At 37.0% G+C, this 211,980-nt stretch overlaps 4 protein-coding genes, 1 non-coding gene and 4 pseudogenes across 14 annotated transcripts; 6 read left to right on the top strand and 3 right to left on the bottom strand.

Moving 5' to 3' along the window:
• Nucleotides 1-5,055: 5,055 nt before the first annotated feature.
• Nucleotides 5,056-15,927, bottom strand: Ggps1 (geranylgeranyl diphosphate synthase 1). 5 transcript variants are annotated; one of them, XM_076831453.1, is made up of 4 exons: nt 15,709-15,927; nt 10,430-10,522; nt 6,371-6,441; nt 5,056-6,128 (listed from the first exon to the last, which is right to left on the bottom strand). In XM_076831453.1, exons 2-4 carry the CDS (start codon nt 10,497-10,499, stop codon nt 5,367-5,369), a joined length of 903 nt encoding a protein of 300 aa, XP_076687568.1. In that variant the 5' UTR covers nt 10,500-10,522; nt 15,709-15,927; the 3' UTR covers nt 5,056-5,366. The 5 variants fall into 5 exon arrangements, with proteins under 5 accessions (XP_076687568.1, XP_076687569.1, XP_076687570.1 ...); XM_076831454.1 differs by having other exon boundaries at nt 15,760-15,927; XM_076831455.1 differs by lacking the exon at nt 15,709-15,927 and adding an exon at nt 15,534-15,628.
• A 385-nt stretch (nt 15,928-16,312) lies between these two features.
• Nucleotides 16,313-165,985, top strand: Arid4b (AT-rich interaction domain 4B). 4 transcript variants are annotated; one of them, XM_076873067.1, is made up of 24 exons: nt 16,313-16,698; nt 17,242-17,296; nt 85,641-85,751; nt 88,400-88,465; nt 91,038-91,128; nt 94,531-94,610; nt 100,834-100,925; nt 108,798-108,936; nt 112,745-112,824; nt 114,595-114,671; nt 116,124-116,278; nt 119,674-119,746; nt 121,513-121,607; nt 122,616-122,713; nt 123,607-123,850; nt 124,134-124,309; nt 129,470-129,625; nt 145,203-145,287; nt 148,243-148,441; nt 152,190-153,404; nt 155,062-155,175; nt 157,320-157,535; nt 159,268-159,414; nt 164,201-165,985. In XM_076873067.1, the coding sequence occupies exons 2-24, from the start codon at nt 17,291-17,293 to the stop codon at nt 164,326-164,328; spliced, it is 3,843 nt and encodes a 1,280-aa protein (XP_076729182.1). In that variant the 5' UTR covers nt 16,313-16,698; nt 17,242-17,290; the 3' UTR covers nt 164,329-165,985. The 4 variants fall into 4 exon arrangements, with proteins under 4 accessions (XP_076729182.1, XP_076729181.1, XP_076729183.1 ...); XM_076873066.1 differs by having other exon boundaries at nt 129,470-129,733; XM_076873068.1 differs by lacking the exon at nt 129,470-129,625.
• On the bottom strand, nt 25,503-29,699 carry LOC143379481 (large ribosomal subunit protein eL27 pseudogene; annotated as a pseudogene).
• On the bottom strand, nt 34,560-35,147 carry LOC143379294 (splicing factor 3B subunit 6 pseudogene; annotated as a pseudogene).
• LOC143379278 (actin-related protein 3B-like) lies at nt 40,784-45,342 on the top strand (annotated as a pseudogene).
• LOC143379097 (small ribosomal subunit protein uS2 pseudogene) lies at nt 61,531-62,272 on the top strand (annotated as a pseudogene).
• Nucleotides 165,986-171,331: 5,346 nt separating the features above from the next.
• On the top strand, nt 171,332-192,669 carry Rbm34 (RNA binding motif protein 34). Of its 3 annotated transcripts, XM_076832385.1 has the most exons (12): nt 171,332-171,409; nt 171,513-171,684; nt 171,761-171,897; nt 174,858-175,092; nt 176,602-176,661; nt 180,320-180,363; nt 186,935-187,018; nt 187,326-187,389; nt 189,012-189,051; nt 189,225-189,343; nt 190,790-190,907; nt 191,374-192,669. In XM_076832385.1, the coding sequence occupies exons 1-12, from the start codon at nt 171,357-171,359 to the stop codon at nt 191,427-191,429; spliced, it is 1,182 nt and encodes a 393-aa protein (XP_076688500.1). In that variant the 5' UTR covers nt 171,332-171,356; the 3' UTR covers nt 191,430-192,669. The 3 variants fall into 3 exon arrangements, with proteins under 3 accessions (XP_076688500.1, XP_076688497.1, XP_076688499.1); XM_076832382.1 differs by having other exon boundaries at nt 190,790-192,669; XM_076832384.1 differs by lacking the exon at nt 176,602-176,661 and having other exon boundaries at nt 190,790-192,669.
• A 1,900-nt stretch (nt 192,670-194,569) lies between these two features.
• On the top strand, nt 194,570-205,506 carry Tomm20 (translocase of outer mitochondrial membrane 20). The gene is made up of 4 exons (XM_076832386.1): nt 194,570-194,856; nt 198,534-198,580; nt 200,486-200,567; nt 204,185-205,506. The coding sequence occupies exons 1-4, from the start codon at nt 194,736-194,738 to the stop codon at nt 204,358-204,360; spliced, it is 426 nt and encodes a 141-aa protein (XP_076688501.1). The 5' UTR covers nt 194,570-194,735; the 3' UTR covers nt 204,361-205,506.
• On the top strand, nt 195,023-195,155 carry LOC143379727 (small nucleolar RNA SNORA14). Its single transcript, XR_013088513.1, has one exon. It is a non-coding gene; the product is annotated as a small nucleolar RNA SNORA14 (small nucleolar RNA).
• Nucleotides 205,507-211,980: the final 6,474 nt, after the last annotated feature.

The following is a 211,980-nucleotide window of genomic DNA, read 5'->3' as shown; positions in this document are numbered from 1 at the left end:
ATTAAACAAATAAAACCATTTGTTTCTTATAAAGAATCGACATCTGCTGGATTTAGTCGCATATACCTATAATCCCAGTAATTTAAGAAGTTGAGGCAGGAGGATCATGAGTTCAAAGCCAGCCTCAGCAACTTGGGGAAGCCCTAAGCGACTCAGCAAGACCTTATCTCAAAAAATAAAAAAGAGGGGGGCTGGAGCTGTGGCTCAGCAGTAGAGAGTTCACCTAGCACATACAAGGAGCTGGGTTCTATCCTCAGCACAAAAATCAATCAATCAATCAATCAAGGTATTGTGTCCAACTTCAACTAAAAAAATATTTAAAAGTAAATAAATAAAATAAAAAAGGGCTGGGGGTGTGGCTCAGTGGTTAAGTACCCTTGGACTCAAAACCTGGTATCAGAAATAAAATGAGACATTGACATCTATATGTTAAGAGTATTTATTAGGCTAAATCTCTTGAAAACTTGTTAACTCTTAAATGTTCAACTATTCCCATTTTACAATTTCTATTAAGAAACTCATCAAGTTTTGGTTAAGATTTACAAACCACTTTTAACAGTTTAACAGTTTAACATACTACTTCACCATTGAAGTCCAAGTATCTTCTATTACTCACCATAGTAATTCTAATATCTTTGCATATATTTTTCTTTGTGTACACTAATATAATATGTAATTCAAAGATATTAAATTGGTAATTCTCCAAAGCAGAGTACTTTTAAAAAGAATGTGCCAGCTACTGGCTCAGTGGCATGAACCTATAATCCCAGCACTCAAGAACTGAGGGGGAGAGATCCCTGAGTCTAGGGAAGCAAGGCAGCCTGAGCAACACAGCAAAACCCCATCTCAAAATTTAAAAAAAGAAAAGAAAGAAATGTGCATGGTTGGTAAGACAAATGTTTCCAAGCTATCTCAGTGACAGAATGCCCATTAATCAGTGGTATGAAACACTGTACGTAATTCACTTGAACTAAAGGGTTAATTCTGAAATTTATTAGATTATTACTTATTGCACTTTTTGTGGGGGGAGGGTACTGGGGATTAAACCCAGGGGCACTTAACCGCTGGGTCACACCCACAGCCCTTTTTTGTATTTTATTTAGAGACAGGGTCTCAATGAGTTGCTAAGTGCCTCACTAAATTGCTGAGGCTTGCTTTGAACTTGAGATTCTCCTGCCTCAGCCTCTCAAGTCTCTGGGATTACGGGCATGTGCCACCGTGCCTGGCTTATTGCAGTATTTTTTTTTTTAACCAACCCATGTATAGTAAAACTATGCCATAACATTGTAGGTTATGTCCAATATATTCAATTACAAATTACTAAAATTACCAGAGTGAGTTTGCAGTTAGTTAAGTGGGAGTGTAGGGGTTGAGGGAGCCAAGTGCCAACTGCATTACAACTGAATTCACATTATTGTAGGGCCCCTTATTGTCTTTTTCTGTAAACACTGAATATCAGCTATTGTGGCATACTTGGGAGAAGGATGGACTGAAATGGGAAGACATTACAGGAAGAAAACTTTCTGTTATTATAATAACCAAGTGCTTTCCAAACTTTTAACAGCATCTAAGAGTGCATGAAGCATTGGAGACAGTGTTTACAGAAGAGCCCACTGCTTTGACTTGATTCAAGGTCCTGGTGCTGCTTTGCAAATACTTGAAGAAAACATAAATATCTCGTGCTTGAAAGACATTTCATGAATATTTCCCCCCTTTCCTCCTTCTAATACATTGATTGAAAAGAGCCAATAAATAAATCTTGAGTATATAAGATGGAATGGAACAAGGCTTTCAAAATATAAAGTGAATCCAGGCATGGTGGCTCAGACTGTAATCCCAGTGGCTCAAGAGGCCGAGACAGGAGAATCACGAGTTCAAAGCTAGCCTCAGCAATGGTGAGATGCTAAGTAGTGAGACCCTGTCTCTAATAAAATACAAAATAGGGTTGGGGATGTGGCTTAGTGGTTGAATACCCCTGAGTTCAATGCCCAATACCCCCCCAAAAAGATAGATATAGAAAGTGAAGAAATCAGGAGTTCCTTTGGCTTAGGGCAAGTCAAACTTTTGGGGGGACCAAAGGCAGACCATTTGAAGACAGACTTGAAATAGAAGGGAGGAAAATTAAGAGAGTTTACACTTCACGAAAGAAGAGTGGGAAAAAATTAGGGGACATTGATAGTTGAAATCTTCTCTGGGAAAGATTACATGCAAAATAAAGGGTTATTGGACTGCAATATAGTAAGTTATAATGGCCACAACAGCAGTTCTGAAAACATTCCCTAGAAGCACTCAGCAACAGAGCAATAACAAACTAGATAGTTACTTAGGCCAAGGAAAGGAAGCAAGTGATCTAAAAGTCTCCCTTAAGTGAATGATAATAGGGTGTAGGTTAGGGACAGAAGAGGTAAGGTAGGAAGAGGTCTATAGAGCAGAACAGAGAAGAGCAGCTGAATTTAAGGTCCTGCTGAAGCTGAACATGTCTAATTCCAGCTACTCCAGAGGTTGAGGCAGAATGCAGAGTTGGAGGCTGGCCTTGGCCATTTAGTGAGACCTCATTTCAACAAAAATAAATCTTGCTCAGGTAACTGACCTTTTGAATTTGGAAAATAAATGGAATCAATTTGTCTTGGAGCTGTATTGACTAGAAAATTTGTTTTACCTTTACTTTTTTTTGGTATTGGGGATTGAAGCCAGCCATGCTTAACTATTAAGCCATATCCCCCACCCTTTTATTATTTATTTACTTAGATACCAGAAATTCAACCCATGGACACTTTACCGCTGAGCTATATATCCCCAGTGCTGTTTATTTTTTGAGACAGGGTCTCAGTAAGTTGCTTAGAGATTTCTAAGTTGCTAAGGCTTGTCTTGAATTTGTGATCTTCTTGCCTCAGCCTCCAGAGTCTCTGGGATTGCAGATGTGCCATCATGCCCAGTCCTTTTTATTTATTTAGAGACAGGTCTTGCTAAGTTGCTCAGGCTGGCTTCAAATATAAGTAGCTGGGATTACAGGCGTGTGCCACCACACCTGGCAAATACTCTTACTAAATGGTAAAACACAATTCTTATTTGATCATGACAAGATTTTCCCTTATTCAGGAAAAAAAAATTGCTGTATCATAAACATAAGCAGATGAATTAATTCATATTGATTTACACTACTTATTATCTCTTCTATATTAACAGCTCTGACTACAGTTCAAGTGAAAAGAATGGAGTTTTAATAAAATGAATTTTTGTCAAAACGTCCCCAATTCAACGCCAAGCATTTCTGTCAATGGCAAAAGCAAGATAAAAATGGCAAAAGAATCATAAAATTAGCACCAGGTCAAAATTATTTTGATTAGGCAAGGGCAAAAAAATTACGTAAACATTCTTTCTACGTAAATTCTTCTTTTCGGCAGTATTGTGGATTGAAACCAGGGTCTTTTTGTTTTCGAGACAGGATCTCACTGAAGGGCCCAAGCTAGCCTCAATTTACAATCTTCCTGCCTTGTCCCCACTTTTGTCACAGACTGTTTAGTGTCATTATGGAATTAGACACGTTCAGCTTCAGCAGGACCTTAAATTACTGAATTTGTGATCTTCTTGCCTCAGCCTTCAGAGTCTCTGGGATTACAGATATGTGCCATCATGCCCAGTCCTTTTTATTTAGTAATCCCAGATAGCTGGGATTACTGGTATTCACCAGTATACTTTAACATTTTTTTGTGGTGCTAGGCAAGTGCTCGACAACTGAGCTACACCTCCAGTCTTTAAATGTTAATACTTTAATTTCTTCCTATAGTCAGCATATTTTAAAAAATAATCATGTTTTTCTTGAACTTGTGATCCTCCTGCCTCAGCCTCCCAAGTCACTGGGATTACAGGGGCAAGCCACTGCACCCAGCTTGGAAAACATTAACTTTCAATTTTGGGATATCAACCCCTCTGTTATTATTTTGGGGGTGCTAAGGATGGAATCCAGGGACTCATGCATGCTAGGCAAGCACTCTACCCCTGAGCCATATCCTCAGCCCCAGGATGTCAAAACTTCTAATAGAGCAATCAAGGTATTTTACCCCATACCTCTTGGGCCACAGCATGTGCCAGTGGCGTGGGTCTGGAAATTACACTGCAGGAACAGCTGGGTCAGGGTTAGGGATCTCAAAAAGCTGATCAGTGTGGTAAAGCCTTTATTGCTATTCAGCCACACTCTGAAGGCAACACTTGTTTCCTGTAATCAGAGATTAAAGATGTCTATTCTCTTTCCATTCAAGCACCTACTGCCTTTTCAAGGGTGGTGGTGATATGGTTGGGAAAGAAAAGGGCAATTCCCCGTTTTTGTCCTGAAGGTACTCAAACAGCTCTTTAAAGATCTCTACTACCAATGACCGTGAAGTATGACAGGTTAAGAAGCCCCCTCCTAAAACTTATTCTGTATATTTTTTTTCTTTCCTAACTGGACAGATGGGGACTGGGGTTATAACTCAGCACTACTATTCAGAGCTTGTTTAGCAATGCATGAGGCCCTGAGGTTGATCCCTAGCACTGCAAATAAATGAACAAAGCCAGAAATTCAAATGGAAAGACAATTCTGTACCCTGATACTAAACAGTCTGTGAATAAAAATGTTACAAAGAGAAAAAGAGAATTTGGATTAGCATGTGAATTTCATTAAATGGGACTCTGGTTAAAAATCAGAACTTACAGGAGTAGGGATATAGCTCAGTGGTGGAGCACTTGCCTAGCATGTTTGAGACCCTGGGTTTGAACCAACCAACAAAAAAGTAAGGTTGCAGGGTGAAGGTGGAGGAAAAAAAAGAGGGTAGGAGAGAGAACATGGTATTTCCTGTTTTTCACCTGCTCAGTCTTTTCATAGAATACTTTAGCAAGGGGAATTCCAGATGATATTGAAATATACTTAGTAGCAGCATTTGGGCAAAAAAGAGGAGTTTGTGGTCTTTGGGTCAGCTAGCTAAAGAAATCAGTCTCAAGTAGTCATCGGTTTGGAAGTGGGGTAGATGAACTGGGAACCGCCAATGTAGCATGACTAGGAAGTACCTAGATAAAAACTCCTGGAAGCTAGTCCTTTTTATTGACAGAATCAATAGAACATTTGGTAGCATGGCAGACTGGTCACAATGTCCTGCCACCACAACTTCTGACATTCAAATTAGATCTATATAAATGTGAATCCTTTTTATTCTTTCAACTCTGTATTACATACACGGAGGGGTTTCTACATTGGAACAGTTTCACTCACACCATCCCTATTTACGCAGTTTTTGAAGACTAAAGCTTGGTCCAAATTTGTGAAAAGGCGACAGGCTAAAAGAAAAATTAACTTGAAGAAGCTATCCGGCCCAATCAAGAATGGCTTAATATTATTCATTTTCTTCTTTGAACATCTTACTTAAGTGCTTTATTAGAGCCACTAGCGCAGGGTTCCCACCACATGCCTCAATTTGTTTATAGGCTTTAGATTCAAGCTCTTTAAGAGTATTCCGAGTGTATTCAAAAGAACCTACATCCTCGAGATAATGTACACAATATTTTTTAATATCTATGTTTTCTGTTCTTTGGCGCAAGATGTTCTGCACCTGGGTGCTTTCAGGCCTTGACCAAATAGCATGAATAGTAGGGAATGAGAATTTTCCCTCTGTTAGATCTTCACAAAAACTTTTGTTTTCACTATATTCTTTGGAGTGCAGATTAGCATAATCATCTCTAATTTGAAAAAAGAGGCCAAGTGTATTAAGTAATGGCTTTAAATCTTCTTTGTAGTCAGAGAATAGTTGCATGAGACCTACTGCTAATCCAAACAGTCCACCAGTCTTTTGCAGCACCATGGCTTTATATTCTTCTTCAGTGGGACAAGTGTAATTATCCCTCCAGTAAATGTCCAGGCCTTGTCCCTGATGGAGTTCTAAGAGCTGGCGGGTAAAAAGTTTCACTGCATCTGGATGATCCAGAGTTAGGACTTTTTCTAAGCCAAGGAAATATACATAATTGGCTGAATTGATGACAGACGGAATTCCATAGATGCTATGTGCTACTGGAAAGCCACGTCGGAGTTTTGAATTGTCTTCAATATCATCAATGAGTAAACTGGCATTGTGCAACATTTCTGTCACTTCAATGATAATCTAAGAAAAAAGAAAGAAAAAAATTACTTCACATTATTTGAAGTATTCAAAACAGTTTATATTTAGTGGTAGTAATAGATTAAGGAAGTCTCGGGTATCTTAAATTTCATAATGAGAAATTATTTAGCAACCTGAACATAAGACAATAGTGGATGAGCATAAAACTAAGTCAAGAAAAGTAATTTCATGAGAAATCTATTAATTTGGGGAGATCGAGAATGAGATTAGAATTGCCTAAATACCTGTAATTTGTCGTCTGGAACCTTTAGCCAATGATTAAATGCCTGTGAAAGTTTGGTTCTCACTTGTTTACCTGCAATTAAAAAATATGACAATAAAACAATTATTTACTTACACAACCTTCCTTCAAAACACATCAGATTTGGCAAATGCACCCCCATCAACCCATTACCTACTGCAGAGATTATATTTCACTGCTAAATACCCAACCCTATCCCTCTGAAATCAACATGCTAAAGTGCATAATCTTTCAGAATTAGAGCAGATAAGAAAGATTCTAGATAGATTCTATGGCACTTCAGGAGGCTTTAATTTTTTTTTTTTGGTTCCTGAGACTGAACTCAGGGGCACTCAACCACTGAGCCATATCCCCACACCTATTTTGTATTTAGAGATAGGGTCTCACTGAGTTGTTTAGCACCTGGCTTTTGCTGAGGCTGGCTTTAAACTCATGATCCTCTGGCCTCAGCCTCCCGAGCCTGGGATTACAGGCATGTGCCACGGTGCCCGGCAGTATGCTTTAATTTTTTTAAAATATTTTTTTAGTTGTCAACCGACTGGACTTTATTTACTTACATGCAGTATTAAGTGCCTCACACATGCTAGGCAAGAGCTCTACCACCTAGCCACAACCCCAGCCCAATAGGCTTTAATTTTTAACTTGCCATCAACAACTTCTGAATGAAACAGGTATTTGTAGGAAATCCTCCTGCCTCAGCCTCCCAAGGTGCTGGAACTACAGGTGTGCGCCACTGAACCCAGCACAGAAAATCTTTTGAGATTATATTATTATAGATCAAGAACATATCTGTCCAAGGCATGGTCATGGTTCTTTTTTTATTTTTTTTTTTGTACTGGGAACTGAACCCAGAGGTGCGCTTAACTACTGAGTAACATCTTAAATAAGTGAATGAACTAACCGCAGAGCGAGTATCACTCAAAAGCAATATCCTGGATTTTTCTTTTGGGTACTGGGGATTCAATGTAGGGGTATTCAACCACTGAGCCATATTCCCAGACCTTTTTTTTTTTTTTTAAAATATATATTTTATTTAGAGACAAGGTATCACAGAGTTGCTTAGGGCCTCGCTAAATTGCTAAGGCTGGCTTTGAACTCATGATTCTTCTGCCTCAGACTCCTGAGCCAAGGGTACCACCGTGCCCAGTTTCCTGGCTTTTTCTTTCTCTCTCTTCTTTGGCACTGGCCTCAAACTTGCAAAACTCTACCTCAGCCTCTTACGTCACTGAATTACAGATATGTACCCTTACACGGGGATGGGTTTTCTTAAACATTTCTGACTTCACTCCATTTTTCTTTTTAAAAAATTAACTTTAGCAGTAAGTTTCTATTAGGGTGTGCCAGAACAGAAATACTACTGATCATGATAGTTTCCTAAGTGTACCTAAGGAGCTAGCATTCTTTTGGCTTTTTTTTTTTTTTTTTTGGTACAGGTTCTCATTACGTTGCCTAGGGTGGCCTAAAACTCTTAGGCTCAAGCTATCCTCTTGCCTCAGACTCCTGAGTACTCGGGACCATAGGCATGAGCCTGACTCTTTTTTTTCTTCTTCCTTTTTTCTTTTGTGGTGAGGGGACTGAAGCCAGGGCCTTGTGCATGTGAGGCAAGCACTTTACTAACTGACCTATATCCCCAGCCCTTTGTTTCACTGAGTTGCATCACCAGCCTTTATTATTTTGAGATAGAGTCTAAGTTGTCTAGGCTGGCTTTGAAAAATGGCAAGTGATTCTTCTGGCACAGCCTCCTGAGTTGTTGGTATTTCAAGTGTGCATCAACATGCTGGGCTCTCTTTTGGCTTTTCATAACTATATTTATCCTACTCAGATTCAGGAAGAACAGAAAAGCATGTTACCATTGTGATGTGGTCATAAAAAGGTGATCTACCACTGAGGTACACTCTTAGACCTTTTTCAATTTAAGATAAGGTCTTGCTCTGTTGCTGAAATTGGCCTTAACTTCAGGTGTGTGCCACTATGCCCATCACTTCTTATATTATTTTTATGAGAAAGAGCATGCCAACTTCCAAGTAACTTATTTATATAAGTAAAAAAAAGTTTTTTATTTTTTTTTATTTTTAAAGAGACAGGGTCTCACTATATTGCCTTGGCTGGCACCAAACTCCTGAGCTTTAGCAATTCTCCTGTCATAGCTTCTCAAGTAGTTGGAACTACAGGCATATGTCATTGTGTCTTGCTGTAAATGAAACAAACAAAAAACAAATTGTCTTATAGTGTTGAGTGTTGTATCTAGAGCCTTATGCATCCTAGGCAAGTACTTTACCACTGAATTACATCATTTAACTTCCCCAAATACTTTTTAAATTTTTATTTATTCATTACTGGAAATTGTACGTAGAGGTGTTTAACAATGAGCTAAACCCCCAGCCCTTTTATTTTAAAACAGTCTTGCGAAGTTGCTTAGAGTGACCTCAAATTTGTGATCCTTCTGCTTCAGTTTCTGAAGTTAATGATACAGTTGAGTGCCAACAGGCCAGCTTTATTTTATTAATTTTTTTTTTTTTTGTATTGGGGATTAAACCTAGGGGCACTTAACCACAAGGCCACATCCCCAACCCTTTTTCCTTTTTGAGATAAGGTCTTATCAAGGATCTCTTCGCTAAGACCCTGTCTCAAAATAAAAAATAAAAAGGACTGGGGATGGGCTGCAGTTGTAGTTCAGTGGTAGAGCAGTTGCCTAATGTGTGAGGCATTGGGTTTGCTCCTCAGTACCATATTAAAAAAAGGGGGGGGCGGGGGCTGGGGATGTGGCTTGGTGGTTAAGTGTCCTTGAGTTCGTTGGTACCAACGAACAAAGAAAACAACAAAACAAAACAACTTCATATATAAACATAATAAGGCAGCCATTAAGTTAGAAAGCTGTGTTCAGGTGATACTCCCTTATATAAAATAATATGGTTATTTTCCAGATAAAGTGACTTAGTTGTATTAGTTCTCAAAGGAACTAATAGTGCAAGAAATGCCAGTAGTTGTATAGTGTGAGACATGAACATGGAGGGGGACACTTTAACATGGAGTATAAATTAAATTTTCTGTTGTTATACAAATCAGAGATTTCCCCTAATATCTAATAGTGAAAAAGCCAGGTTTGGAGGTACAGTCCTGTTATCTCAGCTGGAAAAGTAAGGCAGGAGGATCTCATGTCCTAGGCCAAGGCCAGCCTTGCCAACTTAGCAAAACCCTGTCCCAAAATAAAAATAAGAAGCGCTGGGGATATAACTCTGGGGTAGAGTGCCCCTGAGTTCAGTCCCCAGTACTGCAAAAAATAAAGGGGAAGGGGTTAGGGGCGGAATTTGAATTTGCGATCATCTGTAAAGAATAAACATCCAAAGAGGCCTCAAAATGTTTATTTTTAAAATTTTATTTATTTAATATATTTTTTAGTTGGACATAATACCTTTATTTTTTTGTGGTGTTGAGGATTGAACTCAAGTGTCTCACACATGTGAGATAAACACTCTACCACTGAGCCACAACCCCAGACCCAGTACATTTATTTTTTGAAGTATATCAATGTATTTTTTAAAAAAATGTTTTTTAGTTGTAGATGGACATAAAACTCTTATTTTTTATTTTTATGTGGTTCTGGGGATCAAAACCAGTGCCTCACGCATGCTAGGCAAGTGTCGTACCACTGAGCCACAACCCTAGTCCATCATTGGATATTTTTAAAATTACTTTTTAGGAGTGAATAATTATAAAGTTGTATTTGTAAACTTTCTCTAATGTATCTCTTTCTTTCTTTGCAGTACTGGGGACTGAACCCAGGGGTGCTTTACCAGTGAGCTATGCCCTGAGATATCTTTAATTTTTATTTTGAGGTAGGGTTTTCTTTAAGTTGTCCTGCCTGGCCTTGTAGTTGTGATCCTCCTGTCTCAGTCTCCTGAGCTGCTGGGATTATAGTTAATATATCACTTTCAGCAGGAAATCTCAAAGGCTGATAAAGCTAACCTTTTCTGTTTGCTAACATTTGAATGACCACTACTGTCTGATAACTATCCTATACAGACTGTAACTGAACTGTTACCCGGTAACTGAAGTAAGTACTTGTAGGGTTCTAGAAGAATTCTTTGGACAGTTTCTTGAGTCTTCTCCATTGTTTTTAAATTTCAAAGCTGATCTGTAGAAAAGAAGAAACAGAAACATGACCTTATGAACCAAATTATCAAGCATTAAACTGTCAAGAAATTTGTATCTCAAGGTATTTTGGGAATAGCATACCTTTAGTTTGGTTTAACCCAATTTTTTTCAGTTGTTGATGATGGACCTTTATTTATATGTGGTGCTAAGAATCAAACTCAGTGCCCCACACATGCTAGGCCAAGCACTCCACCACCACTGAACCACAACTGCAGCCCCTGGTTTAAAAATTTTTATATGTATAAAATATTGAAAACATTAAACCAGGAATGGTGGCACACGACTGTAATCCCAGCAGCTTGAGAGGCTGAGGCAGGAGGATCATGAGTTCAAAGCCAGCTTTAGCAAAAGTGAGGCACTAAGTAGCTCAGTGAGACCTTGTCTCTAAATAAAATACAAGACAGGGCTGGGGATGTGGTTCAGTGGTCAAGTACTCCTGAGTTCAATCCATAGTAGCCCCCCGCCACCAAAAAAATTGAATGTTCTGAATATGCCTATATAGATGGAAAGTAGATTAGTGGTTGCCGGCACAGGAAGAGCAAGAACTAACTGCTAGTGAGTAATGTTTTTTTTGGAAGCATCAAACCATAAAATTAGATTGTGGGGCTGGGCATGGTGGTGCACACCTGTAATCCTAGTGGCTTAGGAGGCTGAGGCAGGAGTATTGCAAGTTCAAACCCAGCCTTAGCAACTTGGTGAGGCTCTAAGCAATTTGGCAAGACTCTGTCTCTGAATAAAAAGTAAAAAGGGCTGGGGATGTGGCTCAGTGGTTAAGTGCTCCTGGGCTGAATCCCCAGTACAAAAATAAAATAAGATAAAAATTAAGATTGTGGAAAGACTGGGGTTGTAGCTCAGTGGTAGAGTGCTTGCCTAGCATGTGTGAGGTCCTGGGTTCAATCCCAGCACCACATAAAACTAAATAAACAAAATAAAAAAATATTCTGTACATCTACAACTTAAAAAGAAAATATGGAGATGGTTGCACATTGTTAATATACTAACAACCATGGAACTGTCCACTCTTCTTGATTGTGTGAGATGGCATCACACTTTGCTGCCCAGGCTGTTCTTAAAACTGTGGGCTCAAACAATCCTTACACATTAGTTTCCCACGTAGGTAGTTACTACCACATCCTGCTTAAATTGTACACTTTAAATGGTTGGTATATGGTATATAGATCACATCTCATGTTTTTTTAAAAATACAATTCTTCATTGAAATGATTACACGGGTCAAAGAGTTCAGCTGATTTAAGTGGTTTTCTTAGAAACATAATGTATTATTATGCCTTGCCTAGTTTCATCAACCATAAAAGACTTAAATAATTGAAATCAAACAAATGTCAAAACAAATCACAGAATTAGATATTTTCTTTATTAAGTGATTATATAAATTAGTAAGCATGTTCCTTCTATGAACATTAAAATAGCTTTTTAAAAATTTTGTTACTGGGAATTAAACACAGGGGCACCCTACCACCAAGCTACATTCACAGCCTTTTTTTGGGGGGGAGGGGGTACTAGGGATTCCCCAGTCCTATTTTGTATTTATTTAGAGACAGGGTCTCACTGAGTTGTTTAGCACCTCACTTTTGCTGAGGCTGGCTTTGAACTCATGATCCTCCTGTCTAAGCCTCCTGGGATTACAGGTCTGTGCCACCACACCCAGCATCTCTCAGCCCTTTTTGAGATAGGGTCTCAACAAATTGCTGGAGCTGGTCCTCCTGCCTCACCCTCCAGAGTAGCTGGGATCACAGCCATGCTCCACTGTGCTTGGCTGGCTGGGTTTTGTACCTCCAGTCCCAAGATGGTTGTTTATATATTTATAATTTAAATGGAAGTACTCATATTTGCTCTAAAATATGAGACTCTGTTTTAAAATATGCGTTAACTTGAATGTAATCATATGTATTAAAAACATTTCCCTGTAATGTTTTATTATTTGAAATTTTTATGTACTTGCTGAGGCTGGTTTTAAACCTGTAGTCTCCTTCCTCAGCCTCCCAAGTCACTGGAATTATATGTATGTGCCACTGCATCAGGCTTACTTCAATATTTCTTAAAGAGTATCATGGTCTTTATAGGGTCCTCCTTTACTGCTGAATCTCTATCTCTCTGGCGATCTATTTCTATTTTTACCTGTCACATTTTAGGAGTTTATCATTTTTGTCCTCTTTCTTTTGCCTTTTGGGACTATGATTTGGTCTGCAGGATCACAAGACATCTTCTAATCAATATTTTTGGCTTAATTGACAATATACAAACGTAAGAATAAACCTAATATGGTATGGCAGTTCAAGATTAGTGCTGCTGAAAGCATTACACATCATAGAATTTTGGAACTGGAAGGCAACTCAGAGTTCTCTTAGTATGCTTGAATAAAGCACAAGAATATATTCACTTGGGTGAGTGTCACTTTTTTTTGGTGCTGGAGATTGAACCAGGGCCTTGTGCAGGGTAGGCATGCAAAAACTCTACCAACTGAGCTACATCCCCAGCCCCCAAGTGTCACATTTATGAAATCAGGTATACTTTGTGTTATTTTGCCTAGTCAAAGGTCTTTTTCGGATTCACTAAGTTTGGGAAGAGGACTAGGAATCTCCATTTTTAATATGCATCATATACAATTCTTAGGGAGCTGCTTGAGAAAATGATAGAGGGTCTGAAGATAGCTTCATCATACTGCATGACAACACAACCAAGGGATGGGCTCATATTTTTATTTACTATAATGCTGAGGGTGCATTCCTTGATTTCTAAACCTGCTCTAGTAACTTCATAAAATTAAATATGAAGCCCATTTTTTTGAAGCCAGTCATCTGAGACTATGATCTCATCATCCACCACCTCATGGATAAGGCAATTCTAGTACCTACTACTGCTTACAAGTATCAATTTTTAAAAAAATTTTAGCTGGACATGATACCTTTATTTATTTATTTTTATGTGGTATTGAGGATTGAACACAGGGCCTCACACATGTGAGGTGAGCACTCCACCACTGAACTACAACCCCAGCCCCAACAGGTATTAAATTTAAAAATGTAAAATAACTTAACTCATTAAATACAAGACTCTTTGTACATATTTTCAGTAGATGAACACACTGATGCCTTGATCCATACTCCTAAGCAGAGCTGAAGCTCCTGAGTAAATACTGACAAAGTGCCAGAAAAGTAAATGATTTCTAAAAGCTATTAAGAACATAGAAAAGCTGCAACTGCTCAACCTGTAAGAACCAGCTAATGTTCCTGCCTTAGCAGGTACCTAACATGAAGGTAAGGTGTGAACCCCATCATGCCTGTTTTTCCACTATGGAATGAGATACCAACAGGAGGAAAGAATAAAACCTCTACATTATCTAGTCATTGTGAGGCAGACAGAAGGTCTGTGAGAAAGGAGAGTTAAAATGAAAATACACAGATTACCACCAACTCTGCAAGTATTTGGATGCTTCCACCAAGTATAAACTATTTCAAGGGTAGGAGAAACCTTTTGATATAATAAAAGCTATGGATCTTCTTAAAAAAAAAAAAAAAAGCCAGTGTGTAAATCACTAAGCTCCCTCCCACATACATATGCACAGCAACAAAAATAAAATCTGTACCCAACTTTTCAGGAATCACATAGACCCTGAATGCTTTACCTGCACCTCAGATTAAAATCCTCAAAGAATATTTTCATACTTTTAATATCAAGCAAATCTGGTGTTTGCATAATAGGCCAAGACATAATACCCATTACCTTAACTATTTCTCTGGTAGAAGGGGAGGATACTGGGGATTAAACCAGGATGTTCTACCACTAACTTATGCTCTCAGCTCTTATACACACTGGCTAAGTTGCCCAGGCTGTTCTGGAAATTGTGATCCTCTTGTCTAAGCCCCCAGATTTGGGATTACAGGTGTGCATCGCTGTATCTGGCTCCATCTTAATTTTTTATTAAAGGCAGATTACAAATGGAAATCCAATCTCAATTCTTGTAGGTATCGAAAAATCAGTTTGTCTTGTCTTTTTTAAAATATTTTTTTAGTTGTAGGTGGACATGATATCTTTATTTTTATGTGGTGCTGTTGATCAAACCCAGTGCCTCACAGGTGACAGGCAAGCGCTCTACCACTGAGCCACAACTGCAGCCTTCTTATCATGAGTCCAAGGGGACCAGTAAAGGGGCAATATTAGGAAATGTTATTGGGTGCACGTATGAACAGGTAACAACTAACCGCACCACTATGTACAATTATAAAGTACCAATACAAATACGGGGGGGGGGGAGGTCTAAGGACTTATTTGCCCCGCCCACCTTTTTTACTTAACAGTCTCAGTTTATCAGAGCCGCAAATCCGGCTTTCATTTTTATGGTGAAAAACTACAGAATGCTCCAGCCAGAGTTTCAAAACTATTTTCTCACTTTTAAAAGTTAGAACCTGCCGGAAACGTGCTCAGAGTGGATCAGTGAGTTCGATCCTTGCATCGGCGAACCACGGCCACCACAGGGCCTACGCGGCGGGCCTCATTCCTCCCAGCGGAGAGCCCCTGAGGCAGCCCCCGTGCGCCCCACCGCAGGGCCGGTCCGGCCCGGCTCGCCGCTCCCTCAGGGCCCCGGGGTCCTTTGCTCGGCTCCTCCTAACCCCCGCCGACCCCTCCGCCAGTCCCCGCGCCCCGCACCGCGACTGAGTCTGTCCCTCGCCCGTCTCTTCGGAGCACGCCCGCTTGTGCGCTCCGGCCGCCCTCCCGCCGGCCGCCCGGCATCACGCGCGGCTGCCTCACGGCAGGCGCCCACCACACGCGCGAGGCCTGGAGGGCTGCAGAGCACCCACTCGCGCCAGCGAACTGGAACTTCCGCGCAAAGCATTTCTTTAAAGGGGAAGGTCTGGATTCAGAATTACTAAACCCGGACAGACGAAAAGCGCGGCGGCTGGGTGCAGGGGAGCCCTCCCATTACTAGGGACGCGTCCCATCGGCAGAGAACTTCGAGTCCCGGGGGTCACCTGAGACATCCCCTTCCGCCCGCTTGGGCCGCTCCTCCTCCCTCTGCCAGGCTCGGGCAGTCACCCGAGCGCCGGGTCAGCATCCGGGTCCTCTCACTCCTTTCTTCTCCCCACGGCTGCGGCCCCGCCCCCGCTGTGTCCCATCCGGGTCCCCCCAGCCACCGCCACCGCTCACGGTTTCACGATGATCTCACGACTTTACGCCGTCGGTCGGGAGCAGCAGTACCTCATGTCAGCTTCCCACTCCGGAGTTCAGACCAAGGCTCCTCCCGGCGCCTTCATAAATCTCTCCTCCTACTTCACCACAAAACTCTCCGCCCTCCTCAGTCGCCAGCGACGCCGCATTACTCGTAGCAAGAAAATGCGCCATCCCGGTCACACTGCGCAGGCGTTGTTGTCACCTCCCCGTTTCCAGGTGGCCCCTCCCTCTTTCCCTCCCGCTTCCGTCTCACGCAGGCGCGGGGTGTTGCGGATCTTGCAGTTCTCGCAGGGTAAGGGTTTGCGCATTGGTCCCGGGAACTGGACTACATTTCCCAAGATGCTTCGGGGCGTAACTTTCTGTTTCCATAGAACTGGTGGGAAAATGGCGTCGTTGTTTGTATGCTGAGGACCAATAGAAACAGGGCAAAGGCGGGCTCTGGCGGACCCCGACCAATCCGAGGTCGTCTAAGAGGCCATCCGGGAAAGAAGTAAGGGAGGGGAAAAGAATCAAGAGGAGGGGAGAAGGAGGGAAGGGGGGGCCGGGGTGGGGGGAAAGCGATGTTTGCCCGTCAGTCGAGTCCGGAGTGAGGAGCTCGGGCGCCGGAGCGGAGGAGTCTCTGGAGCCCCAGCTTGCCGCCGTCACGGCCGCCGCCTGGACCTTTGCCCGGAGGGAGCCGCAGAGGGTCCGTCGCCGCCGTCCTCTGGAGGGCGGCGCGCCCGGGGGCCCGGACCTCCAGTCCGGGAGGGATTTTTCGTCGGCCCCCTCCCCCCAGCGAGGGAGCCCGAGCGGCCGCCAAACAAAGGTACCAGTCGCCGCCGCGGGAGGAGGAGGAGCCGGAGCTTCAGCCTCGGCCGCCGCTGGACCCGCCGCCCTTCTTCTCCATCTCTTCTCTGGGCCTGCCGCGTCGGGGGGAGGAGGAGCGCGACTCTGGACGCGCCAGCTTGGACCTCGCCTCCGTGGAAGGTAGGGACATTTTTCGGGTGCTCACCGTCCCTGGCGTTGTCCCCGGGCCCGCCGCGGAGCGGGGCGGATGGCTGCGGTGCTGTCGCCGCGCCGGTGTTCGCGGCCCCGGCCTCCCGGGACCCCCGCCCGGCCACAGCTCGGCGCCGGTGGCCTGCCGCGGGGGCCCGGGCGGGCGGGGGCGGCGGGCCGCGGCTTCTCGGCCCCTGCGGCCGGGCCCCGCTCGGGTGGGACGCTGCCCCGGCGCCGTCCTGCTCGGCCCCGGCCCCCCGGGCCCTGGCGCGACGCGGGTGCCTGCCCGTGGGGGCGGACTTCGGCGCCCGCGCCGGACCTTGGCGCGTTGCGAGTTTCTTCTGACAGAAATGGCGTCATCGTCGGAGACAGGGCTCCATCGGGTCGCGACAATGGGGACGCGGAGCTGCGGGCCGTAGGGTGGCCGCAGGCGGCGAGGCGGAGTGCGGCGCGTGCTGGCCCTCGCCGAGCGCCCTGATGGCGGCGGCCGCGCAGGCTGCCCGACTCTGAGCGGTGCCTTTTGTCTCCCCGCAGGTGCAGGTGACGCTGGTGTGGTCGCGGGGGTCGCCGACCCGGAGTCGCCATGAAGGTAAGCGTGTCGCCCGGCGCTGCGGCAGGGCCGAGGTCTGCGGGCGTCGCGCGGGAGGCGTGTGCGGGGCCCGCGCGGGGATGGCCGCGGAGTTGCGGTGCGGGGCCCCGCTTCCGCGCTGCTGGCCCCGTCAGGCAGCGCCGGGGAGCTGCGGGACGCGGGCCAAGCAACCTGACCTGGGCGAGCTGTGGGCGCTCTCGGGTGCGCCGCCGAGGGAGCACCTCGCCCGCTGTGGGAACGCTGCTGTGGGTTGCTAGCCGCGGACCTTTTTGATGACCACAAAGCTCATCTTATTGGAAAGATTTTAGAAGGATTTTGGTGATCTTTGCACACTGCGGAGACAACAGTTGTTCCTTTTTTGAAGGGACTTTGGGTTATATCTTTTCTTTTCCTTTATCCATGTGTGCCTCTGCAGGTTGTTATTGCTCTGTGGTGTCTTACGGAAAAGTGATGGCTAGTTCCTTTTCAGTAAACCTGTTAACTCAGTTCATATTGTGTCTAGTAGGGCTTAGTTGATGGAGGAAATTAAAGCCATAGAAGTACCGGGCTTTCCACTTTAAAGAACATGGGAACGAATTCTGTCTGGTTTGATCACACTATCAGGGATGACAAGTCTTATGTATTGGAAATGTCTAGATTTCACTGGTGTAATTTAGATACCAGCAAGTATTTTTTCACTGATTACAAATTCAGAAGTGCTTAAAAGGTAGAGTGTTCACAAGTATAGATATGCAACAGATAGTATGTTAGAATGTAAACTTCATCTACTTTTATTTCTTTGAACACTTTTTATTTTATTTGTTTTTATTTTTGCTATACTGGGAATTGAACCCAGGGTGCTTTATCACTGAGCTACGTCCTCAGCCCTTTTTATTTTTTCCAGATGGGGGTCTGGTTAGTTGCACAGGCTGGCCTGGAACTTTCAATCCTCCTGCCTCGCCCTCCCCAGTAGCTAGGATTATAGGCATGCACCACCATCCCTGGCTGCTTTGAAATTTTTTTTTCCCCCGCACTTCTCTTCAGAGTAAAGATTACTTTTACAGAAATGCATCCGAATTAAACTTTGTAATGCTTGTGTTTATGGGAGACAGTGAAAGCTGTGGATATTAATATTTATCTACTGAACAAAGTAATTTAGTCTAATTAAGCCTCTTTTTGAATTTGGGGTGCTGTGGACTGCCTAGAACAGTTTATATCTGCAGAGTTTCTGTCTCACTTTCATGTAAATGAAAACAAACACTGATGTTTCAGAATGAATCTCTTTTGTTAGTCACAAATGCTAGTTAAAATTTCTATGATCTGTGTAAAGCAGTAAAAAGTGAATTTATTAGGAAAACCATGTATCTATGTTGGATGAGAATTTAAGAAAACTTTGGGTTGATTAATAGATAACAAGTTTAGAAGCTGAATAGTATTTGGAATAAATGTATTGTGTTGCAGTTACCATTAATGCAGGTGCATTATAGGTTCTCTGTAAATGTTTGGCTATTAGATATATAGTAAGCAGAGGTGTTTAGTTTTAAAGTTTCTTTTTTTTCCTTTCGTTTCCTTTTTTAAACTTGTCAGTTTAAAAAAAAATGAAAGTATATGGGAAACTTTAGCCTTAAAAGTTTCAGGGTATTAGGCAAATGCAAATTTTTTGATATAATTTTAGAACTAATAATTTTAGTGCTTAGCATTTCCATTCTTAAAGTTAAAAATAAATTAGTAACTTTTTAACAGGAAAAAGGTTATGAAAACAAATTTCCAACTTTACCAAGAACTGTATAGCAAGTCTTCTCTTAGGGAATTTACTAGTAATCATTAGTATTAACAACTTATAAATTATGTGGTAAAAGATAAACTGCTCATGATTTTTATTTTGCTTTATAGCAAAAACAGCAATTGGAAATGCATTTAGTGTTGATTATATTGGGCTTAAATTTTTTGTGTGTGTTAATGTGCTCAGTTTTTGTATTATGGTGACAGTTGTGCGGTAGAGGATTTATACCATTTATTGGCTCTTAATCAAATTTCTGCTTTGAAGTAGGGTTTTTAAGTCTATATTTCATAGTACTCTTTTCTTGTTGCCTTTTAGTCCCCAAATAAAGAAAATGTATATGTCATTCTAAGTATTATGTTTTAGTACAAGTTTTCCAGTAGAAAAGAATTTATTTAAATAAATCACTATACTGCTTAGCATACTCCATATTTTGATATTTTTGCAGTGTGTTTTTTGAGAAATATAACTTGTGACATTAAAGCACTTTATGCCTTATATAGATCATAATGCTGGTGCTCTGTTGGATTTGCTTTTTCTACTTGTGGTAAACCTTTCAATATCAGCGATAGCACATTAGAAGGAAGTGGTAAATTATTAAAGTTTGTAAATAATTCTAAGGATTGTGTCAAGATTCGTTTTTTAATTTTTTCCTAATGAAATCTTTTTTTTTTTTTTGTTTTCATATTATGTATTTTGTTAGCATCTGCTTATAATGCAGTGTATTTTTGAATGAAATGGGCCAGGCATCTTAGGGGATTTAGGGGATCTGTGATTTAGTTAGTTGTACTTAAAATCTGGGTAGATTGGCTTTTTGTATATTCTATTATTTCTTTAATAACTCTGGCTTAGACCCTGTAAAAATGTGAATTGATTACAAATGTCTCTTTTTTTAATGCCCTATATATGTGCACATGTTCCTTTTACGTATTTCTTTCCCCTTTTCTCTCTTTATTACATCCTTTTCTCCTTCCCTCCCTCCCTTCATCCTTTCCTTCCTCTGCCTTTGCCCCTCTTTTATAAATTGTTCATTTAACAACCTCTTCTATGTGTCATGCAATGTGAAATGAACGTGAATAAGATATCTGACTTGCTTTCAAGGAGTTCACAATTTAGTAGAAGACAAGAACAGTAAAGCAAAACTCACAGTATTGCATTACGAGAGTATTTATTCCAACATATGGTAATTGTGGTAAGAGTTGTGGGAGGACAGACAATGTCTAAATCAGAAAGTTTTCCTGATGACTTTGTGTAGGTTGAGTGTTAAAGCTTTTGCCGGACAGATAATGGGAGAAAAGTGTTTCAGGTAGAGGGATAGACAAGATATCGGACAATAAAGAACAAAACAGAAGTGGTGTATTTGTAGTTTGCCATGTCTGTAGTAACAAAGTATGATGTGTTTGAGGGTGGGAATAGAAGGGCAATGATCAATAATAGGAGATGGAGCAGGGTGAAGGAGTTGAATATTTTGTGTGTGTGTGTGGGGGGGGAGTGGTGCTGGGGATTAAACATGAATGTTTTGCTGTTGAGCTGCAACCCCAGTCATTTTTATTTTTTGAAATAGGGTCTCACTAAGTTGCTGAGATTGGCCTTGAACTTGTGATATTCTTGCCTTAGACTCCCAAGATGCTAGGCTTACATGTGTGTGCCATTGCACCTGATTTTCTTTCTTTCTTTCTTTTTTTTTTTTTTTTTTTGCCTTTTCTCTATTTTTTTCTTTTTTATTTTTTGGTAGTGCTAGAGAGTTTTAGGGTCTTAACGCATGCTAGTTAAATGGGCTACCACTGAGCTATACCCCCAACCTCAAATTTTTCCTTTTCTTTTTTTTTTTTTTTTTGATACTTGTATTGAACCCAGGGATGCTTTACCACTGAGTTACATCTCCAGCCCTTTATATTTTTTGAGACAGGGTCTCTCTGAGTTACCTAGGCCCTTGCAAAGTCCCTGGGGCTGGCCTTGAACTTGTGGTCCTCCTCACTTGGCCTCCTGAGTTGCTGGGATTACAGGTGAGTGTCACTGTGCCTGGCTCAAAATTTTCTTAAAAGCTACATGGAACTACTGAAATTTTTAAGAAGGGGCAAAGATTTGCATTGTGGAAAATTTAATTCGGAGGTATATTAGTGAGTACATCAAAAGGAAGATCTGAATGGAAAGTATGGAGATTGTGCATGAGAAGTCCAAGTGAGTTGTGAATTAAGAGATTGAATTAATGCAGCAGGAGTGGAGGAAAGGGGAAAGATGAGAAATTTTTAAATAGAATTTAAGATCTATTAACTCACCCTGAGGTAGGAAGAAAACGAAGGTTTCTGTCTAGGAGAATTAGATGTTATTTTCATTTGAAGCATGTTGTCATTTCAGTAAAGGTGAATAGGGTTTTTAATACTTAAGGAGGTAAGCCATTCATGTGTAGGTGGACTTTCTAGTTAAGGTAAAAGACTCAGAGAGCAGGTAGTTGAAGTCAGAGACTTGGATGAACTAATGTGAATGTTAGTTTGTACCTAAATATAATAGTTGAGGGATTTAAGAGTCTTGATATGGCAATGATATTTTATGTTATAAATTTGTAGTCTTTTGGTCAAGAGGTAATTTTGTAAAATCATACTTCTTTCTGAATTAGTAATTCCTTGCTTTTTTTAATTTAATAAACTACAATAGATGAGTGCATACTTCACCGAGGAGTGAGTTTTTGCCAATCAGCCATCAAACAGATAGTGTACCTTGTTTGTGCTCCACATGGCTCTGGGTATTGAGGATGCAGCAGTGAGCAAAGTAAGAGTTCTTACCCTCATGGATTTTTCCTTCTATTAGTGTAAACAGACACTAAGGGGAAAAATGTAGTGATTAGTGCTGTGAAGAAAAACAAAGCTGAAGTAGAATAACCATTACCACCAAATCTGAAGTAGACCTAGTGCGCTACTTCAGATTTGGTGGTAATGAAGGATCTTTTTTTTTGAGTGTGTGTGGTTCTGGGGATTGAATGCAAGGCCTTAGTGCATGCATGGCAAGCACTCTTACAAATGAACTATATCCCCAGCCTGAGGATCTGTTTTAACAGATGACATTTAAGTATAGTATGAAAAAAATGATAAAGTGAGCCATTCAGTTTTCTGGAGGAGGGGCATTCTGGACAGAAAAAACAAGTGCAGAGACCCTGAAGTGTTATGTGTTTGGCATGTTTGAGCTTGGCATATTTAAGAAACAGGAAGATGGCCATTATGGCTGAAGTAGTAGGAAATGAGACTAGAGAGGATCACCAGGGCCAGTAAAATGTAATTGTTTGTGGGCCATGGCATGAGCTTCAGATAAAATCTAAATATGTTAATGCTGTGGTTTGGGATGATTTGAGTGTGTCCCCCAAGGGTTCATGTGTTATAAGCTTGGTCTGCAGTGTGATGAAAGAAGTGGTAGGATTTTTAGAAAGGAGGCATTTGGGCATGCTGCCCTTGAGGGATTAAGGTAAGGTACTTCTGTTTGGACAGTGAGTTAGGTCTCTCCAGAGAGTTGTTATATAGAGAGAATAACTGGGCCCTCTCCCAGTTCCTCTGTCTGTTGCACATACTCCATCCAGTAGTTACAGTATCTGTCAAGGTTGAACATGTGGGATTGCCTGATCTGAGACTTTTAGCCTCTGAAATTGTGAGCTAACTAAATCTTTTTTTCTTCTCTCTCTCTCTCTCTCTCTCTCTTTTTGGTCCTGGGGATTGAACCCAGGCTTTGTACATACGAGGCAAGCACTCTACCAACTGAGCTATATATCACCAGCCCCTAAATCTTTTTTTTTTCTTTTTAAGTTACCCAACCTTAGGTATTTTGTTGTAGGAAAGGAAAGTGAACTAACTATATCAGGAAAACTTATTAGTCTTTGGTGACCTAAATTTTTTTTTTTTAACTAAAATTTCTTTTTTGGCAAAATTGTCACTTGAACCTAGGGACTCTTTACTGTTGAGCTACATCCTCAGCTCTTTTTAATCATTTATTTATTAATTTTATTTCAAATTTGTTTTTAGTTATAGATAAACACACAGTATTTATTTTAATGTGGTGAATCCAGTGCCTCACACATGGGAGATAGACACTTTACCACTGAACTACATTCCTATTTATTTACTTATTTATTTAGTGGGCAGGGGATCAAACCTAGGGCCTTGTGCATGCAAAGCAAACATTCGACCAGCTGAGTTACATCTCTAGCCCTCTTTTTTATTTTTTATTTTTTTATTTTGGGACGAGGTTTCACTGAGTTGCCCAGGCTGACTTTGAGCTTGTGATCCTTCTCCCTTAGCCTCCTGGTTGCTGGGATTATAGGTGTGTGCACCACATCAGCCTTTGAAGGGTCTGAAGACTGAAGCCATCTGATAGAACAGTAACTGCTGTGTGGAGAATAGGTTGTAGGGAAGTAAAAGTGGAAGAAGGGAGATCAGTCAAGAGGCTGTTAGGTTAGTTCTGAGAGAGATGGTGATGAACTGAGTCAGAAAAGAGGTAGTGTTGAGGATGTTTGAAGGTGGGGATGATTGGATTTGGATGGATTTGACATGATGTGAAGGTTCTACTTGCTGTTATTTACAGATGAGTAGCCCCCAAAATACAACCTTTGTTCCCCTTTTAAAATAATTTTCCTGTGATTGGTAGGTGGATAGGGTTCTTGATACAGTAAAATCAAGAAGATAGTACCAACTTTTAGTCTTTCCTTATTATAGGTGATCAGTCAATATTGAGCCAGGCAGTCCTCTCAGTTGTTTCTGGTTTTGGTTTTGAATTTTAAAAATTGAGGTGTTGGGCCTGGGGTTGTGGCCCAGCGGTAGAATACCCGAGTAGCATGTGTGAAGCCCTGAGTTTGATCCTCGACACCACATAAAAATAAATTAATTAAATAGTAAAGGTATTGTGTCCAAATACTAGTAAAAAGTAAATATTTTAAAAAATTGAGGCATAACTCTCAGACTACAAAATTCTTTTTAAAACTATGTAGTTCATCACGTTATTTTTACACAGTTGTGTGTCTATCACTATTACCTAACTCTAGAGCATTTTCATCCTCCCCATTAACTCCCTGCTCTTCCTCTTTCTGTTCCTCACTGGCAACTACTGATCTACTGACTGAAAGGATTTGCCTGTTCTGGACATTTTCTGTCGGTGCAATCGTACAATATGAGGCCTTTTGTGTCTGAGTTGTGACTTTGCACAGTGTTCTCAGGGTTTGTCCATTTTTTTTTGAATGTGTCAGTTCTTTTATTGCTGAATAATGTTCCATTTTGTGGGTAATACTACATTTTGCTAATCTGTTTATTATTTAATGGACTAGTAGGTTATTTCCACTTTTTATCTATTATGAATAATACTGTGAGCATTCATATATAAATTTTTCCACAAATGTGTTATTTTTTTATTTTATTAACTCTTTAAGAGTGGACCTCCCAATTTTCAGGTATTCATTTTAGCTTTGTGATAATTTGTTGAGTATTTTAACTTCAGGTGTTTTGCTTGGAAGTGGCTATGTAGGCTTTGGACATTTTAAAAATTCATACAATGTGTATTGAATGAATTCACGTAATTTATGGTTTTATTATGTGATATTCTCTGTTCTTACCATTTAGGACATATCAGAGAATAAAATGGGTAGAAATTGCTGGCTTTGTGGATCTTATATTTTAAGGTGTGCCTGGTGGCAAACAAATAAGAATAAATGTAATGAATTAAGTGTTAAGTAGTATGGAGATAAAGAAAAAGTTTAGCTGATTTAGGGAAGGTAGAAAATACAAGGCAGGGACAGTTGCAGTATTATGTACAGTGGTGAGGGTTGGCTTTACTGAGAACACTATGGAGCAGATAGTGAGCAAGTTAGCCAAGTGGCTGGGTGGCAGGCTAGGGTTCAGAGTGGCAGCATGTTCAGTGAACAGAACAGAGTCCAGAGTGCCTGGAGTGAAGGAAAGAGAAAACAGTGAATGGGGTTAGATAGCTAAAGGGGATGGTGGTGAAGGAATTATTGCGGGTTTATGCAGGAGTGATGCAGTCTCTCATCACAGAGTGAAAAATTCTGACTATATTTCTACATATCTTTTGAAGGTAGATCCAACAGGAGTCCCTGTCAGATTGAGCATGGAATGAGGAGAAAGAGTCAGAGGACACCAAGATATTTTGTGGGAATAACTGGAAATGAATTTAGGATGAAGTAAGGGCTACTTAATTTTTGGAAATAAGCGTTGATATTTTATACTTACGGAAAATGCTGACTGGCATGTATTATTATTATTTTGTGGTATGGGGGATTGAACCCAGGAGCACTCTACCACTGAGGTACATATATAGCCCTTTTTACTTTGAGATAGAGAGTGGTCTTAGACTTGTGATTTTCTTGCCTCAGCTACTGGAGTGGCTGGAATTGTAGGTGTGTGATGCCTGTTATTTTATTATCTTTATTTTTATTATTTTAATGACTGAAGAAACATCTCAAGCTGAAATTTTCAGAAAGAACCATTTGTTCTTGCCTGTCTTTGTACCTTTTTCTGAACTTGACCTTGACTTCCCTTTAGGCCCTGCACTTAAGACCAGAGTCTCTGAAGACATCCTTATTGACAACAGTTTTGTTTAAGACTATATCTATAGAGTATCTTGTGTACATGAGATGATTGCAGTTTTCAACTATCACAAAAGATCTTTGACTGTTCGGTGATTTTCTTACCCAAGGCAGTTTCACTGTAGGGATAGTAGTCAGTTCCAGCCACCAGAGTGTGGTTGTGTAGTGCTGAGGTACTGTTATCCTCAGTGTTCTTCATGGTGAGAGCTTTGTGTCCAGCCAGGACCAGTCCCACTTTCCCTGTTTTTTTTTTTTTTTTTTTTTTTGACTTGTCAATTTTGACAGCAGTCAACCTAGTCTAGAAAGTAAAAGAATTGTTTAAACAGAGCATTTAACACTTTCTTTCTTTGGGAACAAAAGTAGAGAATCCCATAGGCTGTTTCATTCATTCATTAGAAGTATGACCAGCCTTTGGCTTTTGTTCCTAAGACGATTGAAGTATTTTTATTTAATTAATTTGCATCAAAATAATATAATATAGCAGAGCCCTATGGCACATGTCTATAATCCCAGCTACTTAGTATGCTGAGGCAAAAGGATTACAAGTTCAAGGCCAGCCTTTGCAATTTAGTTTGTCTCAAAAAAAAGTGTATTTGTGACTTCTTAAGCTACCAATCAGTATAGTTAACTTTTAATTTTACTAATCAGTTTAACTTTAAAGAGAAGTTTGGTTATAAAAAATTGTATTTCTACTCTCATGTGCAGGAAATTCTGACATTCAAGTTTTCCATGTAAAAGAGCATGCTTTTAGAAATTGGATAGTTTTCATACTAAAATTGGACACAAGGCTGGGATTGTGGCTCAGTGCTAGAGTGCCTGCTTAGCACATGTGAGGCACTGGGTTCAATCCCAGGCACCACATTAAAAAAAATAAAGTTATTATGTCCAACTGCAACTAAAAATGTTGAAAAAATAAATAGAGACATCATAAGGTGATTTTATGAAAGGTGTATAAGCAGGTTATTAGAAAATAAAAAGCAGATCAAAGATCAGCCTACATAGACAGAGAAACTGTATCTTACATTTACCCTGCTGTGCTGATCATCACATATTGCCTTACTTTGAACATAGTTCTCAGTACTCCTTTAATTAATACTCCTTTAATTAATACTTGTTCATACTTAGAAAGTGCAGGTATGGCTTCTGGGATCCTCTAAGTTTCTCCCTCCCTCCAGAGTTATGTGCAGAATTTCATAAGGTCATACATATGCTTTCCCAAAGAGAAGCTTTCTGATAGCTTTTATCAGGTTGTTGATGGAACCCACTATACAAATGATAAGAAACAAAACTCTGTAGCAGTCTCTTAGCTTATCTGTTTCTTATCGAGTTAGTAGGAATAGTTTGTTCATTCTTCTACTCTCAGTTAATCACTAATTTTCTAATTTTCTATTGCTTAAAAACTACTGCAGTATCAGATGGGCATAGTTGGTATGTGCCTGTAATTCCAGTGACTTGGGAGACTTGAGGCAGGAGGATGCAAGTTTGAGGCCAGCCTCCGCAACTTAGTAGAGCCTGTATTTAAAAAAAAAAAAAAAAGTGGACAGTTGTGGAGGTAGCTTAGTGTTAAAAGTGCCCCTAGATTCAGTCCCCAGGACCAAGAAACATAAATAAATCATTCTATAATAGAAAAAAGTTATATTGTTCCTGAATCATTTTTATGTGAAACACATATTACTTGAGGTGTTTATTGCTCTAATTCCTAAAAAGAATCTGATTTTTTAAAATTATAATTAACCTTTGATTTCATGGAAGCGTAAAATCATTAAAAGGTTACTCTGGAAATCTGGAAGCATCGTTTTTAGCATAGTGGCTCTTATTTATTTATTTATTTAATAGCACATCTCAATTTCTTTTTTTTTAAAGTTTTTTTTTCTTTAGTTATAGGTGGACACAATGTCTTTATTTTGCTTTATGTGGTGCTGAGGATTGAACCCAAGTGCCTCATGCATGCTAGGCGAGCGCTCTACCTCTGAGCCACAACCCTAGCCTGTGGCTTTTATTTATGAAATTATCATGAAAATTAGAATATATCTACTTTTAGATGTACTCAGCAATTAAAGATAAGTATAAAATTGGGCATTACCTTGAGTTGTGACAGTGTCTTTCCAGTTTGATGTTAGTATTATTAGTAAGGTAGTAGAGGGTCTACTTCTCTGGGCCATTAAAAATTTTTTTTAAAAAAATTTAACTTTTTTAAAAAAATTTATTCATTTATTTATTAATGTGATGCTAAGGGTCAAACCCAGGGCCTCACCTGTGTAAGGCAGATGCTCTAATACTGAGCTACAACCCCAGTCCCTGGGCCATTAATATTGATTTGTAAGAAAGGAAATCTTACGGAGCATAGTCTATATATCATTTTTAAGTAACAAATTTTAGCTGACATCATTAAAAGAAAAATAGTTCTTGCTACACCTGGTGATTCTCACCTGTAATCCCAGTGGCTCTGGAGGCCGAGATAGGAGGATCATGAGTTCAAAGCCAGCCTCAGTAACATAGTAAGGCCCTAAGCAACTCAGCAAGACCCTGTCTCTAAAAAAAAAAAGAAAAAAACAAAAAAACAAAAAATGGCTAGGGATGTAGTTCAATGGTTAAGAAAAGCGCCTGTTGGTTCAATCCCCAATTTAAAAAAAAAAACACAAACAAACCAAAAAACAAAACCACGAGAGAGAGAAATAATTCTGTATATAGCTTTAAACTATTAAAACATATCAGATTGCAGCCTTCTAATTTGACATTTTTTTCTCTTTTTGTGATTCTAGAAGTCAAACCCAGGGCCTTGTACATACCAAGGAAAGCACTCTACTAAGGTGTTTCCTAGCCCCCCACTTTTAAAAAATATATTAATATGTTTTTAGCTGTAGATGGATACAGTACCTTTACTTATTTTTAAATGGTGCTGAGGGATTGAATCCAGTGCCTCATATGTCCTGGATAAGCTTTCTACCACGAGCTACAACCCATCCCCCAGCCCCAGATTTGATAGTTTGATTGGAGGGCATAATTTTTTTTTTTTTTAAGAGAGAGAGAGAGAAAATTTTTAATATTTATTTTTTTAGTTTTCGGCGGACATAACATCTTTGTTTTGTATGTGCTGAAGATCGAACCCTGGCCGCACGCATACCAGGCGAGCGCACTACCTCTTGAGCCACATCCCCAGCCCCCCCTTTTTTTTTTGGTACCAAGGATTGAACGCAGGGGCACTTAACCACTGAGCCACATCACCAGCCCTTTTTTATATTTTATTTAGAGACAGGCTCTCACTGAATTGCGTGGTGCTTTGCTAAATTGCTGAAGTTTGCTTTGAACTTGTAATCCTCCTGCCTCAGCCTCCCGAGCTGCTGGGATTAAAGGCATGTGCCACCTTGCCTAGCTGAAGAGTTTTTAATTTTGACCTCCTGCTTACCTAGTTTGTGCATTTTTCTTCGACTTTCTAAGAAGGCTGGTGTTCTCTAAAATGAGGAATGGTTGTAGTACTTAAAGGGGCTGTTGAGATTGACTAAATGTAATGACAGGATTTACTCTATAATGAGTTTTAATAAATTGTAGCCATTATTGTTAGTTCTATAGAAAGAATGTGCAAATATTTGTGAATTTAAATAAGCATTCTGGGTGACATAATGACTCTAGTTTGCAGGTGTGTGTTTTGTGTGTAGGAATGTGTTTTACTGAGGATTAAACCTAGGGTCTTCTGCATGTAGGCTAGTGCTTTACCAGTGAGCTACTATCCCAGCCCCTGCCCCACTTTAATTCCAAGACAGGGTCTCCTTAAATTGTCCAGATAGGACTCAAATTTTTGATCATCTTGCCTCAGACTTGCTGCCCCAATAGCTAGATTACAGGTATGCACCATCAACTGAGAGAGGATTCTAATCCTTATTTATTTTAAAAGTTTGAGGAAATAGTTGTAATTTTGTGATTAAGGATAAAACCTGTTATTTTTTGTTTGAAATCCTGAAAAAATGTTTAGAAGGTGAAAAACATCCAATTTTTGTTTTTTCGATCCTTATCAGTGTGGAAACTTTTCTTAGTAAATGTAGTACTTACCTTTCCTTCTGGTTTGCTGCCATTTTATCCAGAATGGTATTCTTTTACTATTTAAGGAAAAAGTAAATTGTACTTCTCAACCTACAGGGTTGTTTACTGGATTAGGTGAGAGAGGTTTCTTATTTTTTAAATTTCCTGGGTAAACATCCATCACTACTCTTGCTTATGTAGGGCAGAAATGCTTTGTGACTTTTCATCAGATTACTGTTCTGATGTGGCAATTAGTCACCAAAAACCATCCGGGTGGGACAGGCAAAAGCTGGGGCCCTGTCAAGCTAGTATATTGGAGAGGAGTAAAAGGAAAGCTGAACAGTCCTGAAGTGGAGGAGCCACTACTACTATCATAGTTTAAAGGAGAGGCAGCTTTCCTTATACATATTTGGAAGGTTTTAAAAATTCAGCTTTTTATATTTTCAATTTTATGTTGATAAGGATAGCTCATCACAAGTCTTTTGTCCCCCCACCCCACCCCATGGCCCTGGGGATAAAAACTAGAGTCTTGTGCATGTTAGGCAAGTGTTCTACCTCCATTTTTCTTTCTTTCTTTTTAAAATCTAATTTCTGGGCTAGGGTTGTGGCTTAACAGTAGAGTGCTCACCTAGCATGTGTGAGGCCCTGGGTTCGACCCTAAGCACCACATAAAAATAAACAAACAAAATAAAGGTATTGTGCCCAACTACAACTAAAAAAAAAAATCTGAATTTCTTTCTTTTTTTTTTTTTAAATACTTTAAGTTACAGATGGCACAATACCTTTATTTTATTTATTTTATATTTATATGGTGCTGAGGAACCAACCCAGTGCCTCACACATCTAGGCAAGTGCTCTACCACTGAGCTACAGCCCCAGCCCCTAATCTGAATTTCTTGCTGAAAGTAGTGATGCTTTTTTAATTTTCCTTTTGATATCATCTCTCGCTGTTTCGCAGGTTGAACTTGAACTCCTGGACTTGTGTGATCCTCCTGATTCAGCTTCCTGAATAGGATTTTTTTTCCCCCCTAAGAAAGGCTAATCAAAGAACTTTTGACACTTAGTAAGTCACCTGTTTGCCCTGCCCCGACTTGGAGAAATATTTTTCTAAATTAATTCTACTCTTTACAAATTTAAGCTTTTATTGTAAGAATAAAAGTTTGCTGTAAATATTTAAAAATTACAATATAGTTTACAGTGAACAGTAAAAGTGTTACTTTCTTCCAGTCTCACTTCCTCTGGGGAACTTGATTCAAGCTTGTGATATATTTTTCTATTCCTTTTTCTTTCTTAGTATTTTTATTTGGTTTTGTAAAAATGAATTTATACTATAATTACTATGTCTTTTAAACCTTTGTAGCAGTATAAACAGATGTATGTCATTGTTTCTGGGTTTAGCAAGATTTTATTTTTGCATTCGAGGTATTGTTTTTCTCTAACACCAAATGATTTATATAGATCACCACTATGGTTCTTTAAGTTTGGGTAGGTAAGTCTCTGGAGGTCTTACTAAGAGGAGTGTTTAACATTTGGTAGGTATACTGTAAGTATTCTTAACTCTTCTGAATGTCTCATACTACTAGTTGGCATTCTACCAATACCTATAACACCTCCAAAGCCTCTTGTAGCCATATATGTGATTTTTGCAGCTGCTGTTAATGCCTGTAATTGCATGTGATTGCTTCTAGAAAGGTAACCTGTGAGGTCTAGTGAAAGAGCCACCCTCTGCTGGATGGCTGCTTCTCAAGGAACTCAGACTCTCTTGGGATCCATACTAGTTAATTCATTGAAAGGTTAATGTTGGAACAGACCACTGTAGACAAGTGACCTCAGCAGACGCTCAGGGTCAGGATTAACAGTTTATAAATGATTCTTTTGTTTTTTTTTTAAGAGATCATTTCTGTTTTATTTTTTGTTCTGGGATTTGAACATATGTAAACATGCCAGTCATGTGCTCTGCCACTGGGCTACATTCTTATTCTGTATAAGGGATTCTTTAACACTAAGCTGTTTAATGTTCTTAAATGGTGCATTGTGTTTTGAAAGTTTTATAATAGTTATTTCTTATAACATCCCTTTGAGGCAGGTCAGCAACATCCATCCCCCACCCCCTTTTGAGAGGTTTCCATATTTACACATTTATTTGGGTTTAGAGAGACAACACAGATAAAATTCCCCTTTGTATGGTTGAAGAATCAGATGCAAAACTGTTCAGTGATTTGCCCATAGGCACACATTAAACTGATCATAGAACCTGCACTCCAGTTAGTACACTGATCCATGCTGCCTAGTTGTTGCTGTTTAGTGTTCTTTTGATAGCTTTATTGAACAGTGAGTATAGTTTAGAATCTTTTTGTCTACTTTCTTTATAGGAAGAAAATACTTATAAAGATAGAATTTATTGATACCATGGTATTAAGCATCTTAAATACATTTACTCTGTTCTCTTAAAAATTAGAAGAAATCATATGAAAACATATTAAACTATGGTGGGAAAACATTCACTAGTTTGAAAATTAGTATTGTAAGTCAGGAAAACAGGGTAAGGCTTTGAAGACTTCATACTTTGAAATAGGAAAAAAAATGAATCCTCATATTTTCAAAAATGAATCTTCAGGTTGCATTGCCACAGGTTGAGTTGAAATACTCTGTGTCCTATGTAGCTAGAAAGAGATCTTTCAAAGGTCATTTTGGCCCTCTGGAATTAGACCCCAACTTTTTTGCCAAGTGACAATACAAAAAGTTTATTTAGCCTTAAAAGACATTACATTTAGGATGACTTCTCTTAACAAATTCATTTTGGGGCTGGGGTTGTGGCTCAGCGGTAGAGCACTTGCCAGCATGTATGAGGCCCTGGGTTTGATCCTCAGCACTACAAATAAATAAACAAACAAATAAATAAATAAATAAAGCATACCTGTTTTTGTTTTTAAGTTCATTTTGTTCATTTGAAACATTTCTGTTTACTTGTTTGGACTTGGTTGTTTTATTCCATTACCACTTCCTCATTGTAATTATTTTTTCTGTATGTGTGGCCCTCCCAGTTGAAAATGATTCTAACTGTAATTTTTCTGTGTTAAAAGGGGGAATGGAGGGGTTCAAGTAACATGACTATTGTAAAAAGATTTTATTTAAAGAGTCAAACAGAGTTTGAAAATTGCATATTCACATTCAGAGGGTTGAGACAGATGTCTTGACGTGAGTGCATTATAAGTCTCTGATGATAAATAATGGGTAATCCTATTTTTTTGTAATTAGCATAATCCAATTTTTTAGTAAGCATTATGATTTCTGAATTCTTTTTTTCATCTGTCTATGGTGGTATGGATTGCATCCAAGGATCTCATGAGCATGTTAGACAGTTGCTGTACAACTGAGCTTTTCCCCAGCCTGAAATTCATCTTTTATTACTAGATAAACATCCTATTTTTCTCAAAATCAAGCTATCAGTTTTGACTTGTTCTCTAGTATTAAAATATTTATCATATAACTTCTGTCTTGCTCATGTTCTTTTACGCCATCATTCTTATCATTGTTTTTATTATCATGTTATTTAAGCTACTACTTATTTCGTGCTTAATGTGTTATAGTAATTTTTTACATTTCAAAATGTAATTCTCAAAAAAAAAAAAAAATCTTGGTAGCCAGGCATAGAAGTGTATATGTGTAATCCCAGCTATTTGGGAGACCAAGGAAGGAGGACTGCAAGTTCAAGTCCAATTTAGGCAATTTAGTGAGACCTTGTCTCTAAAAGATTAAAAGGACTGACATGTAATTTAGTGGTAGAGTGTCCCTGGGTTTTATCCCCAGAACCTAAAATCAATCAGTCCATTTATCCTGAGAGAGTATATGTGTGTATTCTGTATTATAGATAAAAACTCTCAGTGCTGAGAGAGATGTTGTAATTTATCTAAGGTTACGTAACTGGTTAAGTGGCAGAGCTCTTACTAATGCTAATGCTATTTTAATTCTTATTAACATATTTACTGAGATACCTGTTTTTCTTATTTCACAGATGATTTAGAATTATCAAATTCTGTGTGAGTTGTATATGTTTGTGTGTATGGGGGGATGGATTTTTTTTTTTTTTCTTTTTTAGTGTATGTACTTTTTAAATTTATTTTAGGTTTTAGTTATACACAAAACAATTAGTTCATGTTTTTCCATTTGGCTCCTACCTAAACCATAAAAAGAAAATTATAGCTCTGTCTTCCCAGGCTGCCAAGCTATAATGAATGTGGTAATAACCATACTATTTCCATGTCATAGGAACTCATAAAAAGAAACATGAAAAATTTATTTACAGCAAAGATATACTGTGAGATAAGGCCCAAAATATATACAAATTCTTAATAATTAAAATGAAAAGCTACTTAAATACAATCTCAGACATGTAACATCACCATGTCCTAGGCTTCTTGCTCTCAAATTTCTAACAATGTGCAGTCACCTAAAAAGCCACTGCTATGAGAGACCTCTATGCTAGGGACAAGGGTACCCATACTGTCAAAGGTGTTTGGTTATCTGTAAAGCAAGTATTACTCAAATGTGTAGTCCTGATTAATAACTGGTTGCTGTTATACTGGCTTTTTATGAAAGCATATTACTTATCCAATCAGCATGATGATGAACTTTGGTTTCTTCATCAGAAACATGCTGATGCCTATATGGACTGTTGTAATGAAGAGTTCATTATCAATAGACTTTCAATAAATGACAAGATTACAACAAATTCTTTTAATGACTAATCACTAGACTGGAAACTGTAAGCACTAATAATATAAAAAGGTCCCTGCTCTTAAGAAACTCAAAAGAGTCCATAGGCCCATGCACAATCTTTCCTATAGGTCAACTTTTTAGTTTTTTCCTGATATCAAACAGAAGGGAAAAGTTCAAAAGGAAACAATGACATGTTTTTCAAAACACTTCAAGTTTATAAATGTATTCTAGTATATATCAAAGTTTCAAGCAAATAATTTTGAATCTCAAATGAGAAATCACAATAATCAGAATTTAAAGGAAAAAAAAAAGGTTTTAGTCCAAAGTGAAAATGCAGATAACACTTATTTTGGTGGATCTGTATTGATGCCATATTTTTCCTTGAGAAGCTTCAACTGTTCCTCCTTCTTTTTGGTGTCCATTTTCTGAAATGCCCTGTTAGCATTATAGTATAAAACCACGAGGTATCTGTTACAAACATTGAATCCTGATAGGTGGTCACATGCATTCTTGGCATCAAAGATATCTTCATAGACCACATAGGCTGTTCCGCTGGTCTCACGTGTATTCCCCACTCTGATTTGACGAATAGGTCCATATTTCCCAAATATATCATACATTTCTTCAGCTGTGATTTTGTATGGTAAATTTCTTATATATAAAATCCGATTTACTTCAGGTGGAAGTCGAATGTTCGCCCTCTTGGCCGCTTGCATCGCCATCTTGGCGGGCTGAAGAGGTTACCGCAGCAAACACAGAATTCCTCCGGACCCCTCCGGAATGCGTTTCGGATTTTTTTTTTTTTTAAAGAGAGCAGCTTCTGGGGCTGAGGATGTGGCTCAAGCAGTAGCGTGCTCGCCTGGCATGCGTGCGGCCCGGGTTCAATCCTCAGCACCACATACAAACAAAGATGTTGTGTCCGCCGAAAACTAAAACAATAAATAAAAAATTCTCTCCCTCCCTCTCTCTCTTTCTTTAAAAAAAAAAAAAGAGAGCAGCTTCTCTGGGTTGGGGATGTGGCTCAAGTGGTAGCATGCTTGCCTGGCATGCGTGCGGCCTGGGTTCGATCCTCAGCACCACATACAAAAAAAAAAAAAAAAAAGATGTTGGGTCCGCCGAAAACTAAAAATAAATATTGAAAAAATTTTCTCTCTCTCTTAAAAAAAAATAAAATAAAAAATAAAGAGAGCAGCTTCTCTTTAACATCCTATGGGTCAAGACAAGGGGGCTGGACACCAGAGGTTGGAGAACCAGGAATGCAGACTCTCTCTCTAGGTAGTCTAAATCCCCAAAGGATACCAAAATGGTGGGAGGTGCCCTGGAGTGGGGAGTCTTTAAGAGGAAAGGGCTGGAGACGGGAAACTGGACTGCTGTAGTGCATTGTGTATTCCTTTGCTTATTGAGCCAAATGTGGCAGAAAGAAAAGCCTCTGAGGAGGAGTAAAGGCCTGTGGTTTGAAACAGTTGTAGCTGACTTGCTCATAAAGGTTGTATATGTTCTGAGGCCCATTCTCAAAATCCTTCCTATGAAGGGAACATGTTCAATTAACAGTGGAATAGACATTGAAAAATTTGAGAATTATATTATCACTCCCCAGGTGATGAGGATGGGCCCCTGGCACAGGAGTGAACTCCATGAGAAAAGGGAATCAGGGATTGCTTAAATGTGAGTGAAGGGTAAAGGCGATGAGAAGCAGCCTTTGAGGGTGTGGATTTTGAACCATAGTGAGAGTTTGATTCAGACTGATGGAAAGAGATATACTTAAGACACATACATGCATTGTTGCCTAGTACGTATTACATTTAACTTTAAAATGTAGATGTTGAATTGTCAAGCTCTTAAAATTTTCCATATTTTTATTTAAGAGAACAAAGAAGTAGAAAGATTTACAAAGAGTTCTATTAAATTTTCATAACAAATTTTTGTTCTGGAAAGTCTAAACTTCTCATTTAAAAAAAAAGACTTCATGGAATTTTTTATTCTTGTTTGGTGCTGGGAAAATTGATGTAATATTTTAAAAGCATGTGAAGTTTTAAATTCAGGATTAATTGCTAAAATTTGTTAAGAGTCAAGAAATTGTTATGTAAGAGTATTTTTTTAAAATATGCTTTTAGTTGTCAATGGATCTTTATTTTTTAATTATATGTGGTGCTGAGAATTGAACCTAGTGCCTTACACATGCTAGGCAAGCACTCTACCACCGAGTCACAATCCCAGCCCCATGCCTGTTGAATTTTGAAGCAAACAATGGGACAGAAGTTTTTATAAGCATATATTACTAAATTTTACTTTTGACTATTTCACAAAATCATTTAGCAAATTTACTTTGCAGACTGGGCTGTATTTTATATTATTGCTGTAACAAAATATTACAAATTTAGTTGGCTGTTAAAATAACACAGACATTTTTTCTTTTAAATAGTTCCAGAGGTCAGAAATCCTACATGGGTCTTATTAGGCGTTTTCCTTCCGAATTCAGGCTCCAAGGGAGAAAAATTTCCTTGCTTTTTCCAGCAGAGGTTAAGAACCTGAACACTTTCTCTCTTCTCTCTTTTCCCTTACTTATTGTTTGGGTACTGCCAAACCCCAGGGATGCTCTACCACTGAGTCACATCCCCATCCCTTTTTCTTTTTATTTTGAGACAGGGTCTTGCTAAGTTGCCTTAGGCTGCCCTTGAACTTTAAGATACTCCTACCTTAGGTTCCCCAATAAAAACATTCCTTTTCTCCTGGTCTCTATCTTCAGTACCAGCAACCTAATATCTCTCTGACTCTGACTATGCTTCTCAGGCTACCTCTTTCGCGAATAAGGATCCTTGTGATTATATTGGACCCAACAAGATAACCCAGAGTAATTGTTCCATTTCAAAATTAGTTGTTAGGCAATGTTAATTCAATCTGCAATGGAAAGTCTTTCCTTGATAGGAAATATAATATTTTCACATATTTTGGGATTTAGGATGCAGGCATTTTTTTCTTTTTTTGTAGGGGGTGGGTATGGTACTGTGGATTGAACTCGGGGCACTGGACCGCTGAGCCACATCCCCAAACAGCCCTATTTTGTATTTTATTTAGAGACAGAGTCTCACTGAGTTGCTTAGTGCCTTGATTTTCCTGAGGTTGGCTTTGAACTTGAGATCCTCCTGGCCTCAGCCTCTAGAGCGGCTGGGATTATAGGTATGTGCCACCACACTTGGCTTCATTTGACCCTTCTAAAGTAAATTTTTGTTTTCAGAATTCATTCTTTCTAGACTTCGCACAGTGCTGAAAAATAGATGAGTAGCTTAACTCTTAATTTGTTCTATGATTTTTTTTTCCTAAGGGGCAGAAGTTATTTATTTTTATTATTCTATATATCTTTCATTTTGCATCAGCATTCATAATTTTTAATAATCAACAGCAAATTAAAATTGTGGCCCTTGGATTTATACACTTTCAAAATAAAGGATTTAAAAAATATTTTAAGGGCTGGGGTTGTGGCTCAGAGGTAGAACATTTGTCTAGCATGTGTGAGGCACTGGGTTTGATTCTCAGCACCACAAAAAAATAAAATAAAGAGATTGTGTCCACCTAAAACTAAAAAAAAATATTTTAAAAATATTATAGCAAGTTAATATTGAAGGAATATATTTAAATTACATGTATGCAAGATTTTTTTATGAAAGAGAAGGATTCACCTAAATTTTAAAGAACTATGCGATAAATTGTCAAATTGGATCTTAACAACAACCCACAAAAATCTATTTGAAATTCATTCATTTGAACATTAATTCATTCATTCAACATATTATTGGGCAATTTACTATAGGCATGGAATTACATCGGAGACTCAAGTGAAAATTAGATGAAAGCAAAAAACAAGTGTAGCAAGTTAATGGAAGTGTATACAGTTCAAGATATCACTGCTTTCAAAAAATAAAAGAGAAGTGTTACATGGAACAGAAGTAAAGTTGTTTAAGTACTCAGAAGCAACTGGTTTGCTATATTCAGCATTTAAAATTCTTACTGGACTGTTGTGTTCAGTCTAGGGCTCCAAACTACACACAGATAGGAAATCATGGAGACTTTTCACAGAAGAACCACAGACAATTAAAGGATTAAAAAGTAATGTTTATGAGAAAAGGCTACAGAAAAGGGATTATTTAGCCTGCAAAAGAGGATAGAATGGTGACTTAATATTGACTTTAAAATAAGCAAGGGTTCTAAAGATACTGGCTTACTATTCTCTCCCTCAGCTGAGAAAAGAAAAATAAGGAAATGGTTTGAAACTACAACATCAAGTCAGACACAAGTAAAAAGTGAGGGTTGAACATCATGGTGGAAGAGTGTGGCAGAGGGAAGCAGCTCACGGTGATCAAAAAGCAGAGAGAGAGAGATGAGATGTTCTATGATTCGAATCTTAGTGTAAAAGATAAAACTCATTTTTAAGCTATAGGCTTTTGTACTTATTATGATTATTGTTAAAAGGATTGCTATAGAAAATAATTAATGGGGCACTAATTGCATTCTTTTTTTAATTTTTATTTTTTAGTTGTAGATGGACACAATATCTTTATTTATTTATTTTTACGTGGTGCTGAGGATCAAACCTAGGGCCTCACATGTGGGAGGCAAGTGCTCTACCAGTGAGCTACAACCCCAGCCCAATTGCATTTTGTTAATTTGCTTAGGATTATATTGTGTGCTTCTGGATGGTGTTTTTGGAGGTAATGTTGTCATCTCTTATTCTTTCTTTGGGCATGTTAACTCAGGTTTTTCAAACTCTTAAAACCTTTATTCTGTGAGGCAAGCACATGTGAAGGAGTGCAAGGTGAAGGAGAGTAGATCTATACATCTCCACAGTAAAAGGAGTAGGTGGCAGAAATGGCTGTCAAAAAACCCTTGTTGAAGGAAAATTTAGAGACAGGCTTATACCATATTATTCCTACTTCCATGTTGACAAACAAAACATTTATATGTTAGCATTCTCTTTTTTTTTTTTTGCCATACGATTTATTTTTCATTTTTTTTAGTCATACATGACAGCAGAATGTATTTTCACGTATAATACATACATGGAATGTACATATGTCAATTATAATGTCTATTCTATTCTACTGCCCTTCCTTTGTCCCCTACTCCTCCCTATATGTTAGCATTCTCTAACTCATGTTGTAGATGTTCTAGATGGAAGCAGTTGTCAGCTAATTCTGTCTTATTAGAAACTTAGGCAAGTAATTGAGATTTTTCTCAATTCTCTGGTTTGAAAAAATCTTTCTAGATTGCCTTATGGTGTATTCCTTTTGCAAATATAACTGATATTTAAATATGATTTAAGTTAGAATGTGTCTGAAGATCGAGTTGTAACCAGAGAATTGATTCTTGTGGCATGACAGGATTCTGTGATTCTGGGATATCTTTCCTGTTTCTGATCCTTCTCTGTCCTATCATTACACATTTGGGCTTATTTCTAGCATGGGCCCTACAGTTTTCTAAAAACAGGAAGTAAGTATTGAATTGACACTTATTTTAATGTGTGCATCAGAATAAAATGAGTTTTATAAAGTTTCTTGTGCCCTGAGTTGTAAATTCATGCTCTCAAATTTTGTTTTTCATACGTGAAGTATTTGGTACTGTGTGCCTAGAATGTAGATTTGTGGATGATTTGAGTTTGATAGTAGTTTTGGTATTATATTCAAATTTTTACTTGTTGAAAATTAAAATACCAAAAAAAAATTAAAATACCTATTCCTTATTTTCATGGAGGTGATAGATTCAAGTGCCGTTTTTAGTTGTCAAACTTCATCAGAAGTGTATTAGAATTAGAAGTAAAAGAGGTGGCTGGGGCTGGGGCTCAGTGGCAGAGCTCTTGTCTAGCATGCATGGGGTGCTGGGTTCAATCCTCAGCACCACGTAAGAATAAACAAATAAAATAAAGGCATTCTGTCCATCCACAACTACCAAAAAAAGTTAAAAAAAAAAGAAGTAAAAGAATGTGTTTCAGGATGTGTTATTATATTTACCTCATTTCTCTTATGATAGATAATACAGTACAGTGGCTCAGCTTCTTAGCTAGTTACATTGCCTTAGGCAGTTTACTTCTTTAAGCCTTACTTTCAGCATGTAAGAAATATGAATAAGGAGAAGCTGCGGGCGGCTGGGCGGCCGGGCGGACAGCGGCCGGGCGGACAGCGGCCGGGCGCTCTCAGTGGCTGGCGGGCCCAAGTGCCGCGTGTCCCGAGCATGGCAGGCTCCCTGCCTCCCTGCGTGGTAGACTGTGGCACTGGGTATTGCCATCAGAGAGTTAGCAAAGGTGACTTTGACCAAGCCCAAAGGAGAGTGTTGAGGGGCGTTGATGACCTTGACTTTTTCATAGGAGATGAAGCCATCCATAAGCCTACCTATGCTACAAAGTGGCCAATTCGGACATGGAATCATTGAAGACTGGAATCTTATGGAAAGGTTCATGGAACAAGTGGTTTTCAAATACCTTAGAGCTGAACCTGAGGAACATTATTTTTAATGACAGAACCTCCACTGAATACACCAGAAAATAGAGAATATCTTGCAGAAATTATGTTTGAATCATTTAATATACCAGGACTCTACATTGCAGTTCAAGCAGTGCTGGCATTAGCAGCCTCTTGGACATCTCGACAGGTTGGCGAGCGGACGCTGACAGGGATTGTCATTGACAGTGGAGACAGAGTCACCCAAATTTCCCAGTGGCAGAAGGGTATGTCATTGGAAGCTGCATCAAACACATCCCGATTGCAGGTAGAGATATTACTTATTTCATTCAACAGCTGCTAAGGGAGCGGGAGGTGGGAATCCCTCCTGAGCAGTCATTGGAGACGGCAAAAGCCATTAAGGAGAAATACTGTTACATTTGCCCTGATATACTCAAGGAGTTTGCTAAGTATGATGTGGATTCCCGGAAGTGGATCAAACAATACACGGGTATCAACGCAATCAACCAGAAGAAGTTTGTTATAGATGTTGGGTATGAGACGTTCCTGGGACCTGAAATATTCTTTCACCCAGAGTTTGCCAACCCAGAATTCATGGAGTCCATCTCGGATGTTGTTGATGAAGTAATACAGAACTGTCCCATTGATGTCCGTCGCCCGCTATAAGAATGTCATTCTTTCAGGAGGCTCGACAATGTTCAGGGATTTTGGACGTCTGATGAGAGCCACAGCCGAGTCAGTATGGCCCCTGGCATTTTGCCAACAGTATTGGTTGACAGGCGAGGCATTACTATCAGCCTCGGCCGCTACTTTGGAGTTCTCCTGGGGATTCCCGGAGAGTTCCCATTGGTTGGGGAAGTGCAGGAAGAGGGATTTCCGGAGGGGATATTTCCGGTTGCTGGTTCTTGGAGGAGCCACGTGGTGGTCAGCAGATTTCCCAGAAGCGTGTGGGAAGTGTGCTGGTAGAGTTCAGAAATAAAGTTTGTTTCTTCTTCAGTGGCTCATGATTTGTGCCCAGCCAGACTGCGGCATTTGGCGACCCGTGCGGGGAATGCCTGAAGCTTGGGGTAAGTGAAATTGCTCTTCCCTGAGGGAAGGCGAGAGAATGGGTGACCATTTCAAAAAACAATGTTTCTTGTTTTGATCTGTTTTGTTTTTGTTGAAAGCTGTCTATCCCTAGAACTTTCTCAGGCAAACTGGGGAAAATGGTTGGCTCAAGGTTTGAAGTTGTCCGCCCCTGAGAAAGAGATAGAAATAGACCACAAATGCACATGTCAAGAAAATAGGAAAATTGATACAACTATTTTTTGTTCCATTTTTGTTTCATTCTGTTTCGCTTTGTTTTGTGTTATCTTATTGGCTTGCGTTATCTTTATAGTAAATTAGAAATAAGTAAAAAACAAACCGAAAGAGTGTTAAGTAAATTGTTAGAGGTTCAGACCATGGAGAAAGACATTTTAGATCAAATAAAAGAGAAGGTCTCTCGAGCTAGTCAGATAGAGGAAGAAAATTTAAAGGAAGAAAGCTTAGAGGAGAAAAGCTATTAGGGAAAAAGCTACAACAGGAGGCTGCTACTAACACCGTTCTATCACCAGAAGGCGAAATTCAGCCAACAGCTCCACGTATGGAGACAGCTGAGTGGCCCCCAACCCCCATAGTTGATAGATGGGATCCTGAGACAGGACCTCAAAGATTAGCATGCCCTGTACTTGAGCAGGCAGGAGGGCAGCAAATTCACCATGCTTTAGATTTCAAAACAGTGAAGCAGTTAAAAGAGGCTGTAACAACCTATGGTCCTCAAGCATCCTTCACTGTAAGCATGGTCGAATCCATTACCAACTTGGACATGACGCCAGCAGATTGGGCTAGCATGTGTAAATCTGTACTAAATGAAGGACAATATTTGCTATGGAAGGTTGCGAATGAGAAATTTTGCATGGAGACAGCTAGGCGAAATGCAGCAGCCGGTTACCCTCAAAGAAATCTAGATATGTTGTTAGGAAAAGGACCTTATGAGTGTCAACGGCAACAAATTGAATATGATCCTGCTATATGTGCGCAAATTGCTGCAGACGCAGTTAGGGCATGGAAGACTTTACAAGGACATGGAGATTTACAAGGTCAATTATCTAAGGTAATACAGGGAGCTAATGAACCTTACCCTGAATTTGTAGATAGTCTTATTCAAACAGCTACCACAGTTTTTGGGAATACAGAGCAAGCAATGCCATTAATTAAACAGCTAGCCTTTGAGCAAGCAAACAGATGGTGCAAGGAGGCAATTAGACCATGGAAACATGGGGATTTAAACACATATATAAAATTATGTAGAGACATTAATGAACAAGGGCAAGTCTTGGCAGCTGCAGTACAACAGGCTTTAGATGCCAGGCCAAAAACATGCTACAATTGTGAACAAACAGGACATTTTAAAAGGAATTGCCCCATAGGAGGAGGGTTTAACAAAGCTAGGTATCAAAGGAGTAGAATACCGGGTATTTGCACACGATGCCGTAGAGGGAGACATTGGGCTAATGAATGCCGTTCTCAAAAAACGGACAAGAACCAGATGTTTACCCACGATATCGTGGAGGAAGGCATCGGGCTCCATTGCCAAAAATCGGACAGGGGGGCCCAATACTCCGGGGCCCACGACCACAAATATACGGGGCACTGGAGGAACCCAGCAACACCATCAGGGTAGTGCCCAGGACACATTATCCATCAGATCTCTCATCAGACGAACCAGAGGGAAGCGCAGAGTTGGACATCTGCACCTCTGCCAGAGCAGTACTAACTCCAGAGATGGGAGTTCAAATCATTCCCACAGGAGTAAAAAGACCTCTTCCCCAAGGAGCAGTAGGCTTATTGTTAGGACGCAGTTCTTCTACTCTAAAAGGACTTATGATTAAGTCCTGGGGTAATTGATCCCGATTATGAAGGTGAAATAAAAATTATAGCTAGTTTTCCAAAGGGTATATCAGTAATTTCACCAGGAGATAAAATAGCACAGTTATTAATAATACCCAGCCTACATGATAAATTTTCCAGTAGTAGTATAGAAAGAGGTTCCAGGGGATTAGGCTCCACAGGTGTAGATTGGGCTATGCTATCTTTAAATTTAGATTCTCGCTCAATGCTAAAACTAAATATTCAAGGACACGAATTTAATGGGCTACTGGATACAGGTGCAGACCTTAGCATCATCTCCTCAAGAATGGCCAAAACATTGGCCGTTACAACAAGCCACTCAAACGCTTCGAGGCCTAGTTGTGGCAACTAATCCCCATACAAGTGCAATGGTATTAGATTGGAAGGATCCTGAAGGATGTGAAGGAACTATACAGCCATATGTATTGGATCATCTTCCTATAAATTTATGGGGACGAGATGTCCTAGATCAATTAGGTTTGACATTAACAAATAACATCAATCCAAATGCGCCCACTATTAGGGCTAGACAAGGTTTCAGGAAAGAAAAAAGATTAGGAGAACAAGAACAAGGTATAGCAGCACCAATTCAAATAGATCAGGAAATAGATAGACATGAATTGGGTTTTCAGAAGGGGTCACTGAGGCAATAAAAATTACTTGGAAATCAGAAAGACCAGTATGGGTTCCTCAGTGGCCCCTGATTAAAGAAAAGATACAAGCAGCCCATGACCTGGTCAAACAACAATTAGCAGAGGGACATATACAACCTTCCGTACCTCCCTATAATACTCCCATTTTTGTCATGAAAAAAAAATCTGGTAAATGGAGATTATTGCAAGATTTAAGAGCTATTAATAATGAGATGGTTATTATGGGACCTGCTCAACCAGGGATTCCTCAATTGTCTGCTTTGCCAAAAACCTGGTACGTTTTAGCTATAGATATTAAAGATTGTTTTTTTTCAATTCCAATTCATCCTGAGGATAGTCCACGTTTTGCATTTACTATCCCTGCACTGAATCATGAAGGTCCTGATCAGAGATATGAATGGAAAGTACTCCCTCAAGGGATGGCTAACAGCCCAACTATGTGTCAAATTTATGTTAACAAAGCAATCCAGTCACGGAGATTCCTGGAGAGTTCCCATTGGTTGGGGAAGTGCAGGAAGAGGGATTTCTGGAGGGGATATTTCCGGTTGATGGTTCCTGGAGGAGCCGCGTGGCAGTTGGCAGATTTCCCAGGAGCGTGTGTGAAGTATGCTGGTAGAGTTCAGAAATAAAGTTTGTTCCTACTTCAGTGGCTCGTGATTTGTGCCCAGCCAGACTGCGGCAGATGTCAACTGCGGAGAGATCTAAAAAGAGTGGTGGATGCCAAGTTAAAATTTATCGAAGAGCTCAGCGGCGGCAGAATAAAGCCCAAGCCCGTGGACATGCAGGTGATAACACATCACATGCAGCGCTATGCTGTGTGGTTTGGAGGCTTGATGCTGGCCTCCAGGCCCGAGTTCTTTCAGGTCTGCCACACCAAGAAGGACTATGAGGAGTATGGCCCCAGCATCTGCCGCCAAAACCCTGTCTTTGGAATCATGTCTTAGTGTCTGCCTTGAAGTCGCATTCCATAGTGTCATGTTGGGAACGAGTTTCCTTGGAGCCCAGAGAAGACTGCAGCTCCTGTACAGGCGACGTTTGGTGTGGGGTCCCGCCGCGAGCTGGCATTGCCCAGTGCATGAGGCACCGTGCCGTCTTCACCAAGCCATTCTTGTTGGCAGCAATCTGCCCTTCTGCCTCCCTCCTTCTCTGCTCCCCCATCTGAGCTTCTAGTTGACAAATACAATTCTGAAGGAATTCAAATGCAACTTTAAAAATTATTAAAGAAAAAAATGGTGTGAAATAGTCCCCCCCCCTTGAAATATTGTGGGCACGTAAACACTGATCCTCCTAGCTTATTTTTGTAAATAAAACGTTATAAACTTGAAATACAAATCGATGTTTATATTTCCTATCATTTTGTATTTTATGGTATTTGGTACAACTGGCTGGTACTAAGCACGAGTAGATATTGATGTCATGGGGTGCTGTAATAAAGTTTTTAATTGTGGGGCATGTTCCGATATGTTTATAGGCAAACAGAATAAAGCGAAGACTTTTTGCCACATGTTTACTAGAAAATGATACACTTTCCTGGGGTGATGTGAAGTCTGAACACTAAACAGTGTTGTGTGAGAGTCATCATGGGTACTGTGTCTGTTAGTTGTTTTGTTTGAGCTTTCTGGAATTGTTTTATAGAAGATGATGGTTTGATGTTGGTGAGTGTTGGATGAAATGCTACCTTGCACCTTGTAATAAAAGCTGTTAGAATCTTTATAAATAAAAAATATGAATAATAATAAGTACTTTGCATGATTATAAATTTAAATAAGATGATAAAAGCAAAATAATTTTTGCCATATTTGGTTTATAGCTGTCCCAAAATGATAACCTGTAAGATGATGTAGGGTGAGGGGAAGATCACTTTAGTAGATCTTCAAGTTAGCAATTGCTGACAGTTTAAAATATATATATATATATATATATATATATATATATATATATATTTGTATGCTCAGTGTGCATTGTATTTTAATAAAATGGAGTGCTTATTGCTGTGCATATACTTATTGGAAGTTAGGCTCATATTCCTTTTGCTTTAGAAGTAGTAGAAAATACTTGTTTGGGGGACAGTGTTTTTTAGATGTTATAAAATTCAGGAATATAAATTTTGGTCAGATAGTAGAGCATTAGTGGTGGTTAAGAATAAAAACTTTCAAATCAAACTTTGAATTTTTATTCTAGTACCAATACTTCCTGCCTTGTGCTTTTTCTTGTCTCTGATGCTTAATTTTAAATTGTTTCTGAAATGAGAATATGAAAAATCCTGTCTTCTACTTTGGAAGAGTTGAATGAGATAATCAATGTAAAGTATTTAGCATAGTGTATAACAGGTAACAGCTGATCAACAGCTCTTAGTTATTGTTAATAATGATAAATAGGAGAAGGGATTAGTAGAGGGCAGGTATTTAGGTGCTAGAGTATATTGTTTGAAGCATTGTTATCAATAGTAATAAATGGGAGCCAATAGCAATTTTAAGTGTTCTAGCCTTGTAGTAATAAGAAACTGGTGATATTCATTATAATAACTTTAAAATTAATCCAATATGTCTAAAGCATTCTTATTTCAACCTGGTAATCAGCATCTTTTATTTTATTTATTTTTCTTGTACTGAGATTGAACTTGGGGGACTTCTACAGTTCAGTTGTATCCCAGATTAAAAAAACAAAACAAAACAAAAAACCCAACTCTTATTGTGAGACAGGGTCTTTCTAAGTTTCTGAGGTTAGCCCTGTATTTGTGATTGTCTTGCTTCAGCTTTCCATTAGGCTAGGTTTCTAGGCATTCCTACTGTTTGTGGTGATTTGGTTTTCATTCAACCTCTTTCATTAAGTTGTGTATTTAGTATTTAGAATTGTACTTTGAAAAGTGTATATTTATAATTAGCTAGCTGGATTCCAGTTTTGTTGGCAGCATCCAATGTGTCAGTCAGGAGCTGGTGGAACATATGCTTTTTTCTCACATTTAGACCAGACCAAGGTGTTGACCTTGGCCATGTTAATGTCAGAGTTTTTTCTTAGCCTGTTTTATGTGATGGTTGATGGCCTTGACATCCGCAATGAAACAAGTGTGGTGTTGTCTTCTGTCTTCTTCATAGCTGAGTCAGTGGTCAGGGGAAAATTGATTGTGGCATAGTAGTCCCTAGTGCCTAGGGGGAACTCTTTCAAGGTCTGCCTCTGTAGCTCTGGTATCTTGGACCACCAGAAGGAAGGTTGATATGTGATCTTTTTTCTTGTGGCTGTAGATACCTTTTAGCCTGGTTGGCTGGGTGGCTAGTTTGCTTGTTTGCTTGCTTCCTTCCTTCCTTGCACCTTCCTTCCCTCCTTCTCTCTTTCCTTCCCTCCTCCATCCTTCTTTTCCTCCCTTCTTCCCTTGGGTTGAACTCTGGGACAATGAAAACCGCAGAACCACATCCAAAGCCCTGTTTTGTATTTTATTTAGAAATAGTGTCTCAATGAGTTGTTTAGCACTTCACTTTTGCTGAAGCTGGCTTTGAACTCATGATCCTCCTGCCTCGGCTTCCCCAGCTGCTAGGATTATAGGTATGTTCACCCACACCTGGGCCCAGCCTGGCTTTCTTGGTCTTCAAAGTCTTTGCTTTGACGTTGGCTTTGGGGGTTTCCTTCTTTGCTTACTGTGCCTTCTTGATGAATAGAGCTATTTAACTTTTTATATTTGTATCTATGTTTAAAATCTTGGTTCCTAACAATATTAACATTATATTTCATAAATGTTTTGAAATAATACCAATCTTATTAGTAATAAGACCTAACAAGTGGAACTTAACATTCTGTGTTATATGTATGTATATTCTTCTGATGTCTATTCCTCTAGGAATGTCAGGTCAATATTTATTTCAAATAAATATTGAAATTATATTTCTCATTGTACTTATACCACCAGCTTAGTAAAATAGGACATATATGAAATTTTGGTTTTTACTTTTAATTTTTTTCCTTTCTTTCTTGCAGTACTAGGAGTTGAATTGAGAACCTTACATGTGCTAGGCTAGCACTCTACCACTGAATTATATCCCCAGTGCCAGTTTAAAATTATTTTTATTGTTTGGTTAATAACAATAGTGGAATTCATTATGCCATATTGGTTTTTAAATAAAGTATTTACATGATTTCAGAATGGTTAGGTTATTTTAAAAAATAATATTATCTTATTCTGTCAGTAACTAAAAAAAAATAAAGTTTTATTTTACCATATTTTAGGATTTTAAATGTTTTACTGGGTTTTGAACATACAGTATGTCATTTACAGTGCAGATGGTCTATCATTATATAAAAGTTGAGATTGTAGTATTTGCAGATAATGAATTTCTTATAATCCCTTTTCATCAGTTAATAAAATGTTTTTTTTAATTTTTTTTTTTTTTTTTTTTAGTTGTAGATGGACACAATACCTTTTTTTTTATTTTTTATATGGGGCGGAGGCTCAAACCCGTTGTCTCACACATGCTAGGCAAGCATGCTACCACTGAGCACAACCCCAGCCCCTTATAAGATATTTTGCAGGTTAATATTACTGAAATTATGACATAGAGTTAAACTTTCAGATTATGTTGCTCAAATTTGCCAGAGTAGGAATTTATCTGTGGAGGAGAAAGGAATCTTTTCCTAAAAGTCTGTTGTATGCTACAATAATCTCCCATATCTGCAGTTTCACTTTCCATGGTTTCAGATAGCTGCAGTCAACCCTCATCTGAAAATTTGTTTGTTTATTTATTTAGGTACCAGGAATTGAACCTAGGGGTGCTTTACCACTCAGCTATATCCCCAACCCTTTTTTATATTTTATTTAGAGTCAAGGTCTTGCTGAGTTCCTTAGGGCCTTGCTAAGTTGCTGAGGCTGGCTTTGAACTTGCAATCCTCCTGCTTTATTCTTAAATAACATTAAAACATATTGTCATAATTGCTGTCTTTTATTATTAGTTATTATTATCTCTTACTATGCCTAATTAAAAAATATATATATGTGTATATATTTAATACTGGTGATTAAACTGAGGGTCATGTGCCACTGTGTCCAGCTTCATCTGAAAATATTAAGTGGAAAGTTTCACTTAATTCAGAAGTTTTAAATAACATTACAGCATATTGTCATAATTGCTGTCTTTTATTATTAGTTATTATTATCTTACTGTGCCTAATTTAAAAAAATATATATTTATATATGTTTTTAATACTGGTGATTAAACTGAGGGGCATTTAACAACTGAACTATATCCCTAGTCCTTTCTATTTTTTTATTTTGTGACAGTCTCACTAAATTGCTGAGGGTCTTGGTAAGTTGCTCAGGTAATCTCAAATACCCCAGTTGCTTGCTTATACGTATGCTCTACCACACCTGGTTCTAAGTTTTATAAATTGTAGGTTGAGGAAATGACAGTATATATATGGTTTGATATTACTTAGAGTTTCATGCATTGAACCAGGGTCTTGAAATGTATCACCCAAGCATAAGAATTGTGCCAACAGAATTGGCACGATTGTTAATGCTTCTTAGGAATCATTTGGACAGACCTTTAACAATGTGTTAAAAATGATTTTTTTTCTAGCAGTATAGAAAATTTTTAATTTCTATTTTGTGGACATGTTTGATTATTTCAATTGTTTATTATTTGCTGTTGTGAGATTGAGTGCAATATTACTAGATATTACTAAAGCCTAATGCCTGCCACAAGATGAGTGATCAATAAAATTGAGTTCTGATCTTTGTGGATCCTAGATGTGCTGTTCTTTAGGTTTTAGAAGAGGGTAGTATAGTTATACAAGTATATTGTGGAATCTTGGAAGAGTTATGTGTTCTTTTCAGTGTACAACCTTCCCTTGGAGTTTTCTTCCTATTTACTTCTACTTCACCTTTTCTCTTCTGTAAGTTATGTCCAGAAGACTCATTTGCAGTTATCTGCACACCACTTTGGGGTCTGCTTTGTATTTGTTCTGTTTCTGTTACCTAAAAATAGATTAGAAATTTATCCTATTTTATAATCTGAAAAGTGAATCTTCAAGTTTTATGTTATGTCCTGGATGAGTCCACTTTGCCCAATCTTAAATTGGGTCATATGATGATAAAAATTATTGGTGCATTTTTCATGTCACTGTAGAAATAATTTATGGAAAACGTGGAATTTCCAAGAGCCTTTTTAAGTTTATAAATCAGTAACATTGAAATTGAACATTTTAAACTGGAACTGTTCCCAGAATATTCAGAATATAATATTTTTATAGGCACATGCAACACTTCAAAAAAGCAGATTGTTGGGGAGCATGATCAGGATGATAGCAAAATTATATCAAATGTAATTTATAATGAAATAAGGAAGTAGACAGCTTATATTAGAGGGTATATTCATATTAAGTTTAACGTTTTGAATGAGTAAAACACATAGCAGAAACCTTATAAAAATACATATACAAGGAATATATGTATTTTTGTATAGGAATATATATATATATTTCATCCTACCCTTTCCTCTCCATTTGTTGAGTTTTTCTTCTTTTATTTTTTAATATTTATTTTTTAGTTGTAAGTAAACATCTTCATTTTTTATTTTAATGTGGGTGCAGAGTATTGAACCCAGTGCCTCATGTGTGCTAGGCAAGCACCATAACACTGAGTTCCAGCTCAAGTTTCCCTTCTTTATGCATATATCTACTATTATTTATCTCATATATCGATTCAAAGTTACTTGCAAATAGAAAAACAAACACAAATCTTATTTCCATTTTTTTTTACCTTTGGCTTTTAATTCATGCATACATTTCTGTACTTCTTAATTTTTTGTCATTCAACACATCTGGGAGAAATTTTTTTTTTATTAAAAAAAAAAAACCACTTGTAATTGAACCCAGGGGTGCTTTACAGTTGAGCTGTACCCCCAGTTCTTTTATTTTTATTTAGAGATAGGGTCTTGCTAAATTGCTGAGGGTCTCCCTAAGTTGTGGGGCTAGCCTAAACTTGTGATTCTCCTATCTCATCCTCCCGAGTTGCTGGAATTATAGGTGTGTGCCATCACATGAGGCTTTGGAGAATTTTCTTCATCACTTTGCAGAGAATGCCATTACTTGTATATTCTTGTAAACAACTTTATTGAGGGATAACTTGCACACTAAAACAGTAAACCATTTTAAGTGTGAAAATTAATGATTTTTAAATGTCTGTGGTTGTATATCATGGCCACAATCCAATTTTAGAATGATCCTCTTTCCCCTGAAAAGTTCCCTTCTGCTCATCCATGGTCAGACTGACTCCGAGGTCTCCTCATTATTTATTTTTTGGGGTGGTAGGGGTGGCAGTGGGTACTGGGGATTGAACTCAAGGGTACTTGACCACTGAACCACATTCTCAGCCCTATTTATTTATTTATTTATTTATTTTTAGAGACGGGGGCTCCCTGAGTTGCTTAGCGCCTTGCTTTTGCTGAGGCTGGCTTTGAACTCTCAATTCTCCTTTCAGCCTCTGAGTTGCTGAGATTACAGGAGTGCATCACTATGCCTCGATGCTCATTTGCTTTTGCAATTCTACACCAGTATATTTTATGGATGTAACATAATTTATTTAACCATTCTCCTGTTTTTGGATATTTAGTTGTTTTTTGACTTTTGACTTTTATAACCAGTTCTGAAATGAGGTAACTTCATACATATATTGTTTCATATGTATGCAAGAGTTTCTCTAGGATTAACTCCGGAAAGTATACTTACTGGTTAAAGGGAATAGGCATTCTTTTATTTTGATGATCATTGACATATTTTCCTCATGTAGATTAAACAGGTAGTTTTAAATATATATTGGCGAAAATATGTTTCTTGGTAGATCCTTGAATATTTGGGAAAAGGAGACTACTGGAAGAATATCCTGAGTGACAATAGCTAAGTTGATGAAGAACATAGGAAGGGAGAAGGTGAAGGGAGACAACATTTATTTTTATGTAATTTTATGTATTTGTGATTTTATAAAAGCTAATTCATGTACTAACTTGTGGGAAAAAGAGACTTAAATTATTTGAAACCAGGAATTCATATGAGAGTAGGACTTGTTTTGTTAGGCTTATTTAATAATTTTAGTGAAAATAGCAGCTGCCAGTAGAATCACTAGGTGGAAAATAAAGATGTCAACAGAAGTAGTTTATGAATTTTCTGATAATTAGACATTAATTTGCGTAATTTGATGGGTATTCATCATTGTTGGGCAAGTACAATAATTAAGTAAACCCTTTCTCCTATACTATCTGAAAGAAGAGTTTCTGATACATTCAAGGTAGTAAACAGCCAGCTTCTTGCTCTATAGCCCCATCTGGAATTCCTTTTGTCTTTCTCTCTACAGCCTCTTTGGCCATTTGGTTAGCTCTCTAGTTCAGTTTTCTTTTCTTATGAAATTGGAGATCAGCAGTTAAGGGGATAAATGGTAATATTCTTCATTCCTTTGTTTAGTCACTAAATATGAAAATGGATGGCTTCCGCTAGTCATTCTGTCTGTATGTCAGTCTTACTGTAGACCATACGTTCTTATTCTAGATTATGTGTGTGTGTATACACACGAGCACACACATACTTATATATACACATACACACATATACATATGTATATATGTATGTTTTTTCATTGGTGGTATTGCAGATAGAACCCATGAGTGTTTTTTGTATGAGCTACATCTCCAGCCCTTTAAAAAATGTTTGAGACAAAGTGTAGCTCAGTTGCTCAGTCTGTCTTCCTGCCTCAGCCTTCTGAATTGCTGGGATTACAGGCATGTAACACCATACCTGGCTAAATTACAGTATTTAATTCTTAACTGGTCTCTCTGATCCTGCCTCATATTCTTGGAGTCTTGTTTTCTGCAAGCTGTGTGATCTAAGACATAGATTGTGTCACTCCTTTTCATGAAACAAAGCTTCTTACTCTATCAAAATGTTTCTCAGTAGGGTCATTAGTAATTGTAGCCTATATTGCCACCTTTCCCTTGTGCTCATTGTTAGGGTCTGTAAACAAGTCAAGATGGTGCCTGGCATTTTGCCAGAGGGAGTGGTTTGTGAAATAACTCCAGCAAGCCATTAAGTGTGGAGATTCCTTATTGGTTGACTGCTGTATCTAGTTTATGTTAATTAAGATAAGCTGTGTGAAATATATATATACCCCTCCTGTCCTACAATAAACGGCTCCCACTCCTGTTGTATCAACGTACACAAGTTGCTCGTCACCCCCTGGTTATTTTGCTGCAGCCGAACTGCGGCTCTGCATTTCTTCCAAATCTTTGTTGTTTCTCATTTCATGTCATTGCACATCTTATTTATTTCCTAAAGTGCCAATCATTGTTCTTGTAATTTCTTACATCCTAAGAAGGATGTAAGCCCATTTCAGGATGTCTCCCCTTGTACAGAACAACTTCTAACTGCTCACCTGTTTAACTGATACCTCCGTTAGACCCTTTAGAAACAAAGACTAGGGTCTGGAGATGTGGCTCAGCGGTAGCATGTACATGCCTAGCATGTATGAGCCCTGGGTTCAATCCTCAGCACCACATAAAAATAAATAAAGGTATTGTGTCCAACTACAACTAAAAAATAAATATTAAAAAAAAACCCAAAACAAAGACTAGGTTTTAGATTGTATACTGTTTCTGTCACATGTGGAAGTTTGTGAATGGTTAATTTTACCATGCCACCAATCTTTGCCCTTTTCTCTATTACTCTTCCTTTTCTGAGTTCTTTCCCTACCCAGTAATAGAGGGAGTAGAAGAAATGGAGGGGAATATATAATCAGGGATATGATAAGTTATTGTATAATGGTGTATTAAGACTTGTAATGCAAAATACATAAATAGAAAAAAAAAAAGAAATGGAGGGGAGAGGTTTAAATAAGGGGGGGGGACTAAGAAAACGGGGTGGAGTTTTCTGCTGGGATTCATAGTATTCTAAGCCTAATTTTTCCTTTCCCTGCCACATATTAGTCATATATACTAGGTTAAAGGAACTAAGGCATGCAGGCCTTCTGCATGAGGTTTTGTTCTTCTGGCCAGGAGTTAGGCTTTATTTTGTACTTGCTGTAGCTGTTTGTGTTAGAGGCTGACATTTCCTCTCGTGGCATTGTTTTTATTTCCTCTTTTGTCTTTGAGTTTTCCTAGAAACTCCTTGAATAAGGTCCAGTTGGTGTAGTTCCTTGATTTTTGATCCCTTGTTATTATACTGGTGTTCTGTTGATGTAGTAGAAAGATGTTGGACAATGGGAAATGTTCTTGGTTTTATGAGCAGGTCTCATTTTTTTTGGTGAGCTATATCCCTTGGCTGTGACCTTCATAAGTAGTTCTCTGCTTGTTTCCTCTCTCAGGTAAGGTAGGAAGGCTAGAGGGGGCTTTCCCCAGGTCATTTAAGCTCTATGTCAAACAGAGGGCAGACCTTGTTAAGAATAGAATGCTCTGGGGATATTTCACAATGATTTCTTTCTCCCTTCCCCTCTTAGAAGCTGGAGGGGATTTTTATGTAATCTCTGTGAAAACTTGGTAAGGCATCTATGAAATATGGATCCCTCTGAAGATGGAATTGCCCTGGACTCTTTATTGTTTGTGATACTGGGATTGAACCCAGGGACATATACACATGTACTCTGAGACACATCCTCAGCCCTTTCAGGGGCTCACAGTACATTGTCTAGGCTGTCCAGCTTGTAGTCCTCCTGCCTCAGCCTTCTAAGTAGCTGCCCTAGAGTTTTTAATTACCAAGCTTGTATATATTCAGCTTCCAAGAATTTATCATATAGTTAGGTTTCCATATCCTTTCCTGGAGAAAGTGGAGGTTTCTTCTTCTGGACTAGTGCCCTGGTAAGTTGTAATTCTCTATTTCTGCCTGCCTTTCTCTCCACTTTAGGGGGCAGTACTTTGTCCTGTGACCTTAGTTCTCTGACAGATCCGGTAGGAGGTGTTGAATATCAGATTGTTCTACTTTGTTTTAGTGGAGGAAGATTATGACTTCCAATCTTCTTTATAGGGTAGACTAGAAACTGGAATTCTTTTGGCGTTTACTTTATACAATTCAGAGAAGATGGGAGGGGGATTGAAAGAGAAACATATATTATAAAGTTGTGGACTGAAACATTGGTAGGATGTATGTGCTCTGAGCTGGGACACAAAGAAGGCTAGGAGAATACAGAGGGGACATTGTGGTGGGCATACAGGTATACACTGTGTATTTCATTTTTCTTCTCTTTTTTTGGGGGGGGATTATGGGGGATTGATCCCAGGGACACTTTACCATTGAGTTATATCTCTTCCCTTTTTATTTTTAATTTTTTTTTATTTTGAGACAGGGTCTTGCTAAATTGCTGAGGCTTGCCTCCAACTTGGCAGTTCTCCTGCCTTAGCCTCTCCCGTCTCTGGGGTCAAAAGTGTGTGCCATTGCACCAGGTGTAGTTTTTCATTCTGTTGTAATAGTATTGTTTTCCAATTTCAATTTTTAATAGGAATTTATCTATATTGATTGAAATTCCTAATCTGGTGATCTTGCTAAACCTACTTAGTAGTTTCATTAGCTCTTTTGTAGATTGTTTTGGATTTTTTTTTTTTTTTGGTTAATGGATTATGTTACTAGTCAATAAAGACAGTTTTTTTTTTTTTTCATTCCAATCCAAATGTCTTTTCTTTCTTGGTTTTATTGGATAGAATCTCCAAATCAGTGCTGATTATAAGTGGTAAGGTGGATATCTCTATCTTATTCTTAACCTTAAGGGAAGCATTCATCTTTCATCATTAAGTATCATGCTAGTCGCATATTTGGCATGAATGCTTTTTATTAGGTTGAGACGTTTCCTTCTGTTCCTGAGAGATTTCAACAGGAATGACTTAGATTGCATCAAGTATATTTTCTCTGTTGAAAAGAATATGATTTTCTGTTTAAAGAAAAGAGCAGGTTGATAGGGTTAGTAACATGGATTAACTTCTGGATTTTAAAACAATCCTCTATATCTAGAGGATGGGGGCATAGCTCAGTGATAGAGGGCATATTTAGCTTCTGTCAGACCCTGGGTTTAATCCCAGCACACATAAAAACAAACCAAAACAAAACCCTCCATTGCTAGGGTAAACATTACTTGATCATGATGTATTTATTATCTTAAAAAAAAACAACGATTGATTGATTGATTGATTGATGTACTCACTGTCTCTTATGTGATAGGTAGCTGCTCTATCATTGAACAACAAGCCCAGTCCCATGTATTACCTTTTAAAAACATTGTTGTATTCTTTTAAAATTTTTTTGTATTTGAGACATATTGGTCTGTACTTTTCTCATAAGCTTATTATATGTCAGAATAATGCTTGCTTTGTACAATGAGTTTTGAAAGCATTTGTGCTGAGTTGATAACTATTTCTTCTTAAGTGTTTCTCATAATTCTCCAGAAGTGGGACATTTACTTAGTGGGAGGTGTTTTAAACTGCAGAGTCAATTTTCAAAACAGATTTAAGGCTATAGGTTATCTATTTCTTGTTGAGGGTGCATTTGTACTTTTTGTCTATCAAGGGAGATGTCCATTTTATCCAAGTTGTCTAACTTATTAGCATAGGTTTGTTCATAATATTCCCTTATTGTGCTTTTAATATTTGTAGAATCTGTAATGTTGTTACCAGCCTCATTCTAATAGTGGTAACTTGCATCTTCACTCTTCATGTTCCTTTTGTCTAGGACTGCCAATTTTATTGGTATTTTATTGATATCAACAAAGCCAGATTTTGTTTTTCTTGATTTTCTCTGTTATTTTACTGTTTTCTGTTTCATTGATTTTCATCTTTTTTAAGTTATTGCTTTTCTTAATTTCCTCTTTTAAAGGTAGAAAGTGAGGTCATTGGTATGAGACAGCTCTTTTTTTCCTTTAAAAAACATTTTTTTTCCAGTTTATTGGTGCATTTTGTTTTAGCAATACATTCTAGTATGTAATGTTTTTGGTTTTCATTTTACACATAATACTTTCTAATTTTCCTTTTGATCTCTTCTTTGATTCATGAGTTATTTTGAAATGTTTTATTTTCTTTTTCAAATATTTTTAGACTTTTCGGAGTTTTTTTGTTATTGACTTCTAAATTAATTCCATTGTTGTCATACTTTGTATAACTTAAATGATTTCAAATTTACTGAGATTTAATTTATGACTCAGGATATGTTGTCTTGGTAAATGTTCTGTGTGCAGTGGAAAAGAATGTGTATTCTGTTCTTATTGGGTGGAGTGTTAGATGTAAATCAGATCAAGTGGGTTGATAATGTTATTTACTTATGCTTGCCTTTGTTGAACAGCTTCAACTCCTTCTCCTTTCTCTCTCTCTCTCTCTCTCTCTCTCTCTCTCTCTCTCTCTCTTTGGTACTGGGGACTAACTCGGGGGCACTTGTTCACTGAGTCACTTAGCACCTCACCATTGCTAAGTCTGGTTTTGAACTTGTGTCCTCCTGCTTCTGCCTCCCAAGCTGCTGGGATTACAGGTGTGTGCCACCTTGCCTGGCTGAACTTCTTGATCTTGGTTTATATTTTTTGTCTAATTTGGAAACAGTTTGACCATTATTTCTTAAAAAAAAAAAAAAAAAATTCTGTTTCTCTATTTTCTCTTTCCTCCTCCCTTCCTCTCCCCTCTCCTTCCATGCCCTTTTCTTCTCTAAACATTGGGCCTCGCACTTGCTAGGCAAAAGCTCTACCACTCCCAGGCCTGCATTTTGCTTTTTTTGTATGCCTGTTAATCTTTGATGATCCTAAATGTAGTGAATTTTGCTATGTTGGGTACTGAATTTTTCTGTAATTCTGTAGATCTTCCTGAGCTTTTTCTTAGTGTATATTTAAGTTCCTTGAGAAAAGTGTGATTTTTCTGGGTCTTGCTTTAGAATCTTATTAGGTGAGGTTGCAGCAGTGTTCTTCAGAACAGAGGTAATTATTAACCTGCTACTGGGACAGGACCTTCTGGAGTATACTAACTAATGCCTAGAAATTGTGTATTTTTCTAGTTAGGCCGGTAGGCTCCAACTCTTAATTCTTAGTTAATATCAAGCATTTTTCACTCTAATTTTTTTCCATTGTCTTGGATAATTCCTCATATGCAAGTGCTAGTAAGTTCTCACCTGAGTACTGAGAGGACCCTCTGCATATCTCTTAAGTTTCTCTGTCCAACAGTTCTCCTCTTTGGTATCTGACTAGGTCCACGTGCTGGTAGTTCTTAGGGCTATACAGTAAGGTACTTCTAGAGCCTGCCTTACATATTTTTGTTGCTGTCTGTCATTCAAGAAAATTTTTTTTTTTTTTTTTTTTTTTTTTTGGTCCTGGGGATAGAACCCAGGGGCTTGGTACATGCTAGGCAAGCACTCTACCACCTGAGCTATATCCCCAGTCCCACTAAACTTGTATTTTGAAATCATCTTTTCTTCTTTATCTGATGTCCAGTGATTGACATTGCTTATTTTGTCTGTTTTGAGGGGGGTATTAAAATGTCAATTGTTACTCCATTTAGGCTGAAAGAAGAGACTAATTTTTTTTTTTTTAAAGATGCTACCTTACACATTAAAAAAAAAAAAAAAATGAAGTCAGGATTCCAGTTACAGAAGTGGAGCATCAGAATTCATCCTTAGTTCCTGCTGAAAAAATAATCACTAATTGTTGACTTTATTCAAGGCATTGATAATATTCAGGTTTGCGAATTAGAAATCAGACTGTCATTAGGAATGTTGTTCCTTAATTTATTTATGTCTCTCTTGCATTCTTTTTTTTTTTTTTTTTTTCTTAAGAAGAAGGCTTGTATTTTTTTTTAAAGAGGGAGGGAGGGGAAAGAGAGAGAGGAATTTTTAGTATTTATTTTTTAGTTTTCCGCGGACACAACATCTTTGTTTGTATGTGGTGCTGAGGATCAAACCCGGGCCACGCGCATGCCAGGCGAGCACGCTACTGCTTGAGCCACATCCCCAGCCCAAAGGCTTGTATTTTCTTGTTATAATATTTGAATAGTCCTATTGCTTGAGGATGTAGTAAAACCTAGGCTCTCTGGAATCTTTTGGAAGAGTAACTAGGTACCAGCTGTGATTTTTGCTTATTTTAGCATTGGGCTTAAATTTTTTGAATGGAAGTCTTATAAAATGTCTTAATTATTTTAAGTTGTTTAAAAGATTATTTTAAACTCATTTGAACCTTTTCTTGATAATGACTGTGTTGATAAGTCTTAGTGCCTCTTTATTTATTTATTTATTTATTAGTTGTAGTTGGACATGAAACTTTAAAAAAAAAAATTTTTTTTTTTAGTGTCGATGGACCTTTATTTTATTCGTTTATTTATATGTGGTACTGAGAATTGAGCCCAGTGCCTCACACATGTGAAGCAAGAGCTCTACTACTGAGCCACAACCCCAGCCCCACAATACCTTTTATTTATTTATTTATTTATTTTTATGTGGTGCTGAGGATCAAATCCAGGGCCTTGCATGTGTTAGGCCAGCCCTCTACTACCGAGTCACAACCTCAGCCCAGTATAAGATGATATATTTATTCTGTTCTCTGTTTAACTAAATAAAATATTTTACTCTGAGGAAGAAATGTGTTTACTTCCTTTTGATAACCACTAGATAACAAGTCCAAGTATGCAGAAAATACTGAAGTTTTTGCAAAGTAAAAACAAAGTTGAGGTTACATGAAGGTGACAATGTATAATGTAGAATTAAATCACTTAATTTTTAATTGCCATAATAGGCCATAGGTATTATGGGCTGCTTTTTTGTTTTTGTTTTTGTTTTGTTTCTTGGTGATGCTGGTTATTGAACCCAAAGCCTTGTACTTACTAAGCAAGTGTTTCTAAAGATACACTTGTTACATACAGCAACAGCTGAAAGCCAGGGAAGTAACTGTAATTAATGTTTTCTGATCAGTTGATCACATGCATCTTAAAATAGGTTTACATTATATCTGGAGAGAGGCACTTTAGGCCTTAAAGAATTATTGGAAATTCATTTAAACTGTACAGTGGATTTAATTTCCTTTGTATAGATAGTGTCAGCAAGAAATCATGGATGTTACCATCTTCAAATATTAAAATTTAATATTAATTTTGTTATTTAATAATAAAATAAACTTTTTATTTAAACAAGTTTGCATTATTTTTAACTCATTGTAGGAAGTATGAAAATTCAAGAAAATTAGCAGAAGAAAATCATTTATTTTTTTTTTTTAAAGAGAGAGAGAGACAGAGAGAATTTTTAATATTTATTTTTTTTAGTTTTTGGCAGACACAACATCATTGTTTGTATGTGGTGCTGAGGATCGAACCCGAGCTGCACGCATGCCAGGCGAGCATGCTACCGCTTGAGCCACATCCCCAGCCCAATCATTTATAATATTAGCATTTTTGTGTGGCATCTCAAGTCTTTACCTATGCATTTTTCTAAACGTATGTTGTAATACTTTTTATTTTTTCCATTGTGGTGATACCCATGGCCTTGGAATATGCTAAAGCATACACACTACCACTGACTTGTGGACCCAGCCCAATAATTTTTTCTTTCCTTTTTTTTAAAATATTTTTATTTTTTAGTTATAATAGGTGGAGAGAATATCTTTTTTTTTTTTTTTTTATGTGGTGCTGAGGATCGGTGCCTCTTACACGATAGGCGAGTGCTCTGCCTCTGAGCCACAACCCCAGCCCTCAGTAATTTTTCTTTTTAAATTTTTTTTTGGGAGTCAGGGCACTGGGGAATTAACTCAGGTGTGCTTTACTACTGAGCTGTATCCCCAACCCTTTTTATTTTGAGACAGGGTCTGGCTAAGATTTTTAGGATTGTTGAGGCTGGCTTTGAATTTGTAATACTTCTGCCTCAGCCTCCGGGATTGCTGGGATTACAGGTGTGGGCCACTATACATGGTTGCTGCTGCTGCTGCTGCTTTTTTTTTTTTTTTTTTTTTTCATTTAGTTTATTTTATTTTTTTTAAGTGGTGCTGAGAATTGAATCCAGTGCCTCATCGTGCGAGGCCAGCACTCTCCCTCTGAACTACAACCCCAGCCTTTGGCTTCTTCTTAACACTTTAAAATTACTTCCTTAATGGATAGGATAAATAGATTATTATTATTATTATTTTTTTTTTTTAAAGAATGATACATTGTTGTCCTTTCTGAGCTACCCAGGGAGGGATCCATACAGCCTTGTTCTTGATTCCTGTGGTAACTTTAAAGGGAAACTGTCACAATGTCCGGAGCCCTTGATGTCCTGCAAATGAAGGAGAAGCATGTCCTCAAATTCCTTGCAGCAGGAACCCACTTAGGTGGCACCAACCTTGATTTCCAGATGGAACAGTATATCTACAAAAGGAAAAGCGATGGCATCTACATCATAAATCTGAAGAGGACCTGGGAGAAGCTTCTGCTGGCAGCTCATGCCATTGTTGCCATTGAAAACCCTGCTGATGTCAGTGTCATATCCTCTAGGAATACTGGCCAGCGGGCTGTGCTGAAGTTTGCTGCTGCCACTGGAGCCACCCCTATTGCTGGCCACTTCACTCCTGGAACCTTCACTAACCAGATACAGGCAACTTTCCGGGAACCACGTCTTCTGGTGGTTACTGATTCCAGGGCTGACCACCAGCCTCTTACAGAAGCGTCCTATGTCAATCTGCCTACTATTGCTTTGTGTAACACAAACTCTCCTCTGCTCTATGTGGACATTGCCATTTCATGCAACAACAAAGGAGCTCATTCTGTGGGTCTGATGTGGTGGATGCTGGCCCGAGAAGTTCTGCGCATGTGTGGCACCATTTCCCGTGAGCACCCATGGGAGGTTATGCCTGATCTGTACTTCTACAGAGATCCTGAAGAGATTGAAAAGGAAGAGCAGGCTGCTGCTGAAAAGGCTGTGACCAAGTGTTAGGGTCTGTAAACAAGTCAAGATGGCGCCTGGCATTTTGCCAGAGGGAGTGGTTTGTGAAGTAATGCCAGCGAGCCATTAAGTGTGAAGATTCCTTATTGGTTGACTGCTGTATCTAGTTTATGTTAAATAAGATAAGCTGTGTGTAATGTATATATACTCCTCCTGTCCTACAATAAACGGCTCCCACTCCTGCTGTATCAATGTACACAAGTTGCTCGTCACCCCCCAGATGGCCCAGGGGAGAATCCGGGGAGTGTTCCGGATTCCAACTGCCACTGGGCACAGGGAGCAAGAGCCTGCGAGACTGTGCCTCCGGTCAGGTTTGGATTTGGGCTCTTGCAGTGGCGTCCTGCTCTCTGGGCAGGGGGCGGGGAAGAGCCAGCTGCCGCCGCTTGGAAAGTTCTTGCTGCACCATGACCAGCTCACGCACTTGGTGGCCGCCGCACTGATTCGCGCACCCTCTGGTAACGAAAAGTATTCAGTAATAGCCTTTTGCTGCAACTTTTTTCCTGATAATCCTTCCTCCTCTGAACTTTCTTCTTTCTGACTAGAGTTCCTGGGCTTCCATCAACACATGCCCTAACTGCTCTTGGTTCCACTGGGGTGCCTTCTTCCCTAGTAATTTACTTAACACCCCTTCCATATTTTCATCACAAAGACAATACAACATTTTAAGACAAAACAAGACACAAACATACTGTATCAATCTTCTCCATTTTCTCAAAATGTCCATTTTTCCTCTCGCCCTATCTGCCTAGGGACGAGCAGATTTGCTCCTGTTCTATCTAGGGATGGGCAGCTTTTCCTCGTCAATTTACCCCTGAGTGTCCCGGGGCTCCCGGTATGGGCCACCATCTGCTGCAGTCCGGCTGCAGCAAACTAACCGGGGGGTGACGAGCAGCTTGTGTACATTGATACAGCAGGAGTGGGAGCCATCTAGTTTATGTTAATTAAGATAAGCCACACAGCTTATCTTAATTAACATAAACTAGATACAGCAGTCAACCAATAAGGAATCTCCACACTTAATGGCTCGCTGGCATTACTTCACAAACCACTCCCTCTGGCAAAATGCCAGGCGCCATCTTGACTTGTTTACAGACCCTAACAACCAAGGAGGAATTTCAGGGTGAATGGACTGCTCCAGCTTCTGAGTTCACTGCTACGCAACCTGAGATTGCAGACTGGTCTGAAGGTGTGCAGGTGCTCTCTGTGCCTATCCAGCAGTTCCCAACTGAAGACTGGAGTGCCCAGCCAGCCACTGAAGACTGGTCTGCAGCTCCCACTGCTCAGGCCACTGAGTGGGTAGGAACAACCACCGAGTGGTCTTGAGTTGTTCTGCAGTCATACATTAATAAGCAAGGTGGAAATAAGGAGAATAAGCACCAATTTACAGAGAATAGACATTAATTTCTAAAAAATATAAAAAATTTTTAAAAAAAGAGAATGATACGTTGTTACTGCCTGACAGCATAAAATGACATTCAGTGGAAATCTGGGTTTAAGCTCTTTTCCTCTTTTTTTGGAGGAGGAGGGGCAAACCAGGGATTGAATCCAAGGGTACTTAACCACTAAGCCACATTTCCAGCCCCATTTTAAAAAATAATTTTTATTTTGGGATAAGGTCTTTGCTGTGTTGCTTAGGGCTTTGCCAAGTTGCTGAGGCTGGCTTTGAACTCAAGATCCTCCTGCCTCTACTGCCTGAGCTGCCAGGATTATAGGTTTGGGCCACTGTGCTTGGCTCTTTTTCTGTCTCCAATAATTGTGTCCTTTAAAATAACTTAAATCTCTGCTTCTTCTTCTTTTTTTTTTTTTGTACCAGTGTGAAATAGTGCTTTCTTTACTTACCTAATTTTTTAATAAAAATGAAATGTGAAAACTTACTGTTATAAAATGAAATACTATCTAACATAGTAAATATTTTCATGTCTGGTTAAATCTGAGTTGTTTGCCTCAAAATATTCTCGTTTTCCTTTTCTCCCACATTAGTAACTTATATGAAAAATCATGGTGCAGTAGTTCTTAAACTTCATTAAATTGATTTGGATCAGGCTTTATTGCATTAGATACATAGTCTTCTGAAAAATTCTGTCTTTAATTACAGTGTCTTCAGATAGTTCTTCAGAGACCCACAGAAAGTTTTATGGATTCCAGGTTAAAATTTTTATAGTAGTTTTCATTAATTATCTATACCACCTACTTGTACTTTCAAACTTTGATATGCCCATATAACTAATTATTGTACTAACTGAATCTATGTACTATTATCCCAGAATCTACCAAAAAAATATGTCCTTGAGCTTACTGTATTATTTCCAGGAGACTTGAAGAACATTACCTTCTGTGAGTTAGAAACAGATAAAAATCAATCCTTTTTGGGTCTGGGGGTGGGGGTGGCCTGGTACTGGAGGTTGAACCCAGTGGTGCTCTACCACAGCCCTTTCTAGTTTTTATTTTGAGACAGGGTCTCACTGAATTGCTTAGACTGGCCTACAACTTGCCTTATAGGGATTGCTGGGATTATAGACTTGTATCACTGTGCAAGGCTAAATCACAAGTTCAAGACCAGTCTCAGCAATTTAGCAAGATCCTATCTCAAAAGATAAAAGGGGCTGGTGTTATAGCTCAATGGTTAAGTGCCCCTGGGTTCAAACCTACCCCCTCCAAAAGAATAAGAAAATGGAGATAAAATAATACTTAAACGTTTAGAGTATTATGAACCATCAGATTCAAAAATTTGCCTCATTTTTATCTTGGTATGTGACTGTCAAAGAGCTCATTTATCTTAGAACTAAGATAATATATTGGGGATCCCTCAGTTTGGATAATTTGCCAGGAGAACTTGCAGGACTCAGTGTGTGGGTTGCATTACTCAAAGTTCTGCTTTATTCAAACAGAAGGGTATAAAGTGTAATCAGCGATAGGAAAAGGTGCATGGGGTGAAACCAGGCACGTTTCCTCAGTAGAGTCACATAGGCAAGACACATTTAATTTCCCCAGCAAGAAATTATGACAGTGCAAGTGAAATGTTGCTAATTAGGTGAATCTTGCTAGAGACCAGCATGCAGTGTTTTACTGATGTCTGGTCACATAGGCAGTCCATGCCTGACACATACTCAAATTTCAGACTCTTGAGAATGAAAACAGGTTTTAAACATAAGCCATATTGTTTGTACATTACAGTTCAGGCACTGGTTTCTTATCAATTCATGGTGGAAATCTGGAAATCTAGATTCATGTTAGATCCCAAATGCCAGCTAACCTTGCAAGCAGGCTCTTCTAAGGAGAGCACTCCCAGGCATGCCTTTAACTCTTCTGTGTATAGAAGTATTGACTTTCCATTTCCTTGGTTTTTACTTATTTGTATTGAAAAATTGTGATTTCTTTTTAGAACCTTCTCAAAGCATCTTTTCTATTATATATTTTAATGAATGTTCTTTTTATTGCCCTATTTTGTGTTGATGTTTTATTTCTTTTTCATTATCATCATCTTGGCATCTTTTAAGTCTTTAATAGTTACTGAATTTCCCTGATGCTTTTCACTCGTCCATTTTATTTCTTCCATATAACTTCATACTACATGGTTAGGAAAACAAATGGTGATTCTGTTAATTGCCAGCTATCCCATTTAAGACTTAGGGAAGGGCTGGGGTTTTGGCTTAGGGGTAGAGCGCTAGCCTAGGACAGGTAAGACCCTGTGTTCGATTCTCAGCATCACATAAAAACAAATAAACAACATATAAATAAAGGTTAAATTCTTAAAAAAAAAAAAAAAAAGACCTAAGGAAATAACCGCCAGGCTTAGTCTTCCTATAGGTGTATGATGCCTCAGAGTTCAGAGTTCTCTTGATGGCTTATTAAAACACAAATGGCTGGTTTCCTCCCCTAGAGTTTCCAATTCAGAGTGAAGTGGAGCCCGCACTTCTACCAAGTTCCCAGGTGTTGCTGACCCTACTGGTCTTGGGAAACCACTTTGAGAACCATTTTTCTTGTTTATAATCATTAACTCAGGTTAGCAAGAGTAGTGCACTCTGTAAAACTCCCCAATGCAGGTTTATCTAATGCGTATGCTAAAAGTGAATGGGCTCTTGTTACCTCTGTCAACTCTTATGTATTTTGCAACTGGTACATTTTTCTTTTCTCTCTCACTTTACTGGGGATTGAACCCAAGGCCTTGAGCATGCTGGGCAAATACTCTTCCACATGGCCTACATCACCAGCCTTTCAAAATTTTTATTTTATTAGATACAGGATCTCACTAAGTTGCCTAGGGTGATCTTGAAATTGAGTTCCTGCTATTACCTCAGTCTCGTTAGTAGCTGGAATTATAAGCATGCACCTTTATGTTCAGCTAACTTTATTTCCTATTTGTTTTTAAGATAAATAAAGAAAAATAATGTTTTGTATGTGCTCAGTGACTCCTCCTCAGATCACAGGAAATTTATCATCTCATTTGGATAATAACAGTCTTGTGGATTTCTTCTTTCTTGGGGAATGTGAATTGGCAACCAAAATGCTAGTATTTTAAAGTGCTTTCTGGACTTTCCTCTTCTCCTGGGGATGCTTATGGGAAGAGATGCCATAGAAGTGTTTTTTATGATCTTAGTAGGGATCAGGAAATCCTAGGGAGACAAAACTTAACCTGTGACTAGCTGGGGCTATTGAGCAGTTTTTCTAATGAAATTCTAAAAAATATTCTGACTCACATGGGGTCTCTAGGTAGACAAGCAACCTAGTAATTCATTTCATTGGTATAGTTTTTTAAAACTCCCATGTCTGGTGATGAAGGAGCTAATAATCTAGTAGATTTTATTGGAACCTATTAATTCTAAATATTAAAATGCTTATTGATTGAGTCTGTTTATTTTTCAAAGTCTGCTGAAAGGAGGTATGAGTTCAAGTGTCCTGGAATGCCTGTTAAAAACTCTGGCATAGGGCTGGGGTTGTGGCTCAGTGGTAGAGCACTTGCCTAACACATGTGAGGCACTGGGTTAGATCCTCAGCACTACGTAAAAATAAATAAATAAAGGTATTGTGTTCATCTACAACTTAAAACAAAACAACCAACCAACAACAAACCCTGGCATGTAGCATGACCCTTCCTATTTGCCATTACTAATGAAACCTTCAGTCCATTTTCTTAAATTAGTGTTCAGTGAAGTGAGGAATACTCATTTCTAAAATTTGATATTGGCTCCAACTTAATGGTAATATTTAATGGCTCAACACCAGTGTGATTTTATATTTTTTTAATTTTGAAATAGACTGAGTTGTAGAGGCTGGCCTTGAACTTTGCAGTCCTCCTGCCTCAGCCTCCTGAATAGTTAGGATTATAGGCATGTGCCACCATAGCTGTATATATTATATATTATTTCATTCTTAAAATTTACTGTGTTATCTGGCTTTATGTTATAGTGGCGTGCACACACAAACACACACCATGTTTATCTAGTATTTAAATACATCAATTAGTAAGTAGTTCTTTGAGAAAAGAGTAGGTAATAATAGGTGAACAGACTTAAGAGTTTATTTATTTATTTTTGTATAAAGCTAAAATTGTATTTTTAGCACAGTCTTTTGAAATTTTTGATCAAATGATTTTGAGGTTTCAAACTGAGTTTTTCATTAATTGTCTTTTTTCTGTAAACATTTAAACAAATGTTAAAATTCCATCCCATTAATTTTGGGGGAGGACCATCCTGCCCAATTAAACCATGACATTTTTAAGACAGGAAAATAAAAAAGCTGTTATATATCTTGGCATCTAGCCAGGAACATAATAGTCAATTTTGATTTGATTGTTTGGATATGTTCACTCATTCACTTAAATGGTATTTATGGAGCAATAACTGTTCTTTTATTATTTCTTGTTAATGATCTATTTTTCTTTAGATTTTATAAGAGACATCGTAACTGCACTTAACAGCTCATGGAATTGTTTATCCTCTTTATAAGATGGAGAAACAGAATAAGAGACTTAACTAATAGTTGCATATTGGGGTCATAATCTGGGGTATTCTCCACAAAAATCCTGTCCTCATGTTTCTATATCCTATTACTCCTGTAAGAGTCTTTATCAGACTGACCTCCTCAAATTCTCTTGGGTCCAGTCTCAAAGTTCCCTTTAAAATTTTTAAATCATTTCATTGGCTAATACATGTAACTGTACATTCAAAAGGTATATACATATTCTTACCTTGTTTATCTTCCATTTTTCTGCCATTTCAGCTCATAGATAAAATGATTCAACATAAACATTTTCTGGGAATATCTACATCTGGATAATAGAGCTACCTTTTCAATTTCTGGATCTGCTTTTTATGTTTTTCAGTCAGAGGTGATAATAATAGTGTTTCTTTAGTTATAAGTTTAATTAGAAAAGAACAGAGATGGTATAAGTGATAAATTTATATATCCCTGCCTTTTGAAGCAATATTAATCTCCCTGGTAAGGGTTTGTGTTATTTTGAATAGAGGAAAGTTGTGGGAGGATTGATTGGTTACACAGTGCTCAGTTTTAAAAAACCTGGTAGTCCAAAGTAGTCTGTATCATGTTTATGTTGTGAATGTGTAGTTTTAGCAGAATATCATCCATCTTAGTGAATTCATGTAGAGTTAGACTTTGTTGGTTTGTGGAATTTAATTTATAGATTTGTGTTAGTTTTATGCATATTTTGTGCTATAAGCATAAAGAATTATCGGGTCCAAGACATGCTTTATCTATATTATAATATTTCTGAATACATCCACCAGTCAGTTGAGAATATGCCATTGTCTAATTGCCATCTTTTTTTCTTTCATGGTGGTGTGGTTTATAATTAATGATGTAAGTTAGGTGGAATATGGTAACCTTATTTATATGAATTTTTGGTTACATAAAAATAACTTGTCATCACTCTAGTGGGTAGGAGTGAAATTATAGTTTTTGAAGGGAGATACTGGGAGTTGAAACCATGGGTACTCTACTACCGAGCTCATCCCCAGTACACCCACAACCCTCTTTTGCCCTTAATTTTAAATTTTTAGACAGGGCCTTGCTAAATTGCTTAGGTCCTCACTAAATTGCTAAGACTGGCCTCAGACTTGAAATCCTCTTGCTTTAGGCATCTGAATTGCTAGAATTATAGATAATGCATTGCTTTTTAAGAACAGTTTTATGTAAACAATGGTGATCATGTTTTCTACCATACTTGCATCATATTTTTTGATTCCAGTACCCATACATAAATGTAATTGCCAGGAAATTGAGATTCCATAAAACATTTTTTCAAAATATTTGGAAAATCACGTGGTCTAGTCAAATGAAATTCCTACTTGTGAATATTCACATCATTCCTATCTCTGGTATTATATTCATAAGACTAATAGCTTAGCTATTAATACCTATTTTTTGATTATTGTTTTTAGTTGTAGATGGACACAAGACTCTTATTTTTATTTTTATGTGGTGCTGAGGATTGAATCCAGTGCCTCACCCGTGCTAGGTGAGTGCTCTACCATTGAGCCATTACCCCAGCCCTGCTAATAACTGTTCTTGAGCTGCTTTTGTCGTTAATTTTTACGTCATCTGATGAATACAAAAACTGCTTTAAGAAGAATGGCAACAATAACAAATTACAGCTGACATTTATTGAATGCTTATTACATGCCATGCACCATTAAGCATTTTACATGGGATTTTATGTGTAACAGGTCACAACTTTATTGTATATTTTATTCAACATGTACATAATTTATATTTAATATGTAATGAATCAATAAATATTTATTTTTACTGTCATCACGTTTACCTTACAAATATGAAGCTAGACTTAGATAAGTTAATGTCCCAAGAGTCATGCATTATGGACCTGGAGTTTGAATCCAGATATTATGATTCTAGAGATTATGCTTTTTTACTTCCCAGTATAAGGTACCTCCAGATAGAAGGTATTTTTGAAATATAAGTAATTTTCAACTTCAATGAAATCACATTTAGTAGGGCTTAATGGTGTCTAGTATCTTTGGTTTAACAAATATTTTCTGAATTTTTTCAATATGTAAGTGCTGTTTTAGGACTAGTGCATACAAAGATGAATGAGACACTATTTCTGCTGTGAGTAGTTCAGTCTAGATAATAGATAGTTATGGTTAAAATACAATGTGAAGGAACTGAGGGTGTAGTTCAGTGGAAGAGCACATGTAAGTTCCTGGATTGGATCTTTACCACCACCTAATAAAACTAGCTGAAAGGTCATCTTTTCAAAATGTTTGTATATTTGGGGCAAATTCAGTATTGTAGTGTTTAAAAGCTCTGAAATTAGAATGAATTGTATAACTTGAGAGTATTTATTATATACTTCGTGGGTCAATTTCTTTTAGTCACTAGTATACTGGATAAAGTTTCATGTGATCAAAGATTAATGTTTCCTATTGATTACTTGTTCTTCAGGAACAAGTAATCAACAGGGCTAACCTTGATTGTTGGGGGGGTTTAAATGAATTTTATTGATCTGTCAAACTCTTAGAAGCGTACTTTGGATGCATCTTCAGCAACTTGTTAAATTTTAAAATGTTTTACTTGTTGCCCTTTTGTGTGTGTGTGTGTGCGCGCGTGCACAACAGGGATTGAAACTGAGTGGCTCTCAACCACTGAGCCACGTCCCCAGCCCTATTTTGTATTTTATTTAGAGACCGTTGAGTTGCTTAGCGCCTCACCATGTGCTGAGGCTAGCTTTGAAGTTTCAATCTTCCTGTCTCAGCCTCCTGAACTGAAGGGATTGCAGGCGTGTGCCACCGTGCCCAGCTACTTATTGCGTTTTAATTTGATGACCTTAGATACTACTCACATTCTTTAGATAGAAATCATAGCAGTGCCAGGTATGGTTTTTCTTTGTATTCTTTCTTTTTAACTATCTGCATCACCAGGCTCCTCTAACTTTCAGATTATTACAGTTTTAATATGTTCTGAGATTTCTGTTACTCAGGTGAAGATTTGTTTGCATTTGAATGAGATTTTGACCTCATTAGTAAGGTAACAAATTATGATTTTTTTTTTCCCTGAGGGCAAAGTAAATTGTCTACCTTTCCATTTCGTGAGATAGCTGCTTTGCTTTTCTGCACTTAGAACAGTGTCTTTTTTTTTGAGGAAGGGTTCTGGAGATGGAACCAGGTAAGGTCCAGAGCAATGTCTTAAATATAGTGGGCACTTAATAATGTCAGATCTGGTGTCCTCTCTTACCTTTTTGCTGAAAATTCTAGTTAGAGTATCTATTTCAATTTCCAGGATTATGCAGAAAATCATGTTAATATCTGTAAATACAGATTGATCCCCTGGTTGATAGATGTGTGTCTAAAGGGTCCTTTGTGATTTTATCTTTGAAAGCAATTTAAATTTTAATAAGAGTATTAAGAAATAGAGGTAGTATCCAGAGATAAGACTGTGCTTTGGGGAGGGTTTTAAAATTCAGTATATAACTTTTCCACAATCAAGTTAAAAAAAATGTGTAACTTGAAAAGAGGTAAAAAGTAAAAACATAAGTAAATAATTCATAGAAAAAGATAGTAAATGCCCAATGAATACATACTACTTTTTATTTATTTACTTAAGTTTTTAGTTTTAGGTGGACACAATATCTTTATTTTTAATTTTTTTTTAATGTGGTGCTGAGGATCGAGCCCAGTGCCTCATGCATGCTAGGCAAGCGCTCTAACACTCAAGCCACAACCCCAGCCCTATATACTACTGCCGCAGACTGGCTGGGCACAATTCAGGAGCCACTTGTCAAAAGAAACTAACTTTATTTTTAGAACTACACACGCCAAACAAAACAGCTCCTCGGGAAAAAACCCTCAGAGCCCAACTGCCACCACCGGCTTCCCACAAGCCACACACCCCAACCCAGCCTCTTCCTCCCACAATCCTCCTGCTGTTGAGGCCGATTGGCTGGGTTGCATGGGCGGAGCCAAAAAAGTCCCCCAATGAGCAGCTCCGTGGTCTGAAAGGGCAGGGAAACAGCCCAATGAGCATCACCGCAGAGGAGCCAATCAGCTAGATGTTGCTGGGGCCGCTGTGAGCCAATCATCAGCTGGTAGTCTGAAAGGGCAGGGAAACAGCTCAATGAGCATCTCCAATGAGCATCACCGCAGAGGAGCCAATCAGCTAGATGTTGCTGGGGCCGCTGTGAGCCAATCATCAGCCAGCAGTCTGGAAGTTTGCTGGCAGCTGGAAGTTTGCTGGGGCCCCTTCGGCTGTGGCTCTCAACATCTCCCCCTCTCTGTTTAAACAACAAGCATGTGGCTTAGGGACCGTGCCTGCCTTAGGTTGTCCAATACTACATATAGTTCTTACCCCTCGTCGGATGAGCTGACCTCAAGGCATCAGCCTCCTGTCTTAGGTTGGTACCATTGCAATTGGATCTTACCTGTCATTGACTACCAGTCCAGTATACAGCAACACCTGTGGAGAGGTCTTTGTACCAGCGGGGGTGGGGTGGGGTGAGGTTCTTTGCCTCACCTCTGTTGGCCCCCAAATTTTAGCTGAACGATCATGACAAGCAGAAGGGAGGAAGATACACCAAGCCAATTGACGGCTCCTTTTGGAAAAATTGTACCACCGATGACACCATCAGCATAAATACCTCAACACTACCACAAGTTGCTGCACTAACACATAGTTCACAGTGCATACAAGTGAGTTCACAATGCATACAAGTGACACATAGTCCAGGCAAGTTCTGCAAGCAGTTCAGTGATGGCTATTGCAGAAGCTGTAGATTGGTTTTATCTTTGTCTTCACTGGCACTGGGATGAAGATAGGAATTCTGGCAATAATGGCTAAAGAAAAAATTATGTAACATTCCAGAAGGCACTAAAAGAAAACAATTTTCTTAATAATTTACATTATCTTTAAGAGAATTATTAAATATAATGAAAAGGAAAGGTGAAAGTAAACAAACGGATCTGTTACCCTCCTTTTTTGTTCACATTTTAAAACAATCCTCAACAGCTGTTTACCCAATTTAAATTAAACCATTTAAATCACATGAATAAAAAAAAATTATTTGGATCCATTTTTTCATGAGCGCTCATCATATATGATATATGGACATACATTCAAACATATAACACAAAACACAAGTGTGCACACATACATACGACACATAACAAAATAGTAAAGGCCATATAACTTTTTACAGGTGAAATCTCCATTGCAATGTTTAAAAACTCTATAGTCAAAAAAAATAGAACTGATCAGCAAAACATTAACCTAGGTCTGTATGAGCTCAAAAACCAAAATAGAACTTCATGATATGGGAAAGGGCAATAATAAAATAGATATTGAAAAAACCATTCTGGTTCAGTCGCAGATGTAAGAATAACCAAACTGGAGTTCTGGATATCAGCTGTTATGGATTTGAGCTAAATCATCTTCTTTTTGGTCTGTAGAAATCGCTTTAGTTAATCTGTCTGGAATCCAAATCAGCTGCTGTTCTCCCTGTGGAAACACATAAACAGACCCCCGACTCCAGGAAATCACGGGGTCAGGACCTTAGTTAATCTCTCTGGAATCCAAATCGGCTGCTGTTCTCCCTGTGGAAACACACAAACAGACCCCCCGACTCCAGACAATTACTGGGTCAGGACCTTTCCATTGTCCTGTTAGAATATCCTTCCAAAGTACCTTGGGCTTATGTACATTTTTTGGACACATATGCCTTTCCGCAGAACTAAGCCCTGATGAATCCAAATTTAAAAAGTTTAGAGTAAAAAGGGTTATTTTAAGTTTATCTTTGGGGAATATATACCCTTTCCCAATTCCTTCTTTTTGCTTTAATAAGTACATTTTAATAGTTTGATGAGCTCTTTCAACTATGCCTTGTCCCTGTGGATTGTATGGGATTCCTGTTATATGAGTAATGCCAAATGATGAGCAAAATTGTTTAAAAGAGGTTGAAGTATAGCCAGGACCATTATCTGTTTTTAACTGTTTTGGAACGCCCACAGTGGCAAAATTTTGTAAGCAATGAGCTATAACATCTTTAGTTTTTTCTCCGGCATGAAGGGAGCCCATCAAAAATCCAGAAGAAGTATCAACTGTAACATGCAAATATTTTAATTTTCCAAATTCTGGCAAGTGTGTGACGTCCATCTGCAAAATATGATTAGGTATCAGTCCTCTAGGATTGACTCCAAGATTAACTTGTGGTAAAAAGGTCACACAATTTTGACATTGTTTTATTATTTGTCTAGCTTGTTCCTTAGTTATTTTAAAATGCTTTTGTAAAGTATTAGCATTGACATGGAACTTTTTATGAAAATTTATAGCTTCTTCTAGTGTAGAGAAAATATGTATGACATGTGTAGTTTTATCTGCTAAATCATTGCCCAAACTAAGGGCTCCAGGCAATCCTGTATTTGCCTTGATATGTCCTAATAAAGAATGAATCTTTTCTGTCCCAGATTAGACTTTGTATAGTGGAAAGCAAAAAGAAAACAGTAGAGGAAGGGGAAATCCTACCAGCATCTTCAAGGGATACTATAGCATTAACTATATACTGACTATAGGAAAATATATTAAATACAGAATTTTCAAACATCACAAAAGCCTGTAATACTGCCTTAAGCTCTACCTTTTGACCTGATTGTTTGGGTACTAAAAATGTAAAAGTTTGATCAGGTGTAACTATTGCTGCTGTACCATTATTTGATCCATCAGTGAATATATTTGGAGCATTCCCGATAGGTGTTTTTCTTGTCATTTTTGGAAAAATTATACGATGCGATGACCAAAAAGACAATAAAGGATTAGATGGTAAGTGGTTATCAAATGAAACATTAGATTTGCACATGATTATTGCCCAAGTATTTAACTCATTAGCTAACTCATCAATTTGATTCATAGTATATGGAGTAATAATTTTATTGGGAGAAATTCCAAACACTCCCTTTGCTGCTTTTATTCCTTTGAGTATTAATTGTCCTACAGCCTCAGGATACCTAGTAAGAATAGTGTTAGGAGAATAAGATAAATGTATCCATAATAATGGACCTTCTTGCCAAAATACTCCTGTAGGAATATTTTTTGTTGGTAGTACAATAAATAATAAAGGCAAACTTATATCAATTCTATCCAAATGCATATTTTCCATATATGTTTCAATGATTTTAAATGCCTTTCTTGCTTCAGGCGTTAACATTCGGGGTGAATTTGAATCTGATGGACCTTTTAGGATATCAAATAAAGGTCCCAACTCTCCTGTTGGTATACCTAGATAAGGCCTTATCCAATTTATGTCTCCTAATAACTTTTGAAAGTCGTTAAGTGATTTGAGTTGATCTACTCGTATTTGAATTTTTGGTGGACGGACCATGGTTGAGGATAATAGAACTCCTAAATAATTAATTGGAAAACTTAATTGTACTTTATCTATTGCTATCTCTAGATTATAATTTTTTAATAAGTTTGTAAGTGTGGCATAACATTCTAGCAATGTGTTTTTAGCTTTGTGTGCTAATAGTACATCATCCATATAGTGAAATATTTGTAGTTCAGGATTTTGATTTCTAAGTGACTGGATTGCTTTGTTAACATAAATTTGACACATAGTTGGGCTGTTAGCCATCCCTTGAGGGAGTACTTTCCATTCATATCTCTGATCAGGACCTTCATGATTCAGTGCAGGGATAGTAAATGCAAAACGTGGACTATCCTCAGGATGAATTGGAATTGAAAAAAAACAATCTTTAATATCTATAACTAAAACCTACTTTTTAAAAAAGATATTATTCTTTAGTTGTAGATGGACACAATGATTATTTATTTTTATGTGGTGCTGAGTGCCTCATACATGCTGGGTGAGTGCTCTATCACTGAGCTACAATCCCATCCTGAATATATGCTACTTTTAAAATAGTATATTTTCTCCAGGTGTGGTAGTGCATATCTTATCTCCAGTAGCTTTGGGAGGTAGAGGCAGGAGAATCAAGTTCAAGGCCAGCCTTATCAATTTACTGAAACCCTCAACAATTTCTTGAGACCCTGTCTTAAAATAAAAAACACAAAAAGAAAAGGAGTGGGAATGTAGCTCAGTTGTAAAGCATCTCTGGTTTCAATCCCCAGTTCATAAAGATAGATATATAATTTCAATTATATATTCTATAATTCTTATAGAACTAAGAATTCACATAGTTCCTTTTACCAGATTAGTCAATTGTTATCTTGCACTTCATTTACTCTGTATCTGATCTTTCTCTTTCTCTGTCCTGTCACCCATAAATACCCCAGAGTGTAACTGTCAAAAAAGAACACTCTCTTTCTTACCCTACACTCAACATTCTAAACCACTAAATCAGCATTGGTACAGTACATATCCTTTCCAGGCCCATTCAGAGTTCATCAACTACTCCAAATAATGTTTTTCTTTTATGGTCCATGCTTCTACTCAGGAACACAGGTTGTATTTAGTTGTCTTGTCTTTCCAGACTATTTTAATCTAGAACTTTCCCCAAATTTTATTTAAATTATAAGAAATAGAAATTTTATATTCTGTAGGATAACTTTCAACCTGGTCCACCCAGTTTTTCTCATAACTAAGGTCAATTTTGGCAGAAAGAATATACTTTTATTCTCAGTGTTTCACATCCTCCACCTCTGAGTGGTATTCTAGTATTAAGCCAATATACTGTTCATCAGACCTTTTACCTATCCATCAGCTAGTATCTCTTGACAGCTTTCTGAGTCAATTCCTTTATGATGGTTACCAAACAGTGATTCTCTGTTCTAGTTATTCCTCTTGTGTTAACATTTTTATTAAAAGCATAAGTGTTGAGAGCCACAGCCGAAGGGGCCCCAGCAAACTTTTTTGGGGGAATTTCTTAAGAGCCCAACTATCACCACCGGCTTTCCACAAGCCTCTCAACTCCCCCACTCCTCCTGCTCTTGTGGCCGATTGGCTGGGTCATGTGGGCGGAGCCAAAAAAAGTCCCCCAATGAGCAGCTCCATGGTCTGAAAGGGCGGGGAAACAGCCCAATGAGCATCACCGCAGAGGAGCCAATCAGCTGGCAGCTAGAAGTTTGCTGGGGCGGCTGTGAGCCAATCATCAGCTGGCAGCTGTAAGTTTGCTGGGGCCCCTTTGGCTGTGGCTCTCAACATCTCCCTCTCTCTGTTTAAACAACAAGCATGTGGCTTAGGGACGTGCCTGCCTTAGGTTGTCCAATACTACATATGGTCCTTTTGCAGATCATGAAGTTCTATTTTGTTTTTTGAGCTCATACAGACCTAGGTTAATGTTTTGCTGATCAGTTCTATTTTTAGACTATGGAGTTTTTAAACATTGCAATGGAGATTTCACCTGTAAAAAGTTATGAGGCCTTTACTATTATGTTATGTGTTGTATGTATTATATTATGTGTGCACACTTGTGTTTTGTGTTGTATGTAGGTATGTCCATATATCATATATGATGAGCGCTCATGAAAAAATGGATCCAAATATTTTTTTTTATTCACATGATTTAATTGGTATAATTTAAATTAGGTAAACAGCTGTTGAGGATTGTTTTAATATGTGAACAAAAAAGGAGGTTAACAGATCTGTTTGTTTACTTTCACCTTTCCTTTTCATTATATTTAATAATTCTGTTCAAGATAATGTAAATTGTTCAGAAAATTGTTTTCTTTTAGTGCCTTCTGGAATGTTACATAATTTTTTCTTTAGCCATTATTGCCAGAATTCCTATCTTCATCCCAGTGCCAGTGAAGACAAAGATAAAACCAATCTACAGCTTCTGCAATAGCTATCACTGAACTGCTTGCAGAACTTGCCTGGACTATGTATCACTTGTATGCATTGTGAACTCACTTGTATGCATTGTGAACTATCTGTTGGTGCAGTGACTTGTGGTAGTGTTGGGCTATTTTTGCTGATGGTGTCATCGGTGGTACAATTTTTCCAAAAGGAGTCGTCAATTGGCTTGGTGTATCTTCCTCCCTTCTGCTTGTGATGGTCGTTCAGCTAAAATTTCGGGGCCAACAGAGGTGAGGCAAAGAACCTCACACACACACACCCCCACCCCACCCCCCCACCCCCGCTGATACAAAGACCTATCCACAGGCGTGGCTGTATGCTGGACCGGTAGTCAATGACGGGTAAGATCCAATTGCAATGGTACCGACCTAAGACAGGAGGCTGACGCCTTGAGGTCAGCTCATCTGATGACGGGTAAGGACCATATGTAGTATTGGACAACCTAAGGCAGGCAGGCTCCCTAAGCCACATGCTTGTTGTTTAAACAGAGAGTGGGAGATGTTGAGAGCCACAGCTGAAGGGGCCCCAGCAAACTTCCAGCTGCCAGCTGATGATTGGCTCACAGCGGCCCCAGCAAACTTCTAGCTTCTAGCTGATGATTGGCTCACAGCCGCCCCAGCAAACTTCTAGCTTCCAGCTGATTGGCTCCTCTGCAGTGATGCTCATTGGGCTGTTTCTCTGCCGTTTCAGACCACGGAGCTGCTCATTGGGGGACTTTTTGGCTCCGCCCACACGACCCAGCCAGTCGGCCTCAAGAGCAGGAGGAGTGGGGGGTTGAGAGGCTTGTAGGAAGCTGGAGGTGGCAGTTGGGCTCTGAGGGAATTCCTGAAGAGCTTATGTGGTGCTGGGTGTGTGTTCTGAAAATAAAGTTCGTTTCTGCTTGATTAGTGGCTCCTGAATTGTGCCCAGGCAGACTGCGGCAGATAAGCTTCTTTTCTGCTTTTTTGTTGTTGTTGTTGTTGTTGTTGTTGTTCTGGGTATTGAATCCATGGGTGTTTTACCACTGGGCTATATTCTCAGTCCTTTTGGGATGCTCCTGACTCAACCTTCCAGATCCTTGGGATTACATACAGGTGTGTTCCACCATGTCTGGCTCTTTATTTAGTGCATCTTAAAAATTCATTCATTCATATGTTCATTCATTTATGTAAATATGGACTCATGGATTCCAGATTTAATACATTATAATTTATCATTTTTTAAAAACCTATATAATCAAATTATAGTAGAACACACAGATGGTAAGTGTACCTGTTTGGCATGCATATACAGCCATGACAAGAAAATAAACAGTTAATATCTATCTATTTATTTATTTTGGTACCAGGGATTAATTCAATCCGAGCCACATCCCCAGTCTCTCTTTTTTCAGTTTCTCCCTGGCTGGGCATTTATTTATTATTTTTATTAGACCTTTATGTATATGTAGTATTTGGGTTCATCCTGAGAAACTCATACATGCATGGAATTCGATTTTAGCTTAGGATCCCTCCCTTTTCCCCTCCTGTTCTCCCTCCCTCCTCCCATTCTCTTTCTTCCCTTATCTGTTGACATTTATATTTGATTGTTCTTTCTATGTATGCATAAAGGTGAGATTCCCTGTTGTATATTTATGTATGCATACAACATGATTTTCTAATAATTCATTCTGCATTGTTTCCCCTTACTCATCACTCCAGTCTGTTTCTTGATCTCCTGCTTCTACATTACTGACCTTACCTTTATTTTATGTTATGCTATACTTCCCTCTTCCTTTCCTTTATTTTACTCTAGCTTCTACATTTGAGAGAAAACATTCAACCTTTGAGTTTCTTGAGTTTGGCTTATTTCACTTAGCATGATATTTTCCATTTCCATCCATTTGCTGGCAAATGCTGTATTTTCATTTTTTTTTTTTTAATGCCGAACCCTTTTTTATTTTGTTACAGGGTTTTGCTAAGTTGCTTAGGGCTTTGCTATGTTGCTGAGGCTGGTTTTGTACTTGGAATCTTCCTGCCTCAGTCTTCTGAGCCACTGGGATTACAGCATGTGCCACCATGCCCAATCTAATATTTATTTTGGTGTTCAGAGTTTCCCCTATTTGATTGATAGGATCTCCTTCAAGATTCCTCCTGTGTGTCCTTTTCGAATGTTCCCATCATTTATTAAGCATTTTCTTACTTTCTGGTACAAAATGTTTCAGATTCTTCTTATGCATTCCCTCCCTGCCCAACCTTGAAATCAGCCATTTTCTACGGATCCATCGTTTCTTTCATCCTTTTTTTTTTTAATATTTATTTTTTAGTTGTAGTTGGTCATAATACCTTTAATTTATTTTTATGTGTTCCTGAGGATCGAACACAGAGCCTCACATTTGCTAGGTGACTCTCTACCGCTGAGCCTCAACCCTAGCCCAATGGTTTCTTTTAATGGAAGATTTAGAAATCAGGATCTGGGCTATTGCCATGCTTCAGTCTTTCCCCCATAACACCTCTCCTCTTGTCTGTCACTTGCACATTCTTAGGCCTTAGTGGACAGACTTGGGAAAATATAAGGTTATACGTATGTACATGCATAGGTACAGACAAACCCATACTTTGTTTTGTGTATATATGTATTTCACAACCATGAATCCAAATCGTGTGTGTGTGTGTGTGTGTGTGTGTGAGAGAGAGAGAGAGAGAGAATATATGTATCATACACCCCCCACACCACTAGGAATTGAACCCAGGTCCTTGTGCATGCCAGGCAAATTGCTACTGAGCCACATTCCTAGACCACCTAAACCATATTCCGAATTTCAGTCCATTATTTTGACTTCTTTATACCATGTCCATTTTCTCCTTTTTAACTTTTTTGGCAATGAGAAACGTGGTCCACATTATCCTCAGTGTATTTACTTATTGATTCCGTCAGTTTACTTATTTGGTAAGTGTAACACATGTTCCAGCCATGTTGCTCAACTCTGTCCCTGTGGAGCTCCTCCTACCATATCCTTACCTGAAGATTGGGACTGTGCCTCCATGTGGCTTTCCCTAAATTCCTCCTTTTTGCTTTTTATACTCAGTATCTGTTCTCTCTACCTCCTTGTGCTTTCCCAACCTGTATCCTCCCTTCCTCCCTTCCTCCCTTCCTTTCCTCCTTCCTTTTTTTAATATTCATTTTTTAGTTGTAGTTGGACACAGTACCTTTATATATTTATTTTTATGTGGCGCTGAGGATCAAACCCAGGACCTCACACTAGCTAGATGAGCGCTCTATAGCTGAGCTACAACCCCAGCCCAACCTGTATCCTTTCATAATCCATGTTCTTAGTAAAATGAAAGTGAGGAGATGATTTTAAAATTAGATTATGTGGTTTTATTTTCTTAATGCATGTCCTAAAAAATGTACATTTAAAGGTTAGTTTAAAACTGATACTCTTTGATATATATGTGGAATTTCATGCATTCATCTGTTGAAATTATATCCATTCTTGTTTTAACACCTCTCTGAGATTGTCATATATAACATTTTATTTTCATAGATTTGTTGTCACTCTGAGTTTAAGTTTATTTATTAATGTATATTTTTAGTATCAAATTTAATTTTTTTGTTTTCTGATTCTCCCATCTGTATTGCATTGTAACCAATATGAATGTTGTACTCTTTTTAAGAAACTAGATCTGTAAAGTTTCATGTAGCGTGTTTTGCTCTTTAAAGAATCAGTCTTGAGTAACTGAGTGTTTTCTGGGCTGTTTCATTGTTAACCAGGTATTTGAAGAATTGATTTTAACTATCATCTAAAACTTATTTTATATATTTGGTATACTGCAGTTCAGAGGCATGTGAAAAATTGCTGTTGATTCATTTGTATACTTACATGCTTCCTTGGCAGAGTGACATCTTCAAAGACTTTTTCCACCAATTTCATATTGAAAATTGCTTATGCCTTTAAGTGATCTTATGGAATGCAGCAGTGATTTTTAGGTGCCAGATAGGACATTTGGTAGATTGACTAGAAAAATAATTGTTAAGCAGTGCTGTGAGGTAGCTGTTTCCTTGACAACTAGAAAACTGTTTTGTTTGCTCAACAAAGAGATGATAGTTTAGTAGTTTAATTTCTTTTTTGTTATGGTCGAGTTACATAAATACATCTTATTTGAGCCTTTGAAATGGTCCATATTATTAACCAAAATCAGAGAAACAGCAAAAAGAGAAGGTATGGTTATGTAGATATGTATGTGTATGTATCAGGGCTGTTGTTGGTCAAAGGAATCTTAGTTAACCTGGGTATATAATTCTTTGTACATCTCTACTTTAGACCAAAGTACATTAGCCTGGAAATAGGTATATATGTCTTGGTTGTCTTTCTGTCATACTCAGGGAATGATATACTTTGTTATGGAGCAGAAACACAAAGCCATAACAACTCTTGCTGCTACTAGAGTTCAGTGTGCTTGCTTCACATTTGAATTGAATGACGGAATCAGTATGTTAAAGGGCCTTGCCCCCATTCAGATCCACCCCCCCCAACACGGCATCTTATGTATGTGGGAATTCATAGTGACTTAAAGCCTTTTGCAAAGGCATTAAACTTTTTTAAACTCAGTTTCTCCTCACATTATTAAGTCATAACAATAGCCTTTAATTGGTGCTATATGTTGAGCTCAGTACTAAACACTGTAGGTATGAAATCTTTTTCCTCATCCCTGTGATATCATAAACTGTTACTGTATCCTGAGGCACAAGAGTCCTAGGCCAAGTCAGTCAACTAAATAAGTGGTAGAATTTAAGCATCTAATTCAGGAGTCTGTACCCTTTGTTGTTGTGTTATTGTGTTTGTTTTTTGATGCTAGGGCTTGAACCCAGGGCCTTGCACATGCTAAGTACAGGTTCTATGACTGAGCTGTATCCCCAACACTAGTGCTTGTACTTTTAATTACTATTTTGTAACTGTCTTTCATTAATATAGTTGCATCAATAAAGTGTAGGGTATAGAAAAATATTAATAACAAAACTCAGTAAAATTTAGTCCCAGTCACTGCAAATAATAATTTTTTTGTTGTCCTGATGAAATAATACAGTGGCTGGAATTTCCTTCAGGATAATCAGGATTGAGGGATAATTAAAAGGGGAGGGTTGATGAGACAGTTCTGTGCGTTAATAATTATGGTTACATGCAGGATTTATTATAGTAGTCTGACTTCTTTCTTTTTATTAGTACTGGGAATTGAACCCAAGGTTCTTTAGCCACTGAGTCACATCCATAGCCCTTTTTATTTTTTATTTTGAGACAGGATGTCATTAGATTGCTTACCACCTCACTAAGTTGCTGAAGCTGGCTTTGAACTTGTGATCCTTCTGCCTCTGCCTCCTGAGCCAAAGAGATTACAGGCATGCGCCACTGTACCTGGTTTTGTCTTCTTTGGTATTATGTTTGTAACATTCCTCAGTGTACATTTTTAAAAACAAAGAATACAGTCAAGTTGTTAAAAAAAGAAAATTAACCTTTCCTTAGAAGTGGACTTTGAATAAAACCTTTTTTCTCTTCCCTTGTTTTTATTTGGTTGTGAAGTGTTCCCAAAAAACTCATGTGTGATAAGAATGTAATTAGTTCAGAGATGAAATTATTAGAGATGTAATCTAATCAATGGATTAATCCAGTTGAATGGAATGAATAGGTGGTAACTGTAGGCAAGTAGATGTGGCTGGAGGAAGTAAATCATTAGGGACCTGCCTTTGGGGTTTGTATTTTGCCCCTGGCACCTCCTTTACTATCCTTCTGCTTCCTGGCTGTTATGAACTGAACTGCTTTTCTCCTTCATGCCCCTTCCACCTTGCTGTTGTATCTCATCTTGGGCCCAAAGCTAAGGATTTGGCTGATCATGGACTGAACCTCTGAAACCGTGAGCCAAACAAAATAAACTTTTCTACCTTTTAAGTTGTTTTTGTCTATTGTGGTCACAGGGACAAAAAGCTGACTAAAACATTCCCTTGTTCTATTCCCTTAATTCCTCTTAACAGTTGTTTTTATTATTAGATAAACTCTTTTCCCCATACACGTTATAATGTGTCCTTGGTTATTTCCACATTTCTACAGGGGGAAAATATATAACATTTTAAAGGAATACATATTACCTGTTATCCTGTGTTTTTTTTCTCATTAGATTTAGTACTGAGAAACTCTGAATTCTCAGGATTATTGACATTATTTGAAAAAAACTGAAGAAAGTGATTTAACTTTGAATTTGCATAATTTATGGTGTGAATAGTCATTTAAATTGAAATGTTGCTTCTTGAAATTTTTTTTTTTGTGTGTGTTTGTGTGTGTACATGTACATAGTGCTGGGGATTGAACCCAATGCCTCCTAGGTGCTAGGCAAGCACAGAGCCTCTTTTCATTCCTTTTTATTTTACTTTAAGACAGAGTCTTGCCTAAGTTGCCCAGGTTGGGCTTGAACATCAGATCCTCCTGCCTTAGCCTCCTGTGCAGCTGGGATTACAGGTGCACCACCAGGATCAGCATTAAAGGAGGGGGGCGGGTGGCAAGGGAAATGTGAAATCATACAGATCTATTTTACTTTATTTTTTGTTCATTGTGTTAGTCAGCTTTTTGTTGCTGTGACAAAATATCTGGGGAAAACAACTTAGAAAGAAAAATTTACTTTGGTTTTGGTTTCAGAGACTTCAGTTCATGGTGGGCCAGGTAGCTCTATTACTTTGGGCCTGGGGTAAGAATCAAACTCATTGCCTCACATATTGCTAGGCAAGTACTCTACCACTGAGCAACAACCCCAACCCCTCTTTTTCTTTTTTGATGGAGCTTCTTGAGATATTTCTTGTAAAACACTTTGGCAAAAACCGTTTACATAATCATCCTTTGGCTATGGAATTGGTTTATACAAGCAGAACTCCTTAGAAATAAATGGGTCCTATGCAGAAATTTCTCTGATTGTAAAAGGTAAAAGTAATTAGATTAGGGCTGTTATAAACACAATCACAAATGAGGAAATATAAGAGTAAATAGTTTGAACCTATATGAATGCATTTGAGATGTTTGACAACAGTTTATTGGAAATGTCTCAGTTTGGATTTTCTTATAGTTTCCATCAGTAGTTTGAATACATTTATTTTCCTTTCCTTTTATACTGTTTTACCTTACGTTGTGTGTACATCTAACAGCTATTCTGAATTTGGGTTGAATCTTCAGATATAGCCTGAAATATTAGAAGATATATATATTTTTTTCAGATTTTGAGGTTCAAGGATCTGCCATCTAGCAAATGGATCCTTCTCTTTAATCATATAACAAATCAGTGTTTTAGTGAGTAAATGAATGACTGGAGGTGGAAATGGAAGGATATACCTTGTAAGTGAGCTAGTTCATATCAGGGACTATATGTGTTCAATAGGAAAAAAAAGCTCTTCTATTTTACATGATAGATGTTTAATATATTTAAGTAGGTTTTATGGTACATATTTTATTATTTTTATTTTATAGATGTATAGTAAAATATAATTCTGTTAGCTTAATAGCTATAATAGGATTGGATTCACTATTTTGATTTTTGGAAAGGAACTTGGCAGTTTGAGTCTAATTATATTTCTTTGCATGTTTAGGCCCTTGATGAGCCTCCCTATTTGACAGTGGGCACTGATGTGAGTGCTAAATACAGAGGAGCCTTTTGTGAAGCAAAGATCAAGACAGCAAAAAGGCTTGTCAAAGTCAAGGTAAAGTAATTGTAGTTTTTGTAAGTTATATGTTCAGTATTGATATTTAAACTCTTGTTGGGTAAGTATATCTAAGAGTTATTTTTCTGCCAAATGAGTTTCTTGGAGTAATGGTTGTAAAAATAGCCCCAAATAAGTATTATTATAAAGCATTGCAAAAAAAAATATAAATTAAAAAAAAAAGCATTGCAGTTAGAATAAAGTTAGATTTCATAGTTGATATTTTACAATGGATTTGTTATTGTATGTAATGTTAGTGTTTTAGTGCTGGGAAGGATGTTACAAGTCGTCTTAATTTTATTATAGGAAAATTGAGGATCACAGAGGGTGGTGATTTATTTCCCCAAGGCCATTATAGCAAAACAGTTTGCCAATTTTAACCATGAGCTTCGGTTGTGACTCATAATTGATAGTATCTTAATGATGAGATAAGATTCATTTGGTTGATGATTCTTTATCTTCTGCCTTTTTTGAAAAATCTAAAGTTATATGAGTTTTATCTCAAATATCAGACAAAAAGAAATGTAATTGCTTTTATTTTAATAAATGATCATGATAGTAGTAGTGTTTGCCTATAGTTCTAGCTACTCCAAGAGAAGGAGGCAGAATCACATTTAGGAGTTTGGAGACCAGTGTGAGGAATATAGCCAGATTTTTTCACCCTAAAAACAAGAGTATAGCTCAGTGGTAGTGTATTCACCTACCCTAAGTGAGGCCATGGGTTCAGTCTGCAGCACCACAAAGAAAGGAGAAAAAGAGAAAGAATAATACACGGGCCACCTATATTTAATAACAAAAATATGTCTCTGTTTTTGAAAAATGCAAGACAAGTAAAAATATTTGAATGTCGATATTATAATATATTGATTAGTAAACCATATTTATGAAACTTAGTGGGAAGGACTGTGTGGGGATACAAGAATGAGACTTGAACTCTGTCCTCCAGAGATTTATCATCTAGATGAGCAGATATGTCAACCATTGGCTGCAGAGGTGTTTTGCTTCCTGTGGAGAATATCTGATTCTCCTCTGTAGCTTTTCCCATGTTGCATGCTTGGGTTCCTCACTCATTATGCTCTTGTCTAAGAACCATTTGAAAAAGCCTTAGAATTAGCTATAGACCTGTAAGATGCCGATCTTGGCCCCCAGGTGCCTCTGCTTTCCAGTCTGCACCTGACAGTTCACTTATAATGTGGTTTTTTGGAAGTACTGATGTTTCTTCTTCTGACTTCACACACTGGTATTCCCTAAACACTTGCACTATACTAGAGTTGAAGAGAAAAACACTTACCAGTTTTCTCACTTTTTTAGCACATGTAACACCTTCCTGTGAATTAGACAAAGGTCCTCCCTTCTGGTGGAGAGCTGGGGACACACAACAACTCTGTTAGAAGAAACATGCTCTGGGGGCAGGAACCTTGTTATTCCAGGACCTGTGCTTTGGCCCAAGAATTATCGTCTGAATTTTACCAGCAACTTGCATCTTAGCTAAGATGACATCTAGCATTCCTGCCATTTCTTGATCTAAATAAAAGGAACAAAACTCTAGTGTTAAGACCTCCCATCTGCCAGTGGCTTATGGTTTAAGTGAAGAATACATACAGATACCTGTGAAGATGATTTAAGTAAAGTGGTGATGCTTGGTGACACAGAAATGCCTGGGATGCCACTAGGCAGCTACTTTCATAGCTGGTTTGATAATCACATAAATTTGATAAGAAAATAATGATGGTTCAATCCTTTTAAGAACTGTTTTGCTTTGTGTAAGAAAAAACAAGTTTTTCTGTACTGAACAGTGGAAACTATCGTGTTTTTCGCCAGCTAATTAAACATTCCAACATAAACCCTTTAATTTAAATATTCAAACTTGAATCCTTTAGTTTAACTTAAGTGTGTTCATGTTTGGTTTTCTGTTTTCTGATTTCTGTAGTACTGACATAAAGTACAGTAAAGTTCTGGAGCTCATTGAACTTTAGTGCCACCATGTACTAGGTATGAGCTCGGACTAGTCCTGAGTTTTGTTATCTACAGACTGGAAATACTCAGACCTACCTAAAAGGGTTGTTTTGGAGATTGATTGATTGATGATTGATTCATTTTGGCAGTATTGGGATTGAACCCAGGATTGCATGCTTGCTAGGCAAATGTTCTACTACTGAGCTACATCCCCTTGAGTGTGATGCTTAGCTCTCGGTAAATGCTTGTGGCTACCGTTTATTATTAAGCTAAGCCTTCACAAAATTATATAACCTCTAATAGCTGAAGGTCTCTATGCTGTCTTTCAGATTTATTTTTTATTTTAATTAATTAGTTAATTTTTGTGGTATAGGGGTCCTTGACCATGGAGTGAGCTATATTTCTAGCCCTTTTTATTTTGAGACAGGGTGTTGCTAAGTCACCCAGGCTGGCCTCAAACTTGCCATTCTCCTACCTCAGCTTCCCAAGTTACCAGATTACAGGCATGGACCACTGTGCCCAGCTGTCAAAAGATTTCAGTTAATCCATTTAGGATTTGGGATCTCATTTAAATTAGGCAATTGTTAGTTTGTACTTCTTATAACAGAAACGAACAATTAATGTAAATATATGATTATGTTGCTTGATTTTTGTTGTTATTGTTGTTGGCTAATTAAATTTATAATTTCTAGGTGACCTTTAGACATGATTCTTCAACAGTAGAAGTTCAGGATGACCATATAAAGGGCCCACTGAAGGTAATTGATTTGTTCATTATCAGTTCTGTGATTGGAAAACAGAAATATGTGATCTTTTTCTTTTAGTTCACTTTGTTTTATAATTAATAAAATATATACTTTTATCTAAAAATTGAGTAGTAGAAAAAAATAGCTTTAACATTAAAAATAGCTAATATGTCAGTAAAAACTAATATTGTGTTCATAAATGAAATATGAATGTCCAGAAGGCATTGAGTGCTTTCATTCTCCAGGATGATGGACTTTTCCATGATGGAGAGATGATGAACTAGAGATCATTGATGAACGTTTTGCATGAGAAACTTAAAACACTAGAACTCAGAGCTCTTAATTCTTTGGAGTACCTGCTGGAAAATGAAGTCTAAGAGTCACTAGGCAGCTGTAAATAATGAGCATGTTCCTACTAAAAGCTGTGGAATTTTATTTCTTTGCTTTCGTTTTTTCCTCATTGACCCGTAAAATAAATGTTACTTTGTGCCAGTAAGCAAGCCTAGAACATGTGAGGAGCCACTTTGTGATCTTTTGCCCGTTGAAATGTCTGAAAATGGTCATTGGCCTGGCTAGGAGAATTTAAGAAATGTTAAGAGTATTGAAGAAATATATTTGTAGATATAAGAAAAATTTTTTTAACTGTTGAAGCTGTAATTTTGAGACAGAAATAGATGTGTTTATAGTTTTTCAATTTTAAGACTTAATTCAACCCCTAGGGCATTAATATTTTGCATATATAGTAGGTACTGTGCAGGATTAAAACTCCTTAAGTTTGGTGGTCGTTGTTTTGTTTTGGTTTTACTCTTGCCTTGTAAAAATTTATTTCCAGTCATTTCTATTTTATAGGTGTCATCTTGAATATTCATATACATGTTTATTTCTTGCAGGGACAAAAGACCAAAAACATGTACTTTTGTAGTGTGACATTAAGCCACCATTTCTTTACCCACCAGTATGGGCTAGTACTGTGCTAAGTCTTTTTGCACATATTATTTATCATAACAGCTTTTTAGGGAAGCGGAAACTGAAGGGAAGGTGAAATAATTAGGCCACAGTCTCAGTCAGTAATGGCTGTACCAGAGTTCTAATAGGGTCTTAGCTGATCATCAAAAAACTTTCCCTTCTGTACATTTAGTACACATACATATCCATGCTGTGTTTGTGTTTGGCTCATAAGCACAGGAGCATGGCTCTTCATTGCTTGACTGTCCTGTTGGCTTGGCATAGACACACAGGTGTTAACTATGAAGTTCTGTTGTACAGGAATAGAAAAGACAGCTATTTTGTAGCTTTAAGCCTTCTTCTCTGCTTTGACCCCGAGCTTCCTTGATAGTGGTATAGTTGATTTATTTTGTTCATTTAGTTTTCCTACATTAAAATTTCCTTTGTTTGTGATTAGGACTTAAAAGACTATTTTGAGTTTGACACGCAAACATACCACTTTTTGGTCTCAAGATTATTAAAATGGTTTTCTTTTTTAGGAGGCAGGGTTAATGGGTATTGAACACAGAGACCTTTTACTACTGAGCTCCCTCCCCACCCCTTTTTATTTTTCAGTTTGAGACAGGGTCACACTATGTTGCTTAGACCCTCATTCATTTGCTAACGCTGAACTTGAACTTGTGATCCTCCTGCCTCAGCCTCCTCAGCTACTGGGATTATAGGCATGTGCTACCACACCTGGCTGAATTGCTTTTCTTACCTGTGGTTTTGGTTTTTGTTGTTTTTTCTCTAGAGTTTGATTGTTCCTTAATGTCCTTTGTAACTTTCTATCACCTAGTAGAGTGTCAGCATTTCGATAAAGAAATAAGTCTACCAAAAATGATGGTCATTTGATATCAACACATTTTCAGTAATGAGCTTATATGGAAATAATTCCTAGGGCATTTAACAAATAAAAAATAACAATGGTGTTTACTGATCATAATCATTTAATCTATAAAGTCCTGTTAATTCCTCAGAGTTCTCTTTTCTTTCTTGGGCATAGTTGGGGGTTAACAGTCTCTTTGAACAAGTTTATTTTTATTATCACTGTATAAAGATCATATAATTATCAGCATTTAATGATCAGATGGAAAATAAATTGCTCTCATTAGTGGAACATACTATCCCTTTAGGAACCTCAGAGCTATTTTTTTCAATTGTCAATTTCATATGCAATGGTTCTTAAAAGAGTAGTTTGATGATCCTTTGTGGTTCCCACAACCCTTTAAGAGGATATAAGAGCAGAACTGTTTTTTTTTTTTAATTTATTTAATTTATTTTTTTACTTGGTGCTGAGGAAGGAACCTAGTGCCTCACATGTATTAGGCAAGTGGTCTACCACTGAGGCACAATATCAGTCCAAACTGTTTTTGTAATAATACTTAGTTGTTCAAGTATGTTTTTCTGCTATGTCAACATTTCATTGATGTTACAAACCTGTTGGTGGGTAAAATTGCTGGTATCTTAACACAAATCAAGTTCAGTAGTCATTTTATTCTTTACCACTGTGCACTCATTTAAAATAAAAAAAAAAGGAAGCCATGGTTTAGTTTATTTATCTTTAGAAAGTTTTTCTAACATTTTAAAAATATTTTAGGTAGGAGCTATTGTGGAAGTGAAGAATCTTGATGGTGTGTATCAAGAAGCAGTTATCAATAAATTAACAGATGCAAGTTGGTACACTGTAGGTAAGAGAATAATTTTTCTTTTGATGATATGTTTTTAATTATATGGTAAAACTTAATCTTAAAATATTGTTATTATCTTTCTAGATAATTTACCTTACTTCACTGCATAATCATGTCACCACATTAATGTATATTCAGTAGTATTCCATGCATCCTAATCTTGCACCAAAGACAGTGTAGTATTAAATGAGTTTTAAGTAATTGCACTACTGAAAAGAAAAAGGTTTACATAATGGAACAACCAGAGACATGAAAAATTGTGCTTTATATGTGTACTATGAATTGAAATGCATTCTGCTGTCATGTATAACAAATTAGAATAAATAAAAAAGTTTCTTAAAAAAAGCTTTACATAATAGTCACACCCAATTTTTTGTAAAAAAAAAAAAAAGCTCATAAAACAATTATGTGGTGATATATGGAAAAACGTTTTTACAAGATGTATACACACACACACACACACATACATAACAATTTGAAATTATTTAATGCATATATTATGCAATGGGTTTCTATTTAGTGTTTACTTTAAAGTATATCGTATAGAGTTTTCTTCATCGTAACCATTTGTAAGTATGGAGTTTAATAGTGTTAGATATTCACATTGTTGTTTAACAGGAGTTTCTTCTAACTATTGTATTTCATAGTAGTTCATGCACTATAGTTTATTTTCCCTTACCATTTTGCCAGTCTTCTTGCTCTTAGAGTAAATGTTGGGTAGAATATATTTTGTATGTGTATTTGTCTTTTGTATGTATAATATTTTTCTAGTGGTGTGCACTGAGAAATAGAAATAGTTTGAAAGGACTGTCCTTTTAAAAACTTAAGTAATGAAAACTACATTCTTAGAAGACTCGCATGAACAGTGTATGATATGCTGCGTATACCTGTTTTCCCAGTCCTTTTCATATTTGTCTTTTAAAATTTTTTGTCAATTTTGACATTTTATTTTAATGCCTCTCCCATGAATACTAATGAAACTGAACATCTTCTCATAATGTGTTTGTAAGGGACATCATTTTATTTGTTTTCTCTATTGTGAATTGCTTGTCCTTCCCATTCTCCCTTTTCCTCTTGGGATGGTTTATCTTTTCTTATTATTTTTAGGATGTGAGTTCTTCAGATATTCTAGATTTTAACATTTTGCTCCTTTCATTGCAAATATTTTTCTTCTGCTGTTTTGATGTCTGCTTTAAATTTTCATACAGTTTTTGTGTGGTCACCTTTTCCCTTGTAGTTTTAGTTCTGAGGTTTGTTTAAGAAAGGCCTTTAGGGACTGGAGTGGTAAAGCGCATGCCTAGCATGCATGAGGCACTGGGTTCAATCCCCAGCACCACATAAAAATAAACGAATAAAATAAATGTATTGTGTCATCTACAAATAAAAAAATTTAAAAAATGGCCTTTATCAGTGTTACAGATCTGTTTGGTAATATGTTTTTCAGCTTCCTCATAGTTTTATTTTTGTTTTACAAATAGCTTTTTATTTTCCTCACAACTTTTTCAAACATTCTAAAATAATGATTGAACATTAGTTTTTAATGGATAGCCAATTATTCCAGCATTACTTATTAAATGATAGTAAGTCTTATTCTTAAACAACCTCAAAGATGAGAATAAACATCTAGTAAAATGTCTTTGGAGATGTCCGAATTCTATAGAGCTTTGACATAATGTGGGTGAGGTTTGTTTATATTTTGGTGGGATTAGGAAAAAACAATTAAGAGAAGGAAATGTTTCATTTTGCTATAAGCAAAATATTTTATGATGTCAGTTGCAGTACTGGAAATGATTCTGTGTAGTCTAGGTGGAAATTAGGTGTGGTTGTCAGTTTCTTGAACATGGCACTTTTATCACTGCATTGGCTCAGTTGCAGCACTAAAAAATGTACTGAGAGTTATTTGTCCAATCTCACATAATGTGAAGTGTCACTTAATGTCTAAGAATCTAATTTTGGTAGGTAGGCAGAAACTGTATAATTTCTAAGATTGCGATCTTGGTAACTCTAAAATAGATGTACTCTTTTCCATAATTTCTGAGGAATGTAGTGTAGCCCAAAATTATATTTATCATGAAAATATACATATATTCCTTTTTAAAAAATTTTTATTAGTCATTGATGGACCTTTATTTATTTATTTGTTTATAATGTGATGCTGAGAATTGAGCCCAGTGCCTCACACATGCTAAGTAAGCATTCTACCACTGAGCCACAACCCCAGCCCATGAAAATATACATATATTCTATGTTTACAAATTTACAGTAGTTTTGCTAGAATATTTTAATATTTTAGTTTTTGTTATTTAAAAAATTTTTCCCCCTAGTTTTGTTGTATTGTGTTTTGTTATGGTGCCGAGGATCAAACCCAGGTCCTCATATATGCCATGTTCTATCAGTGAACTACATCCCTAGTCCCTATGCTCTGTGGAAGTATTAAGTTCCAAATAAAATCAACGATTTTCAACTTGAACTTATACATGGAACTTATACTTAATGAGGAAATATATAAGTATATACTTACATACTTTGTCAAGTGACACTTGACAAAGGTACCAAAAACATACGTTGGAGAAAAGGCAGCCTTTTTAACAAATGCTGCTGGGACAACTTGGTTTTCATATGTAGAAGAATGAAGAGATGTCTTACACATGATGATTTAAGACATGTACATTTTGTAACATGATTATCACAATCAAGTTAGTTAACACTTTATTTACTCATATTTTAGTAGACATTTGAGTACTTTAAATGTGTAGTTTTCAACCAGGGAGGGGATTGAATATGCTCCATCAGGGGAAGCTTTGGTAGAATCTAGAGGCATTTTTTGGTTGTGACAACTAGAAAGGAGGAACTAGTGGCATCTAGTGGGTAGAGTTAAGGGCTGCTGCTAAATATCCTGAAGTACACAGGATAAACAAGTCACACTGGGAAGTATCTGGTATGATATGTCACTGGTGCAGTCTGTGAAACCCTGCTTAAAATAATGAAAATAGTCATTTTTGTAGGAACAGTTTGAATGTATGAGTTTGTAATCTTTCTGTCGCTTAGGTAAATATTTATTGGTAACTACAGTAGGACAACTTGCCTTTCCTTTGCTATCTTGATAAGCATTGGTTAGCATTTAAATGATTTCCTCCTGAAATGCCAGCTTGTTTTTATTTTGTGTTTCCTGTTTCAGAGAAGATAGTTTCATTTCAGGCATACTTCTTTTTTACTAGAAATGGTAAAGATATACTTCATAACTCTGAATTTAAAGTTATTCACTAAAGAATATAAAAATGTGCATTGAATTTCAATGAATGTTAACAGGTCTGTTCCACTCAGAAAATTAAATGATTTTACATTTTGTTGTTAATCTTCAAAAAACTCTTCAGTAGCTTCCATTTTTACTTCTCTACATAGTTTTTGATGATGGTGATGAGAAGACACTGAGACGGTCTTCACTGTGCCTGAAGGGAGAGAGGCATTTTGCTGAAAGTGAAGTAAGTAGTGACCATATGATGAATGAACATCTTAATATCTTGTGTTGAGGGGTAAATTTTGCTTCCTTAATCAATCTTATTAATCAGAAAAATTTATTAATATATGGTATTATTATAATGCCATCTGTGAAACGTGTTTATGGGCTTGTTTTTGAGCACCAATTTCTGTTGTCCTGGTTGTTCAAGTATTTTCGTGTTAATGTGGTAAGCTTGTGTAATTATCTTTAGGTCACTTTTATATACATTTCTTTAACTTGTCAATAATTATAAGAAAGAGATGTCTGATTTATTGCCCACTTGAATCCTGTCAAGAGTAAATGATGTGTAAATACTAGCAACAGTACCTACCTATGGCCAATCAACTTTGTCAGAGCCTCACCTCAAAGAAGTCTTACCAGACTGCCCTTTTGAAAATAGTCTCCCCCATTCCTCTTCATCCTTTTAGGTTGATTTAGTTTTTTACATGACACTTATTCCCTGACTTCAAAATAAGTATATGCACTTAATATTTTGTTCATTGCCTTTCTTCCTTACAAGAGTGGGGACTTTGTGTCATCTTTACTACTTTGTTCCTAGTTTCTTAACACTGCCTGGCACAGAGTGGGAACTGAATAATTGTTAGTTATGTGAATAAATGAAGTGTTTTATAATTCCCAGAGACTTTGCTAAGAGATCAATATATGTTATCACTTTTGCTACATTATATAATAGATACTATTATTATCCCCAACTTATAGGTGAGGAAACTGATGACTAGAACAGGCTAAACCATTACTTTTCTAGCACCAAAGCCATACTCTTCATTTTAAAGTTGTATCATGAATGCAGGGTTTGTCCTACACAGATACATGCATATGACATTTGACAAAGGTGCCAAAAACATACATTGAGAAAAGGCAGCCTTTTAAACAAATGGTGCTGGGACAACTTGGTATCCATATGTAGAAGAATGAAACTAGACCCTTATCTCTCACTCTGCACAAAAATCAACTCAAAATAGAAACTATGCAACTTTTGGAAAGAAAAATGTAGCAACAATACTCCAACTTTTAGACACAGACAAGGACTTTCTCAGTAGGACCTCAGACACTCAGGAAATAATTACAAATGTTAATAAATGGAATAGCATCAACTGAAATAGCTTCTGCACAGCAAAGGAAACAATTAGGATTATAAAGAGAGAACCTACAGAATGGGGATTAATATCTAGAACGTATAATAAAGAGCTCAAAAATTTTACATCAAAAAAATTAACCCAATTAATAAATGGGCAGATGAATTAAACAGACTCCTTAAAAGAGGAAATACAAATGGCCAACAAATACATGATAAAATGTTCAACATCATTAGCAATTAGCAAAATGCAGTTCAAACCTAGACTGAGATTATATCTCATATCAGTAAGAGTAGCCAGTCATCAAGAATACAAATAATAAATGCTGGAGAGGCTGTTGAGAAAATGGAGTACTTTTACACTGTTAGTGGGACTGTAAATTAGTACAATCACTATGGAAATCACTGTGGAGTCTTTTCAAAAAGCTAGACATGGTACCACGGTATGATCCACTGTACCACTTCTCAGAATTTACTCAGAAGAAATAGCCATCTTACTATAGTGACACTTGCTGACCCATGTTTATAGCAGAGCAATTCACAGTAGCCAAACTATGAAACCAGCCTAGATGTTCATCAGTGGATGAATGGATAAAGAAAATGTGGTATACATACATAATGGAATTTTAGTCAGCCATAAAGAAAAATGAAATTATGGCATTTGCAGGAAAATGGATGGAACTAGAGACTATAATGTTAAGTGAAATAAGTCAAACTCAGAAGGTTAAGGGTTGTATGATTTCCCTCAGACGCAGAGGCTAGAAAGGGAAAGAAAGGTGGGGGTGGATCTCATAGAACTCAGAGAGATCAGTAGAGGAAAGGATAGGGGTGGGAGACATTGCTGGGGAGTGATATTGGCCAAATTATGTAGTTATACTGTGTGCATATGTGAATATGTAACAATAAATTCCATAAATATGTACAACTATAATGGACCAATAAAAATATGTGGGGGAAAAAAAGTGAATGCAGGGTTTGCAAAGTTGTATAACTCAGTAGCTTGCTATTAAAAATGTGAGATGTTATTAAAATGGTGTTATATTTCTAGCCCTGTCTATATATATTGATTGATGCACAGCGTGGCCAAACTGTAGTTTATTTTTACTAGTCACCATTTGGAACAGTGTTTCTTTGGGGACATACCTATTAAACTGTTAGACTTCATAGGGTTTCTTGTTTAGTTTTGAAAATATTTTTGCTTCCTCAGTGACTGAATTCCCATTTAAATTTAGAATTTGGAACAGGTCCTCTGTATTATGATTTCATCTCATTTTACTATTTCCTGTACTTCTGCCTTTGTTAGATTTCTTGGTATTTCTAAATTATGTTTTGTATTTTTCTTTTCTTGGTTCCTGCAGAGCCCCGCTCCTCTGTTTGTTGGAATTTTCCCTTATTTCTTAATCCCACTAGAAACGATTCTTCCTCTATGATGTCTTTGATGAGTTTTCTACCCAAATTTGTTCTCTTTATCCTTTGAATCCCTTGGCACTTTCCTTGTTTATCCTAGTTTTATCATCTTTTCTTTATGAGATTGTAGCTGTTTTAGGGGAGTAACCATGTTTTCCTCATCTTGATAGGCCTTCCTTTTCCCAGCAGTGCTTTCTACACATTAGCTTTCAATACATTATGTGTGGGGCCTTGAAATTTTAAAATCAGGATAATTTTAAGTCAGATAAGACAGATGTAGATTGAAGTATTATGAACAAGTACCTGAGTATCCTTTATACCTTCGGGGAGGATCTGTTTTACCTTGTATGTTTATGCAGCTGTATACTATTATGTTTTGTGAGAGGAAAATTAGTACACTGGTATGATTCCTTAAATCCTTCAGCATGCCAGGAGCTGCTGTGCTAAGGATTCAGTGTGAACCATGTAGACATGGAATTTATACTTAGATAACATCTGTTGGAGGGGGAAAACATTCATTAATCAAATAATTTTAAAATCTGAGTGTATTAAGCCCTGTAGAGAGATGGTCAGGAATGTACACAGGGGAATTTAAATTGCCATCTATATATACTCCTTTCCCTTTGATATATATTTTTGGTACCTGGATTGAACTCAGAGGTACTCAACCATTGAGCCACATCCCCCAGCCCTCTTATACAAGAGACAGGGTCTCACTGAGTTGCCAAGTGCCTCTCCATTGCTGAAGCTGGCTTTGAACTCAAGATCCTCCTGTTTCAGCCTCCTGAACTGCTGGGATTACAGGCATGTGCCACTGTGTCTGGCTGCCTTTGATATTTTTGATACTAAAAATGCTTTAGCTTTTTGAACAGCTATTTGGAGTAGTATCAGTATCATTTTTGCCTTGGGAAGGATGTTATAGCAACAGTATTTTCGTTAATTAATGCCATTAATATAGTGTGTACTTCACAACAAAATCATAAATTTGAGATTTTCATGATGAGAACAAAAGTACCTCAGTCATTTCAAATTCCCACTCTAAAATTGTTGGTTCAGTCATAATCAGCTTATTGAGCATGTTAACTGCTGCTTAAAAATCGGGGTATTTCTACAGAGCATTCATACTTTTGTATATTATCTGAAAGCAGATTTTTTTTTATCTGCTTTGCTCTCTGTGCATTTACTACATGCAATTAAAAACTCTATCAAGAAGATTAGATAAAATTCTAGTCCCCTATTTTCTGCATCCCATTTTAGGGAAATAGACATTTCCTTCTAGACATGTGGGATTTTCTGTGTGCTGATAGCTTCCAAGAGTCTCTGGTGTTTACTCTTTAGATATGACACAAAGCAGATGCTATCTTTCTACCAGTCTCTTTTGTCCCTTGAATAAAGATACTACTACTTTTTTGGACGTGGATTGAGGCTATGATAGAGATATTGCTGTTTACTGTTAGTATTTTTCATTATATACCAGAGAAAGATTGTAGTTTCTTAATTGGAAATTACTGTGGTGGAATTGGTGGCACATGCCTGCCTATACTCTCAGCAACTCTGACATCTGAAGTCAGAGGGTTACAAGTTTGAGGACAGCCTAGGCAACATGGACCCTGTCTCAAAATAAAAAATAAACAGGGCTGAGGAGGTAGCTCAGTCATAAGTGCCCATGGGTTCAGTCCCTAGTACTGGAAAAATTTTAAAAAGAAAAATTACTATATGTAATTCCTAAACAACTCTTCAGAAATTTTCTCCCTGTGAAAAGTGAAATGACAAACAGATTCTTAAAATAGAAATCACAACACATAATAAAAATCTCTTCTTTCAAGAAAGCAGCCTTAGTTTTTGTGGAGGGAGAGAAGCATTTAATCCAGCTCTCAGCTTGGCATAAAGTGAGCCCAGAGCATTTTTCCCCCCTATTTATCTAATGGAGTACTCTGAAATTTTCACTCTTCAGAAGTATAATTAGTAGTTAAAAAGTAACTTCTAAGGACTTTCTGTTTGGCAAATATTGTGTTTGGGATGGCTTTGGTCTCTAAACAATACTTTTCAAATACCTGTTTCATTTGTACAGAGTATTACAAATAGCTCCTCTATGCTCTACCAACCTTAACAGCTGTTATTTACTTCCAGTTTCTCCCTGTGTATATCTTGGTGCTATGTTCAGAATGGAACTAGTCCATAATATCTATCAGCCTTTGTACCAACTTAATTTGAAAGATGAGGGGTTTTTTTTGCCCTATAAAAATTAACAAATTTGCCTAACTTGAGGGAATCAGTCTTTTTGTAATTCTTTATGGCTGGTACCTTTTTCTTATATATCATATTCTTTGTTGTTGGATGAATATCTAGATATCTTAAACACATTTACATATATTTTAATGGGTCATACACTTAAGATTATTAATATGCTTTCCCTTTCACAGTTCAGTTTATCATTATTTTCAGTAATGTTACCTCAATTTAAAAAATGGAAGTCAAAAATTTCTTTTTAAATTTAGCATTGTTTGTTTAGATACCTGATATTTAAATCAGAGTCGATGGATACCTTTTATTATACTCTCTTGATTATAACTTTAAGAAGTCTATACTGTGTATTTACTACATGCAATAGTTCTTCACCCTTATGTCCATCCTGACCATTTTCCCAGGAATCCCTTGTTTTCTTGGTGCTCATAAAATTATCTCCAATAGCAAAGGACACTGAAGGAAAACTAGCCTTGGAAGTCTCAAAAAGAGTTTTTTGAGATAAAAATAGTAGAGAAAGTAGGCATATTGTCAAAGTTGATATTGAGAGAGTCAAGTTTAATATCTTTGAATTGATAGCATTTTATGTCAAATCTTTTCAGGAAGTAAAGGCCAGGCAAATTGTAAGAAAATTTTTTTTGAGATATCTAATACTGAGAAAGTTAGGGCAAAAACCAACAAAACAAACAAACAACAAGAGAGACTAATTTTTTTCCTCCCCTCCTTCTGTCTTCAACCATCAGTCTTTTCCTGGAAATCATTACTTTTGGAAGGGGGTGAGGGACTTTGGTTGATGTGAACTATGCACTTGATAATAAGAAAGAAATGTTCATTTATTGGTTGACATTTTCATATGAAGTATCATGATATTAGCTGCTGAAGATTAAAGAGGAAAGGAAAATAAATTTAGAAAAACTAATGTTTTAATTTTCTTTAAAATACTTATATTTTCCAAATAATCATACAGCTTCTCTGAAGTCCATTTCAAAGCAGTTGGTGCTTATCTCCATAGTTAACTTGTGTTTGTGTTACTTGTTAATCATTTTATGAATTATAATCCCATATGTACAAGGGAAAATTTGAGCTACAGTACACACCCACCTAAGAGTTTGATGGGTATTTTACTTCTAGCATCCATATTCCCCGAGTTATTTTTTAACTTTTTCTTGTATTTTAATTATTCTGAGATGCCTGTCAACCTTCTAATAGGTAATGAGTCATCTAGACAGAAGGGCCAATTTTCTTTTTCATTTTTACCCATTAATGGTCTCATTCATCTTGATTCTAATATCTTTGAAACTAGAATTTTCTATCTTTAGGAAAGTTGTGTTTTAGGTTTTAGCCTTCCTTGGGGAATAATTTAGTCTCGCAATCTGAGCATAATCTTAAACTGATTTGGTTTAAAAAGAAAGCATTTGCAAAGTAATAACTTGTGATGGGTTTATGTTCTTACCCACAGACATTAGACCAGCTCCCACTCACCAACCCTGAGCATTTTGGCACTCCAGTCATAGGAAAGAAAACAAATAGAGGAAGAAGATCTAATCATATGTAAGTCCATTTTCATAACTGAGTTGAACCTGAATTCATTTCTCCTAATATTGTTTTAATAGTTCTTATTTTTAAATTGTAATTTGCAGAATGCTAATGAGATCAAATAGTAATTTTAGATCTAATACTGCTTTCAAACTGCTCAGCATGGGTAATTGAGCTCCTCTATGCTCTACCAACCTTAACATCTGTTATTTACTTCCAGTTTCTCCCTGTGTATATCTTGGTGGTATATTCAGAATGGAACTAGTCCATAATCTCTATCAGCCTTTTTTTGTTTTTTTAATCTCTAGTGCCTCCTTCCACGTCACTGTCTTGCTCATTCTTTAATTCTCAACAGAAGTGCTACTTGCTTTATGTAAACCGTTTTGTGTCTCCCTATTTTTTTCTTGAAACCAGACATGCCACATATTGTTGGAATATATTAAAAATAAATATTGAGTTAATTTTTGAAAACCTTCAGTGTAAGTGAATGCTTTCATTCAACATGTTGAGTCAGATATTAATTCTTATTGTGTCTGAGCATTGGAGATAGTTGGGTAGGCGCTTTCTCTAATTATTTAATTTCAGCCTTACAGCAACTCCTTAAGATAGGTTATCCTTATTAAAATTAAGAAAATAAACGTAAGAGAAACGAAATATCTAATCCAAGGAATAGAGGAAGAACCAGGACTTGAACTCACCCTTACTCCATAAGCCGTTTCCTGTTCAACTAAGGGACTCTTTCCTTAGAGTACTTCAGTTACTGCACAAATTATGTGTAATATTAAATAAATATTCATTTGAGGGAGAAAATTAGAAGACACTATTGTATTGAAAAGATACTTAATGTTACTCATTTTCCTACCATGTCTGTGATTAGTTACCACGTGAATAATTTCTCTGACTAGTGACTTAGATTACTGGTTATTTGAGTATTTTTAGGATACTCAGTTGTAATTGTTAACTTATTTATATGTATGACATTTAAAAAATGAGACAGAAAAATAAATTAAAAATATATAATAGCATTATTAGTATGAAAGACCTCTGTCATAAATATTAGCTGTTACTGTGATGTGATAATGCGTTCAGTTTTTCCAGAGGACTATTAGGTTGCCATAATGTATTCACTGAAGCACTTGGTTTGTGATATCTTTGGATGTCTCTTTGAAAATTAATGACTTTAATTATGAATTAAGATCTTATATATCACTGATCATTATAGTCTTCTTCTAGTTCTCTACTCAACTTTTTTTTGTAGACTTGATGTTTCTTTTTTATTTATTTATCTTTATGTGGTGCTGAGGATGGAACCCAGGGCCTTGCACATGCTAGGTGAGCCTTCTACCGCTAAACCACAATCCCAGCCCTTTACTCAACTTTTAATTATGATTTATGATGTCAGAGTAGTGAGTTAGGTTCATGAAATTTAAGATTATTTTTTTATTGATGATTTCTGATTATCTAGCCCAGTGTGGAACCCAGTGTGGGCTTGAATTCTAACTCTCCCACTTTTTTGCTATGTGATATTTAACAGGTTACTGAATCTTTTCATGTCTCAATTCTCACCTATAAAAATTGAGATATTAGTATTACTTATTTTTTAGATTTGTTATGGAAATTGAATTCATATCATGAGTGTGTTAATATAGTAAGTACAAACAGAGCATCTCTTATCCAAAATGCTTGGGACTGGAAATGTTTCAGATTTCAGAGTTTTTCAGAGTTTAGATTATTTGTGTAGACTGTACTGGTTAAACATCCAAAATTCAAAATGCTCTCATTTCAGAGCATTTTAGATTTGGGATGGTCACCCTGAAGTAGGTAAATATCATCATCATGTTTTTTTTTTTTGTTTTTTTTTTTTAAAGAGAGAGTGAGAGAGGGAGGGAGGGAGAGAGAGAGAGAGAGAGAGAGAGAGAGAGAGAGAGAGAATTTTTTCATATTTATTTTTTAGTTATCGGCGGACACAACATCTTTGTTTTGTATGTGGTGCTGAGGATCGAACCCGGGCCGCACGCATGCCAGGCGAGCGCGCTACTGCTTGAGCCACATCCCCAGCCCCACATCATCATGTTATTTACATGAAGAAAAAAATTCATGATGAATTGGTAGTGTATCATCTGAATTCATTATATATGAAAATATGTTTATATGCATGTATATAAAAATTCTTCTTACTAGTATTTACATCTAATAGGCAAGTATTGGTTTTTGCTGCATTATCTGTACTTTTTAAAAATATATATATATTTTTAGATGTAGTTGGACACAATACCTTTATTTTTACATGTGCCTCACATGTGCTAGGTGGGTGCTCTTCCACTGAGCTCCAGCCCTAGCATTATCTGAACTTTTAACAGCATTCACATATATTTTAGGAAAAATAGTTTTTTATACATCTCAATTTTTTTCCATTTTGAAAAAAATGTTTATAGCATACTTTAAATTTTAAATAGATATATTATGGAGTATCATTTAGACTGATGTACAAAAATGATCAAAAATTAGAATCTATAAAATTAAAAAGTCTCTTAGGTTTGTTAGCCGAGTTGTCCCTTTCTTGAATATGAGAATAAAGTATGTAGGTGCTGTGGAACAAGTTGATCTTTGCTTTTTAAAGACTCTAGCAAACATTCTAAGTCAGAGGTTTTTCTATTAAGAATCTCTGTGTTTAATGAGAGATTTGCCTTGGGATTGTATTGTACACACGCCAGGTATGAAGTCAGATAAAAGATTGAGAATTGCTTTTGTAGGGGATCAATCCCATTTTGATCTGTGATCTTATTTTGCTTGCTGTTTCTTCCCCTTTACTAGTGAGGTTGGTCGTTCTCACTGCCGAGGGACCTGAACATGTTGTGCTTGCTTAGTGTTTGGAACCATGATGTGTAAGCATCATGAACAAGTACCACAGTTTGAATTACCCACATCCTTCAATCTAATTCCTCCAACTTCATTCTCCTGTCTCTTCCAACTCATTCTCTACACAAAGTCTTAGACCTGGATCTCAAGACTGCTCATCTGACCTTCATATCTATTTTTAATACTCTACTAAAAAACATCTTCATTGTGGTTCTCTGATTGCTGTTTAAAATATATTTTTGTACAAAGATAAATAAGATTGTCTCTTTACCAGAATTCCATTGTTGTAATAATCTATCACTACCTTTGTTTTCTTTTAGCAGCTACTAATGTACATACCACCAGTTAATGTGCCCCCTGTTATTCCAGAATTATTTTTGACATATTTCATGTAATCGGCTTTCATTTATGTTCTACCTTTAATTCTAATAAGTTCACCTATTTTCTTTTTAACAATGATCATCTTCTGTCATTAATTTTTTAAAGTAATTAATTGATCTTTTTTAATTAGCATGTATATACCCAATGTGGCAGACATAATTTTGTAATGCCTCCCTTTCCCAGTTTTTTCCAATAATTTGGCTAAACAATATGTGCACTTGTAATAGTAGGAAAGCACTCTACTTGCTCTTACCTTTTTCTCCTTCAGAAGTAATGATTCTTGCTAACAAGGAATTATTTATGAGTAAATGTTTTACCCAGTGACAGTGCTAAGATTAACCTGATGAACTAATGATTTAACTTGGTATTTACAGGTCTACAAATCTTAACACATTTTTTATGGATACATAATTCACACACCATAAACTTCTCCCTTTTGAAGTATACGGTTAGTGATTGTTAGTATATTCACAGAATCACACGGTTGACACCACTGTTTAATTCCAGAAGTGTTTTTACTCCTTTATTTTGAAATGAGAATTGGATTCTAGTTTCCTTCATAACTCTTTTTTCTTTCTTATGTTTGGCAGTGTTGGGGATTGAACCCAGGGCCTCACATATGCTAGGCAAATGTTGTACTTGAGCTGCATTCCCAACTGTAGTTTCCTTCTTAATACAAATTGAGAAGAAAATTGGAACACTTTTCTTTTTTTAAATTATTCAAACTCTTTTAAGTGTATAAGTCCATATATTCCATATTTCTCAATATCTAAGACCTGTTAAACATTCTCAGTTTTCATGGTACTATATAGGCTTTTAATTTACAACATCCAAAGTACGAAATGGATATTGACTAGCCTGAAATAATAAAGGATCATTGAATTTGGAATAACATTTCAAAGACTGATCCTCTGAAATTCCTAGCCCAGTTTTTCATTTGCATCTTACCATTTGCCTTTCTTTGGCCCATGTCTTATCTGAAGTTCTTTCTAGATTTACAACTTATTTAATAGTGATGTGCAATCATTTTTGAGTATTTATTATAGTATTATGGTAAATATGAAATACTTTGTTTCCAGTGGCATCAGATTTTATTTCATAGAGGCAGAGCATTATTTTTTTAATATTTTTTTTTTAGTTGTAGATGGACACAATATCTTGGTTTGTTTTTTTTTATGTGGTGCTGATGATCGAACCCAGTGCTTCACACGTGTGAGGCAAGCACTGTACCACTGAGCTATAGCCCCAGCCCAGGGCATTATTTTTTTGTGACTCTATTAATAAGTACTTTGCCACTGAAGAAAAAGCAATGTCGGAGGTGAACAGAGACCAAGTAGACTCTTTAATTGCTCTGTCTCCTCCACCCCACCTTGCCGTACGTCTATAGTGTAGTGCTGGGCACGGAACCCACATGATGGGTAAGTGCTCTACCACTGAACCAAAACCCTAGTCTTTCTCCCTCTCTCTCACTCTCACTCTCACTCTCATATACACCCACACACTCTCACTCTCACTCTCACACACACACACACACACACACACACATATTTTAAATATTTTTAGTTTTAGATGGACACAGTACCTTTATTTTATGTATATGTGGTGCTGAGGATTGAACCCAGTGCCTCACATGTGCCAGACAAGCGCTCTGCCACTAAGCTACAACCCCAGCTCTCTTTATATATTTTTAATGCTCATTTATTTTAGTTCATCAGTTTATTGAGTACTTGCCTTACATAAACAATTTCCTGGCTATGTTCCTCTAAAAGGAAGTATGAAAGGAGCTATGGGCATAATTGTATAATTTACACTGAATGTATATATTTTTTGATTTAAGAATAAAGTCAGGGGGCTGGGGATGTGGCTCAAACGGTAGTGCACTTGCCTGGCATGCGTGCGGCACGGGTTCGATCCTCAGCACCACATACAAACAAAGATGTTGTGTCCGCTGAAAACTAAAAAATGAATATTAAAAAAAAATTCTCTCTCTCTCCCTCACTCTCTCTTAAAAAAAAAAAAAGAATAAAGTCAGAATTACTATAGTAGAAAGAAGGAAGTCTTTTCATTTATTTCATCAAATATTTATTGCTGTGCCAAACACTGTTGAAATACTTCAGATTGTTTCAGTGAAAAAAAAAATTATTTTAAAAATTCTCTGCCTTTAACCTTATATTTTCTTAATGGAGGAGTTGGACAATATGTAAATTATACAATAGTAGAGCAGGGTAAAGGGAGATGGAGGGGGTGAGCAGGTTGAAAACTTGAAGAAGGTAGGCAAGGCAGCCTTACTGAGGGGACATTTTAGACTCATGGGTATTTATCAGTTTTGAGGGGAGGATCAAAAAGACATGAGAATAAAGTAAGAGGGGCTGGAGGAAAAAAATGAGATTAGGATTTTTTCTTTTTTAAAAAAATTTAGTTTTTAGTTTGTAGTTGAACACAGTACCTTTATTTTATTTATTTATTTTTTTCATGGTGCTGAGGATCAAACCCAGGGTCTCCCAAGTGCGAGGCGAGTGCTCCACTGCTGAGCCACAACCCCAGCCGAGGATTTATTTTTAAGATGAGAAAAATAACAGTAAATTGATGTTACTGAATCCAGTAGAGGCAGAAAAAATGAATACCAGAGAGTGGAGGATTCATGGTGGGAGGAAATGTTGAGGGGAGGATAAGGATGAGGTTGATCTAGACCAACAAAGTTTTTTTTTTTTTTTTTTTTAATAACTTTGGGGTGTGAAGTCTTCATACTTGTTAAGTCTGAAGAAGCCAGAATTTTGATAGAGAAATTTGCTTGCCCGATAAAACTCAGTTTTCTATATTTTACAGATTTTCATATGTATAGTTTATATGGTGTTGGGATTTTCTAGCTTGCTAATGATATAAAGGGCATACACAAACTGATATTAGTATGAGAGTTCAGTGACTACTTTTGAATAGCAATATTGATGGTGTTAAGTTTGGTTGTGCTTTATATTTATTAGAGGGTGGAGAGATTAAAGTCATTGCCCTTCAGAATCTCTTCTACTGAAGGAGAAATCAGACTTTGGAAATCTGTAATCATTATAGTCCAAGTTGTGTACCCATATGTATAGTCTCGTGCTCTGGTAATAAATAGGCTTGTTGAGAGTTTAGGTTTCTTTCTACCTGCTTTCTAAGTGGGCATTAATCTCGAGTGCTATTTGAAATATAGGACTTTACTCTATAGCCGACTTTGCTTTGTTATTTACTTGGCTGATTGTTAGAGTCAAATTTTGTTATTCCCATGTCACTCAGATTATTATAATATTTTTTGCTTTGTTTATATTCATATTGAAATGTATACATGTAAAGAGATGTTGTAACCCCTTTGGGAAGATATCAAAGATAATTTCAGAATCTACTGGACTTGTCCCAATCAACCAAATACATGAATCACTTTAAAATTTGGTGGTGTTTTTGGTGCCATGGATGAAGTGAAGGGCTTTAGCATGCTAAACAGGTATTCTGCCAAACTCAATTATGTTTGAAGTTTTAAAGTAGTAAATCTGTTAGCAAGTTCATTGACAAAAAAAAAAAAGGTAAACTATCTCAGATGTTTTCATCATTGTATATATTCAGTGCTAGATACTATTCTGTGTTATAAAAGAGCATATTTTATATTTATTTTACATAAAGAACATATTTTCATGTAGTCAAAATTTCTTAGTGTCCTTTCTTATTCTGGGCATTTTGAGCAGTCAGTTCGAAATTTTTTTGTTAGCACCGATTGTGAACTTTCTTGCAATCAGGTATAAGGTAGAATATCTTTTTGTTTTACATTTTGTTCTGTTTTTCTTTTTGAAATTTGCTTTTTACTTTATTTACCTTGAATATTGATAACATAGCATCTGGTTTTAGGTCCTTTCTTTTTCTTCTGTCAGTTAACAGTTTTCTAATTTACTAGCCCAGTATTGTATGTTACTATATACATCTTTAAAACATAATACAAAAGAACCATATAGAGTTTATGAATAGCTATTTTTTGTTTGATACTAAGGATAGCAGTGGTGATCTCTTACAGATTGCCTCCTCTCCCCATTCTAATCTCTACTTCATAAAGATCTGCAGGTCCTTTTTTAAAATTTAGCTTTATACTGGGAATGTAATATGACTTTCTCCGGAACTCCTAAAATCTGAGATTGGGATCTAATATACATATATTTTTATTTTTTATTTTTTTTGTAGTTGTAGGTGGACAGAATGCCTTTTTTAAAATTTGTTTATTTATACGTGGTGCTAAGGATCTAACCTAGTGCCTCACATGTGCTAGGTAAGCGCTCTTCCACTGAGCTACAGATTCAGCCTGGGATCTTATATATTTTAGTGTAGTATTGAGATATTTAATAGGGGCCTTCAAATTTTGGGGGATTTGGGGTCCAGTTATTCTCATCTGTTGTTCCCCCTTAATCTTTTAAAATAGTAGTAAATAATTTTGAAAGAGTTTTAGTAATTTGATGTGCTTTTCTTTGAAGATAAACTTTGTTACTCTTTAGAAAGTTAGGAAACTTTAAAATTTGTCATTTTGTAGGTGTTAGGAAATCTGATAAAAGGTCTGAAACACTATATTCATCATTGACCTGTTTATTCTTTCTAAAGATAAATGGAAATATCTTATTTTTTTTTCTCTAGACCAGAGGAAGAGTCTTCATCATCCTCCAGTGATGAAGATGAGGATGATAGGAAACAAATTGATGAACTACTAGGCAAAGTTGTATGTGTAGATTACGTTAGTTTGGATAAAAAGAAAGCACTGTGGTTTCCAGCATTGGTGAGTAGTTTCAACATTGAAGAATTTAATTTTGAAGTATGTAATTTATGAGGAAAAGAGTGGATTTTCTTACTGGTGTTTGTCATAGATCCACAATGAAATGTTTCTAACATCAAGTTCACACAAAGATTACTTTCAAAATTGTTTTTAAGTACAATGATTTCTTGATGACATCTAAGAAAACAAAAATTTGATGATCTTAGAAGTTAGGTATATGACAATTACTTATATTGCTCTATTTTAGGTAGAAAATTAATAATGCAAACATGTAAAACTCCAAATCTACCATGAAGTATTGACTGAAAAAGAGAAAACACTTTCTTGGTTGACATCCATTTTCCCCATACCTACTGGACCAGGGCATTTGCTTAGATCTTAATCTTGCCTTTTTGGTACTTCCTGCATAATCATAACTGCAGTTACATATTACCCAGTCGCTGACTTTCTTTATAGTGAATTCTCTTATCTACCTACTCTTTCATGTTTTCTCTCAAATTACAGTTCTATAGGTTGACTATGTAGAATTTTCTATTTTCATTATCTTTCTGAAATTCTGAGAAGATAGTGCTTCATCATCAGGAGTATCCTGATTATTTGTTTTTAGTTCCATGCAGCTCAGGCAGCGATGGCAGATGACAGAAAGTCTTTTGAACTTCATTTTGTTGGTGTTGTTAACCACTAGCCTCTGTAGCAAGTTGGAGGGGTTCTGTATAAGACTTTTTGCTTTGTTTTGTTTTTCAGCAGTACTGACGATGGAACCCAGGACCTCTTGTCTGAGAGGCATGCACTTTGTCATTGAACTACTTCCCCAACCTCAGATAATTTTTCTTTGACTTTTAGAAAGAAAACACATATCCACATACCGGTATCTTTCAAAGACTTGCTTAGGTTGGCTTTCAACTAATCTTTTGGTGGGCAGCATCATAATTTTGTAGTTCTTAAGGCAGACACAGACTTTACTAACAGTCTTGCTATACTTTAATGAAGATTTAACTCTTGTGACAGTAATACATTTTTTTCATCCTTAAGGTATAATTGGATAAGGTATTAAAAGATTTTTTTGGGGGGGGGCTCGTGCTGGGGATTGAACCCCAGGATATTGTGCATGCGAGGCAAACACTCTGTCAGCTGAGCTATATCCCCAGCCTAGTTATTAAAAGTTTTAAATTTCAAGCAGGAGAATGAAATGAATAGTCAGTATCTCTTCAGAATTATCTTGAACTCTTAAAATTTGATGTGTCTAAATTTATGGCCTCTGATGAGTTTGTCTGAAGACCATTGGTTCATTTATGTCCCCCACACACTTCCTATTAATAGACCTTTCACCTGAAGACCTGTTGACTGAATTAAGGGTACATTGCAGATAACATTCTTACCTCTAACAATTACTTTGTTTTCAGATATCAACAGACAAAATGGGTCAAAAATTATTCACTGTTTTATGTTTTATTGTCCTACTAATAGTAATTAAACAAATTCCCTTAGAATGCATTTTTCTTCTGCTAAAGGCATTTAGTGGAGTTTATGTGTGTTCATGGGATTCTTTAAAGCATATTTGTTAAATGTGGCACTTTTTATATGTTAAATATTGTTCAAAATGTTTTATAGGGATTGACCCCATTGAATGAAGTAAAAGTTTTTTGTTCTTGTGTTTAATTAATTTTTTAATTTCTCGGTTGAGAATCCACTAACCATTATTGTCATCTTGTTTTCCTTTACACTGAATACCACTTGCAGAAACTTGGAGATGGGATTAAAAGACATTATTCAGTGTTTATGTGCATTTATATAAATATATGTCCATCATATGTATAAATTTTTATACATTTGCTGTTTTAATGAACTATACTTAACCCTAGCCTCATTATTATTTCTCGAATTAACAATTTTGGAGTAGAAACATCTTTCTTATGTACTATGTACTATTGTCTACAAGTGATGGCTATAATCCTTTTCAGTTTATACATTTTGTAGTCTTTATTCCAGGTGCTTAGTTCAGTGTTTGACACAAAATAAAGCACCAAATCAATGTGAGTTTTTATAAAGAAAAATAACAAGGGTGATTCTTTGGTTTGATAAATATAAATACTTTCTGGTGCCTTTATTCTCCATTCATCCGTCCATCCATCCATCCATCCAGTGTTTATTGGGTGCCTATTATGTACAAGGATTGTGCTAATAAGCCTTCACAGGTACTCTGAGTATCAGTATTATTATTTCCTTTATTTGGAGATAAGGATACTGTGAATATTAACCAGAAGAGTTAAGGTCATACTTTGGACGAATAAGTAAACTGAAAATTTAAATCCCAATGTATGTGACCATTTTCTTTGGTTTTTTTTTTTTTGTATGAGGAATTCAACCCTGGGGCACCTAAACTCTGAGGCACATCTCTAGTCCTTTTTTATATTTTATTTTGAGATAGGGTCTCACTAAGTTGCTTACGGCCTGACTGCATTGCTGAGGCTGGCTTTGAACTTGCAATCTTCCCTGCTTCAGCCTGCTGGAGTTGCTGGTATTACAGATGTGCACTATCTTGCCCAGCCATTTCTTTGTTGTTAATGTGGTAAAATTCTTTGTATGAATTCATTTTGAAAATATGTTTTAAAAACTGTTCTGTGTATCTTTTTCTCAATGATAAGTAGTTGTATATGGGTTTTTATTGAGATTATATTTAGCCATCTTTTAAAAGGAGGAAGTCTTAGCTTATTCTCCTTTTCAGTTTTCTTTACCTCATCAACTTTTAATGTTTGTAATTCAGAATATATCAGTATTCCCTTTAGGGTGATACTATTCTGTTTTTATAGCTTCACCCCTAAGATAAAACAAAGAAGTGTCTTAGGGACCAAGAAAATAACGAACAGGATAAAATATAGATTCTGTAACAAATCGAGTATGAACCCACTTACCTACACACCACTGTCAGCACTGGCCAGAGCTGTTCATTTGTGTAGATTCCATAACCTGTAGCTTATCAAGAAAAAAAATGGGTGACATTGGTTCATAGGCCCTATGTTGTAAAACACAGGACTTTTGACTTCCAGATTTCTATCTTAGAATCTAGAGTTGGGCTGAACTACAGACTTGTGTATTGGCGTGTTCATTATCTTCATTCGGATATCATTTAGCTGCCTCAGAACTTAAGCCCCAAATTTACCCCTTTGTTCCTTGTTTTCCTTTCTTGTGAATGCACTGTTATTTGCATGAGATAGGAAAACCTAGTGTCCTCTTCTATTCACCTTTTACTTCTCTAGTTCTATGGTTTTTCTCATTCATTTAATTTTCCATTGTTGCCACTTTCCATTCAAGCCACTGTCTCTTGCCCAGTGATTTCAAGAGCAAAATATTTAAGTTCTTGTCTGTTTCTTGTCTGCTATAACAGCCAAAGTGAATTTCTAAAAGGCAAATCTATGATGGCAAAACTTTGAATTAGCCTTTCTAAAGATCTTAGATTTTATCCTAGTAATTAATGCGATCAACAAGGCTCTGGAAACTCTGGATAGATTTTTACCTTAGCCCTGGTGCAGCTCTGCCTCTTTTCTCTATTCTGCTGAGAACTTTGCCTACAGCTTCATCCCCCTTTCAGCCATGCTTCTGTTTTCAACACCATCCTGTACCAAAAAACCAGTCTGAAATGTTCAGAGTTGGAAGGATGTAGAAGATCGATTTAAAGTTACGTAGGTGTGCTTAGTATTCTGAAACTAAAATTGGTTTTAAACTCTTTAAGTTTAAACTAATTTTTAAAAGGATTTAATTAAAAGGCACATTTATAACTAATATGCTAATAGTCTCACACTTTTTTTAAAAGGTGGTTTGTCCTGATTGCAGTGATGAGATTGCTGTGAAAAAAGATAATATTCTTGTTCGATCTTTCAAAGATGGAAAATTGTAAGTATCATTCATTTGGTTTGAAAATCCTATATATGCATTCCCCTCTCCAGTTTAAAATGTTAAGGGATGAGTGTTATTTCCAATGACCTTAGCTTTCATTTTTCACCATAGAGAATGTTTCAAAGAGAACCATTTTTCACATTAGAGATTTAAAAATTTAAACTGTGCTAGGGTTCAAACCCAGGGTCTTGCATGTACTATGGAAGACAATGAAAAATTAAACTACCACTGAGCTTTATACCCCAGCCCTTATTTATTTATATATATATATATATATATATATATATATATATATGTATATATTTATATTTATATGAACCAGGGATTGAACCCAGAGGTACTTAACCACTGAGCCACATCCCCAGCCCTCTTTATTTTTTATTTTGAGACAGGGCCTTGTTTAGTTGCTGTGGCTGGCCTTGAACTTGTGATCCTCCTGCCTCAGCCTCCTTGAGGGTTATTGAGGCAAATTTGATATTTTTAATACTAATAGACTTACTGATTTTCTTTATGGTTCAATTTTGTGTGATTTGTTAGTTTTTTCTAATATTTCTAGTTAGGTCTGTTGGATAACATTTGGCTTTTATATTAGTCCGGAGGATTAAAAATGGATTGCATTAGATGTATGTAACATGTGAACACAATTTGTTTCTGAATAATCCAGTTAAGGTTGGAGGCTATGGTAAAAATATATGAGTGATTGAGTTTACAGTTATTGTAGTTGGATAATGTATGGATACATGTGGGTTCATGGTACAATTCTGTCTACTTTTGTTTGTATTTGAAATTTTAAAAATAAACTGGTGTCATGGTGCATGACTATAATTCCAGTTACTTGGGAGGATTTCAAACTCAAGGCTGGCCTCAGCAACTTAGTCTCAATGTAAAAATACCAAGAGTGGGCTGGGATTGTGGCTTAATGGGAGAGTACTTGCCTGGCATGTGTGAGGCACTGGGTTTGATTCTCAGCACCATATACAAATAAATAAAATAAAAAATTTCATCAACAATTAATAAAAAATATTTTTTTAAAAATGCCAAGTGTTGGGCATACAACCTAATGGTAGATTGCTTGCCTAGCATGTGCAGGGTTCTTCAGGTTTCAATCCTTAGCACCACAATGAATGAATGAGTTAAAAAATGACATTCTATACATGTGTTTGGAGTAGTTTTCAGGCATTTGTAATTTGATTAACAGAAAAGAACAAATGCACAAAAGCTGAATGATTTATTAGAAATACATGTTATGAATATCATAGAACTTGTCCTGGTTGTGTTTATCTGACCTTCCTTATGGTCAGGGAATTCCATAAATGGCCTCAGATTGCATATTAGAATTTATTTTAAGCCATAGAACCATTGAAAAAAAATTATCAAAAGAAGATGTAGATTTAAATTGGTACAGATTCTTCTTAAACTCATTTTTATTGTTGACTTCTTTTTTTTTACAGTATTCATATATTTTTGTCATCTAAACATTTTTATTTATTACTGTATCACTCTAAATAGTTTTCAGAATTCTTTTCAGGCAGAGGTCTCTTTGATATCTGGAAACCAGGGATTTTTATAATATTTCTTAAGGCAGAATCCTCTCACAGATCTTCATATATTTTAACATGCTGTCCAGCATATGATTTGGGACTTGCAACCCTGTGTATAGTCACTTTCATTGTATGTGTCAGTATTTTCATATATTTAGTATCTTTCTGTGGTATTTAATTGACTGAACTCCTAATCTGTCTTTTCTTTTATAATTAAATAATACAGTACTTCAGTGCCAAGAAAAGATGTTCATGAAATTACTAGTGACACTGCACCAAAGCCTGATGCTGTATTAAAACAAGGTAAAGATAATCTTGGAATGAATTGGAACTACCATAAAAAAGGGCTCAAGTGTTTTTGAAGATTATGTTTTATTTTGTTTTTAAATCTTTTTGAAGTTATATCCTTAATTATATTTGATTCTATGTGATTTATACTTTTAAAATCTTTTTTTGGGGACGCCTAGTATTAGGGGCAGTATTCTGGAAAAGTGGAGAAAACTGTGTCATCAGCTCTTGACTTTTCTCCTAGTAAATGAAGTATTTGTTTCCATAGTTATAGAAAAAGGAATCAAAGTAGTTTTGATATGTCAACTTTCAGTAACGAATGGAGGCTCCAGTAGTTACATTTGATTGAGGAATATGCTATAATTGCATTTGTTACTTCATTGTTTGGCCTTGTAAATATTGTTATTTTGTCTTCGCCCTTATACATCAATTCAGTAATATGCTGTGTAATCTGCCTTAAAATCATTGAGATTTTATGTTTTGTAATTAATTTCCATGTATTGTAAAAGGAGAAATGATTGTGTCTAGCTAAGTTGAAGCTAATTGTTATACTTAGATTTAACTGGAAATGTAGAGAACATTTATGGTCAAAACTATTTAGTAAACATTGGATAAAATATTGAATGACTGTGTTAAAGTTGTTTTCAGTAGACAAGCTTAATATCCGTTTGAGAGAAGAAAACTGTTTCTCTTGTATTTGTTTGAACCTGATAAACCTTCCAATGATATCAGTTTTGCTTTCTGTGTACAGTGGATACCATTGGCCTTAATTGAGCAGGACTGCATGAACTGTTTCATGGAAAAGCTGCACTCAGGACCTAGAGCTCAGCAAACAGCAAATACTTTGTAGCAACATAGTTGTGTTTATTTTTTTTATCTTTTTTTTTTTTTTTTTAATTTACAGTTGTAGATGGACAGCATGCCTTTATTTGTTTAGTTTTTTTTTTTTAATTTTTAATATTTATTTTTTAGTATTTGGGACACAACATCTTTGTATGTGGTGTTGAGGATCGAACCCGGGCCGCACGCATGCCAGGCGAGCGCGCTACCGCTTGAGCCACATCCCCAGCCCCTTGTTTAGTTTTTTTATGTCATGCTAAGGATCGAACCTAGTGCCTCACACATGCTAGGCAAGTGCTGTAACACTGAGGTCCAGCCCCCTATTTCTTTATCTTGTTAAATATTCTTAGAGAATGTCAGTTAGCTTTATTTCTTTATCTTGTTAAATATTCTTAGAGAATTTCAGTTGGCTTAAATTCTTCAAATCAATGTGATGGATATCATTATCCAAAGTACATGTATGAAGACACGAATGGTATGAATATACTTTGTATACACCAGAGATATGAAAAATTGTTCTCTGTAATATGAATTGTAATATGTACTGTTGTCATATATAACAAATCAAAATTTAAAAAAAAAAGAAAAAAATTTCTCCAGTTCACATATTTTATGATCTTCTTCCAGCTTTTGATCAGGCACTTGAATTTCACAAAAGTAGAACTATTCCTGCTACCTGGAAGACTGAATTGAAAGAGGATAGCTCTAGTAGTGAAGCGGAGGAAGAAGAGGAGGAGGAAGATGATGAAAAAGAAAAAGAGGATAATAGCAGTGAAGAAGAGGTAAATAAAGACAGTTGATGCTTTAAAATTCCAAATAACAACTGGTTAGGTCTTCACATGAAGTCATTAATCACGTAAATATTTTTAGTATTAGAAATACTTCATAGGGCCTGGGGATGTGGCTCAAGCGGTAGCACGCTTGCCTGGCATGCGTGCGGCCCGGGTTCGATCCTCAGCACCACATACAAACAAAGATGTTGTGTCTGCCGAAAACTAAAATAAATAAATAAATATTAAAAAATTCAAAAAAAAAAAAGAAATACTTCATAATAAAATTATATTTGTGAGATTCATCATAATCGAATTGTTTGCTTACCTTAAAGTAGAAGTATGATCTCCTGACATTAAATATATTTAGTATAGATATTCTGGTAATTCAGTAATGTCTTAATCTTGCTGTGGTTTTGGTTTGTTGGATGATTAATGAAATATCACCTAATACTTCAATATGTATTTCACTGCCATATACCCAGGACAGCTGTCACTTCTTGAGTTTTTACTGAAATACCTCAAAAATTATAAAACATTTTTCATTATTAAAAGAAAAATCAATAAAATTAAAGTGAATATTTCTTTGATTCACATAATCTTAAATAATCTTATACGAATGGGCAGCACCTATGCGTTTTTAGCTCTTGGATCCATATCCATGAACTAAAATCTTAAATTTTACTGTAATTGGTGCTTTAGGCCTAGCAGTGACTGACTCTCATTAATGGTTTTCTAAACAACTTTTTAAAAATCATTTGAGTGGTGCAGATAGTGACAGGTAGTATTTTTGACCATGAAGTGTGAACTGTGTTTAATGTGTTTAGAAAATTAAGGTAATTTCTGTTAGTATATAATATTTTTGTGACTTATGAAACATGCCCTTCATTTGTAGAGACTACTAATGAAATAGGACTCTTTAGGAAGTTATATTTTAGAGTATAGTGACCTGATGCAATGGATAGTGTAAAATTTGTCTGCTTCAGTCTATTTCCTGACGTCTTTCTATTTAATAAGCTAAATGAGCAGTCAATTTCTTGCTTAAAACCTCCCACGTGGCCTTTTGCTACTGCAAAAGTAAAGCTTCAGTGTAGAGCCTCTTTTTTGGTACAACCCCAGCCATTTTTTCCTTGTCACTTCTCTTGCTACATTCTTCCCCTTTGAACTTTATGCTCTAGCTATGTCAAAGTGTAGGGACCTTGCTGCATCTCTGCATATTGCAGTACCTCTGCCAGCACCACTTTTCCTTCCTTTTCTTAGTCTCTCAGCACATTTCTGTTCAGTTTCCAAAACCCTGTTTGTGCACATTTTTGTGTTTCATTTTTGTTAATGAAAACCTTCGAACCATTGCTTTCCTCCTTTCCCCCAGGAAAGGTAATCACTCTAAACCAGTACTTTTTCTTGTACATATCTTTGCTACTTATGTGTATGTATACATACATTATATATATTTAGGTTAATAGTCTGTTTTTTATTTTTTGGTACTGGGGTTTGAATGGTTGAACACCCAGGGTTTTAACCACTGAGCTACATCCCTAGCCCCTTTTTTTTTTTTGAAACGGTCTGAGTTATTTAAGGTCTCACTACATTATCGAGACAGAATTTGAATTTGTAATCCTCCCACTTTACCCATTGGAGCTGCTGGGATTACAGGAGTACGCTACTATGCCTAGCTTGCCATTTTTTTTTTTCTCCCCTGCTACTCCGTAAGCTCCTCAAAGATAGGGGGAGAATCCTGTCTTTCTCATTTTTTTGTACTTAGTGTTTGCCATGGTGCATAAAATTAATGGATGACTGATAAATATTAGTTACCAAATCTTTTGTTGCTAGGTTTGTGTTTTATTATAGTTGTGTGTGTGTGTGTGCATGTGTGTGGTTTTTTTTGGTAATGGGGACTGAACCCAGGAATATTACTTTCCCAGTTCATTTTAATTTTTATTTTGAAATAGTCTTGGTAATTTGCTGAGGCAAGCCACAAATTTGCAGTCCTCTTTCTTTAACCTCCCAATTCACTGGGATTACAGATGCATACCACTATGACCAACTTAAAAGCAAATCTCTAGTTTAAGAATTTTCTCAAAAACTTCACTTAAATATTTTTGAATAGGAAAAAGTTTGGCAGTTTAAGTCAAATATTGTACCCCACAGTGTTTTAAGATAATGTTTAAAAAATAGACAACTCTGAAATTGTTTTTAGTTACCTTACCAAAACCCAACATATGTGTACTATGAAAAATAACACATTTGTTATAAGGATATCATTGATTTTTCATTTTTTTATTCTCTGTCCAACTACCAATGAGAAACCTACTAGTTAATCATCATGTGTTTCTTCTTTTAATTTTAATTTTTGAATTTGCCTGCCTTTGGTATATTAGTTTTTAAAATTAAAGGGCAAATTTCACTAGAACAATGACATTAGGTACATGATTTTCCAAACTTAACAATGCTGTATTTAGATTTGTTGAGCATATCAGTTGAATATCCCACCATATATATCAGTTGAATATAACTACCATATGTATTTCAGCTGGAGTAACTGTAAAGTCTGGCTTTACTGTTTGAATACTTTTTTTTTTGCAGTTACTCCTAATCATGTTCTGTAATGGTAGCTCCATAGCTTATTTTTTTTGTATTTGATTCAGCACCTAGTACAGTGCCTACACTTACAGGTGCTCATTAAATGTATGTTGAATGGATGAAAGTCATTGGGTTGGTGAGTTCCTCAATCTTACCTACTACCCTGCTCCTTGCAGGTTGCTTCAGGACCAGCTCCCTACTGCCACAGCCCTTGGCCACAGCAGCAAGAAGCTAGTCCCTCCCTTGTAATTGATAAATCGGGGAACTATTTTATTACTTGAAGATTTCCCTAAGTCTGAATCTTCAGGTATTGTAGATCAAGTTTGTTCCCCACTTTACTGATTATATAAGCTTGAAGTACTATACAGTGGGGCTGCCTATAATGAAGAATACTTGTAGTAATACCTAATGGGACCCATATTTGTATAGTTCCTTGAGGAGTAATAATAGAGTCAGATATGGCCCGATTTAATGTAAGTAAGAGTAGGTCTTCTTGAGTCTGTGACCCTGATTTGAAGAATAGCTCTCTGGTCATTTAAAAAAAAAAAAAAAAAAAAGTTCATGAACAATCTTTAGTGTCTTTTCTTTCATGAGAATTTATGTTTGGAAATCTATTGATACCTTTTAGGACATATTCCTCTGTACAGCATAAAATGTTTAGACATACCTGGTTTTGGACAGCTTAGTATTAAGAAATATATTTTATTTATTAAAACACTTGAAATATTTTAAGGAGTATTAGTTTTTGGTGATGGCAGGATGTCTGCTTGTATTATTAAAATGCTGAATTGGGGAAAATAATATTTTTCTTCTGTGATTAAAATTAGGAAGAAATAGAACCATTTCCAGAAGAAAGGGAGAACTTTCTTCAGCAGTTATACAAATTTATGGAGGACAGAGGTGAGTGTTTTTGCTTTCATTCATCCTTCAGTTTGTAGATTTCAGTGAGGTAATTAATATATTGAAAAAAGGTATTCAGCTTATTAAGCCTCATGTCATGGCTAATTAAGACTGTGTTTTGACTGCTCGTATTAAAACACTTGGCACAGAGCTTGTCATATTGTAAAAAAGAAAGGACCATGAAGAATTTGACTGTATGTTGGCAGATTTTGTCCAGATTTTGTCCAGTTCCCCTCCTATAAGTGTCATACTGAAGAATCATTCATTATCTTATGGAAGAGCAGCAGCATGGGAACCATGGCACCATTTAAGCATCTGCATAAAGGATTTTATTAAAATGTCTCCTCCAAATCAGTTCAATATACCTAGGTGTGTGTGTATGAGAAGAGAGAGAGAGAAATGACACAGGTAACGTGGCCCTCATGTCTCCTATGAACAAGCCACATAGATATAAGAAGAGAATTAAATCCTTCATAGAGAGCCAGAAATACAAAAAGGATCATGACTTGGTCTCAAGGTGAGCCTTGGCTCAGCTGATTGTAGCTACCTAATGTGGAAAAAACTGCAAGGATGAAAGGAAGAGGAGTGGGTGCTAACCTTTGAAAATTTATAGTGATGGCCTCGATCTTCAGTAGTGTCCTTGTTTACTCTTGCTTCTTCACTTGACCAGAGTTTACTTTCTCCTTTGCTGGAAAGATTCTAGAAAGGTAGAAGGGAAAGGCAGAAGAATTTGTAGCTGGAAGGAAAGGAGAAGATGAGTGTGATAATATTTGGAAGTGCCACACTACTCTGGGAATTAATGTTTTCTAAATCCTTGTTTGTAATGCTGATGTGTAACTGGGTCTATATGTCTTCTTTTGTTCTAATAAATGATAATGGCTACCCTAATATGGGTAACTTTTTATTCATCAATAAAAAGTGTTTTTTTTTTATTCCTGTTTTCTTTTATTTGAATGGAGGCTTGGCCCAAGAATATGCTTTTTCTTAGGCTTTTAGGTAAGATATATTACAAACTGAAGAATGCAAATAAAATGTGGTGTTAGAGAAGAGGATAAAATAAGCCATCCATTTTTGGAGAGGTTCATAGATTGCAGTCCATCACTATATTGTTAATCTCCTACCATTTTTTTAAAATTTTGTTTTAGTTGTAGGTGGGCACCATAATCTTTATTTTATTTTATGTGGTACTATGGATGGAACCCAGTGCCTCATGCATACTAGGCAGTAGCTCTACCACTGAGGCACAACCCCAGCCCCCTCTACCATTTTTTAACAGTTTAGAGTTTAATGTAGTATCCTTATCCTGCATTTTCCTGTGTTGGAATGAATTAAGACTGTTTAGCTTTACTGTAGAACCAGTATTTACAATAGAAGTGAATTAGTAAATATAAATAGAGCATTATATAAATTGATATAATTGTGAAGCAGTTCCTTATCAATTATCTCAGCACTTTTCTTAGTTTAGCCAAATCTTGCTTCCCTTATTTTTAAAAGCTTGGTTCTGACGGCATTTCAGTTTGTTTTACTTTGAGTATATGCTTTTTTTTACCAGAAGGGAGATGATGTAATGAAGTTTTTAAGGTTTCAAAATTCTGATATACAAAAACTGTAAAATTGTGACATGGGTTTAAGTATGGTTATCCTGTCTTGCAATAACAAAGGAGATTTTTTTTTGATATGAATATATGTGTATTATTTGAATCTTTGAGACTTTAGATAAAAAAATGAAGCATAACACTAATATATTTTTTTTATTTCTGTAACAGGTACACCTATTAACAAACGACCTGTACTTGGATATCGAAATTTGAATCTCTTTAAATTATTTAGACTTGTACACAAACTTGGAGGATTTGATAATGTAAGTATGGTTTTGTCTTCATGCAATATGCTTTCTCAGGTTTCTGCTCTCATTAAAATTATTTTCTTTTAATAAAAATGCAAGAATATAAGGAAAAGAAAATAGAAAGTACAGTTTAGAAACAAGGAACTTTCATCCTCGGGTGAAATAAAAAATTTTTTGGCTTGTTTTGACACTGGGTATTATATGTTGCTTAGGCTGGAGTTCTCCTATCTTAGCCTCCTGATTACTTTGGATTACAGATTTGTATCACTGTACCTGAATTTTTCTTTTTTCATGTTTTTTAAAAATTTTTTATTCTAGATTTGTTATATATGACAGCAGAATGCATTGCAATTGACATTACACACATTGTACCTGAAATTTTAATTTAAAAAGTCTTCAAAGTGAGCTTTCTGAGTTTGTCAGCATTTTGTGAAAGTCCTGTGCATATCTCAATCATAGCATGACCATATAGTAGAAACAGTTTCTATAATTCTTTGTCATTAGACTTGTATATTTCTTGAGCGTACAGATCCTTTTTAATATTCTTTACATTTTTAATCTTTTTCACTGTGCCTGCTATAGATAGAAAATGTTTGTTGACTTAAGGAAATAATTCTAAGGTTGCCATGATGTGTGGTATTCGTCCAAATAAGAATATTCTGTAAAGTGCTTTACTACTTGTAATAGAACTTCTTTGATTTATTGGCTTTTAAGTTTTATGGGACTTGTAAGTCCTTTAAAATTATTTTTCTCTCTTTGTTACAAATTTTGTTTTGCAACCTGGATACTTCCATGTTTACTATAAACAGGTTTATTTAAAAGTCTTATGGGCCAGTATTTCAACATTTGTAAGTCTATCAGATAATTATTTATTTGTAAATTCAAATTAGAATTAATCATGTTTGATATATTTCATTCTTTTGAGACTAGAATCAATAAAAACATAATTATATGCTGTATCTATCAAAATATTACTATATTCATATTAAAATTTGGAAATTTTCATTTCACTTTGTCTTTTAGATTGAAAGTGGAGCTGTTTGGAAACAAGTATATCAAGATCTTGGAATCCCTGTCTTAAATTCAGCTGCAGGATACAATGTTAAATGTGCTTATAAAAAGTAAGTGTATCTGGTATAATTATTCAATATTTACTGTAGAAAACAGGATTAAATTTACCAATTTAACTGAAACTAATTACTTCATCGGAGAAATCAGAAATTTTTTACTAGAGTAATCCTGAAAGTTTTTGTGGTCAAGGACATTTGTAAAGTACTACATATAGGTTAGAAAGTTAATACTCTATAGTAAGATAAATCTAGGTTTGAATCCTAATGTTTTTTTTTTTTTTTAAATTTTAGTTGTAGATGGACACAATATTTTATTTATTAATTTTTTTATGTTGTGCTGTCAATCAAACCCAGTGCCTTACACATTTGAGGCAAACGCTCAACCACTGAGCTGCAACCCCAGCCCTGAAACCCTAGTTTTGAAAGTTATTATCTCTTTGTGTCCTTTGACCATTTATTTGTTCTCCTAAGCCTTAGTTTCTTCATTACTACTATTTGCCTCTTAAGATTACTGTTTATTAAATGAGATTTACTGATTGGCCCAATTTTGTTGCACTTAAGAAATCTCAACAAGTAGATGATGTTACTAATATGTCTTATAGCTGTTATTGTCACTTTTATTATATTTAAGATTATGAAGGTCTTTTTTTACTGTTTTTTTTTTGGGGGGGGGGCAGGGGGGTAGTGCTGGGGATTGAACCCAAGGCCTTGTGCTTGCAAGGCAAGCACTCTACCAGCTGAGCTATATCCCCAGCCCATCTTTTTTACTCTTAATAGTTGCTTTTAAATGAATTTTTTTCTTGTCTATTTTGATTGAACATATTGAAAAGAACTAAAGAGAATAAATTGGCTTGTTATATGGTTTTATATTTGAGAGCATAAACAAAAGATAGGAATGCATGTTAAAGAAATCTCTACACTAATATTTTATCTTATGTTTCCAGGTACTTGTATGGTTTTGAGGAGTACTGCAGGTCGGCTCATATTGAATTTCAGATGGCATTGCCAGAGAAAGTTCTTAACAAGCCATGTAAAGAGTGTGAGGATGGAAGAGAAATGAAAGTTAAAGAAGAAAATGAAATAGAGATCAAAGAAGTGAAGGTTGAAGAGGAGAGGAATGTAATACCAAAAGAAGAGAAGCCTACTGAGGATGACATTGAAAGAAAGGAAAATATTAAACCCTCTCTGGTAAATCAGAAATTGTTGATTGTCCTTTGCTGCCTTTGGTATATATATTTTTTCATAATATTGTACTTTATTGTATACATTTCCCTTATGTACTACTCTTGAATATTTCTGATTATATTTTTAAGAATGAAAGTAGTTTTTAAAAAATGACAGGAGTTTCTTAAATGTTAAAAAATAACTATCTTGATTAGTATTGGTAGTTCTTGTTTCTGACACTTAAGGTGATGGCTTTGGGTTGAAATTTTTTACTTTTGTTTGTTTAGTTCCTCTGATCTTTTCCTAGGGAAATAAAAAGAATTTATTAGAATCTGTACCTACACAATCTGATCAGGAAAAGGAAGTTAACATTAAAAAATCAGAAGAAAGTGAAAATCTGGAAGATAAAGACACTGATATAAATAGGATAGACGAATCCCTCAGCATAAAGGTAGAAGCTGAAGAAGAAAAAGCAAAATCTGGGTAAGAAATTTGTTTTTGGTTATGATGTATTTTGGCTAGATGAATTCTTCTCCTTTGATTTTTAGGTTTATATGTTGAATCTAAATTGATTGACAAAGTATGGAATAATAGTGATTTGCATTTATTAAGAAAACAGCGTTTGCCTCTTTCAGAGACCAAAATAACGTTCATTTATAGAAAAAGATCATGTTTTTGATCCATTCTTGCTCTCATCATGGAAATTTATAAATATTTTTAGTTAGAGAAAAGTACTGTTTATTGTTTTTTTTTTTTTAAACTGCGTTAAGGTCTGTTGAATGACCAGATAATATGAACTTAAGACGATACCCTTCTTGTGTTCTGTGGATGGTTTTTTGGCTATAGATTTGGAGAGTATGTATTTCTTGAGGAAAAAAAAAATGGAAAAAACACTATAATAATAATAATCTTCAAAGGCCAAAATCATTGTTGTGTTCTATATGATAGAAGCATTTACTTGTTTTGATCATTTTGGGATAATGAATTATTTAATAATTTATGGACAGGGGCCCCCTAGATTTAAGAGGTATCCTTTGGCATTTAATTTTATTTCTGAGGTTGAAAAAACATCAGCATTGCCAGGTGTGCACTCCTTTTAATTCCCGTAATCCCATCAGCTCATGAGCTAAGGCAGGAGGATCGATAGTGGGACCCTCTCAAAATGAAAACAAAGTCTTGGGCTAGCTCAGTGGTGGAGCATCCCTAGGTTTAATCTCTAGTACTACAGACGAAATGTAAAACACAAACATGATTAAGCACATTCATTTAAATAAGCACAATCAATTTTTTTAAAATGATGTTAGTATTTTTCTTAAATTTATCTACAGCATACAAACAAGGAATTAAAAAAACAAAAACAAAACTGGGCCTAAGGGGATAGAATAAGAAGTACTTTTTTATTATGCTTGTTATATTTCTATACTTGAAGTACATCTTACTGCTGTTGAAGACTATTTAACTATTAAGAAACTTAGTGAAATTGAGCCTTTTGCCTAAAATATCTTGATTATTTAGACTTCTGAAATTTTCGTGGCAGTGAACATGGAAGAAAACAAAGTGGGGTTTAGATGAATATAATAAAATGTTTGTTTATTATACTTTGTTATATTTGTGTATAGGTGTATATGTGAAGTTCTTACTTTTCCTAATAATTATTTCAACTAATAAGAAATCTAGTCAGGTTTTAACTTTTTGCCTAAAAATCTTAAATCTGTAGATGTTTTTGGAACATCTATTTGTAAGGCACATTAGTAAATCTGTGTTTTTCTTCGTCATCATTAATTGTTTTCAGTTTGGTATCTTATTTTTTTTTTTTTTTTAAGTTGTATATAGACTCAAAACCTTTATTTGTTTTTATGTGGTGCTAGGATCAAACCCAGTGCCTCACACTGGTGAGGCAAGTACTCTGCCATTGAGCTATACAACTCCAGCCCCTGCTATCTTATTTTATAGATCAGGTTTTTTTTTTTTTTGTTTGTTTTATTAATCCCTTTAATTCTTAATCTGTATGACTTTTTTGGTGCCTGTAATGTAGTTCTGTGCTGCATAACAATTTTAAGGTCAAAGATGGTCCCTTTATATTATAATACAGCCTAGAGTCCATCCTACATAAGGATGCATAAATATACTGTGTGATTCTTGCACAATGATGTAATCACCTCATAACTGACACGTTTGAATTGTTTTTTTTTAAAAGCAACACTTGCCTTATATTCATAACAGAAACAATTTTCCTGAGGTGGCAGCCTAAATATGATAAATATTCTTTAAAACCATTGTGTATTATTATTACTGATACAGTAGTTGCCTCCACTCTTTGGGGACATGTCCCAAGAACTCCTAGTGGATGCCTGAAACCTTAGCTACCACTTAGTGACAACATATTTTACTGTTTTTTCTTATGCCTTACAGCATTGCCAGATTTAGTCTGTCCTTTCATATTTTATGTCCTCGTATCTTCTTTGAATCACTGCTGTTTCACTGAGTGTCCATTTTAAAGTAAAATACAGGTTACTTGAACCCAAGCCCCGGTACTATGATATGATAACCTAGATGACTACTACGTGACTGATTAGGTAGGTAGCCTGTACAGTGCTGCTGGACGTAGAGATGATTGACATTTGGGCAGGATGGGACAAGATTTTATCACAGTCTCAGAATGCTACACATTTTAAGATTTATAAATTATTTCCAGAATTTTCAGTTTACTGACTGCTGTTGACCATGGGTAACTGAAATTGGGGAAAGCAAAACCCAAGAGTGGGGTGGGAAGACTGCTGTAAGTTTTTAGTTTTTTTAAGTGTAGATGGAATTTTTGCCACACAAAGTGTGGGATGTGGGGGGTGTGTGTGTGTGTGTGTGTGTGTGTGTGTGTGTGTGTGTGTATTTCTAATATATGAACTTTTTCTAAGTAATTGACTACTACCAAAAGTTTTCATTGCCCTTTCTCCATAGGCTAGGCATGGTAGATTGAAGAAGTTTATATATATATGGGCCTATGATGTAGCTCAGTGGTATTGCATTTGTTTAACATGCATGAAGCCCTGAGTTCAATCTGTAATGCCACTATAAAAAAGTTAATATATATAAAACGTCTGATTTTAGTGACTGGCCCATAAGTAGGTCCTTAGTAAACTGAAGCTTTAAAAAAAAAAATTGTTTCATTTTAAGTATAACATCAAACTGAGGGAAATTTGACATTTCTTTGTTAATTCAGATAAAAAAATCTCTTGACACATTTGGTTTCCTAAAATGTTCTTTAACTTAAATACATATGCATATATTCATATACATGCAACAGCTTAATTTTTTAAAATCTATATATTAGTCACATTTAATACATTCAGAGGATGTCTTTCTTGACATTCTTTGTTAGTACATTATCTTCTGAATTTGCCACTGAATCCTTTGAAAGAGTAGAAGTGTTGCATAACTATAATCCTTAGTGACTCAGGAGGTTGAGGCAGGAGTATTATGAGTTCAAGGCCAGCCTCAGCAACTTAGCATGCTTCTCAGAAATGTACTGAGACCCTGTCTCAAACTAAAACAATAAAAAGGGCTGGGACTGAAGTTCAGTGGTAAAGTGCCCCTTAGCCCTCCAAAAAAAAGCGAGATTAGAAGAAAGTTTTATTTGGCTGATTGCCAGTAATTCCATTATTTGCTTCTTTATTTTTCAGTGGATTATTTACATAAATTTTATTAGCTTGTGTCTGAAATTGATATTAAATGCAAATTTTTGATTTTTGATGTTTTTATTAATATAAGTATTTGGTTTTCATTCAAGTATAAATAAAACTGCCTTGGCTACCGCTTTTAAAGTATGGTAGTTGTTTGTGTTATTGGCATTCATCAGTTGTATTCGGTGTGATATATACTGTAAAGCTACAGTTTAGTGTTTGTTTTCAGTTTTTAGAATTTGAACTTCTTATTCTATATCTCTGTCCTTTCCTACATGGTGATTCTCAGGTGCATGATAATTCTCTTCCTTTTACTGTGACCATTAGAATATACTTCCTTTTCTTCCTGACATGCAGGGATATAACCTTAAGATTTAAAGTATTTCAAAGATATTTCTTAGCTGTTTTAATTTACTATATAATTTTAAGAACAATTTTTAAAAAATGTTATTTTTTTATTTTATGGTTTATTTTAAAGTTTAATGTCCATAGTACCAGGTAATTTCTTAATTTTTTTAGCCTTATTAAAGTTATTTATTTATTAGAGAATTGTTTATGTATTTTCAACAATAATATTTTTTATCTCAGATCATAGCTGATTTCAAGTTGTAGTAAACACTTATTTGACTATAATTAAGTGTTTAAAATAAGACTAATTCTTGAGAATCTTTGAACTCTTTATATTTCTGACAAAATTGAAACCTTTGGCACTTTGTGAACTCAGACTTCATTTCACACATCTTTTATGTTTCTTCCCAACTGCACAGACAGAAAATGGGTGATAAAATATTTGAGAGTGCTACTTACATCACTATTTATAGGTTACTTTATTGCCTATATAGTTTACATAATTAGAAATGACAGAAAATATGTTGTCACTAAAGGGGTTACATAAAAATGTAAAACTGTAATTAACAGTAGAAAAAGACATATCACTCTGTTGACGTAAAGTGTTATTTATTAGCTGTCTTGTTCTTTTTCATGGTATTTTTTCATTTATCAATTATCAGGTGATGGATGCTTTTTTTTAAGAGAAAACTATTGTAATAAGAACAGAATAGTGCAGAGAAGATCAAAACTGACCAAATATGGTCTTGAATTTCATAATGATATAGCAATTGGAAATATTTATAATTGAAGATGTTCTCCAGTTCAATGTAGATTTGTGGCTAAAGAATGCTCTGGTTGAGAATACATGGTATTGAGAAGATCAAGTTAGTTGTAATAATTCTAGAATAGTTTTGTGTATTTGTAATTGGTCTCTTATATATACTTATGTCTTTGAAACTTAAAAGTTGAGAGAATCTGTAGAAGATGACTCTCAGTAAATATTTGGTTAAGAGTAGAAACTGATGTTCAGAAAGAGAAAAAACAAGCTTGATGTGATATTGATTGTGACATTAGTAGAATATTCCTAATAAAGTTAAAATAACATTTCAGTTAGTGTAACATTTGAAAATGTGGTTGAAGCATGTTTTATTAAGACTAGCCATCTGCTAGTAAATATTTTTGTTTAAAGTATCGTGAGTCTGGAAATATGTGTTGAAAAATATTTTTAGTCAGAAAATGTCAATGAAATATAATGACTTTCTTTGTCAACTGAAATGTAAAACACTTCCATAAATAAAACCTGAGAAAATTGTTACAGTTGATCTTATTAGTTTCTTGATCTTACTAGTTTCTTGCTATTTAGCCAACCTTCTGTTCTTCTGATTGTTGGAAATGTTCTTTGAATGCACTTATTTTTAAATCTTCATTTTTCACTAGATGTATCTTTCTGTAACCATGGTCATCTTACACAGTTGTAGTTGTTTACATTAAATTGAAACTCAGAGTATTTCACACACATGGAATCTGCTGTTCCCGGAACAAGCAAAGCCACGATTTTTATCAGTGTATGTGGTTTGGAACTGAAAAGCTTATGAAGTATCTTTTATTAACTCTGCAATTTTTTAAACCTTTCAAGAGATGAAACGAATAAAGAGGAAGAGGAAGATGATGAAGAAGCAGAAGAGGAGGAGGAGGAGGAGGAAGAAGAAGAGGAAGAGGATGAAGATGATGATGACAACAATGAGGAAGAGGAGTTTGAATGCTATCCACCAGGCATGAAAGTCCAAGTGCGGTATGGACGAGGGAAAAATCAAAAAATGTATGAAGCTAGTATTAAAGATTCTGATGTCGAAGGTGGAGAGGTCCTTTACTTGGTGCATTACTGCGGATGGAATGTGAGGTAACTTGAGTTTTAGCTAGTGATTATTACCTAAAAGCACTACTAAAATACTTTTCTATTTTAAAACTTAAGTAACAAATTTCGGACTTGTTAATATTCTAATTGAGGTCATAGTAGTGTATAAAAAATTCAAACCCGTAGTGTGTAAATACCTCACCTAGTGACTTTCTACTTAATGTTTTCAGCTCAGTAGACATCCTTAGTGTCTAGAAACAGAAATCTATGCAGTTGATTTTTATGTAATAAAAACATAATAGAGAATATATTATTGATGGAATGATACCACATCTCTCAAACAGGTAAAAGGGATTTGAACATCCTGATTTCTACCAGGCCATTTCCAGTTTGTTGTCTCTGTTTTAAACTACATTGCCACAATAGCCCCTTGCTCACATTCTTAAGTCATCATTCTTTCTTCAGTAGGCAGGGATTTACAAGTTGAGGTTTCTTAGGGAACATTAGTTGTTTCAAGAAGTCCTTATCTCCTCATTAACATCTATTACATTATACTCTTGTTCTAAAGTCTTAGAAATTTATTTATGTCTTTGAAACAATATAATCGAAGATGTTGCTGGCTTGATGTGAATAGAATGCACCTTGTCACTGCCGCTGATTTACAGAACTGAAAAGCAGATTTAATTTCAGGTTGTGTTCAGTGGCTCAATGTTGTTGTTTTTTTTTTTTTTAAACACCACTTTTCTTTGATTTCCTCAAAGACATTTTATATTTCAATTTTATCCAAAGTTGGCAAGTCAGTTTTACAATCTTGTTACTTTGTTATCTTTTAATGATACCTTAATTCATTTTGTAATGTCTTACAATATATGTGAAAATCTAGACTATGATAAAAATTAGAACCCCTGAAAATCAACCATTAACATTTTAAGTGGCAGTTTCATGGTTTGCCTATTCTTTAAAGAGGAATATGGTTCTTTTGTTTCATATTTAAATTGGGATAGGGGTGTGGCTTATCAAGCACAAGACACTGAGCTTGAATCTCAGCACAGTACTCATGTGTGCCTGCACACATACACATCAAAGTATTCTGTGGTTTGACCTACCATCTCAGATTTTCTGTTTCTTGGAAGTACTTTTTTTTTTTAAAGAATAGGAAGTTCTGGAAGTGTGGCCTAATTAATTACCTTTCTTATTTTGAGACAAGTTGAATTTTGATCCATTATGAAACTGGGAAGAATACAGGAACTTCTGTCATGCGAGAGTATTCAGGAGGTTTGTTTGGCCTCATTCTTTATTTTTTTCTAATCAACAAGATTTGCCAAAGGATATAGTAATTCTAAAAGCACTTCTTTCCAGAAGATACAAGTATTTTAGTTTTGAAAGTGATAAGGAGAGAGTAGGGTAAGGAAAGATTTTTAAAAGAGCCATTCACGTTTGTTATAACTAAGGAAGAAAATGAGAAGCTAGTTCAACAAGTCATGCTTATATCACTAAGGATGCCATCAATTTCTGACAACTCAAGTGTTCATACGCTAAGAACTTTCAAAAGAAGAAAACTTGCCCTCTTGATGAAGACTCGTGTGTTGGAGCTCTACAACTCCAGCATCGCAGAGAAAACAGCTGCACTTCAGTAGACTAAGCAGTTAACTTTCTTATTATTCACATGACAGTCTTATTTCTTTCTGTAATAATAATAGAGATTGTCTTATTGATAAATCAGCAAAAATTACAATATTTGCTGCATCTTCATATCTGAAATTAATCTCATAAGGACTGCAACAAATCCTCATCAACTCTACAGCTATTTTCCTACTGTTGGGGGTCTTCACCTTTAACTTCACACATGAAATCAGAAATGAAGATTTATGCAGAGGGAGGCTCATGAAAAAGATTTATCTTCAGTGACAATCATTCTCAAGAAAATTTAGGAAATTTCATGGAGAAATTTATGCATGCTTTTGTTTTATCTGCAGCTTTTTTAACAAATAGATTTTTCTTAAAAGAATATCTTGTGTTTTTTTTTTAAGAAACATTTTTTCTCAATTTCTACATTTTTCCCTTTTTTCTGAAATGCTATGTAGATATGCAAATATCCCTATGTCATAGATGAAAAAAAGTATTAATTTTTGTTATGCACAGATTAGTATTTGGGATAATTCGTTTTTTTACTACAGCAATGAAGAAGGGGGAAAAGAAACATTTTACCTGCTTACATGAAATGTATTGGAATTAGCCGGAATTCTTGACCCAAACTACAAATGGTATAATGCTACAGAATTTTTCTGGTGTGGTGACCATATATAAAAACTGTTGTCCAACTCTGTAGAATTTATTAGGTCATCAGGCGGGGCAGAATATTTGGGCATTCTGTCATTATTTTATAAATAATTTTTAAACTCTCCTGAGTGACATTCAATATATTGACAAATGTATTAAGTTATAGTGTGTTCTCTCTTAGTCTTTAAAAATATCTAATTACATTTTTAAAAATTATAGTATGGGGCAGGAAGTGTACTTCAATGAAGAGTACTAGCCTAGTGTGTATAAGGCCATAGGTTTGATCTCCAGCACTGTGCCCCCAAATATACATACAGTTCTGTTTTAGTAATTTTTAATAGTAGACTTTCTGTTAATTTTAACTTCTCTTAGTTATATTGATATTTTACAGAAGTTCTTAATATTGTTACGTAATTGATCCTCTTTACTCTCAAATTTCCAAGGCATGTCAAAATATGGGAATGATTTTTGTTAAGTAAGGCTACCTACTGAATTAACATACCATAAACTTCATGGAATATGGTGGATTTACCCTTGGTCTGTAAAAGTTGAATGTATTGGAACTATATGGATTGCTTGACTTGAGATTTAAAATGCATCAGTACTTCACTATGTTGTTGTGATACTGATTAAATTTTCTCTCTTCATTTCCAATTTGGTTTTCTGCAATTAAGGGAGCTAGGAATGTGATGAGGGAATAATATTTTCTATATTGAGGATAATCAGCTGAATTAAAGGATACCATAAAGTAAAAGAGGAATAGAAAAAAAGATACTTTAAAATTCTAAGTGTAAAGCTCAAGTGGGTAACAACAGTTCTATTCCTTATTAGAAATTATTGAAAACTGAAAATAAGGCAAATTATGTATAAATATATTATTTTAAATAAAAGTTGATTACATTTTAAAAATATCTAATTACTCCAAGTGCACTGAATCCTCTTTGGAGGCAGGGAATCAAGAAGAGAAAAAAAAAATGTGAGTAAAATACTCACAAATAAATGAATTCAATTTCATTTTTTATAATACTCAGTTGCTTTTTATCAAACTTCATTAGAGTCAAACAAAAGTTGAACATCTATGTGCTAAATACTGTGTTGGGACTTAATTAAAAAAATTTTTTTAAAGGAATTTCTAATCCAGACAAGTAAATCAGACACTACAATAGGATTTTAAAATTTTTTAAAATCTGTTTTATTTAATTATACATGACAGTAGAATGCATTTATGCACTTTGATGTTATAATACATAAATGGGATATAATTTCTCATTTTTCTGAGTGTACAGGTTGCAGTATCATATTGTTCATGCAGTCACATATATACACACAGTAATAATAATGTCTGTTTCATTCTACTCTCTTTCCTGTCCCCACATCCCCTCCTCTTCTCTCCCGACACTTCCCTCAACCTAATCTAAGGTAACACTATTCTTCCCTAGTGCCCCCAGCCTCATTGTGAATTAGCATCCACATATTAGACAAAACATTCAGCCTTTGGTTTTGTGGGATTGGCTTGTTTCACTTAGCAAGATATTCTCCAACTCCAACCGTTTACTGGCAAATGCCATAATTTTACTCTTCCTTAAAGCTGAGTAATATTCCATTGAGTATATAGACTACATTTTCTTTATCCATTCATCTATTGAGGGACACTTAGGTTGGTTCCATAGTCTAACTATTGTGAATTGAGCTGCTATAAACATTGATGTTGCTGCATCATTATAGTATACTGAATTTAAGTCCTTTGGGTATAAATCAAGGAATGGGATAGCTGGGTCAAATGGTGGTTCCATTTCCATTTTTCTGAGAAATCTCCATACTGCTTTCTATAGTGGTTGCACCAATTTCCAGTCCCACCAGCAATGTATGAGTGTACCTTTTTCCCAACATCCTCACTAACATTTATTGTTGCCTATATTCTTGATGATTGCCATTCTGACAGGGGTGAAATGAAATCTTAAGAGTAGTTTTGATTTGCATTTCTGTAATTGCTAGAGATGTTGAACACTTTTTCATATTTTTGTCGATCAGTTGAATTTCTTCTTGTGTGAAGCATCTGTTTAGTTCCTTAGACCATTTATTGATTGGGGAAAAAACAAAAAACCAAAAATAATCCAGTAGGATTTTTGAGCCATTGAATCTACCACCCTTAGCCCTCCTTTGTACCCTTAGACCTTTTCTTATGTGGTGTACTTTTGTTAGTCAGTTGTTAGAATAACTTCATGTGACTCCCAGCTCTGCTGTTGCTTTGTAATAATAGTATTCCTTGACAAAATCATAAGATTCCTAAACACTCTTACTCCTTGCCTTCTGCCTCAGCAACCAATCCTGGTTGGAGTTAAGCAAACAAACCATATTGACTGTTCTCATTTTAAATTCCTGACTGTGAACCTTAGGTGATCCCTTAGTTCTCTATGTCCTTTTCCCATTCACTTTTCCTGGTTTTTTAATGGGCTGTAACATACTGTGTTTTTTGTTTTTTTAATCTCTTTATATCTTTAACATCTCTTTCCTGCCTCACTTTCAAATTGTGACTTTGCTTTTTGCCTCATTGAGAAATTGAGAAGAAAATTTCTATAGATTTACATTGCATCTACCTTCCTACCTGCATTTGCGTTCATGTTCTCTGTATTTGCACTTTTGGCGATAGGTTTAAAATCACATTACAGTCTAAATGCCCTTCTTTCTTGCCAAAGCAAAGACATGGGCCTATTTTTTACTTTTTCAAAATCATTCCCACCTTTAGACCTCTAATTATTTCTCCTATCTCAAAGAAAACTTTGCCTTCAGCCTATCTGGTCCCTCTCTGCCATTTCTTTTCTTCATTTCCATCTAGCAAAACTATTTGAATGAGTTATTTTAACTTGTTATCCATTTTTGCTCTTGTATCTGTGTAAATCCATTCTAACTACCCCTACCCACTCCACCTCCAGAACTAAGTTTATCAGGATCACTAGTGAGTGTAGCTGAATTCCACTCTCCATCTTTTCTTCTGTCTTGTCTCATCAGTGGAGTTGGTAGCATTTAGTTTATCATTCTTTCCATAGTGTGCTTCACTTGGAGCAGCTGCAAATGATTTTTTTTATCAACCTTTCTCAAAATTAAAACAGCCATTCTTCAGATATCCTAAGTTTTGTCTCTTTTTGTGTACTTTCTGTTCCCTTATTTTTTCTTCTGTCCATTTAACTTTTTTTTAGCTGTCTTTTACCTTTGATTTCACTTTCTTTTGCTATTTGCTATTCAGTCTTAAACTTGAGTCGCTTTTCTAATACTGAATCAATCTTTCTTTCTTTTTTAAAAATGGAGTTGGGAATTGAACCCAACAGCACTTTACCTCTGAGTCACATACCCCAGTTGTTTTCTGTTTTAAGATAGGTTCTCGCTAAATTTGCAACGACTGGCCTCAAGTTTATGATCCTTCTACCCCATTCTCCTGAATTGCTGGGATTACAGGAATGCCCCATCATGTCCACCCTCCCTGATATTGAATATTCTAAGTGATTTTTCTGAGCTGAAGAAATTTCATCTCTCAGAATATAACTTCTGCCTAAGATTCTGGCTCATCCCCTCTCCTTTTTTTTTTTTTTGTAACAAGCTTTCTGTATCTGGACCAGATTACTTTATGTTACACAGACCATTTCACTTAAAACACAGGGAGAAAATTCCTGTTATGTATTAATTCCATTAATATATCTTAGCCATGTTTAGAAAAGTTAAAAGTATGCCTGGCATATGGCAAGTACCAAACAATTGCTGAACTATATTGGACCTCCTTGTTAAAAAAAAAAAAAAAAGGAAATGAGTTATTTTAACTTGTTATCCATTTTTTCTCTTGTATCTGTGTAAATCCACTCTAACCACCCCCACCCACTCCACCTCCAGAACTAAGTTTATCAGGAGAGCAGAAGTTCAAATAATCAAAAAAGTTCCAATGCTTTTTAAAGTGTACTTGTAGAATATAAGAATAATGGGCTACTGGGACAGATGTGCCCTGTATCTTGTAATGAAACCTCCTCACAGCTCATTTATAAGTCTAACTATGTACTCACTTTTTTTTTTCCCTTGTACCAAGGATTGAACTCAGGCATGTGAGCACTGAGCCACATCCCCTCCCCTATTTTTTGTATTTCATTTAGAGAGAGAGTCTCACTGAGTTATTTAGCATCTCACTGTTGCTGAGGCTGGCTTTGAATTCACCATCCTCCTGTGTCAGCCTCTCGAGTTGCTGGGATTACAGGCATGCACCATAGCACACAACTGTGCACTCACTTTATAAGGGACTGTCAGATATTGCTATAGAGGCCTCACTAGCAATGTATTAGAGTTTCATTTTCTCTACATCTTTGTACAACTTGTTATTCTCCATTAAAAAAATTTTTAGTTATTCTGGGTGTAAATTGATATCTCATTGTGATTTTGATTTTGATTTTCCTAATGATTAGTGATGGTGAACATTTTTTTACATGTAGTCATTCATAAATCTCTGGAGGAAATTCTGTCTTCAGGTCTTTGTTTTTTGTAATTGGTTAGGTACTTTGTTCATGAGCTGAAGGAGTTCTTCATATATTCTTGATATTAATTCGTTATCAGATATTTGATATCCATGTGTATATTTTTTGTTTAGACACCGGGACTTGCTTAGTTGCCTAGGGCCTCACTAAGTTGCTGAGGTTGGCTTTGAACTCACAATCTTCCTGTCTTAGCCACTGGGATTACAGGCATATGCCACCAAGCTAGACTCAACATACATATATTTTCTCACCCTGTGACTTATCTTTTCATTATCTTGGTGGAATGCTTCCCTCTCCCCTTTCCAGTACTGGGGATCTGGGAATTAAATTTAGGGCTTTATGCATGCTAGGCAAGTACACTACCACTGAGCTAGACCCCCCCAGCCTTTGGAATGCTTTGATGTACAAAAGTTTTTAATTTTGACAAAGTCCAATTTATGTATTTTGTTGCCTTTTTTTTTTAATTCAAGAAACTTCTGTGTCCAGTATTATGAAAAATTTGCTTCCTTTTATATTGAATGGGTAATATATAGGCCTGTCTTTGATCCATTTTAATTCATATTTGAATATGTCATAGTCAGTTCTTTTTTGTGACCTATTTGGGTACTATAGAGAGCCTATCTTCTAGATAACAACCAAAATGGAGTTTAGACTGAGATACTTGAATGAATTTAATTGAAAATGCTTTATCCATGATTTTCCTTTTATTCTTTGTCTCCTTTTATCTCTAAAAAAAAATTAACATTAATTTTCATCTTAATTTCTCTATTCTTTATAGACTATGCTGTATGCTTTATTTTCCTCTTCCATTTTACTTCCATGAAATTTGATTCCTGCCATACTGTCATTTGAATGTCATTAGATTTAGGAATATTTATGAGAGGGTGCAAAGTTGTTCTTGTTGTACACTTTGAAATAATTGATAATAATAAAAATGGTAAAAGCAAAGTGCAATAGGAAATTATATTTTTTGTTTCTATGTTATAAAAATTGAAGGCCCATAAAATGAAGGCCATTTAACAGTGGCTTCTTAGTAGATACCTGTGAAGTAGTTTTCGAGGAGAGTGACTTTTTTTGGTGGTGTTGTTGATGGGGGGGTAACCAGGGATTGAACTCAGGGACACTCAACCACAGAGCCATATCCCTAGCCCTATTTTGTATTTTGTGTAGAGACAGGGTCTCCCTGAGTTGCATAGCGCCTCAGCCTCCTGGGATTACAGGCTGCCCCTGGTGAAAATGGCTTTTTGAGTAACCATAATTTGGGGTACATGTGAAAATAAACATTTTCAAAGGTAGATAAATATTCAATTATTTGTTATAATCAACTGAGCTTTAATTTTTCTTTGTGTATAAGTGTGGGCCTATCCTATTAGGTAGTTTTTGCAGATTGGCAGTTAATGTAAAGCATAAACTTGAACATGTTCTCTTTGATTGTCTTATAGATTGGCCAGTATATTAGTATTTTGGTCTAAATATACACAAATACCAGTTCTCCAGGCCTTTCTGATATTAAAGTAAATTTTTGAGATATTTAAAAACCTCATCTGTATCATATAGTTTATGTTGCAGTTGTTAATCCTTTTTAGTGTTCATTATAAGCTTGATAAATTCTTGAGTGGGGTGTTCTTGGTATTGCATATTACATCTCCTTTGAGATCTATACTTTTGTTACATTTTCCTAAATGACAAATCTTAAATATGACTGTGTTATAATATTCATATTTTTGTCAATCTCTGTTTTGAATTATGACGAATGCCATTCCTGTTTCTTAGTGAGTTTAGCAGTGTTATGTTTTTTACAATTTAGGTACATGACTAAAAGCATTAAATGGTGATCAATGGTTCTTTTTTAAAATTTTGCTTTAGATATTTCATCAGATTAAAATATAAACTGAGATTATGTAAAATTCACATTTAAATATTGCTAAATTGCTTATATAAAATTTATAGTTATTAAACTAATGATACTTTTCATTTTCACTTTTCTTTTTTTCCCTCCCTTCTTCTCTTACTTTTTCTTAATCATTTAAGGAGGGGAAACTTATTTCCTTGTTAAGATAGTTAAGTTTCTACTTTGGATCTGAAGGTTTTAAAAATTAGTTGATATGATATGTATTTTCTTTATGTCTCTGGAGAGGCAAGATAGAAAATACATATTGTCCAACAGTTATTAAATGAGTATCCAAACAAGGGAGAAAATATAAATGTTTCAGGTACCTTGGTGCAAGGTCATTTATCCTTTTAATAATATGTATATATATTTCAGAGTTTCAAAGTATTAATGTCAGTTTGGTTTTGCTGCAACATTATCTTTGATATAACTTTATTAAGAATGTAATTTATTTGTTAAAAATCTCCAAACTATGCCTTTAGAATATTTATTAAGTGCTCATGTTATTTCTTTTAAAGTTGGCCATTAGAAGAACTGAAATCTTAAGTGATATGTGCGTGGTAACTGTTTTGGTCAGTATATCTTGTTGATTAACCGTACTGTTTTCATTATTACTAAATTATTTCTTAGGTGATTTGCCAGTACATCTGAACAAAAATCAAAGTTTCTCTTTAGAACTTTTATTTTTCTCTGGTGAGAGCAAGTATGCTATGGTCTCTGAATGGTTTCTGTTAGTTTTATACTGTTATTTTAACCCATCTTAAAAATATTGATGTTCGATTCTCAGCACCACATATAAATAGATAAAGGCCCATCAGCAACTAATAAAATATTTAGAAAAATACCCATGTGGCTGCTTCTTTCAAAAGGTTTGTATTGTTACTTTTGTCATTTCTGCTTAGCATTGTTATCTCTATTCAATTGTAAGCCTCTTGGTGCAAGGAACTTTTTGTTGCATTCATTGCTGAATACCCAATGCCCACCGCAGAGTCTATCAGGTAATAGGTACCTGTGAGGTATTTGTTGAATGAATTAAGTCCACTGAGGCTTGGAATCTCATATATTTTGTCATTGGTTCAGCTACTGCATTTTATGTTCAGGGAGCTTCTGAGAGCTTTAAAAAGTTAAATATTTGAGTTGATTATGCATTGTTCCTCCATGTCTATTCCATTAGTTAAATGTTAGATAATCTTAATAGAAATACTCACTTTTATTCATGTATATACCTTGAAAATATTTTCCTTAGTTGTGTAGATGAATATTAGATAAAGTACTTGTCTATGTTTCATGTATATCATTAATTGTAATGAATGGTTTGGTAAGTGAGTTGAATAATATGGACTAGTAATCATATTCTTTTATTTTTGTTTTTGATAATGTTGGAGATTAAATTCAGGGCCTTCCAAATGTTGGACAAGCACTGTACCACTGAGCCATACTTCCATACCCTGCTAATCATGGTTTTAATTTCTAACCCAGTTATTTGTTTCAATATTTGTTTATTTACTTATTTATTTTTGTGGTACTAGGGATTGGACCCAGGGGCGTTCTACCACTGAGCTACCCACCCACCCACCCCCTTTTATTTCAAGATTGGGTCTTGGTAAGTTGCACAGGCTGGCCTCCACTTAGAATCCTCCTGCTTCAGCCTCTTAAGTGCCACCCTGTCTGGCTCAATATCTGTTTTTATGTGGAAGCACAAGATTCATTTTCTTCTGTCCTGGCAGAAATTTTTTTCTTAGTGTCAAGAAGGGGACGATTAATCCTCTGATCATAATTTCTAAAGGTAAAGTCCACTTCAAGGCAGGATAATTTAAATCAACATTCCAATCTGCCTTGTTCTTCATATCCATTCTCATAAAATTCTATTGCATGATTCTGAAGGTGCAAGACATTTTAATGTTTTTTATTTTATTTTATTTTTTTGTGGGCCAACTGCTCAGATTAAGTTTTTTTCCCCTCAGTTCTCCAGCTACATTATCATTAAACATGTAGCTGATGGCAAAAGACCTTCTGTGCTTAGAGAGAATTCTAGTTGTTTAGGTATAAAGTGACTTTTGTGAAGATCTGCTGCTGTTATAATACTATGTCCTTCCTGCTCAGTACAGATGACCATCAGAATGTGCTAATGTCCTGATGGCCTGTGTGATGTTTAAACCAGAGTCAGTCATACTGGAGTGCCCTGTACAGGAATAACCAGTGTATCTGAGAGGATAGGGTTTTCATATGTTTGGGAATCCTTAAGAATAGGACTAGAAACATTTTAAAACCAAAAAGTTTGTTAACTTAGCTGTGAAGACTCTGGTATTCTTCAACAATGCACTTTTGAGTCAGGCGCAATGATGCACACTTGTAAGTCCAGCTACTCAGGAGGCTGAAGCAGGAGGGTCATAAGTTTTGAGTCCAGCCTAGACAACTTAGTGAGACTCTATCTCAATAAAACAATAAAAAGGACTGGGGGTGTGTAGCTGTGTGGTATAGTGACCCTGGGTTCCATCCCTAGTAGGTGAGGCATTCTGTTCCTTGAGGGCTGAAAAGGTATCTTATGCAATAAGGTATCCTAAGGAGAATTTAAGAAATATTTTATGGTCTTCTGTTTCTTAGTTGCAATTTTCTGCTCTTTGCTATTTCCTTTTCAGTAACTTTACTTTTTATGGTGTTCAAGGTATTTGAACTTGAGCTACATTTGCTCACTTTTTATCATCATTGACTACTTTATCTGTTATGCCTAAAATAAATGTGTCATAGTCATTTTAGTTTATATTAAATATACTGAATAAAAAGTCTAGTTGTATAGTTTAAACAGGATCAGTTACACCTTTTTGTTGTAGTTCTGAACTGAATTACTTTTTATTCATGTTGTTTCTTTTGGTATTTGATGAGAATTAGAAATTTTGACCCATTATTGCTTCCCTTATTTAAAGCAGTTGGCATTAGTAATATACATGTTGAGCACTTTTTGTGTCTGTTGATTTTTGTTTAGTGAGGTGGGACTAATGTGGCCCAGGCTGGCCTCAGAACGCCTCCACCATCACTCCTACCTTCACCTTTCAGGTGGTATCTGTAAAGAATGTTGGGTTTGGGGACCCAGCTTTTTGACCCCCCCCCCCTACACACACACATGAATTTGTTTCTCCTGTTCTTTGAAGATAGTCTTTAAATAAGAGCAGTTGTGTAATAATCTAAAGGGTAATTATATAAAAGGGAAAACATTTCTTGTTTTCAAATAGAATAATCAGTTATAATTATTATTTTATCTTCTGATTATTTTTTGCATGGAAGATTGGCCAGGCAACTAAAATGCTATTTAAAACCTCATCATATTTTGAAATATTTGTCTGCCTGTATGTCTGTATCCATAGTCTCAACCTCTGTTTAGTAATGGCATTTGTATTTAAAAAGATTTCCGGTTGCTGGGGTGTGGCTCAGCTGTAAAGCACTTGCTTCCCATGTGTGAGGCACTGAGTAGGATTCTCAGCACCACATAAATCAACAAAAATTAAAAAAAAAATCCATTTACAACTAAAAAAAATTTTTTTCAACCAAAATTCTCATGTATTATTTTCACATGTCCCTCCTATTCATGGGTATTTGTTTTTTTTTTTTTTTAAGTTATAGATGGATGTAATATCTGTATTTCGTTTATTCATTTTTATGTGGTGCTGAGGATCGAACCCAGTGCCTCACATGTGTGAGGCAAGTGCTCTCCGACTGAGCCACAACCCCCAGCCCCACGGGTACAGTTTTAATGAGGCTTTTTCAGTCAGTGGTCTTCCCTGTGCTTACTTTGATGAGGCCAGGAATGCCCCACACCAATCGGTGGGTGTCAGGGATTGAACTCTGGCACTGGACCACTGAGCCACATCCCCAGCTGAGTTACTTAACACCTCGATTTGCTGAGTCTGGCATTGAACTCGTGATCCTCCTGCCTCAGCTTCCCAAGGCACCCGAACTATAGGGGTGCACCACAGCTCCCAGCTTCCTTTTGTTCTCTAATTCTCCAATTCTCCACATAGTATCTTTTGGAAAGCCTAGAATACTTGAAAGAGGTCAGTAATATTGTTCATTTCTTAGTCTATCAAATAAGTACAGTTATTAGGATTTTAAGCATACACACTATACTTCTAAAAGATGTTAATTATAGTGAAAATTACAGTATTCTCACTACATTTTATAAAATGAGCAGAATTCTGGCTAAGAAAAGAGAAATCCAAAAGAATAGTGTCAGAACAAGGGAATACCTCAACAAATTAACGTTAAGTACCAAAAAAGTGGATGGGGGAAAAAAAGGAGTCATAATACTAGCTAATATTTTATAGACTTGCAAGTTAATATGTAATTGCTCTAACAAGACATATAACCAGAGTGACCATGGTGGTTCACACATGTAATCCCAGCAATGTTGGAGGCTCAGGTAATAGGATCACGAGTTTGAGTGCCAGGCTAGCCCAGGCAACTTAACGTGACCTTGACTCAAATTTTTATAATAAAAATAAATTAAAGTGGTTATGGACGTAGCTCTGTGTTAAGGCACTCCTGAATTCAGTCCTTATTACTGCAAAGCAAAAAGTTAAAAAAAAAAATCAGAAAGAGAAAGATAACCACTGACTTTCCAAATAATTTCAAAACCACACATAGTATTTGAATGGTAATTTTGAAACAAGATTGTTACCCAGAATAATTAAGACCATAGCGATTAATTGCTATTATTGAGAATAGTAATAAGAACTATTTATGTAGATTATTCTATCTAAGTCTAGATTGGTGTCTTACTTGTAATAGTGCTTGATCCAGTGGTCTTTCCACATCAAAACTCACTACTTGAATTCTTCTGACAGCCAGTCAGTCCTTTGATACCATCTTTATTTTATAATTGCAGGAAAGAAGATGAGGATTACCAGATAGTGTCTGTATACTGTGGCATTTGGGTACTGAATGCCAGCCTTTACTATATAACAAATAGTCTTTGGTTAAGAAAAGTTTTTAAAAAAGACTAATTCATGTTTGTTTATCTCACATTAATGTTATGTGTAGCCACCATGTAGCCTTTAGTGTATCTCAAATAGGAAATTTGTTTTCTTTTATTCAAATTTGATAGCACTGACTTCTTCCATAATATATTCTCATATAGGAACTTTTTAGGAATCACATTGAACTCTGCAGAGGGTTGGAAATTGGAGGTATTTTATGTTAATATTCCATCATCTTCACAATTTTTAAAGGAACTAAATTTTTTCTTTTTTCTTTTTGCAGTGCTGGGCCTTAAACCCAGGGCCTCATACATGGTAGGCAGGCACTCCTCTATTGAGTTACTGCCCAGCTCTAAGTGGATTTTTAAAGTATAATGTAATTTTTTGTATTGCTAGGAAAGGTAAAATGCATCATAAATGTATAGTAGATGCTGCTCTGCCAGAATAGTTCCCAAAGTAATAATAATACTTGCTTTTTAAAGCTATTCAGAGTACCTAACATATATTTGATCCTCAAAAATCTTTATGAGGTATGTAGTCTTATTTTTTAGTGTATTGTTAAAAGCTGTCTTATGTTATACAGTGGTAAACGTGGCCTGGTATTGAGAATAGGGACATACGATGAGTAAGCAGGTATTATATTAAGACTTTTCCAGTGCTCCTTCCATTCCTTTCCCTGTTCTCATTGTTGCTTTCAGCAGCTTCCATTGGGTGAGACCATGGCATGATCCCTTGCATGGAGTTGAGTCCTCAACTTCACTGTAACCAGTAGTTTATACTAGCAGGATGTCATTTTGCATGGGAGTTGCTACAGATAATTTTAGGCTATAGTAGCAGGAGAATGTAATTTCCTTATCAAGTCATGACTCAAGTAATTTACTTGTTCATTTGGGACCTTTGTTAACTTGATTAATTTAAAACATCCTTTTCAAACTTTCATGTTCTAGAATTTAAGATTTGAGTTTTTCTGCAATAATGTATATAACTTTAGAACACAAAAAGTGAATGACAATTTATTTTATTTTATTTTTAAATTTTTTTTTAGTTGTAGATGGACACAATAAATGTGTTGCTGAGGATCGAACCCAGTGCCTTGTACTTGCAAGGCAAGCGCTCTGCCACTGAGCCACAATCCCAGCCCGACATTTTATTTTTAATGTTTTTGCTTTCTAAGATTTTGCAGAAATGAAAGAGACACCTTTTTTTCATAAACAAATAGTTTTATTGTAATCAGTACTAAGTTGCACCCTGTAAAATCATGAAGACTTTCAGCATTAAATTGAGAGGCACCATAGCTCTCTTGATTTACAGCTGTCTAGTCACATAGGAAGTAAGCATCTCAGAATACTGAAAATTTGACAAAAATGTTTTTCTAGTATTTTATGAGCAGGCTTTTATTTATTTTTTAATCCCTAGGTGGTTTTGCATCATCTGTAAGTTACAGTAGGAGGCTTTTAAAAATCAGATAATGCCATTTAAAATCACCATTCTGATGGGTCTGGAAAAAATAATTGCCTACTTGCTGCTTAATAGCAAAACAAAACAGAAAGTGTAGAAAATACTGTGATTTTTCCTAATACTTATTATAAAGATTTGGTTTCTTTTTTGTGTAGCAGAGTAAGGACTGCACCTCAGAGTCAAGACTTCTCGCCTCATCCAGTAGCTAACATTGTGAACTTGACCAAGTAAATCTCTTTGGGCCTTGGTAGTTTATTTATCAGACCCAGGAAATTGAACCAAGTGCTCTCCAAGATCTCCAGTTCTAAAATGTTACAATTCTTTGTATAAGTTTCTCTTTAGCATGGTATAGGTTCTTCTGTGGTTTTGCTTTGTATATTTACATCAGTTTCTTTTAATTTTAGATATGATGAATGGATTAAAGCAGATAAAATAGTAAGACCTGCTGATAAAAATGTGCCAAAGATAAAACATCGAAAGAAAATAAAGGTAAATGTGTTGATTTTGCTACACATGACTAGCTCTTAAAGAACTTTTCCTCCAAAATGATGAGTTAAGTGTGTGCACTAGTATTGCTCTTAGTTTTACACTCTCTTGAAATATCAGTGAGTTTTTTGTTTTTTGTTTTGGTGCTGAGGATTGAACCCAGAGACACTCAACCCCTGAGCTGCATCCCCAGCCCTTTTTTATATTTTATTTAGAGACAGAGTCTTGCTGAGTTGCTTAGGGTCTCACTAAGTGTAGGTTAGGTTTTTTGTTTGTTTGGGTTTTTTGGGGTTTTTTGGTACCAGGGATTGAAATCAGGGGTACCTGACCATTGAGTCACATCCCCAGCCCTGTGTTGTATCTTATTTAGGGTCTCAGTTGCTTAGTGCCTCGCAATTGCTAAGGCTGGCTTTGAACTCGAGATTCTCCTGTCTCAGCCTCCCAAGCCACTGGGATTATAGGCATGCACCCAGCTAAAATAGCATATTTATGAATGCTGTATTTTGTCAGCTTGTTGGAATGCATTTTTAGAAATAACGCTAAATCATTTTTGAGGCTTCATCAGTCCCAATGTTCTATAAAACCACCCAAACCAGTTTCCACTTAACTTGCTTCAACACTTTTCTATACTCCTGGTCCCCAGTTACCAGCCGTAAAGTAGTGTGGCTGGGAGACATGGGTTAAACCTTGGGTAAACCGTTCTGTGGAAGAAAAGATTTTTGAAGGCAGAGGAGAACCAAGCCTATCTGACAAGCCTTCTTTTTATCTTGTCTTTCTCTGACTGTAGGTAGTGGCTTAGAGTATATTCACAATATCATCACATGTTGCATCAGTACTTCGGGTACCTACTACTGAGCTCACATGGAAAATTATTATTACAGTTACATATGATAGAATTCTATTCTTTTAGACTAAATCTTTTTGAATGTTTGATGAGAAAGCAGACCTTTAGCTAGATTTTTAGAATTTTTAATGTTTTTTTAATTCTTTGGGAAGCTTAATAGTTCTTCTGAAATTCAGTCTTCATATTCAAAATGAAGAGCTATTTATCTTCTTGCCAAATGTTATCCTACTGTCCCCAGATAGTGAAAAGCTTTTCCCCAAATTGGTTCTTCATTACTTACTGTGAATTAAGTCTGTGTTTTTAAATTTTTGGTATAGCTGTAACTCAGGGCTTCTTAACCCCTTTATATTCACACTCTTGGACTTTACCATAAAGTATATAAATAACACTCTATTTAGCATTGTTTTTAGTTACTGGAAGAATTTTTTGTTGTTGTTTTTTTGTGGCACTCAAAAAAGCCAATGTCTTTATACAAAAAACAGAGCAACTATTTGAGCAGTATTTCTAAGGTGAAGGATTGGTTAGGGGTGCAATAAACAATGTTAGAATATTACATAATGCTTACATAGAAAATTTTTTTCTATAAATATTTGCCTCTATTCACTTCTTGATGACTCCTCAGGCATATTAAAATTCCTGATCATAGGGAAGAGCCTTGTGAATTTTGAAAAGGTTTTCTAGGTAATATTTTCCGATATTATACAGCTTGCTCTATCTCTTCTTACTCTGAGAGCTATTATTTTAGAGACTCCTGACAACCATTAAAAGCCATATTTGAACTCTAGTCTGAGTGGATTATCTTGGGCTACAGATATGCATGATAGATTATGACCTCTGCCATAAAATAACAGAGGAGAAAAGGCTGGCAATAGGAGAAAAATTAGAACAACAGTAATAGGCTATGAAAATCTAGCTTAGACTAGTTGTGCTCAGAAGTTTATATTCTGTGAATTAAGCCCAGAGGCTCTAAGGCAGTGGATCTTATCCTGAACCATGATCAGAAAGAACTCCTTGGAGTACCTGTTAAAACTCAGATTGCTTAGCCCCCATCCTCTGCATTTCTGATTCAGTAGATCTGAGATTAGATTTAGGAATTGGTGTTTCTAACAAGTTCCCAGAGAATGCTGTTGTTGGGCCAGGAGCCACAATGAAGAGTCACTACCCCTAAAGGCATCTATTAAATGTAGGAAATTAACTTCTTCCCTGCTCATATGGAATAATAAGCTATATACCATTCTTAGGAGAATTTTAAAAATAATCACTCAAATATGTTAGTGTAACTAGATAACAGGACTTCTGAATTGTTTATTGCTAACCCACACTTCTGAGTTTGCTATATTATATTTTTTCTATGAGGCATTTTTTAAAAATATTTTTTTAATTGTACATGGACTTATTACCTTTTATTTTATTTATTTGTATGTGGTGCTGACGATTGAACCCAGTGCCCACCTGTGTTATTCAAGTGTTCCACCTCTGAGTCTCAACTGTAGCCCTTTACAAGGCATTTTATAGCAAAATTTCAAAAATATGTAAGCCTCAGCTCATCTGTTTATAAGTAGAGAGTTTGAGAAAATTACAAATTTTCCCCGAAATATCAATTTTTTTAATGAAGAAAATTTCCCTTAACTTGATCTTATAACAGATCATTTGTTTAGAGTTTTTCAAAACTGTCATTTGAATGAAAATATGGAATATTGTCATTACCATCCCACACTTTATAATGAGAGTATGAAATTTTAAAACAAACAGGTTAAAATTGTGTTTCTTTTTTTTGTGCCTGAATATTTAATTTGAACATACTGTGATTTTTAGTTTTAAAGATTTGATAATATCAATTATTAGTATATTTATTTGTTGGTTTAAAATTCCTGTCTGATTACTGATTTGATTCCCAGTATTACGTGGTAAATACAAAACCTTTTTCCTCATTCTATAGTATTTTTTTTAATGAGTTTTTAAAAACCTTGGCTTTTTGAAAGGGGGCTTTATATATTCTGTTGAAGAGTTAAATAATAATATATCCTATAACTATTAATTAAAATATATTAACACTGTTATTTATAAATTCCTTATGATATTGTATGATCAACATTTTTTTTCCCTTTATGCAGAATAAATTAGATAAAGAAAAAGACAGAGATGAAAAATATTCTCCGAAAAACTGTAAACTTCGACGTTTGGCAAAACCACCATTTCAGACAAATCCATCTCCTGAAATGGTATCCAAACTGGATCTCACTGATGCCAAAAACTCTGATACAGCTCATATTAAATCCATAGAAATTACTTCCATCCTTAATGGACTTCAAGGTAAAAAAGCAGATATTTTATTGCATGCAAGTATTTGGTCTGTAAGTTAAAATATATAAAAATAATTCATCGTCATTAGTAGATTGCTTTTTAGTGAGAATTTTGTTATCTCTATGTTTGAAAAAAAATTGGTCATTGATTGAGGCACCATTAATTTTTAGTTAAAATATAATATTCACCCTTCGTTTATTTCAGGAACTTTTTTTTGTTGTTGTTGCCATGTAAATTATAGTGTATCTTAAACAATATCAGACTGTAAAACTGTACTGACAGTATTAAAGAATACCAAACTCTGTTTATCTTGATTACATCTGTTAAAGTTTCTTTTATGGTGGTATTATAGCTTAGTATAAAAGGCAGAATGAAGTTAAAAGTATCAAGTAACAAAAGCAGTAGACTTTTGTTAAGTTCACTTTGCAGGAAAGGAGGGACATCTGATCTTTGAACTAAGCCCTTAGAGAACTTACATTCCTAAAAACATTTTCACATTGCTCATGTTTTGAGACTGTTGATTTTTTTTTTTAGAATTTTGAATATAATAGAAATTGGTTTTTGTCCCTTATTTTAGGTGAATATTTACATGAAACTATTTTTCTTTTTTTCTTTGAGAATTTTTAATATTTATTTATTTTTTAGTTTTCGGTGGACACAACATCTTTGTTTGTATGTGGTTCTGAGGATCGAACCAGGGCCGCACGCATTCCAGGCGAGCGCGCTACCGCTTGAGCCACATCCCCAGCCCATGAAACTATTTTTCTGTTAGCCAAATGCTGTATAATATTGAAAGTTTGAGTTTTACAAGTTTTCTAATATATGTGATAGAATAATCTATGGAAAATATATGTAGAATTTGAAGGACTGTAATATTATGGATACTAGTGTATCTCCACTGTCATGAGCAAATTTTATTTATTTAAAATCCCCAGAAGTACTTAACACTCTTGACTTGTGTGTGATCACCTACCCACCTACTTTCCTTCCTTCCTTCTCTCTCCCTGTCTCCCCTCTCCCCTCTCACTCTTCTCACTTTCTTGTGTCAAGGGGATACCAAGGATTGAACCCAAGGGCACTTAACCATTGAGACATCTCCAGCCATTTTTAATTTTGTTACAGGGTCTCACTAAGTTGTTGAGGCTGACTTTGAACTTGGAATCCTCCTGTCTTAGCCTCCCAAGCCACTGGGATAAGAGGCATGTGCCACCAGAGAGAATATTATTTAGATTTTTAAAAATAGAACAGAAGACATGAGCCTGTCTTTGTACAAAAGCTCGGTGGAGGCTCCCTCAGAATGCTGTTTGAGTAGAATTCTCTAGGTCGTATCTGATTAGGAATTGGCTTCTCTTGAGAGTTACAGAAGCTTCTCCAGGGAATTCAGTTGGATGAGGTCATAACAAGTTCTGGGTAACAGGTACTCACCACATTTAGAATGTCTGAAACAGTTTGGAGTAGATGACTAGTAAATATGCTCTGTAGGAACAGAAGGATGCTCTGTGTTTTCTGAGAATAGGCTTCCTTTGATTGACTTCTAGCTTTCATAAGTAAATGATGTCAGTTGATCTAGGTAGTACCACAATAAGACATGGAGGGAAAGTTGGAATTTCATCAGCATATACTCAAAACGATATAAAGAATAAAAAGAAAGACTATACAAAGACTGTACAATGGCTGTAGGCCCCTTAATAGACTATATATTGGCCCTCAGTATGACTGTCTTTAGAAATAACACTACACTAGTTTGAACTGGTTTCCAGCTATCTTCCCAGGAAAGATACATTCATTCTAGGGTGGGATGGACAGATAGTAAGATCCAGTCAAGGGATCTCCCTTCAGTGTAGTACTGGAAATTCCTTTCTTGATATTAGGCCTCCCTATTCGAACTCTCGTTTTGGTATAGCACATTTTCTAGTAACTCCTTAAAGATGATTATAAGAGAAGGAAAGTAAATTTTTAGAAACTGAAAATTTACAAACTTTTGCAAATGGCTTTATTCTATTTATGATTGAGTAGTTTAGTCTGTTTTTGCTAATATAACAGAATGGTGTACTCTGGACAATTTATAAAGAAAAGAAAATTATTTTTCACAGTTGGGGTGGCTGAAGAGTCTATTGTCAGGTCACTGGTATCTGGTGAGGGCCTTCTTGCTGTGCTGTATAATAGCTTGGTGAGGGCATCATCACATGATGAGAGAGCTATATGTAACAAAGCCACTCCTGTTGCGCAGCTAACTTAACCCTGTGACAGTGACATTAATCTCTTCATGAGGGTGTACCCTCATGGCCTAATCACCTCTTAATGGCCCCAACTCCCAACATTGTCATGGCAGCAATTAAACATGAGTTTATAGGACATTGAACTGCATCAGCTAGCATTGTTCAGTTGTTTCTGTGAAGTCCATTGCTCTTCCAATTCCTGATTCTTTGTGACTTGTTTTATTATTGTTTTTGTACTGGAATTGAGTCCAGGGGCACTCTACCACTGAGCTACACTCCCAACCCTTGTTATTTTTTGTTTTGAGATAAGATCTGGCCTTGCCCCAGTGCAGTCCTCCTGCCTCAACCTCCCAAGTTGCTGAGTGGTTTTTGTTTTGCTTCCCTCCCTCCCCTACCCCAAAGAATTTGTTTTTAATGTCCTCAAATTCCATAATGAGATACACCTTGTGTAAATGTGTTTTCTGCACCTGTGGTGTGTACTCTGTCATTCTAGAAGCTTGTAATTGTGTTTCACACAGTTTTCTTGAATGATTTCGTTGGTTATTTCATCCATTTTTTGGTCCAGTTAGTTCAGTATTGTACCGTGTACAGTATACTCCAGTATATTTTTAAGTTTGGAGGGGGCTTTTAATTAATTTTTTTAAAGTTTTCTGTTAATTTTTATTAAATTTCTGTGCTTTCTGGGGCTGGGGGTGTGGCTCAAGCGGTAGCGCGTTCGCCTGGCATGCGTACGGCCCGGGTTCGATTCTCAGCACCACATACAAAGATGTTGTGCCTGCCAATAACTAAAAAATAAATATTAAAAAAAAATAATTCTCTCTCTCTCTCTCTCTCTCTCACACTCTCTCTTTAAAAAAATGTTATAAAAAAATTTCTGTGCTTTCTGATTCTTTTATTGACTATATACATTTAACAGTTATGCTATTTGACTTCTTTAATGCTTAATGTTTTAAATTTTTTAAATTAAACTTGCTTCTTATTTATTTATTTATTGGTATCAGAGATTGAACCCAGGGGTGCTTTACCACATGAGCTACATTCCCAGCTTTTTTATAAAAAAAATTGAGATAGGGTCTTGCTAATTTGCTGAGGCTGGCTTTGAACTTGCAATTCTCTTGCTTCGGCTTTCTGAGTTGCTGGCATTATAAGCGTGCCCCAGCCTGCCTGGCTTAAATTGGTTTTATTTTTTAAGAGTTCTGTTTCCTGCATGTTTTTGTACCATGTTCTGCTCATGTACAGTTAGCTTTATTGAGTTCTAATTTGCATAAAATCAAATTTACAACTTCTGTATTTATAATTTGATGAGTTTGGCAAGAGAGATCCAGTGGTGTGACTAACACTATGATCATGATATAATAGACCATTTCCATTTGGGATGAGTGTTTTCACTTTTTGGAAAGAGTTTCTTCACCTATGAAGTGGGGATAAAAGTGGCAGTGACTGTAAACCTAGGAGTTGTTATATTAAATGCCTGGCACTTAGAAGACATTGCTTATGTTCACATTCTCATCGTGTTTTTTCTCCCTCTTGTTTTCTAGCTTCTGAAAGTTCTGCTGAAGACAGTGAACAGGAAGATGAAGGAGGTGCCCAGGACCTAGATAATAATGGCAAAGAGGAATCAAAGATGGATCATTTGACACATACCAGAAATGAACTTATTTCAAAAGAAGAACAGAACAGTTTGTCTTTGCTGGAAGAAAGCAAAGTCCATGCAGATTTGGTAATGTCCAAACCAGTATCTAAGTCTCCAGAAAGATTAAGAAAAGACATAGAAGGAATATCAGAAGATACTGATTATGAAGAAGAAGATGAAGTCACAAAAAAGAGAAAAGATGTCAAGAAGGACATAACTGATAAATCTTCAAAGTCACAAATAAAACGTGGGAAAAGGAGGTATTGCAACACAGAGGATTGTTTAAAAACGGGATCACCTGGTAAAAAGGAAGAGAGGGCCAAGAGCAAAGAATCACTTTGCATAGAAAACAGTAGCAACAGCTCTTCAGATGAAGATGATGAAGAAAAATCGAAAGCAAAGATGACACCAACGAAGAAATACAACGGTTTGGAGGAAAAAAGAAAATCTCTGCGGACAACTGGTTTTTATTCAGGATTTTCAGAAGTAGCAGAAAAAAGAATAAAACTTTTAAATAACTCTGATGAAAGACTTCAGAACAGCAGGGCTAAAGATCGGAAAGATGTCTGGTCAAGTATTCAGGGACAGTGGCCTAAAAAAACACTGAAGGAGCTTTTTTCAGACTCTGATACTGAAGCTGCAGCGTCCCCACCCCATCCTGCCCCAGAAGAAGGGGTGGCAGAGGAGTCACTGCAGACTGTGGCTGAAGAGGAGAGTTGTTCACCTGGTGTAGAGCTAGAAAAACCACCACCAGTCAGTGTCGATAGCAAGCCCATTGAAGAAAAAGCAGTAGAAGTCAGTGACAGAAAAGCAGAATTTCCAAGTAGTGGCAGTAACTCAGTGCTCAATACTCCTCCTACTACACCAGAATCGCCTTCATCAGTCACTGTTACAGAAGCCAGTCAGCAGCAGTCTTCTGTTACAGTGTCGGAGCCCCTGGCTCCAAACCAAGAAGAGGTTCGAAGTATCAAGAGTGAAACTGACAGCACAATTGAGGTGGAGAGTGTTGGGGGAGAGCTGCAAGACCTCCATTCTGAAGGGAACAGCTCACCTGCAGGCTTTGATGCCAGTGTGAGTTCCAGCAGTAGCAATCAGCCAGAACCAGAACATACCGGAAAAGGTGAGGAAGAAAAAGCATGTGTTGACTTTAGGATCTTCCCACCACAGTTTTAATGCTTTCACAGTACCTCTCCTTATATTGTGACATTTAAGTGCCATACTTGTGTGAACACTATAAAATAAAAAATTTGGAATGTAATTTGAAAATAATGATGGTTGAATACATTTAAAAGCTTGAGGTTTTAATGTCCTTTGCCTGAACCATCCATGACATATCAAGGGACCAGAACACATGTGAGAAATTAGACCTAGGCCCAAAGCCAAGCCTGTTTGAAAATTTATTACACTGGTTTACTGAATGGCATGAGCACCTTAAATAAATTTCTGTGACATTGTTTTTGCATTTGTAATGTGCAGTTTCTCACATATATTTTGATTTATTGATAGACCCTCCACCCTTCACTAAATACTGTATGTAGGGGTTTGGAACAACCAACTGTCCAGGCACTTGCTTTCAGCAGACAACCATGTCAAACTGATTTTCAAGCCTAATTAACTTGGGAAAGTTTGTAAAGGAATTTGATGCTTCCTTAGATGCACAGCCCCCAGAGTGAAGGACCAATGTTTTTCTTAAAAACCTAAAGTAATACTTTGTTTATTTTTTCAGAAGTACTTGAAAGTGGAAATCAAATTAGTACTTTGTGTATATATATAAGTGTCTTCTGATGTTGCCATAGCTATGTTCTGTCACCATTTTTCCTATAAACTAGTTTGTTCAGGTGTATTAAAGTACGTTTTAGACTGAGCCTTGGCTTTGAAACACGCATTTTCTCTTGTGAAGTTAGAGCACCAGAGGGTATATGTTCCATATAACATGTCAGATTTTAGTGTACTTGCTTTAGGTTTTTAGTCTAGATCAGATTGTCTAATTTAAAAATTTCTCATAAATCTTTTCTTAAAACATGTCTTTTTAAAATTTTTTGAAGTAAATAAGTAAAAAATATAGTTGCAATATATAGCTTGCATCCTTACCATATTCCTCATACCTTAAGAAAGATTAAAATTAGCCCAGAATAATTAGAATATCATGTCTGCTGACAGACTAAATCATCTCTGCCCATTTGAATGTGTGTGTCTGTGCACACGCAAGAGCGTGCGCGCGCGCACACACAGTTGGGAATCGTGTTTATTAACCAGTGCCCTAAGCACCAAGTTTTTTAAATAAGTTGGTAAAAACAAGTGTGAATTTCTTCCAGAATTTCTCATTAATATCAAGAGTATTTATTTTCAAATTATATTAATTTGTTAACATTTTAAGCTCTTTAAACTAATTATTTTAAAACTATATTAATTCATTAACATTTTAAGCCATTTAAACTAAATCTTAATATTTTGGTTTTATTAAATCGTAAGTTCAGGTTTTCAGTATGAATCCATTTTTAAATTACTAGACTCATAAATTCATCATTTTTGAATTACTAGACTACTCAGAACTATTTTCAGTTTATATGTAAGTTTTTTTGCTTTCCAAAACCACTTTAACTTATGCATAATAATTCATCTTTATTAATGACAGTATATAAAAAATTGGTAGTGATTTCTGTGATAATTTGTAAATCTCATAGAGAATATGTAGTTTGGAATTATTTTCTAAAATGTAAAATTATTAAATACCTAGGGAATGTTTGATTTATTGTGTTACTTATTTCCTGTCATAGCCTGTACGGGTCAGAAAAGAGTGAAAGACGCTCAGGGAGGAGGCAGTTCATCAAAAAAGCAGAAAAGAAGCCATAAAGCAACAGTGGTAAACAACAAAAAGAAGGGAAAAGGCAGTAAGTGTGAAACCTCTAATTTTTTAAATACAAAAATAATAGCTGATGTATTTTTTTTCTCCCATTAAGGAAAGGATATTCAGGATATGGAATAGTTCAACATTTTGATTTTGTTTCCATCCTCAAAAAAGTTAATTATAGAAGTTTTCTGATTCTAGCTATATTCTACGATTAAACATGTTGGTATTATTCAGCCTTGGTATTGATTGCTGGTGAATGATCACATAATTCTTTTTAACATGTAGCCAGCATAGTGAAATACCAATATGTTTGTTAGCTTTATGTTTCACAGTTCTTTCTACTTGATTGTATGCATCTCATATTATGAAATAACTTCAATCATATATAATTTTATTACAGTGAAATAAATTAGTAATTCTTCAAGGAAATATCAGCATTCAAGTAAACAATCAAGATAGCTTCAGAGGTATAATTCCCACAATTCCAGGCTATGACTCATATCTTGGGCACTCCAAACCATGTGACTTGAGAGCAGCTCCATAATACTTTGGCTGAGTATGTTCCAGCTTAAGACATTAGTAATGACTCTCTCCATCAACTTGCACAGAACATAATACTGTATTTCTTCTGAGGGCTGCACATTTGATCTCTCTTTTTTTGTAGACAACATAAGAAGCAGAAAATATGTAAAGAATTTTTTTTCAGGTGCCCCACATTGACCTCCTGCTGCTCCTCCAGGAGACTCCTGCCACCTCCACTGCCTGACCTTTGCTAGCAGCCGGCTTGGCTGCACTTCATTGCAGAAAAGGGTTATTCGGCCAGCTCCCCGAGGTTCTGCTGAGCCCATATGACTTCCAGGCGGTGAATATGGCATCCCTTGGGGCCCCGGGCGGCTGTGCTCAGCAAGGCCACGAAAGGCAGGCTGAGGCAGGCCACTGCATAGAGTGGGGCCAAGCCTTGGGCAGCTTAGCTAGGAGTTTCCAGGGGTTCCAGAGCAGCAAAGGGGGCTGGGCCTGGAGGGGAGTTGTACAAGATATGTGTAAAAGAGTGGTAGAGTTTCTTTATTCCCAAACACCACAAAGGGAGGAGTTGCTTTATACCTTTGTTATTTGGAATACTTTTGAGACTTTTAGAGCCTGTTTTTTGGGTTGTTTTGGGTTTTCCTTTTATTTTTCTGGTTGCTGTTAATGAAGAATCAATAAGCACATGACAGGTCACAAATTATTTGGTGTATCTTATTTTTCTTATCCAGTGATGTTTTTGTCTTCAAGACTTTGCTATTTGAATGATATTTTCTAAGAGTGCCCATCTTTAATGAGTAAACATGTATCTTTACAAAGATATAGCCATTAATTGTATTTTCTCATTTTATTTACTGGGCTTCTGCATGGTAAATCCAAATGAGTTGTCCATTCTCTGAGGATAATTTAGTAAATTAACTCTGATGGAATCTCAAAATAATACTTTTTATCCAGAAAAAGGTAATTTATAGCAGTACTAATTCTATCACCTATTCACCTGGTAAGCTGTCATGGTTATATATTTTCATTTCATTACTGAAACTTAACTAACAAAGGCAGATGTGACATAATTATCACACAGACTTCTGCATTCTTCATGAACTATGGAGTATGTTTACCAGGGGAGACCGATGGGTTTATTGTAGCCAACAAGCTGTAACATAGCAGGTACTTAAGAAGAAATTCATCATATATGTCTAAATTTAGAGTTTTTCCCCAAGGAATTGTTTATTGAATATTATGATTATGCTTCATTATTTGTGGCCCAAGTGTTAATGTGCACACAACTTGAATTTATTGAAATGAGTTTCTACAGTGAGTTAGTTTAAAAGATGGTACATTCTACTTTATGTATTAACATGATAGAATAAAAAAATCATTCCAATTATTACTATTCCAATTATTACTATTTAATAGTCTACTTAGTATAATGAAAGGTTATTATGAGTTTTTAAAACCTAGTATTGGCAGTTCAGGTAAGAAGAGTTTTGTTTTTCTTAATTAAGATAAATTCTGCATTTGCATGTGATTTTCTAGGTTTTATAGGCAGGTTGTTTACTGTAGTGGTAAATTAAAATGGTTAACTTTGGTAGCTACTAAAATCTGGGCCAAAATTCATTGTTACATTTTTCTTTTTTGTTAATTCTTTTCTTTTTCTTTCAGCAAACAGTAGTGATAGTGAAGAACTTTCAGCTGGTGAAAGTGTAACTAAGACTCAGCCAGTCAAATCAGCCTCCACTGGAATGAAGTCTCACAGTACCAAATCTCCTGCAAGAATGCAGTCTCCTGGAAAATGTGGAAAGAATGGAGATAAGGACCCTGATATCAAGGAGCCTAGTAATCGATTACCTAAAGTTTACAAGTGGAGTTTTCAGATGTGTAAGTGATGTGCATTAAAAATTGAACGGCAGAAACTTAATTTTAGTAATTTTTTCTCCACATTTTTTATTAGTGCAGTATAGTGGTACATATTGATTGGATCTGTTATATATTTGTACATGCACACAATATAACAATATAATTTGACCAACATCTCTTCCCAGCACTTCTTCCCTCCTCCCTCTCCCCCTATCCCCTTGTCCCTTTCCTCTCTCTCGATCTCTTTGATTTCCATGAGATCCACCCTCACCTTTATTTTCCCTTTTCCTTTCAAGCTTCTCCATATGAGCATACATTCATCCCTTTACCTCTGTGTTTGACTTATTTCACTTAACATAATGGTCTCTAGTTTCATCCATCTTCCTGCAAATGATATATTTCATTCTTTTTGTGGGTGAATAAAACTCTTATGTCTATGTGTATATATATGTATATATCTCCTAGTAACTGTTGATGCAAATACTAAAAAGGAATCTACCAAACCTGGGAGGAATTCTAATCAATTGCAGCATATAGACCTCACTTGGATCACGATTTGAATACACAAATTGGTAAAAGAAAAATTTTAAGAGAGTCGAGGACAGTGTCAACACTTGAGTTGATATATCTGATACAATATTGGGAATATGCTTTAAAACAATATGGTGTTGGGATAGGGATACAGATGAGACAAGATTTGCCATAAATTGAAAAATTACTAAAGCTGGGTAAGGATACTTCTCTCTATACTTAATATATGTGAGAAATTGCCAGAATAATTATATAATTTTCCTTGTACAGGGGATTGAATTTCAGGGGTGCTCTATCACTGAGCTACACCCCAGTGCTTTGTATTTTTATTCATTTACTTTTTGAGGTAGGGTCTCTCACTATGTATCTTAGGCAAGCAAGCCTTGAACTTGCAACTGTTCTGTCTCTGCCACCCCAAATCGCTGTGATTGCAGGCTTGCACCAGTGCACCTGGCTGAAATTTCATTTTTTAAAAAAAACAGGCTACAGCAGAGTTTCTCACAGAGTATTCATACGACATTGAAAATGTCCTAAGAGTTTTAGATCTTTTAAATTTTTCTTCCAATTTAAAAATTTATACATATTTTAATAAAATCTCTTTAAAATTATAAAGATAAAAGAGAATCTGGGGGGAGGGTATGAGGGATTGAACTCAGGGGCATTCAACCACTGAGCCATATCCCCAGCCCTATTTTTTTTTTCTTTGTATTTTTTTTTTTAGAGACAGGATCTCACTGAGTTTGCTTAGCAAGCCTTACCATTCTTGAGGCTGGTGCTGAACTTGTGATCCTCCTGCCTCAGCCTCCTGACCCACTGGGATTACAGGCTTGCACCGGCTGCGCCCAGCAAAAGAGAACAATTTATCCATACTTCTGTCACTCAGAAATATATACAGTGTTAACATTTGGGTGTCTTTCCCATCTTATTTCTAGGTATGATATTTTTTAATCATACACTGTAGTGCTACTATTTGTATGACTAGGGATTTTAGCACACTAGGTTATGAGGTCTTTGATTCTGTACATATTCATTCATTCAACAAATTTGTGTTTTTGCATAAGGTATTATTCTAAAATAGAGAAAGAATCTCAGGAAACAAATATTTAAAAGTATGTTCATTTTATCTACTTCGGCCTTATTTTACAACCACACTCTATGCTCTTTTTTGGATCAAATTTTTTTCCTCAAAATACATATTAATAGAAGTTTTATACATTGACAGCGGATCTAGAAAATATGACAAGTGCTGAACGCATCACAATTCTTCAAGAAAAACTGCAAGAAATCAGAAAACATTATCTGTCCTTAAAATCTGAAGTAGCTTCCATTGATCGGAGGAGAAAGCGTTTAAAGAAGAAAGAGAGAGAAAGTAAGTATTTCATTAGATAATTTATATTATAAAATTAAGTCACTCCAAATCATTTTTTAAAATATTTTCTGTTTATTTATTTTATTTATTATAAGGTGTACATATTACCTTTATTTTATTTTTATGTGGTGCTGAGGATCGAATCCAGTGCCTCATGCATGCTAGGCGTGCGCTCTACCTCTGAGCCACAATCCCAGCCCCTCCAAATCATTTAATATGCACAAAGTAACTATAAAAATCTGAATGTAATAAGGTTTAACATTTCACTTGTACTTTTGATATAAACATTATCACACAATGAATATTTCACTGCAAGAAAAGTCGCAGCTAAAAAGTAAGTAGTTGTTTGCAAAGTGAAAGTGAATATTTTTAGCCTACTTAAACCAGCTTACTACTCTGTAGTTAGTGTGGGTTTATGTCATCTGTGGAATGGAGAACTTTTTATCCAAAATCATACTTTTAACTTTCACAGAGCTCACAATCTACCCCTAAAAGGTGAATAAAATTAAATTTTAGTTAATGAAAAGCACTATGAAAAAAATTGAGGAATGTTTAGGTAGTAACTGAATAGGTTACTCTATTTAAAAATGTATTTTTAATAGATAATATTCTTTCTTCTTTAACAGGTACAGTATCTTCTAGCTGTTTTGAATGATATAACACACTTTTGCTGACTGATGACCCTTCTATGTATTATAATACACCAAAAATGTATTCCTGTCTGGCTGATATGCTATAACCATTAACTAATCTCTCTCTATGTTCCCTTCTTCTTTACTCTCCCCAGCCTGTGGTAACTACTGTTTTATTTTTTGAAACCAGCCTGTTTAGATTCCATGTGTAAATGAAATCATGTGAAATAGAAGTACAGATCTTTTCTACAGACTGATTTTTGTATTCTTTGGGTATATACTCACTAGTGGGATTGCTGGACTATTTGGTATTTATATATTTAGTGTTTGAGGAAATTCCATTCTGTTTTCTATCAGGAGTGTACTAATTGATCTTCCTACCAATAGTATATTAGATAGATTCCTCTGCTGGTGGAATACTTTAGTTATAGATGGTTGGAATATTTTTACTGAGATGTATGTGACTAGAGGAAGTGAAATAAATTAAAACCTGGGCAAGAGTTTTCTTGGGCTCCAATTTAAAAACAACAACAACAACATAGACTGGGCAACTTAACATTAGAAAGTATTTCCTCATAATTCTGTAGGCTGAAGGTTCAAGATCATGGTTCCAGTATGATCCTTGTCCTCTCCCCAGTCCCCCATGCTTGCTGGATGCTGGCTGCCTTCTTGCCATGTCTTCACATGGCTTCTGTGTCTGTAGGTATCCTTTCCCCTTTTTATATAGACACCAGAGTTATCATTCTAGGGCCCCACACTTACTATGTTAATCACCTCCATATCTTTAAATAACAGTCACATTGGCAATTAGGGATACAAAATAGTGTTTTGGAAATACACAGTTGAGTTAATAATGAAAGTCCTGGACTGAGAAAAAAACAGGTCCCTAATACAGCATTTCTCAAATGTGGCACTATTGACATTTAAAAAAATATTTTTTTTAGTTGTAGATGGACATAGCTTTATTTTATTTATTTATTTTTATGTGGTGCTGAGGATTGAACCCAGTGCTTCACACATTTGAGGCAAGCACTCTACCACAAAGCCACAACCCCAGCCCACTATTGACATTTTGAGCCTTATATAACTTTTTGCTATGTGTGTCATAGTGTGTTGAGAGCAGCATCCCTGGCCTCTATCTATTAGTTGCCAGTAGCACTTCACAGTGGTCAAAACCAAGAATGTCTCCAGATGTTACCAAATGGCCTCAGGATGGTGGGAGATAGGTAAAATTACCCCAGGTTAAGAACTAGCACTCTGAGGTGAGAATGGTAAAAATATCAGCCAGGAAAGCAGAGGGCAAATAGTGTGGGGTCATGCAGGTCACAATGAGGAAATAAGATTTTATTCTAAGTGAAATGAACAGTTCCTGTAAAGTTCAGGAAGCAAAATTGAATGGTATCTTTGAAGGTGTATTATCTGCTGGGTGGAGAGTAAAGTGTGCGGGGCAACAGTGAAAGCAGTGTTGGTAAGGGGACCCCATTGCAGTAGTTGACATAGGAATTGATGGTGATTTGACCCAGGATGACTGCAGTGCAGATGGAGGTAGATTAATTTTGAGTAAACAGCAATGCTGATATATTGAATTTGGTGGATAAAGGAGAGGAATTGAAGATAATTTTGTAGGTTTTTGACTAAAACAGCTGTGGACACATGTTGTCATTTGTAGATCTAGAAAAGACAAGACATGGATTGCAGAGCAGAACAAGGTTTACATACTGTTTTAGCCATGGTGAATTCTAATTCTATTAGATATTAAGGTGGAAATGTCAAATAGATCCTCCTGCCTCTCAGCTTCCCCAGTTTCGAGGATTAGGGGCATGTGCCACCACACCCAGCTAAAGCACTTTCATTTGTATTTTCCTTTTTCTGTAAATGAGGTTATTCTTTTTTTTCCCTTGACTTTTCTTATCTGGTTTCATGGTACTCTAAACTCTTTCCACCTTAATTTTAGTTTGTCTTGATTTGTGGGGTGGGTGAACATCTGAGTTATAAAAGTATTTGAAAATAAATTAAATGTTAATATATAGAAAGTATATATAGGAACATTCAGGCCAAGGAAGGGGATTTTAATGTTTTATGTGTTTGATGTCTTGTAATCATTTTTAAATGATTAAAAATAAGGTATAGTTATCATCCCAATTGATTAAATGATTTCACTAGAACACCTCACTTTCGGTAACCAAAGCCTTTCTAAAAGGAATTTTCTATGTCATAAGACATCAATCCAGAAATAGTTCCTTCACAATAGTGTTCTGTAAGTCTGGTCAATCACAAATACTCTGTAATTAGTGACTCTGATAATTAGATGTGTTCTCTGAGTACTTAGCATTAAAAATCAATTTCTAAGTACAAGTGAAAAAAAAAATAAGTAGAAAAGTGGTTGTCATGGTTAACCAAAAAAATGCAAATCAAGTAAGGTATCACTCTTTGCTGGGGGGAGGGGGAGATACCCCAAAACCCTATATATATCTAAAATCAATACTAGGGGAAGAAATAGTGAGATTCACATATTTATGCATTGATGAAAGCTTTTACATAGTTAGCTTGTAAATGTTTTGTCAGATACATCTGAATAACTTGATAATTCCAGTTCTAAGTATAGATCTCTAAGTCAAATATGTAGCCACAAAATTTATTATACTAATATTTAAAACAGCAGATGAAAATTGTTAAAACATTTCATCAAATTGATGAAAATAGATTTAAAATTTTATGATGCCCAGAATATTCATTACATTTTTTGGTAACAGAAAAGACTAGAATTTAAATGTTGTGATACATAGATACAGTTGATTACTACTTTGAAAAGGAAAAAGAGCTGTATATACCAATGTGGAATAATCTCCTAAAATGTAGTTTTTCAAAAAGTCAGATACTATACAGTTTCCACTTGTCTTCAAAAGTTATGTCTCCAGATTTTAAATTTGTGTATCATTTCTCAAAATTCTAGAGGTCAAATTTCTCTAGAACAAAGGTTATAGATGTTTTCTGTAGAGACCACAGTAAATATTTTAGGTTATGAAGGCTACAAAATCCCTCTAAATCTACTCAGCTCTGCAGTTGGAGGTTTGAAATCTCCCACAGATGATGTGTACACAAATTGGAATACGATGTTCCAAAGCAATTTTCTTTTAAAAATTAGGCCTTGGGCTGGGCACCTGGTGCACATCTGTAATCGCAGCTGCTTAGGAGACTGAGGCAGGAAGATTGCAAATTCAAAGCCAGCCTTAGCAACTCAGTAAGGACCTAAGCAATTTAGGGAGACAGAGCTCAAAATAAAAAGTAAAGTAAAAAAAAAATTGAAATGACAGGGGATGAGGCTGATGAGCCGCTTTTTGGGTTCAGTTTCCAGGACCAAAACATACTATACACCCACAGTCTTGGAACAGTAACTTTCCAGCCTTTCTTCAGTTTTTAAAGAATATAAAGTAGCTGGTAAAAGTGGGGTGTAGAATTTCAGGGATTAGGAGGGTCTTGGTTGAGAGGAAGATTTGGTTTTCCAACTTCTTCCCCTGTGCTAAATATATATTTTTTTCTTTTAACCTGGGCATATTATTCTTTTTTAAAAAAATCTTCCTTTTCAAACACTAATTTATAACAATGAGTGAACTTCTCTGAGGAAAATAACTTTGTTTTTATTTGCCTTGTAAAACAAGTGAAGAATGCAATTGTTGAACTATGGACCTCCCCCCAGCAACTTACCCTCCCATTCTTAGCACTGTATAAATTTATGAGAAAACTCTAAATGCAGAAAGAATGGAGGCTTAAAGAGGGAAGAAAAGATTTTGGAAGTATAATACAGACTTTTCCCATTGGATTCAAAGCTCTTTGAGGCATTTATTGCAGGAAGTGTTTCCTGTATTTTGTTTCCATGTCTTACAGACCAGGCAGGCACCTAGTCCCTCCCTGGCCCTCCCTCCATCCCCTTGAGTCATGCAGATCTGTCCTCTTTCATTACCTCTGTATTTGGGCACTGTCTGGATTCTGGAGACACACTGACTTCTTCCTTATTATAGTGGTGGTCGTGAGAACTGATTTATCTTTTAAGCTAACAGTTTTGAAGAGTACAACAGAATTTAGTTCAGAGGATTAGTGTTTTTTTCCTGTTGTTAGACATAATTTACTAAGTTGTTGGTCTCCCTTTTCCTTAGGTGCTGCTACGTCCTCTTCCTCCTCTTCCCCTTCATCCAGTTCCATAACAGCTGCTGTAATGTTAACGTTGGCTGAACCATCAATGTCCAGCGCATCACAAAATGGAATGTCAGTTGAGTGCAGGTGACAGCAGGACTTGCTAAAGCACTTTGCACTTAATGGCTGTTGAGGGCCACGTCTTTTTTTATACTGCACAGTGGCACAAAAAAAAAAAAAAAAAAAAAAAGAAAGAAAAAGAAAAAAAATCAGACAAGCACTATTTTGTATTTAAAAATTGTTTCTTGACAAGCTGACTTGGCACTTAAGTGCACTTTTTTATGAAGAAAAAGTACAATGAACTGCTTTTCCTCAAGCAATAATTGTTTCCAACTTGTCTGGGAATTGCGTGTCTGGTAACTTGAAGGCCTTCCACTGTGGCAAATGAAGGCTTTTCACTGCCTGTAGACAATACAGTAAGCATAGTTAAGGGGTGGGCCAGAACATGTAAGATAACTTACTGTATATGTATTCCCTCGTATTTTGTTAAAGCTGGAACATTTGATATTTTTCCATTTATTTATGAAAAATATGAACCTATTTTCATTTGTACAAGCTAATTGTTTTTTAAAGCAAGTCACCTTTGGGTGGCTTTAATTGTATAAGTCAAGCACATGTAATAAATTCAAAACCTGCAGTTAACAGGATATTAGACATCAGTCCTGGTAACCAAATATTGAAGATTCTCCTTAAAAAAGACTGAACATGTTTACAGGTTTGAATTTGGCTAAAAGGTCTTGCAGTGGCTTTTCATGCCCCTTCAAATTGGAATGGAACTACTGTACTTTGCCATTTTTCTATAAATCAGTATTTTTTTTTAATTTTGATATAATACATTGTGTGAAAAAAGAAAATGGCTAATAAACTGTATTAAATCTTAAACAATGTATAAAGATTGTACTTAGCCAGTTCAAAGTGTATATTTATTCATAATGAATTATAACAGTTATATTTTTGTGTTTTCTTGTAAATGTTTCTTTTCCCTTAAATACAGATAATTCATTTGTATTGCTTATTTTATTATGAGCTACAACAAAGGACTTCAGGAACAAACTGTGTTAGTATGGTTCAAGGTTTGTATGAACTGTCTTGAGAAAGATGGTTGTTATTTTAAGTATAAATAGCTAATTGGGGTGATAGGCCTTTAAAATTAAATGCCTTGTATAAAATCCAAAATGAACGCAAAATTGTTTTCACTTGTATTGACTTTATGTTGTATGATTCCAATCTCTGTTCTGTTTGGCACTTGTATTTAATTCTTCACCTTTGTAAGACATTTGTATATTGAGGATATGTTCATTGAAGCTATTTAATACCTGGCACTGTTAATACACAGTACTTTGCTGTACAGACTGTTTTACTGTTTTAATTGTAGTTCTGTGTACTTTTTTTGAATGGGGCTGGCATGTTTTGTTTGTTTTCTGGCAATACGACGTGAGAATTTCAAAGCGTTTTGTTGTAGATGCTAACGTGTCAGAATCCTTAATCCTTTACATTCAACTTTTCTAAGAAAAGCATTTTCAGTCTTGTAGTGTGTGCTTATAGTAACTAATTTTGTTGAAAATGGTTTCAAGTTACTCAGATTTGTACAGGACTGTAAAGATTTGTTGACAGCAAAATGTTGAAGAAAAAGCTTATAGAATAAAAGCTATAAAGTATATATTAGGATCTGCAAACAATGAAGAATTATGTAATATATTGTATAAATGTAAGCAAAGGCTCTGAAATAAAATGCCATAGTTTGTGAATCCTTGATCTTGTTTCTAAAAGATAAGTAATTGTAGTTCATTACTATATGTAATGAACTACTAGAACATATACCTCTAGTATATATATTAGCACAAGTGGTTAACTGACATATAAAAATGGGAATATTCCATCATTAAAAATTACAAGTCCATTCACCAGGGCTGGAGGTGTAGCTCAGTGGTGGAATGTGTGCTTAGCACGCATGACACAGAGTACAATCCCTAGCACCAAATTTTTAAGAAAGTCCATTTGAGATGATTGATAGGATTTGGGAATAAAGGAAGAGATAGTTCCAAAGGAAGTGCCTGTAAGCCACCAAAATGCAGCACCTGTGAGATGCAGCTCCTGAGCAACATGCCCCCACCTGTGCCTGTGTACAGAGGGTAGTTTGCAAGTGCAGGAAATACTTGGGCAAAATTAGGTAAGTCTGCCTGGGTCCACCTTAGATCTAGCCCCTAGTATGGATGCTGCACCAACAGGTTGCTGCCTCTCTGTCTGGAAATGGCCTATATTCTCCCTTGAATGCACAATCCTTGCTTTACCCCAAGGTATCTCTCTTGAGACTGCCCCAATCTCCTTTGAATGAATATCTACTTTCCTAAATAAACCTGTCTCTGCCTCTGACTGGCACTTGTCACACATGCCAAGAATAGCACTGGTCAAGTTTCCCTTTTCTATGGAAACTCCTCAAACCCTTCTTCAGAGACATGTCTTCTCCTGTGACGTCTTAAATCAGAAAAGGGATTGTTTTAGGCCTTTTTTGAATTACACTGTTTTACTTGAATCTATATTTTTCTTATGACTTCATTCTCCAAAGAAGAAAAAGAAAAAAATTAAAAATTGTTTTCATTAACACAAAAACCATTACCAGTAGCTTTTTTTTTTTTTTTAAATTAGATCTTTATTAAGTCTGCCTTATTCTTGTTGCAAACTGGAATCAAATGGGCATTACTAAAACAAGTTAATACTAAAACCCCACCTCAGAGAGTTCTGTTTAATTGGTCTGGCACAGTACCTGAGTGTTGATTTTTTTTTTTTTTTTTTAAACAGAATTTATTATACTCTTTAGGTCCTGGAAGAAGGAGAACAAGGTATTTATTTATTCCATGCAGTTTCACATGGGAAAGATGGCAGGATGGTCAGGTGGAGTAAGACAGGAATGAAGGGAAGGGATAGGTCTGTGAGTTTTTTGTTGTTGTTGTTTTGTTACAAGGTATTGAACCTAGGGGCCCTTTATCAGAGTCACTTCACAGCCCTTTTTGAGATTGGGTCTTGCCTAGTTACTTACGGCCTTACTAAGTTGTTGAGTCTGGCTTTGAACTCCAATGGTTTTAATGTGCACCTGGGTTGAGAACCACTGCAGTGCTCCAAATCTTCTACAATCAACAATTAGCTTTTTGTTCCCATTTAGTGGATTTTCCAAAAAAAAGAAAAAGTTCTTAAGACAATGAAGATTAACTTGGACACAAATCTCAAATATGCATTAAAGCATCTTTGGGAAGATCCTTTACTTTATAGAAATTAGTTTTAAGGGAGAAGTTTTAAAATCTGTCAAACCTGCTTCCCAAAATGAGTTCCTAAATATTGTCCCCTAGAAATGTATTATCAAATACATTTGATAATGCTCTATAGAGCATACTCTTTGTAAGGAGTGGGTGTTGACTATTTAAAAGGTGAGAAGGCTCCTAGAAAGATACTTGGCTAAATAATTTCCTTTATCCTATTGTTTTCTGCTGAGAGCCATTAGCCAAGTAGGTATGACAATTTCCTTGCCAGTGTACCCCATGTTGCTTAGAGGAAGGACTCGTGGAAATAGACTTGCCTTGGACATTTGCAGTGACATTGCATGTATGTTTGAGAAAGGTGACCTTGCTCAAGGACCAGGGCGGATCCGGGTTTAGGGCTCTCCTTGGGTTTAGGAGGGTTCCAGGTTTAAGGTGTACCCTGCTGGGAATAGGGCGGATCCTGCTGCCTCAGGCGTGCCCGCTCCTGGAGTTCCCTTTGAGTTCTCGCGGGGATTCAGAGAGTATTTGGGATCCAGAACGTGGAACTTGGCAGAGAACGTGGATTTCCCCAGAACATGTTTGTAGAGGGCCGGTGTGAGTTCGGGAATAAAGAATTGCTGTTTGAATCTACAAAGCTGTGAGTGGCTCGTGATTTTGTGCCCAGCCAGACTGCGGCAGTTTTCAGTCTTACCTCATCACAAAACTCTAACATGTTACAGACAGTGCTCCAGAGAGTAATGATTACCAATTTTGTTGGTAATCATATGCTTATACCCCCCCTTTTTTTTTTTTAGTTTTTTTTTTATTGTTGGTTGTTCAAAACATTACATAGTTCTTGATATATCATATTTCACACTTTGATTCAAGTGGGTTATGAACTCCCATTTTTACCCCGTATACAGATTGCAGAATCACATCAGTTACACTTCCATTGATTTATATATTGCCATACTAGTGTCTGTTGTATTCTGCTGCCTTTCCTATCCTTTACTATCCCCCCTCCCGTCCCCTCCCCTCCCCTCTTCTCTCTCTACCCCGTCTACTGCAGTTCATATCTCCCCCTTGTATTATTTTTCCCTTTCCCCTCGCTTCCTCTTGTATGTAATTTTGTATAACCCTGAGGGTCTCCTTCCATTTCCATGCAATTTCCCTTCTCCCTCCCTTTCCCTCCCACCTCTCATCCCTGTTTAATGTTAATCTTCTTCTCATGCTCTTCATCCCTACTCTGTTCTTAGTTACTCTCCTTATATCAAAGAAGACAATCTGGAAAGCAGTATGGAGATTTCTTGGAAAGCTGGGAATGGAACTACCATTTGACCCAGCTATTCCCCTTCTCGGTCTATTCCCTAAAGACCTAAATAGAGCATGCTACAGGGACACTGCTACATCGATGTTCATAGCAGCACAATTCACAATAGCAAAGACTGGAACCAACCTAGATGCCCTTCAATAGACGAATGGATAAAAAAAATGTGGCATTTATACACATTGGAGTATTACTCTGCATTAAAAAATGACAAAATCATAGAATTCGGAGGGAAATGGATGGCATTAGAGCAGATTATGCTAAGTGAAGCCAGCCCCCCCCCTTTTTTTTACCAACCTCTCTAAAGGGATTGAGAATAGAATTTTATCCAAGTCTACCAAGGATTGCCTAAAGTACATTTATTAGGTTAGCTTACAATATATTATAAAATTGAGATATTATATTGTTTTCCAAAAGGTTGGTTTCTTACTGAAGTAACTTTAGGTAATTTTCTGATAAAGTGGAGCAGAATCCATGAAACCCCTAACTTTTCTTTTTCTTTTGGAACCAGGGATTGAAGCCTGGGAACTGAAGTACATCCCAGCCATTTCTAATTTTGAGACAGGGTCCTTGTTAAGTTGCTGGGATTTCAGACATCTGCCATTGCACCTGGCCAAACCCCTTAGGGAGGGGTTAGTGATATTTTAATGGTTAAAAAACAGTTCTGAATGGCAATTAGGATAATCTTTATATTATTTCCAATAACAGTCTCTTGCACACTACTTGCCTGTTTTTTTTTTTTTTTTTTTTTTTCCTGCTTCTTCTTCTTCAGGGATGGGTGGTACTCATGGACCAAGGATTTATTTAATCCAGGGGCAGTTTGCCACTGAGCTAAATCCCAGACCTTGTTTTTCCCAGAGCCTTGTACATGTGAAGCAGTCTACCACCTGAGCTATATTCCAGCCCCAGCCCCAATCCCAGACTTTTTTTTTTTTTAAAGAGAATGAATTTTTTAATATTTTTTTTAGTTTTCAGGGGACACAACATCTTTGTTTGTGGTGCTGAGAATCGAACCCAGGCTGCACGCATGCCAGTGGAGCGCGCTACCGCTTGAGCCACATCCCCAGCACAATCCCAGACCTTTTTAAGACAGGTTCTCCATAAATTGCGTAGGGCCTAAATTGCTGAAGCACTTGAACTTGCAATCCTCCTGCCTCTGCCTCTTCCTGGAATTACAGGCATATGCCTGGTCTTTCATTTTTGAGTCCTTTTCTTCTAGTTTTAACCTGTCATCTAGGGATTTGGGACTAACATCAAGTGAGGGGTTATGCACTCATAAGATAGTCTTTCAATGGTTTAGTTTCATGGCTTAGTTGTGCAATTATGGTAAGGTATAATATCAAGTGCAATTTTAAGTGAACTGCTTGGTCCTGGAGAACCAGTGTATAATGGCAAAGTATCAGTGAAAGTTGTGGTATCTGCAGACAGTAAATGACCCCAAAAGGGCGATTTACCTGGCAATCAGACGTAGGCTAGTGTGGAGGCTGGAAGTCCCCAGGACCAGATAGGATGAGACAATTCTTGGAACATTAGGGACTGACCGTGGAGAAGAAATGGGAAAAGGAAACTGAAGAGAGTTTTTCAATAGATCTGATGTAGGACACATGCAAGGTGCACCACCTGCCTACCTGGATCGTTTTATATTTTAAATAATCAGGATACCAACATTACAGGAAACCAAAATAGGAAGCACAGTAATCAAAAGCAGGATCAAGCAGTTGAATATTGCGTGAGTTCTTCATAGTTATCAGGGCAAAAAAAGATCATATGTATTTCCAGTCAACTTATGTTAAGCGACTTTCAAAATCAAGGCTGTTTCAAAAAGATTGCAAGTCAAATCCTATTCTATAACCCAAACTACTGAATTCGATACCATCTTATTACATAAAGGTCAATTTAGCAAATATTCACCAGGTACAGTGAACAGATACGACGTACGGATGAATAGGTCGTAAATCCTAACTTCACGCCTTTAAGTAGGCAGTGCGAATAACTAGCAAAAGACGGACAGAGGAGGGCAGGAGAAGCTGGCTAGGATGCGAGGGTCTGGAAGGGGACCGCGAGATGGGCTTGGAAGAACCAGTGTCTCTAGGCAGAATCGCGGGCCGCACGAGGATCTCAGCAGCTCTAGGTGCAAACGCTTGAGCTGTGGCCTCATTTTAAGATGTCAAGTCAGAGGAACGTGGAAAAGAGCTCAAAGCGCTGTGCACCCGTCGCGCCGCTTCCCCCATCGCGAGGCGCACTTCCCCTCCGCAGCCTTCACGCCCGCCGGGCCTCCCCGCCCTCCTCAACTACCCACGGCTTGCTCTTCGCCCACTCCCCGCCTAGCTGGACCCTACTCATACTTCAGGCCTCAAGCAGTGGACCATCTCCTTCACTCCCACACCAGATTGCTCCGACAACCTCAAGAACGCCAGCCAAACTCACGACCCCACCCCGCCGCGACAACCCTGCGAGCGCCAGGAACCCGCCGGGAGCGTAGGGGCGTGGTCACAGGCGGAAGCGGGGTCGGAGCGGTACGTTTGTCTCTGAGGCAGTTCCGGAAGTCTTGCACGAGGAATGGCCTCAGAAAGGAAGAACAAGCTTCAGAAAAAGAAAAGCGCGGGGCGCAGGTGAGTGGTGGGCAGCGCGGGGCGCAAGTGAGTGGTGGGCAGCGCTGTGGGCAAGAGGCGCGCGTTCGCCGGGGCGCGACTGACTATCGGGGTCCGTTCGCAGGGCGCTCGTGGACGACGGCGGAGGGAGCGCGGCCGGGGACTACCTGGTGGGACAGGTCGCCGACAGCCTGTTACGTGGCGTGCGGGCTCCGCGAGGCAGCGACACCACGCTGACCGCCCTCTTCAGCGCCTCCGCGCCGCGGGCCCGCCCGGTGTACGTCCCCGCGCCACAGGTGAGCCAGCGCGGCGTCCCCGAAGGCCCCTGAGCGCCCCGGTGCTCGGCGCGGCCTGACGTCACGCTCCCCACAGGAAGCCTCGCGGAAGCGGGGGCGCGAGCCGCGGGAGGAGAGCCCACCCCAGGGTCGCAGGCTACTTTTGCAGGAACCTGCAAAAAAGACGAAAGCGAGGAAGAAACTGTCCGAGACAGAGGCCAGGTTGGCCGACAGGTTGGTACAGTTCTCTTAGCCGACGTTAAAGAATCGCATGGTAAGAAATGAAACTTCACACGCCCGCAGTATGCATCCTAGTTGTTTTCTCGTTTCATATTTCGTCCTATTTTTTGTAAAAATCTTATACGAAGTTACAAAGAATAAGGAACCCACTGTTGGCAGTCATTAGGACAGACCTGTTTCACCTTTGCTGTATTCAGAGTGTCCTCCCCATATGGAATCGAACTTATGGCTTATGTTTTATCATTAATTATTTCAGAATGTTTATAAAAGGTCAGTTTGGTTTTCCTAGGGAGGAAATTTTTTCTATTAATTTTTTTTGGCTGTACTGAGGATTGTTAAAAATTATTTCTGCCACCTGTGCTGTGTCTATCACATACCTGTTCTGCCTCCTTAGAGATTTTGCCATCAGATCCTCTCCTTTTCTTTTTCTTTGTCTTTGAACTTCTTTAATATATTTTTTTAGTTGTAGATGGACATAATATCTTTATTTTTATTTATTTATTTTTTATGTGGTGCTGAGGATAAAAACCAGGGCCTCTCTTGCAGGGCAAGCGCTCTACCACTGAGCCACAGCGCATCACACTGTGTTTGAACTTTTAACCATTTAACATGCTCAAGATTCTCTTCTTGAAAAAAAGAAATCCAACAACCAAAAACCCCCATTCACGATTGTTGTGTGTTTGCTACTGTTCCCACTGTCTTTTCCTTCATATTTGTACTTTTGGGGAAAAGTAGTTTGTTGTTGGACTCTTCCCCATTTTGTGACTTTTTTTTTTTTTTTTAATTGTACTGAGAATTGAACCTAGGGATGCTTTACCACTGAATCACATCATCTGCCCCTTTTTTTGAGACAGGACCTTATTAAGTTGCTCAAGGCCTTCCTAAGTTGCTGGAGCTGGCCCTGAACTTGGCCATCCTTTTACCTCAACCTCCCAAGTCATTGGGATTGGAGGAGTGTGACACCATGCCTGGCTCCTTTTCATGATTTATGAACTTTTCTACAGACTTGCAGTCTGGTGGTGTTTTTGTTTTTGTCCAAACAATATAACAGTGCTTGGTGATGCATCTTAACTTACTCGTCATATATAATGGGCAGTGTAGCCCTTGTCCTCTCCGTCACATTTTACATGGCTGCTTTCATCAGTGAAGCTGTTGGTTTCTCTGAGAGCAGTTTCTTCTAATTCTCTTCTTGCTTTTCCTTTTCACTGTTAATGTGGGTTCATTTTGTCTCTTTAAAAATGTTGCTTTTCCTTAAAGTTCTTGTTCCTGGTCATCTTCTCAGAACTTTGATTTTTTTTCACTGTTCATTGTGGGCATTGTTTGTTTGTTTGTTTGTTTTGTGCACCCTCTCCTGATCTCTAGACTTGTTTAACTTTTGCCTACTGACATCTGTGCCATGTGCTTTAAATGGAGATGATCCTCCTCATCAAATCTGTTTATGGGCATGATGGTTCCACTCACTTTGTAAGTTGACTAAGCCAGTGTTTTGGGAATCCTCCTGTGCTCTTCCCTTTCCCTGCATGAGCCATTAGTTGCTAGATGCTTGTACTTTATTGTTTTGTTTTGTTTTTAATAGACAGGGTCTCACTTTATCCCTAGGCTGGCCTGTATTCCTGGGCTCAAGTGATGCTTCTGCCTCAGCTCCCAAGTAACTGGGATTATAGGTGTGCATTACCATGCTTGATCAGTGCTCTTTTAATTACCTCTTTAATTTGTTTTCTCCTTTCCACCTCTATCCCTGCTCTGGTTAATCTGTTTTCTTCTTAGATACACACTGTTATAATCATCTCCCTTATTCGACTGTCTTCTCCATCCTTGACCTCTTCTTGTCTTTCTGGCTGTTGCTGAGATTGATCTTTTTGATATTTTCGATCTTTGGCAGCTCCCCGTCTTCTGTATAATAGAAATCTAAGTGCTTTTGCATAACATGGATATTTCTTCTTGACCTGGACCTTAGTTTACCATGTCATCGTAGTTCCTTTCCATCTTACTGTATACATGGCATATCATGGTGAGCAGATCTGGATGTGACATGACATACCATGGTGAGCAAATCTGGATGTGGACCCTCTCTGTAGTGGAGATTTGGTCTGGTGGAGAAATACTTGCAGCCCATGTTTCTTGAGGACTGTGTGCCAGATACTGCTTTCCTCCTCTTAGAAATCTTGTTTCTCTTATTTCTTTTAAGTTCCTATACCATGTATTTTAGCTGATGTTTTTTCTGTTTTGAATTTGGCCTGTCTTGACTTTGCTATTGAAAGCTTGATAGTTTCTTCATGTCCTCAGAGCCTAGAACATAGTCGGAACACAGCAAGTATTTGCTCATGGGTGAATCTTTTTATCATTCCCACTTCCCATTTTTTCCTCTCACTTCTTAAGATCCCTGCCTCGTTCTCTCTTTGGATCCATGTCAGACCTTATGTCTTTATGTGTACCAATTTACTTTTGATAAGCAGCCTTTTAACTGTTACAGAACTTTTGTAAGTTTGACGATCCAGTTTTTTCTATTGACCATTCTTTTTACAAAGTGAGTGCTTGGTGGCCATATAAACCTTTTTAGATTCCTGGGGAATGCTGCATTGTCCAAGTTGTAGAGCAGAGACTGAAATTAGGCTTTGATGAAGTGTAAACTAAATCTCCAAGAACTTTAAATAAACTGACTTTTGTTTAGATGAACTTTTGTTGCTGCTGCTATTGCTTGGCTGGTTTTAGCTTGTGTTTAAAATTTGTGCTTAACTTTTTCTAATTCCTGAGTAATAGAATTCATTTTCTAAGTCTCTTAGTTTCTTTTTAGTTATGCTACTTTAAGTCTTTTGATATATTTATTTGTAGTAGATTTACATTTAGAAAAACCACAAGTCCCGGGAAATGTTTCTAATAAGGAGGGTAGAATTGTACTTGGTCAAATGCTTACTTCCATAACTTCTCATTCTATGTTTTTGCCTTAAAATTAGGGAAAGTACTCTAGCAAGTGCTGATTTAAAAGAAGAAATTCATCAGAAACAAGGGCAGAAAGGGAAAAATGCCCAGTCTAGTATTAAAGTAACTGATAGACAAGTACTTAATGATATAGATCACAGCTACAATGTAAGTCAAAGAAAGAAAATTGAGATCAATCAAGAAGAAGAAAGATTAAAGAATGAGAGGACTGTATTTGTTGGGAACTTGCCTGTCACATGTAATAAGAAGGTGAGTTTATGGTTTTGTAAATATTTAAAGAAATTAATAACTTTATCTACTCTCTCACTATGAGTAATTACATCAATGACTTATCAATTATCAATGACTACATTTATCATTCTACTACACATTGGTTCCAATGTTTGCCCCACTTTTTTGTTTCTATAGTCATTGCCCAAATTCAGGCTTTTGCAAATCAAAAGCTTTTTTCTTCTGGCCTCATCTCTGTTATATGCCATTGGGATGAAAACTACGTGCAGGGGTATTTGTCTATCTCCTTCACTGCTCTCTCTCTCACACATGAGAAGGTACCTTGAGCATAGTAGGGGCTCTATAAACATTTGCTGTTGTGAAAGAATGAGTACATTCTAAGTTTCTTGAATTATGTCAGGTTCACTAAATCTAAAACATGCCCTTATGTTACTATTTTTTTTGGGGGGGGACCTATAATCGAGCTCAGGGGCACTTGGCCACTGCACCACATCCCCAGCCCTGTTTTGTATTTTTTTAGATACAGGGTCTCGCTGAGTTGCTTAGTGCCTTGCCTTTGCTGAGGCTGGAATCCTCCTGCCTCAGCCTCCTGAGCCTGGGATTTCAAGTGTGCACCCCTGCACCTGGCACTGTTTTCATGTAGTAGTCACTGTATTGACAATTCTTGCATCAAAAAACTGCTGGTGTTTTGAAGACCATATAAATTCTACTTCTTTAAAACAATACAAAAGATGTCTTGGTTTTTTCCTTTCTCTCTAACGCTTTTGCCTCCTAGCATTTGATTTGTGATTTTTTTACTAGGCCATCACACATTTTGCTCAGTAACAGTTTTATTTATCTTCCTGTTAGGTTAAGGGGCTTAAGGGAAGGGAGTGTGGCATATGGTGGTTTGAGCAAATTATCATTTGTAAGTTGTTTACAGAATGAGTTATTGAAATTATTGCCCTATTTATAAAACTGCCCTACCTATAAAACCTATGTGTTCTTCACATCCAGTAATAGGAATAATGTTTAAAATTTGCTTTCTAGGAATTTGTTCAAGCTGGTGGTCTCAATTAGACATAACTGAAGCATTTCTTAGTGTGACATAAGCTTCCTTAAAATTCATTTTGTTATGTGAAAATCCCAGTCTATCCTCAACTAACATGGATAAAAGACTAAAAGATTGAAATAAAAGTATTGTGCAATTCATAGGCACTGATATGAACTGAAATTGTGTTTTGTTTTACTAAAAGTTTCAGTAAAACTTTTTCTTCTGACTGAACAGTACTCTTCTGTTTTTTCTCGATTATTCTTAAAATGAAAACTGGCTTTAGACTTTCAGACAGTGGCTGGCGTTGTGGCTCAGCAGTAGAATGCTCGCCTATCACGTGCAAGGCCCTGGGTTCGATCCTCCACATCACATAAAAATAAATAAATAACATAACGTTTTTTAAGAGAAGACTGTCAATTTGATGGCATTACTTTTTGTGACACCTACTTGATGTTCTGAAAATGGACTAATTTGTTTTTGTTTTTTAATTTTAGAAACTGAAGTCATTTTTTAGGGAGTATGGACAAATAGAATCTGTGCGGTTTCGTTCTCTAGTAAGTTCTCCCCCTCTTAAAATTTTAGTCATTGTAAAATTTTTCATGTGAATTAAACTAACTGACTTTTTGGTAATAATGAAGGTGGAAGAGCTTTAAATTTTGGAGTCAGTAGTTGTAAATCTAGCACAGGAGAAGATGGCTCTGAGTGTCTGTTCTTGAATGTCAAACTGGTTACATAGGGGCTGGGGATGTGGCTCAAGCGGTAGCGCGCTCGCCTGGCATGCGTGCGGCCCGAGTTAGATCCTCAGCACCACATACAAAGATGTTGTGCCCCCCGATAACTAAAAAATAAATATTAAAATTCTCTCTCTCTCTCTCTACCTCTCTCTAAAAAAAAAAACCAAAAAACTGGTTACATAATTTAATAAGCTCATGTAATAAGTAAAGTGATGTTCTTATGTATGTTTGAGGGTGGGTGAGTCACTTTGTTGTGTCAATACATTAAGCAGAATTGTTGATACTGAATAGTGTTTCTGGAATTGGGCAACCCTGTAAGAGGCATTCAGTGTGGGAGGTTGGCATGAGGTTAAGCAGGTGTAGATGATGTGTCTTTTAGTTAATTAATGTTAAAACTGGATTGACATTAGGGATGCCTGATTTCACCAGTTGCATACTCAGGACCAGTTATGGCCGCATTCCCTGGAGCATGAAATAAGCATAATTCATGTTGTTTGATTTTTCCCATTCATGTTTTTCTTTCTGGATAGTTAACTTATGGTAGTATATATTCTTGAACACTATTATTTTTTATTTTAAAAAATTGTTTTTTAGTTGTAGATTGATACAATGCCTTTATTTATTTATTTATCTTTGCGTGGTGCTGAGGATTGAACCCAGTTCCTTACCTGTGGTAGGGGAGTGCTCTACCACTGAGCCAAAACCCCAGCCACATGAACACTAAATATTAATATAGATAATGTAAAAGAGTGTAGGCAATGTTTTTTCATGTTTCTAATTGTTCTTAAGTAATTCTCTAAAATAGGGTTTCTTGGCCTTCATACACTGGTGTTTCAGGCTGAGTCATTCTTTGTTGTTGAGGGCAGCCCTGTGCACTATAGGATATTTAGTAACATCTCTGACCCTCACCCACTAGATGGGCAACCCTCCCCACCCCAGTTGTGACAACCAAAAATATCTCTAAATATTGTCAAATGTTTCAGGAGGCAGGGCTGCCCACTGCTGTACAAGGAGACATTTCTCGAGATTTTGGTAGTCACCATAATCTGTCAGTCAGTGTGTTTGCCATTTGTGTTTTATCTGCCTTTCTGAGTCCCATTTCCCCACACTAGAGCCTTGCCTAGTCTGCTGACTGTGTGTCTTGCCATCTTCCCAGCTGCAGTGTACCTGTGCTTACCTCCACCGGTACCCCACTCTGACCTATGCTGTGCGCTGATTTTCTCTGTTCCTCGGTTACACCTGGCTGCAGGCTTTGGAGTTGCCTTTCACTCTTTGTCTCACCCAGCCTAGTTTTTCAGCTGGAGTCATTCTTTTTGTACTCTCTGCCCTAGCTACATTCTCATCACCTCTTGTTAGATTAGTAGTAAAGGGCCTGGCACAATGGTGCATGCCATAATCCCAGTGACTCAGGAAGCTGAGGCAGGAGGATCACATGTTTGAGGACAGCCTCAACAATGTAGAGAAGCCGTAAGCAACTTAGCAAGACCCTGTCTCAAAATAAAAAAAGTACTGGTGATATAGCTCAATGGTAAAGTGCACCCCGATTCAATCCCCAGTACCAAAAAAAAAAAAAAAAAAGAGAGAGAGAAAGAGAGTAGTTGTAAAACCCTAGTTTCTTCCTTTGGTTTTCCTATATTCTGTCTCCACATAACTGTCAGCTACCAGCAGTTTTCTGGAACTCTTGCCACTTTTTCTGTGCCACTTGTTAACATTCTATAAACACACACATACCCTGAGTCCTGGTATTGCTCCTCACCACTGGGGAGCCTGCTCAGTTTCTTCTCTCACCCTGGGATCTCCTTGGCTCCATCCTGAAGCTTGGAACTTCGTGCATTGTTTAGAAACTATTTGATACCATTGTTTGCCTGCCCTGTCAGATGTAAGCCGTGATTACAAGTGCAGTTTAACTTGCTTGTCTTTGGGTCACCAGCACCTGATGACATTGAATATGTATTGAAGTATGTAGAAGCTCTGTTCTTTTCATGGCCATTGAAATGTGTGTTTAGTGCTTAGCCTGGTAGCATGTTCCTCCACATACAGATTTTGTCATTTGACTCATTTTACTTGCTTTAGCCTGCAATTCTCCTCAAAGTACCATTTTACCATATTTTTCAGTATGCAGGTAAAACTGGCATTTCTTCAAGCCTTTTCTGATACATTATACCATTAAGTGGTGTTTCTTCCTGTAAATTCTTTTTTTTAATACATATTTTTGTAATTGTAGATAGTCATAGTACATTTATTTTATTTTTTTCATTGATGCTGAGGATCGAACCTATTGCCTCACGCATGCCAGGCGAGCGCTCTACCACTGAGCCACAACTCTAGCCCTCTTCCTGTAAATTCTTAATGTGCTTTATTGCTTGGTGTTGCATTTATTTATTATCTTCAGTGACAGGTGTATGCTCCATGTCTTGAACTATTTTTCTGTCTACATTGAGAATGTATATTAGCAATTTGAGTAAGACAAACTGAGAAAAGAAATAGTTCAAATTTCTTAGTTTTGCTGTATAAACTTACTAGGTAAGTAAAGGGAGGGAAAAGTGTTCTGGAGATTTTTAACAACTGCCTAGAGAGATTCACCATTCATGGATTGTGAGCTTGCAGGCTTGGTGTATTTTCACCTTGGCCTTTTCAGTACCCAAGCCGTGTTTGGCACATTACTGACCTGACATTTATAAATGTTTTAACTTGAAATTCCACCTCTTCCAAAACGTATTATCTGCCTGATTCATTCACTCTTAAAAACTATATATGACTAACCTGTGCACAGTTGCTCACACCTGGAATCCCAGCAACTCAGGAGAATTGCAAGTTTGAGTCTAGCCTGGACAACTTATGAGATTCTGTCTCAAAATAAAAAGGACTGGGGAAGTGCCTTAATGATAGTGCCCCCATGGGTTCAGTCCCCAGTTCTGCTAAATAAATAGGTTGAATAGGACTGCAAATAAAGTGATCCTGAATATTGCCCAATTTAAGAAAGCACTGAATGTTTTTCCAATTAGAATACATAAACACTTAGAGATATGGATGAGGTAACAAATCCTTTTACATTACTTACCAATTTAGTTAGACATGTTTAAAATGATATAAGATAAACAAGATATTAATCTGTAAGCATTGCTCTTTCCCCACTCACTCTATAAAATGATTTTCCTTTTCTTCTCATGCCTTCATTACCGGTGTTTCTACCCCTTGGAGTCACTGGGCGGTTGGCAAACTCAGTGTGCTGACTTCATCTAGGCCATCTGACAGACCTGGCCTGTTCAGCCTCGTGTGTGCTGCATCTGTAGGGATTTCTGTCCTGAGCCCAGGACATCCCTCTCACGTACCATCAGGACTTTTGTTTCTGATGTGATCATTTCCCTAAAATGCTTCTGATCACAACATGACAGATATTGGCTTCAATGGAAAGGAAATTATTGAAGTAATATTTCAAATATTGAATTTTCTGTAATACTTTTTTTTCTCTTAACAGATTCCAGCAGAAGGAACTCTATCCAAAAAGTTGGCAGCAATAAAGTAAGTTTAATTAAAGAAAGGAGTTGTCTTAACCTGTCTTCTGTTTTTGTTAAAAAATGAGGTCATTACTTAGCATTTTCATAGATTTTTATATTTGATCATTTAGTGTGCTATTTCCTTATGTGTGATAGCATATAAATTTGTCAGATGTTTGTATTTAAATATTAATTTAAATTGTAGTTACAAGAAAGTATGGAAAATAATTTATTGAAAATGTGCCATGAGAATTTCAAGAATGTTTATAGTGTTTGGGCACAAAACATCTTCATTCTCTTCCAAATTCTTTGCCATCAATCATACATACCACATTTCTTCAGTTCTTAGGGGGGAATCAGTGTCTGAGCAAGGTACATCTAAAAATCAGGAGTGTGTATACTTGCTGTGGCTGGTCAGATTGGAATTCTGTAGTTAGTTTTGCTGATCATCTTAAAAATGACCAGCCTGTGGCCACTTGAAGTTCCCTGAGGGTTTGGGGACCATACAGGTGGTGATGCTTGGTGTTCAAAAAGGGATGCCCCCTTTTTCTAGGTGTTAAGAGTAACATGCAAGTCTTGTTCCCTCTTCCCACATGGAAGGTTTATTTCTCATTCCCTTTCAGCTTTATGCAGGGTTTATATTATTCTCTCTGTTGGGTGTTTTTTCTTGATGGTACTTCAAATGCTATATTTCAGACACAGAGGTGTCTTTAAGATGCACTAAGGTAGAAGCATTTCAATCCTTTTGAATATGTTGGTGGCTTTTTTGGTAATTTGCAGTTGTTTGGTAGAGCAGAGTCTTTGCTGGTCTTTCCCCATAACCATTGTAGTGCCAGGTGTGTGGTTAGTACTTGATAAGTATTGACTGACTTCCACAATGTTTGTTGAGGTGACCGAATGTGTAGGTCCTCAACTTGGGGTATTGTACAGATGCTTTTGGGAATGGGAGACTTGGTGTAGTGCAGCCCTTCTTTTTGAGGTATATAAACACTTATTTCTGTGTGAGGCTGAAACTCAGAAACCTAAATTTCAACAGAAACAGAAGTTCTGACCAGATTATGTTATAGCAGTACTGAGAAGTTTGGGTGGGATGTGCCAGAAAATTGGAATTTGCATCCTGTGATTGCTATCAGTCTCTCTTTTTCCCGGGATTTTGTGTTTTGTTTTTTTGTGTGTGTTTTGTTTGTTTGTTTGTTTATTTTTTAATTAAATAAGTAATGAAGTGGATGATTCAGAACCACAAAACATGAAAGTGTGTACTATGAAAAGTTTCCTTCCTGTACCTTTTCCCTAAGTTGTAAGTTTCTTGTGCAGCCTTCTTGAGGCATATTTTATGTATTTCCATATTCTTTCCCCCACAGATGACCTGTTCTTTGGATGGGAAGAGTCTAGGGAATGAACTGAGACTTTATGTTCTAGGCATAGGCTCTACCACTGAGTTGTCCCCCACAGCTCCTGCTTTTGAACTCAGTGATATTTGGTGTTTGCACTATTCCAAATGTTCCATTTTTCCAGTGAGCACAGCTTGGAGATCTGTTCTGTATTAGTATAAAAGTAATTCTTTCTCAGAGTGTATCTTGTCAGATTTATCTTAATTTATTTGGAAAACATTCCACTGTTGGTCATTCATTTTTTTCCTCCAAGTTTTGTGGCCATAACAAATAATGCTGAAGTAGGTGAATAAACTTGTACTCAGATAATTTGTACATGTGGTAATTGATCTGTAGGATAAATTCGTGATGGTGAATTGTTCCATTAGAAAGGTGTGGGAGGCTGTCACTTCATGTGACTAGCGTTTTTCCTCTCCTAATTGGTTTGAGGCACTGTTGGTCACCCGGTGATATGGCTGCTTTTAAGTAGCCGAAGATGGTAGCCCCAATCTTGAGGGTAGAAATAATGCAACCAGATGTCTTCATGTGTAGGCGTGCCTTCCTGCAGCCCCGTGGGTCGAGCTATGCTCACCTGTTCCTTTGTTATATAACCCCTTGCCCTGTTTAGGATAGAATGTTCCATAGAAATGCCCCTTGTGTGTCCTCTTCTGTTACTCTGCCCTTGAGTGTGGCCTTCCTAGATGTCAATCAGCCCGCTGACAGCAGACCTCCTGAAGCTACACTCAGCCCCCTGATCCCTTGCCTCATTTGAATGGCTTCTCCTCAATAAAAGGGGTCGCTGCTCTGTCTCTTACTGTAGACCCTTAAGGTCAGAGGAGCTGTCACAGCACCCCCAAAGATAAAGGTATTTCTCTCTCTTGTGTGGTTATTTCCTGCAGCCCAATTCTCCTGGAGTGACCCTGAATGTTTTAGTCACAAACAACGGGACAGAAAGGGTGTTTGCATTCATTATTTTGGCTGCCATCCTGTGGTGTTGGTCACTTATTAATATTCATATCCCCACACCTTTACCAATAGTAGCGTTTATGCTTTATAAAAACAGTATACAGCAGCTCAGTGGGTAAAAGTGTTTCTAATTTGCATTTCTCTTATGCATGAATGTCTTTTTAAGTATTAAGGTGTCATTTGTTTTTGTTACTTTTTTTTCTTGCTTTTGAATTGTTGGTCTTAATGATCACTGGGATGTTAATGAAATCAACCCTTTGTGATAGGAATTACAGATGTTTTCTCTCTGTTTTGTGGTCTGACTCTGTGGGGGATTGAGCGTATGTAAAACTTTTTGCATTTTCATATAAGCCAAAAATTTTTTTAAATGTTTAAGTTTTAATTTTTCTACAGTAAAACAACATATTTTAAATGTTCTTCTACGATTTTAATGTATGTGGGCACTTGTGAAATCATTGCTAGGTCAAGGTAATGATTTTGTGACTACTTCTAGTCCCAGGGGTCTTTGTGCATTGGCAGTGTATTCCTTCACCCCTGTCCCAGGGCAACTACTCACCTACTTTGTCTTTGTTTTCATTTTCTACAGTTTTATATGAATGGCTTTATCATACAATCAGTTCTTTTAATTTTGGATGCTGGGGATTGAACCCGGGACCTTGTACAGGTTAAGCATACACTCTACCACTGAGCTGTACCCGGGCCCAGTACATGCTCTTGTCTGGCTTTTGCTCAGCATGATGATTTTGAGATTTGGTCATTCTATTACATGCATCAGTGGTTTATTTATTTTTATTGCTCAGTAGATTTCATTGTGAAATACCAAAAATTGTCCATTCACCGTTATATAACATTCAGGATATTTCAGTCTTGGGCCATCAGACATAAGGATACTAAAAATATTTGGGTATAGTTATTTTCTTTCAAGAAAGTGTCTGTGGTAGAGTTTTGGATCCTATGGTAGGTTTATTTTAACTTTCTAAGAAATTGCCAGATTTTCTTCAAAAGTGGTTGCAGCATTTTATATCTCCATTTGAGACCTCCAGTTGCTTCGCCAACACTTGTATTGTCAGTCACTTAATTTGCCATGCTAAAGGGTTGTCATTATAGATTTAATCTGTGTTTTGCTGATGACTTAAAGATGTTAATCATCTTTTTTATGTGCTTAATGACATTCATATCTGTTCTCTGGTGAAGAAGCTTATAAAACTTTGCCCATTTTCTCTTGACTTTTCAGTCTTCTGTTGAGCTGTAAAGAGTTCTCTATATTTTCTGTATGAAAGCCCTTGTGATCTACATATTTCAAACATTTTGTTTCAGTTTTTGGTGGTGGTTTGCTTGTTTGTACTGGGGATTGAACCAAGGCATGCCCTATCATTGAGCTACATCTATTTTTTATTTTTTAAATTTTATTCATTTTTTTAGTATATATATTTTTAGTTGGACACAATACCTTTATTTTGTTTATTTATTTTTATGTGTTGCTGAGGATTGAACCCAGTGCCTCTCGTGTGCGAAGCAAGCGCTATATCACTGAACTACAACCCCAGCTCCTCTATTTTTGAGACAGTCTCGTTAAGTTGCTGAAGCTGGCTTGGAATCCTCTTGCCTTAGCTTCCTGAGTAGCTGGAATTACAGGAGTGTACCACCATGCTGGCTTGTGATACTTTTTTAAAGATGTCTTTTAAAGGCTCTCAAGTTTGAGTATGGGAATGTGGCTGAGTGGTAGAGTGCTTGACTGCCAAGCATGAGGCCCTTTGCTCAATCCCCAGCATGACAAAGTAAATAAATAAGTAGATAGATAAATAAAAAGAATTGCAAGTATTAAATTTTGTTGAAGATTCACTGTAGAGAGTGCCATTGTTTGTAGGTTGGCTTGGTAATCTGGTGGGAGTGGGGAACAGTGAGATTGCTACTGTATTGGCTCAATCTAGGCACAGGCAAGCCCAGGAGTCTGTGTCTCAGGAGGTTACTGGTCAGCCCCTCCTTCCTGTGCACCCAAGCTCTAATTTTATGGTTTTTGCTTTCTTTTGATCCTGGGAATTGAACACAGTGGGTGCCTTACCATCTCCAACTCTTAAATTTTTTGAGATAGGATCTCCCTACATTGCCCATATTGATCTTGAAATTGTGATCCTTCTGCCTCAGCCTCCCATGTAGCTGGGATTACGGTGTGCACCAGTGCACCCTGTTTGCCTTTTTTTTTTTTTTTTAATATTTATTTTTTAGTTATCGGCGGACACAACTTCTTTGTTTGTACGTGGTGCTGAGAATTGAACCCGGGCCGCACGCATGCCAGGCGAGCGCGCTACCACTTGAGCCACATCCCCAGCCCCCCCAGTTTGCCTTATACCTTTGATAGTTCTGCTATAGTAGAACATTTCCCATCTTTCTGCTATCGTAGAAGACCTCTCTTCCTTCAGCCACAGTGGTCTCTGTGCCCTGGAAGACAGGGTTACCGTCTGTTTCCTAAAGGCTTAGTCTTCTCCACTGGGAGAAGAATCCAGGTGGGACTTGATCATTCCTTCTTCTTGGCTGTAATGAGTGCCCAGAAATGCATTCCTGTCTTCTCTGTCTTTTCTGCGGACACCAGTGGAGGTGGTAGTAGGGGTGGGTGCAGAGTCCTGCATCATTGGCTTCAGGTGTTTTTCTGGAGGCCCAGCTCCCTACAGAACTAGTATTCCTGCAGTCTCCTCCTTAGAGAGGTGCTGGTTCCTAGCTTAAAAGCTTGTAATTCCTACCCAAATTCCAGCTTTCTAATAGCTTCCACAAAAGTTATGATGCTGTAGTTTATCTGGTTTCTTCTTAGAGGCAGAAGGAAGATGCTCTTTTGGCTTCTGCATTCTCTGTAGAAGAGCAGAACTCTATCATTAGTTATTGGTGCTTTTCATCAGGTTTGTTTCAAGGCCTTTCTTCAAAGTCAAGTGGAGCAGAACTGCATGCTTGCCCTTTGTGTTCCCTATGCCAAGGAGGTCTTTTTCCCAGAGTAACAAAACCATGTGGCATTCATGTGTTCCTGGGGATACACTAGAATGTGTTAGATTTGGATGTCGTCAGCAGCTGTGTGTTATGTAGAAAGAGCAGGGCTCTAGAGTCAGTTAGAGTTGGATTCAGACCTAAACTTAGGATCACAGTCATGTACTTCTCAAGTCTCAGCTTCCTTACCCATAAAATTAGAAAAATAATACCCATATCTGAGATGTGAGATTAAATGAGAGACATAAAATGTTTAGCTCAGTGCCTCATATATGTTAGGTATCCAGTGAATTGCAGCTGGTTTCATCCGTGTTGGCAGTGTAACTGCTTATTTGGCATGTGTGAGACCCTGATTTTCATCCTTAGCATTGCAAAAAAATAAAATAACAAAACTATTAAGTGGTATATTATTATAGAATGCTATGCTGTGCATTATATTTCAGTTTCCTTCTTAATGATACCTATTCATGTGTTAGCATTTTTGTTGTTTCAAAACAATAGGATGACATCTTCAGGAAAAGATCTCTAGTCATTATGAGGTTCTTTTGACTTATCTAAATTGTGTCACTGTTTTGCAAACTTACTGAGTTAATGGATTTAGCCTTTGAGTAGCACCAAGAGCTAAATCTTAATGATTGTTGTCATTAAGAAAAAATGAAAACCAGTCATAATGTGTCTCTCCATCAGAGAATATAACAACCTATCTAAGGTCCTGACAAAAGGGCCCAGTCCGAGGCTTATCAATCTTTTGGATCCAGCTGTCAGCTTCCAAGAAATACATGACAAAGGTACATGTTGGACTACACTGCTAGTTTACAGCAGGAAAATTCAGGCACTGGGAAATTCTGCTGTTCAAACAATAAGAGATGGGGAATCTTATAAATTAAATGATAGTCCAAAGACATATTGAGTGAAAAAAATGGACAAGAGCCAAGTGTAATGTTTAGGAATAGACACTTGAGGATAGCACACTGCAGAAAGCAGTTCTTACAAACATGGGCCTGATGATGGCCTTTGATGACCTTTGAAGGGAAAGGAGGGACTGTAACTTCGAGGGGCCATAGAGAGAGGCTGCTGGTTGGACCGTGGCTACCAGGGCATTGACCTGTTGTTGACTGAATAAGCTGTCCACGAAAGTTCTTTGTTCTTTTTGAATTCTTACTACATATTTACCCAAATAGATGAAACTTCCACCCAGGAATTCTTTTGTCATATGTGTAGATAGTAGGAGAAAACCTAGATTTATTTTAGTAACTTTGATTGTTGTCTTTTCTTTCTCTTGTGTAGACGTAAAATTCATCCTGATCAGAAAAACATTAATGCTTATATTGTGTTTAAGGATGAGATTGCTGCTACAAAAGCACTGAAAAGGTAATTATGCCTTTGAGGTTTGTAAAGAATGATTGTCCTGTTAGTTCTATGGAGACCTTTTTTATTCAAATTACAGCAGATTCATATTGGAGCAGATACTTAAGTAATTTAGTGCATTTATAAGTATTTTTTAGTTGTAGTTGACACAATACCTTTATTTATTTATTTATTTATTTATTATGTGGGGCTGAGGAACAAACCCAAGGCCTTGCACATGCTTGCGAGCACTCTACAGCTGAGCCACAACTCCAGTCCCAATTTAATGCTTATTTTTAACAGCCATTTCCACCTTATATTTATAATACAGAAATGGGGCCCAAATTGCAGATGGATTTCGTATTCGAGTTGATCTTGCATCTGAGACCTCGTCTGTAAGTAGTACTTAATTGGTTTAAAGAACTGAACTAGAACTGCATGGAAAGAAATATTTTCTTGTGAGATTAGCTGGGAGATGGTGGAATCAGTAATGTGAACATAAGGAAAATGAAGCAGTCTTTATCCTCTGGGATCACAGAGTTGGTGCTGGGGCTGGGATATAAGGACTGGCATCTGCATTGCCTTCAAGAACAAGTCATCTTCCTCTTGAAGATTTCTCTACTCTGTCACTATCAATGATTATGGAAAGTTGGCCTAACACCTTGTTTTCTAGACTGAGGTCTAAAAGTTCAGTTACTCACTAGACAGTGTTTAAGAACCTGCTTGATCTGGCATTTAATTCTAAGATATAGTCTCAACTCTCATGCTGTATAGTGGAGATGAGCAGAGGGACACATTGTGATTCTGCTTTATGGTAAATATTGTTACAAGTGCACAAGATGCTCAATTCAGAAATGGGGCACTTCACTTGAGGACATGACAGCAAGAAGAGACAGGAGGGCTTCCAGGAAAAGGGATCGCATATCATTACATAGGGGAGGGTTTGTTTTTGTTTTGTTTTGTTTTTTTTTTTTTTTGAGTGATAGCAATATCTGGGCAGAAAAGGCAGTATTAACAGTGGGGACAGAAACCCTATTGCTCAGGGACTGGCAAGAGCTTGACAGTGTTATTGGGTGGATAGGATGTGAATGCAGTAGTAAGAGTTAAAGGCCAGATCAATGCAGAGGAATCTGGATTTGTCAGGAGCTGGTCCAGAAATTCAAATGTGGGAGCAGTGGGACCAGGTTCACTTTTGGCAAAGGCGTCTGTAAGTGGATGAAGAATGGTTTGTAGGGGTTTACCCCCAGAAATAGTGTGTTTCTTTTGATGTCAAAACAGTCTAGCTGAGCTGGGTGTAGTGGCGCATGCCTGTAATCTCAGCAACTCAGGAGGCTAAGACAGGAGGATCACAAGTTCAAGGCCAGCCCCAGAAACTTAGTGAGGTCCTAAGGAACTTAGACCCTGTCTCAAAACAAAAAAATAAAAAGGTCTGGAGGTGTAGTTCAGTGGTTAAGCATCCCTGGGTTTAATCCCCAGTACCAGAAACAAAAATTTTTAAAAATGGTCTAGTTGAGATATGTTAGTGGCCTGTTTGATTGGCATCCTCTCATAGTTTCAGCAAACCTTGGCCTCAGGGCCATACCCATCTAACCCCCTGTTTTTGTTAATAAAGTTTATTGGTACACAACCACACTTGTTTTTGTATCATCTGTGGGTTGTCTTTGAGCTACAGTGCCAAAATTAAGTAGTTTTTAACAGGCCACATGGTCCACAAAGCCTATAACATTTGCTGTCTGACTCTTTTCAGAAAAGGTTTGCCAATCCCCAATACAGCAAGCCTTTCCTGAGCACTACTATGTGTCAGTGCCATTCTAAAGGAAAAGGCCCTCCTTGCTAGTTTTTGCTCACTCAGTCCATTGGGAAGATGGAATAGTGAGAGTCACACAGAGGGCAGAAGCATGGTTAAGTCAGAAGGTACATGACCCTTCAGATGTGGGGGTATGCTGGATGGGAAGATTTAGGGTGCTTCCCATTTTCTGGTCCATTGAGTGATTTTTATTAACCCTTTTTGTTTCAGAGAGACAAGAGATCAGTATTTGTGGGGAATCTCCCGTTCAGTAAGTTTGTTATATTGTCTTTAGTCATAACTCAATGTCTTGCTTAACATAATTTTAGGATATGTGTAACGTAACAATATGTTCTTGGCTATGTTCAACTTGCTATATCAAATATCTCAAGCTTTCCAAGGAGAAGGCAAATTTTATTTCTGTTGTGGTTGTATTTGTTTTAGAAGTTGAAGAATCTGCTGTGGAGGAGCATTTTTGGGACTGTGGGAGTATTGTGGCAGTGAGGATTGTGAGAGACCCAGTTACAGGAGTAGGCAAAGGATTTGGCTATGTGCTCTTTAAGGTATGGAAAACTAATGCATTTTTACTATCCCGTGAAGTACTCAGGGAATTGTCAATGCTGAGTCATCATTCAGATGTCATTATTATTTTTATGTCAAATTCTAACTTAAGAAAACTAAATTCATTGGGCTGGGGTGGGTTTAGTTCAGTGGAAGAGCACTTGCCAAGACTGTGTGAGGCATTGGGTTCAATTCTCAGCACACATAAAATAAATAAAGATCCATCACCAACTAAAAAATATTAAAAAAAAAAAAAAAGTAGAAGAAAACTAAATTCACGATGTTCATTGGTAGAGCGTTATTGCTGTAATTGCACCTAACCAAAAAATGTTCTCCCTTTCTTCGTACTAATACTATTAAGTAAGTAGTTTTGTAGATATTGGATATTACCAGGATTAAATATCTGAATTTCCACCTTGTGTAAAATGGAAAAAAAATAATTTACTTCAGTCTGAAGAAAATTTTAATCTTTGCACAAGATTAAATTTCATTCACTAATTATTAGCCAGTGTTTCATGTCCGGCTTTAAGTAGTAAAAGAATATATTTACATAGCATTTAATTTTTTCTTACCCAGCAGTAACCCCTTTATATAGTTCATTTTAGTTTTTTCCTTCTTTAAAGTTGACTTTTATCTGCAAACATAAAGCTTTGCAACCCTGCTTTATTTTCTGTCATGTAAGCATTTTTCAGTAAGTGATGTAACATATAATGTTTCCCTAATGTTATCAGTATTCTCTATTCTTCATTATAATAATGGAATTATAGTGGTTATGTGTTTCTTGCATTTTGGATTACTTCTTTAGGAAGCACCCCACTGGGATATATGTAGGTCAGAGTATATCACCATTTTGAAGACTTGATAAGTATCACTAGGTAGCTTTTTAGTTGCCTGCCCGATGTTCCTATGTTGTATATTCTAGAGATCTTACTGCTTCCCTGATTTGTCTTTTTCACTTGGTAAGCTTGTAGAGTCTCTTTAACAAACATTCAGGATAATTAGCATTAATAGTTCTTTATTAAAGTAAAATAATAATAGGATTTTGGACCTGTGTGGAACTCTATAGAATGTCTAGTCCCATATCTTCAGGACTGTAATGGAGAATTCCCTGCCTTCACCATACAGTAGGACTTTTACAGAAAGATGCCTTGAGAGAAGGTTTATTGGTGTAAAGTGGGCATGTTATTTGAGATCCCTTATGATGGAGCAATGAGGCCTGTTTGACCATGACTCACCTAGAATTTGCCAAGGCAGCTTGAGTGCTCCTAGGGCTGTGTGGAGCTTAACCAGGAAGAGCACAGCAAGCACACACAAGATTGGGTTTCCAGAGTAGGGCTCCTGGGCAAGTTTGACAATCGCTGCAGTTCAGTTCTGTGGATGTTTTATTAGTCCCTTTGCAGGTGCATTTCTGTTGGAAGTTAACGTATTGGAATTTTTTTTAATTGCAGGACACAGATGCTGTACATCTTGCTCTGAAATTAAATAATTCTGAGCTAATGGGAAGAAAACTCAGAGTCATGCGTTCTGTGAATAAGGAAAAATTAAAACAGCAAAATTCAAATCCAGGTTTGAAAAAAGTCAGTAAACCTAAGCAGAGTCTTAATTCTGCTTCCAAAGATGCAGGACATTCTAAACGTGTATTTATTGGAGAAAAGGCTGTTCTGATTAAAAAAAAGAAGAAAGGACAGAAAAAAAGTAGACAGGCTAAGAAACAGAGAAAACAGAAGTAGCCGTTGGAAGCCTATGCTCTCTTTCCTATAGAGGACTGCTGATTTAAGTGGATGAACCCAGGAATTGAGTCAGGATGTTTATGGATCTTATGTGTGAAATATGAAGACTTCCACAGCCTTAGTTGGTTTACATCATAATGCTACCTTTGCAGCATTTGTTTTTAGATGCAGGCAAGCTAGTTACCATGGATTATGTGTCACTAACTGAAGGTACAAGAGATGACTTTGGACCTAAGATAAATGTTAAGATTTTAATGATTATTTATTAGTTTATATTAGAAATACACATTTTTATACTTCAGATGGTGATTGCAAGAATATTATTACTTGGAATGAGACTAAGTTAAAAAGTAAGTAAACTTAAAAGCAAATCTTAATACTGATTACACTTAGACCACGTCTAATAGCCTCAAAGTGGGAATGCTGATCCCAAGTTTAGTCATAAACCCTGAGAAAGATTCAAGAACTGTTGTAGAATATCTACTTATTTTTCTTTCCTTTCACTTGAGACAGTGTACTTCTGTATTCTTATCTCATTTCACTAACCCAATAATAACTAACCAACAAGAATATAAAATGAAATGTTGCTCTCATTTCTTATATGTAACCAGTGAAGAGATTGGTTATTGAAATCCTTGGCATATTGGTTATCAGTTTCCACTTTTTATTTTAATTTGAAAAATGTTCTTGGAAAATTTGTGTTTCTTAAATAGTGTCACTATGTAGAATAAAATGATCTTTCCAGAAAAAAAAAAAATCATTGTTAAGAAAAAGTTTTCTAATAAAATACAGTAAGGCACAAAGTATAAAGAAAGTTCAACAAGGGAAGAGAATAGCACTGCATTCACCTAGTGACAAGCTGGTGTCCTTTCAGTGATCTTATCAAGCTGAGTGGTATACAGGAGGGAGGCCTGGTGTTGGGGGAGGTAGATGATGGTGGCTGATCTCTGGCAGGCAGAACCTGCAGTGAACAAGGGGTGCAGTCATAGCTGATTTGAAAATCCTGTCTAAGAAGTAACACACGGAAGACCTAGTGGATCTTTAAAATAGCTCTGTAGAGAGTTGATAAAGCTTCATTTTCCTGTTTCCAAGGACTGCACATTTTATATTTGGTATCCCTTATGGCATTTAGAAATTTGATTTTTTGTAAGTAGGGTTCAGTATTTGTTAACCAATCATTGTTGAGCATTTTGCACATATTTCTAGTAAAATAAAAATGCACATCTGTAGACTGTGGATTTTATGGCCATATGTAGCCTTTGCATACACTTGTGACCTATGAATTGGTAGCTTTTGAAAACACAACAGTAACATTAAAATTTTACTTCATGTTTGTTACTGTTTAATTGAAATTTGTACTTTCTCTAGGCAGAATTTGCATGTGTTACTATATAGTTTAAAACTCATGACTTAGGGAAAAAGGAAATATGTGTTTTGTAGAAAAATCCTCAGATATTTTGTGTAATTCTTTGTTACCTGAAAAAAAATACTGGTATCAAGCTATATGTGATTAAATTTTTAGCAACAAGAGTTATATATGGGTGGTCAACAGTGGCTAGACTTTAATGAAAGTAAATAAAGATTATTGGTTGTCTTGATTGATAATGAGCATTATTCTTGTTTTTACTCACACTTACCCCCCCCCCCCCAAACTCTGCCTTGTGAATGTATTTTCTAATAATGATTCTGGGCTTAAAATGCACGGTTAAAGAATTCTCACTTAGAATGAGAATGTAAAGGAATGCTTTTACATCACTTACCCAAGTACTTTCTCACTGGGATCAGATGAAACTTAGTGCCCTGAACATGGCTTGCATAGTTTGTTTCCAGCTTTCATGTACAGAGCCCTGGAGTGGTTGTATTTTTTGTTGTTGTGTGGTTGTTTTTTGGTACTGAGCCACATCCCCAGCCCTTTTTTGTATTTTATTAGGGTTTCACTGAGTTACTTAGTACCTTGCTAATTTGCTGAGACTGGGATCCTCCTGCCTCAGTTCCTGAGCTGCTGGGATTAAAGGCATGCACCACCTTGCCTGGCTTCAGTGGGTTTTTGATCTAGCTCATTAACTCTGACCTTCAGCAATTTCTGTACCTAAATATTTTGATTGGATGGAGATCAGTGGTCTCCTATTTTTGTGACTAAAATTACCTTTAATTTTACATAGTGACCAGTATAAACATGAGTATATTTAACTGACATAATTTTTTTATTCTATTTAAAAATACTGGTTATGATAATTTCACAACAGAGTCCACCTGAACCTTGTTGAGGTAACTTCCAGCTTGAAAACATTTCTAATGTGTAAATGTAGATGTTTTTCATTAGAGTTTTGCTTTTGTATTAACGTGTTGCCTATTGTATATCTCACAGTAGCTCTCTCAACACTAACATTGCATTTACTCCACACAAGACTGAGGGGGAGAGTAGTATCTGCTTTGTGTTTATTCAGGAGTCATAATGTGGCTACATAATCTCATTTTCAGGAGGCCTCTCATTGTCAGCTGTGTGGCCTTTTTTTACAAGTCTGATTTCTCTTTTCCTTGGAAGGGGGGGGGGGTGCTGGGAATTGAACCCAAGGCATTGTGCATTCTCACAATGAGAATCCCTCAGACTCTGCAAGTTTTTTGTTCCACAGGGCTGAGGCTCAGGACATAACTTCCTTCAGTAATTGAGATTTACTGTCAGCTTTAGGGAATGAGAACGAAAATGTGTGTATGCGGGATATAACAAAAATTGTGTTTTGTGGGTCTCTCGTGTGCAATCCTGAATCAAATCATTCACTCCACCCGCTTGCCCCACCCCATTCGGAGCAGATGCACGTGTTCGCCAGGTCTGATTTCCAGTCTTGGGGGGCTCAGGTTCCTCAGCACTTAACGCAGGCCTTTCCTGGATGACGTTGGGTCCTGTGAATGCAGGTCTCCACGGTGCCTTGGCCTGGCTCATAGGGTCCAGGGACAGTCCTCTGTAGACTGCTATGCCTCAGACCGGCCACGAGCCTGGGGACCTCGCACCTAGTGTTACCTATTATCTTCTCTGGTCCAATTCACTGAAAGGGCTGTAAAATCAGATTGCAAACCTGGGTGCAAATCAGAGCCCGCCATTGGAGAAGCGCATGTTCCATGCATGTTCTACGGAGTTGCCCTATTTTTCTCGCACATCTCATGACACCTATTGCAGCATACTTTTTAGTATTTATTTTCTAGTTCTAGGTGGACACAATATCTTTATTTTATTTGTATATGGCGCTGAGGATTGAACCCAGTGCCTCATGCATGCTAGGTGAGCACTCCACCACTGAGCCACAACCCCAGCCCGCAACATCCTTTTTTAAGTGAATTACTGTGCCCAACTCGATCAGGACCGGACTTGCAAGGAAAGTGCACGTCACAGGCCGCCGGAATCAACAGCAAGACGAAGCTCAGTAGGCATTGGCCTTCTACCTTTGTTCTTGCCGGCGAAGATCCCTAGCGCCCGACGCTCCGCCGCGCTCGCTGGGGTCGCAGGCTGTGCGTGCATGCGTGTTGGCGTACTCCGCTGCGCAGGCACCAACGCGAGCGCTCCGGGGTCCTCGGAGCCGGAAGCGCCTGTTCCTCCTTCCGGCGTCCAGAGCGACGGGCGGCGAGGCTCGTTCGAGTGCTCGCGGCGGCTTCGCCGCACTGAGAGAAGATGGTGGGCCGGAACAGCGCCATCGCCGCCGGCGTGTGTGGGGCGCTCTTCATCGGCTACTGCATCTACTTCGACCGCAAAAGACGGAGCGACCCCAACTTCAAGAACAGGCTTCGGGAACGTGAGTGGGCCCTCGCGGACCGCGCGGCGCCCCTCCATCTTGGCGACGGGCGCGGCCTCTCCTTGTGCCACGCACCGTTCTAAACCTCCGTCCTTAATCCGAAGGTCGAGCCTCCTTACTAGACGGAGTTCAGCCCGGGCCGGAACCCGCATGCCCACTGCGGGCGTTGCATTCTTAAACCCTCTTGGCGGCTTCGCCGAGTGCTTCCAAGATATGAGTGAATGCTAGAGAAATTGCGGGGGAGTCCAAAGGGCTGCGCTTCTCTCGTGGCTCAGCCTCATTTCATACCTGCGACATCTTTTAAGAGCCGCTTCCCGAGGGAAGTCATGTCCCCAGAAACGTTCTTAGGCCGCCTTGCGTTTCGGGGGGGACCTTTGTTCGCAGCAATAGAAAAGCAGATTTGTTTTAATAAGAAATATTTTTGTAATCTGTCCAGGTGGCTCAGCCATGTGGGTTGTTAAGACCGCGGTCGCACAAAGAAGTGGCCGCTCTGCTTGGTACTGAGTGTTTAAGTCGGTGGTACCATGTCGCCGCACGTGGTCCGTAGCCGCACGCGGCTCTTGACCCGCGTTCTGGAGCGCGCTGGTCATAGGCCCACGGTGCAGCACGGTCTGGCTCCAGGCGTTAGTGAGGAGTGAAACCGTGGATTTGGTCCATTTACCGCTAGGTAGTCTCACGGAAAGAGCGCTGTTCTGGGCTCAGACACTGGGTTTCCACGCCTGGGTTGGTCACTGATGAGCAGCGTGATCTTGGGCTTTCTGCATCTTAATTTCCTTAGCTGTAAAATCAGGTAATGCGGCTTGCCTCTTGTTGGTTTGGGGGAAAATAAAGTGTGAAGTGCTCACCACGATTTATGATGTAAATGCCGACCGTTAAGGTGACTGTTGGAATACAGGTCTATGGTTTCAAAAATGTATTGTGGGGTGGGGATGCAGGTGCAGAGCTCCATAAAAGTAGATTAATTATACCTTTGGAAGATTTGAAGATCTGTTTCTTCCTCCCCTAAGTACTGAGGTTGGTAGGGAAGCCTTCTACTACTGACCTATACCCCCAACCCTTTTTATTTTGAGGCAGGGTCTAAGTTGCCTAGGCTGGCCTCCAACTTGCCATTACAGACAAGTGCCACCATACCAGGCAAGAAAACTGGTTTTTGGTTAAAGAAATAATAAGAACTATCATTTTAGCCGAATTGAGAAAGTTATTCTCAGAGTGCCTTTTCCATCACTTTCAGTTCAAATTTCTTTTCTAGCTTTAGCCGTGATGTGATCATTTTAAGTGGATTACTAGCTCCAGCAGTAACAACTTCAAGCTTTTTTGTAAATGATGTGATTAAAGTATAGAGTTTAGACACAGTAATTGGTGAATGCTAGAGATTTTAATTGATGTTTTTTGCTAACAAGTAAAACATCTTTGATTCGTGGTAGTTTTGCAGTTTGTTTAAAGTTGTATGGTTGATACTAAGATTTGGGGTATTTTGTGTTTGTGGAATGAACTTTCAGTTCAGAATACTTAGAATATTTATATTTGCAATGAATAGTTCTTCAAATCAGTCATTTAGATTTTTTTTTTTTTTTTTAATAGAGGCTCTTGTCTAGCATGTGTGAGGCCCTGGTTCGATCCTCAACACCACATAAAAGTTTGGGGGTAGTTTGGGATTCTGATTTATTGATACTTTTTGTTTTCTGTTACCAAATTATCAGTATGCTGTGTGTGTGCATGCTAAGGATCGAACCCCAGGGTTTTGTGTAAACTGTGCCAGTGTTCTACCGAAGTTTTATACCTAAAGCCCCTTTCAATACTCTTAAAGCATATTTTTTTTTATCAATCTGAGTAATCATAAGTGAAATTTAATCTCCAAATTATAGTGCCAATTGTATACATGCTGTGTAAAGGGTTTTGCTAAATTGTCAAGACTGGTCTCCAAATTGTACCCCATCTCAAAAAATAAAAAGGGCTGGGAAAGTAGCTTTGTGTTACAACCTCTGGTTATACATGCTGTGTAAAATGATACATCATTAGAACTTCTTTAAGCTAGCTTTAAAAATGATTTGTAACTATTATAAGTAAGCTTATATTTTGTGGATATTTTTGAAAGTTCACATCCCTGTTTTAACTGAGGTCTCAAATTTTTTGAGATGAATATCAGCAAATACTGAGTCAAGGCCTAGTTTTGCAGATTGAATGTGTAAGTCCTTTTGTTTGTTTTAGGTGAACACAATGTCTTTATTTTAAACTTTGCTGATGTGTCATTCAGTGACACCATATACTCCTCCTCACTCTGTTGATCACAAATGGAAACAAATTTCATTCTACCTGGTTTCATTGTCAATTTTGTCATTTTCCCCAAATTCTGGTTTAGTGAATTTTTCACTGTTAATTCCACAAACTTCTTTTGTTCATTTCTGAAAAGCCTTTTTTTTTTTTTTTAAACGGGTATGTCTTTACTGCTTTATGCTGTTGAGTAGAGAGGCAAAATAGAATCATGTTTGAGGACATGTGCTCTGAAGTTCAGCTTGATTGCTTACTTGGTAAATTTTCTCATTTGTATTTAGACCAGGCATGTTGGTGTACAGTGACCCTGGAATCTGAGGCAGGAAGATTGCAAGTTGGAGACCAGCCTTAGTAATTCAACAAGACCCCATCTCAAAAAATGAAAAAGGGCTGGGAATGTATCTCTGTGGTATAGCACTTCTGGATTCAATCCCCAGTACCTACAGTCTTCTAGTCTTACTGCTCCCCTTCCAGTGCAGGGCCGATCTGTACATGTCTACCTGTTAGGAAGTCTTTTCTGTTATCATTGGTTATTTTCTGCCTGAAGAGGGCCAAAACCCTTAAGCAGATAAAGGGTAGAATTACGTTCTGTGTTTGTTTTTCACACTTAGTCATGCAGTGATGAACACTTTAGTAAAGGTAGTATATAAGAAAAATTGGTAGTCTTTATGTAAAGTCAACTTATATTTTTGTATTGAAATGGTTAGAAATGTTTTTTAATTCGCCTTAAAGTGGCAGCACTTTGTGTATTATGAGGGACTAGAGTTGGCAAGGGATACTGGTGTGATTAAATCTACTTTGTTTGTAGGGATAGAATCAGAAAAGAGTGTACTCTGTCCATTGTAAATTAACCATGTCTAGATTTATGCAGACAGGATACTTCTTCTTCAGGCATTTACTGACACTAAGTATTCAGGGGATGTTGCTTGTTTTGTGGCTTTTGTTTCTCTATTCCTATAAGGTTAGATAGGCTTTGTTGTTGGAGAGTTAAGAGATTTACTTTCCCTAAGTTTCTCTAGCTAATAAGCAGTATAATTCAAATTAGACAATCTAGACAGAGGCCTTTATTCTCCTTAACTAGGAAGCAGAACTTAATTTAAGATTTAAGTAGTATAAGAACCTGTTGCCTAATTCTTGCTTTTGTTCCATGTTAGCTCTGTTGAGATTCAGCTGTTGGAGCAGTCTTCATCCTTTGAATTGTTTGGCTTGATAACCTAGAGGAAGAAGGCTTACTGACTAGAACTATTTATATGTCCCTGATAGATCACAAGGAGTCCAGGGAAGCTGAGATTTTAATGTCACCCATGTTTTGCAAATAGTATTAATGACTGCCACCACAATCAGACTTACTTTGATTCTCATTTTGATAATTGCAAATGAAAATTTTTTCATAACATTTCTTGTAGGAAGAAAGAAACAGAAGCTTGCCAAGGAGAGAGCTGGGCTTTCCAAGGTAATACTCAAGTCTGATTTTTGTTTAGATTATGTTATGTATTTTATTCTTTTTTATTAATATTGTTTAGTTGTCAATGGACCTTTACTTATTAGTAGTTAATAACCTGTTAAATCTAATAAATTATTATTTATTTATATGTGGTTCTGAGAATCGAACCCAACGCCTCACAGATGGTAGGCAAGTGCTCTACCACTGAGCCACAGCCCCAGACCCATGCATTTTATTTTTTATTGAAATATTATCTAAAAATCTGCTTCTGGTTTTGAGAAAGCTAGTTGATGTTGGACATTTATTTTCTGTTTTAAATGTAGGTTGTGAATGGGTGAATAACTTAGTTTAACTGTAGGTCATCTAGTTCTCTGTTGGCAGTAACAGCATATAGCTACTAAACAAGGGAGTAGTTAGAGGCAATCAGATGATAGTCTCCAAAAGATATTTTCACCAGAAGGTTAAAAGTATTAGCTGGGGTTGTGGCTCAGTGGTACAGCGCTTGTCTAGCATGTGTGAGGCCCTGGTTCGATCCTCAACACCACATAAAAGAAAGGATAGATAGATGGATAGATAGGTAGGTAGGTAAATAAATAAATAAATGTCTTTTTTTAGAAAGGGGGGATTAAAGTGTTCTCAGCTGCTTCAAAATGATAAAATATAGAAACTGTTGATTTTAATTCCCTTGTTCCAAGTTCCTTTAAAAGAACCACATTAATCATATCCAAAATTATTCAAGATTATTCACACTGATCCAGAATCCCAATGCCCTGACTAGTTTTAACCTTGTTGTATGTAAATCTGTTATTTTTTATGTTCAAATCTATGATTATTTTTACTGACTACATAGGTTTATCTACTTGATAAAAATTTTTTCTGTGACACGTGTAGGAAATTAAGTAAATGTTAATGGTGGTGCTTGCTGCTTTCCCTTTTATGGAAACTAAGGACCTGGACTATTGGACCTTAATGGTTCTTTTTAAAGCAAGTTAAGACCAGGAAAAACGAAATTAAATGTTGCATTTTGATGTTATGAAGCAGTTGCATAATCAGCACAGCTAATTGAATGGACATGGTAATAATGAAGTAAAATGGGGAGGTTGTTCTAACATGTCCAAATTACCTTTCTGACACATGTGAAACGTTCATTGTGTGGATATAAGAGAATAAACATATGGGGTTCTGTTTTGGGTCTTGGTTTATGTGTGTTGTCGGGGATGAAATATGGTCTTTACCCATGCCACGTAGTGGCTCTTCCACTGAGCTACTTCCCCAGTTCCATTAATGTGTTTTTAGATGCTGGAATATAATCAAATATTTACTGTATGCTTGGAGAGTCAATACCTCTGTTTTCTGAAATTTTTTTTTTATATCTAGTGGAATTGTCTATTATAGTCATTTAGTGTGGTAATGTATAATCTATGAAATAAAAACAAATTCAAACTTACTTTTAAAAGCTGCTTATAGTTGTTTGTGACGGGGGGTGGGGAGACTAGCTCAGCATAAAGAGCAAAGTATATAGATGGTGTAGGTATTTGTACCCTTCATTTTTTATGTTTGATTCAAAGCTTTCCTTTTTATTTCTTCCTGAGGTATTGGGGTTTGAGCTCAGGGTCAGGTTCTCACTGTAGCGTCCAAGCTGGCTTGGAACTTGTGACTGTCTACTTCAGTGTCCTGAATAGTTGGGATTACAGGCATGCACCACCATGAACTACATGATGTTGAGCATTTGTTCTGGTTAAGAACTAAGAACTATTCAGATACCAATTTGATCAATAAATGTTTTTCTTTCATTTGTTTTTATTTAGGAGTTTTGGGGGAAGGAGTCTTTTATTTATTTATTTTTCTGTGTATTGGTTATATCCCTGGCATTTAATTTTGGTATCACTTACTAAATATTCTGTTTCCAAACAGTTACCGGACCTTAAAGATGCAGAAGCTGTTCAGAAGTTCTTCCTTGAAGAAATACAACTCGGTGAAGAGCTGCTAGCTCAAGGTGATAGTCACTGAAGATGGAGGAACTAGACAGAAAGTCTTTACACTAATGTAAACTTATAATGGAAAGGGGGTTTGCTTGTGTAGTTTGGCTGTTTTAGGAAAAAGGAATTCTAAACGTTTCAAGATGGGGTTTCAGGTACTTAATAATGTGAGGATCATTTTATAAGATTGACTCCGAGGAGAAATATTTCTTGTAGGTTATCATTGTCCATCATGTATTTTAAGTTAGTTACTTGCTCCATCATTTTATATAGAGGATATAATAAGTAATCTTTACAGTGAGGTTATTTTTTAGCCTTTAGAGTAAATAGCCACAGTGCAGTATAAATAACAACAGAAGGAAGGAAAGTTAGGAATGTATTTCTCTAATTTATATATGACAGCAGAATGCAATATAATTCTTAGTATACATAGAGCTCAATTTTTCATATCTCTGGTTGTATATAAAATATATTCACACCAATTCATCTCTTTATACATGTACTTTGGATAATAATGTCCATCACATTCCACAATAGTTTCTAATCCCATGCCCTCTCCCTTCCCCTCCCACCCAGGAATGTGTTTCTCAATTCTCCCATCTAATCTTGAGGTCTTTTCCAGTATATAAGAGAAGGAATGTCTATTCTTAGTCCTATAGAAAGTTAATTTACCTAATTGAGGTCACATGGTAAATTCAAAACTGTTATTTCAGAACCAGTCAAATCCAGAATTAAGGCTTTTCATTACCTTGTGCCTCATTTATTCTATCAGTAGTATTAAGAGGTGCTTTGAGCTGGACATGGGTGGCACATGGTTATAATCCCAGCAACTCTGGAGATTGAGGAAGGAGGAGAGTCATGGATTGTCTAACCATTGTATTCAGATTGACAACAAATTAGGAATGATTAAAAACAAAGATTAAACAAAAACAAGTGAGTAGGGACTGGGGTTGTAGCTCAGTGGTGGAGCGATTGCAGTAAAATTTTTAAAAAGTGAGTAGGAAAACCTATCAAATGTCTTAAGTGTGAATGTGAGATAGATGCCAGTCAAGAAATATTTCCAGGTCCCTTATGGACCATGTGCTTTAATTTCCCCAACAGCGAGAGAAAGAGGACCCCAGGCATTGGTAAAAGGGAAAGAACATTCCCCTAACACAATACTTAATCTCAAATGGCACTGCTACTGTGGTCCTCTAATATTGGGTTTGATCTGTGCTGTGTAATAGATATATGATGCTTTTGATGCTGTTGGAGTTACCAGTAGATTTCACTTTTAATCTGGTTATCCAGTTAGCAAAAGCAGTAACAATATCCACTTTATACAGGAAGGAAGCTGAAGTTGACTTATAGACTTATATTATATCATTTTGATTTATGTTGTATTGAAATATAACATTGACTTATGTCTTGAATACACCATTCAGCAATGTTGGATCCATAGAAAAGATTATTTCCCCTGCTGGTTCAGAAGAGATTTAAGGCCCTAAGGTTATCTGTTCACAAGGAGGAACTGAGTGAATCAGCCTATCTTACCACCCACAAGTGTACCAACCATTATACGGATCCGTGCACAACCCTGAGTTGGTTCTCTTGTGATGGGCATCATTATAGCATCATTTTAATGTCCAGGAAAGAAATTTGAATAGCAGGTTAAGATGGTGGCTACATACAACCCAGCAACAATGGTCACCATAATGGGAAGGTATCCTCAGTGCGTAGATGACACAACTATAATTTCCACATTAGCAGGAGAGAGAGAGCTGTTTCTGATTGTAGTTGAGGTTAACAGTGTCCTTGAAACCCTTTATCTATATGCAGATACCATCAGATAACTCAGACTTGGACCTAAAGATTTCTCAGCTGCTCAGACTGTAGAATAAGAAACACCATAATATACCAGATTCAAGACCAAATAAAGGAACATCACAGAGCTGGGGGTGTGGCTCAGTAGTAGAGCACTTGCCTAGCACATGTGAGGCACTGGGTTCGGTCCTCAGCACCACATAAAAATAAAAGTGCTGCATTCATCTACAACTAAAATATTTCTTAAAGGAAGAACATCAAGAGTGACAGTCATGATACCCATGCTTGTACTTAGTTTATAGGGTTGTGCACATGGAGTCTGATGGTGGAACCTGAAACGTGCTTAGTCCCCTCAAGCTTGTGTGAGTGTATAATATGGTAGAAGAAGATTGGCCAGTGTATGGAGCATGGTTGGGGGGAGCGCCCCAGACTGGTAGTTACCTTTGTGTAAAGGCTCAAAATACAACTGTTTTTTGTAGTACCCTTAATCTGTTTTATAGTACACCTTCTCATGTCATTGTCAACGTGGTTTAGAATAAATCTGAATTGGTTTAACATTTGTGCTGTCCTTGGATTAAGGAGAAACTTCAGAAACATTAGCAGGATTGTGGAGTAAAGGGGCCCCCTGGGCTTAATAACCTGAAGCAAATTCCTTGTAAAATGATTGATATAGTACATTAGTAAAGTAGTGATGTGAACTTGTTCATAAAAATCACTTAAGAACACCAGGCGCAGCGGCTCAACACCTATTCCTAATGGACTGCATGGTGGGTTGCGTATAGGAGAGGAGTCCTGAATTTAGAGGACCGGAGTCTTTTCTAAGAGGTAGTCATGAGTATATTTGTCCTTTTACTCAACATGAATGATGTGATACTAGATACTATGCAAACCTACCCTTGCTCCAGAATCTAAGGCTGTTCACTGTGCAGACATTCTTCATCTGGAGCAAAGGCAGTAAATGTCTCCATTGAGAAGTTAAGAAACATGAGCAATACCTGGAGAAATGAACCCCAACTATCTTTTTTTCTCCCAAATACAAAAGAGATCATTTTTTTTTCCTGAAAGATAACTCTTAAATAATTTTCTTCATTGAAATTCCTATATAAAGTACTTAATTTGAAACAACTTTAATAAAGTCAAGGTATTGTTCAGAAAATTTGTTAACAGTTCTTTGGGGTTAAAACAACTGAGAACAAGGACCACATGACAAGTACTTAGTATTTATTGAATAAAAATCTTCATAAACAACCTTTGAACTTTTTGAAAGTTATTTATAAATGTCTGTTGAAAGAAATTCACAGAGAAATGAAAATAAATTCTACTAAGAGATAATGGTTTTTTTTTAAAACCTGCTGCTTATCATGCTTTCATTGTGACCATTTTTCCTAATATGGTATCATTTGATATTTTTTTCTTTTTATGGGGTAACATTCAAATTGTCAAAAGGGTTGGTTTGAAGTGAATTTGGTCTCCCTTTTCACTTAAGCCTCTAATCTTCTACTTCTCTCTTTAATGTTCCATTGTTAACAGTTTCTTATGTAATCTTTCAGAAGTATTTTAGAAATGTGAATAGTAATGTATTTGGATATTTCAACATTTAATTTCCCTATTTTGTGTATTGTGCGCATTTCCACATTAATTAGTACATATAATGTGACTCATTCTTTTTACTTCATAATATTCAGTTAATATGGATGCCTTATAGATTATTTCTAATTTTTTTTACTTGCACAGTGTTTTTGGTTAGCACCACTGAGAGACTGAGTGAAAAGTTGAATTTTTGACAAAAGCCCAAACTTAGGTTGCATATAATTTTGTGTAAATTTTGCAGGTGAATATGAGAAAGGTGTGGACCATCTGACAAACGCAATTGCTGTTTGTGGACAGCCACAGCAGTTGCTGCAAGTGTTACAGCAAACTCTTCCACCACCAGTGTTCCAGATGCTTCTGACTAAGCTCCCAACAATTAGTCAGGTAAAAATTGAGGTGTCATCAAATAAGAAGTGAGTGGGATCTGAGAATTGAATGTATAGGGATGTTTTTAAATGAGCCTAGCAAATGTCTAATACTTGTGATACCAGTGCTTGACATTGTCTTCCCTCAGGTGTAAACTTCAAATGTCCGTACCCTAGACCTGAGTCAAGAAATGTATATCTTCGTGGTAGTCATTTTAGGCCTTGGTATTGAGCCCCCAAAGGCTACTCTTAGCTATTTTATAAAATTTGTTTTCTGCCTGCTCTTCTGGGACATCATGCCTTCTGTTAGGTGGCTTGATTCTGGGCATAGAGGAGTATAGATTCCTGGCCTCTCTTGTCTAAACACTTTTTACCTCTGTTTCTGCTAAGATGGCTTTTATCTTTGGGGCTGTTTGACTACATCTCCAGATTCCTATTCAAGTACAAAATGCCATTTATTTAAAAGGTTAATGTATAACTTAAGACTTCATTAAAACAAATTCTGTTCATTTTGAGTTCTTTCTAAGAAACCCAAATAAATCTACTTTTTGGCATAGCATGTCTGTCTGATCTATATGTTGACTTCCAAAGTCATTGTGATTAAAATTTTGGTGATGATGGGTAGTTTTCACAGAATTTTATAGTTACTAACTGACCAATTTTTCAGACTGTCTTGTTGTTTGGTCCTAAGGATCAAACCAAGGGCCTAGTGTGTGTTAGATAAACATACTGCCACTGAGCCATGTCTCTAGCCTCTTCAGACTGGAAACTTAAACTAATGTAGTTCTATTATATCTGTATTAGAATTCTGTTTGATGTTATATATTGTTGAGGGGCAGCTGTCTTAGTCTACCTGCTGTTGCTATAACAAAATATGCAGTGTTGGATAATGTATAAAGAAGTTTGTTGGCTAACAGTTTTATTTGCTGGGAAAGTCAAACAGCACAGTTCCAGTGTTGACCAGGGCCCTCTGCCTTTGTCACAAGGTAGAGAAGCAGGAAGGGAGCCAACCATGTGCAGAAGGGGCATATGTGCCAATGAAGAAGCAAGGAAGCCGGGAGGTGTCAGGTTAGTTCCTGTAACAGGAACTAACTGGGATTTGTGGAAACTCTAACCACTCTAGAGGGTAGTACTCCACTGACTTAAGTAGTACCACACCAGGGAACAAGTTTCCAACACACGAACCTATTCAAACTATAGCAGCAGCATGACAGTACGTTGACCTGAGGGTAGTGTCTTTTGAAATGTAAGTTCAGGATGAAACCTAAATTCTCCTCTGTAGAAATGTCCTCCTCTACTCAGTTTAGCTGTCTAAATGTTATGTGGAAATGTTTGCATAATGCTGTGTTCCTTCCTGTAATAGCTGTGAGCCATAAATGGAAATGTTTGGAGCAGAAAATGATTGGTGAAAGCACTAATCACTATTCTTAGGTTGTATGGGAGTGTAAACTAAAAATCCCTGTTTGTTTATGGTACATGATTGCTAGTCCTATACTGTGCTACATTTGTTCGTGGTAATAATCATTTTCTTAGATGATAGCAATGTATAAAGTGTTAAATGTTGAAATAAATATATCAGAATAGATGAAGTTCAGTACCATTTTTTATTTGAATACAAAGCATTTGCATGTTGGACTTTGGGATCTGGATTAAAATGCTTATGACATTCAAAAATTGAATTTTTATTTTTCTTTCAGAGAATTGTGAGTGCTCAGAGCTTGGCTGAAGATGATGTGGAATGAGAAACAAACGTCAACATAATAAAATCTCAGATAAAAATGTTAAAAATTGTTAACTTGGAAGATGAGCAGCTCTGGGGGAATAAGGGCAAATGCGTTTGTCATAGACTGTCCTACACTGAAGTCTACCAAAGTTATTGTTTGCTTTGTGTAGATCCATTCATTTGTTTTATTTATTTTTCCCAGTGAAAAGTGTATTTTGATAGAGCTTTTCATTTTATAAATACACTATAAATTACCAAAATATCACAGATTTTATGTATTCCTAAGACATGCAGTTAAAGTGTATGCATGGCATAGGTTTCTTGGGCTAAAAAACAGCCAGTTCTCAGTTTTAAAAGTTAGGCAAAAAAGTGTGAAGAGTGCACATTTTTTAAGCTAGTACATTTTACTATAAATCAGAAAATTGGATAGAAACTTTATTGTTTGTGAAAATGAAGCATTAAATCTTTGATCATTTCATCTCTGAAACATGAGGTGTGCTACTGTGCTGTGTTAACTTGACCTCCTCTCTGTGTATCGGTCCTAAAATCTTTTATTTAAATCAGTGGGCTTCTGTGTTCTGGTATTATATCCTTATTTTAAGTATATGGGGTTGCAGGTGGCACCAGGAGTTAGATCTGTATGTACCTGGTGTCGCCACATGAGCTTTGCCAGTACATGTCTGCTCACTTTCCTCATTCATAGAAGGAGAGACTGGTCTGCTGATCCCTCAAGAGTCCCTTTCAGTTTGCAATTCACCTGAGTGTGCAGCCAGGCCTTGCATTTTTTTTTTTAATATTCTGAATTTTGCATGCTTGCCTGAATTAGTATTTCTGAATTGATCTTTTCTAAATGGTATGACTGTCTTCGTTTTCACTAAGACTAAATAGTTTTGTCACTACTGTGTAAATTAATCTGAAACTTAACTTTTTAAGTAACTGGGATGATTCCTTTTTTGCTTTTATCTTCAGTGTACCTCCTTAATTCTTCAGCTTGATTGTCTTGTGTGGTAAATGAAGTGTGATCTTGTGACTAAATATTTGGGAAGACTGGGGCTGGTGGGACCTTTTATTTTCAAATAGTGGCATATTATCTGAGTCACGGACTTCATTTCAGAACTGAGAATAAATAAAGATCCTTGGTACTTAATGGCATCTGTTTGTTTCAGGAGCATTTCTCCTAGGGAATGCCTGTGTTTTGACAAATCTGAGGAGAGGCCCAGGAGACTACTGTGTAGCAGACTTCATTTTGGTTGCTTAGAGGCTTTTCTTACCTTTCATCTTGGGTTTGTTGTATTTGTGAATATGGCTCTAGTTTCTGCCTCTGGTTAGCTGCATAGCCTTGGGCAGTTACCCTCACATATTTGAACTTGGATCCTGGTGTGGGTTTTTTTTTGTTGTTGTTGTTGTTGTTTTTGTTCTGGGAATTGAACTCAAGGGCACTCAACCACTGAGCCACTTCCCCAGCCCTGTTTTGTATTTTATTTATAGAGACAGCTTCTCACTGAGTTGCATTGCTGAGACTGGTTTTGAATTTGCGATCCTCCTGTCTCGGCCTCCTCAGCTGCTGGGATGTCAGGCCCTGTGATGTTTGCTGCCTCTTTCTGAGGTGCTTCCTGGTGATGACACAGTGTGCTTTTGTGGGGCAGTGGCCTATAATTATATGCTTGTTAGTGAGTTTTGCTGATGGGATCTCAAATACCAAACAGCATGGTGGCAGCTGCCCAGGGACTAACCCACAGCCAAGAAATAATCCTCTGATGCTCAGACATGGGCAGAGGGCCAGAGGGAAAATAGGTGGGGAATGGGAGTGGCAAAAGCTTGGCAGACAGAATGGGCCCAGAGAAATGAGGGCTTGCTGGGAGGATGGGGGCAATTTAGGCTGACCACCTCAAGAAATGATGTGGTATCAGCTGTGTGTCCCTGGGCTCTCTGGAGATAATAGATTTCCCTACTGGGAAAGGCAGTGATAAGGCTGTTTTCTTATTTCAGTAATAGGCTTTTGTCTTTGAAATTAAGTACCACCTTTGAGAGCTTGCCGTGTTTGTTTAAAAATAAAAGCTGGGGCTGGGGTTGTGGCTCAGCGGTGGAGCGCTTGCCTAGCACATGCGAGGCCCTGGTTTCGATCCTCAGCGCCACATAAAAATAAACAAAGATATTGTGTTCAACCACAACTACAAAATTAAATTTAAAAAAAAAATCAGCTGTGTCTTTCCCCCAGAATCACGACTGCTGAATGTTTAGTGATAGAACCAGCAAGTCCTGGATGCTGGCCAAATAATGTTCAGAAGGTCAGTGAAGAAATGCCATGCTTCAGTAGACTAGGTAACAGTTTGAATGCCTGTGAGCTCATCTGAAAGCTGTGGAAGCACAACTTGAGTATAAGAGCAGGTGACACACTTCTTTGGGCAAAAAGATGCATTGTTTGGTTCATTTTGTACTTAAAAAGAAGAAGCATTTAAAATCCAGGCAAGTCTGGTGGTAGCAGTGCTATCCTGGGAACAGATAACTAGAGCCGTTTTGGTGTGTAATGGGAAGTGTATAAAGCCGATGGCTGGAGACCAGGAAATGCTTGATTCCGTTTACCTCAGTGAGTTTATTATTTTTATCATCTTTCACTTTTATGACCTTTTTGAATCGACATATGAACCAGAGTGTTGATGAAATGCTAAGAGGTGATGGGGAAATTGGTAGATCACGCAGATAACATACCAGATCCTGTTTTTTTGTAACATTAAAAAAAAAAAGAAGTTTTGTTACTGTTTATGTCTCAGCTGTTCAAGTGAATATTAAAGGGCTTGGAGAAAAGTTTGACTTTGTGTGTATTTATAAAAGTGAATTCTGCAGAATTTGGTGGCTCTAAAGCAGAAAGCACACCTGCTTTTAGGACGTAGAATTTCAGGAGCTGAGCTGAGCAGCTTCTCCTCCAGGAGAAAGCACAGTTACTTGTGATTCTGGGGTTTTGGTGTGGGGCTCATTTCAGGTTAAGAATCTCTGCCGTAAATGTCACTAGATGAGGCAGGGGTTCAACCTCTCCATGTCAGCCCTGGGAAGGTTTGTTAAAGCAGATTGCCAGATAGTTATGGGGCAGTGTGCAAGTATTAGTGTTTCTAGCAAGTTCTTGGGGTGGCGGTAATGCTGGTCTGGAAGTGACAGATGCAGGAGCTCAGTGGCGATGTGGAAAAGGTGAACAGGAAATCCCTTTTAGAGATTATTGACTGGGTTGATGTCAGACCCAGTACTTGAGTCCTCTGGAAACTGGCCAGCTGGTAGCAGAACGTGGTTTAGGACACTGACCTGAAGCAAAAGGACTATTAGTAACAGACTTCTTAAATCATGTACCAAGATAGGGTGATCCACTAACTGCATCCATCAGTTATGCAAAATTACAACATGTGAGCATTTTAGTTTTACTTTTCCAAAAAAACTTTCCCGAAGAGGTTTCTAGGATGCATTAAATGCACTTTCTCTTGTAAAGGGCACACTGTTGTGTGAAAACATCTCCATGAACACTGACAAGAGTGCCAGGCTTAGTGGCATGCAATTGTCCCAGCTACTTGGAAGACTGAGGCAAGAGGATCACATGAGCCTATGAGTTGAAGACCAGTCTGGGCAATGTGTCCAAAGGAAAAAATGCATTGGGAGGAAGTGGAAGCAAGAAAGAAAAATGGAGGCTAGAGGTTGTGGTCAGGTCGCAGCTTCTTAGGAAGGGGTGGGTAGTGGGTGGTGCTAGCACATTGAAGATTGAGGGAGTCTCCCTGCTGGCCTTTCCTTTACATAAGGAAGTAGACCAAACCAAACCAGAGAGGCTGCTCTGGTTTGGTTTTGGTAGGGTGGACATCTTTGAAGTCCTGAAGTGAGACTCTTCCCACTGTAATAGACTGGTCCCTGGGGGTGGAGCAGTATAAGGAGGACAGTGGGTGTTCTGGCAGCAATTCACTCTGCCTGTGGTGCCAGATTTCATTTCCTAAGGAGCCTTTCGAGCAGAAGTTCCCAGCACTTGCACTAGGTCCAGTGTAAATTAAGGCTCCACTGGGAAGTACAGGAACCAGCCTGGATCCGCTTAAGAAGTAATAACCCTTGTTAGCTCCTGTGAAAGAATAGATTCAGGTTGGATCTACTGGGGTCTCTGAACAAGGATATCTCCCTGGAGCAGCTGCAGGCTCGAAAGTGACAGTGTGTTAACTGATACTTTTCACCACCCAGTAAGGCACTTAGCTGAAGAAGCCTGTCCAGGGGGTTGTACCTGGCAACCTACTTGATAGCAAGGACAGAAAGAGAGGAGACTTTCTTAATCTGAAAGAAAGGCATGAAAAGATAAGCAAATAAAATAAAGTGGCCTCCATATTGTTGTTGTACAGGGGATGACTGCTTGTTTCTGGGGGACACACAGCCTTCAGAGTTGAAAGCATAAAGCATTGACCTGTCATACCTATAAATTTTATTTTTGTGTTTTGCCAGCAGTGGAACCCAGGCCTTCACCCATGCAAGGCAGATACGCCACCCCTGAGCTACACCCCAGCCCTCTCCTACCTTTTTAAAAAATATTTATTTTATAATGTTGCTGTTTGTGACATAGCTTTTCCCCCTCCCAAGTTGCTGAAGTGGTTGATGATTTGGGAGGGTATGCTGTGACTTCAAAGCTCCTGCCACAGAGACCTGGGAAGCAGGACCAGAGGTGTTGGAAAGGCTGGGTTGGAGAGCAGATGTGTGTGGGAGGGGTTGGATAGATCTGGGCTCAAGTTCACTTGGCCTTTCCCTATCCCAGCAGTTTTCTGCCTGGCTGTTACTGGCCTCCTCCCGTCAGTGACCTACCCCTCCCATCCTGTTCCTACTGGCTCTCTCACCCCTTGCACCTCATGGCCTCCCTGCCACTATCTAGGGTTTTGTATCCAGTGTTGCTGCTGGCTCTTCCCCTACAGTCCACTCTTGCCTGCAGAGTACTAGTGCCCTCCTCCCTTCCCCACAGGTCTGGTCCTACTATGGTAACTCACACCCCACCCCACCCCCATGTGCCCCCTGCCCAGCTCCTACCCCATATTTTGCCTCGGGGCTTTACCCATGATGCATCCCGGGCCATGAGCCAGCCACTGGTCCCATGCCTGGGGTAAGCATTCCATGCCCTCAGTCATTGTACCATCTAGCTAAGAGTCTTCACACCATCTTCCCCCCCTGTGTTGGGGGGGTTAGGTACTCCTTACTGGGAGAATGTAGAGCCCTGGGATATTCATAACCATGGTGTTTACCAAGATCTACTGTAATCTGGTGGCTTCCATATTTCCTACTAGATCTTTCTTGTAAACAGTCATGTATCTTACTGATTATTGGTCTCCCCAGCATAAAGCATTGGTAAATGCTCTAAATAATGAGTGGAAATCCACATGGGCAAAAATAGGTTAGGAATTTTTCACAGTGAAATGTGAAAGATAATGCGGATGACCCAAGGCAAGTGGAAAGAAAAAAGTAAGTTTTGTGAGTAGAAGGGAACAAACCTGTTTACCTTACTTCATAACTGATGGTCAACTCTCCTAGCTTAGTAGGATGCCAAAAAAATAAAAACAAACTCAACAGCCATTGAAGTAGCATTTATAGTTTGTTTGGTTTTTATTTTAATAAAAAAAGTATAATTTAGGCTACTGTTTCCATGGAAACCTGCCAAATGAAGGGAAGAGTTAAGTGCAGTTCATGGAAAGCTCCCCTTCTGTGGACCAATCTCTGCTCTGCTCTGCTCTCCCTGGTCCTGAGGACAGGGCAGTTTGATGTTTGTGGCTTCCCTTGACTGAAGGAGCTGGAGGCAGTAGTCCAGAGAGCTACCTCCTGTACACTATGGAGACTCAGTTTAACCCGCTGGTTCTTAAAGTCATTTTTACATTGAGAGAAATTCTAGCTAAAGAAATCCTGCCTCCATTAGATGCTGGCTGATAGAAGACTTGCCAGGCCTTCCTTTACGGT

This window comes from Callospermophilus lateralis, chromosome 13 (assembly GCF_048772815.1).
Source record: "Callospermophilus lateralis isolate mCalLat2 chromosome 13, mCalLat2.hap1, whole genome shotgun sequence".
NCBI classification, from domain to species: domain Eukaryota; kingdom Metazoa; phylum Chordata; class Mammalia; order Rodentia; family Sciuridae; genus Callospermophilus; species Callospermophilus lateralis.
The sequence above is the reverse complement of the archived record's forward strand: the minus strand, read 5'-3'. Positions and strand labels throughout refer to the sequence as shown.

Excerpts from the sequence above, each read along its gene's own strand:
- Ggps1 (XM_076831453.1), bottom strand. The coding sequence starts at position 10,499 with ATGGAGAAGACTCAAGAAACTGTCCAAAGAATTCTTCTAGAACCCTAC. Across the intron at positions 6,442-10,429 it reads GTACTTACTTCAGTTACCGG|GTAAACAAGTGAGAACCAAA; the intron begins GTAACAGTTCAG and ends TTTTAATTGCAG. Across the intron at positions 6,129-6,370 it reads TTCCAGACGACAAATTACAG|ATTATCATTGAAGTGACAGA; the intron begins GTATTTAGGCAA and ends CTTTTTTCTTAG.
- Arid4b (XM_076873066.1), top strand. Across the intron at positions 94,611-100,833 it reads GGCATTTTGCTGAAAGTGAA|ACATTAGACCAGCTCCCACT; the intron begins GTAAGTAGTGAC and ends TCTTACCCACAG. Across the intron at positions 124,310-129,469 it reads GAAGAAAAAGCAAAATCTGG|AGATGAAACGAATAAAGAGG; the intron begins GTAAGAAATTTG and ends AAACCTTTCAAG.
- Rbm34 (XM_076832382.1), top strand. The coding sequence starts at position 171,357 with ATGGCCTCAGAAAGGAAGAACAAGCTTCAGAAAAAGAAAAGCGCGGGG. Across the intron at positions 171,898-174,857 it reads GAGGCCAGGTTGGCCGACAG|GGAAAGTACTCTAGCAAGTG; the intron begins GTTGGTACAGTT and ends CCTTAAAATTAG. Across the intron at positions 187,019-187,325 it reads GCTACAAAAGCACTGAAAAG|AAATGGGGCCCAAATTGCAG; the intron begins GTAATTATGCCT and ends TTTATAATACAG.
- Tomm20 (XM_076832386.1), top strand. The coding sequence starts at position 194,736 with ATGGTGGGCCGGAACAGCGCCATCGCCGCCGGCGTGTGTGGGGCGCTC. Across the intron at positions 194,857-198,533 it reads CAAGAACAGGCTTCGGGAAC|GAAGAAAGAAACAGAAGCTT; the intron begins GTGAGTGGGCCC and ends CATTTCTTGTAG. Across the intron at positions 200,568-204,184 it reads TGAAGAGCTGCTAGCTCAAG|GTGAATATGAGAAAGGTGTG; the intron begins GTGATAGTCACT and ends TAAATTTTGCAG.